This window comes from Echeneis naucrates, chromosome 5, assembly GCF_900963305.1.
Source record: "Echeneis naucrates chromosome 5, fEcheNa1.1, whole genome shotgun sequence".
Classification (NCBI taxonomy): Eukaryota; Metazoa; Chordata; class Actinopteri; order Carangiformes; family Echeneidae; genus Echeneis; species Echeneis naucrates.
In genome coordinates, this window is record NC_042515.1 from 3,775,929 (window position 1) to 4,064,286 (window position 288,358).

Consider the following 288,358-nt stretch of genomic DNA (forward strand, 5'->3'; position numbering starts at 1 on the left):
ATGAATGAAAGAATGAATAGTCCAGAGGCAACAAATGTATGGTCTAATTTTTCTGCATCCTCTAAAGAGGAGGAGGCAACAAATCACATTTAAACCAGTCAGATCAATGAAAATGGATCCTGACAGGACCTAAAGTCCTGCCTTCACAATAACGTGACAGGCAGCAGAGTTTAATGGAGATACTTTATAACATCAGGAGGCTCGATTTGGCCTCCATGACGGTGACAGAGACGATTATCTTCAATCAGGACAGTGATTACTTTGTGGTGGTTGAAAGCAGCCAAGTGTTTCTGTGCAACGACTAAATTGGAGGAGAATAAGAAATGTGACGCGACGCTTCTCATCAAATGTACCTGAAGCAGTTTGAGTGGAGTGCTGCAGAAGGAAACTGCGATTCTCGCTGAGTCAGCTCTAATCTGCAGATTTCACGCCGCTCCATCGTGTCATCGTGTGTTCACACGATTGATTGACCGGATTGACAGGCTCCGGGTGACCGCTGTTTTTCCCAGCAGGCCGAGCGCCATCAAGCGAGAAGTTCTTTCTGAAGTGAGCGGAGTTGCTGTGTCACTTGAACATCGACATCGCTGCACGTCTGTCAAAATGGGAAATAGACACACACGTACAAGTGGGGAAAAAAACACAACTCCTGACAACCGCGCAGGTGTTTTTTTTTTTTTTTTTTTGTCTCTACCCAGAAGATATCAAACATTACGAGATATTACAAGTACAGAAAACAAAACCCAGCATATCTACATTTACTCAGAAATAAACTGAGCAAGAAGTTGAAAGCTTTAGCAAATAACTGCCAAGGTCTGAAAGCAAGAAGACAGAAATACAAATAACAAAGTATATTAAAGTGGAGATGATGCACGGCAATAAATACAGAATCTATAGGAGCCGAATCAGAAGGAATTCGTGTTCGTGCAAAAAACCGTAAACGAGATGAAAAATAAGGAAGGAAAGAAGAAACGAATCTCAATAAAAATATAAATATTTTGAGAATACGACTAAAATCTCTGGTTATGTCTGACCTTGCTGCACACAGTACCTCAACTGTCATTGAAATGTTTTCAGTTCAATCAGTTTTAGATATTTGACGCCTTGGAAGAAGAATCCACTTTCTGAGGTTTTCACTCCGTGGAAATAATTCGGCTTCTTATTTAACAGAAATCTTTTGGTGGGCTTGTTGGCGGAGAAGCTCTGAGTGCAGCGACGGTGTTCTTGGTTGTGGGTTCGATAAATTCTGCTCTCTTCAGCTCACGTCACACGTGAAACATCCCATAATATGAGCTGGTTTTACTTGACCCCTCTGATACAGGATTTTCGTTTTTACACTCGCAACCAGATCCGTGATTTTCTGGAGGGCGGGAAATTAGAATCTGTCCTTGTCTGGCCTGAAAAATGTTGATCTGATTCACGGAAATATATATATTTTTTTACCTTCAAACTTTTTCCTTTCATAGAATTTGTTGGAGGATTTTTTTTTCCTGTTTGCCCTTATCAGTGTTAAACATCAAACTGAAGGCTGGCAGAAAAAATTGAATATGGAGCCTACATGTTTCTGAAGTTAGTTCTCCCAGTTTTACTTTTTATTTATTTTTTTACGGGCACCAAAGTAAAGAGAGAGAGAGAGCGGGTGTCGAGGGGGAAATCATCTTTTATCATCCTTTTCAGCTTCAAGTTTGTCGTGGGAGTTGGAGACACGTTTGATCAGAGCTGAGAGGAACCTACACTGTAAAACTTCACTCTATATTTACAGTAATTTACTGACAGCAGTATCACACGGCGCTATTTATTATTATTTATTTATGTTGGTACTGGAAATAGTTTGCAGTTCTTTTGCTTCACTGTGAATTTACTTTTGGAAAGCTCTGTGATGCACACAGCAGCAAATATGACGAATGACGTAAAAGAAATCCAAACCAAAATAAAGCTAATATTCAGAACGTCGCTGTCATTTTACATATCGAATCAACATTTGATATCTCTTACTGAGATCCACATATTTACTTTTTATTATTTATACTGACCACCGCCGGCTGCAGGTCCCTTTGAGGCTGAATTCATTTGACCTGATCTCATTTTCAGCCTTCACCTGGAGGTTGGGAACATTAATTAGGCTGCCAATCATAACCGCTCCTGCTCTCTCAAATGATGGCTTTCACCTTGAGTTTTAGACTTTTCACTTTTAAAAAAAGTTTGGACGTAATCATGAGCCGTTTCACTGAGGCCAACAGGATTTGGCACAAGTGAATGGATTTCATCTGTATGCATAAACTGCTCAAACCTCAACCCTAATTTAATAAAAGGCCTGAAAAAAAAAAAAAAAAATTGTGGAGTGAAGAAAAAATATTTAAAAGCATGACTGGCTGGTTTGAGGCATACTACGTATTTAAAGTAGAATATTTGATGATACACAAAAAAAAAAATAAAATAAAAAACAAGAAACAAACAAAAACCCAAATTTTATTATTCTCCTCAAATGACTCCAAAAATAAGCCCTTAATTTGTGTACCTGCCCTTAAATTCTAATTCTAATGCCCCTAAAATAAATGCAGCTCCAGTTCGTGCTGGAAGTGCTGATCTATCAGACGGTTCTCGAGGGTCTCCTGAGACTTCTCTCCACTGTGCTTATCGCAGGAAATGCATTCATGACCAGCATCTACTTATTTTTGTCCAATTCTCAGCCAGGGACTCTCTTTCCTCTGAGCACTTCAGCGCCTTCCATTCTCTTAGCACGCTATGAGTTCTGCCACTTAGTGCGCTTACATCAGCCGAATTCAAAGAATTTACCGATCGGTTAGTAACACTCCTCATAATACCCCCCCGAGAATGTACGAGGGGGGAAACAGAGTCTCTGAGTCTGTTGGCAGCAGACGGAGAGAGACCTGAAGCAACCTCAGCCTGCAGTCCTTACTTATGTAACCACGAACGCTTACATTCAATTAGAAAATCAAACAAATGGAAAAACATGAATCTACTGTAACTTCAGATTCAGCTTTTTAAAGAAGTAGCCCTGAAGTAGATGTTGCATCAGAGTGAAAGTGAGACCTCTCCTCACATTTCTGCGTCGGAAAAGATGAAACTGCAGCCATCCTAAAGCTACTGTGCAGATTTTTTATACCTTTTAAAAAGACCATAAAAAATGCTCGTGGGCAAACAAAGGGATGATGGATTTAAGCTCCTAAATAGTTCAAACCAATTTTCCAACAAGATTTTGTCTTCATGTGAATTAAAACGAACAAAGACACAAAACAAACACGCGGGTGGCGAAGAAGGGGTTCAAGTCGGGACGAGATTTTGGGAGAATTATGGGATGTTGCCAGACTAGACATGAGAATTAGGGTTCTGAATCTGAGATGAGACTTTGAGCAGTTGACCCCCCCCAATGTTTCCTATCATATTGGTATGGCTGGTATTTCAGTGCAGAAACTGCTCCTCATCCTCCGAGTTGAATACAGGACAAATGTATTTGGAGTCTCCTATATTTATGAAGTCCCCCCCCCCCACCCAAAGGGAACTCAGCCCGGTGTATTGATCTGGTTCTTCAGGTACTTCGGTTTGGTCAAACATGAAAAGATGAATTTACCAACAGCGTGACTGGACACAGTTAACCACAGGCCACCTGTGAAAAGTGACCCGTCAAGCGTGAAGCTTCAGTTTGACTTTGCGTTCGTTTGACATCTTTAATTCTGTGACAACCTGCATCCCGTCCGTCTCAACCGCAGCATCAGCCAGTTTTTATATCTAACACACAGATATTTATTTAACTGACACGTTGGCGTACGTCTGTGTGATAGATACTGATAGATAGCTGGTGTGATTACTACCTGGAGTAGATCCGGGATCGATGCTCTGCCAGTTTAGAGAAACAACAGGAATACTGACACAAAAGTTTGCTTTTAAATACTTCTGCTGTCTACAAATTTTCTTAATCTTCCCATTCACCCAGGAGACAGATTTTTCAGACAGGTAATCCGTCTTAATTTTCTCATCTGTTGAACCACAATCCCTGCACACAAGTGCACAATTTTTTATTTTTTTTTGGACATACTAACCCATGCATCGCTGTGATATACTTTGTCATGGTAACTCCAGCAGATAGTTGAATCTTCTCCACGTGAGATCTGAAGCCCGGCGGGTGATGGGAGTGGGACTTTTACTCTGAAATCCTTGTCTGCATGATCCCCCCCCCTCCCCCCGGCCCCCGAGGTCAAATTCATTGAAGTGTAGATGAATAATTGCTGAATCAAGTGGCCCATGAGGGAACCTTTGATGCTGGCGACGCCCGGTTGATTAGTCTCTTTGGTTTTTTTGTCGAGTGGCTCTTACAAGAACACTTTTTGGAGAAGAGACGACGGGCCTCGAGGGGCAAAGGTGGAATTCATCCAATTCTACCTTTTTGTCGCGCGTGGAGTTGCAGCAATTGTGCTGTTTTTATTCCGAGGCTAAGCCCCGACATTGCCACTCCGTCTGTCAGTCAAAGTGATGCTTTTTGTCATTCAGACAGGAGGTGACGTTCAGGTCGATGCCTCATTCAGATGTGACAGGGCGTTAATGGAAAGAGTGTGTTTGTGCGTAACGCGGCAGCTGCAGAGAGGAAGCGTGCTGCTGCTGGAAAACCGCGGCCATTGGAGAACTTTAATCACACGAAGGATATTCCATCAGGCTGCGACACAGACGCATTTGAAAACTTATTTCCCTGTTGAAGCTTTAATTACTGAACGTTTTCAGCATGAGGGACTCTCGCCGTTGTCACTCAGCTCCTGTCAAACACATTTCCTTTGGAATTTAATCATTTCTTTTTCAGAATTTTTTTTTTATGTATATATATTTATATGTAATGCAAGATTGAAAAAAAAAAAAAATTCTTTTCTCCAAACTGACAACCTTGTTTCCTAAAAAATGCATTCATACGTTCAAATTTGACTTCTTCATTATTGTTTGTAGATAAAGTTGATGGCTGCTGAGAATACGTTCATAAGAATTTTCAGTGTTCGTAAAATTCCAACTCTTGAGGTGTAAAATACTCCAAAACGTGTCCTGCATTAAAAGTGCCTGAATATTAAAGGGGATCTGATCAGTTATTGGTCAGGAAGGATTATCTGCCAATCACCAGTCTAATCAGAATTGCATGACCTAACATAATTGCGCACAATTGCTGCAAGTTCGAACAATAAATTATGCCAAGGAAGCAAACAAAGAAAAAACACAAAACCAAACAAAACAATTCCAACAGAAGGAACAAAGCAAAGGGCGTCATTGTTTTCAACTCAGCCCACAATTGTTCTCTGCATTTAATAGATAATGGACCACAGGCAATCAAGAGCACAGCCAGACACCTAAAAACAAAAACGTCATCAACAACAATCTTCCAGATCTGCGTCTGAATCTTTGTGAGACCAAACAAGAAAAACATTTTGTTCTTGTTTGTCATGTCGCTGGCCTGCAAATGAGTTTCTTGTTCACAGTAACAGAACAAAAGTCGCAGTGGCAATGATTGCTTTTGGATCGTGAGTCAATAATAATAATAATAATAATAAAATCTGTATGAGCTGTTTTGGCTCTGAAAGGCTGAGGAAAATAATGTTATTGTCATTATTATCATCGTCATTGAGGAGACTGAGGCAGAGAAAATGAAATGTCCAACCAAAGTGCCGAAGAACACAGATTTTTATTAGGCTTTGTGAATTCAAACAAGATCAGAATCGCCTTTTCTTTAAATCAAACCCCTTTTTGGACAAACCTTCACTAGTTTTTGTGAGGTCGGCCTTTCGGTCGGCCGACAGTCGAAGCTGATGTGAATGAGCTGACTGGCCTTCAGTAAGAAAAGGACACAACGCACAATTAATGTCGCTGTAATAAAATCGGGCTTTGAGCTGGACAGGAACAACCTGGAAGGGACTGCATGCTGGCACGGAGTCTTCAGGGTCCGCAGAAACAAATAAAAAACATCCAAATGACAGGATCTGTGTGTGGACTGGCTGATAAGAAACCGAGTGCAAATATCCTACGACACGTTCGACGTATATCGGTTTGACACGGCAGAAACACAGCGTCGAGTTTGTAATTTTGAGCTGGCCATCTTGGTTTTTTTGAAGCTAGAAGAAATCATATTTGGAGAAGGTGCATGCTGGGAGTGTTTGAAATGACGGCTGCTGCGTCTTCCAGAGGTCAGAAGGTCGGTGATGGGTGTGTGTGTGTAAAAGCTCTTAACCTGTAGAGGTTATTTTTACAGACAAAAACGACATAACTGTCATCTTATTTATATTCTTAACTTCTCTGTTTCCTCGTCGTGGTCCTGCTGTTGCACATCAGCAGTGACCTGAGCGGCCTCTCCAGTTTAAAGAGGACGGTCCTGACAGTCGCTTGGCGTAGCGGCGTCATCGACTCCCCCTGGAAGAAATCCCTTGCTCTCTCTTTTCTGCGTGCGGTCCCCATCCATCACCGGCAGCCGCTGGGCGCCAGGCGACGTTGTGTTTATGCAACTTAAAGAGCTTTTCTCTGCCCCACCGCGGTGATGTATCGGCCAGAAGCCCGAAACAGATGATGTGTGCAGTGGGAGGATAGGAGAATGGATGAGGGGGCCGCTGCTGCCGGCGAGTTCGGGCGCACCTCGCTGGCAGAATCTGTCAATATTCATGTTAATAACGGCGGCAAAAAGTGGAGCGTTCGGGATGAAATAGGGTCAGCTGGCGCCGTTGTTGTTGTTGGGGCATTCTTTTTTTTTTTTTTTCTTCTGGGACCGTGGTTGATATTGCACGGCGGGAAAACCTGTCAATATTAATGTTGATAAAAATAGTGGAGTGTGTGGAATGAATGCTCGACGCTTTAATGCGATGTTTAGTTTGGGCTTCTCAAGGTTTTTTTTCCGGGATGTTGTGAGACATCGAAAGTGACAGCGCTGCCTGCCGAGGCTGATGGGAGAATTACGGCTGTTTCAAGCTCCACATTTCAAGTGAAAAGATTGATTGAGTTTCGAATATTGTCTGTTTGTTTGGCTTGAAACGAGCTGAAATTGAAAAGGCTTCTTGACATTTCACTTCTTCATTATCAACCGCAGAAATGACAAAGAGTGGCCAGCTAATGGCTCACTTTCAACATTTTATGAGGGTGTTGAAAGGTTATTTGTTTATTCATCTCTTGATTTTTCACATCAAATCTTCAGGCCTGTTTTTACTCTGCTGGTAGTTATAGATTTTTTGCTCCGTGAAATCATAGTAATGTTTTCAGAAAACGTCTCAGAATACATATTCCCATTATAATGACAAGAGCGACTGCTGCTTGTGAATCATGACTCGTCTGCCGAGGGCTGAACGCAGGAGTGTAAGACTCCACGGAGGCGGGAGGTCGACCTGCAAATGAGGCTGCGTTCACACAGGCCAAATCTCGTCCCCCCCCCTGACGTGACCCCGTCTGATCCTTAAATGGCAGCGTGAACGGCGCAAATTGCACAGAAACTTTCTTATGTGGTTCTAAATCAGATATGGATCCTTCTTTTTTTAAATATCAACCTCAGTCTGAACAGCCATGAATTAGATTTCAAAGTACAACACTTTCGATTGACAAAATTGTGCGAAGGCAGGAGTCCCAAAACAAAAATGGCGGACAGTGAAATATGGAAACGCTAGCATCTCCATGTTTGCTATTCCTGACCTCTTATTGTTTACTTCCATTCTTGTTGCTTTTCTTCATACTAAGGTTACATCAGGCACAGGACCAGCTCACATTACAGTCCAAATTTGAAAGATAATGTGAACATTCATTCATTCATTCATCTTCAACCACTTTACCGTTCCCGGGTCGCAGATAACAGCTGCGTCAAAAAAAAAAAAAAACAACAAACAGCCCTGAAATTAAAAATTTGATCTACAAAGAAAGCTGAATTGAGCATTGAGGCCTTCAGCGTAAACGTCGGCTGCAGTTCAGACAAAATGAGCCAAACTTGGGATGAGAGAGTCACTTGCTGTCAGCCAGGTCGAGCATTTGTGTCCGACCTTGAGCCCGTTCTAGTCGACGTTGGAGAGGTAATGAATAGTCAGATGTCTCTGAGAGATACCAATGGTGTTGTACCGAGACAATATGGCGTGAGAGCATCAGCTGAGCAGCAGCTGCCAGCCATTAATGCTGAAAAAGGGAATATTTGGCTTAAATAGCATCTGCCATACATTTAGGGAACATATATGCTGAAACACTTTGGATTCTGCAGACACAAAAAAGTCCATCTCACAGAGACCAGAGGGAGATAGTGATGCGGGATTTAAAAACCGTATTTTTCACCCTTTTTTTAAAGGTGAAGATAGTCTGGCTCCTTATTGACACCATCGACAGCAGCAGCAAACACCTGGGGCCATGAAGGTAGGCTACTTAAAAACCTGGTGTGGCTGATAGACATCCTTAAACCTGCAGCCCGTATGTCAAAGGGGGGGGGCGGGTCAGGTCGTGGACTCAGTCGGCCAGATTACCGGAAACTTTCTGAAGCCTCACTGCGTTTCCTTTAAACCACACCACCCTTCTCTCTGCAGGTCTTCCCACCTCTGGACCTGCACAGTCTGGTTCTTCTGTCGGAAACCGCAGACCGGCCCCGTAATCCTGCTGCTAGACTTACTGTAATTTATAATAACTATTGCTGCTACCAGCTATTATTTTTCCATACCTATATATCACTTCAGGCATTGCAGATGGCCGCCCACCCAGAGTCTGGCTCAGCTCGAGGTTTTCTCCCTCTCACAAAGAAGTTTTCCTTCCTTCCACTTTCACCAAGTACTCACTCTTGGTGGGAAAGTGTCATGTCTCTGTAAATAGACCCGCTCTATTTGGAAACTGCTTGGAGATAATTGTCACAAAAACTGGCGTCACATAAAATAAAACTTTATTTGACTTGACTCAGCGCCTGTTATCCTTTTAGCGTCCATCATTCCTGTTGTGCTGCATGCTGCTGCACGTTAAATAAATATTAGGAGGTCGGGGAAACGTCTTTTTTCTGCAGATGCACGGTCAGGCAGACAAAAGGAGTCGGCGAGGGGGCAACCGTGGCAGCAGAAGGCACGAGAAGTTAGCTTGGCTGGGCATGGAGGGTGACACGAAGAGCACGAGGATTGTTGGAGCACGCAGCGGTAGATAGCCAGATAGATGGATGGGTAGATATCTACAGATCTCGACTGCTGGCTCAGAGAGCTGTGCGACAATCTGGCGCTGGCTGGCTGGGGCGTCGACAACTTTATGCTGCAAGGTGAATCATTGGCTGATGATTTCCAGCTGGGCTGTTGCTCACCAAAGATGGTGTCCACACACACACACACACACACGCACACACACTCATAGTATGGGAAAACACGAGGAAGACAAAGAAGGCCGGAAATAAAACTGTCAACGTGTAGAAGAAGGGAGATTCTTGGATTCTTTCACCAGTAAAACACTTAATAATTACAGAATTTGTAAGCTTTAGGGAACCAAAAGCAATTTTTTGGGGGGTTATATATGGTCAGGGGTCTTTTATGTCAGCCACAGAGACTTGGCAGGAAGGAATAGTGTCTCTCCCTCCCTGCTGTCCTATCAGCTCCTCTTGTAAGCATTCGGTTTTCTCGGTCTTTAACTCGAACACTTACAAAGGCAAAATGTCAAATGACTAATCTACTCCTTAAACTGCTGCTGGAGCTCCTCAGCCTTCCCCTCTCCTTTGCATTCTTCAAATGAAAACACAAGAGGAGAGAGGAAGAAAGAAATACAGGCTGGGTAGGGCAATTCTTTAGCAGGCGGGTTAATAACTTTCTTTGCTCTGGACACTTTAAATTGGTTTGCATTGACACCTGCTATCTGTCGGCAGACCTCATTAAGTGTAAAGACGCTGATGGGGGCAAGCTGGCCGACAGGAGAGGAGGAAATTCCTCTGCACATGCAAGCTCCCGAGTCCTGATCCTCGTCCGGAGAAGATGTTGCCTTTCAGGCCTTCAGCTCTGTCACTTTTCAGCCACCCTTGATCCCTTGTTAAGATAACATGTTCATTTCCATAGAGGCTTTTTAATTGCCTTGCCACGAGGTTGGGCTTATCTCAAACTAGACGCTCAAATATGGAAATATTTGTCATTACCGGCCTCCTTTTATTTTTTATTTTTTCCTTTTGTCAGAAAAGGAAGATATTCCAGAGCAGCAATAGAAATGATGGATGTGTGAAGAGAGAGAGAGAGAGAGCAAGCACATAAAAAAAAGGTTAAAAAAGTTAAATTTAAGACAGAAATACGCAGCCAAGATTTAATGTTAATGTCCGTGCTGTCTCATCTTTATCTTTGCTTCCTTTTTCAACATGTTTGACTGACAGTGCGTCAAGAAACCACCGGGAGTCGAACTTTGACCAATAACAGAGGCAATCAAAAAAATGAGATGACTTTTTCAAGTCTTCAATACTATATGATGGGAATTTTCTACAGCGACGACTGTTCCACAAAATAAAGCCAAATTTTATTATTGACAGAAATGTTGTGATACTTTGCCGCCTGACCGTCTTTTCCTAAAACCTGACTAAACCTGTCTGGGACAGAGAGGAGGGAAAAAGGACAAAGACGGGATGGAAAAACAACAAGAGATAACCAGAGACCCAGAGATAGAAGGAAAGCTCTTTCAGAATAAAACAGGAATAACCCTAAAGACAGCATGAGGACTCTTTCATGTGACATTGAGAGTTTCCTGTCCGAACAACATGTTGGTTTCTGATTCCGTTTCTGCAGGCTGCTTTAGAAATGCACATCTTTGCATTTGCATCAGTGATTGTCTGACTTGTCTCCACATACCAAAGAGTCTTAAACGGACACTTCGGATACGATTTTCACTCTTGGATGTTCATCGAATGAATTCAGTTCAAATTATTCCCATTTAGACGTGTTCCTTTAAGTGTCGTGGGGGTGGGGTGGTCTGAAAGTGATAGGATGAGCCACAGCTGCAATTTGCCACCTAAACGGAGGCTCGGGTTAACGGCGTGAGGCGTCCTGGACATTTCCACCTCTGCACTTCCTCCCCTGTCCGCTGCAGCTGTATGGTTTCTTTCTTTGTCGGAGATGAAGTCCAATCAGTCTGCGAAGGTGCGGAGTGATGGAGAGTCCCAGACCAAATGGCTTTTTCCTTGAAACCTTCAATTGTTCACTGACATAGAAATAAGACAGAGAGTGAGAAATATGGCATGTGGCTCAATAACAGCTGCGGGTCCAGCGAGTATTTCAAAGCCTGAGGCTTTATTCTGTCCACAGGTGACTGTCCGTCTCCAGGAAATGGACTATAACTGTCACAGTCTTTGTATCGAGCCACTCCTGACCCGTAATGAGTCTTCTTTGCCTCTGGAGGGGGAGAACTGCACTGATGCTGGGTGGTCCTGAGTGCTCTTTTGGAAATAAGGATCCCAGAGTCTGGAGGCTCAGAATCCAAGTAAGTGCCGTCACATCATGTTTCATCAACAAATCATTCAACAGGACATATTTCGATTATTTTTCATTCACCCTGCACATATTTCCACTCGGCCAAATCGGGATGATAGCAGAACTGCTTTATCACTCCTATGCAGACGATACCCAGGTTTACTTTCCCACTTCACATGTGACCAAATTAAGCAAATAATAAAATCACTCAATTTCAGAGCATAACAACACAATGTAAGCGAAGGCTGCCACCCACTCACGCCATTTTTCATTGCTGTGTTTCAGAGCTCTGCTTCCAAAGTGAGAGTGGCAAAGACAACAAAATTGGAAATGAATCCATGCTAAAGAAACAAATAGATCCTCAGGTGCGCTAAAAATGGACTTTGCAGCACAATAATAAATGAACCTGATGCCCTGATTTGTATTCCTACGCAGCTTTTGCTTACAACTGTTGTTTTCAAAGGATAGGAAATTCATCCAGGATACTTTTTGTCCAACCTCTAATTATAATATATAATATATAATAATGCCCGAGTTTACAGCTCCACCAAATATTTTCTACACTGTGTTTTGGTTCACAGTTCAAAAACTTTTTTTTTTTTCTCCTTTTACTATGTGAGCAAAAAGAGACTGCATTTTCCACCGCAGTGGCTATTGAAGAGCTTTGTCAGCATGTTTTCCTGCTGCAAGGATATCTGAGCCCGACTATGACTGCTGGCATCTCAACCTTTCTCTCCCAAACACTAATTGGTTTCTAATCTAATTGGTCACTGAAGGTTAGTTATGGGAATCCACACGGAGCTGGCCCTCCCGCAAACCCGCTCTTATCTGTGTCTCAGAAAGAGGCCACGAGACTGAGGACAAGGAGACGGGAGACGACAATCCTGCTGTGTCATTATTCCCAGGGAAGATGATGATGCAAGTTTTGCATCCGTTGCATCATTCCGTTTCGCTTCTTTTTGTGTTAATTGTGCGTCTCGTTGCCGTGTTGTTTGGTGCTGTAGTTGCTTTCAATCGCTTTGTGGTCGTTTTGAGATGCTTTTTGTGTGTCATTGTACTCATTTTGTGTGCCATTGGACTTGTTATGGGTCTCCTTGTAGTTGTTAGAAGTTTTTATATTGCTCTGTTTCCCTCCAGCATCTCTGAAGATGTTGTGAGCCTCTTTTTTTTTATTTCTTTGTATTTAGTGTCTCTTCGTCTTTTTAATGTCTCCCCATTGTGGTCATTTTGAAACTCTTTGTAGTCATTGTGTGTCTGTGCTGATATTTGTGGGTATCCTGCAGCTCTGACCGCTCTGACTGGTCATTTCTGTCCATTTGTGGTAATTTTTTGACTGCTTGTTGCTGTCTTAACTCTTATTAACTTCATACTTCTCGGTTTTGTAGCCGAAGCGTTGACCTTTAATTAAATAAACAAGACACTGGGTTGACACTGAACCCTCCTCCCTGTTTATTATTTTCCACATGGCAACCTTTGACAAATGCCTCAAGGTCCCTCGAGTGCGATTAATTATCCAGCCCGCCGACCGAACGTGTCGCTGAAACTTTGGCAAGCCGATCATCGCGCCAACAACCAGGTGAGACTATGAGAGTAATTACAGCTTACACAGGTTGGCTCTCTACAGCCAGAGGTGAAAGAGATGAATTACATTTACTCTGGAATGTAACCGTAACATCGCTGTGTTTACTCACTGTCAACGGACGCCGTCTGATGGAGGAAAGGTGGAGGAACGAGACGCTGCACAAACGTTGGTGCCGCCGATGTCAGCCGGAGGTCGCAGACTGAAAGGAGAGTTTACTGACTGACCGGTGCTGCATTAACTAACCTATAAATGACATCAACAAGTTTTAAAAGTTGATTTTCATCAGTTGGCGCTCTTTCATTTCACCACTTTTTAATACTTTCCAATTTCCTGTTCTTGTCCGGTGGAAATAATTATCTCCTTCTCGCGGCGGACGCCTCAGAGTCTCCCTATCTGGAGTCCTCTCCCCTCCGTGGATCTATCCCACTCATGAACCAGCAACTTATCTCAATGTAGGAGATAACCATTTCTGTAACAGGACAAGAAGCAGGTGAGTTTGGCAAACATGTTGTCATGGCGGTGCATCCAGGATCTGAAGATTTAGTTTCATGATATGATACTCACTGAAAAATTAGCTGCTCAGGAATTAAGACAGAGCGTTTTGTTTTCTTAAATCACTTCATGCACGTGATATTCTCTCTCTCTCTTTTATTCCCCACAGGTTTTTTTTTTTTTTCCTCCACTGCCTGTTTTCTCCACAAAACAAATTATGTTAAATCTCAATTAGAGGAAAGAAAATGGAAACTAGTCTTTTTTTTTTTTTCAGGCAAATTTCGATATTCTACATAACCAGACAAGCACACTGATTTCACTGTTCTGATGGAGGTGCATATTATAAAAAAATAAATAAATAAATAAAAATGGAAAATTTCTTAAGGCCATTCAAGTGAAAAAGCTTTCTATGAGTAAGACACAAATACCAAACCGCTTCTTGCTCAGGGAGAATATATATATATATATATACATATATATAAAAAAAAATAACCAAACATTTTTTTTTATTTCATGTTGATACATTCTTGGACAACACCACAGAATAGTTGCATGAGTGGCCAAATGTAAATCTCTCCCACAACATTGGCACATAAGCAGCAAGGGCAACATGAATATACCTAGTACAAACAGTAGAAAACATACATGCTTCCTGTTTTTTTTTTTTTTTTTGTTTGTTTTTTTGAAGTGTTTTGGTTTTTTTTTTTAAATATATACTCATCTTTTTTCTCCGTTTCCCATCGTCGTTTCCAGGAAAATAAGGAACCAATGAAAGCCATATTCTGCTGTGTGAGAAAGTGTGAGCGGAAGTTTAACAAAAAGAACCCCAACAAAACAAACAAACAAACAAAAAAAAAAAAAGAGGAACGCAAATAAAACCAAAACCAAAACATTACAATTCAGAGCAGACAGGTGGAGTCAGCTGTGCTGTGAGAATTTCTTTTTTTTTTTTTTTTTTTTTTGAGTCTGTTTCAACATCGAACATATCAGGCATGCATTGACAACCTCGACATCAACACCTTTCAGCAAGTCTGTGAAAACGCCAGCACGAGTCAAGCGACGCGCCGCGGACCGAAAGCAGGTTTCTCTACGACACAGTTAAGGCTCCTCATCATCATCATCATCATCATCATCATCAGCATCACACACCTATGAAACACTGCAGAAGTCATCATGTATGTGTGTGTGTGTGTGTGGAGGAGGAACACACACAGGTGGGGATGGGAATGTTTCATCGTGGGACCACAAACATTTCAACAGTTCAAACAAAAAAAAGCTCTTTCAAAACACAAACTTTTTGCTTTTCTTGTTAAAAATTTTTTTTTTTTTAAAGCTCTATGTTCACGGCCAGCTTAGGAATCTGTTTTTTTGTTTGTTTGTTTGTTTTTTTTCTTTCTAAAAAAAAAAAAAAGACATCAGATGACTGAAGTGAAGCTCTTTTGGACTCACAAACAACAACACCTATGAAACACCAACGCAAACCTCGGATGTTTTTTCTCGCCGTCTCATCCTTTCTTGGACGGCCATGAAATGAAACGCTCACGCGGCGACTTCAGATCTTATTCCCAGTCACACAGTCCATGAGATCCAGTTCTCAGAGCAAACTGGTCTTGTGATCGCATTCCGAACCTCAGAAAACTTCAGATCTCAAGTATCTCTGTTTCAAAATGCATGAGAGGCGAGTGGGCGGGGTGAAAGGGACAGGTGCATGCGGGCGCTTTGAAACGAAAAGCAAAAGTATCCCACTGCAGTGACACTGAGTCGGCCGCCAGCCAACGTGCTTTAGCAGCAGAGGAGACCAAAGAGCCCAGTCACCGCGACTCGAATCTCAACGTCTGAAATTTGTCTGAAATGCTTTCTGTTGGTGGTTTGGTCCGTTTTACAGTATCAGATCTAATCTGACACTAATTATACATACTTTTCTCAAAATGGATCTCCTGGATTGCATTGACTTTCAGGCTTTCATGCCACGAGACAATTTACGGGACAAAAATCTGATTCCAGGTGGCAGCATGAGCAAAGCCCTCGAAATCTCAAAGCGAAGAATATGGCTTTAATAAAACAACAACGACAACGGCAAAAAAAAAAACAACAAAAAAAAAAAGCGAAAACAAACAATGTGCATCCAAGAAGCAAAAGCGAAAGAGATCATTCACTGTCATAAAAAACAATTTAACAAAACAAGAACAGAGTGAAACCCAACAACTAAAGGAGGCCAACAGATAAGCCATAAAGAACTACACACAGGTCAACAGGTAGGTCAGAAAACTTGCAGTTTGGGAGGACATTTAAGAGACAGGAGGAGGCAGGCTCTGTAGAAAGGTCAGGTCAGGGTCAGGCTTCGCATGACATCAACAGAGAGAGAGAGAGAGAGAGAGAGAGAGAGAGAGAGAGAGAGAGAGAGAGAGAGAGAGAGAGAGAGACGTGAGCAAAACGTCGACTGTTCAGAGCTGATGCCTGCCATGTTCATTCTCAGTCACGATGATCACAGACGGGGGGGGGGGGAACAAAAAGATTCTGGGTTTTATTTTTTGATGTTCAGTACAATTCCACGGCTGTCTTTTTATTTATTTGTTTTTTTTTTTTTTTTTTCTTTAGACACTTCTCTCCCCTTAGTCTCTTTGCTTTCTTGCTACGTTCTCGCCGACCGAGTGAATCCCTCACATCCGTGTGCTTTTTGTTCAAGGAAAGTCCCACAAGGCTTCAGCGCCTGAAAGTCTGTGGTGGCCATTGAAACACGAGACCCACCCCCCCACCAAAAAAAAAAAAAAAAAGAAAAAGGAAAACTAATAACAAGAAAATTAAACACATCGTCCTTTTTTTTTTTTTCTCTCCTCCTGTTTCTTGTTTCAACCCAGCGGGGTAGGAGAAGAGACTTCTCATATCATCGCTCTCTTTCCTCGTTTTTCGTCCCGGTCTGTTGTTCTGATGGAGGATTGCCTTTAGATCACAAGGTCGTTGTAGCTCACGTACTTCTTCTTTTCTGCCGGACCTAAAAAAAAGGAGGAGAGAAAATGAACAGAAGAGCTCAAACTCTGGACCTTTTGGCGGTGAAATGTTGAAATGAGAGTTAATGACAGGTAAACGTAATAACTACCCCAGCGTGTTCAAACAAGGCTCGAATTATGAACCCTCAAGCTTAAATCTTTGCACTGCCTGAAGAAAATTGCCTTTTTTTATTTTGTCTTTTAAATTTGGGATGCTACATTTTGTAGGTGTTGAGAGGTCATAACTCAAAAGCAAAAGCATCTGCAACAGAAAAAAAAAGCAAAATAAGAGCATTTATATCCCACAATCTAAATTCTAATATGACAAATCATTTGATATGATAGGACATGAGGGTAGAGTATTTAAAGGGATAGTTCGGGGTATCTGACTGCAGGTGAGTACTGTAGGATGCTAACGGAGCTAAGCAGCAGCAAAGGAAAGAAAGAAAGCAATGACAACTTCCAACATGATGTCCAAATAAACTGATTAGCTGAATCTAGGATATCTGAATGTGCGAATATTTTCAGTGGACAAAGTAAAAACCCAGAACCTAAGCTTTGGTTTTTGTCTTTCTTGTTTTCTAAGAATCCCAGCAAGCAGCACGAAGCAGCAGATCTCCAGAGAGAGGTGAACACAGATTGCAGGATGTGGTGGCTGGAAAACACGCTGTCAGCAGGTAACATTCGACGTAATAAGGAAAAAAGGGTCTGCGATAAAGTGAACGCACCCGGTCGTCAGTGGAAAGACGATACAAATAACCATAATATCAGTTTTATGCCCAAAGCGATGTGTGAAACACTTTTTCTCCTTCATTTCCCACAAACTGCTGGATAATTTATAACAGTTCTAACAATCTGCTGTGATGTGTGCGGCTGTTGTGTTGCCCCCTTGGTGTTGTAATCGGGAGTTTTAATGAAGGTAAAATCATTATAATGGCACTACAGCCTGATGAGGCACTTTATTTACAGGCTTTCTACTTTAACCGCATTAAGACTTAATATTTGATATTGATTTGAGGGATAATTGAAAAGAAAAAGCAGGAAAGGTGACCGCTCCTCGCATTTTAAGCCTAACTGAACATTTGCTCTGGAAGTGGCAGCGGACTGATGTTATAACACGCAGTCTAAAAGCCAATTCACATCCAAAGTGTTTGTTTGAAGGAGTGCACGACTGTATAATGTCCGTCACTTGCCTGTGTACAAATCACACTTTTTTTTTTTTAGATTAATTTAGCGGGAAAACAAAATGGCTGCACGTAAATATAAACTCTCTACTAACTCATCATCGTGCTGCTCACCTTAATGACATCTTTGTTCTGTCCAGCTAACGTGTGGATGGAAATTTAACGAAGAGGCAGGAAAAGTGTGATCTGTGGCGCTGCCTTTAGTTACGGCCACCTCCCTATCTCCCCCCTGCAGCTCTGCCTCTCTTGGTGACCACTTGGCCTTCGGTGTTCAACCAATGACAAATGGCTTTTTCGCCAAAAGTCCGCCATCAATCACGTCGGAGAGATAAAAGAGAAAAATGGCAGAGTTTGCATACTGAGGCCTGAATGTGTCGCTGAACTTCCCTGACTTTGTCATAAAGTCTCTTATTCATGCAGACACTCAGTTACAGTTGGAGTCTTCAATCAAGTCAGACGTTGCGACGCGGTTTTTTTTTTAAGAACAGGTTGAGTTAATTAGATGAGACACATTAACACACGAAACGGTGAAGCAGCATCATATTTCAATCAAACATCTCTCTCTTTTATTTTCTTTTTTAAAAAAAATCAAACTTCCCTCTTACATGTTATTGTCTACATCACAATATTTTATTTGATCTATTATATCAAAGGTTTCCTCAAGAGAACAAATTCTTCACAGTATTGATTGAATATTATTTTGAAGATTATTCATGATAAAATTTAGCAGATATGGATTAATATCAGATATGAAGATATTTCCCACCCTGTGATATTTTCCTTTATTTTATTTATTTATTTTTTGCATTTTAATCGAGGCATAATTACAAATTCATAAAGAATAAAGAAAGTTGAACGAAGAATAAATGCTTGTTTTAAAATCTCTTCCGGATCATGAAACGTCTTCTAGAAGCTACAATAAGTCCAGATTCAACTTCCAAGGAAAATGTAATAACCAGAAACAGCCATGAGTTATATGAGTTATATCAGAATATGAGAATATTCTCACGTGATTCATCTCTGTGTGTTTGAACACGACAGACGAATGGGAGCTTTTTTTTTTTCAGATTTACGCTCTAACTCTTCAAATCTGCTTAAAACAAAAAAAAAAAAAAAAAGGTATATAGAGATTAGATAAGACAGTTTTGGCTGATTCAGCTCATTGACATCTTCATCTCACTGGTGAATTTACAGCTTCGTTCTCAAAGTGGGATTTCAGGGGTGGGTTACACATGTGGAGGTGTTAGAAAGGCTCATCCCCCCAGAAATAATCGGAGGAGAAATATTTCTCTTCTGCAGGCCTCCGTGGGAAACGCTGAGAAAAGGGAAGTACCGCTTGTATGGATTCTTTTTGAGAGCTGCCACGGCTATATGAGTTTTAAGAAATATATGGAAGCCTTTGTTGTATGAGGAATCAGCCTTTGCAGAAAGGCAGAGAGTTCTATGAAAAGTCGATTTGGCCTTTGAAGAGCGACTGAAGCCAGAAGAATGGCGAGAGATAGGAGCCTTTGTTGTCTGCGAATCAGCTGTATGAGCAGAGAGGACGAAGAAGGAGACGGTGTCATAAGTGCAGAGGAGAGATGAAGCCATCTTAAGTGACTGAGGGCTGTAACAGTGTCATGAAAGAAAGCGTGGGGGGGGGGGGGGGGGGCAACAGCAGATGAGGAGGTTGTGAGAGAGAGCGAGATTGGAAGGAGAGAAGATTTTGAAAAATTCAGCGAGGGGGAAAAGCTGTAGACCCGATGGGGGGGTGATAGATGAAGATATGAGGGGGGGGGGGGGGGGGGGGGGGGTCGTGCGAATGGATCGTCCCGGGCCAACAGATGGTTCTGCTGGTCTTCAGGGACTCCTGACTGAGCTGCTGTGTCTCCTCGACCATGAACTCACTCCGAATCTAAAAACAGGAGGGGGGGGGGGCGTGCAGAGTCCCTGCACTGTTGATAACACACCGGGACCCCCCGAACTCATATTAAGAAACGGGAATGATTTATGAGCTGTGACTATCATAGATCCTGGAGGCTGCAGACACTCGGCCCCTCAGGGGGCCTCATTAGGTCTCCGTGAAGCTCCACAGTTGAAACGTATGAACAAACAATGATTTGACATTTGAGCTTCAGCTCTGAGAGTCAAGATGTGCAGCGAAAACACAAAGAAATAAGCTGGTTACACTCCCCCCCCCCCCCCCGCCCCCCCCGGCTAACCGTGTCTCCAGGTGTGCGATAATTATAATGGTGGATTTTATTCAGGATCCATTTCTCAAACGAATGTGAACGTCAGATGTAAAGTGGCAGCAAACGGTTCCAGTTCTGCGAGCTTATCTTAGCTAAGCAGCATTTGGAGCTACCAGTTCATCAGCAGAGGAAAGATTCCTGTAGAGGGAAACAGATCTACTTCCACCAATTTTCAGTCTCTGTAACTTACTTGATCATACTTTTTTATGTTATGTGACTTTCAGCTTATTTTATGACTGTTTTATGACCGATCTGCGGGCCACGGTGTCCCGTCTCCATCTGTGCTAAATGAGCGCATTCGGATGCGACAGTAACTGAAACTGAAACCAACTCTGGCACAAACACAGAATACCTTTCACGTGTCAGCCGTCGCTGCAGGGCAATAGCCAGAATTTACCCAAATTGTGGAAGATTTATTATCTTTTACGGGCCAGATGTGGACCGTGAAATGGGTGTCTACTGGGCCAGAAGTTTGATTTTCGCTCTCTGAGTAATTGATCAGCGGCGACTGAACTTTTCAAATCACATTTAAATATGGCAGCAAATACACAAATAAATAAGTAACAGCAGTGTCCAGATAAATGGTCATCTGGCTATGCTGGCAAATATTGAAATCACGACTCTCAGTCAGGCTTTTCACAAAATCAAACCAGCAGAAAGCGGATTCACATTATGATTCTACGTTTGGCCATTTGCATTCGTGGGTCCCATGTAATGAGGACCTTTGACGATGACACGCGGCAAACTCAACATCTATTTGGGAAGAATGGGATGAATCTAATATCTGAGATCAGACTGATCTCTGGGATTCACCCCACAGAGGAATATCTCAACAGGTTCGTCCTTCATCGCTTCACAAATGTGATGAGAGATTCTCCATCCTGCCGCATGCACATTTTATGTCCTGTTGAGAGCAGGCGTGCAGTTAAATCTCTGAGGTCAAGGTGGGAAGGGAGGGGTCAACCGTGCTGTTAAAGTGCGGCATGCGCGCTGCAGCGGAGGAAGACTGTAAATCTGCCACTCAAATAGTCATATTATGCTCTGCTCTCCCTCCTCATGTAAAAGTTATGAGCCAATTGAAAGATGGCGATAAAGAGCTGTCGACGAATACTTAACATTCCCTCCATACACTCCCTCCTGTCTCCTGCACCAATGTCCCCCCCCCCCCGCCATCTCTCTCTCTCAAACCTCCACAAGAAAATGGATCAAGGTCAGGACAGCAAAGCAGGAGAAGATTAATTTGCTCTTACCTCTGATAAATTATGAAATTAGCCTGTCAGGGGGGAGAAAAACATGATTTGGTGAGTTGGTAAGGAACCCACAGCGAGGTGCGGTTGGCACTTTGATCACATCGCCATGGAAATTTTATTTCTGCGTACATTCAGGCTGAATTTCTACAGTTTTATGAATATTCTGGGCTCTTGGTTTCCTGTGGAGCATACATGCAGGAAAACGGCGCATCGGACGGCTCCGCATTCTCTTCGTCTTTGTCACGGAGAAGAATGCATCAAATGAGCTGAGACGGGCTTCATCGGAGACAAAGACGACATCATGTTTGGACAGAAATTCTTTTCAGCTCAAAGTTTTATGTGATACTGTTTGAAAAAAAAAAAAAAAAAAAAAAAAAAGGTTGTAACTTAATTCAAATCAATCAGCAGAGCACGAATTTAATTTTTTCCTTCAACCAATTTAGCCGGAGAAAATTTTCAGAAACCCTCAGTGACTGAAAGTGCCCGTACAGTAAATCCATGGGCTCTGCTGACAGCTCCCATAGTTCACTGAACTCTTCTGGTATTAGCGTCAGTGATGGCCTTCTGGAATAATCTGCCTGCAGGTGAAAGCAGATAACCCCGTCTCTGAGAAAATATACTTCATGGTGAAATAAAACATTCTCTTCTTACATTTTGTTTGTAAATGGAATTTGTAACCCCCACCCCTCTTTTTTTTTTTTTTAAGTGCTACTTTTCTGTGTACGTGGCACTAAAAGAAGGCACGCAGAAATCTGGAATCTGATTGGACGATGTGGAGTAAAGCAGCCGTAACTCCTTCCATCCTTACAACGTTTAAAATGAAAACAAGATCAAAAGTGAGTCATCCGGAAACTTAGCCGTGCTACTTTTCACTCAGAGGAGGCGTCCTGAGGATATTTCTAATTGTCCAGGCAGCTTTACATCTTTCTCAAACGTTTGCATTTGTGGATTAGTACATAAAGATTATTTTTCAGAGACGAGGTTATGAGAGTTTGAAATTTGACAAATACATCCAAAATACTTGCAGTCATGCGTGAATAAAATAAAATCTCCCTTTCAGAGTCAGATGTTTAGATTTATAACATTTAAAACTGGCAGCTGCTTCGTTTAGTTTAGTTTAGTGTGGGAAATGATGCCAGGAGAGGCGAGAGGCCTCTCAGTTCTTTCATCTATACAAAACACTGAAGTGTAAATTCTGACTGAGCCAAACATCGGACTCTCAGGGAGAAGGGGAGGATTTTATTCCAAAGGAAACGAAATCTCCTCATCTGGATTCAACGTGTCCCCTTCCGCCACCGAGACAAACAGGCGTCGTGTTTATTGTGATATACACGAGCAAGCAACCGGCTGAATCAGCTGCAGTCGCAACGTGTTTTTTGGTGAACGTTAAACATGCCAGAGGCGTTTTCATTGTCTCAGTGGAGGAAACTGGATTTAATGTCACTGGCTGAGGGATCAGTGTGAAAGCTGCGCCGGTCATTTCAGGCGGTGAAACAAAAGCATGGCTGGATGAGTAAAATAATAACATGCTTTATTACTTCTCAATTGATTTTCAATCCAGTTTTACACCTCATTTGATAAAGTCTATATGTTACAGCGGGAACGGTGAGGAGTTAGTTATCCACCGTTTTCCGCTGAGCACTTACTGCTGGGGTCCACGTTCTCGCACAGCTCCGTCTTGGCCTCGCCGTTGGGCCGGTCGCTGGCCTTGTGGGAGAGTCGGGACGACATGGTGGCGGCCGTGACGACGGCTTTGAAGGAGCGTTTCCTCTTCTGCACGTTGAGCTCCGGGTGGAAGATGATGACGTAGACTTTGGGCATGTAGAGCATCCCGAGGGCCACGGACGCACTCAGGTTCATGGAGATGGTCAGCGTGGTCGTCTGGATGTAGAGCTGTGGGACGGGAAAGAGTGACAGGAGGAGACTTTAGACGAGAAGGGCACACGGGTAACTCATTGGTTTGCATCCAGCTTCATAAGTAGAAAATCAGCAGTTGAGGCTCCATTTACTGAACCCGACGAGCTTATTGATCCTTGCTGGAGTCACAGAGAGCTCATGGAAAACAACTTTTCATCATTCATTAGCTGAGAGTGTGACAATCAGAAAAAAAAAAAAAAAGGTTTTGTAGTGTTATATTTCAGGGTAGTTTATTAGTCCTGCATTTAACGAGTGCTGGGAACGTTTTCCTTTTGTTTTTAAATCTAATCACCATGTTTGAAACACGGATGCCGACTATTTATGCAAAAACCCTTCTGGGCTATAAAAAAAAAAAATAATAATAATAATAATAAATTCGAGCAACATTCATTCATATTCAACCGCTTTATCCGTTTCCAGGTCATGGGGCTGCTGGAGCCAATCCCTGCTCACATTGGGCGAGGGGCGGGGTCGCCAGCAGGGCCGACACACCAACAACCACTCACGCTCGCATTCACACCTACAGTCAATTTACAGTCTCCAGTTAAACTAGACGTGTCTTTGGACGGTGGGAGGAAACCGGAGTACCCGGAGATCCGAGGAACAAACATCCAGATATCTGGAAAGCTTTATTTTACAATCCACACTGAGCCACATTGTGTCTCCGGCCAGTTGACGTGAAGATGTGTCCATGCACCTTTCTCACTCTTCTTTCGACAAGACGTTATCGTCTTCAGCTGACGGAGGCGACACAGTCACCAGTGTGTCTGATGACATTTTAACACGAGTTCAGAAAGAACTGAGCTGTTAAAAAATAAATAAATAAGTAAATACAAAGTCATTCGGAAATTTAAAAGCAGCAGTCACCTTGACTGCTTCCTGTAGTACTATTCACTGTTGTGTGTCTGTAAATATCGTGCTTGGCCTGTGTTTGTTACTCAGAAAAAGGATCAATACATCAATATTAACCCTGACGTCGGGATTGAGAGCAGAAGGGAAACCGACTATGAATGAATGAATGAATTGGCCAATAAAATGGTCGGACAGATGGAGTAAAGGAGTCTTGTAATAAGCCCGAGCAGAGATTTGTCAGAGAACCAAAGTCTTGACACGTTTCAGAGGCCGGTGAAGGATTGGTTTTTATTATCCGGTATGTTCTCGACCCTCACCTACAGGAGAGAGCAGCCGCAGACAGCTGGGCCACGGCATAAATGTTTTATGCACTGTGTATATTGCACTTGCGTCCGGAGCCGCGGCCCTGTGAACCCAATAGATGGCTAATATGGAGCCGGGATGAATGCATAAAGAGGCCCGGCCGTGCTGTAATGGGCTTCCCAGAGTGGCTCTCACAGAGTTCAGCCCCACTATCTTTATGTGTTATGGGCCTGCTGTCACAGTCTGATGTATACCGTTTACAGGGAGAAGTCACAGGTGGAGGCACGGACGGCAGGAAGGGAAGGAAAGAGGACGTGGGAAATAGGAAAAGCAGCAAGCGCGCCTGCTCTCCTGGTGTCTGTGCGTGTTTCACGTTTTAGATGAACAGGAAACAGCGCTCGTCCTCCAGGAAGAAGAGCTCAACACAAACGTGTATTTTATGAGTGTGCAGCGTTTTCTTCCACCAACCAGAAAGAAAAGAGGAAGCCGGGCAGGAAGGTGAAACTATTATTATTATTCAATACTTTTATTGCGTTGGGGAAACAGGAAGCTGAGAAATCTGACTCAGCTACCTGATGCCGCCCAGTAAAAGCGTCCAAGCTCCTGTGATGAAATTATATATATGAAATATATTAAACGAAAAACTAAATATATACCACAGTGCGACGGACCGTTTTGGCCACAATGTCACTTCTCTCACACAATTTGTGCCAAATCATCATTTTGGCAGCTGTTAGCCGGACAAAGGAGGCGAAGCCAATGACCTCTCCCAAACAAGAAGAGATTTCCTGTCGAGAAACCTCCAAATGACATAAAATGGGCAGCGGGAATCTTTGAACAGAATCTCCCGAACCAGCTTCCGCTAATGTCACGACCTGAAACAGGAAGCAGCACAAACCAGATATTTTTGGAAATGCAGCTTTAATCTTACTTCAATCTTATTTTGTAATTGTGTTAAACGTTTCAGTGATGAAGGACTTTTATTTTGGTGTGTATCTGTGTGTGTGTGTGGGGGGGGGGGGGGGGGGGCAGAGACAGCCAGAGCACACCTGATCCAGCGTCTCCGTGTTATATATCCCAAGTTAATGGTTATATCTCTTTCCAGGATCATTACTCAGCTGCCCGCCCGCCCACCCATCTGTCGGCTGGCCGGCTCTCCTCACCCACGGCCACCTGCTGCCTCCAGCCGTGCCCTGACTTCCCTGTGTCACAGTCAGCCCCCTAAACTCCCGTTCATTCCTTCACTCTGAAGTCAAACTGTAGAAATGGATATTTATTTATAATTACTGCATTTCTTTTTACTCACTCTCTCACACACACACACACACACAGTGTCTGATAGAGGCGGACACTTCTACAATAAGATGACGTGTCAGATAGACGCAGCGGACGTTTCCAGGAGCACTGTCCTCTCACTCAGCCGCCACCGTCGGGGGTTGTCTTGTGTGCGCACGTTGTAGGACACGCAGCTTCAGTTTGGGAGTTAGGCCATTAAAAAAAAAAAAAAAAAAAAAAAAAACACAGACTTTTACTGAGACTGATGATCGGAGAGAAACAGGCCCGACCTTCGTGGGTTGTGTTGCGTGCGTGTGCTGCTGGACAATAAAGGCGGAAGCTGGACTACACCGGAGGTTAAGTGGATAATTTATCTTCTTAAGTTGAAAAGTAGTTTCCTGGAAACTTCGCAGCTCATGCATTTATCAAGAGAAACAACACGGAGCAGGACTTACAGGTCTGCAGGTTCTTAGCTCCAGCAGTTCTAAAATATTAAACAACGTGCTCGTTCATTCAGTAGAGTAAATTAAAAACATTCCCAACGGAGGCATGTACGCTGATACTTGTACTTTTCCCGAGCATTCTTCTTTAATTGTTCTTCATTTTTGACGTTCTGTGTTATTTTATTTTACTGATGTTGAGTTTTAGTGTCTTTAATCATCATTTCTCTTATTTCATGTTTTTTTTTTTTGTATAAATTCTTTGATATCATCATTCAGAGCTCGTTTACATTTAGGAAAATAACTCATACAGACCTGAGCTCATTCTGTGTTTTTTTTTTTTTTTTTTACATATATGTTTTATGATGTTTGATTTTATGAACAAGCCTCAGTAGCTTTCGCTGATGGAGGATTTCTGCTTGGAACAAAGTTATTGGAGTCATTTATCGAGTTTGTACTCGGCTCAGAGAAACGGGGAGAAAAAGAAGAAAACAATTTTGACTGCTCAAAGACAGCTTTGTTTGTACATCACTGAGTTCATTTAACCCCACTGCAATTTAATCTAACAAGAGTAAATCATATCGTTTAGCCACAAAAAGGATTTTATGACAAAACAAGTCAGACTTTGCAAAGTCTGTCTGAAAACGAGTCTGACCAGCAGCTGCCGAGTAAAGAAGTGTTTGACATTACTGCTGTATGACTTCCTGTAAAGGATCTGAGCCCGTCGACCCCCGCTGGATGTCTCACACCTGTCTGCATTTCAGCCTAAAGCTAAAGCCAATCTGTGGCAGAAGGAAATTATGATCCATGTCGGACTTGAAATCCTCTTTTGTATGCTTCCAGCGTCTAACATTCGTCTCAGTCAATTCTCAAAAACAAATATTAAAGAGGAAAAATCCTTTTCTGCTTGTAGCCACAGGGAGTCCGGATCATAACCTTTGACCTCACTGTAAACTCACAGACTGCGTTTGTCTCGCTGCCAGGAGAAACTTGAAAACCAACAAAGTTTTACACTAATTAAAAATCGACTTGAGTCTTCACATAATTCAATGACGTGATAAGGACACTGCTGACTAAGCTGAGGCCGTACTTCTTATCTTATTATAAACGTTCACACTGAGGTGGTTAAATTGAACACAGTTCCGTCTCTCAGTTTCCTTCATCCAAACAAAAAGTGGATGGAGCTGAAAGCGGTGCGATTTCTAAAACTGAATCTTGTGGGTTTTTTCTTTTTTTTTAAATTTTCAATCACACAGACAAAAAGAAACTTAAAGATGACGTGTAGCGATGTTTGATCCAGTGTCACACCTCAGCGAAATGTCTGTGACGCCGCAGCCACCGCCTCCCACACCCTTCATCTGAATTTCAGAGATGCTAAACACAGTTTCAATTTTGAGCTGAGTTCTGCTCAGAACTGACATCGTCAAAGACTTTCAGATCTTTTTCTTATCATCTGTGTTTGTGGAGTTTACGCGTCAAACGGTCTCAGCGGGGAGCCGGAGTGTGGGCGTAAGTAAGTCCATTAATTACACTTCCCTGGGATCTCTAAACAGGAGGTGGGGGAGCTCATTATGACTCTGCTCTGAAGCAGTGACAATATGAGTCAGTGTTGGCGGAAAAAAAAAAAGTGCTGCAAAAGTTCTTCTTCACGATCAGTAACAGTTACAGACTGTGAACATTTTATCAGCAAACTTTTGTTCTATCTGCTTTCTGTTCAAGTGATGAGCTTCAAGCTAAAATGAACGTTTCTCTGTTTCCTTCATGCTCGTATTGAGTCCCGACAGCGTGCTTGTTGTCATGAAAGCAGCGAGAGAAACACAAAATTTGTGAATGATTATGATGTAAATGAACAACAACGGGGCAGCTCGGCGGCTGTCACCTCACAATAAGAAGGTTGTGGGTTCGGTTCCCGGCCTGGATCCTTTCTGTGCGGAGTTTGCATGTTCCCTAACACTCACCCTCAAGTCTTTGGACGGTGGGAGGAAACCCACACAGACAAAGCTGGTGATTCTAAATCGTCTGAAGTCTGAATGCGAGTGTGAGTGGTTGTTGGTCTCTGTTTGTCCTTGTGCGCCTCTCGCCCGGAGCGTCGGCTGGGATTGGCTCCAACAGCCCCGTGACCCGGAAACGGAAAAGCTATCGAAGATGAACGGGCGGATGAACGACCTTCGTGGGTCGTGTGCTACATGCAGCTACACACCAGAGTCATTTTCCGTCCATACTTTTTATTAAAAGATTGTTTACTTGATACTTTGTTTCTTGAGTCGTGCATTTGAGTCCGGTCCAAGTTCAGTCGTGACAGTTTCAATAAATATAAATAAAAAAAACGTTGGTGTAATTAAGTAACATGTACTTCACATCTTCACAGCTGTTATGTTTTGTGGTAACAAAAATTTACTTGATATTGGCAAGTGAGTGTTACTTGATATTGCAGCATTAAGTTTTACTTCAAACATTCATGTGCAAATACAAAATATAAAAAATATGAATGCAAACATATAAAATACGACACGAGGTGAAAATCACCAAGCTGCTGATAGCTTCTTCATGAGACATGAGACATGAAGGAATAATTCTCAATAACTCAAACAGGTCCTTCAATAGTTGCAGCCTTACTTGAAATTTACGTAATCATGAATAAATTCACACTTTGTTCCATCATGGATGGAGAGCTTTTGCTTGCTTGCATTGATAATTTTACATGAGTGAAATGTGGGAATTTAAAGGAAGATCCTTCAACATCTGCCAGGGCGGAGAAAACATTTCTGCTCGGGTGGAAATGGAGCCAGATGTGCTGCAAAGATTCAGCTGTGGAGCAGCGACCACAGAAAGGAGAGAAGGAAACGAGGACAGAAGGGGAACAACGCAGAGGGAACGGTGTCTGTTAATTATACGATGGGCTGCTTCAAAATTAGGAGTAGTGGCAGGATCAAATCGGTCCCATTTTACATTTAACACGTGGCAACCTCAATTAAAAGTTTGTCTTCTCCCGCTCGCAGAAGGTCAGATAAGAAGAATTATTTAACTGTGCAAAAACCTAAAATTTTAAAGGAACCATTTGTTAGTTTTGCCAGATCAGATTGTGATTCCCTTCAACTTCCAATCTGACGAACGCTGAGTGGCCAATTCTCTTTGGCTCTTTGGTGACAGAGGAAACTTACATATAATCTCATTAAAAAAAAAAAAAAAAAAAAAAAAGAGAACTGATTGCCCAAAATCAGAATATCTTCACCCTGAACAGTCTCACACAGAGAGAAGGAGTGATTAGTTAAATGCACATCAAATGATCTGATACAGTATGTGAACATACAACAGAGCTGCGGGATAAATACTGTACAGGTCCGGGTTTCTTTTCTGCAGTTTGTTGATACTGAAGGTCTTACTGAGCCGTTTCTCTCTGCAGTCCGGGGCTGTGAAACAACCATGTGAGAACTGGAACTGTTTTAAGGAGTAATACGCAGATTATCTCACGCATTTGTTGTCCACGTTGCTCTGCATGTTCCAGCCTCCGTCTGGGACGTGGAGTCAAGCTTTAAGACAGCATCAGAAACCTGGAGCCTGCAGTGGAGGCTTTGCATGAATCCATGCATGATTTTCTTTATACTTGAGTGAATTCTGCTGCAGGTCAGCGCCTCATCTGTCCGTCAACGTTACGAGCTCTGCATGCTCAGCGGATGGTGGATTGGATTTACATAAGGGAACCTGTGTTCACTGACCTAAATACACAAGAGTCCCGGTCCAGAACAAGATGACTAATGCAATGTTCCTGTCTGCGTATGCATGTGTGGTTCATGCGTGGGTCAAGGACTATGCGCAATATTATTATTCAGATGTGATAAACATGTTATGCAGTAAATGGAAATTATGAAGAGAGAACCGGGCTGAAAGAGATGGATTTAATTCCTGGTACCAAAAAAAAAAAAAAAAGAGAGAGAGAGAGATAATGAATGAATATAAATTCAATATAAGTTTTGACCCTACAGTGCATTTCTTTTTATTATTATTATTATTATTTGCTTATTTTGCAACTTTGGAACAGAATTAAATACATTTACTCAACAGCACAGTCGTGTCTTAGTATTTCTACTTCACCACATTTCAGAGACAGATATTGAATTTACCTTCCAGCTTCAGCTGCTTTTCAGTTTAACATTTAACATGAATGTGTACGTTTGATATGGAACGGTGTCATTTATAATAATAATGTGGTGATGATGGATGGCTGTGGATGAAAGTATCCTCGGAGATATGTGTGCTATATAAAATAATCTCCGCTCTAAATGTTAACAACTGTCATAACTGAATGCAGGGTTTCTCCTTGACTTCATCCCTTCAGTCTGTGGAGGCTTCAGATATATTTCCATGTTTTAAACATGAACACTAGGGGGCAACATGATGATTTCCCATCAGGCCCGTGCCTGCCCGCCTGAGGGCCTTATCTGAGCTCTCAGCGCCGTCTCTGATGGATAATAAGCGGGATGACGATGCTGGTCCCAAGCTGACGATAAGTGATGACTCCTGCTGCAGCACAGGGCAGGGTGTCCCTCCCTGGAGGTTCACGCTGGGTGTCCCTTTGGACTGTAGGTGACATGATGGGTGTGCCTGGCAGGTGCTTATCGCTCCCGTTCGGCCCTCTGTGTCTTCAGAAGGTCGTCTCTAGGTGGCCTGTTGTCAGTTAATGATCATTTTGAAATTTATTGCAGCCATTGGGGATCGTTCACAGTAAATATCTGTGCCTAATTGCTCCACTTTTATACTGTTACCCTCTTTTACTCCTCTGGCACTATATATATATATATATATATAAACTCTGGGGCGGCCTATAAATGAGCGTTCACATCCACAGCTGCTGACGGTATCTATATGAGAAGAAGAGGCAGAAATATAAAACGTGTTGATGATAAACTGTGAAAAGACACAGAGCTGTTTCTGCGCCAGATAGACTTCTGATGTTTCTTTCAGGAGAGTTCAGAGATAAGATGGCTGCAGCTCTGGAAACAACATCAACACAACACAAAGTTGATTATTTATTTCAGCACATAAAAGACCGACTCGCCTAATGAAAAGATTACTGGCCCAATGTTGAGCTTGTTGGATGGTTGTTTGTGGTGAATCTTGGTGGTTGTGGGTTTTGCTTTTAAAGGAGGAGGAGGAGGAGACCCCAGCCTACTCGCAACGACAACTGAATATTTTAAAGCCCTGTTTTAATAAATAGTCTGAGAAACAGGAAGAAGGCGACCTGAACTCAACTACAGCATGACTCATTTTGACAGAAAACATAATGTGGTTTTTACTCAGCTGATATCAACAGGCAACATTCACATGGAAAATAATTATATTTATGTCACAGAGTATCTCAATATCTGCAGATTGAACTGACTTACTGTCAAACCTGCAGAATGAAAAGATTTTAAATTGTGATTCCTACAAGCCCAAAGAGCTTATAGTTCATAGAAAGAGCCATTAAGAAAACAAGAATAACAAAGAAATCAACAAAAGGAAAATGTTCAGCCATTGTTTTAGTGGCAGTCAGGTGTGGACACAAACACAAAAAATCATTCAAGACTAAATGAGTCTTTCTTAATCGTTGTGTAACGTTCAGAAAATTTGACTTCACATAGAGTAAATTCTAAGATGTGAAAAGTTCAAGAAGAAAATCGAATAAAGATACTTGAGGTGAATTTTTGTTATTGACGTTAAATGTTATTTCTCTGCAGTTTACTTTGTCATTTTGGAGGAAGTTTAATGAAAGTTGAACCTGCAGAAAATGATTCTAATCGTTTTTGTTAAATCAAAGTTTATGGACTTTATTTATATTCTATTCTATTATGTTTCCCCACGCTATGAGCCACAGGTACGGGTTGATAGATTCTGGCCCCAAAGCAAAAAGAAGAGCATAAAATTTCATTTTATCATAACTTCATAATCATCCTTAACAACCAAAACAAATGTGTGTTAAAAGTGGCAGCCTGGAGTCAAACAACCCCTAAACAAGCACAATATGAATAAAAATGCGTACAGGATGCCAAAAACATATAATCCTGTTAATTTTAGCTGGGTTTATCCAGTCGGCGCCGTTAAATGAGGAAAAGTCATTAAAGGCGATTTTTTTTTTATAATTCTTATGCCAATCTTTTAAAGAGATGTCGAATATTGAATGGGGTCAAAATTGGCCTTGAGGATATTCAGCTAAGTCCATGAACAATGAGGCACAAATTAAAATTCATGCAAAATTCTACCAAAGAAAATTGATCTTTTAACACAAAAACATCCACTCAAACGAGCCGTGTGTGGATCTGATTAAGACTCTCTCAGCTTGGACGGTTGAAGTCAGGGGAAGATCAGATCGTGATCCGGTTTAAAGTTTAAAGCTGCAAAGTTGAAGGTGTCAGAGAAACCCAAAGTTTTATGGAACCAAACCCAAAAACAACAAAGCAGCAGAATCGCCTGTCACGGTCCTTTGCTTTGTGTACAGAAAAAAATTACATTCATTCATTCAAAAAAAAAACAAAAACAGACTGGCTGTGACAAGAATCGAGGCAGCGATTACATTTAGCAGCATAATGTAATTGGGAAATAAATTTTAGAGAGATATGAATGTAATTCCCGGATACTGAAGCTGATCTGTAACCAGATTTGGTCACCAAAGGTCGATAAACGTTAGCGCCGCATCAGCAGGAAGGATTCAGGACGAACTGGGTCAAAATGGGCCTGACGACAGAAGACAATTCATAAAAAACGGCCGAGCAGGGAAAGAAGTGACTGAGTGATAAATTGAAAAGAAAGACGGGATGAGGAGAAGAGTGACGGCGACAGAGAGGGAGGAATAAAAAGAAGATGGAGGGGATGAAAAGGTGGCGATTTGGAGAGAAAGCTTGGCGGAGGAGGAGAGACGAGCGGTGGGAAAAGGTTAATTGGGACGAGACAGGCGCAGAATAGGAAGTGGAAAGAGAGCCGTGGTGATAGAGCCGGAAATGATGAATGAATGAGTGAACGGGTGAGGAGTGAAAGAAAAGGAGAGAGAGAGAGAGAGAGAGAGAGAGAGAGAGAGAGAGAGAGAGAGAGAGGGGAAGAAAGAGGTCGCAAAGTTTTTTTAAAGGGCTTCAGGTGACAGCAGAAGATTGATGGTTAAGTCGCAGAGTGTCGTTATGATACAACAAAAGAAAGAAGATGTCAGAGAAAGGGAGGAGGGGGAGGTGATGTTGAGAACTGAACACTGAGAAAAAAGGTGAGAGGGCGATAATAAGTTTGGAGGCCATCAGTTTCTGCTCAAGTCAGTAACGAGACGGGAGAGTGTGACACATCCCCTTCAGAATAAAGGTCTACACGAAGAGGTCACGCTGCAGGTGACGAGGATCTCTGCCGTCATGGTTACCATGATACGTCTGACTCCTGTCTGATGATCATGGGGGGGCAAAGACACCAGAGAGTAATCACTGTGCATTGAAATCTCTGGGAAAATGGCCCTAATGTTTCTCTAGTTTTAGGTCTGCTCCAATACAAAATGACGTTAGTTTTTTTTTTTTTTTTTTTTATGGAAAAGAGACCATAAATTAGGGGCTGCATTGGGGGGGCGTGGCTACGCTGCGATTGACAGACTGTACCAACCAATCAGGTCACATCTATCCCAGGCTTTATACTGGTTTTGAAAAACCAGGATGGTCAATCAGCGAAATTTAAGACAATAAGTTCTTCAACCCTAACTACGGCTGAATCGTTGATATTCGGATTCACTGTTTCACCAAACAGCAGCACTAAAAGTTAATTTTACTGCCTCCATTGAACAAAGCGTTCACTTTCCTTTACGGACAGATTCCTGCAACTGTATCTTCATCTGATTGTCCACAATGAAGCCGAGCCCGAGCACGCTCAACCTTCGTGACCTTTGAATGGTGGCTTCAAGTCCAAAAAAGCCCGGATGAAGAAGTGTATTGGTATTTTAATTGTTGTGTGTGTGTTTCTCAAAAGAGAAAATCATTTACCAACGATCCTGATTATTGATTAAAGCTTTTCGGGGTTTTCTTTGTGATGATTCACTGCTTTTCTTAGTTTTATTTTTCTAAACTGAAAGTTTGTGCGATCAGACAAAAACAAGTTGTCTGATAATTAGATAAGCGGCAGATTCATTGTCAGAACAATCTTTATTTTCAGCACAAATTTTTATTTTTTTTTGGAAGCTGTGTGTTTGTGTGTTTGTGTGCGTGTCTTAAAGAGAGCGCATTATCTACATGAAGCGCTGGAGAGCAGAGGAAACAGAGGAAACAGAGAATCCCGGCACACAACAGACTATCCACACACACACACACACACACACACTCCGTGACATATAATCAATAGGCTGTAGTTAGAGGAAGGGGGCTTATGTTGATGGGCTGCGTTTAACCAGATTACACGCTGTTGGCTAGCAGGTCAATTTGACACCAGTGGACCCTGCTTGTGTTGATTTGTGCGTTACACCGAGAGGTCATCTGATTGGGGCACAGACGCCGCCTTTCCCTTTGTCATCATCTTTTTTATTATTTTCTTTTTTTTTTTAACAAACTGGGGATATATGATCTGTGATTGTGACTGTCTCCATATCACTAATATTTGTGTTAGTATGTAGAAACGATCACTTCACAATACAGCCAGCTCACATCGAAATCATCACAGAGTCTGTTTTTTTCTTCCATTTTACACCCATAATTGGATCTTGTGTGCTGAATTAAACATAAAGAGAAGAAAATAGACCCTTTGAGACCCTCCCGACTGTTAAACATCCAAATCCATCAACCAGCTGTTGGAGGTTCAGGTGCATTTTTGCAAACTGGAAATGAAAAAAAAAAAAAAAAAAAGAAAGTATCTCTGGTTGTGTTGCATTGATTTTTTTTGTTATTGTGTCTGTTATTAGGATACATTTTTGGAGGAGCTCCGTTGGCTGACATTACATAAGGCATGGGACAAACACAGCTAAACTTTCTCTTTCCTGTCCTCTTTCCTCACACAGATCACGAAATCCCCAAACTCATCAAACAATCGGGACACATTTTAGGAAGAAGCTCTCATTAACATACGCTCGGCTGCTGTGTTGTAATTCTGAACCGTGCTTCAATATGTCACACGTGTTGCATAACTTTGAGCCGGTGGGAAGCTGCGCAGACTGCAGAACAGGCCGTTTGTCCTCTGGATTTGGTATCGGAGTAAACCACACTGTTGTGGTGTTAACGCTGTGATTGACAGTAGTTAGAAGTTGACTTTGGAGCGACTGCTGCTGCTGCTGAATACCGACACCTCAGCGCACAAAGGCCATGACTATCACTCCCTCTCTTCACTCTCTCCGCTGTCAACTTTTCTATCCATCTCTGACGTCCCCGAGATCTCGCCATCCCTTCATATTTTATTCTTTGTTACATCAGAAATCATTTCGAAGCCACGATCGCTGCGCCTGCTCTTGAGGCTCTCGGCGCCCCGAGTCCTCCTCCTCTCCAACGCTTCTGATTACATTTTAAATATCACTCCTAAGCTATAAAAATCTAATCTGCCTCCACGCACAGCGGGCCGTCCAATGCATAATAAGTGCCCGTCTATTTTGTTTTGTTTCCATAACGGCTCATCATGCTGCGGCCCCGAGAGCTTGATGCAGTGCAGCTTAAGACAATGTGTAAAGAGGCGAAAACAGAAAGATAATTCTGAAAACGGCCCAAATCAATTCGACAACACGAGCTGTGCAGCACGCTGACAGCGGACCGTCAGACCTTTGGTGCCTGTCACAAGTAGAATAAACTGCCTGATAACAGGAATAAGAATTTCTAAAAGCTCGTGAACCCAGCTAAGACCCTCGGCCAGTTTAATAAATCCCTTTCTCGTGTCCCCCTTGAAATAATTGTGTGTCTTGGTTTATTTGGTGATGCTTTTTCAAACTCCATAATGTTGATCAGAGAGAGAGAAAGAAGAAGGGAATTAAGAGGGGGGGTGGAGGAGTCACACCACCCAGAAACGGGATGTTGGCTTAGAGCTCATGCATCCTTGTGTTCGGTAGCGGGTCACAGATTTGGCTCATATTTGGGTTTTTTGCCCGCCCAAACATCAGCAGTTATCAAACTGCCAGGATGACGTAAGAGCAGTAAAATTTGAATAAAAAGAAAATATTTCAATGTCAATATTCAGTATTTCCCCACAGCTCCCACTGAGCGACGTCACCGTTCACACCATTCCTGCATTTCGTTTCTGGCTCAGTTCTGCCGCTCGTCTTCGTTGTGTTTATTTCTTTTCCTTTCAGAAGCTTCTGAAAACGGAGATGCTGTCGGATACCTCCTGGAGACACAGCGGCACGGCAGACGCACGACAGCGGACGCTGTGCCAGATATAAATAACTCAGACGCTAACGTGAGGCCGCTGCACAGCTGGGCCCCAACAAGAGGTCGCGCTCCTTACCACCGCAATGACATTAAACACAACACCAGACCACAGCGAGCAGCTGCACCTCTGACAGTGAGTGCCACCCACGCACTCACAACACAAAGAAAAACACAACCAAATACAGAAACACAGGTGGCGTTAGCTTCAACCTGTGCCCCTGTTTGTCCCCGCATCAGCTTCCCATTGATAACATCGCAGGGAAAACGTCCTTTAGGTGTGATCAGCTGATGTTGGGTCACTTTTAACCGAATATTACGTCTTTATTTCACCGTGATGGTGAGTCACGGTGAAATAAAGACGTAATATTTGAGTCTAGAGTCACAACTTTACATCGGACGCTGCTATTGGCTCTGGTGGGTGATGTCTCAGCCAATCACAGTGCCTCATTCAGAGGCCTAGCTGTCAGCTGCGTGTATATCCAAAGTCCCTTGGATCTCAGTAAGGAGAAGCTCTGTTGTGTTGACAGAATAAAGACAGAGACACGGACAGTAAAATATTTGGAGGATTAGAAGCTTTGGAGCTGATTTTTCATCTTTTCTGCCTAAAAGAATGAGCAGAACTCCTGATCAGATAAAGATGAGCTCTAGAACAACACAAACACGTCTAATTTTCTGTGTCTTCTTTAGTTAATGTAGTTTATACAGCTTTTTTCTTTAGAACAGGAAAAATCCAACGTAATCTTTTTCATGTTTTTTCTTGTTTTACACAATACAGTGAACGGAAGCCTTTCAGTGACATATTTAATCATCTGAGGGAGTGCTGATTGCAAATTTGTGGCGACTGGGTGACATGTCGAAAGAAAATGAACCTCGTTATAAGGAAAAACAGAAAGGCATGAAAAAAAAATAACCCAAACAAAACAATAAAGCTAGGGTCGAAAAGTGTTAGTGTTGTCGTTCTTTATCAGTTTATATAATGAACTCCAGCCTCCACTTAATGAGGAGGCTGGAGGAGGAGACAGAGTTATGATGCAAGTGCATTATTTTCATTTATGGCTACGTTTATTGAATATTTATGAACTGACTATAACTGCTCAATGCTCTAAATCATGTTAGTTTTACTTCCCCTACTATCATTATTAGTATTATTATTATTGCAATTATTGCATGATGCCCCCCCCATACTTTCTCCTGCTCTTGGGGCAGATGTCTGGTCCCCCCTGAGTGTTTTTCCTGAGCTTGGTGAGAATTTATGTAAATTATATTTTAAAAGGAAAAAATGTCTGGACCTGCTCTATTTGAAAAGTGCCTTGAGATAACAAACAAAGGGTTATAAAACTTTTTACAGGCTGTGGCGGAGGAAAATTCAACTGTCACGTTATTCTACCATCATTCTGAAAAGCCAACGTCTTAATAACACGTTGCTGTGCCAGATGCCCCCCTTCACCCCCCGAGCAGAACGGAGTGACACGGCAGCACAGACCTTTTCCTGACTGCTTGCGTGGCAGACCAGAAGGTGTGGGAGGAAAAGGGGAGGGAAGGGGAGGACAGGAGGCAGCTCACATGAGAGAGGTGAAGACAAAACAATAAGACGTGATGACATGTGAGGAAGGAGGAGACGGAGAAGAGGCAGATGGAAAACACAAACATCATCGGAGGCCATAAAAAGCATGCTGCATGAAGGGGCCGTATTAAAATTGCAAATACCCTTCGACCCTTCCCTCCCTCCCACCTCAGCCCTGCCTGCCCGCTTGCGGATCTACCTGGAAGACACTCGCTCAAATCGAGTCACATGGCGGCCGTTTAAGGCCTAATGACAAGAACAACTCCCCGCTGTGTGACCTTGGCATTTTGCATAAGAAGATGTATGGCCCTCTGGGGAAATGAGCTGCTCTGTGGATTGAAGAAAAACACTTTTCCCCGCTGATTTATTCATGAAGTGCTACCATGTCACGGTTAGATGCCGTCTTTACATCTCAATGCATGAGACAAAGTGCAGGACTCAGCCCCTGAAACAGCATTTAGGACATCACGCTATACAAGATGTCTCCATTAAAAGGCCGTGTTAATAAAAGTCTTTTAAAGAGTCTTAAAGGGCAACAGCGTGATGATAAGACCCTTCCTGTTTCCGTTTTTATAAATGACATGCGTAGATGGTATTTTCACAACAGTATGACAGCGGCCATTTTTCCGTCATTTAAAATAGCAACAGGAAGTAAAAACGCAGCTGTTTCACCACAGGAAACATTTCTTTGTCTGGACACACGAAATGTACTGATTGTGTTGATATAAAAGTTTGGGCCGGCCATGGAATACACTACGCACCAACCGTCAAAAGTATGCGGACATTTGAATGAATTTGGTAAACGATTGAAAAAAATGTTAAGCTAACAGCGACAATGTCACGAACACGCTTTGACCACAATCTGTCCCCCTTTGTGATGGCGGACTGAAGAATTTTTTTTTTTTGTTTGTTTGTTTGTTTATGTGCAATAATTCAACAAGAGCTAAAATTGTCAACCCAAAAGAAAAAGTCTAAAATCTAAGGCGCACAGATATCATGTCTATTTCCGCGTGCTAATGAGTTTTCTGAACTGCAGCTTAAATGTAACGCTAATGCTAAAGCTAATGTTAGCAAAAGTTAACGTTATGAAAAAGCTTGTTTCACGTTTCTCCCTCAGAGATGAGACCCTAATAATTCTAACAATGAGAATAATAATAATAATGAGAGTAATAAAATCTGTGGATTCCAGAGGAGTCATGTTAAAGCGCGACATGTCCTCCAAAACGTTTTACTGCAGAGATATTTAACCGACACATTTAATATGATCTTTCACAGAAATGGGTTGGGAAGTCTTGTAACACTACAAATTCATAGTAACAGGAGAAAATGGGCTTTTTGTCGAATTTTAAAATTGATTCATATGAATGTCTGAACTTGGCTGTTGTATGTCGATAAGACTCGCTCTCAAACGCCATCTCACCTTTCCGTCGTGGATGCATCGGGTCACCTGGTGGCCTGAACTTAAATTCTTTAATATCTCTCTGCACCAAATCCTGAATGAGTCTGCAATTGCGTCCATATCAGAGAATGCGCACAATAACAATATACCTCTGTTACCTTCAGATACAGCAAATCCCTCGTCAGGATACAACAAACAGCTTTTATCAATATGAGAACGAGGCGCTGTTTAAACACACACAGACGCTAATCCCTTTGCATTATTTGATACTGCAAAACCTGCATGGGGGCACCGAGACGCGCTTCTGTATGTCTGTGAGTGTGCAAACGCTTCTGTGTCTCAAACAGCAGTTAAAAAAAAAACCTCTGAGGTAAACATAAGGTGCAAAACTTTGTTTGAAGCTTAGGAAGCTGGCGGAATCAAAAATGTATGGGCCACTTATCGAAGGTGAAACGGTCGTATGTGGCAGCACAAGCTCTGTATCTTATGATTAAAATTTTACCATCTTTACGTGTGTGCGATTGGAATACTCAATAACTCAGCTCGACACATCGTCTCTAACTTCAGTTAAAATAAAAACTCAGGCCTTCAAGAGGAAATCAGCGACTTGCTGTCTGCTTGTGTTTATGAGAGAAAAATATCTGGCAGCTACACTTACGTTTGATATTTCAGATGTTTAGCTACGGAAAACTGATGAGGACCGGATTCATTTCATCGTTTTGATGATTCACTCGGGAAAATGCTGTTTATCTTTTCTTGTAAAGTCCGACTAAGTCCACTTAGCTAGCATGGCTTCTATCCAGAGCGCTCTACGGTTTCACACATCAGAGGCTGCGGGTCTTTGTTAAAGCTTGGTTAAATTTATTAAGACGATTCTCCTCTTATGAAAAACAAGACCATCAGGGTCATCAGGATCTGTGTCCCCCTGTAAATCTAACCATCTCGTGCTCTAATGTTTTGTTTCAGCTCTGCCGTTCTCATTCTCATTAACGAAGCAGCTTTCAGCAGATACACAATTGCAGCACACTGTTTGTTATTGTTGTGCATATATGTGAACTCTGTGTTTGGTCCTTAAATCAGCTTTATTATGATTGGTGGCTATTTTTAAATCCAAAAGCTATTATCTCTGGGTTAATGTCTGTTTTTGTAAATACGCTCGTGTGTGCGAGTTAAAGTGTATCAATGATTTGTGCGCGCTCTCCCTGCGTGTGCTCGTTCATTAGTGTCAGTCACTTCTGAGCGTTGCACTTGTGTTGCGTGGGAGGATAGTTTTGCCTTTCTTTCCTTCCCCCTCAGTTTGTGTGTTGTTATTCATCTTCTTCAAACTGTCCTTTTGAACAGCCTCCCTCCCTCTCCTTTGTGTCTCCATGTTGTCCTTCGCTCTTGCTCCTCTTCTTCTTCTCTTCCTTCATGCTCTCTGCGTCGTCGTTGCCTGCCAGTGTTCATGTTTGCATTTGTAAGTTATTTGCCTCGCTCTGTGTGTGTGTGTTTGTGTGTGGGTGTGAATGTCTCTATATGTTGTGTGTCTGCAGTCTGAGCGGCTTCTTCCTCTCCTTCTCTTATTTGTATTCTGCTCGTCTTTGGACAGGTGGGTAATGACAAGCAGCAAAGGCCAGGATGTCACTGCTCCACTGAGCTGCTGACGTCAACGCACACAAACCCACATGTTGTATACAGACTCACACTGAGTGAGTCTTTGCTGTGCTGCCTCCTGAATGTGTGTCAAGATGGCAGACGTAAAGATACATCCTAGCTCACTGCATTTCTTCAAATTTTTGTAAAAGTTACTTGTGCGACACAGAAAGATAAAAAGAATAATGGATTTGGCCGACTTTCTAGTTTTGAAAAAGAAAAACAAAACGTCACACCATTCGGCGTTCCAGCAGGACGTGAAGAGGAGCCGTCTTATTTCTCTGCCTTCAGATTTTATGGGTGTTTATTCACAACAGTTGAGATAATGATATTGCACACGGTGTACATCACACTGAGTCTGAAAAGAAGACGAAGGGCCGTGGAACTGCAGCAATCAAATCGAAAAACAAATGGACTCCACTTAAAGCAGTTTTCTATTCTTAACAACCGCTGAAATGGCTTTGTGCTGCACGTCACAGTCACCGTTTCACACGCAGATGCTTCTGCGCCATCATCAGGTGCAGCGGTGCTCAGTAGGGGGGTCGACCCACAGACCGTCGGACTGCTAAAATCCTCCCATCCTGCTCATCTGGTCTTATCGACCACTTGGAGTGATTTAGACTGCAAGACGCATTGTTTCTGTTTCCGTGCAGACTGCGCTCCTCTATCACGCGCACACTCAGACACTGGTGATACATCAGGAGGAGATTGGCGCCTCAGCCAAGGACACTGCGACATGCAGGAGCTGGGAATTAAACCACCGACCGTCCCGACACCTCCTGAACTCGTCTTTCCAATTTGAGCATTTTTCCGGACACTTAAATGGAAGATAACCTTAAATCACTCGCTTTTGTCTCTTTATTCTTTTTAAAATGCTCTTTTAAAGATTCTGCTTTGTGCTTTTATGCTTTCCTCTAATTGATCTAAATGTCTGTGCATTTGTCTCTTTTTGCCTTCGTAAAGCACTTTTACTAGCTTTTGTATGAAAAGTGCTGCACTAATGAACTTGCCTTGACTTTAGTGAGAAATTCAATCTGATTCAATCTTTCCGGCTAACAGTCACACAGGAAGAAAGACAACCATCCCTACAAACAAACAAACAAACAAACAAACAAACAACAACATTTGTGTATGTTGAAGAAACGGCTGGAGAGGGAAGGACCGCCGTCTGCCGTTAGTGGAGGGAGCGTGATGAAGTCAGTTTTTTTGTTTTGTTTTGTTTTTGTCAGTTCCTGATGTGATAAAATCAAATAAAGATTGTTTGAACTCCGACCCCCCCCCCCCCCCCCCCCCCCCCCGAAATGATGCAGCCTCTCTGCCTCCACCTTGAATTCGACATCACTCTCCAGCTGCAGCTCGGCGGGGCTGAAGGGGAAGAAAGCCTCGGGGCCATCTCAACGCCTGGCTGGCATTTCCACATATAGCTCTCCTCTCTCAATCTCTATCTTTCCCGTCCTGTGTTGCCTTCTCTGCTTCTCTTCGTCTCCCCCCTTCACCCCCCCCCATCACGTCTCATCTCTTTTTTTATCCAACCACGTTTCACACTGAACTTTCCTTCCTCGTCTCCCCAGCCTCCCAAGCAGATCACTCTGTGCTTTCCTGCTTTATCTCTCACTTCCCCACAGATCAGCTTTCTCCACTGAGAAGTCCTTCACGACCCCCCCTTTGCATTAAGTAAATAACACCTGATGAGCTTGTGCTTTGTGTTTCTTCTCCTCTTCTGATGTCGCTGCAGCTCAGTGAGCTTTTCTGGTTTCATACTTTATCAGAACACGATCAGTTCTTGCGACTTCTTTAAAATGTTGCGGGAGAGTTGCATTGTGTTGAAGGAGATGATTGAAACTACTCAGCATTAATGTGATCTTCCATGTATGAAATTGAACTGTGTCATTTCTCAGGCTCTGAACATGTCACTTAAAACACGTTCTATCATTACAAATTCTTTTTTTTTTTTGGGGGGGGGGTGTCTTAATGATGCAAATTATATTTTATCACCTGACTGCTTTGCTCTGAGTCATTTGTGTAATTGGGATGTTTTTTTTTTTTTTTTTTTAACAGACTGAGACGAGCAGGGATTTGACAGCTTTGGTGATGTCATCCTGCATCATCGGAGCCACATGTGGGACTGACGCAGGTCATCTCGCTCACCCTGATGACTGTAGCTTACCGCTGACTGGGCCTTTGCAGATATGAATAGAATATTATAATATGGCTATATTTGGGCTGATGTGTACTTGAGGAATTAAAATGGCTCAAGCGACAAAATGTGACATGAAGAGCTACACAACTTAGTCACAACGTTGTGAGTCCACACTGCAGCTGACCTCACATATCACACATGGTGACAGAAACATTTTTTTTTAACATTATAGCAGGACGGTTTCTTTTTACCACTGAGACTTTCTGATTCTGCTCTCGTGGTGATGCTCAGTGTTGCCATGGTTACAAAATGATCTTGTACATCCGGAGGACTCGGCCTCTCTAAAACGGATCGATAGTTTGCAGCCTGCAGTTTAGCAGCAGTTTAGATTAAAAGAGTGCTGCGGTCGGGCCGGCTTGTTTTCACACCGCAAACAAAGCGCGCTCACAGTCGATATGGAAGCCCGAGGCCGTTTGTAAAGACCTGCGTTGTCTCATCAGAGACTCATCTCCTGATTCAGATTAGAACAAACAAACTGTAGGTCTGGAGAGGCCCTCAGAGTATCTCGCTTAAAAAACCCACCCGGGGAACAAAACCTTTAGAGCTTGTCTCTTTTAACATAACTAAATTGGTAATAGATGTTAAAGTCTTTCTTGATTAACTGCGGTGTTGTTTTTTGCCACAGGCAGCAAGAGTCCCCTTCGCCGTTCCCGACACCGTTAAGCAGCTCAGCGTCCAGGAGCTTATCGGCTGCCTCTGTAGCCTGAAGCATTTTCGCTGGACAAGTGTATCCCTGTGCACCGGACACAGGTCCATCACAGCGGTTTACAGCGGTCCACCTTTTTAATGCTGAGTGCCGTGCAGAGGGGCTTAGTCTTTCCGGCGACTCTGCCAAAGATCAAACCCTGGAGGCCACAGCGTTGGACCGGACACTCACCTGGGCTGCTGATAACGCACATATATCCTCATCCTCTTCCTCTGGGATGTGGGGGACCAGCAGAGCTCTCTTAATCTCTGCCTCAGGTCGGGTTTGGAGCGCCAAGCCAAAACTTCAATCACTGGCAACTTAGGCATTAGAAGGATATTTGTACTTAATCAAAATGCAATTTAAATGCACTCTGCCGGTAATGCAGAGGGAGCTCATCACATCAGCAAAAGTTGTAAGTCTGCCCTGATGCCATTTTTTTTTGGGTGAAGATTTTTTAGAGTTTGTCTCATTTCTCAACAGTGAGTCACTTTTCCCCAACTCTCCTCACAGTCAGCACAGCGGCAGTGAGAGTGGCGTCAACAGCGGGTAATTTTTCGCTGCTTTTACAATCGCAGCTCAAAATTCATGAAGTGTCTTCGCTGTCACGCTGAAACAGCCGTGGATTTATTCCAACTTTCACAGATTTGCATGCAATTCCTCTCTGGAAATGACTCTGCTACGTCTACATCCAACGAGTTTCGCTGAAGCACCAGATGGCCCTGCAGATGAGGAAAGGAAGCAAGGGAGGACAGGAGGACGCGATACTGTGCAGAGATGAGAACTAGTGGACAAATCTGGAGTTTACTGGCGTTGTGCTTGAGTTAGTTTTTTCTGATTTCACTGAATTATGTCGGTTTGAGGCATCAAAGCAAACTGTAGCTGTAAGGAGATATAATGCTTATTTTTGGTTTAAGATAAATTACAGAATCTAATTCAGGGTCATCGTAAATCTAGAAAATACAGGTAACAATCTCACACTGTTGTCAGAGGCACGAAAGTGTTGGAAAGTTTTAGAGCATCTCCGTTTTCCCAGTCATCACTAAAATGTCTATTCTAACGTCCCGTTCTTTCTATAATAATAATAAAAGAAAGATTTAAAGAGGGAATCATTGACTCTTCCTGCTGGATTAAATCAAATCCAAACTCTGGACTCCTCCAGCTGCCAAACACGCTCAACTTCCTTTCTACAAAGGAAATAAATTATATTTTTGAATGTTTACGGCTTTGCTCTGATAAATGATTTCATGACAGCTCCTAAAAAACAACAGATCTGCGGGGACACGGGCCAGTTATAACCGCACTCCCATATTGATTATTTATCCCCGCAGGGCACGACGGAGTCTGACCAGAGCTTTTTAACACCACTCAACACACCACATTTCAGCGAGGCCCGAACGTGGGGGCTCCTTTTTCGTTCAGCACAAGTCCCGATGAGATGTAAAGGTCAACCAATTATTGTGCCAACCTTTTCTAACATGTTTTTAATAACCTAAAAAAAAAAATCAGTTTTAGTCCCTTAGCAGCACAACTACCTCCATTTAATTTAACACCTAATGCATCTGTTTGCCTTATTAAAGCTCCCTTTTGTGCATTTTTTTCAGTTTTATTTGAAGCGCTGAAATCCATAAGGAGATATATTTGCGGTTTTTAGGGGCAAAATCTATCTCTGAGTACTTTCACATCTCCCCTCTGTAGCTGTAGTGACAACAGGCCGATCAGCCAATCAGAAGAGAGGATCAAAACCTCTTTCCTGATTGGCTGACTGTTTTCTAGACAGGGGGCGGAGACTGCTTTGTTGTGACATCACAAAGTTGCAGAAGTGCTGACGGCAGTTTTTGCACCTCTACGCAGACTGAAACCTTTAATACTTTCACTTAAACTCTTCACCTGATTTATAATAATAATAATAAAAAAAAAAAAAAGAGAGACCTTGTTATGATGTGGGACCTTTATAGTTCCACACTGCACCTGACGAGCACTAACAGCACCAGAGCTCGTAACACTCAAATAACAAGAAATCTGTCAATTTCTCAATGCAATACTTTCGCCAGAATTCCTCTGGTCTTAAATTTCAGATGGATTCCTGCATGAGTAAAATAAAACAAGAACATCTTGAACATCTTAACTGCGTGGTTTATATCTGTGTTATCATCCCATTTTTCATCTCTCTGCGAAACGTGGCTCATTGAATTTCATAAGAAAGCCTTTGTGCCGCTGCACGAATGGGACTGAGATTATTTTCCAGTGGCAGATCAAGCTCGTCTGAAAGCCTGCAGGCTGATAAAGTGGGACACATCGGCAACAGTCGCTCATTATGAACGATGCAGCAACGCTCCGCTTACATGGACTTTTGCTATATTACATTTTGTTGGCGATTAGTAATTGCAGAGTAACAGGAAGACGATCTGTTTTTAAACTGGTGGTGTTTTTTTTTTTTTGTTTTTTTTTTTTTCAGGCCGAGATTCAGCCGATGGAGCTCTATGAATGTGACTGACAGTTCTTTTCTCCATCGATCTGATGCATTTCTGCCAACTGCGTTCTCAACATGAACTCGTTTAACTTTAACCCGGGCTGGATGTAGCCTGTCTGGGGTCTGTACATCATTTCATCCTTTGGTCTTATTAGATGGTCAGAAGTTCAGCTCTGGGCCTGTCTGCGTCTTAATAATGTCTTTGGCCACACTTTAACTGCCACTAACAACTTAATAAAAGTATCGACAGGAGGCGGTCAGAATTTAATGCAATGAGCTGATTCCTTCGCAAGAGTTGGCTTCAGACTGAAGTCTTCGTGCGATTCAAAATTCTCAGGGAGACTTTAATTTTAAAAACGTACCTTCATCAGCCCGTACTTTCTAAACTCGGGCCTGTGGACCTGCTGTTGCCTGTCAAAACCAGTTTCTAATGGGGTCTGTGAATTTCCACTCAAGGCCAGGTTCATGGCCGATATAGATTTTTATGCCGGCAACTTTATTTGAGATTCTCCAACCTTAGTTTTGAAAACTATTTCTTCCAGATGACATCGTCACAATCATCACTATCACTTTTTTTTTTTTTTTTTTTCAAAAATCTGACTTAATCACATGCTGTTGATCAGTTCGTCTTACAGCTTCAACTTCTGATAGTTACACAAACACACACAACATCTTGTCGCTGTTGTATATCCGCTCGCAACTAACCTAGAACTCCACTGAGCTCACAAGAGAATGGATCTATTCAGAGAAGATTATTATTATTTCCTTTTTTGGCTTTTTTGGCTCCCCAAAGACATTTTAACTTGAACGGCTAAAGATATATCAAACCTGAACGTTAAGTTCACATTAAGAGCCAACTTGGCTCACGGAAAGAAAAACAGTGAGAGGAGTCTTGCAGGATGAGTAACGTTAATTCAACTTCCACTTCCTCAGTTTGTGTCACTTTCAGAGAAGCAGATGCAGCTATAATTTAGTTCTGGTTTATTGCTTTAGCTTAAGGTGACAGTTTGTCGCAGAAAAACACCCTCCAGAGCCGACATTTCCTGCAAATTGAGAAGCAGCTCTTGCATTTTGTGTCACCTGTTCTCTTGCTTTTAAGAAAGCATCAAAATAAACAGAAAAAGGGGAGGAAAAAAAACGCAGTGATATGGAGAGTTCGGGTTCCGTATCAGCACGATTTTTAGGCAAGTGCACGACACATCCAAACTTTCATCCATCATGCAGTTTGTCACTCCTTATCGCTCATCCATCGCCTCTTACCTTTTCTGCAGACTGCGCTGTGCCGAAGAAGATGGGTATAAAAGCCAGCCACACGATGCAGGTGGTGTACATGGTGAACCCGATGGGCTTGGCCTCGTTAAAATTCTCCGGGACCCCGCGGGTCTTTATGGCGTAAACAGTACACGTCACCATCAGTAAAATACTGTAACCCAACGAGCAGATAATCTGGAGATCTGTGATGTCGCACTTCAACACCCCTCTCGCCAGATCCGGGTTGATGGTCTTCTGCTCGTCGTAGTCTATGATGGTGTTGGGCGGATCCACCCCGAACCAGATCAGCACGCCCAGCAGCTGGACTGAGATGAGACTGGAGGTGATGGCGAGCTGCGAGGTGGGGCTGATCAGCCTGGGCGCCGTGACCGACTTCTTCCCCTGTTCGAAGATCCGGTAGATGCGGTTGGTCTTGGTGAGGAGCGCGGCGTAGCTGATGCACATCCCCAGGCCCAGGAAAATCCTCCTGAACGAGCACACGCCGACATCCGGCTTGGCGATCATGAGGAACGTGATGATGTAACACAGAAAAATCCCAGTCAGGAGGACGTAGCTTAGCTCCCTGCCCGACGCCCGGACAATCGGCGTGTCGTTGTACCGTATGAACGTCGCCATGACGAATATGGTGGCGATGATGCCCAGCATTGCCAGGAAAACCGGGATCACCGCCCAGGGGGAGTGCCACTCCAGCTTTATAATGGGTATGGGCTGGCAGGACGTGCGGTTGGGGTTGGGCCTCATGTTGTAGGAGCAGAGTTTGCAGGTGAACTCGTTGTACTGGTACTGGTAACCGTCGCAGGGCTCGCAGTGCCAGCAGCAGGGCATGCCTTTCACCACCTTCTTCCTCTCGCCGGTTTTGCAGGGAAGGCTGCAGACGGAACTGGGAATCTCCTGCTCCCCCCTCGGCCACTGCATGTCCTCAATCTGGAGTGAGACGGAGAAAAAGCAATGGGAAACCGCAAACACTTAGAGTCAATCATTAAACAGGTTATACAGTTGTAGGCAAAATATCGATTCCAGTCGGGAGTCAACACAAGACAAACTCCCCCAAACACACCAAACCAACACCGGAGCAGAAAGTCGTTAAATTTGACACTCTGGCTTCGTCCTGCACCGATTGTTGTTGACTTTGAGGCGATCAATCATCTTCTGGGGACTAAGTCAGCTCAGATACTAAACCGTCATTTCCATCAACTTTAACTCAAAACGAAGAGAAAAAGTATTCTGGGCGAGTGAGCGTCTCTCCCAGACACTGTGGAAATGAAAACTTTAACGTGCTGGGAAATCCATTTTAATCGACTCAGAAGTCACAGCGTCTCCATCTCGGATTCCTCTCGTCCTGATCTCATCTTCTACTTTGTATTGCCGATGCTAGACAAGGGGCTTGCTTTGGCCCCAGCTTGTTACTAAAGCAAAGGTCTCATTGAATTGACAGCTTGACTGCTGCTAATGAGTAATGAATACTCTATTAGTAGAACATCGATAGGGAAGAATCCCACCTGGCTCGTAGCTCTGCTCTGGATGAATATCTTGGTTATCTCCAATTTATAATATGAGCAAGAGAAATTGTCTACAGGGGAGGAAACAGTTTTTTTTTTTTTTTTAACCCTTAGTAACCTCTGGACTGTTTGAAAAATATGAAGAATCTTTACAATGTAGGAAGCAGAGAGTGACACTTGAATCTAAACCAGATCGTAATAATTATAATGATTAGAGGACTTAAACGTGAAGCTTTGGTGTTGTGAGTCATAATTTGTGACTTGTGAATATTGATGGTTTTGGCGTTTGGGTTAGCGTCGTTCACCTCTCCTGGTTTTTCTGAATGTACGTGAGGTGGCGGCTGATTGGAGCTGAGTTTGATAGCGACCTTTATCTTATTTCCTGGCACACAACCAGACCTCGCCTGTGCCTTCGCCTCGGTGAAGGTTTTGCTGATTTACCATGACCTTAGAAGAAGATTGTAGCGGTCTCAGCTTGTGTGATTGCTTTTCTTTTTTTTTTTTTTGGAAACAGTCCTGGTCGCTGAAGGGGTGACATGTCATTTTCTGTTTGTGAATCGCAGCATTTCGAGGCAGGTAAGAACCCTGTGTTTTATTTTTATTTCTATTTTTTTGTTTTGTTTTTGTTATTGTTTCAGGTGAGCCGGTGTGGTTAAAACCTGGATTGTTTTCTTTATTATTTTGGCATCGCTCGCCCCGATGCCTGTACAACCGCAATTGGAAGAAAACAATATTGGGCTTCAGATTTGTTGTCACCAATGGGCATTCTTTGGTGTCGGGAAAAGAGGAAGACCGTTTTATGTTGGGCTCAGAGCACCCCTAGGCCTGACGCAACACTTTTTCTTTTTCTTTTTTTTTTTTATGTACTCGAGTAGCTTTCAAGCAATGAAGGAACTTTACTGAGCTTCCCAATATTTTTAATATTCCCACTGAAAGCTGACGGATTGGATTAGTCAGAAGTATCCTGAATATTTCATTCACATTATGCAATTAAAGTTGTATTGTAAAAAGTCCTGTCGTGAAAGTGCGTCCGGACCTTGGGAGTGACTCTTGGAGACGGACAGAGGCCAAAAAAAATAAAAAAATAAAAATCCTGTTATGTGTTGATTCTTTTATTTTGGCAAATAGCTGGCTGTGTTTGAAGGATTTGGAAGGACTTGGAGGGATTTGAAATGCTAGCGTGACCCAAAGCGGATCAATTACACAGTGCTAAGGACTCCCTAAAACACATTATCTACAAAGACCAATCTGAATCAGCCGTTGGTTCTGGATGCCAGCGGCCATGCTTGAAGAAAAAAGTTTAAAAAAAAAATAAATAATAATAATTAAAAACCACACCGGATGTTATCACCACACATGATCTACCAGACTTTCCCCGGGCTCCCTGCACGCTACCAAAAAACACAAGTTGTTCACCTGCCATACTCGGGGATAAAAGGCTGCATCAAGCCAACATCCTGAGTCAGCCAAAGGCTTGTATTTGGCCACGGTGAGGATTCAGAAGCTCGACAAAAAAGGCAAAAACTCCAAACAGCGCCTCTAATCTCCCTTCCTCCAAAAGGCAGCAGGCCAGCGCTGAAGAAAAGGAATAGAGAGGCATTTCTCCCCTCCCACGCATCCCCTGCATATGTAGCTCTCTTTTTCTCGTACTTCACTTCTGTGCTATTATGGTTTTCTGATCATATTCATCAGTCCCGAGCCTCCCAACATCCATCCATCACTCCCACATTTTGTCCACTTCACGCTTGGCTTTTTATTGCACGCTGAGCACAACAAAGCGACACATGGACCGCCAAAATTACATGGCCGGCTGACACAAATTCCCTGCTTCTTCTCCTCAGCAGTAGTTCACGGGCAGGTGAATGCGTTTCCCCGTTTAGCTTGTGAAATGCATTAAGATCTGATTTGTCATGTATGAAAACAAGGCTGACTAAAGGGGATTGATGAGCGGCAGAGCGGCTCCTGGCTCTGGAATGACTCACAGCTTCGCCGGCCCAAAAAGCTTTCTTCAGACCGGAGATTCAAATGGGATTCAAAATGTCAGGAGCGACTCCGGGTCAATCATTTAACACAAACGCCATCTGTCTTCTTGCCTGAGCAGCGGTCAGGAGGGCTTCCAGCCACTGCGGCGCGTTCAATAATTCACCTGGGTCTTTGAAGGAGCGTCACAGCTGGCAGAAAGATCCGAACAAGAGGTCCTACCGGTCTTAAATCTCTGACTCGGTGCTCCTACAGAAGTCTGCGGGCTGCTTTAGCAAGTGATTATCTTGCGGGGTCCTGAACTCAGCTATACACTCTGACAGAAGACATGAAATAAAATGAGGAGAGCCGTCTGCAGCAGTTCACGAGGAGCTTCTCTGTGTGATTTATCACAACTCTGAGCAGGTCCCTTCTGTGATGACTGCATCTATTTCCAACAGGAAATGAAAAGACTTGATGGTGTTTACGGTCCTCTCTAAAACCTGAAGATAGCCATTAAACCTATTACCACATCACAACAAAGAAAACCAATTATAAGCTGTTTCTGAGATGCAGAGTTGCTGTGCCGGGACTTTTGGCCGAAGTGTTAGTTTGGTGGATTTTATACATCATCATTAACATTTTCTCAGGACTTTTGGTAATTTCAGAAATTTTCGTGACTCCTCTGATCCTTATAGATCAAAAAAATAAAAGTAAATTCACATCTATGCATAAAATTGGACTGATCTTCTTAAAGGGGTCTATTTGTGTTTTATTGACACTGAATATATATTTTTTTGGTGCAAGGTTATAAGAAGAAAAGAGAGATCCCCTCATCTAAAACTAATACTGCAGCTGAATTACCGGACTGAGCTCCTCAGTCCAATGTTCAATAAATCTGGTTTATATTTTGGTGGCTGACTTATTTTTGGAGAAAGAAGCCTTCTTGTGGTTGAGACGTGACTGCTGCTGTGATTCTCTCTCAGTCTGGCTTACTGTGCGGGCGTCTGAGGGCATTTTAACTTCACAACTGAAAACAAAAAGGGATTCGAAACGAGAGAGCGAGCAGGAGAGTTACAGTTTCAGAAATCGAGACGGTAAGACATCAGAACACTGAAAAACAGCAAAAGCACGAGACACCGGGAGCTGATGATTTTCTCTTCTTTCAGCAGTATTCTGCAGAGGATGAGAGAAAGGGAAGAAGAGGTTTCCTCTCTGTCTTTGCCTATTTCTGCCTGCCTCTCTCTACCTCGGTTCCCATGGTTTTCTTATCAGTGGCGAGCAGACCTTTGCTCCTCGGCCTGCCTTTGCTCTGCTGTCAGGCTCCGCCGTCGATAAAGCGCCTGCCCACTTTGATGCCATTGTAGGCAGCGGGTCAGGTGAACACTCTAAATGGCCTGACATTAGCTCCGGTCTGAATAAATGGCCTGTAAACCGTCCAAAACAAACACACCACCTGTGAGCGAAACAGAAAGGGGAATCGGTGTTGTTTGTGCAGATACAGCGGGAGGAGGAGGAGGAGGAACAGGAGGGAGGGTTGGGGGGGGGGGGGGGGGGGGGGGGGGGGGGGCCTCGGGCTTCTCTCTCAGTGTGTTTTTGTGATATTCAACAATTCACTGTCATGCATTTCGATGGCCGTTTTCTCTCAGTGCTTTCCTTTTTTCCCCGTCCAAGTGATACCTACAGCAGAGATCTCCTGTTGGCCCATAAAATTCAATAATTACCAACACTAACAATAACAGATATGTTCCGATGACGGTTCCCCGGACTAAACTGAATCAAATGGATTCAAATCAAATGCGTTCTCTTCCTGACTGTTAGCTGGGAGCAGTTAATCCATGCTCTCATTAGCTTCCTCCACCCTTTGACTGTGGCGGCCTTTAGGGGGCCCGGCCCCTTAAACTTTGAATTTATGGGATCTGTGTGCTGCTACTATGCTTATAATGGCCCCCCGTGCCTCCTTCCTCTCCAGCTCTGACTCTCTGGCTTCTTTTTTGTTCCCCCCTCAGCTTCGTCCATACTTGTTTCAAACGTTGTTTCTTCCTCCCTCTGCCTTTCTCCATCTCCAGCGAAACAAAAACATAAAGAAGTTTCCGTTTATTGACGAGCAAAATATTAATATGTGCAATGGTCCACCTCTCCAGGGATTGAACCGTAATGACCGCCACACTGATGCAGTTTAGCACAATGTTAGCATTTAGCTACGAAGCCTCCGATCTGCTGCCTGGCTGGAGATTCTTTGTGGATGGAAACTCATTTCAGGATCTCGGCTGCTCCAAATCACTCATGCCCTCCGAACAGAGCAGAAGAAGCAGGTTTTCCATGTAAATGTGAATATGTAAATTCACCTTCATGTTCAGTTCAGCAGTGTGGCTAATGGCTCCTATCACTTGTGACTAACCGTCTCTGTTAATTACAGAAGTCTTCAAAACTCAAGCATCTCTCGGCTGAGTTGACTGAGATATCCCCGGCGTGCAAACACACACAAACACACGTGTACGCCGAGAATCTGGTCTCCTTCCCATTAATGCATGCCACAGTCATTAACTCGGTGAATGTGGATCATGATTAAATTGATTAATTAAATGGAAAAGGAAACAAGTCCTCTGATTTCCTGGAAGGGCTGAGTGCAGCTGAATGTGTACGCAGTTAGCAGATTAGCAGCAGGCCCAAGTGACAGGAAAGAAAATTGAGAAACAGAAGCAAAAACAGACTAATCAGACACCGAACGCAGCGCTACTGGCATGAATGCCTCCGAAAATATGCTTTAATACAGCTCGATGACATTGGCATGACAAATAAACGGTATAAAAACGTGTTCTCTTCCAGGCTGGCGCCATATTTTTTGACGAGATGTGAAAGCATTCGGTCCGCTCATTCGAGACTGTGCGGAGGGAACAGTGAGAGACTTTTTGGTTGAAATGAGACTCAACGTAATGATTTAAAAAAAGAGAAAAATCCCTCAACTAAACGGCGTGATATTTAAAAGGGCAGTAACTTTTTCATCAACACCTCCAGCTGTCTCTTCTGTTTCTACTTCATAGCTGAATCACGAGAAGAGTGTTTTCCTCAGAGGAGGAAAAGTCAAGTGATTCCCATATCAAAGCTTTTTGGAGCAGCCGTGATGAAGTCGGGGAGATTTGTTTAAAAATGCTGATTTAATTTTTGGTGAGGGAGCGCCAAAACAAAACCATCAGTTAGTCCCCGAACGGTCAGAGCAGAGCCGATCAGGTCGTATAATGCGTGCATACCACTTTTTACTCTTCATTTATGACGTCAAATTATTCACAGAGCTGTGTCGCTCCTTGACTGACAAGCAACATGGTAACGTGCTTCTGATTGACAGCATGAAACAAAAATGCAGCAGCAGTTCATTTCCCCCCCCAGGACCACCAAATTCAGCGATAATCTATCTGCGGCTCACTTTAACTCGCAATTTTAACTTCCTTCAAAAAGGAACAAAGAGTTAAAAAGTTGCTACAACTGTTTGTTATGCTTAAACAAGAGATAGCAAAACACGCTCCTCTTCGCTATGAAGAAACTTTCTGAAGAGAAGGAAGGATTAAAGCTGAGAGCAACTTAATCTCACTTCACTTAAGCCTTTATCATAATCCCAGGGGCAACGTGTGCGCTATACTTAACTCTTTTTCTTTTCACAATAATTTCAAGTCTTGAATATTGCAACTTTCTTCTCTGCCACTTGCTGTGACTCGGAATTATTTAAATGGAAATAATGACAGGATTGTGTACATTAACTGGGCGGGAGAGCAGTTTTCCCACCACAGGTGAGGAATTGACTGCCTTTGTTCTCTTCTGAATAAAACACAACTCTTCTTCAAAGGAAAGGCACAGTTGGCGGGGGGGGGGTGGCAGGGAAATTTGAATAATTACGTTCATTTCTGCTGCATTCCCGTGACGCAGCAGAGAAAGAAAAACTCCCATAAGTGCACCACACTATTAAACATCTGAGACGGTATACATCATTGAAAACAGACAGCAGTGAGAGTAAACAATTCCTGCTCGATTTATCTCTGAAACGAATGCTTCCCTCGTTGTTCATACAGAACGTATGAGGACACACAGACAGAATCGGCTGTTCTGTTAACCGACTGGCCAAAAGCCAAGCACCGAAACACAAGTGTTAACAGAGTTAGATATAGATCAGATTTAGTTTCCTGACAATGGCAGTCAATGGTATGTGGAGGAGAACAGCCCAGGTGGGGGATATGGTTCCCCAAAGCAGCTTCTCTCAGCGGTCCGCTGGACTTAAATGCACACCAGGGAACTGAACAATGAAGAAAACTCCAGCGCCGACTTCGGCAGGCCCGGCGAGGCTGCGCCGACGATAAGCCGCCTGCTGTTTATTGCGAGACGATGAATTGTGTTACCAGGTCGTTTTTTTTTTTTTTTTTTTCAGAGCAACGCCTGAGAGTCGACTAAATCTCTTCTTCTTCTTCCTCCTCGCAGTTGCCAAACACAGAAATTGCCTCGCAGCCAACATCTGCAGTGAGACGCTGAGTGATCAGAGAAAGCGATCACAGACAAAGGAAGTAGAACAACGGGTCAGTGTGCTTGTCTGAAGCGAAAGGTACTACTATTGTCGACTAGAATGAACAAATGCATCCACATTCCCACACTAATAAAAGCTGATTAACCTTTTCTACGTGCAGCTCAGAGCACATACACAGACGCACACCGCGGAGAGACAAAGCCACTGAAACGGACGTGAAATGTATCATCCCCACGTCTGTGCTCCAGTGAATATGTCTGGGCCTCCGCGTGAGACACTTCGGATTTCTTATTTCAAGGCAGCGGCCGACTGCATGGATCCCAGAGTGTGGTGTTTCCTGCTGAACGGCAGTTTGTGGCTCTTCTGTGTACGTACATGCTGAAGATGGAGACACTAAATACCCGCAGTGACTCCGGTGTGGACGCAGTCGTCAGCTGATCTTGGCAGTTTTTCTTTTTTTTTTTTGACTGCTGAAAAGGGGCTTCAGTGTATCAGGGCCCAAAATGTACAAAAAACTTTTTTTTTTGGTCTATATTTATTTCTTCCGCCATGAAAACTGTATGCCTGGTGAATTTGAGTAGATCTCAACAGTTTGGCATTTTTGAATAAATGAGGTTGGAATTAGCTGGAATTTATAGGCGGAGTCGAAGGTTACGTCGGTGTTTGTATCCGGTCTGTGGGGTTAAATGCAGCTGCATTCACCGTACAGTGTGACGGCTTAATTGTGGCTCACGAACTCTGAATATTCAGCAGCAGCAGTTCGAAAGCCGCCGCTGCAGATAAAATCTTAATTTCAAATTTTCTGAAGTCACCCGGCCACATCAGCGTGGCAACAGCTGTCCTGCGTGCTGAGCTCATGATTTTATTATCGGAGCTGGATACTTTAACTGTCACACGCTGTCTGACCCTCGCTGTGCAGCTCTCATTATCACGCTCAGTTTCACCTTTGTAGACTCTGAAAACACCAAGCTGGAGTTTAAATTTGTTTCTGGGGAAAAAAAAAAAAAAAAAAAAAAAAGAAAAAGCTCAGCAAAATAATTCTGACACCTTTTCTGTCTGTAAAGATTTTCAGTGGACTGGCTGGAACCAGACTTCCGTCTTCTCACGGTGCTCGTGAGACGCCCGTCACTGTCTGAACCAAAACTCTGCATTTGACTCATATTACAGCTGGAAGGGGCTGTGTGTGTGTGTGTGTGTGTGTGGGGGGGGGGGTCACTCTCACAAAGATCAAGGTCAAATTTCATTACTCCTAATGAGGCCTAGCACCCATCACAACCTCCCCCCCTCCACCGCTCTCTCCAGCTCACAGACATGAAAGACAAGCGGCAGCAGATTTCTGAGCCATTACAGATAAGACGCTATCTTCTCCCCGACTGCCTCTGGGTCAGATTCACCTTCACCCCCCCCCCCCCCCCCCCGGAGAATGGCTTTGCATTTCTTCTTGTTCACTTAAAAAAAAGAAAAAAAGAAAAAAAAGAAACCCTGAACCACTTTTAAAGACAATTGTAATTTCAAGCAAATGAGATTTTGTGTCATTTCGGAGGTAATGTAATGTGTTCCGGCACGGGGCTGAATGTGCGCCCTCCCTTTCTGCTGTCGCGTCACGGCCTGCACAGCCATCTTTGCCACCTCGGTTCGTGTGCGTACTTGTATATACGCGTCCGTGTGCATGTACACATACGTCTATACGTCTCAGAGCTTGTCTGTTATCTTATCTCACCCTTGCCGGGCTCCGGCGCTCTTCCTTGACAGATGCTATAATCATCTTGTCAGATCACTGAGCTGCTTCATGTTCTTTTGAAGAGTTCTGTCCCGACTGCTGTAGAAAAGAAAAGATTAATGTGAACCCCCCTCCACCTCCTAAAAAAAAGAAGCTTTTAAGGTCTGGGTTGTGTAAAGAAAATGAATATTGGTTGATTCTTCATCATCTGAAACACCTCGAATCGAATGTAAAAATTGTATCAGGGTTCATTTCACAAGTCGTCTCATCTCTGTGACCGCTGTGCCAACGTGCCACTCGTCATTGGATTCCATCCAGAAGTTCATAAGTCTTACAAACAATCAACAACTTGCTCTCTTGATGTCCCATCAGTTGTCGTACAGCTCCGACCTTCGTCCCAAACCTTTGCCTCTAATATTCACAGCGTGGCGTTCAGTTGCTTTCGTTAGACACGCACTCGGTCACGAGGCTAAAATAACAATTGTCTCCGTCTTCTGATTCCTCGTCCGATCTCTTTCGTCATTTCTTTCTTCTCTGATTAGCGTCCAGAGAAATGTGCATTTCTCCATTTGTCTCGTGACATTTCAGAGACGTGTAGGATGAAACACAGACGAGGACTCGTGATGAAGTTTCCGTCTGCAGTCCGCCTTTGTTTTCCAATCTGACAAACTGTCATTTATTTTTCTATGTTCTCTGCATCTCCATCCAATTTGTTTCTGCAGATTTCCAAAAATGATATTTGTTTTTCTTTTATTGTGTTTATTAGAGACATCTTGCAAGTTGTATGAAATATGAAGGACGACACGGAGGGACGTGATTATCTCTGAGCTTAATCGCTTCAGTTTAAAGTAACGCTCACCATTTCTGCGGTCGAAATGAAGGCTGAAGTCTTGATGATGGATAATCTGACTACTTTTTGGCTGTAGTTGATGAAATGATGGTGATTGTGTGAGTGAATGAGACATACATGAGAGGTGGTGTGTTGACTTTTGTATCGTTTTGTCGTGCGAGGCTGTCTGAGAATGAACAAAATGGAAGCAGGAGGTGGGGGTGAGGGCTCAGATGCAGGAGACGCAGACGAGTTACGGTGAAAAATGAATCCTTTTTAATGGAAAAAAAAAAACAGGAACTTAACAGTGTCTGAGACTGTGACAAGGATCAGGCTGTGAACATGGATCAGGACAAAAGACAACGAGGCAAAAGACGACGAGACTAAAGACGAAGCAGAAGACAACGCAGAAGACAACGATGTGAAGACGGCAAAGAGAATCTGACAAAGACGAGACTGAAAACAAGACTTAAATACACAGGTAGACCACATTAGGGCAGGAAGTGAAGGACCTGGAACAAGACCAGAGGTGAGTATCTAAATAAAACAGGATGTAGAAGACAAGGAACAATGGGAGAGACAAAAGGATAAGTCAGCTTCCCAGCCGGGCCACGACGGTGAACTCAATCCCTAGCAGAGAACTGAAACCCTGACAACGCGACTGCCAACCTGAAACGTTCATTTCTTCTGCAGACAAAGCTTCATGAAAGTGTACAGCAGCAGATGGACCCTCATTCTGTGCAACTCTGCATTTTGTATAAGTGTCTCTTCTCTCATGTCACTCACACCTACAAAAAAAAAAAAAAAACAACAAGAAAAAACGAAAAACAAAACATGAACAGAATGAAATCATATTTTGCTTTTCAAAGAAATCTGCGCTGAAACACGTTTTGTGTTCTAAAAGTCAGACAGAGGCGAACTAAAGTGCCTTTGGATGGAAGAAAGAGTAGCTTCAAGGATTTGATAAACGGAGAGAGATGCAGCTGTGGTGTCATTACAGTTTATGTCTCCTGATACAAAAAAAAAAAAAAAGGAGAAAATTCCCCATTTCGCTCTGAAAACGCCAGTTTCTCTTTCTCTTCCATTAACTAATGCACGCAGGCGTAGAGGATAATGTATGTCTGCAAGCGGGCTTTTAGCGTCATAAAAAGGCGAGATCCCACTGTCTTTGCTCCTCTTTGCACATATTCAGCGACTGTTCCGTCGTTTTTATTTTCCACTTCACAGCTGTGATGGTTGTTGGGCGATGAGTTCATTGTCTTTCTCTTCCTTTTTCCGTCAGTTCCTCCAGCCCATTTTCACTTCCTCGCCGCGCGCTGTCGGTGACCTTCCTTTCTTGATGCGACACTAATGTGCCTTTGTGACAGAGTCAGACCGAGGGTTTATTCCCTCTCACACACAGCCTGCACTGTGTTTATGATCATCAGGCTTCCCAACAATTTTAGAGAAATCACTCGGAATCAAGATTAAACCAGCTCTTCTCCACCTCTTTCTCCAAATAGGGCTTCTTCGACAACCCACTTGACAAAACTTCCAAACGGCCCAATGAGGCTGAAGCAGAGCAGTAAAGCTGTCCCTGAGCAGATACACAATGAGCTGAATGCCACGATAAAGCTCTATCTTACTAAGGTGAATACGAGTGATATGGGACAGAAACATATTTAATGCCACCGTCACATTATTATTATCAAACTATACATTACAGCCACCTTTAATGCCACACAGGCAGGCAGGCATGACGTTCAGGACTACGGCGACTCTCCCAGAGTCATTCGAGACTCATGCACAGACGCACACGACAACAGCGATGTGGGAGACTTCCTCCCACCTCGTCTTCCTCCTCTCTGGTCCACATGACTTGCTTTTCCCCCCGAAGGCGGAAAAGTAACACGCAATACGCAGAATCAATTTGTCCCTCCGAAGAAGACCAACTGCCAAGCTAATATACGAGGCGTATACTAAAGGGAGAAAAGAAATTACAAATGATGAATTGAATTAATCTCAATCGAGGCTGGGAATGGGATGAAACGGCATCTCATGCCTGGAGAAGATTAGCAGCAGATGTCAAGTAAGGGTAGGGGGGAGACGGGGAGGAAATGAAGGAGGGGAAAATATTGTCTGTGTCCTGTGGCGTCCTTGCCTTCAGTGTTAAAAATAAATAAATAACTCTCTTTCTCGAGCGAAGATTCTGGCACCAAGTTACGATATTAAGAAAGAGTTTTGAATTGACAGAAATTCATTACGAGTGATGGGTAGGCAACTTCTGCGGCGCCCCGGGGCCACGAGTCTATGAATATTAAAAACCACTTTTACGGAGCTTCATAGCAGTTTGCAGAGTCATCACTAGAAAGTGCCATTTTCTAAATGAAGCTGGTAATCCCCTATCATGGGTATGAACAATTTAATCCACCCACAGGAATTCAGCTGTGGAAACTTCGGCCATTTAATCCGCCATTTCCCGGGCTGTTATTGTGTTTTGTTTATGTCACCCCCACAATTTCAAACTTTACCTAAGTTTTATGTCACTATTCATATTTCATTTACTTCCAATCCAAAGCTCATGTCATATCAATCAGGGGTGGTTTGGACCCGGATGCGTCCTCTCTGGGTCGAGCCTGATTAACTGCTGAACCTTCAACTGCACAAATCTCTCCAACTTCTCCGCATTGTGTCAGCAGCTTTCCCAGCAAAAGGAGCCGCAGGCTGGAGCAAACACACTGGCACAAAGGCTCCTTGGACAAAAGGAAGCGGGCGGGTTCCCACGGTGACCGCCAGCACCTCATCTACATCGTTGTCCAAAACCAGCGGGATCAGATGGAAGCGGGACGAAGACACAACAGATCCTGCTGCCCGTGTCGACCTGCAGGAGCGCGGCGGAGGCTGCGCGGCCTCCAACTGACGAACAGGCCCGTCTCCGCCCATGCAGTCTCCACTTGACCACCGGAGGCCCGTCTGTCGACACCACTTCAGCTTTTCTGTCCTCTCGCATGTCGGCGTTGATCCAAACGCGCCTGTTTAACCACATACGCCGCAACAAACCGAGTCAAATCTATTTTATTTATACAGCCAAATTTCACAGACCATGAAATTGCCTCAAGCATCTTAACAATGCAGTAGGTTTGAAAATTTCATAGTTTTAGAAAGATAATAACTGTCAGAAACAGAGTGACGGGGGGGCACAGTCGCTCTCAGGGATCCAGCCGCGGCGGCGCTGATGAATAACAGCCTTCATACAAATAATGCAGTCAGATCTCTGAGTGCATTTTCCAGAAAATGGCGCAGACGTGTGCAGTGTTAAGTTCACGAGAACCTCAGCTCATCTGACAGGCGGCTTCTGGGCTGAACCGCTGACTCTAACACAGGGAAGTGGTTCTCTTCCTGTTTGGCCCCAGTCAGGTAATTAAATCCTCAATCAGCTACAGTGTTGAGGGGACCGGTTCTAACCACCGCTCTTTGACAGTCGGGCTGTGAACATCGTTGTCTCATTTTGGCCATTCTCGGGTCACTCGATCTATTTTTTTTTTTTTTTGTGCTGGTTGGATTATTTGTAACCGGTTTTCTCCTTGTGCCTTATTTCCAGTCTCTCTGCTCATCCCGGTCCCATCACTTCCAATCGCCACCTTGTATTTCACACAGTCACCATCCATTCCTGTTCGCTGCCCAGCTGCACTCACTCTGTTACTGCTCAGTCCAGTCGAGTCTCTGATTCTCGCTCCACGTTGTGGACTGTCAATCCAAATCCAGCCGTCTACAAATGGCCAGATAGCCTCTCTACCTCCTCCACCCATCGCAACTTCTGTTTTGTTTTTCCCCTAGAGTTGCATTAAGAAAGACATCTTCTTCTTTAAGATGCCAGATTTTAACGTAGAGGTCTTCATTTCCAAACGCTCACTTTAACCACGCCTCAATTTCAAACCTGATACAAATGCAAGGTTTACATCACATATAACAGGAGGCATTGCATATGTTCAAAAAGATACACAAAAACAAACACACACCACAACAACAGGAGGAGCTGATCGGTCCAGTGATGATCCTCAGATGTTTATTTTCTTCACTGCCGCTTTCCCTCTGCCTTCTGCCAATGCAGGTTTCCCAAACTTTCACAAAGCCGACGGTTTGACTTCAGCCAGTCCACCACAACTCAGAGCAAACCTCAGTTAAGACACACACACGTGACTCCACCTGCTGTTTGTGCGACCTAATGTTACATGACACACGTTAGTAACACGCAAAAAAAATAAAGAACTTGACTTCAGCCTTTTGAGACGGTTGGACGAATAAAGAACAAGGCTTTGGATTTCTAGGTTGTTACTTTTGGACCTGGATTAAAGTAAGTAAGAAAGTAAGAAATCATTTATTTTGCCTTTAAAGTCCGAGTGAAACGTAATACACTCTGATATAGATTTCATTCACCCGTTGGCAGCACCTGTAGGCCGAGCAGCTCCTGCAGGTCTCCGGTTCAGGAATGAGCAGAGATCAGGCCTAAAAATACCGCCGAGCATTTACCACTGTCATTATTTCACACCGGGGGAGGATTTTCCTGCACGAATTTCACAGTCTATCTGGGAAAAATTAAAGATGTATGTGTTTGTGTACGCCGCTAAATGTGATTTGTCGTAAAGACAGAGCGGTCGTGCAGGGGGTTGTCCTGGTGCGGATCACAGCCACATAAACTCACGACAGAAAGCCATCAGACCAAATCACTCAGATTGGTGCGTTAAGCCAAAGCAAAGCCCGGTGCCAGCAGGGAGCGGAATAAAGAGAAGAAGAAGAAGAAGAAGAAACGGCAGCACTGCTGGCTTCATTCCTCTTAGTTTGCTGAAACATTTTCCCTGTGGTTCTCCAGGATTATGAGCGCCGAGGATCCGAACAGGTAGAGCTTCAGGACCGGGAGTTTTTCCCTCTTTGTTAACAGCAGTAAGTTCAAACACGGGTTACTAATCTTCTAAATATGCTTATTACTCTTCTGCTGGCTGATCTCAGAATTGCCTGAGTAAATCAGCGTACGTGCGCCTCATTTAAATCATATTAAGTTCGACTGTCACGCTCAAACACATACTTTCAGTAATAGCTCCCTTTAGTGGTATAGAGAGTGACACATGCTGCAAAATGCACACAAAGGAATTATGTGGATAGAGGGAAAGGAGCAATAATGGGAGGCCTAATAGCAACGGCTCTGCCACATCTGGCTTACCGGAGGCTATTGAGGTGAATAATTTAGTGTTGTGAAGAAGCAGAGACATGGCCTTGAATGCAGAAGCGAGGGGGCTGCAGATCAAACTGCAGCTCCGGTGTTCGAAAACATGTCTGATTTCCACCTGCTGCAGACAGGAGAGGAGGCAGAAGGAGGACTTTTCTGAGGGCAGCTCTGTGGGAATCTGCGAGATGGAGGAAGGAAGCCAAATCGACTTTTTCGAACCTTAAGTCTGATCTCAGAAAATCGTTCCAGTTTTGTTTTCGTTTTTTTTTTTTTTTCCTAATTTACTGTCTTCTTACAGGTTACTTTCTCTTGACGCTAGCTTGACCTCCAGCCTTTGACTTGGAAATCTCTGACCGGTGACATCATCTTGAGGTCTTTCATTAGTCACTGCAGTATTACAGCGAGATAGGAGCGTCTTCAATGTGTGTGTGGAAACTACAGATGCCCATTACACAATCACAGCAGTAGGAAACAGTAAACAGTAATTTATCCTCAGATATCAATCTAATGATGGTTGGAAGTTCGAGTATTTATTGGAGCAAACAGCCACATTTATTCATTTTCCACTTTACTAACACGAGATAAGCATCAACGCTCGAGGTTGAGTGGTGTCCCATATACACATACGTATTATAAATGGTGGAGAAAAATATACTTGGCCAGAAATGAAGAATAAACCTCGCTGAATATAAATATTCAACTTGAGCTGTGTGTTTATTTGGCCCTTTTGCTTACATTTCGGCCCATCTGTATCCAGTCTCCACACCTGTCAGATGCTTCGGCGTGATTTGGCTGCGAGCGGTTTTTCTTTCTATTCTTAACACTGAAGGCAAAGTCTGAACTTTGTGTTAAGTCCTAAACAACGTTATTTGACAGAGAATTGTTGATGTTTTACATTTGATGGATGGCAGAGATGTAAAATGTAGAGTGCATTTTGCTGAATATTCCTGTGGGAAGGAAGGGAGGGAGGCAAATGTGTAATTGGAAAATATCGAAGTTCCTTTTCTGCAGCTTATCTGCTCGTATCAAAACAATCCGTTTCTATTCGTCGACACTCTTGTTCATTTGATGGACATTTATTAATGCACACGTCGAAATGTAAAAACTCAAAGGCGTCAGTGATCACCTCTGATTCAACACAGTGTAAATTCTTGCTGCGATCAGACTCACACTCATCTCCAAACCTGTCAGAGACTCCGATGAACTCAGCTGGAGACATTTTTTTTTTTAGCTGTTAGCAGCACTGTGACTCAGCTCGACTGAAGAGCTCGGTGCCTGTTCTAACTCCAGTTAATAATTCAACATCGCTGCTCGTTTGGATGTGTTTCATTATGCCGTTCACAAGCTGCTGTCCTGAGATCCCTTTTGGGTTTTTAAAAACATTTTTAAAAACATTTGCAATCCAGATCTCACCTTCATGAGATCCGTTGTGTCTTTAGGTCGGCGTTTGTCGTCAGTTTATTTGCGTTTATTAGCAGTTTAAGAAAGTTTCGCTTCCTCGTCAAGCAAAAGTTTCATTATGTTCACTCAAAAAGTTCAGAATAATTCAAACATCCATTTATTCTGCTTCATTTTCATTTCTGTGGAATAAATAAACAGAAGCTATTAAGAGCTAATGCTAACATTACGGTTCATCATCTGGAAACCACGAATGCCATAAAAAAAAAAAAGAAAAAAAAAAGACTATGATGACAACAATCTGCTGGCAGTGTCAGATCTCATCCTCAACACAAACAGCAGCTGTTGGGTTGTTTCTAAATGGCTGCACGACTAAAGTACGGTGGCCCGAAGAGCTCAAACTGCTGCTCCGCTTAACACAAGAAAAAGTGATACAACACGAGAACGTTCAGATGAGATCATCATTAATATGATGACACTTTAAATGCAAATGCACGCAACACAAGCAGATATACAAACTTGAAAATTCACAAAATGTTGAACAACAAGTGCTCGGTCCATCACTTTAGTGTGTCCCTCGTGGACTTGTGTATATTTACGCATTTGCATTGTGTGAGGCTGTAGCAGATATCTGCATTTTGCTGTGTTGTGCGTATCGGGAATACAGTTCTGGATTTGGTTGTGCAGTGAGTATTTGTTGTGCTTGTGTTTTCTGATGGGCCACCGTACAGTCGTTTTGTGCGCTGTGATCCAACACATCTCCTCATTGTGGTCATGTTTGCCTCTGCTCTGCTGGGCCCCGGCTCAAAGGGCTTCATAAATCTGAGCAGTTCTCACTCCGTCAGATTATCTGCGCCGACCGTCAGTCCTGAACAAGCCTCCAATCAGGAGGTCGCAGGGACGGACAGATGACCTGGAGCTCCCTTTCTGTCCTGCAGTGGGATTTACTGAGACGGTTGGATGGACTCACAGTCCGGCTGCGTCCTGCTTCTGCAGCCGCTTCAGATCGAAAGCGTGACCTTAAAACATTCCCAATTCAGAGGCTAATCTGGTTCAGCAAGGCTTCTGTGGACAATGACCCTCGAGGGGGGCTGCTGCTCAGATTGGATTGAAATCTATGGGAAAATGGCCCTACTTCTCACTTGATTTATTTCCTTTTTGGTCTCAGACTTTTCTTCAACACAAAGTGATGAAAATTCTTTTAATTAGGGTTCATTTATTGATTTAGTGGACCAATCTTAAGGCCGTTCACAGACCAGTGGGCCTTTTTTCAAACATGCAAAATGTGCTGTGAACGAGCCAAGCCCAAAACGCTCACTGACTCCTCACCCTCCCCACAAGTTCTTCTTCAGAGCTAAAGCGACTATGAATCAGTAAAGTAAAGTAAGTATGTTGCCATTACGTTTTGTGCCCCGGCGGTTTGTGTACAGAAACTCAGTGCTGCCGTGCGATTCACTCACATTCAGCTGCAGGTTCTCCATCCACTGTCCGATGACCCGGTAACCCGGTCCGCTGATGTTATTCCACTGGTACTGAAACAGATCGTAGCGTCCGGGAGCGTCACCGTTGCGGTTGAATGTCACTGAAGTGCCGGCACTCCCTGCGGAGGACAAGCAGCCAATAAAATCAGTCAATCCATTCATCCATCAATCAAACTACACTGTGGTGCTCACACCACATCAAACTGCTCTTCATTCATATTAGTTCCTCTCATTAAGATGAGAGATCAGGTCAAAGGTCAAATGGCAGAAAACGTGATGGAAGCCTGACATTTCTGCTCGTTTCATGTGAAGAAGGTTTGAGCCTCATCTGGAGTTTTCTTCCCTTCCTCCTTCATTTAGGTCGTTGTTAATTCATGAAGTCTGTTTCACTTTGCTGTACTTACATAACATATACATCCACCAGCCAATCTCTGAGGGTTTGGTCTCTGCAGCCAGGGGTGAAGCTGGTGGGGGTGGGGGGGCCCTTTCAAGTCATTTCATGCATTCAATTTAGGGTGAAATGGAGGAAGACGGACAGAGACAGGATCAGAAATGGAGGGGAGGGAGTGAAAGCGGCCTCCTCAGTATGAACTCCAAAGAGCCAGTTAGGAACGGCTGTGGGTTTCTTTGTTTGTTTACTTTACAGATAATCGATTACTTTTTCCCTTCTTGAACTTTAAAACGGACTTCTTCCCTTCTTACTCATCATTTTTGCCGCGTTTCCATTTCCACCTGAAGGCCTTTATTTATTTATTTTTTTAATCTTCATCATGTTAGGTTAAGTGTAGAATGACGCGTGCTGCGAGGCGGCCATGAATTGATCTTATTTGAATGTGTGTGTGTGTGTGTCATTCATCAATGCAACAGTTTAGAATCCATGTGTGTATTCGCGTGTTTGCGGGTATGACTTTGTTATCCACAGCTGAATGAGAAGGCGTGTGTGTATGTGTGTGTGTGTTGGTGCGGTCTGATCCTGTTCAGCCATTAGCTGTTTTAACACTCCTTTATTTTTATTTTTTCCACCTCAGCCATGTGTCATTTTATTTTTTAGAAGGAGATATTTTGTTGTATAAATACTCAATTTTGTTCATTCTTTTGTGCCAAATTCCTCATGAGCCACAGAATCAGATTTTTTTTTTTTTTTTTTCTTAAACAGAAGACAACATCAGTGGACTGAAGCGGCGTGACAGCCTTACATAAAGACCAGGATTTTTGTTGTTGTTGTTGTTGTTGTTGTTGTTGTTGTTGTTGTTGATTTGCGACAGAGAAAAAGATAAAGCAAATGTCACATTGGCATTATGGTCTGTGGCTGCTCAAAGACTAAATTCAGATTCATGCCATGTCTTTTCATGGCGCTGATTCACCACTCTCTAAACATAAGTTCCAGATAAGTTCAAAATTTCTTTCTTCTTTGCTCAATTTGATCCTTGTTAAGTTACAATCAACAAAACACAAAGTGAAAGGAAGTTTGCATCAAGTCTGGAGGGGAAAAGAGAAATGAATGCCTGCCGGGTTTTATCAGGCCGGTCCTGTCTGCAGTATAAAGGTGGAGAGCACAAATGACTCGTGGTTACAGTCAATCTAAACCTTCTGCCTCTGTAAGGATATCACTGCAGGTGTAAACCAGTTATCCTGCTGTTGCTGCTGCAGCGGAGCAGTTTAATCTGCTCCCGAAGGGACTTCTTCTTCTTCTTCAATACAGCGGAGGAAACTTTTGTGCTCTTGTGCAATTGGTCTGTGAGAGGTTGACGACACGGACGGTGGCCCTGAGCGCCCACAACGAAGACAAATACGCAAACGTGCTGCGAGTAGCTCTGACAAAACAGAGCTTCTATTGCGATCCGCGCCATATGCAGCCCATTTCTGCGCTCGGTTTTGTGCAGCGTGCGTTTGCAAAACATGCTGTCAGATGGTTTGTGTTATAAATAAAGCAGATTAAAGTGTTTACTTTCCAAAATCCCATTGAATTCAGTGTGTTATTGCTTCACAGACTCAACCTAGAGAATCTGCGGTTTCTAACAAGCCGTGGCCTTTATGGTTATTGTGATTATATTTGTGTTTTACAAGCTTATATTAAAGTTAACGGAGTCTTTATTGAGTGACGTATAATTAACTCAGGTTGTGCAGTTTCAGTTAATATGCTGTGAGTTGAGCTCTCAGTTGTTTATCTGCCTCTCACCTTTTAACAAATTTTTTAACGACAAAAAAAACAACAACTATAAAGCCCACAATTCAGAATGTCTTTACTTTTTTTTTTTAAAGCGACTTCTCTGAAAAGCATCTCAAATCCGAAGCAGCGGAGCGGCCTGCTAAAGAAACTTTACTCAGCGGCGTCATCCTGTCTTCTGAGGTAGAAGCGCTGCTCATATTCTAATCCTCAAATCTGATCCAGGCCTATAAAAATTGAAAGCAATTAACTTCCAGGAAATGAAGTACTTATCTGGATTAAAAGGTATAAATCATAAAAAAAAAGAGGGGGGGAATGGAAGGAGAAGCGAACTGGCCCGTGTTGCTCTGGAGGAGGAAGATGGAGAAGATGATGGTTTAAATGTGGAGTGGAAGAGCTTTTACGAAGGATGTGGTTGTTAGCAGCGGTTAAAATGGAGCGTGAGTCGGTGACATACATGGAGGAAACAAATTGAGGTGCTATTTTACGTCAGAATTGAATCAAAAGTATTCCGAAAAAGAATAACAGGCACAAGGAAAAAGAAAAGTAAGTACACAAACGCAGTCAGGTGTGTGTGTGTGTGTGTGTGTGTCAATGCGTCAGGAAAAAGAAATATTCTGACACAAATAGAAGTTTCTCCCTCTTGATATCAAACATTTGATTGCCTATTATTCCCTCAGTAAAACAGATTGTTTTTAAATCACTGCTCTACATGAGTGAGATCGGAAAACCGATAGATTCTGGATTTGAAAAAAACGTTCTGAGCTGCAGGGATCTTAAAGTGTCTCTTCGGTCTCTGTTTGGATTCGAGCAGCTCAATTAGTCATTCCTCCCGTGACCAGACGGCTGCTTCAGATCGATTCTCGGGGTTAATAGATACCAAAGGCAAACTCTTGATATAAAAGAGATTTTGTTTCTCAGTCGATATTTGGCTCACGTTTGCTCCAAAAAGGGAACGGGGGAAAAAACAAAAAGAAAGAAATGGTCCGTCTCAGGAATCTGTGAATTTACCTGTGATTTTTTTTTTTTTTTGGCTATCCTACTTTTTATGGAAATGCATTAATGAAATCTTATATCAGAAATATTATATTATTATCTGTTTCTTGAGAGAAGCTGGCAGAAAACATACCGATGCTAACTCTGCTGAAATTGCAGAAATGCTGAGTCTTCATCTTTCACCACTCTCTCTCTCTCTGTCTCCTTTCATTGCAATTATTAAGACTCGAATAAATGTTGAGTGAACAGTTCAACTGCCAAATCCATTTTAAATTAGTTTACTGCGAGCTTTGCTAATTACCTGATAGAATGTCTCTCTGGAGGGGCAGATTTCTCATGCAGGCTCTGTCTCATGCGTTAAAACCAAGAAACTATGGAAATAATTTAATGAATACGACAGGTAAAAAAAAAAAAAAAAAAAAAAAGGCAAGTGGATCATTATGAAAATGGACTAATATAATATTTACACAAGTAGCTAATTAGTCACTATAATGAGCATTACGTTCATGACATGTTCAATATTTAAGCCACATTTTCCTTCAGGTTAGAATAATTTAATTAAATGTATTTATGTATTTATAAGTGAAGACATGAATGCATTCATATGTGTACAGTGTAAATGTATATTTTAGTTCATTCTTCAGTTCTTTCCTTTCATTCCTGCTGTTTGCCTTTTTACTGTTTGTTTTCGTTGAGACATTTGCACGCTGATTTAGAAAAATTGCCTCATGAAGGAACATTTTATACCATATTTTGAGAGGTGGCGGTCTGTACTCCATCCCAGTTTTCAGTAAATAAAACTTTCCCATAGATTTCAATACACATCAGATTTATTTTTACCAACAGTGGAGTCTATCATTAGATAGAACGCAGGTTTAACTGTTCCGTTGCTCTCGGTCCAGGATCTGGTAATCTGGTTCATGGTTTTAAGGTGGGGAATTTTAATCCAGTGCCCCAGATATTAGATTCACAAACATGACAAACGCATTCCAATTTTCTTTGTGGAGGAAAAAAATCTGAATCAGAATCTGAACAATGCCGCATTTAACTGATTCCCCCTCATCACGTTGTTTCTTAACGTTGTGTTTCTGCTTTTCTTCGATTTAAATGCGACTCCCAAATTATTTTCAATATGGCACCTTTGGAACCGACAGCGCTTCTCGGTAACTGCACTAACTGAATCTTTCCTCTGAGGGGATGCTCACTGTTCTCCTACTCTTTTAGCTCCGTGTTTGGTCCACACCACGTCCTGAGGGACATGTCTGTCTCTTAAGCTGCAAAATGTTTTGCTATATCCAGCTGTTTTTTTCCAAACAGCAAACAACATCAGCCTGCTGCTGCTGCTGCTGCAAAAAAAACAAAAAACGATGCTGAGAGTGAAGAGGAAGAGTGACCTTGCCGATCCGTTAAAGAGGAAATGAACCTCCCATCGGCCCGTAATGGCGACTACCGGGAGTATCCCTTTAAAAAAACAAACACAAAAAACACACACTATGAAGAAACACCGCTCCTCTCCGGCCCCCCTCCCCCTCCTCAGCTCAAGGCAGCCAGAGTAAAGACAATAATATCATGCTGCAGAATACCATTATAATAACACTGCATTTCATTTGCATTTTGGCAGCAGGATGAAATGTTTTCCGAGGCCAACTGCTCCACTCACGACAGTCCCTCTGTCTTCCATTATTGGATGTATGAAAAGAAGAGGAGGTTGATTTAATTCCTCGGGCAGTTTATGTTCCTAAGCAGCGAACTGGATGGAAAGTAAATTTTAAAAAGCCAGAAATCTCACCACCTGCCTCCGACTTCGAGGGGAGCCGTCATTTTGTGCTATGAGGCAATAAAAGTCTTAATTATTGGCCCTTTAAGGCCTGGATCATTTATCACCCCACCTTATAACATCTGTTCTGTCAGTGCACGGGAAAAGGATCTCCAGCGGATTACAACTTCTTCGGGATTAATTGGACAACTTTGCGGTGGAGATGACAAAGTTTGCAGCCGCTTGGACACATCGCTTGGAAATCTTCTTTCCTTATTAAGCTGCAGGAACAGTTGGCTGATAGATTACTATTATTTATTCGTGTTAACCTCCTATTATTGGTTTAATTGTCCGCTTTCAACACTAAATTAGCTGTAAAAGAGAGATTTCCAAAAAAACCTAGTTCCTATTAATTAACATGAAGTTTTTATTTTTAAGTCACGCTTTTGGTCCAGCGTTGTTAGTCAAAGAGAACTGCTAAAAATGGGATGAACATCGGAAGGAAAGAGGGCAAAGTTACACGAGGTGTAAGTTAGTGGCTTGTTTATTTTCTAAAGTATAGACTTCCACACCAGCTCCGTCTGATCAGGGGTTCGTCCCACATCACCGATTCTTTATTTCACGTCCCAACAAGAACTGCCACGTCCTCCGTGCTGCCTCTGTCCCTTTTTCCTTTTGTGAAGAAGTTTTTATTGTTCCCACAAGGACTCCGCTGAGGCAGCTCCTCCATCTTAAACCAAGAAACTCTTATTGTCAAACTTCACTTTCCACATTGTGTTTAATTTGGGCTAATTTGGTCTCACTTGATCGTTATCTTAAGTGTTCTTTTGAATTTAACCTGTTGGTTTTGTACATTCATACAATATGAATGTTTACTATGACTGAAAATGAGATCAGTGCATCACTCAACACTGCATGTTTTAAGCTCTTGTTTGTTTTTTTGTCACCTTTCCAATTGGTTTTTGTCCATTTTACAGGAATAATGAATGAAATCAGGATGTGCATATTTTACTACATTTACTCAGCCCTCTGCATGGTCCTGCACATTTTCAGGCCAGCAGTGTGCGTGCAGTTCAAAGCCTCTCTCGTAGTAGAAACTAGTTCAGTTCCATACAGGCCCGTCGCTTCAGGCAAAACTGTGACCCAATTTCAGCTTATACTTTTTTCTTTCTTTTTTTTTTTATTGTTGAAAGAATAATAAGCAACTCAACGCCGTACTGTATTTAAAACTAGTTAATCACCAGTTTTACCAGATTGGTCAGCCCTGTGATGGACTGGCAGCCTGTACAGATGACTGAACTGGTAAATATGTCTATTGTGATCTGATGTTTTAGGGGAGTTCATGCACGGGGCAATGCGGAAGAGCACCTCATAGGTTGCCTATTTAATTTATTTTTTTTTGCTTTTTATGTCGAACTCAGGACCCTGCGAACTTGGCGGGCACACTAACCAGTCAATCACCAATACGTGATTCAAATTTTAATTTGATTAATGGACTGAAAAATAAAACAAACAAAAAAAAACAACCCAAACAAAAACAAACTAAAACTTTTTTTCGTTAAATATTTTGCAGAAAGGAGGTCAGAACTAAGTAATGACATCTACCTGCAGAAGAGGAGCAGGAGTAACGGGAGCGTACATCAGAGCAGGAATGGGAAGAAAAAGGGGAAAGGGAACAGGAACAGAAAACGTCTCCATGTCTCCAAGACTCAATGAATGTCCTGTATTCTCTTCACGCCAGCAGAGACGCACTTTGAGACCCAGCTTTGTGTCCTGCTCACAGAAATGCTGGCATTTAGGAAACCGGAGATGTTATCACATGAAACAAAATATTTGCAGACCTTGAGCTTTTTTCCTTCTTTACCCATCAACAAATAAAAGTCAGTGGGATCAGATAAAAGCACAAGTTCTGCCAATCACTCAGATTTACTCTGTCCAACAGGGCCGTGACCTCAGCCCATCGGCTCCAGCACTAACTCCAACACCACGGCCTGAACAAAAACAAATATCTGTACCTTTCTCAAATGGAATAACAAAAGCCGATTTCGCCTTTCTGTTTGGAAATCCTATCCTGGAAACACTCGAGCACTTACACAGACTCAGCGGAGAAGGAGAGAGCTGGAAGGCAGCCGCCGTGTAAACCAAGGAAAGTGTCGGTGCTCCCGTGGGAGACAGTGCGACAGGTGATTGTGCGTTTGTGTTTAAAATTTCAGGGATGCAAGAAATGTCGTTTTATGCGTTTCAAATTGGGAACCTCTTTAAATTTAGCCTCGCACACCAGGACTCTTCAAGTTCTGCATCTTCTAGTATAAAGTAGATTTCCCTTAAAACCAATCCTTTAGTTTTTATTTATTTATTTATTTTTTTGTGTGCGTGTTACATAACTCAGTGGCATCACTGTGAGAGGAAACAGTAATGTGCAGCTATAAATGGCCTTGTTTTTCATTCACTCTGTGCTGAGTCCCAAAACAGAGCCCGGACCCCGACCTACACTTCAGTCTGCATTAAGGTGTTTAGATACGATTACATAAAAAAAAACAAAAAAAAACGGATGGATGAAAACCTTCATAAAATATAAAAATAACATGATGATGATGCTGAATAAAAAAAAAAAGAAAAAAAGAAAAACCTTCATACAGAAGCAATTTTTGTGAGCCAATCTAAACTTTTATGGACTTTCATAACCGGCAGTGTTTTTATGAGCACGGTTAGTTTGCTGCTGGGGTTTGGTTTTCATTTCCTCCCATCTGAAGCTGCTCAACTCGCAGAGATTTGCTCGTGCATTCCAGCCTTGGAGCGAGGGAGGTTTTTATGACCCGCAGGAAGTCGGCGCCCATCAGTCCACTCACCGTTGAAGCTGACGCTGCGGATGTACTTGAGCAGTTTCTTCCCTCCGGCCAGGTCCATCTCGGGGCAGATGCCGGAGTTCTCCGGGCACAGGTCCCTCTGCATGTTGTGGAGGGCGTGGGCCATGGCGTACACCGCGTCGATCACAAACTGGACCTTCCCCTCCTGCTCGTACTTGGAGTCGATGCCGATGCGCTCCTGACCTGAGAGAGACGGAGACGGGCAGAGAAGACAGTCACTGAGACGAACCAGACTGAGAATCACGGCTCTGACGCGCGTCTGTTTTCAGGGGTTTAGAATTTTTGAACTTTTGAAATGCACCAGTAGAAGCAGCAGAAAATTTAAATAATAAAGTGAAGTGGATGAATAAATCTACATCCACATCACCTTCCTGTGTTTTATTTGGATGCAACATGATATCTTCCTTCACATGAGTTTTAGTTTATTCTACGGCCTGTTGGCCAGCACAAAACAACTGTGGGGGGGCGTCCTGACTCTTACAGCCATTCTATCAGAGTGCTGTTCTCCCAGTTGGCGGCGAAGCCCGAGGGAGTGAAACCTGAGCCTATCCAAAGTCGTGAACTCTAAAAACAGCAGCAGTTCGCATTCAATTCGAGCACGATAACGGGATTATTGCCGACCGCTGGATCGGTCTGCCAATAACGGCAGAGCGTGGCAGCCCTTTTTCATTAAATACCGGACATGGCAGTCTGTGACCGAGGCGCCTCCACAACGGGCCTCTGACAAAGCAGAGTTTGAATTGCGCAGATCAGATGTGCAGGTCAGTGAATGCGGAGGTCAAAGTTTGGACGACATTTGACTCCCGAACTTTATGAAGGAAGGTCGGGCGATGAGAAATGAAGGCGTCGAAGAGAAGAGACGTTTGCACTAATCTGAATTTATCCTTTATCCTACTTTTATATTATTAAAGATTAGGGTTCTTTCTGTTTCCATTACTACTTCTTATTTTATTATTGCTGCTTTATTTTTTATTTTTTTTAATCACTTGCATTTATCTAGCATACCTTGATTGCACGTGGCATAACGATTATGGAAAAAAAATTCAGATTCTGATTGCATTTGCCTCATTAAGGTAAAAACATCCAGTTCGGGTAGATAAAACCGTGTGACACAGACAGACAACTTTTAAAACTAGATTGAAAAACAGCAGGGAGGAAAATACAGCAGATCTTTTATGTAAATAGATGTTGAAACGCAGTGTGTAAATCAGACAGATTATTGTTGCAGCTGGTAAATTACAGCAACCCAATATGGATTATATTTTAAATTATGACTCCCTTTGTGGTGAATGATTCATCAGATAGATTGGAGGCCTGTTGGAGGACAAAATGAAGTATCAGGAAGACTGAAGAAAATCCAGACAAACATTTACTTCACTTATTTATTTCCTTGCTTACTCACTATCGTGTTTCACATTTAGATGTGTGACTCTCACCTGTATACATTCCCAACAATGACATAAAAGCCAATTAAATACATTTTGATATATATTTTTTTAAGATCCCTGTTTAAAATAAAAGGTACATCTGAGCTGAATTCAAGTTTTTCCCAGTGATAATTATGGGATGTTTATTCAGAAACAAAAAGGATAGCAGTAAAATTCTGTCGTAATGGGCTAATATATGTGACTTGAATTAGATTATAGTGGCACACAGAAAGTAGTCATCCCAACACACACAGACACACAAAGACGCACAGATCGAAGGCCCTACCTTTGAGCCGTCGCTCTGTACAATTTTAATAATAATAATAATAACAATAAATCTTATTTATTGAGCACTTTCAGGACTTCCAAGGACTGTACAGTGAGCACTCCAAACATCAATGGATAAAATCAACATATGATTTATGACCTATCATTTCTGACCCATAAAAGATATTCAGGCACTTGATGCAGATGAAGCTGCTTCTCAATTTGTTTGCACAATCCAGACGGAGTCCAGTAGAGTTCAACTGCCCGTCAAAGCCATCCAGACTTAAAGTAATAATAATAATAATAATAATGATAAAAGCTGAGTCTGTGTGATGATGAACTTAAATACGCTTGATGACAATGAGAGGGAAAGATGCAAATTCATTCAGACAATCACGGAGACAGCAGGGCGGCTCGCGGTTTAGTGAAACAGCAGCACATTTCACTGCGACGCTTCTTCTCACTGTTCTCGTGGCGGAAACATTATGGAGCGAAATGCTAAACAACCCGAGCAGTTTAAATGGGAGCAGCTGCAGAGGCGCCGCTTACACAAAGTGTTTGGCTTCCAAAGAGTTCTCTAAAGACTTTAAAGCAGGAAAGTTTTCTTCTGCGGCCTTGCTGCTTCAATAAATTTGAATTTCTCACATTAGAGCACCGTTCAAAACTGCTTTGTCCTACTTCTAAAAAATGCTATTTAATTATGCTTTACAGCATGAACAGGCCTGAAGTCTGACTCAGGTCCATCTGAGAATTTGAAAAGCGATAACTTTCCTTCTCTGTAGCACATCTGACTTCTCCTCTAGCTACGTTCAGACAATGATGGCCAAAAGCACGCTTCATAAAAGATGGAAATCGAACCGATGAGTCGCCGATAAAACACACCTCAATCTTCATGAAATGAATTCATCAATAATCATTGAGCTGTAAAACACAATTTGGCTTGTGATCTTCATGAAAACAGTACTGTTATTTTCTCAACATTGTTTTTTGTAACATGAGATATAAAATATTTATATCCAGGCGTTTTCTCTCTGAACTTTCTCTCTGTAGTTTGAAGGTTGATTATTAGTGACTCACTCGTTTATTGACTGACAAAGTTTGTTTGAAACACAACACAGGAAACTTTATAGTCTAGATTCATTACACGTGGAGGGAAATATTTCATTTAGTCTTTTATTCACAGGTTTATCTTTGTAGGTCTAGTTTAGTACATGTGACTGCTATCGTCCGTTTTGTATAAACAAACATCAACTCCCTGGCCTGTTTTTGTAGCGTGCTGTATTGAAACTGTGCACAATTTTCAGTTTTCTTGTCCTCCAGCTGTTGTCTTTTTTTTTTTTTTTTTTTTTTTTAAATATCCAATCAAATGAGGTCTGTGTCTGAGACAAGCTCAGGATATTTTCCTATATTTTCAATATATTTTATTTAACAATACACGCTGGAAAATACCGCAATTACACTCATTTGAGTGTCTCTGTGTGTCTAAAAAAGCCTGATTGAATATATTACAATGCAACAATGTTGACAAAGTACCAAACGATTGTCGCATTTAAACGTGAGTCGCGGATTTTACCTCAGTTCACGACGACGACAGCGTCGCCAAAGTTGTGCTAAGGTCACGGCTGGATGGTGGAAACTGATATCTGGTACAAGATGAGCTCGCTGTCTCTGAACAAAAATGAGTTTGCAAACAGATGATTTCCCCTTTTCAGTGATTTTCTTACCACGCAACGGGGATCTCTTCCAAACTTTAATAAGGAGCTTTAGTTCTCAAACCCCAAAAAAACGAGGATCAGATCAGAAAGACACTCATGACTTATGAGTGTTTTTCCTGTTTCCTGTTTATGATTTGAAACAGGAAACAAAAGAAGAAGAATCCTTTAGACAAACCTCCAAGTCCCAGGTCAGAGGGGCAATTCAAAGAACATGCCCAGGCACGTTCAGACTCCATCCCGCCCCCACAAATCTTCCCTTTGATCGGAAGAATACCCAGCAGGCCTTTCGGGGTTAATTAGCAGGCGGCGTTGACGTATAGCAAAGCTTAAAAATGAAAACAAGTAACATTATCGGTCCAAGCGGAAAATGGCCGCTCGCCTGTTTCCCTTTAGACCGCCCACAAGCCCCGCCCCCCTACTCAAGCTAACCTCTGAAATCAAAATTTCGTCCCCGTTAAGCGGAGTACAAGACGTGTTTGTTACGGTCATGCGAAAGGGCAGAGGCAGAAGGCAGCAAAGGCTTCTGGGATTTTTGTCTCACCCCATTGGCTTTCTTGCACATCTCTGCCTTCTTTCAGTGTTGATTTGCTTTCATGCTACAGTATCTCTCCATCGCTCCTGCTCTTTATGCACCAGCCTCTCTCTTTCTGATGAAGCCTCTTTTCATTCTGCCCTCGTCTTCCGTCCTCTTTCTTTCTCTGCTTAATGCTGCTTTTTTTTTTTTTTGATTGTTTTTTAAATTTGTCAAGGACCATCTGAAATGTTTAACAGATTTATTTTTAAGTGGTGTGTTTGTTTTCTGTGATTTTTATGCATTTTTATAATAACAATATGAAATGCCGGTGCGTCTGAGGCGAATCTGCAGCTCCCCCTCGGCTTTGTGGGGCTTTACAGTGAGTTTCGGCTCGTTGTTTATCCGTCTGGACACGACTTTGCTCTTTTGGTTCAGTCGCAGTGCGTCACTTTTTTCATCGCAGCAGGTAGCCGTTTCCAGACAAACATCTGTAAGAAAGCCATCGTCCATTAGCTCCTCAGCGGAAAGCAGACAGATGCAGTTAGAGAGAGCAGCTACTGAACATTTAGCAGCTAAAGAACCGGATAGTTCCCTCCGGAGGTGGTGGAGACCAAACGTGGAGTGAAAATTCGCAAACATTGCTCTGCATGAATCAGCATAATATCGAAATAAGAAACAGAAGAGTTGAGTTTGATTTTCTTCCTTTTTTTTTTTTTTTTGCACACTTTTCCATGAGCAGGCCACATAAATACAGATCTTTTTAATGTTTTATAAATAGTGTGAGGTCTTCTTCGACAGCAGAACTTGAACTTTTGCTTTTGCAAATGTACCGACACCTCCGCATGGTGACAGTTTCATGGATGTGATTCTTACCACTCGCATGAACGAACACCACCGGAAAGAAAGAAAAACAAAAAAGGTTTAAGCTGTAAACGAAGAATACAAAAATGATGCGGTTTGACAACCGTTGTTTTCTTGCTTTAAATGACTGACAGTCCCCAGCCAGTCAGAACACAATGATATGAATGAGTCAGGGAGTCCGACATCAACTGCCAGCTGAGCTATACATAAGAATGAGTGGGACGTTAAAGCCTTTAAATTCTCTCTTTCTTACTTAATAGAAAGAGTTTCTCATATAAAAACGTAGCATATTGTCCCCTTTAGACAAGAACATTTTCTCTCTGTGCAGTCACACAGATGTTTCAAACGCACTCCATCAAAGTCCAAACCTCTTACTGTTCGGTTCCAGACTACTTCTCCTCCAAACTCTCATAACATCACATCACTTTAATAAATTCCAGCCACATTATTAACCCTTTTTCGCGACTCTGAATTGCCCTTGAGCGACAGCCTTCACTGCTGGTCTCCCTATTAGCTCGTTTCCCCTGAGCTCATGTTAAGTAGGACATTTTGGACGAACTGATGATCCAACGTCGAGTCCGTTTAATTCAAACGGAGCACGTAAAGTAATTACACGGCGGGTTTGCTCGACTCTTAAGTGCGCAGACAAATATGTGATGTTGCACCGAGTTCGTCCTCCCCGGGGTCTCGTTAACCGACACCACCACCTGCGCCGTTAACCATCGCTGAGTAAACTGTGGGTTTTTCTGGAGAGGTATGCCCCCCTGTCCTCCAAACAAACAGGTTCCACTAAAGCTTCTGCTCAACGAGCGACACTTTCCACCTCAGTCCTGCGGAGGTTAAATATGACTCAGGGCTGAGTCACGATTGCGTTCAGTACATTTCTCCAGTCTCACATTTTCAGCAGCAGCCAGCAGGCTTCCTTCCCAAAGTTTCCCGTCGCGGACAGCAAACAAGGACAAAGTGCAGGTCAGAGGAAAGCAGCGAGGATGTGTGATCTCACGCAGACTTAGAGTACTGAAAAAAAAAATCTCTCACCACTAAGATCGTGAGATTTTGTTTGTTTGCTTGTGGTTTTCTTTTTCGCTGTACCTTTGGAGACGTTGCTGTGTTCCTTTGAATGTCACTGCGTTCGTCTGTCCATCAGCGTAACAGCAGCAGCACAGCAGCTGAAGAACGCTGAAGATCCTCCGATGGCCAGTTTTTGGGCCACAGCAGGAGTCTCCTGTTAAAACGTCCGACTTTACAGCAGAAATAAACCCGTTTCAAGGCTCTGTTGCTAATTTCTTCCATTAATAAATAAACTAAAGATGATGCCAGTGCAGCGATGGCGGAGCTGCCCGATCTGAGCTTCAAAGCCCTTCAAACATGGCTCCCAAAAAATGCTATACAGCTAAATTGCAAGAGCCAACAGTTTATCTATCTGTTATAGCATTTGGCAAATCTGAAACCTAAACCCTAACCCTTCTCGACCATTCAGGCCAGAGAAGGTTCCAGTTAAACTGCATAAATTCCAGTTTACAGACAGTATTCATTTCTGAAGTTGGTGAGAAAGGAAGGATGTTTTCCTCAACAGAGTATTTTTAGATGACTTGTTTTCTCCACAGCATAATCTGCATACATTTCTCTATGTAAAAAAAACAAAAAAACGCATACAAAGATTTTACACAATAACCCAAGCAAACACAATACAAAACAAAAGACAGGAAAGTAGATCACCCACACAGCGTTCGCTGAAGATGTTTATTTCACTGTTTTCCCCGGTTAGATCAACAGTCCTTACATCCCAGAAATCCCATGAGAACCGTAATCACTCTGCCGAAACATCAGATGAAGGAAAAAAACAAAACAAACATTCAAAAAAAGGGTTTACAGTTTGTTGGTTTCCAATTAAAAGTTGGATTGTGGCACGTCACACTCTTTAAATTTGTTGTTTGAAGACAAATACTTGACCCGCGTCGCATGCGTGTGCTTCTGACTGCTGCAGCTCCAGGTTCTCTCCAGGATTCCTTCTCAAAGGAAGAATACGCTTAAGAAGCTTAGGAACACGCTGTGGTATCACATTGTTCCCTTAAAGCTTGTGACAACAGCAGCATTGTGCGGGAGCTTTGTGCGATAGTTGGTATAAATGGAACACAGAGACTGCAGCTGTGGCAGAAATGTTCAGGTCCAGATGTGACGACGGCCGACGGACAAACAAGCAGCAGGTTGCTCAAACAGAGCGCAGTGTGTCTTTCTCAATAATTCATGGGAAGATCTGATAACTAACTGGAGACAAAGCTGATTACGGATTTTGCTTTTTGCTGAATATTCAAAGATCAAGCGACTTGTGACGGACAGATCAAGGTGGAAACAAAGTGTGCAGAGCGGCTGACCGACGTGTGTCGTCTGCAGTCTGCCGTGGATGGGATTGGATGTGCTGTCTGCGATGAGGAGCAGTTTGTCCTGTGACCTCCTCTTCCTGCCCTTGTGAATGAAGAGTAATGTTAAAGTATGAGCGCTATTTTACTGCTGCAGTCCGCTCTGAATTTCATCATAAAAAGCTTCAAGGAACGACGTTACGCCTGCCCCTTTTTCTCTGATTCCAAAAAGTAACCACTGAACACAAAAACGACTAACCCTCAAAAAGAAACGAGGAATTATGTGGAAGACGACAGTTTCAACAACACACTGTTGTTCCAAGGTAACCATGGTAACTGCAGTCGGTGGCAGGTGTCAACGTGGCAACTGAATATGATGGGGTTGGTTGCAGCGGTAACCATGGCGATTCTTGTGTGACGGATGTAACTATGGTGACTGTTCATGGCGAAGATGACAGCAGCTGTAACTGCAGCAACGGTGGCATCTATGGCAACAGCTGTAACTGAGGAACAGCGCCCATGACACACGTAACCGTGGTAACAAGACAAAGTAGAAACGGGGACTGCTTTAATATCAACAGAGATATGAAGGCTTAAAAAGGAAAAACCGAAAAGACAGTAAAATGTTTTTTTGTTGATAAAACTACGAGTCAAAGGAAAAAAAAAGCTTAAATGCTTTTAAGTTCAATCAAAATCAGGCTCTAAAACTGCTGCAACACTGTTGTGCTTCTGAATGTCTGCACACTTTAACAGCACCATCCACTTTGTGACATTTATTGGTTTTACCAATTTCCCAAGTTAATATTCACTGATTGGAGCCAGAAGCTGGCATCAATATTTAAATGGCTGGGATTAAATAAAAACAAAAAACAAAACAGCATAACAAAATAAAATATTCAGGTGCTCAGTAAAGGTTGAAGTGGATGAAGAAGAAAGCCAGAAAAACTTTTATTTTACAACTTTTCTGAAGATCACTGACCATTTTTTAGTTCACACTGAAGGAGGCCGGGACGGTCAAAGGGGGCCGGAACAGATACTACAGAGAAACAACCTGAATTTACATTCAATTTAACTTCCCTCACAGCTTTCATTCTCCATCAGTAAAGGGTGAATGAAAACGGCCTCACTGATGAATCGGAAGAGCAACAAACAAAATGCAAAAAAAAAAAAAAAACAAAAAACAAAACCCAATAATAATAGCAAGCGGAGCGGTGAAGTGGAGTGCGGAGTTTTTTTGGTGCTTTTTATTTGCCCTTGGTGTCCAGTTTCAGAATAAATAATGAGCAAACCAAACGAGGACGAGGATGAAGGAAGCTCAGACTGATTCACGCCGCCAACACAAACACAACCCGAGTCTCATTACAGGCAGGAGAGAGAAGTACAACATCAGCGTCTCGTTGGTGCTGTGTTGTGTTTCCTACTCACTGTACTAATCCTTGCAGGTCTCAAGTCCTCTGATCAGAGGAGAGAACGGTAAACTCGCTTTGTACCAAGAGACCACTTCCTGTCGCTGCCACAGACCGCCGCCGCTGAAAGGAGTTTGGCGTGTTTGAACCGCCCTCCTATAATTCATCACGTATCTGGCAGCAGAAGACACTGATCTTCTGCCAACTTCCCTTTATTTATTTATTCATTCCGCCACGCTATTTTTCCTTTTTTTTTTGACATTTCCTGCCAGGTAATGAATCCTGTAAAAGTAATTTTGACTTCTTTGAAATTTGTGCAAACAAATCAAGTGCAAATAAGAGAAGTGAGTCTATCTCTATGATGACATCTGACCTTATAAGCATGATGACATTATAAATATAAATATTATGGTCTGAATATCTGAGGCAACTTTCAGTTGATGTGAAGACCGCCATTTAATTTAGTCATTTCCCTCAGAACGTCAAACTGTTGTCATTGTGACATTTGCGGTCGATGAAAAGAAAACAAAGCTACTTGAATAAGTCTACATGAAACGTAACACCACAGAGCTTTTTTTTAAAAATAAATGTGGATATAGTGGAAACAATCTGGATGCAAGACAGATTTCCTCAGTCCAGTCCGGCTCCCTTCACACTAAATGCCTGCGAGTACCTCGCGCCCCGACATTGTTCGATGCTGTTTTAGTTAAACTGCAGGAGGAGGAAGACTGTTCCCAGCTCAGTTATCAACGGCCTCCCTGGGCTGACAGCACCAATTAATACCCCGGGGTATCTGCTGCCACGCGGCTGCAGCTCGGAGCAGATGGTGATGGGAGCCTTCCTATCTCTATTTTAGAAAAGCCTCCGGGAGCCCCGACTATACTCTCTAAACCCTCTCTATTTTCTTGCCGGCGGCGAAGGGACCCAGAGCTTAATGCTATCTCGTAAACAGGAACCCCTCAGTCCCCCCTGGCTTCTGTATGACCCGCTCATATCTCTCACTCTCTTACCAACACACACTAAACAGGACCGCCGTCGGACCCCCATTGGCATAATTTTCTCTTGACTCCAGTTATAAAAGGCGGCGTGAGTATAATGTTTTCCAAAGGAAGCAGAGCTGCCGCTTGTCACTCCACTCCAGGAATAACCACCTGCGACTCTAACGCTCGTGTCCGGGTCTGAAATCATTCCTCTTCCTTTTTTTTTCCTGAATCCCGCCTCTGCTCAGGCGGTCCTTCCCAAATGTTTCAACATTCAGCTGCTCCCCCTGTTGAACCCTTGTGTAAAAGAAAAAGGTTGAAATAGGCATCACATACGTTACCCACGATGCACCTGGATCTTGGGCAGTAGATTTGCATGTGTTGAACGTGGAGCTACAGACGGAGGTCCGCTAAATTTGATTTATTATAGAGATTATGAATACACAAAAAGGTTTTTTTGTTTCACTGAATTTGTTGGTCTAAACTGAGGTTTGTTGGCTGAATTGCAAATAACTAACTCAATCATACTGAATTAGTTATTCTGTTATTCCCCGCTAAGCCTGTAATGGTGACAGACACAACAGGGCTGCGGCGTGTTGTGCAGTTACACCGTTTTAGCTCTAACATTACTGAACAATCTGCCCTTCACTGTCAAAAACACTTTCCATTTGCGCAGACTTTACTTTCAAAGATCAGCAGGTTTTTTTTTGTAAAAGCTGATTGAAAGCTGCCACAAAAGTAAGTTTGTTATAATGATAATAATAAATCCTCCAGAAAATAGTAATGCAATAATGTAATCATCATCTAAGCTGTGATTTGTTCCAGTTTTGAGGACACAGACACACAACGTTCTCAGAGATACTCCATTGTGTGTGTCACAACACACTGCGCTTCACTTTGGACGTGTCTTTTGTTAATTATTGATGCTGACATTTTAAAATCAGCACAAAAAACAAAACAAAACAAAAAAAATATTCCGTCTCGCTTCACCTTCCGACCAAACGCGACGAACAAAGCAACAACAAAATTTGAACGACGACATTTGCGTTCTTCTGGGCTCGTGCTGTGGAAGCTTCAGGTTACAGGAAGGCACCGTAATGGAAATCAGTTCAACGGCTTCAAAAACACCAGGAAGACCCTCGACTAGTAGCTGCACATTCTGCTGAGCCGAATCAGTCACCACTCATTTCAGAAAAATGATCATTTGTATTAGAGGCTAAATTGAAACCAGCTGTTTCAAGATCTTTATTTGTCAGAGAATTAGTGCGACAATGAGAGAATCTAACAAACGGGAGAACAAGATGGAGTGAAACGTGCATAATGCTGAAACAACTTTGACAATCACATCTGAATTTGTTGCAGTTAACTGCGTGTTTACGTGTGCTAAATAAACATATCAGAGTAACAAGGCTACAGTTTCAGTGGGTTTATTTGACGTTCAGGTGAAATCAGGCGTGTAATGATAGAAACACACCATTCACTGACGTCTTTTAGGTTATTTTAAAGAGAGCGTGAGATGATTTGAAGCAGATGTCATATTAATTTTAGATCTACGTTAGTAACACAAATAGTTGCCCTAGGTGTAGTGGTAAAATTATTTTTACAGCATTAGTTAAAAAAAGCAAAACAAAAAGTCACCCTGAGGAAACCTGCCCCCCCCCCCCCCCCATGTGTAACACGCTTCCAGTGCAGAATATTGACAGCAGATATAAACTTGAAGCTTCATAGACAGAAGCAGTCAGGGGACGAATAAGCCAAAATGAAAAACACAAAGACAGAGGTCAGCAAAGATCGCTTTCCTGAACAGTCGAATCGGTCCGACGGTGCTGAGGGAGGGAGCCCAGTTGTTGTTGTCGTTGTTGTTGCCATTCATTTCTTTTTTCATTAATAGGTTTCATGGTTTGTCAGAAAAGGGCTCGCATCAGCTTCACAATCAGTCCGAGCATCATTTCGTCAGAGAATTCAGTCTGGATTGACGTTTATGCTCATCGTGGCTCCTGTTTCTCAGGAGGAAATATCAAACAGTGATGTTTTTATCAAAGAAAAGGAGAAGCAGACTGTTTTCTTCCAGTCACAGATGGAGACTTTCAGCAAAATTGTGTTACCTTGAAAATGCTTCCATGTCCCTCTGAGGGATGCTGAGCATCAGTTTACTTTGTGGTTTCATGAGGGCAACCTGTTGTGATGATACAGCTTAAAGCTCAACGTGACGCTCGCTACGTTTGTGTTATTTCAGCAGCGTTTCACACTTTACCTCTTCATTGTTAAAGTCTTTTCATCCAGACTGCTGTTTAATTCCCTTTTTTTTTTTTTCAGAATAATGCACAAATCTTAATGACGCGCACTTTTTTATAGCCACCTGGTCTTTAAATTGGATTGAAAAAGTGGGCAAAAAATGATCTGTAAATGCCTGAAGGAGTCAGATATGGGGGAGTAAATAATGTGAATTGTTAGAGCGGAAAAAGTAAATATTCAGAAAATGTAAGTTGTATTTATAGCTTACAGACTGGAGTTTCTGCTGAATAAAAACGCCTTTACATGGAGTGAGTCATGATCGGTCATCACTAACCCACTCTGCCGCGCGGGCCGTCAGGATCATCCGAGCCTGCGGTTGGATTCATTGGATTTTTGGCCGCCGTTAGTGTTTTCTTGTGATTACAGCAGATTTCCAGCACTGAGCGGAGCAGATGGCTGCAGCCTTTGTGCTCTATCACATATTTTACGAGCCAAACAGTCCCGACTGCATCCTGAATGACAGAAATCACATGCTGTTTAATGAAATAATTCGAATTTGAGTTCTTAATCCTCGACAGTTGAGGTCATAAACACAATTATGTGTCGTAAAGAAAAAAAAAAAAATTGATTAGCTCCATCTTTTCAAACAGACATAACACCAGTGCAATCAAACAGCGTAAAACCATTCGGTGTGACAAACTGGTGATTGTAAAGTAGCCACTGAGTAAACCTCCTCTAAACAAACCAAAGGCCGGCCTAATGCCGCGGCATGTGGCAGCTTTATTACAGCAATAACAGCTGATAGACTGTTTCTTACTGAGATTACGTGCATGATGGAGATGAGCGCGGCCACACACTCAGCATCATCACCAGGACACATAAAAACAGCACAGCTGAGGATGTCAGGTTTGTGTTTACAGCGCTTGTAAAGCCATGTGTAGAATTTTCAAGGTGGTACAGATCCACCCATTCATCCCAGCTCAGGGTCACCGAAGGGCTGGAGCGTATCCCAGCATGCATGCATGCATGATAGAGATAGAGTTACGCGCTGTGCATGGCAGAAACACATTCAGATTCACAACTAGTGTTCAGCCCGGAGTCACAGCTTCGCCTGAGCTGTGCGACAAAACCAACAAACGCCACACAACAAGTCACAGCCACTGATATGAAAACCCGGAATCTCTTTCTCCAAAAACTTCACATTTCTATCTTCGGTACGTCTGTTTTATTTGCAGAACTAGCAAATGAAATGTAACAATATTAACGTGTAATCATAAAATAATTGAAACAATAATAAACTAACACCTTTGTGTGGTCCAGGAAAAGGTCGGGTAAAAGCAAGAGAAGGCACCAACCAATCCAGAATGTCTGTATCTTTGAGCACATTCACTCCCATTTACAGATGTCCCCTAAACACCTCACAGATTTATGTGCCAATATAGGAGCCCACAGGGTTTCCCTTTGAGCCTTTGAGCAAGGCTTCAAACATACGCTTGGTTTGCCTCATCACACTGTGACAATATCTATCATTCGTGAAGAGATGATGTCATTACTCATAATCATCATGAAAATATCTTTTTCCTGTTCGACTGACTCCTGCTGCCGAATATTTCATCTTTCAAATAAGTACGATCTGCTTCTTCTACTCCTCCTCAGGATCAAGCAGCCCAGAAGAGTTCAAAAAGACACAACCAGATGGATGATTGTTCCAAAGTCAAACGGGAAGGGTCACCACGCTGCACAACACACACCACAACACAATTAACAAATGGAGATAAACAACAGGCAGGCTTTTTCTGCCGAAGAAGAATGAAGAGACAAAGAACAGAAGGATGTAAATGTTTTTATAAATGTGTTAATGTCACCACGCTATATTTCTAAAACACATTAAATGGTTGATGCTGAAGTTAGTGTCATTAGATGCATTTTAAAGCCGATGCTAAATGGCCCAACTATACAAATATACCAACAACAAAATAATAACACAATATAACAAAACACCTGCAGAGATGAAAACTAACTCCAAAATGTTGCTGAAAGGCTGCAAAATGATGATTTGGAAGGAGCTTTACAGAGATTACAAAGGTCCCAGTGCTGAAAACTTTAAAGACAAACTCCACATATAGTTAGAAGGTTTATCTACTGATTGTAGCTCATTTCTTTCCAAACAGGGAGACAATAATGATCCCTTTGTGTCCCTTTTAACAAAGAAAGCCTGACCTCTGCTGTTTGCGTTTTAGCAGGCCCGCTGCTTTCAGAGCACAGATGAGGTCAAGCTTCCCGAGGTGGCACAGCAGACGTCTACATTATGTAATTAAACCGTCGATCCTCGGAGGCGCAGATGATCCCAGAGTCTCTGCGCTTCAAATTGCAATGTGCCATAAACAACAACAAGGAGTTTCAGGGAAACGGAAAGTGGAATAATAATTAGACCAGCTGATTTCAGAGGGAATGTGATTTATCTTAAATCAAATATCATCATCAGCTAAGTATCATCAATCAGAGCCACGGAGGGCGGAAGGCAACAGATACGTGAGACAAATGTAAAGGAAAGAAAGTGGGACAAGGTAATAAGTTATTTTGTGGCTTCACTCGATACTCAGAACAGAACGGGTTCATTATTGTTCCAGGTCCGTTCGCACTCTAATTGCGATTCGTTATTGATTGTAGACCCGACGGACTTATGAGTTTCTCTTTATAATTGCAAATGCAGCTGTGCTTTTCAAGCAAGCTCCATGAGAAAATATCAAGGGTGTGCAGAAATTCAATATGCCATGATGGTGTTCATTAGAAGGGCAGCGGGGGGAAGCTCCTCAGATTTGCCGTGATGAAGTTGAAATTCTCAAGTAGAATAATTTCTTTTTCAGCGCACTAAAACGGTTTAATGCTCTAACTGTTAGCTGGTTTTGGGCCGTGTGGGGCCATTGTGCTGAGAAAATCAGGCAGACCAGTCGGCCCCTTAGTTGGGCCAAACCCGGTCGCTCACCAAGACGGTTTTCTAATGTTCAAATAAATTCAAATACAAAATTCAGAACTGTTTTCCAAACGGGGATGAGACCATGACAATGTGTAATATAACAATGACAAATTACAAAGTCTCAAAAAAACAGCAACGATAAAAAACTTTTCCTTCTGGTAAATGTCCACCAGGAGGATGATGGAACATGAGCTCAGTCACAGTGACTCCACTGTCGAAGAGTCTTTTTTAAGACTTTTACTGCTTGCTTGGCATTAGCAAGTACACGATCCTCAAAAAGCTGCAACAAGTTTAGTTAAAAGGCACTAAAAGGCTGTCATGAACAATTTTTTAATCACAAAAAACAGAACCATGAACGTTTTTCTGCAGTCGCCTCAGTCTCACACCAACTCGATCGCTCACTGCAACGTGATCACCGAGCTAATTCATCTAAAAGAAGTGTTTTCGTCCCAGTTCTCAGATAAAAATGTTTAAAAAGTAACTACGAAGAAGTTGTTAATGGCTCGTGGAAATAGTGACGTTCAGAAATGGCTAAAATAAAACTGTCAGAATTTAAAAATAATAATAATATTAAAAAAAAAAAAAGTCTTAGAAATGTCCACCAGGAGCATGATGGGAAATAATTTCAAAGGATTCCTGTTATATTCCTGCAAATGGTGACTCCACTCCAAGTATTTTCAAGCGTGCACACAGGACACCTTGATGAAGACGCACACGAACGTACCTGTGCACTTCCTGCTGCTCTCGTCCTTCTTGGAGGAGCTCATCAGCTTGCAGTTGAAGTTCTCCTCCCAGTACTCGGCAAACCACACGTTCCTCCTGTTGTTCTCCAGAGTCCGTGACATGAAGTACGCATCGAACCCTGAAAGGGTCAACAAAACAAAGGAGGTTTGCTCATTAGACTGTGACTATCACAGAGCAGATCGTGCACGCACTGAAGGCGACAGGAGCGCTCATGCGTGAAGAAACATAACAAACAAGATGTGTTCCCTAATGCGTGATTGTTTACCTGCTTAGTCTGTCAGTGCTTTTATGCAAATACATGCAAGTAGCTGTTAGGGAGCTTCACTTCACTCAAACTGACACTGCTGCTAATGAGGCAAATAGCATGTAAACAGCAGATACATGACAAAGGTGAGCTTGAGAGCGCTGTACTGTAAATACACCCAAAGTCCAAAAGCAACAAATAAAACAGTCGAAAAATTTCGCAGTAAGAAAAGAAAAACTGCTTTAAGGCGCAATCTGAGACGGGGCTGCCAGGTAACGCAGCTCAAAACGCCTTATGCATCACTGTCCAAACGAATGCCAAGACCAAAAAAAAATCCTCACACACGGCAATGATATTCTTGGCAAGCAGAAGCAACTCCACAGGAATGAATAGAAACTGTGCCCTGAATCACCAGAAACGGCTCTAAACATATAACCTATGCACAAATCACAAAGGGCTCGGAGATGTGGAGGGTGGTGTGTAGGCCTCTAATCACATTAAGAGATGAAACCGTGAGGAGAAAATCAGACTTCAAAACACGAAACGGGTAAAAGGCAAAATGGGAAGGAAAAAAAAAAAAGAAGAGAAACAAAACAAAACCTGTGAGATGAATTATATAAGTTAGAAAAAGCAAGACAAACATAAAAACCATCAGAATGCATCAGTGAAACCAGCTGACTGGACACGAGTGATTTATGTCATCAATTCCCTTTTCGACAACATCAGTTTCATTCCTAATTTTTTCGGCTTCTATGAAAACCTCAAGAATGATTTTTATTCTTGATACTTTATTAAATTTTAATTCATGAGTAGCCGAAGTCACCAACGAGGCATTTTGGTATAAATGACGATAAGACATTTTTTAATATTTAGAATATTTCTAAATGCCGCATACGCTACAAAGGCTGAGTGACTGGCAGCTGGTATTTTGAAACTTAAGAGTGTTACTTTCTGAGGTTTATTTTGACAAACCTGGATGTGATCAAAAAGCCCGATCCACCAGAAACAAAGACCTTTTTACCTTAAATGTATAACGTCCATCATACATAAATGAATACATTTACTTCATTTATTCCTTTGTCTTTGTCTTCTCTGCTCCTATCCTTCTGATCCCAACACAGTCGTAACGTGTCTGCACTTAGTCTTTCTGTTCGTCTCTGACGGTGGCAAGACGTCCGTGACATCCCTGCGACTGCGTCAGCGATGAGCACATTTTAATAATTTCTGGCTGAAATTGGGATCTTGACCTCTACGTTTCTTTGCATGGAGTTAGCCTTTAACGGAGGGGATGGGCGGTTCAAGGCAGACATGAAAGAGCTGGAGAAAAGAAGAATTGACGAGGAGGAAACGAAACTTGAAAAGACTCCATGACAGTGAAATATCTAACTCATAGTTCGCCCTGCGACGCGATCTCGCTGTGAGACGGGCCGATGGCCTTTTACACCGCAGTGACTCCGGGAGGGAAGATACTGAGCCGCCGGAGCCTGAAGATGTCAGATAGCTGCCGCGGTTTTTCTGACTTTCCTTTGCATACCAAACAGGATGTGCGACAAAGAGCGGCTCCTCTCTTACTGCACATCGCTGCTTCGTGAGCTTCTTCTGCTCAGATTTACCGCCACAGATGTGTCAAAATGGAGTCAGGCAGCTCAAGAATCCATTTATCACCAGGATTATACAGTGCTTTATCTTTATCTTTCTGGCCCCTCTTTGTGTTTTGGATGCGGAGAGTCAGGCCCTCTGCTCACCCAACAAAAGTGCTTATCGGGGGGAAAAGAAATAGCCACTGACCTGGATGGTATCACAACTTGGCAGAGAACATGAATTTCTTCATAGTTTTCTTTTTGATGATCATCTATCGGCGGCTTCTAGGAACGCGTATTTGACCTTCGAGGGTTTTGTTAAGACACGACAGTGACCGGATGTTATTCTGACGAAACCTGAGGTGCAAAGATGGATAGTAACAGGAAGGTCGCACAGATCCGTCCGGTCCCAGATGAATAACGTGGACAGATTCCACGGAGAGAGAGGGCGAGACTGGGACATCAAACCGTTCATCAACAGCCTTTGAGCGCCTTTTGCTCTGCGTCAAAAGGCTGCAGTGACGAGGAGAGCTCAAGATACTTCATATTTTAACAAGCAATACTTTTGTTGCCTCTCCACTCAGTTCATCTTCCAGTTTTAATCAGAAATATTAAATCCTAAAGCTCCTAATAAAGATGGATTCTTTTTCCACCAAGAGCGAGGCAAACGTCTGACTAAGCTGGCTCCTCACCAGGATACTTTCCCTCCTCTTATATATCTTCTCCAGAAAAATGTGTCACAGCAGGAGCGAAAAGAGGGCCGTCCTGAAGTGAGCGGTTAATGCTTCAGTCAGCTCCGAGGCAACGAGCTCGCCCGCAGCCAGGTCATCGACAACCGCCGAGCAAGTCCAACCAGCGATTAAACGTATAAGATAAAAGAAGCAGTCATTGATTTTTGAGGAAATGGCCGAACACGTATCCATTAAGGGTCAGACAGCTGAGTGTGTCCAATCCTGGGAATGTTATCGACTAAAAACTGTACTTTGAAGTAAATTGTGAAGCTTGTTTGTGCCATTTCCACTCTGACCACTTTATTCTGCTGTGCTCTTACTGAATCAATTCTTTTTTTCTTTGGTGTCCGGGTTTAGAAAAACCGTCTTAAAGAGCCGAAGTTCTCAGAAACAAATTGTTAAACGGTGTAGTCTTCGGAAAGTTGAGTGACAGCTTAACCGTCCCTGTTCAGGAGACAGTTACAGCGGACGGCTGGCTCCATTTTAAGTGACGACTCCCACCTTTCAGCTTCTTCCTGTCGGTTTATTTTTCCAAAGTGCTGCAGAAAAAGGTTTTTCCAGTGGCCGTCATTCACACAAACTGGATGTAGCGAAGCCGTAAAGATATTTCCACTGTCAGTGACTCTGTGATAATTGAAGGCATGAGTAAATTTACTGCGTTTATCATTTGTGCTGTTGTTAAAATGAGCACAGTTTGTGAACGTGAACCTGCTCAACCTCAACCCGAGGCGCTCTCCTCACTTTTTACAGTTTCAGGCTCGTTGTGTAGCTCCGGTCTCTGTAAATTGCTCTCTGACAGTCCAGACGAGGGAAGAACCTAGTCTGGGAAAAAAATAAATAAAAAGACACACTCGTCTGAGTGGCTTTCAGTCATCGCCGTGCACTCGAAGCTCCGAGGTTAACAAAGAGGAGAAAGTCATTCGACAAGTGCTGTGTGGAGCCCGGTCCCTGTCAGGCTGCATTCAGGCGACTCGCATGTTGGGACCGTGACGCTGCTGCAACACTTCTCCATGACTTCTGCGTGACGCTTTAATTCGCCTGCATTGATTATCCGCTGAACTTTGTTCTCTATTAACTGCCTGAACTGTCCTACTTTGCATGACACTGCCTGACAAGCCTTTTTATCCTGCCTGTTTTTTTTTTTTTTTGTTTTTTTTTATGGTCTGCTTTCACACGTTCTACATTGTATTGTTGTTTGAATGGCAATTTGGCATCATTTTACCGCAATTATTGTCGTAGATAGACAACCATGCTTAACAATGCTTGGTGATATCTTACTCCTTTGGCATGTGAGCAAATTCTGAGATGGCTTCTTGAGACTAAATGGTGAGAAGGTGAAATATTTAGACACGTAATGCTGTTTAGCCTCGACAAGCTCGGTGTAGCACCAAGAGGAACCAAGAAACGTCAACGTCAGCAACGGCCTGCCGTCAGGACGAGAGACCTGCCTGCAGGATTGACAACGTGGCAAAACAGCAAATCTCCGCAGAGGATTTGACTTGTTTGTCGTGACACAGTTTCTACTGTGAACAAATGGCCAAACAATCCAAAACAAAAGTGAAGAGAAGGTCAAGAGTAGTCAGGATTGGCGAGCTTAAGCTGGAAGCTTGCTCGGTTAATCATGTGAGCCCATCAGTTCATCGAAATCTGCCAGGAGATCATGACTGCCCCCGGAAATCTGGTTTAATACAACGTCTTTGGTCAGGTAGAACGGTCGACTTTGTGACAAATCCAAAAAGATTTCCACCAGAGAGTCTCAGGAATCTGCCAGGGGAACTCCCGATAATTTAGTTACAGCACAGAGGATTAATCAACATTTCTACCATTACTATGGGAAACGCAACAACCACTTTGAGAGTAATTTGCTTTTCTCTTTGATTCAGTAAAATGGTTTTTATTGGATGATTTTCTTTGCATCTGTTTTTCATCAGTCGTAACGTATCATCTGTGCATCTGCTGCATCGCCGATGTGGGATTTCATCTACTGTATATTCCTTTTTATGAGTGGAGCCTCAGAGCAAGAGGAAGGCGGCGTGGATGCTAAAAACTGGGGCGAAGCCACGACTGACAAGCTGAGTTGGATGTTTCAACCCCTGCTGTGCTGCTACCATCTATTAAAGGATTTATTTATTTTTTTTTTCTCAAAGAGATGATTAATGAATAAAAACAGAGAAGCAAACATGCTACTGCCCACTATGACATGCTTTAAATGACTGGTGCTTTAAATAAGTGATGACTGTCGGCCCCTAAACGTGCCGCGGTTTAACCCGTCTGTATGCATTTACTATTATCGGTCCTGGAAGCAGCTTATTCTCTCCTCAAAGCGACACGGAAACAAAAGAACAGACATTAAACTGTGTCTGATTATTCGTGCGGAATCTTCTCCACTACTTGAAAGAAAACTAAATTTGAAATGTCCTTGTAATTACTCGGTGGAAAGGAGCATTAGTGCGGTATGCAGGGCGTATGTTTGAGTTAAAAAAAAAAAAAATGGGGGTGGGGGGAATTCAACAATAATTGTAGCTGGATGTAACCTCAAGGCCGAACACAGTGCTTGATCTTAATTTATATGAATCCCTGATGGGACTCAGCCTACTTTATGGAGCATATAACGTCAGATCTGAGTTTGTCTTCGGGTCCTGATGAGAAGCTGCAGTGCCACTGAACTGAATAACAACCACCCCCACCATTGTTTGATAAACACCAAGGACACACTGTTGTATTATTGTGCAAGCACGACCTGGGTTTTTTTTTTTTTTTTTTTTCCCCCCCGCTCTTGTTTAGTTACGCAGATTTCCTCCTCCTCTGCATCAGAATGGTTTCGTTTCTGACAGCAGACTGGAGCTGAATCATACACGTGTGTTTCCGCCAGGCGCACAATCCTGATGAAGAATAAATAAAAGGAGTATTTTTTTATTAATGGGCCGGAGACCTGAAGTGTTCCCAACATGATGCTATATTACATAACCCGCAGAAGCAAGAGAGCACATAGAGAAGGTACGCACTGTATACAAGCCTCCAAAATGTCATCTAGGATCAAGTTTTAACTGATGCTGCTGTCACACACAAAAAGATTATTTATCTTGAGTTATTTAACAATCCAAATGTTCAGTCGGTCTTCTGTCTTCACATACTTTAACGTGGCTCAAGTTCACAGACACGCCACAGGGCTTTGTCTGAAAACAAACTATATTTCTACACTATAAAATCAAATCAAAAGAGCCCTCTCAATGATCTCATCTTCTCAGAAGTGAAACAAATCCTCTGACGTGTTTCACTTTAGATGATAAGTTCAGTTAAAACTCAAATGGAAACTTGAGAGGAGATCGGTGGGAGGGTTGGAGGGCACGAACAAACCACCGTGTCCTGCACTTGTGAAAGACAAGTGTTGCATTTTATCCTTAGAATTCGGAAGACTTGTCGCCGTTCACGGCGTCCAGAGTCCTTCACTGAAGCACAACATGGCAAAGGGCAGCTGGCCAAAGGCATTACTGAACATTAATTACTTAGAAACACAAGCAGTATGTATTTTGCTTGATGAAAACTAATTTAGTTCCCACTGCCCTCACCTTTGAGTCAGCCAGCTGCAGTGTGCTGTCAAAGATGGCTGGAACTGCCCTCAGCGCCAACCATTTCTTAATCAACAGCCCTGCAACAACCCATCCATCATTATTCCAGCAATGCACTTCTGCAAAACGCTGTCTGAAGATAACATAAAAAGCTAATTACAGAAAGTGGGCGAATGTGAAGTGAGTGAGAAACAAAACAGTTTTATAGCTTATCAAATATTCGCATCGCTCTGTGACTCTGTAGGTCATTCAGATATAAAACGTACGTAGCGCATGGAGCAACAATTTCCAAATCAGGAAGAACAACAACAACAAAAAAAACAAAACGAAATGCTGACGACGGAATTAGAAACGTGAGGCTTTGAAATGCCACCAAGGGGCGACTTACTGTTTCGCCCCTTCAACGTATCAGAGGGTTGAAAAAGAGTAAGAGCAGCGTTTTTGTGTTCCTTTAATGTTTATTTATTTATAATGTGGGTTCAAATTAGTTTTTTGGGGGGTTTTGTAAGTTTTTTCATTTCAGTCGTTCTTTTCGCTGAACTTCTGTTTTTTGTGTCCTGATTGGTGGAGCCTTGTTTTGTGTTTACGTGTTGAAAGGACGTAACTAATAAAATAACCTGATCCTGATGAGGATGTCCACTGAACGGCACAGTCTGTGTTTGAAAAATAAAAGTCTGAGCAGCTTCTTGGGAAATATGGTCTCATATCCTAAAACATGAAATAGTGATATAATATATAAAATACATTGACACCTGATTCAGGTGCCTTTCATCACAACAGTTTCCAACAACGTAAGCAGACGTAAAACCGTTGAGCACAGCGTAACTCACTGAACGGGACGACAAGCATGTTGTTGTCGGTAGCTGTAGCTATGTAGGAGGGGAGTGTTTATCACAGGCGCTGGCGCAGATCAAAAGACAAACGCAGCAAAAGTCGTGCGAGCAAAGTTGCGACAGAAATACACAGTGGGGAAAGGCGGCTGCGGCGGTCTGGGGTTCGGCCTGCCGGTTCTCTGACGTTTTCTGGGTCAGGGATTTCACAGACGGCGCGATGTAAAGAGCATCAGACAACTGTAAAATGTTATCTCTGTGAATTAGCACTCCACACAGCCAACCGTTGCCGAGACAAAGGCGGAGATTTTCAGGGTCAGGTGCTGTGATGTGGATTTGTCTGTCAATGTTCTGTTCTTTTAGTCCACTTTTTCTTTCTTTCTCTTTTTTTTTTTTTTTTTTTCAAAGCTGTGCAAGCGTGAGGACAAATAGAAGTTTTCTTCCATCTGACATGTTGGAAGAAAAACTCAAACTGACTATTTTTTTTTTTTTTTTTTTTTTTACAGAGAAAATGTTGGTATATCAAACAATTAAATTAAATCATATAGTCCAAAAGTGATCATTAAAAAGCTGTTGAGTCTGAATTTAAAGATGCTTCTTGTTTATCCGACAGTGGAAGAGGTTGCCCCAGTCATTCAATAAGTGGGCAATAAGTGTTTTGGGGGTTTGACTGGGGCAACAAAGTCTGTGCTGCCAAATCTCAGAGACTCACTGTGTCAGATTCCGCGCCACGAATGTGACAACAGAGCTGCGTCTTCTTGATTCGCTCTGCAAACATCGTCAGGAAACAGTAATATCTGCCGTGTCACCACCAAGATGGAAATTCTTGACTTGGCCTCATTACAGCTTTAATTATATCACTGCTGCCATCCAATTCAAAATGAGTTCATCTGATATGTTGTTTATATTCTATTGGGGATAAAATATGGCCTTTTGAGATTTTGCGGATCAAAGTGTCCTGTTTTTTTTACTGAGACTTTACGCAGCGTTCCAACTTTTTTGGAATTGGTGTTGTATATTTATCACATTCATTACTTGATTCGACTCGAGTAAGGAGTTACTTGATTCAAGTATTTATGCAGATTGATTTATAGATTTAAAAAGTATAAAACAGAATATAAAATGGGCAAGTTTGTGTGTTGCTGGTCCTTCCGCTTGGATGGAAGCGTTCTTGTCATGGTCACAATAATCGACATGCAGCAAAGTGTATGTAATGTGTGTTGTTCAGAAGATGCTGTTGTTTATGAGTGACTCCATACAGTGCTGGACTGGAGGAAAAAAAATTAAAAATCAAAAAACAGAAATCAGAGCGATAAGAACTACATCCTTCTTTTAGCAAATCGGAATCAGAACTTCTTTATTAAACCCCCAGAGGCAATTCTGTTTGTTAGAGGTGCTGCAGGATAAAAGAAGGCAAAATGAATGAAATGTTACAAGAATACGTGCACAACAAAACTAAATAATAATAATAATAATATGAAGAATAAGAAGAGTTTTGAATTGTGCATCACATTCCTGCTTCTTCGTGACTCTTCTAAATTAAACACATTTGTGACGCAACTGTGATATATCAAACAAACACATATACACAATCTGAACTGTGACTCCACGCCAGTGGGTATGTTTGATGAATACATCTGCAGGAGGAAAGGCGGCTCTCTCTCTCTCTCTCTCTCTCTTTTTTTTTTTACAGCAGAAGACGAAGACAACGAGGCAGAGAGAGGACAGTGATAAGACACTGACAGTCCCATACATCAGCAGATAACAAGTGAGGATCATCAGCACTTATTAAGTGTGATGTGTGTCTGCAGACCGAGCTGCCTCTCTGACCTCGTGATTGCTGGAACTAATCAGAGTGTCGTTTGGCGTTCGCCGCGCTTCCTCCCAGACGTCAGGTAATTGCTGCACATGCATAATGAAGAAGGCTTTGAAGAAAACCAGGGGGAGTTCCCAGTGGTTTCTGGGATATCGATTCCCCCCCTCCCACACACACACACATATATATATACATCCTACACATCTCTGTGCCACTTTTCAATGCACTTTAGCTCCATTTTTCAATGTGCAGGTTAGATCACAGGTTCGGTTTGGACTCTCGGAGCACTTAGCCGGGTGTGTATGGGAACATCCTGTGTGATGAAAAATCATCCTGAGTGCGTGAGAAAGTAACGCAAACTGACCGACCGACTGTGTGCGACGGCCCTGACAAGTCTTCCCAAAAAAGCCGTGGTCTGTCATTTAACGACGCCATGAATCTGCCTTTTCCCGCTCCGACTCCTCCTCAGGCTCGTCTCTCACGGCTTTCCGTGTATTTCTCTCTAACTGCCACCTACCCGTCCTCTCCTCTGTCATCGCCGGCTTTTCATCCTCCTAATTGGGACACACTCACACTCACACACACACAGACACAAACAAACAAACAAACGCAGACACACAACAACAACAACTCATAACAGCTTAAAAAGCTGTGTTCATTGATGACACATTGATGTCAGCGTGCGGGGGATTTCAGCATTTTAACGGCACCTTATAACGACGATGCGTCTGAGAGGCAGGCGCGATTTAGCCTTGGAGCAAACAACATTAAAAAAAAAAAAAAAGAACAAGTCAGTTTCTCAAGCCCACCTTTCTTTTCATGCCATCAGGGGGGATGTGATATGAACAGTTGAATCTGAGAGCGAAACCTGCTCTTTAGGCCGTTTTGTTTTTTATGTTGGGGGCGACTCCACTGCTTGCAACAAGAAGTCACCGGTGCTCCTGTTTGATTTACTACTTTTACTTTTACTACTTTTACGTCTTAGCTCACGATTTCCAAATCTTATTGAGTACAACATGATGGTGAAACTTGCTCCAAAGTAATGAGCCTTCAGTGTGAGGGGATTACAAAGTCCTCACAAGGTCACTGTGCCTGGTAATGTGATGAGCGCCACGTCACTGCCTATAAATATATATCACCCACTCCAAGGTTATCGTACTTTATTAGCATTTTTTTTTTTTTTTATATAAGTAGGTCAGGTAAGAGGAAGCAAATCCAAGTTCTTGGAGATCAGAGAATAGACCAAAAAGGGTTTATTTTCAGATCTTCAAGGAATAGGATTGGAGCAGAGTGTCACAACTTTATTTTCCATTTTCAATTCCATTTTATTGTAACCTCCAAATTTTCAGTATCCGTGGATACAACTGTCACTGGTTTACTTCACAGAAGACTTTTTTTCCTATAATCTTTAAGCTTTTTATACACCAAAGTAAAATATATCCCCAGATAATATAAATGACACTGAAACGAAGGAAGTACTTCCCACCTGTGTGCTGAATGACTGTCTGACTTCTGACTCGAAGGAGCGTGGGAAGAGAACTATAGTACTGTTGCTGACCTCACCGTGACCTTTTATCATATTTTTTCTTCTTCTTCTTTTTTTTTTTTTTTTAAATAGTTGTACCTAATGAAGGATATCAACTTCCACAAGGCTTCAGACTTGAAAAGGCAAAGTGCTGATTCACACAGATGAAAAGACCTTGTGAGCCGAGGGCACTCCTGTGACGCGGCGATGGCGGAATAGGTTATGGCGTGTGTGCGTTGTTACCGCTGCTGCGTAGAAACCTACAGAGTTAGCCCTCTCACCTCAGGGCCGCGGGGCTGCGTTAAACCAGATCCGTGTCATCCTAACCGCCTTTGTGTGTCACATCAAATCCGTGCCACAACATGATCACCGCACGCCGCAGCGAGCTCCGTGAGCGGCCATCTGGTGCTCCGAGGTTGGTGTCTGAAGCCAACCTGTTTCCACTCCTCCTGTCCAACTTCACGCTCTGCAAAATAAAGCTTTTGTGACGGTTCACACACTCTGTAATATCACAGAGCGGGGCTGCTGTTGTTGTATTTTTTTTTTTTTTTCTGTGTGATGGTGGTTTCTGTTGGTTGTGAGAAGCTTTTTGTCTGTAATCTGGATCCATGTTTTTACAGATAAACCTAATAGTGTCACATGAAGGTCTCCAGGAGCGGCTCTGCTCCTTATTTTGCTGTTGTCATAGTAAACAGTAGTATTTCTCCTTTTCTAATTCAGCAGCCTTCGTCTGAGATGAATGAACCGACCCTGATCACCTGATTGTCATACAAAAGCTTTTTATGAATGAATAATTTGCGTGTTGCAGAGCAGAAAGTTTCTGCGAGGTCTCTGAGGCAGCTGAATTGCAGATGAAGCTTCCTGAATCAGGTCTATCTTTCTCAGTAAAGGTTGGAGACTCCATCCCACAACCCTGCAAGGATCAACAGCGTAGCTAATGGATGGACATTTTACATAAATAGTCAAATTAAGACAAACAAAATTCACTTAATTTTCAGTCTGACTTCATGTTTTAAATCTCTTACTTATCCAACAGCACCGACTGTCGGCCTCATCACGTGCAGTTCCTGATACGATCATCTACCAGACTCACATTGACGGGCGTCTTCGTCACAAAAGCAATCGACACTGAAGATTGTATCGCAGTTCCCAAAACTGATTTATGCGCCGGTGAGCTCAGGACTGCTTTTCAAACACGAACAGCGTGAACATCATCATGAATGTGAGGAAATCTTTGTTAAGGACTTCAGTTTGTTCGCTGTGCAGCTCCCGAAAGCTGAAGCTGCAGTCATTGGCGAGCACTCCAGGTCTAAGCAGAAGTGTAGAGGAGAGGCTGTAGTGTGTGTGTGTTTGTGTGTGTTTGTGTGTTTGGTCATTACTTTGAATGTCTTTATATTTTCAAAGCTTTTTTCATGAAAGCAAAATAATACACTGAGGGAGCAGTTAGTTTCAGGCACCTGTGCAAATGTGAGCTGCTGCAGTTGCTGAGAGTGCATTGTGTACGTGCGTGTGTGTGTGCGTGGTGAGACAATCTTGTTTAGAAGGAGGCGGTATTGTGTGTCTGTGTGTGTGCACCTGCTTGGTTGTGTGTTCGCAGATACAAGAGGATTCACTTCCACAGAGCTGTGGATACACAAACAGGGATGGGGGGTGATTGTGTGGGTCTGCAGAGACTGTGCTAACTTCACAAAGGCAACACAAAGCGAGCGGGTAACTGGGCGATGATGACTAAAGGTAACAACAAATACCAATAAAAGGTGAAAAATCACCTGCCAGTTATTTCTGTTAATTAATTATTAATTTATTTTTTCAAAAACCCCCCTACGTAGGATCCCCTTTTCCCTTTTTCCGCTTTTCTCCTCCGTTTGATTTCTAAAGCAAAAAAAACTAACAAAAACAAAACGGCACAAACTATTACTTTTTCTCATGACTCTCCAACTGATGGAGAATACTTTCTGAAACGAGAAAACAACTGAGAAAGAAGCTTTTTAGATGAAAGGAAACTTCTGGATATTTAAACTTCCATCGTTTAAAGTTTATTTGTTGGTCGTCTGCACGGTTAATGTAACACACTTTCCTGCTAGCTGTTATTGGATGTAGAAGAGAAGAGAAATGCAACAGAAAGGTAATTAATACGATTCCCAAAGCTGGTTCACAAAGCACTTAAATAGTTTCTTCATTCTAGTTCACGTCTTTTTTCCATACCTTTCGATTTTTAGCCTTTTTTTTTTATTTCAAATAATTCTTTTTTTCCCTCCATTTAAACACAAGAATCCAAATATTCCAAAACTTTTGCGGAAGTTTTCACGAAGTTTATCTGCTTTAGATGTATCAAGGTCTAGAGTGCGTGACTTTAATGTTTGCGTAGCTGTTGACAACAAACTTAGCTCAGCATTTCATCTCATTATTCAACTCCATTCGCTTCTCTCACACAGTTTCCACCTTGTTCCGGCTGATGGCGTCAGAATTTAACATCTAATCTTCGTCTCATAGGGCACAATATATGATTAGACCAAAAAATGTCTTCAGCGGGTGTCCCTTTTCAGCTTTTAATTTAATTTAAGTCTCGTGTGTGAGAGAGGACTCCTGCGCTACTTTTTTCCCATCCAAAATTGACTGTCTTGTTGATGGTGCCGCAGGCTCAGTGCAAAAGATCTCTAACTCTATTGTCAAGACCATAAAACATCAATCATAGTTTCATTTCCCAGAGAAAACTGTAAAATTTCTGCCAGACTTTGGGAATCCATGCAGGACGGTCCACAAGAAGCCCGTTACTCATCGTTGATAGAGGAAAATAAAAACTTCTCGGCTCTCAGCAGTAACGCCTTCAGAAGCTTATTTAATGATTCAGTTCTAACTATTACAGACAAAATTCGCCTCCTGGCTTCCACCAACGTTGATTTAAACCACAAACACGAGAGTCAGAGAAACAGCTGCAAAGCCCTGATTCTCTAATCAGCCTTCGTTAGGCTGCTGGAAATAGCCGCGTCCTTCATTATGGGATATGAGCAACCTGTCTTTACTACGAGGCTGAAAATCGAAGTCCCTTAAAGTAGGTGTAACTACCAATAAAATAATGGCTTATTGAGAATTTTCAATCCAAACATAGGAAAGTTAGAAATGGCTTTCTAGTTGCATTAAGGACTTTGCTCTGTGCTTGTCTTGTTCGATCGTAGCTCTGCGTTTGATACCACTGACCATCACATCCAATTACAGAGACGGGAGGCTGGAAATATTGAACTGACATTCCAGGAATTAAGGCCCCCAGCTGGCCTATTCATCAATTTAATTTAAATTTGTACACATCAGTGATGGATCCTGCACTCGGACAAATGTTAGACTCAGAGTTACACAAGAGTGCGTGCTTGGACGCGCTCTTTCCACTTTATGCGATTCATTTATGAAATACTTTCACAAAACACACAACATAAAATGCTCATTGTGCAGACGATACCAAATGTAAACATTATCAATGAAGCTAAATGAAAACCGATAAGTTTCAAGCCTGATTCAAAGACGCTAACTTCAGGAAAAAGTGAAGGTATGACAGGATATGTCCTGTAACTTCCACTTCTTACCACGTAACAAAAGCTTGATTTGTTATTACTGCCCACTGCGCCTCCTCCTTCTCATACGCCTCTTTGTGCGACTCACACTGTACAAAGTTTCACTTCCTTTTGCCCTTAGCTTCCTATAAACCACTTATCTCTCTCTCTCCCTGGCTTCAACCCAAAGTGTTGCAGACAGATGTCCACCCACCACGAGTCTGAGTCGACTCCAAGTTTCGACCTGCTAAAGGAAGTTTTTTTTTTTTTTGCCACTGCCACTACTGGGAGACTGTCTGGCAAATATTATTAGAAATGCTTCCCAGAGATAACTTTGTTGTTGTCAGTCAGAGCTCCGTAAAGAAAACTGGACTGCCTCGACATGACGTTGAGAATGCAAAGTTGCACTTGAACACTTGTTTAAATTTAGAAAGGTGAAGCGGTATGATGTGTATGTTTTTATTTTTTATTTTTATTTTTTTTTATCTTTCACCTGCCTCTCTGGCATTTCACCAGATAAACACTGATGTATTCATACCTGATACACTCTTGCTCGGCACATGTGAGGTTTGCACTTCAGTATCAAAGACAAAGTGTTGAGATGAGAGTTTTGTAAAGTTCCAAATGTTAGACGGAGAGGTTGTGAAGTGTTTGATGGGGAGGGGTTCTGCAACTGGGCGCATATTTTTGTTCACACAGTATTTGGTGCTGCAGGGTACGTGATTTATCTCTCAGGGTATGTGCTGCATGTGTTACCGGATACAAAGCCCTTGTGAAGTGGGGGAATATGCGATGTGCACAAAGTGCAGGAATCACAGCACTTACCACCACAAGACGTGTAGCTGCTCCGATCCAAAAAGTGTTCGACAAATGTTTTAGGAGGGTGTAGTGGTCTTTAAAACCAAAATATACCACGCTTAAAGGCATGTTACCATTTTCCCTTTCTTATTTTACCCTAAACATATTCTCTTCCTCGGAGAGTGGGAGCCTCGAGGGAACAAAGTGATCCATGACACCAGGGAGAATTGGTTTCTTAGCGGGGTGCTAATTAAAGAACGTATGTGAACATTTCCTCTCGCAATCAATTGAAATGAAAATCTCGGAGGGGTGGAATGGTTTCAACTGCAACTGCAGCCGGCCAAATATGAGGAAAACACGCTTTGGGTCATGGTGGGATAGCGGGTAGCACTGTTTCCTCACAACAAGAAGGTCGCGGTTTTCTGTGAGGAGCTTCCATGGGATTGCCCAAAGACATCATGTTTGGGTTAACTGGTGACTCTAAGCTGTCTGTAGGTGTGAGTGTGAGCGGTTGTTGGTCTCTGTCTGTCTGTGTGTGTCGGCCCTGTGATGGACTGCTGACCTGTCCAGTGTGACCCCGCCCCTCGGCCAATGTCAGCTGGGATTGGCTCCAGCATCCTCAAGCGATGAATAAATGAATGAATGAAACCTTTAGGTCACAGAGTTCAACTGAAAATATGTCCTCTGCAAACACGTATGGTGCGCTTGATGCCTGTGTTTGCTCCGGGGCGGTGAACGGCTGGTGGGTCAACATGACCCTGGAGCTGAATTTATTTATTAAGTTTCAAGACCGCGTTTGGAAGAGAAGCGGGAGGATTTTCTGTAAAAACACGTATCTGCATATTTAATAGCCTGAACATCCACCTCCGTATTTTTCAGGTTAACTTGTAAATGTACAAGCACGTTACTGGGATATGAATAAATACAAACTGAGTCAGTTCGAACTCAGCCACACGCAGTGTTTAGCGATAGTATTAACACAAGTGCTTCTTATAATTCCAGCTCTTGATAATAATCAGCTTCGGAGCTTTTCTTCAGAAAAGTGAATAATCCAGATGGATTACCAAATCAAACTCGCTCCTGTTGCATACCAATCATTCAACTATTTTTTAAGGACAGAAATAAGTCAGCAGCTAATGGCATCGACAAATCTGAATCAACTCTAATCAACTCCACCACTAAACAGCCACCTGGAAGCAACACGCATCCATCATCTGTCTCCGTTGAAACAATCCATCGCCTCGTGCAGTTTGTTCTCATTCCTCAGCCAAAGTAGGAGGCGGCGTGAGGGGTGGATGTGGTCTGCTCTGCGCTCGCTCCGGCAGGTCGGCCTTTCTGGTACAGAGTGTTAATCATGAGGGAGTCGTGCCCCATCTACCCTGCAAACTCTGCGTTATCACCTTTCATCCATCATCATTGTCGCCATAAACTCATTAGAAAAATGTTTACTGAGGTAATAAATGAAGCAAAGAAGCAGGGTCATTTTTCCCATAGACTTCAATACAAACTGACTTCATTTTACAACCAGTTGAGTCTCTGCCCGATGGTCTTCAGATAACATTCAGGTTTCCACTTTTATTTACAGTCGGTGATTACAACTTACCGTGTATTTATGAGAAGACATTACCTGAAGAATACAAATCAATCACCTGTTCTGTGTTTTCGCATCACATGAAATTAAATCTTCCCTGGTAGCATCCGAGATTCTTCTGCGCTGGACAGAAATAATCCGAAACCAACAGGAGCCGCTGAGGGTCAAAGCTAAAACCGGAGCCAAGCTCTGACTCTAATGGGCAAAATTAAATCCAACTGCCAAGAGCTGGAGTTACAGCCAACGCTGCTGCCGGGGCCGGAGCCAGTAAACAAGAAAAAAAAAAAAAAAAAGTCAATTAACAGCTCTTATTTAGCTGTGCCTTGAGTGGGTAAAACAATTGGAAAAAGTCAGTTAATGCCCTTATTTAAGATAAGACTAATCCTTAATTTGAAAACGAGGGCAGAGGCTTGTGAGGTGAAAGTGGTTTCACACGGGCCTAAAGAGGAGGCAATGGCACGTAGAAGAAGAAAAAAAGTTATAAAAGGATTCTGGGGCAGAAATAAGAAGCTTCACCCAAGGCTTGTCTCAACCAGTGAGAAGGTGGGGATGCACCATCACCTTCCAAAATAAGGTGTGTAATTTATATTTTCAGCCATCGGAGCAAACACTGATGGCCGTACACACAGATAGCGGCATCACGGCCCTGCCAAGAACTGGATGACCATATTGGCTCCTTTGACAGCCTTCTGCGTGAAGCCTTACTAACACTTGAGGACTGCACATTGCACATAATGAAACCTCCAGTATGCAATTTGGCCCCGCGCTGTACTCCATCCAGATCGTCGGGCAGGTCGCCTCGCTTGGCGAGGAAGAACACCAAATCGCTGAGAATACTCGAAAACAGAACCACTAACCATGTTTCTCTCTCTCTCTCTTTCTCTCTCTCTCCTCGTCCTGAAGCTGCACCATGTTCCTGCCTGCACCTGTAAATCCTCCTCCTGCTCTCGCTCTCTCCCTATTCTTCTCAACCCCCAGCCGCTCGAGGCAGATGGCCGCCCCCCCCCCGGGCCTGGTTCTGTCTCTTAAAGGAAGATTTTCCTTGCCGCTGTCATCAAGTGCTTGCCCATTGAGGGATCTGTTGGGACTATTTAAATCATTTTATTTTTTAAGAGTTTGGCCAAGACCTGTTCTATACGTAGAGTGCCTTGATGTAACTCTGTTATGATTTGGTGCGATATAAATGAATCTGATGGTGACTGATGGTCTCTCCCTGTGATGGACCGGCGGCCTGTCCGGGGTGACCCCGCCCCTCGCCCAGAGTGAGCTGGGATTGGTTCCAGCACCCCCCCGTGACCCAGAGTTTCCTCTTCCCTTCATGTGATAGCCTTATTTATTGTAAATGTATTAGCACTCTAATTTGAAGGCCTGACTCGTGGTGAAAATAATCTGCCCGTTTTTAAAAGTTGTGTTACGATACAACTAGTTCATAGCTGCTGTCGGTCTGTGGTTTTGGATCCCTTCATGTCTCTGTTGGGTCATTTTGTGTCTTTCTGAAGGCATTTGGTGAATCATTGAAGAGTATATGTATATATCTATATCATTGTGTTTCATTATGTTTTACATCCGCACATTATAACACGCTGAGGCTGTCGCTATTAGGGACCCTCTCTGTGGCATCAGCAAATGGAGGAGTGAAAAGGTCATTGCTTTCTCAAACCACCCGGAGGAGCCTGCAGGCGAAGGGCGAGATGGGCAGGACCTTTTCAGCACCGAGGGAGATAAAGCTACGGGAAGAAGTGCGGTATAATGAGGGCGCCCAACGAGTGACAAAGAAGAGAATAAGTGGAGAGGAAAGGCACGGGTTTTAACATTCATACAGTGGAGACAGACCGGATCTTCGATTTTAATTGATTTATTTATTTTTTCCCCCCTTAAAAACAAAGTTTACATGACAAAGGAATTATTCAAAACAAGTTTTGATTTTCCCTTTTGGGATTTGGACTAAAGTTTCAGACGTTTTATTTCTTTATTTCTTTATTTTCCTCTAAATCGCCCACGCCAAGTGGAGCTGTCCAAGATGGCAGACCCGCCTGCGAATGTCTGTTCTCGTAGAGCTAACAGTGGCAGGCTCTGTGGACTACGGGAGCCCGTGAAAAAAAAACGTTAAAGAGAAAACCCATTTTCAATCGAAAAGAAATCGTCCTAAACTACGAATTTGAATGATTCGAATAAATCGATTTAGTGGCCAGCCGTAGAGACGGCATTACACATATCAGAAAGGCGTTCCGTGAAAAGCCTTCGTGAAGGGATCAACACCATTCCTCCCGAAGACATTCCCTCACTGGGCGTTACTGACGCCTGCTGTAAAGTGCTGTCTAATCCAAATCTCCCACAGGTGTTAAACTGGATTTACAGCAGCTGACAGTCCATCATCATCACCATCAAACCTTCTAGTGGTTTCCTGCCTTGCCATGAATAAGAGTGTTGAATGGGATTTGAAGTGCCAATCAGTTGTTCATAAGCCATTCACTTTATGTAAAAGGGCCAATTTGGCTTTGTGTCAGACCGCTCTCAGGATTGCCACAGCGGACACACAAATTATTCCGGGATGGAGGGACGGAGGTTTCAGGGGCCACTTAGAAGGCACTAGATCCTACTTAGTCATTATAAATGTTATTGCTGCTTTGGAAATGCTACTGTCATTTTTCAGTTTTTAATTTAGGGTGATTTATCTTTCCCCTGGCTACCCCTGTAGCTCGAAGGTGTGAGATACCAAGGCGGAAGTTTCGGGGAGACTTATAAATTTAAATTTCTAAAAATAAGTTTGAACACAACTTGGCTCATAAAAAAAAAATAAAAAAAAAATAAAAGCTTGAACTAAATTTAGACGATTTGATTTTTGGGTCTTTTTTTTTTTGATACAAACTGTTGAAATAACAGGTGTGACTCTTACACCGTCGGTCCTGGATACAAACAGCTTCTCTAACGTGCTCAGTACTGCCTCATTACAGGACTGTTCCAACAACACCAGGCTGCGTTCAGCTGAAAAGGAAAGTCACGAGAGGAGATGTCGAGTTAATAATGTGTAATTATAAAATTATAAGGCATCGTTTACAGTGGGTGGCCCCGTCACACTTGGCCGACAGGGAAATATCAAACGGAGACATATCACTGTCGTATTCTGTAAAATAGTAAAATAGCTGCGGTTGAATTTGTCATTCGCTCTGCTACATCCAAAAATAAACTGCTCGGTTATCAAAAGGGAAAGCACAGTAACGTAGTTCATAAGTGCATCTGAAGTCTGCAGCCGTGAAAAGTTTCCCACCTTTCATACCCAATAGAAAGCATGCGAGACTGCCAACTACGAGCTCCCAGTCATTTCCTGCTTTCTCAGGCTAACGTGTGCAGGAGGACATCCATCTTGGCGGATACTGATCATGTTTTAAACATAGAGGCAGATTAAAATCCACATTCTGCTATCAGCAGAGCGCACACGGGTAAACTGAACCCACCAGCTCTGTTTCAGACAAAAGAGGCTGGAGAGATGAGTGGGTGGGAGGAGGAGAGGGGAGGGGTGAGGAGAGGAGGTGGGAGGCGGTGATGTGTAGGCAGGCTTCTCTCCTCAGTTCCCTCTACATCTCTGCCAAAAAACATAAAATCAGACCCACGGCCGTATTTCTCCCTCCGGACCGGAGCTGCTGGAAGTTTGCTTTGCTTTGCGGCGTTTTCGGATGAGCGAAGTTTTCCTTTCAAACTGACACGACTTTGTGAAGTGAAGCTTGAAAACAAAAGTCGCTCGGGGTCGCGGGCGTAAACGCTCGCCACCCGCAGAGGTCGGAGATGATGCAGGAGTCAGAACAAATCATTCCAGCCTCCCGAACGGAGCTAAACAGGCACCCTCGGTCTTGACCCTTAATATTCAGGCGGGTCAACGTGGGTTAGTTGAGCGGTTTAAGAAAAAGTTGGCCTTTCTGTGAGCATGAGATGGAAAGACTATGGTGATTGTGACCAACCTGGTTGTGTACAGTCCGTACGCTCGGCTGTTCCTCAGAGGTCTGACATCAAACGCCTGAGATTTGTGAATTGCAGGGTGTAATTGACTCCGGGAAGTGGAGCCGTCTCAGCGGGATGGAAACCCCATCATTCTGCCTCATTTTCAGCTCCTTCACTGCCTTTCTCTCTTTCCTTCCATCTTTTTTTTGTGTATCTTTCATTTGTGTGTGTGTTCCTGTTGTTTTGTGCTCTCCAGCTCGTACTTTCTAACTTTCCTCTCAGTTTCTGTCTCAGTGATTGACAGCTACTGTACCGGTGCTGTGTTCAGAAAGGCAGCTCAGATTTACATTTACAGGACAAACAGGAGCTTGATATCATTTCCAATTTTGTCTGGGGAGACCATTAGAGGGAATCTGACCTTCTCAGTTTGCATCAAACTCCTAATCTAGCTGGTTAGCATGAAGTCTGGACTCAACACTTTTCACAAATAAATAATAAATAAGCCATATTGTCAACGAATTCTACTTTTATATTTGTGGAATATTTAGTGGTAGCACACCAACATGCCCTGAACGGCGAGCGAGAAAAGAAATCTGTTCTGTGATGATGATAAAGAAATGTCAGCAAATATTTAATGAGGAAAGAAACAAATGAAATGTTCTTTGGACACGCAAGCAAGTGGAAAGATTTTTGTGGTTTAAATAAAAGTAGAGAGGAGCGCTCAGCCCCTTTTTAACGCATCAAACTGTGCTTACCACATCAATGATGCGGCGATAAACCAGTGGGGGGAATCACCGGGAACTCCAGCATTCGTGTATTTCTGTGTATTTCTAATATCTCTCCTTTATCTGTCTGGTACCGATAAGGTGCACAGTCACAGTTTGTATTTAATCAAACTGGCACACGACTTATGGGTCTGGGCGGTATACTTAAATACAATAGAAGCAAAAAAACTCATGAAGGAATGAGCAATTAATAAAGGCCCTGCAGTATTAATCTGACCATGACACCACCCCCCCACCTCTGCAACAGACCGTCTGATGATAATGAATCTCCTGCCTCAATACCTGAGTTATCCAGACTGCCCGTCACGCCCCGGTATTCTCCTATTGCCTATATGCCCAGAAAACCTCCATTTCCATAAATTATTTGACAAAAAAGATGGAACGCAAGAGAACATCGAAAGGGACGACGACTATTAGGGCACCAGCCAATGATCCAGACAGCCAGTCATCTTAGTCTGGGCCGGTGTTCTTCAAGTTAAAATGTTTTTTCAAGGAGAAGAAAAAGGTCAGAGATTGATGCTGCGCCCACAACGCTGGCGATGTGATTACAGAGGCTTTTGTGTGCAGGAGGATTTAGATTTTGGAAAGGAAAATCAGATTTGGCTGCTTCCCATTAAGCTTTTCACTGTAGAATTTGTGTTATCACTGAAAAAGAACAAAGGACTCATGTTTTATTTGAAGGCAAAATTTTCAAACTAGCACAACAAATACAGTTTTAAATCCGTGTCAGTGTCTTAGTCATGATCTAACTGTAACACCGAGGCATCTTAATCCAAAGGCTGCCATCAGCATGAAAGGGGGGGGGGGGTGGCTGCTTCTGCCAGCCTCCCTCACTGAAAGTTAACTTTCCCCTGATCAGCGTTTTGGGTCTTCATGTCAGAGCTGCCTCAAAAAACTGTCAGAGACTCCCTGAAACGAATTAATCTGCCTGGTTCAGCGTTGTGGGAGAAGATCGATAGGACGAGCATCTGGTTAGCTTAGCTTAGCACGAAGCGGTGGGAAAGACGACTAAATCCACCTGCCAGCTCCTCAATGGCTCACTTCGTGTAAGTGACGTTGTACAGATGTTCAGCGTTGGATTGTGTCTCAGCCGATGACCTCGGCGTGGAGAATCCCTCCTCGCAGCTTGTGGTGTTTTAGCAGTTTTTTAATGCAGGAAAGAATTTAATTTGCCTCTTTCGTCTTTGATCGATGCCGTTTTCTGGAGCGATGCTTTATGCACCACACCGGAGATCTGCAGACGATAAATTTACTTTGCAGAGGTTTTACAAAGCTGCAGACGCTTGAAAACTAGATATTCTCAACGTGGATGAGTCGAAACAGAAAGTACACTGATAAACCAAAATGTTATGATCGATAAAGTGGTGTGAGGACGTTAGTGTGTCTTTCACCGGAGCAGCGAGCAGCTAGTTTACCATGAATACTCAAAAGAACTGTCTTTGTTACACTTGCCGTCGGTTTGATCTCTTCATGGGTGAAGAAGATAAAAACTACAGCTTCTTTCAGACACACCGGTGCAGTTCGTTATCCTCTGCCGTTTGTAAATACACTCAAAGATACGTCGGTCAGTTAACAGACTTCCAATGTGGACAGATGATGCCCGATGACTGAATCAGAGATATCTTCGGGAATGACTGAGATATAGAAGCACAGCAGATACGGCCACGACAACAATCGTGTGTAGTCGTCATTGAAGGGGTCCTATGTTTTCACCGACGACTGACTTTTCCTGCTCAATCGGGAAAGCAGATAATGTGCGAGGCTCGCGGTCCAGAGATAACATCGTTCACACAGGTGACTGAGCATCCCGAAATGAAGGCATTGTAGAGGCACTTACCGCTGATGGTGGCTCTCTTCGGCAGAATGGTGACAGCTCCGACTGCGGCGTGCTCCAGCTGGTGGATGGGACTGTTTTTGGCCCCCCAGCTGTCGGAGCCGATCCAGAGGAAATGGCCGACCTGGTCAGCTCGCTTACTGGCGTTCAGGATCCCCCTGCGTGCAAACGTACGTCATCACTGAGTCACATTCTGCGCCTTACCGCGTGTCTGTCGCAGCTACACTCGATGTCACTGGGTTTACACAACATCAACAAGATAGCAGCTGGCTTCAAACACTGAAGTTCCCAAAACTGTGGTTTCACAGATGGTGGTACAAACGACCCAATTCCCATTGACTCCTGTTAAAATGCCCCAACATGGTTATTTACCCCAAGTTAAATATCCCTATTTTAACTCAGCGGTGGATTCAACAGCTCACATTTGAACTCAATTAGACCCAGATCTATAATTTGTGAAGGATTATCTTCTGTCTATAGTAAAAATAGATTTTTAATATACCTTTTGAGCGTCAAACTTGCAGCATCTCTCAAGTGGTAAGTCAACAGGTAATGCTTTCACTAACCCCTTTAACCTTCTTAAAGCAAAGAAACTAAATCCAAATAATTCCAAATCTGCATTATTAGGCCAATATTAAGTGTAATTTTCTTCCCTTGGAGTTGGACTGTATCTCCGTTAAATTGGTGAAATAACCCAACAGTCACATAAAGCCCTCCGTTTTCAGTGAGTAAAGCTCGCCCACAACCGAATCATTTCTGACTTGCTGAATTGTTGCGTGTGAGGATTTTTGTGAAAACAGGAAATGCAGGTAAAAGAGAAGAGAACCTTTAACCTTTTCATTATTCTGTATGTTTCCCTCACAGGTGAGCTAAAACTTAAAGTCAGAGGCGTTTGATGAAAGCGTGCTCCCTTACCTGATGTCTTCATCAGACGCAAACAGGATGACCGCCCTGGCGTACCGAGTGTCCAGCAGCAGGCGGATGATTTTATCGAAGTCAGAGGGTTTGTGGTCATGAGGGATCTTCAGCGACTGAGCTATACAGATTCCACCTGAGGAGACACGAAACACACGGCAACGTTAATACACCGGACTTTCCCAAACATCCTGATAAAATCAAAAGGAGGGGGACGAAAACGAAAACATTTTAGTGCTCGTTACTTTAACAGTGACGGAGTCTAAAAGAGGGAAAAAGGCAGCAGTAAGAAAAGCGAGCTGTGCTCCCCTCCCTCTCCCCGCTCGCCTGACATTTCATGACACCACCTACATTTCTGCTCTCAGCCATCTTAAAAGTATGAGCGAAGAAGACAGAGAGTTCCAGCCCGTAACGAGTGAAAAAATAAATAAACAAAAAGGCTGTGTTTTCAATTTATTGATTTATTTTGTTTCTGTACCGTCTCCCAGCGCTCACTCAGTCATTTTCTTTTCCTGACTCACGACCCGGAGTGGCAACTCCAACCTTTAATCAGCAGGAGATAAAGTCACACACACTGTGAAGGCCTTTCAGCACCTTCAAGAGGACAATGCTGAGAGTGATGGGTAGCATTTTGTCACGACGGAAAAGTAACTGCAAGCTGGTTACATTCGTACGCTGAAGAAATTAAAAGCGTCTGACGAGACGGAAAACAACGGTAGGTTTCATAAACCTTTCTCCTTTCGGAGGAGAGGAAAATGTTTATTCCGGTCACCTTTTCACCTCAGCTCCGGCATCCGCGTGCCGTACGACTCGGTTCACGCCAATGAGCCTCCAACTGAGAAGCCAATTCCAATGTTCAGAGGTTAATACAGTCTTCACGGGGAGCCCATCTTTTTATGGCTGCGTTTATTACTAAACGTAGTAATGTGAAACGCTCAGATTTCGTTTATTTCCTTCATTCCTTCCACCTTTCTTCGGTTTCGTTGTGGAGTCTGCTGCTGCCGTGTTTCCATCCTTTCCTTCGTGCTCCCTTTCACACTCCTCCGCCCTTCCTTCCCTTTATTTCCTTCTTTCCTCGATTCGCATCGCGTCTTTCTTTCTCGCTCTCTCTCTAATGTTATTTCCCTGAATTGAATTATCGCCACCTTACCGTTTTTACAAGCGCAGATCGAATCCACTGCTGTTCTCTGATTAATACAGTAATTCAAAGACGTCAATGCATTTGCACAGAGAGCAACCCGGTTCAGCTTTTATACGCTTAAGAAATATTTTTCTCTCCCAGGCAGGTAAACAGAGCTGAAGAATGTGAAGCTTGTCTTCTATTTTAGTGGACAAGATAGTCGAGCATTCCCTCCCTCAGATATTTGTTTAGAATTAAAGGCAGAATTTTTGTTCTGGTTGGATAGATGAAGGTCTTTTTGATTTTTATTTTTTAAACCACTGTCAACTGAGGCTCTTGATGACGGTGTTAATCTGACATGCTGTCGACGCAGGAGGAAGAATCATAACATCTATCTGATGCCTGAGAAATGAATCCACTGATCTGTTGTAATAACCAAACGTAGTCGTCAATAAACTGCTTCAGTCTCCTGCTGTTTCAGGACTGCCATCAGAGCCAGACTGTTCTTCTCAGCTGCTCCTGATCACCAATCAGTTTCCTCCTCGCTTACTAATTCTTTGGCAGACCTTTTTCAGCCCTCGTGTGAGACCCGGCCGTTACCGACCGTTCCCGTCTCCCCTGACTCTGCCTCGGAAAAAACTGACCAGCCTCCTGATCCTGACCTCACCTATTCTCTGCTCCCAGCCTGATTCCCCTCCACGGAGGGCCCTGCCTGTTCAGAGTCCCGAAGTCTGCACCTTCTGCAGGTCAGTGCCATCCAGCTGTGGAGCGACTTCAGTCCACATATAATCCTACATGGAAGCGGTTGTGTTGCGATAATGCTTGGATATAGTTCAGATTTAAGATCATGTACGTATACATCGCAACCAAACAGGTGATTCAAGTCAAGTAGTTTTTTTTTTTTTTTTCTTTCATTTTAATGGAGAAAAGTAAAAATACCCCTGAGAACATTATTATCAGTCGTCATTGCAGTTTTAATCCGTCTCCGTGTTTAATCTGTTGCTGTCTGGACTGCCGTCTTCCTTGAGGCTCCCACATCAACAAGGTTAATTCTACCAAAGTTAAATGGAGGTAAAATAACAACAATAATAATAATCCTGAGGTAAAAGGTTCTCACTCCCAGTCCTTTTTATTTGTTAAAGGTGCATTATTTAAACTTTACCTGTAACTTAAAATGCATATATAAAGCTCTAATCCTTCGTATTTTCATGGATTATTCTTTATAGTCATCATTTTGCAATAGATTGAAATACTTCAAATGCTGGGGGCACTTTTATTCTGAAGTGGTCACAGGAAACAAGTCGTTATTCGTCCCCGAGGTTGGTGATGACGTACACCTCTTTATAAATGCTTCTATAAAACAAGACAACAGCTGTTTCATTTAGTTTTTTGTCAGAGGATAAATTTGAAATTCTTCAGTGAGTAAAGGGACAAGAAGGAGCATCCTCAATGGTCCGTTTCCCTCATTGGCATCATTACATCCAATGTAATGTCATTTCATGTACATTCATATGTGAGGGGCGGGTTCAGTTTGGTGCTTCAGATAAATGGATGTCAGTAAGGACCATAATGAGGATGTGGTGATCAAATGTGACCTTCTTGTTAAACCGCTGATGAACAATTAACTCACAACAAACGTCACAAACAATTGAACCTTTGTCTGTGAAGAAATGCCTGTAATGTGATCCCGAGGTCTCCGCCAACCACGTTTGTTTTGTTCTGTTTTTTTTTTTTACCTCCCATCGACCTGATGGGGCTTTATTCAAAATGTTAACCATAATTAAAAAGCCAATTAGGAGCCAGCGAAAGAGCAGCAGAAAACATGAACCTGTAGATCTTTCAATTACTTGCTCAGATAGTGACAAAGTTTTAGTGTGAAGTCATCAATACGGCTTCTCGGCACAGTAGAGGCTGATCAGTTGTAACTCGTCTGCTGTCATGACTATAGGCATGAGGCAAATATTATAATACAAATTGTTTTGTTAGTCGTATTTATCAAAGAGCATATATTGAGCACCGTTTTTGCTAATTAGTCGCAATGTCTCTATTTGATCACTTAAAATGAGCAGAACGGGAAAACGCATTATGAGGAACACAAAAGCTAACAAAAGAGTTCCCCTTAATTATGTGTGCGAATTCTTTCATGCATTAAAATGAGCAGTTATTGTTGCATCTGTTGCTCCAAGCCACATAATTAGCTGCAGAAGTTTCCTGTTTGGCGTAAATCTGTTGAAACGCTGCTGGGTGGTCCGTTTTGATCTGGCTGTGTAATTTGGGGACAGTTATAAGAACTGCTCCACCTCAGTGAAACCTATTTGTATAATGAATTCATAAAAAAAAATTATTTATTTATTCTTTAATCGCCGTGGCAGGAGGTGAATACGTGTTTCTGTCTTCTTGCTGAGGTTTTTGGGGTTCTCTGATTGGAGGAATACGACTTGTCACCTTTTGTCAAAAACTACGTGTGTCTGTTGATGACTGCTCTTCATGAGGAGCTCCTCTTACATCAGGCTGCGTTTGATTACATCCACGACACACACACACACGGCTCATCTGTCAATGCAAGAAAGGCACGGGGAAATTTAAAGCCCCTCGAAATAGATCGTACTGAAGTGAGACGCACATTAAGTTGATAGACAACCTTCCCTAATTAGCTTCCTCAGCGACTGGTGATGTATGGCCTTATCAGGGAAACTTCTCATTGTCACGATCGAAAAGCTGAGGTGCATTAGATTGAGAGCAAAGCGACACTGACGCTGCTTTTTCAGCAAAACAAAATACGAAATTTAACCCTCCTGCGTGGGGGTCAAGCTTGGATTTGTTTTTTACTTTCCCATACGCGGGAGAAATAAATAAAGCCCAACTTATCCTAATGAATACTTTTAAAAAGTGACCATTTGCGTGTCACCGCTGACGTTGTGCTTTTTCTCCATCATCTGACAGATGAATGAATTCTGAGGATTCACCCTGAACATTATTAATGCAGTCTGAAGAATCTGAGCTCATTACATGCCATATCAGTTTCCATTGTTAACGCTATCGATAATACACACACGTGCCTCCAAGTCATTCATCTGGCCCCACGAAGGCCAAGGACAAAAATGATGGCACATCCATCTCATCTGTTAAAACACTCCATAATGTGCCAGCGTGACTCCTCATCTGAAATTCACCTGGCGAAGCGAGATCAAATATATGAATGATGAAAGGGGACGCGGTGTAAGGCACCACATTTTATCCAACAGATGAATAAAACATTTGGCATCGGGTGTGAAGTGGTCAACACTGCAGTAATCCCCTCTGGAGCTCATACAGCGTCTTTACATTTGCATCTCGCTGCTTCAGGACTAAATTACCTTCACACCTCCCGACAATATCACCACGTTTCACAGCAGATTGAATCTTCAAAAAATATATATATCATAGAGGTAAAAAGTAATGAGGGATCTGTGTTTTTTAACTCGGCCTCTGTGTACTAACATATGTGTTTCATAAAGGTGGGCTCATCAATACAACAGAGCAAAGCTCTTAGTATAAGAAATACTAACACATGATGGAAAGAAAGCAGACAGCTAATCTGACTACATTACCCACAATGCACCTAAACTTTTACCAATGTAATTGTTATAATAGGCTGTGAAATTTTATGTGACAAAGACGTATTTGACTTTCTTCTGTTGAAGTAGAAATAAAAAAAAAAAAAAGCTAATCCTCTCCAGCAGTATCGTGTAAAATCGTCTGCACCGCATTCGATAAATTTCGTGTCACCGCACGATGGACGATTCATGACACGGCCGCTGTGACGTCTGAAGGGGCGGGCAATGTAAGAACAGACTGTTTTTGTTTTTATTTTTTTTTCTGCATCCTTTTGCAAGACATGAATGAATTAAAAAAAAAAAAAAAAAAGGCTTCTGGGCAACATCTAAGTAGCTCAGCTGGAAGAGATCCACGTTCACGCTGAGAGAGGCTGAAGTGAGGGAAGCAAACAGGGAGGTTTTCATCCTGAGCCCTGAAATTACATCAGAGAGCTGAGCAGTCCACTTTGGTATCTGTGGTTGATTGGTCTTGTGAGACTGACGGAGACCGACTGCAGTTGCTGTCGGAGGAGGCTATTTACTTGCATTTTTTTTTTTTTTTCTTTTCGAAATACATTTTTGAAGCTTCTACTTTAACATCAGAAACAATTTGCATAGAGGCCTTGGTGAGTTAGAGGGATGGCTCCTCCGTCTGAGCGGCTTAAGTGTGAATAAAAGCGTAGATGTCTTTTACAGCTTCTTCTTATAAGGATCTGAAACTGCCTCATAACTCAGGGACCCTGTGGGGACGATGTCTGTTGTCACAGATGCAAAAACTCTCCGGCGGAGTTGCAAAGAACAATGCCTGAGTCAGTAATGAAGAAAAGTTGCCCGAGCAGTGCTCCCATCATGCCTCAGTGCTGAATAAGCGCAGCCTTTTCCCCAAAATGCACCTTATTCCTCATTCCGATACACGCAATGGCCCACAAGTTACAGCAAATACATGTTTTCATTCATATACTCAGAATAAGTCATACAAACCAAACGCAAATGCTGTTTATTCATTTATTTAGTTTTTTCTGGCTTGCTTTGCATTTATCATACTCGTAGTGATAGAGAGAGAGAGAGAGAGAGAGGAGGGCATGGAGCAAAGGGCCACAGATACCGTGTGTTTGCGTGGGTTTCCTCCCTCCGTCCAAAGACGTCACGTTTGGGTTAACTGCTGACTCTAAATTGTCTGTAGAGTGTGAGTGGTTGTTGGTCTCTGTCTGTCTCTGTGTGTTGGCCCCGTGATGGACTGGCGACCTGTCCAGGGTGACCCCGCCCCTCGCCCAGTGAGAGCTGGGATTGGCTCCAGCACCCCCTGAGACGGGGAAATGGATAAGCGGTAGAAGAAGGATGAATGAATGTTACTAAGGGCATCCAGTCACATCTGTCTTCTGGGCAGCAAAATCTCGGTGTTATGTTTTAGTGTGTGTGTTTATTTTGTAAAGGTTTGTGTGGAACGCTGAGCGTAACGCTAAGCTTTGCTGTGAACTTTCCAATTTTACAGCAGAACCGTAAAAAGTCGATGTGGATATTTGAACGTCGTCGTCTCTGGGGCTGTGTGCTGAGCTGACCTTCTGAAGTCGGCAGGTAAACACGGCTGATGAGTTTGAGTTTGCTTCGAGGGGTTAAACACAACCGGAGCCTCGTCCTGGGCCGCACCGTACGGAGGGAGACTTACGAGGTTGTGATAAGCTCCTCTGGATCGCGACGCCGTGTTGGCTTCCAGCAGTCGTTCCTGACCACTCAGCCTTGACGACTTCCTGGCAGCGGCTCAAGCTTCGACCTTGCAAGTTTTGACACTGGCAGCCATAACTCCAGACACTCTGCAGCCGGAGCGGAATGAGGCCATAATTCAACGCGCCGCACGGCCCTGCTACACACAATACACGGCAGGCCGCGCTCGCACAAAGACGCCGACATACTTTAAGCAAAGAATGATTACCTGGATCAATATTTAGTCATGAGTGATTCAGATAAATCCAAAGGTTGGCTCGGAGTGGAGGAGCACTTTGTGCCAACGCTGTCGAGCTCAGATTCTGCAGCAGTCAGATGATACTTAACAACAGAGAGGAAAGACGGAGAAGGTCAATTAAGCATCCCTCTGTGCAGATTAATAACACTCGCTCAGAGCCCTTCAGGACTTTCTGGGACTTTTATGCACTGAAGCTGTTCTCGTGTCACATGGGGAGGGAAGAAAGGACGAGGAGGGGGTTACGTCTTCGACCGGAAAGATTTGACATCATTTGACAACTCACGGTGGCAGCCGGACGTCTTCTTTTGCCTCAACACTGGAAAGTGCAGCTGTTTTTATCAAGATGAGTCATGTACATTTATCTGACTGAGCAAGAAAACAGTTGGAAAAAAAAAAAAAACAACCCACCATAAATGTCATTTTCAGTGTGATATTTTCATAAATTACTATCTTTACCGAGCATTGAATCTATCCCATCATTACCTCTAACGCTGACTTTGCCACTTTACTTTCTGGTGCCAAAATATATTCTTTTCCTGTTCTTATCACAGCATGATTTATGACAAACATATAATTACGTTAACTTCAATATAACGTGAATGCCGCCTTAAATGCGTTGCCTACTTTCTCTCTGAAGTTTAAAAGAAAAAAAACATTTTTGTGGTCAGAGATTAGAGAGATTTGATTTCCCAGGAGAATTTCTGCTGGAAAACAATTTCTTGAACATGGATCCACGCAATCAGGTTTCTAATCATATTTATCAATAATTAATACTCTGCCCTGATGAAAGCTGATATGAGGCACTAAAACCCGACATGAAATAAGAGCAGTGCGATTGAAAAAAATGGCATGAATGAAGTAAAAAGACTTTAATCATGAAAATAAGAATAATTAAACATTTCATTAGTGTTTAATTATGTAATATTGACCCCACTGGGACTCTATACATCCATAGATTATTATTGATTTTTTTTTAATAGGGGACTTAATATATTTTGCTCGAGTTAAGTTTAAATAACTTTTCACTGGAAATCAATCATCAATGCTCACAAAAAAAAGAAGTTTTAATGCATCTTGGTGTCAGATTTTGTAAGTTAAATGCTTTTTCTGAAATTCCTGAACTGATCACATCACTCACATCGATGAACTCTGACAGTGGAATATATTCTGATTTTTAGAGCTATTTCCTCTGGTATTAAAGGGACCAGTGCTTTTCTAGCGTGGATTTCTTTTTTGTTTCTCATTCAAAACTTGAGTTTTATGAGTTGAAAATGATTCAAGTAATCCTGGTTGTAATCCTTCAGCACCGCAGATAGGAAAGTATTTAAGTGGAGGAAGGAGCACTAAATGCCAGCGTGGACTGTGGAGCGTGGCGGACTGAAATATCTACCTGTCAGAGATAACTGGATCTTACAGTTATGGCTGCTCTGGTCCCAAAGGAGCATGTTTCAAAAGGAACGATCCTCTGACCTCCAGTCATACATCTCTCTTTTTTTTTTTTTTTTCATTTTCCTATCTGCCAAAAGGAAGTAAAACTTTTTTTTTGTGCAGTTAAAAAAAAAAAAAAAAAAATGTACAAGACTTCAACCAAATCCTCCAGTAAAAGTGAAACTGTCACTCTGCATTTCCGTCAGTCCCTCTCTGACCGTGTCTGCTGTACCTCTGTGCAGCGGTGCCTCAACCCAAACACACACAAACACACTGCAGGCAGATACTTATCCGTGATGAAGCTTTTCAGCCCTTAAAACTTTCCCTCTGATGTACTTTCCATGTTTCAAGGGAAAGTAACGGGGGGTCTGACAGAAGACGAGCTCTTACTTCGGTGGGATACAGTGTAAGAAGAGTTCATGCAAGAGAAAACAAACCGTGCAGATGCACAGGAACGCAGACGAGGTTGGGAGAGTGGAGACTTTGATGTAACTCAGAAAGACGGAAATGAAGAGGAGTGGACTGTTATTTTTCTGAATTTGATAAATGATTCTGGAGCTGGCTTTGGAACAGTTTTCCGAGGTTTTCCGTCCTGACAGCATCCCTCCACATTGGGAACAGTGAAATTCAGTTGAGAAAATGATTTCAGAGATTAATGTTACAGCACTGTAACCCAACAACACATTCAGATTGCTCCGGGTCGTGTTTGAAAATTGTATTTGATCGAGACGATTGGATTAAAACCGCGACAGAATTCGGTCCAGCGCGCGGACATTATCCCTGAAACTGTAATTTAACAAATCTGCAGCGTTTTTCTTCGTCTTCTTTTTTTCAATGTAGAAATATGTAGATACATTATGCATATTTTACAAGGTTTGATCAAATAAGTTGTAAATGGCTTGCTTTGAGAGGGGGATGAATCAGAAAGAGAGGGAGAGCTTTCATCATCAGAGCCATTTTGCACTCGGTCCATCAGCGGAATATCAAAGTTCTGCATTTGTATTCGCAGCGTGAGAGAACACATAACAGGCTGACTGCGTTTGTTAGTTACACGCCTGGCGTTGGCAGTGGTCACCGCCGGGTCACGCTCATTTGCATACTGCACTTCATAGCATTTGATGACAATTTCCAAAAATGTCAAAACACTGATCTCAAGCGGCTTGAAAAAAGAAAAGCGTGACTGTGAAGGCTGCTGTCCTAAAAAGCGCCACAGCCGACTGATCTCGAGCTGCAGAACACAAATGTTGTGTTCCGGCTGTTTGTGCAAAGACCCCTGTGCGACATGAAGGGGTCGCACAAATATTAGACACAGCGCTTACACATGGGGGGGGGGGGGCAATTTTGCCATGGTTCGTTCTTTCTTCTTTTTTTTTTTTTTCTGCTGTAACCTGACCTATACACCAGAAAAAAAAAATAAACAGAGTGATGCCTTCAATATTTAACGCATGCTGGTGTTTCCAGGGCAAAACATATGTGCTGGGCCAAAACACAACTCTAACCCATAAGTTTTCTCTTGTATTCATATCTGTTGTGCATTTTTTTCCAGAAGAAAAATGACTGAATTTTATATGAAGCTGTGTCTCTGATATACTATCAAAATCTAAAGACAAAAGACAAAATGTAAAGCTGCCAAACTGAAACAGAAACAGAATGAACATCTACAGCAGAGGCGTCCACCGTCCTGCTCCAACACACCTGATTCAGAAGATCAGCTCGTCATCAAGCTCTGCTGAAGTCTGATCAGGAGTCACTCATTTGAATTTGGCACCTCCAGGCCCGGATTTGGACACCTCTGATCTACAGGGTGAGTAGCCAGATTATTAAGTGCCAAACGGCCAACAGCACTTTTTGTTTGCTGCCTTAGCTCCGCCTGCTTGTGATGCATTCAGAAGCGGCTTGGAAAAACCGTTTCCGCGTGTTGTTAGCCTAATAGCATAATTGGCCAAATTGTGATATCTGCCTAACTTTACTCTCCTACCACTGCTGCATCACCCTGCCTTATTGCCTATGTCCTCAGCCTATAAGGAGTCTAAAATCACGGTCTGCCTTAGTCGTCTCTTTGACTTAGGCATTTTGATGCATGTATCGGCGCCAAGGTGGGAAATATAGATCAGGACACCCTTGCTACTCACACGAAATTAAAGGCTCAAGCTCAAGCTGTAAAAGCTAAGGATAAACAGGAATCCAGTGAAAAACTCTCAGTGTGGACAGCAGACCTTCAATGCATTCTTCTGTGCCCCAAAGACAAAAGCAAGCACGATGGACTGTAAAACTAAACTACAGATGCACAACGTTACTTGCTTCAACCTGGGTAACAAAGATGGCCATTGTTACGCCTGGGAGGAGCACGAGGGCTCCCTCAGCAGTGAGGTTTTTGCCCATCTGCAGTGCAAACACTTTGAGTTGGTCCGAAGGGCCAACCCAAACATTAAAAAAGTTAGTCTGGAGTGATGGCTGCGGCTATCAAAATCGTTATACCATCACAAATGTGTGCATAGAATAGTGTCACAATAGAACAAATGCCATCAAAAGTCCAAATTTCCCATTTATATATGTCGAGGCTGACAATAAAATATTACTGATGTCCCACTCGGCAGCCAGCTAGTTTTAATTTATTCAGCAGAAGCCAAATCAGTGCGTGCGAGTGTGTCCTCAACATGCAATAATACCCATTTAGTTGTCAGTTTAAGTCTCGAGTTTTGGCTCCAACTGAACTTTTTTCTTTTCCAAAACTAATAAATTCGCCACTACCATCTTTAAAATCTGTAAAAAAAAAACAACAAAAACAAACTAATGTCGAGAATGAACTTCCTGAAAAAGAAAGTTTCGCTGAATGTGATTTACCTCGACACACTGGGCCTGGCCGGCGTGTTGAAGATGAAACAACAGGCAGTAAAGCTGAAGGCAGAATCCGGGTGATTGGGAAATAAATTACAAGCTGGGAGCCAGTAAATCAAAGATATTGGCTCAAGTCTTAATACAACTGAGAGTGTAACAAAAGCTCATAAGACAGAAAGAGGGCCGTGGTTGAGTTCAGTGACATGGACGAAATGGATGGATGGACTGGAAAGGAAAATGGATGTTATGAAGAAGTCAGAAATGGAAGTGAGACAATCTAAAATGCGGGGGAGTGGAAACCAAAACATCGCTTCAAGCTTTTTGTTTAAAGGTGTGTTTCTATCACCAGCTGGTTTTCGGAGCTGCATTCAACTCTGCGGGTGTTTTCTGCTTCACAGCAAACCTGAGCGTCTGTTTTCGGCACTTTGAGCAGCTCCACCACCGCAAAAGCTGGAGATGTCGCCAAACAAATTGTTTATGCACAATTAAACATTTCTAGTTAATGTCTTGTCATCTTGTCCACTGCAACCAAGTTCAGTAACTTGCGAGTTTGAGATTAACTCTGGAAAGACTAACCCATCCGTGTTAGCACGAAGAACTTTTCATATAACACAATCATTCATTCTAATTCAATAACAATTCAACAATTAAGTGTTATTTCGTAAATAAAACATTTTCAAAACCATTTTTTGATTCCTTTGTAGCTCATCTCCTGATCAGTCGCTCCACAGGAGACCTTTAAAGTCTTTATAAAAACAAAACAAAACAAAGCCCATCTGTGATCATGAAATTTTTGTGAAGAAATACAATTAAAAAATGGTTTAAATTAGCTTCTTTCTTTTTTTTTTTTTTAAATCACAAAAAAGAATGAAAACACCAGAAAAATGAACCAACTGTGCTTGTTAGTCCTCTGAGATGAGTGAAGCTGACTCCTGCCCGCTGAGAACGGAGAGCCCGACGTGGGCAACTGAAGAAGAAACGACCGCAAACTGAAATTATCTGGAAACATCTTGGAGACAACGGAAAGCTCTTTGTTTGGGAAGTTACATTAAAAGTAACTAGTTACTGCGGAAAGTAGCTATTGTGTTAGCCAATCGGCGTCATTTATGGGATTGTCTCGTGCCCACTAACCAAAGAAGAAGATTAAAAAAGCAGCTTAATTTTTTTTGGCAGCAACGGTAACGGCGTTATAAAGATGGGAAAGGAAATAGATTACTCGTTACTGAAAAAAGCAACGGGGTTATTCCATCACTGGTCGGGTTTATCAGTGATGCCCAGTTTTACAGTTATTTCTCTGCCGAGCCGTCAGACTCAAAGACTCTGTGTGAGCGGGCGGTACTACTGCTGAGCAACGACAAGCATCAGTGAGATTGAACTGTGAAAGATTAACGGTATTCTAAGTTGTTGAAAAGATGAAAACACACGCTGAACGTCTTCACACCGTCCTCAGTATTTCTCTGCTGCTTCCGTTCTCTTCTCATCTTTTTGTTCTGTGTTTTTATTTTACGTTTATGCTGCAGTGGCGTGCGAGTCAATGCTTCAAAAGAAAAAAGAAAACGAGTTGGTTCACATGATCACGCTATAAGGGAATGATAGCTTAAAAAAAAAAAAAGAACAAAGAAAAAACAGACAATATTTTCTTCTTTTACCGCAAACCATAATAAAGAAAAAAAAAAAAACTTTAACAATGAAAGTTCCTCTCACGAGCTGATTTGAAGTCTCTGTCATTATCTGATCCGGAGTTCTGCTCATTCTTTGAAGCAGGAATGAAGAAAATCTGCTCCAAAGCCTCCAATGCTCTAAATATCTGATTGTCCGACTCTCCGTCTTTACTCAGCTCAATAAACTCATCACCCACTGGAGCCAATGGGAGCGTCTGATGTGGAGACGTGACTCCAGACGTCACTAGCAAAGATGGAAGATGAGAATGGACAGATAAATTAAATTCAAATTCCCTAACTTGTCCCCCAGTTGGGAAAATCGCAGTATTGCAGCATAACAGTGAATGAAAAAGATATTAAATTGAAAATAAAAGGTTAAATGGTCAATAATAATAAATAACAAATAAGTGTATTTACATTTAGAAATGAGGAGAACGTAGAAAAGTAAAGCATCTGAATTCATCCATGAGTCTACAGACCAAATTAACTGGAACGAGCAGGTGTTGAAATCCAACGTCACACAAATAGTAAACAGTTTTTTGTTCATAAGGGGCAGGACACATTCTGGTCCTCGATTTAAAACGGGTATTATATTTACAATAAAACCTGTCACGTGTTTCCTTTAAATATGTTTTAAACTAAAACCAAAGTGAATGTTACACACAAATAAATCGGCTTGAAGTGAGAAATCAGCCTTCGCGGAGGAATGCAGCTGTAAAGGCGTGATTTATGTGTAAACCCTTAAGAGGGTTCAAACATCTGTCTCAGACTTTTGCCTTTTCAGCAGAAAAAAAAATAAAAATAAATATATATATATATATAAAAATCCACTTGAGTCCTGTTCCCTTATACGTCCTTCTCTTTAATATATCCCCTTTTGGCTGTACTGCTCTGTCGCTGTCCTTTCTTCTCTTGCAGCTTGCAGCCGTCTAATGACCTGCTCCCGGAGCTGTCAGTCACGTTGACTTCTCTCTAATTTGAAACGGTAGCTCATGGCGGTCGTGATGCATGGCAGCGTTCGCACACACACCTCCACGGGCATTAATGAAAAGTGACAGGGTGTGGGCGGGTGAAGCCTGGGGGGGGTCACTCCGGCACGACCGCCCCCTCACTGCCGTCTTTCAGTGGAAAGAGGAACCAAACTCCAAAGCTGCTAAATTCTTTTTGAACCAGCAGGGGCCAAAAGAACTCGAAGTTAAGTACTGGACTGCTACCTGACGAATCTAAGAGCTTGTAAAATGACAGCTATGCCCCTAAATTGCAGTTTGTTGGTTGGCCGTTCTGCCTTTTGGAGAGAGTTAGTTTTTGGTTTTTTTTGAGCATTTTAATTTTACTTTTCATCCCTCATATCCCAAATTTTAATAATATGCGAAGACTTGTGTTAAATGAATAAATAATAAACTGCTTGAAAGTGCAGAGGAATTTTAGTTTATTTTTTTTAATTGCACTCATATTTTTCTGGACTATGTTGATTTGTTTTGTTCACAGCGTCTACCTCCTTTGGTTTTATATGCAAAAAGATGCAAAAATTATTGCTCTCTTTTATGTGGTTGCAATTTTGCCGGCATTGAAAAATAATTGAGTGCGATACGTGGGCGCTCCTGCCTGTTTTAAAGGGTTAAACCTTGGCGCTGTTTCATAAAATCTGTAACGGCTGCAGTTTGTTTTTACAATGTTGTCGTACAGCTTTCCAGCACAAGTTTGCATTCTGTCATAATGCTCCTTGGACGGTATTATATCTACTTGACCCCGCTGCACAGCGCTTTGGTGCGACTTTACGGTGTATTCAGTCGTACTAGATTTTGGTCCATCACACAATAACGAGGCACTGCTGACCGTCGTTGCTGTGACGCAGTAACAAATGGATTTAAATGAATATTTAAGCTCTGATACTCCTCAGAGCCAGGTTGAAATAACGAAGGTAAGGTTGTCCAGTCGTTGTGATGACGCCTTTCAAATGGGAATCAAACGCTTCACGTTCTGCTGTTTTATCTCCATCCACCTCCAGATAATTCACTTTTCCTTTTAGTCCTGCAAGAATTTCAACAACCAGGAGACGCTACCTTACAAAATCGAACTAAAGTTGTTTTTTAATTCGTGTTTTCACAGGAAGGTGAAACTTTTTTTTTATTTCCTTTTATTCATTACTATTTCACCTATTGATTAATAATTCTGCCTTTTAAATTGCATCTTTTTTAACTTGCATACCTGCTCTTGTTACGGTTTCCGACCTTACTGTAAAACTAGGTCACTCGCATTTTTATGGCTTTATGACGATGAAAATCTTTCTGTCTGAGCTGTGTGTATGTGTGGTGGTGGTGTGTGTGTGCGTCCAATCACTCCTGCTTTGCTGGAAAACTATCAGACAGCTGACGGTCAAGATCAAGACCTCTCCTTGTTCCCCGCCTGGAGAGAGAGAGAGCTGGGACTTTCACTATCTCCCCTCTCCCCATTAGTCTCCTTGTCCGTCCTCTTCCCCCCTCCAGCTGTCCGGAGTCCGCTGTCTTCCCCCCCCCCAGAGTCACCTTTGCAGGTTGGAGTTTTTGGTTTTTACTGGCTTCTCCCCAAAAGAGCCACACTTGGAGGTAAAACATCAGCAAGAGAGGAGTAGATGAGAGGGAGGGCGACTAAAAACCAAGATAATGCTTCACTGTGTGGCTACAGACAAAAAAAATTCATCTTTACCGTGTTCCCGCTGTGCTGACAGGATGCTTTCTTCCTGCTGAAGCAGCGAGTGACACAACGGAGCTTCAGTCCCATTCCCGTTTCGATAGCAGATGCAAAATGACTCATAGGTGGAGCGCCTTTATGGCTCGATTGGACACTAAATCAACCTCCAGGTGAATGATGATCTCCCCTTAAATGAATGATGATGAGCGCTAAATGAAACAGGTTGTTCTTTTCAGTGTAGATCAAACTCGGGGTTGAACAGCAGGCAAGAGTTATTTCAAGTTTTAAGTAGCTTAAGTTCGGAAAAATTTTAAAGAACTGAGCTTCAGTTTCTTCTAATGACACACAGTTGGGTCCTTTTTTGCGTTCTGTTTGTTTGGTTTTCTTCAGTAGCTCAGATTTGGGGTTGACAACAACGTAAGCAAGGAAGGTACAAACTAGTGTGACACAGCAAACCGCTTGGACACACACACACACACAGTTTGTTCACAGGAAAACTGCAGCTTTTCTCGATGACTGTGTTACTTCTCTTTGCAATCCCACGAACACGTCACTCCGTTGGATCTCTCACTGCATCACCACCTTTTTCTTCCTCTGCTGATTTCCTCGCATCGGCTTCACCTCCACAAACCGTCCTCTCCTGCGTCATCTATCTGCTCACCTCACCTCACTGTCCTCTCCTTCTTCGGATCTCTGTTCTTTCCATTGTCTTTTAAATCCTCCATCTCACCCATCTGGTCAATATTCATCTGCGGTCTGGTGTTGCAGATGAATGTATTTATAGTAAAGCCGTGCGGCATGTTGTTCACAAATATCGTGAATTTCTTTGAGATGAATGGAGTGTATTTGTTTGACATGCTTCCACAGATCACAGCTGCTGGTAGACGCTGCGGGTTATAACCAGCGACCACCGGAGATCGTGCACGCTGCTATTTTAAGGTTAGCGGTGCGATGAAAGCGATTCAAAGCCGCGGCCTCTCACATGGGACCAACGCCGGAAATCCCACGCCTGCGCAAACACCACTCTGCCAACGCTCCCCCGTGACGAATATTTCCACACGAAAATTCACTTTGATTTTTCTCAGCAGGAAACATCTATTTTCTGCTATAGTCTCTTGCACTGAAGCCGTGTTTCACTAACCACGATCTAAGCAGACGATACTTAACCTCGCCTCACTCTGCGATGAACTCTGCTACATCTGTGAGGGTCTATATTTGCTCTCAAACTAGAGTTAGGTACTTTAAAAACAAGCTTGTAAAATATGGAGCGTTCTTGATTAAATGCAACGGTGCATTAAGTTTCTAAAAATCCATTCCACCTCGTGAAGCCCCAGCAGTAAAATGTTGAAACATTAAAGCGTGAGTAATAAAAACAGTGCAGTATGGTGAATAATATTATAACACTCACAGGGGCCATTTCACCGCATAATGAACATTTTTAGATTTCGTACGTTAAAAAAGGATAGTTTAAATTTTCCCTCTATTTAGGATTACCTCCCCGTCAACACGAAGCTGATCACAGCGCGTGCTGTCAGTGCATTCAGGAGTTAAGTGGTCGGATTAAATCATTTCTAACTTTGATTAGTTGACAGCTATTGAATAATCAAATAGCAGCTTCAAGATGTCCAATAAAGTGAAAGTCACGTGGAGCGTTTTTTATTTATTCGTCTTGATCTAAAGGAATCTCTTCATCTTCATAGAAATCATGTGGCCATTTTGATGAATGAATAATCGTTGAAGTAATTTATCAAGCAAAGAAATTTATTTTACATATTATTCCCTTTCCAAAACTAAACTCTTGGTAAGTAATTCAGGAAATTCTGATTAATTGTGGGCTCTTTTCACACTCTTTTTTTTTTTTTAAGAGATGTGTGCGATTTTGTTGGATTTTGTGCGTCTTCATCACTGTGTGTTTACCTGATTAAACTAAAAGGTCAAGAGAATAGACACTAAGGACATTTTACTAAGTTTCATAAGTGCTGACAGAGTCCATGTCCGACGAACGGAACACAATTTTTGCACAAATACACCATCGTCAGCACAGATTTCCCACAAGGCCGTGCTTCAGAGAGATCCGTGAAGGGTGGAGGACTGAGTGAGGGCACAGCCTGTCTGAGGGGAGGGAGGCGTTTCTCGCCTGCCAGGTCTCTGAAAGGGCTTCGCCCCATTAGAGATGACGAATGGGGAGAAGCATCAAGCGCCGGGATGCAAATGACCGGTCGCACCAGCACAGCTCCTCAGAGCTCCCTCCCTCCGTCGCTCAGGCAGGAAAAGCCCACATTAATGCAGATCATATAATAACACAATGATCTTTATATTGAAGAGAAATGTCCTTTTTAAATCACCATCAAAAGCAAAGAAAAATGGCCGCCTCCATCCAACCACCTTCATCCTCCCCTGAGTTTGCCCCACCTGTCAGCCTCCCTGACAGCATGAATTGATATTAATGTCCGATTCAATGAGACCTGCATCTCATTTAAACAGAGAAATTACAGCTGTCACCATCAGCTGGGTCAAATCTTAAAGATGGACTGTCTCCGACGCTTTTAGTCCGCCAGGTGAAACACTGACGATCATCAATCTGGGAATTTCAGAGTAGTGTTTTCAGGAAATTCTATATTCTTCCTCAAAAAATGGATGTCGAGCCCGGGGCTGAAATGCCTTAACCCTATATTATATCTAATGACCACCAGGACATGAGAAGAAGTCAGGTTACATTGAAATCGATAGGAAAATGTCCCAGCTTCTCAGTTGATTTATCACCTCAATTAACATAATTTTAATAAAACCCAAGTCGTCAACGGCTGAATTACAAATTGGCAGGGTGAAGAAAATAGTCCACAAACGGACGGGTGACGTCACAGTGGGCTGCCGCTTCTAAAGCTCCGTCCTCATGGAAAAGAGATTAAAGAGAAAAACTGATTTGTGTTAAATGAGATTCAAAGATGGCTCTCAGCCGAACAAATTAAAAATCCTCACTCTTCTCCTCCTCCTCATCGTCCCTGTTATTTCCTTTCCTTTGTTCTCCCTCCTCCTTCTTTCTCTTTATTACTGCTTTCTGTGCTTCTGGTGATGAGTGGGGAGAAATAAACAGCTCTGGGGTCCACGTTCCAACTACACTCCCCCCCCCCCCCGGAGATCCATTCACCTCGGGGAGCTCATCAATTGACACTGAATTTGCAACAATAACTGCCGCAGGGACAAACGAGCTCGCAGTCACGCACACAAACACCAGCTGTGACTTTAAATACATGTAAACATAACTGTGGCGCCACGTCCATCAACACACACACACACACACACAGACACATTACCACCGCACGGATCCGTCTTTACAGGAACTGCACGACAGACTAATCGCTCTTGGAGTTACTTGTCTTTTCCAGCCGCTGTCCGAGAGAGGGAGGTAATGACCCAGAGAGGTTTGATGAAGTGAAAGTTTGCAGACACTGGCAGCGTGGGGGGGTGGTTGTGTGTTTGTGCGTGCGATTAAGGTTCTGCAATGTTTTTTGACTGAAGCTTGTGCGTCATCGCTGTTGTGTGCTGATGCATTTCCACCACTTGAGTCAGTGGATGCGCATCAAGTCCGAGGCTTATGGCTTAGGGACCCCAGTTCTGTCAGGGCGGGGTGGGGGGGTGGGGGGGTTCCTGGGGGCATGAAGTGTGTCACTTCTTTCATGTTACCCCCCTGAGGTGAGCTTGCTCGGTATTCTTTCTCGCAGAGCTCTGTAAATACACAACGTGGTTGATGTTTCAGGAGCAAATGTGGAGAAGCTAACGTGGCTGTTCGGCCTCTAACTACAGAAATAATCTGCTCTGGACATTTGCACATCAAATATAGATGATAGTTTCTTAGTAATGCTAATGTCTTACGTTTGATGCTTCTGTCTCTTTCCAGGCCTGTTAAGATTCTGATTTCATGTACAAATCTCCCGTAAAGTTGTATTCATTTCCAGCACATTTCTTATGCTAATTTTCCAACTTGCATGATGCCGCTTATGTTCCCGCTACACTCTGTAAAAAAATGACCGACTTCAGTTACTCTCTCTCTAATCTTGAGTTACTCTGATTCAGTAGTATTAAACAAACAAACAAACAAACAAACAAAAACTATCAACTGGGGAAAGAAGAGGAAAGCCAAACGAACTGAGTTCATATCTGTCAACGATGAACTGATGACTTTGGTAAATCTGATCGCAGGCTTGTGAACGTGGAGTATGGACCCATGATGAATTATCGACAACACACTCAGAGCCCTCTTTCCTCTTCTGCTGTGACGGACACACTTTAGCAGAAATCATTAGCTGAATGTTTGAGTTGAGTAAATAAAAAAAAAAAAAAAAAAAAAGAACTGCCTCTGTGGATGTGACCATTTTTGACAAAATCAAAATGAATTCCGTTTAATAAAAGAAAAAGGGACAATCAATTAACCAGCAGTTGCGCTGATTAAAAGAGTGGCTAATATGAAATCATGCCGCTTTTGAGAATAAATTCAAGCTCTCAGTTCACTGGTACTCTTTTTTAAACAATCATCACTTCAGTGTGACGGCTTAACAAGTTCAACAACCTGCTGACAAAGTGAGCGGCTAATCGTGAACACAACACAAACACATCACACATAAGAACGCAACCAGCTCAGAGTGCAAAAACCATTAGCCTCATTAATACACGTATATACTTATCAGTATATAGTGCACTTAATCACTCACACTTTGTACTTAATATTACATTTATTTTAATTTTTTCAAATTCATCTATATTATAACTGAGGTGTTTCTTGTAATTGTATACATATTCTTACAATATTTCGTTTTTTTTTTTTTTTTTTTTTAACTATCCCGGAGTACCTGCAACGGACAGAAGTAGAGAAGTATTTTCTTTCTGCTATCACAGAGCTAATGAGCTAAGCTAACGTGGCAGGTTTTCGTTGGTACGCCTGCGTTATATTGAACGGAGCCAACAATCTACCAACACGTGGCGACAACTTTGAATGCCAACAGTTAACACTTAAAAAAAAATGTTTTACCTGAAAATGCTTGGCAGTTGGACGACATTTTAATTTTTTTTTAATAGCCTTGTCATTACTGTATACAGGTTTTCTTCACAAGCTGCTCACCTCACGGCCGCTGGGAATATCTGCCTCGAGGCAGGGGGCCGCTTAAAAGTCGACTGGCAGGAGAAATGTGGGCCAGTGAGGTTGTCCCTCGCTGCAGCTTGTAAAGTGCAAATGCTGAGAGACCAGGTTAATGACCGAGGGACACTCAGAGGACAGTTGGACAGTCAGAGGACGCATCTTTTAGCGAATGAAAGTAAAGCTATAAAGCGGAGGCAGAGCACAAGGAAGTATTTTGTGAAGAGGAAAAAGTGAGTGTCCATCTTCGCTGCAGCTCTTAATCTTCTCAGGTTTTCTTTGTTGTGCATTAACTTATAGATCTGGGCCATGTGAGTATCTGTGATGGGTGCTGAAAGTGGATTTGCGGAGCTGTCTGATCCTCAGCGATCTGCCGCTGCCCTCTGAGACGTCAGCCTCAGCGTACGTCTTCAGTCTCAGGTCGGTGCTGGGTCTCCCAGCTCAGGATGTGAAAAATCACTCCGGAAGAGCAGAGTCGCAAATCTGCATCGGTTGTGTTCTTTTCTCGTGTTGTGCGAACACACCGGGGGGAGCCGGATGAGGAAAATGGGTCATTGGTAAAAGCGATTGCTGTCATCAGAGAAAAAACCAGCTCTGGAGGTGTTTTTAAATTTGTTGGTGCTATATTTGATTTCCTGCCTCAGTCACAGATGGGATTTGGATTTCACTTCCTTTAAATTGTGTGACAAACAGAAGAGGTTTCCTCGGCTAAACTCAATAAAACCCAAACAGAACAAAGGATAACACTCAATTTTAAGGACAATAAAGGGGATGAATACAACTTTTTCCTCTGACGCCTTCATCACGTCGACATCCTGACTTAATACCTGCTGATGTTCTCATCAGCCTGAACTAAGATGGTGTGTTGAACAGCTGACGTTAGCATTTAGCTCACAAGCTAAGTGCTTGTGAAAGCAGACATTTAGGATCGGAAAACGCTTCCGTCTCTCGTGGGATCTGTCCTGAGAAGTGCATTTCCCTGATTGTTAACGTGAGGGCAAAACCAAATTAAGTACACAAAAGACGCGGTGTCAAACCGTCAGATGAGAGATGAACACGTGTTACTTTTTGTAATGGACTTCTCAAACAAAAATATTAATCAGGCCTTAAAATAAACAAGAACTCGCACGGTGCATAACGAGAAGCTGTGATTTCATTCATTTGTTTCTTTTCATGCATATTTGAGTAATCCAAACAGCGCAGCCTCCAGATGATCCTCATTTGTGATGCTAATTTTAGTCCCCGTTGTGCAGGTCGGGCTCGCGGCTCGGAGCTGTGTGCATGTCTGCAGTATGAATGAGCGCGGAGGCAGCCCGTGTTAAATGGACCGCTGCGGAATGGCGCCGGGTTGCGATTGGTGAGCTGAATCAGCTCGTGTCACCTTCAGCCCCTCCTGCCCGTCGCATTTCTGGCAGCCGACTGGCTTCCCCCGGCTGCATCAGATCAATAATACTACTGCTTTTGATGTTGTGGGGTCTTCGTAGAAGTTATCTTGTGAATCAGAAATGAGTTGGAGGCCTTAGGGAAGGCTGCTGGCTACACGACTGCGGGCCAGGTACGGTGGGTACCTCAGTCAACAACATCGCCCAACCACCTTCCAGCACCTGTCCGCTGCGTAGCCGGCAGCTATCCCCTATAGCTATTTATACACACAACAAACAAGCTCACAGGTGCAGCATGCACAAACCAGATGTCAGGTTTGAACAACGGGGAGCTTTGTGAGCCACAATAACGAGGCTACAACCTGTCAATGTAGTGTCGCCCCCTCTCCCGCCTCCTTTTTTTTTTTTAATTTGTGATGCTTCTACATTCAGATGACTCGTCCTGCAGCAAGAGGACGAAACGGAGGCGCACAGAGAGCCATTGTTGGAGAACGCACACTTTGTCACTGATGCGGCTTTATTGATGACGACGCCGCTTCAGGTAATTATGACTACAGTGAGGACGTGTAATGGCGGTGATGTTGTTCCAGCGGCTTTGATAATAATGAATAAAAGAGGATTTGCCAACACATTTCCGTGACGTTGTGCCGTTGTACGAGCGTGAACCAGAAAAGACTGTACACAACACGGTTCTGTTTGGGGGATTACCTTGGAGATTATTCCCACTGACGCAGTTAAAGGGAAGACTGAAGGAATATGCACATGCTTTACGTTGAGAATCGGCTCAAACACACAAAATCTGTGACTGTTTTTACATTTTGACCTGGAAAACATTCACAGACACACAAACACACTTATTGGTTTTGTGCACTTACATGTAGAATACTTTATTGCTGCTTCTTTGCTGTTTATTTTTATTATTCCTTTAAGCCTGTACCTAAATCACACCAGCATGGTGCTGTTGTTTGTCCCATTGAGGAGGAGTCAGAGATGCAACCGCAGCCTTATGACAGAGGATCTGTAAATACTCTCAGGCCAGGTCCAACATCTCTTCATGCTTCCTTCAGTCTTAATTTCACTCAACAAACCTGAATGGTGACACACGGTTCACAGGCCACAGCAGCTGAATTCATTTTGTCCCTTTTTTCCACATAAAATTCTAATTCCTTTGCATGGCCTGTTCGGCCGCGTAACACGGAGGCCTTGAACAGATTTTGGCATACTGCTGCTACGTGTGAAGAGGTGAAGAGGCCCCGAGGAACGATGAGCCTCCTCCTCTTTTTTTGATGAAGGTGGTGGCCGTTCTGGATGATACTGCGGGTCGCCCTGTGACATCACTGACTGGGCCATCCAATCAATAACTAACTCACTGATGATGGTTGTCGTGTTCCCTCCTTTGTCTCCCCCCCAACCTTCACCAAACTTTGCATTCAGTTTTTATCGTTGTCACTGCAGCACTGAAGACAGTTTCTCTCTTCCACTCACTGAGCGATAACAACAACAAAGAAAACTTTGAACCTTCAACCTTTTTTCTGAGTTTCTGCAGTTGAGGAGTGGCACAGTAAGGATACAATGACAAACAAGCCAAAAAAAGTTTTGGGATGTCGTCGCCCAACCCGCTTTTTCGTCGAGTAACTGACGGCTAATGATGCTGTTTCAAAATAGTCTTGTCAGAAAAAAACGGGAGAGTTTGCAAGAAGGAATCAATTCAATACTGTGTATTCGCTGTGGGTGTGTGTGTGTGTGTGTGTGTGTGTGTGTGGGGGGGGGGGGGGGGGGGGGGGGTCACATCCGTCTTTCATTCTTGCTAAAATTGGCCCCTGGCTGCAGTTGTATAGCTGAAGGCTTCATATTGTGCTGGGTAGCTGGGATGGTGCCCGTGGCAGACACAGTTTAGGGAAATTATGGCGGTGAAATTATGGCCGCATGTCATACATAAGACTGGATAGGTTTGCAGAAATTGCTCCGGTGTCATTTGGGCTCCGCCGTCTCACAGTAACGACCTGCTGTATTGATACGCAGGGACCACGGGTGACAGAGAGATGAACTGGAGGGCTGAATATGCAGCCCAGATAAAGCACTGAGTGTGCATTATAGCATACACTGGCGGCAATAATGCTGAAATGCGGTGAAAATCCCCGGAGGGGCAGCTGTTGAAATCAGCATTAGAAGATAAAAGAGGAAATCTCTGGACTCTGGATTAGATTACTGCAGCTAAATTATTTAAAAATTGCGCTTTAAAACTGCTTGCAGCTTCGGCTTTATGCTCGTTTTTATTTTCTCACTTTATTTACAGGCTTTTAGCCGACAAGTCTTCTCGCATTAATGTACATTCGGCACGATTTTGGAGGTTGGTGCTCAAATGCTCGCAGTTTCCATTTGAATTACAGTTGGAAACCCGCCAGCTTGTATAGACAGGAGTGTGCTTCTCTAAACCGTGTTCAAATATTTGAAATACCACAGGTGGAGTCCACTCAAGGCAGAGAGAAACGAGACAGAGCCGACTCAAGAAGTCTTCATTGAAAAGGAGCTGCTCAATGACCCGACTGAAGGTAAATAATCCGGGTCAAACATTACTCCAATACAAGTTAGTTATTCAACCTTTCACTGAAGTCGAAGTACTGGAGTACTTTCATTTTAATTCCAACTCATTGTTGTATTGTTGCCCCGATAATTTACAGAATCTGATGACTGATACAACCTACTGAACACACTGGCTTGCTTATAGTGCCTGTTGAATAAAGAGCTCATAAAATATGCTATGAAGCTGATAGAAATACGATTTAATCGACAAAAGGACAAGCGTCGCTTTTTCTTTCTTCTCTAATTTAAATCACACACAGATCGCATTTTAGAAAAGGAAAGGAATGACAGCCGCTGGCTTCAAAGCTATAATTAAATGTAACAAATAACGAGAGCCTTCACAGAAACATGCTGGAGTTAAAATTACAATATTTGTCTTTCAAATGTGGTGGAGTAAAAGTTCTAGAGTTCCAACAAAGATAACACGAAAGATACTAGAAAAATTTGGATTTAAATTGAAATCTAATTTGTTACTGTCCGTCTCCAAAAGAGTCCAGAAGTGCTTTCAAACTGTGGCTGGGAATTGTTGCACCAAACTTTAACTTGAATAGAGTCAAACCATCATGACTCACAACATAATGATGCAACATAATGATATAAAGCAGGTGTGGATGAAACTGAGCGACAGAAGTAAAGCGCCTCGGCCCGCTCGGTGTGACGGGCTCATTCTCAGTCGCCTTAATCATAATTGAACGGAGGAAAATGAGTCAGCGAGTCTCCACATCGCAAGCACTGCGTCTTTTGTGCGTCTTTTGTGCACTCACACACAAACGTTCAAGGGATTGATGATTAGATGGCAAATTCTTTCCTCGCGGCTGCGGACATTCCTGATGGGCAACAGCCTCCCTCCCCGCTTCCCCCCTCCTCCAGCACAGATACACTGATAAGCACGGACAGACACACAAAGACGCACATACACCTCCCCGGATTTGTAATCAATCCAATGCTGTTCCTCATCTCTCCTAATGAAAGAGGAGATGCTCAACAGCAGGTCCCCTCTCTAATCTTTCTGCTAACAGAAGGCTAATAAAGGGGCCAGAGTCAATTATTGGCCAGAGAAATGAACATTTGATGAGCTGCTGATAGTCAGGGGAGACAGCAACTAGCATTTCTATTTTCTCCAGGGCACAGCGGGAAAGTGAGTGAGAAGGGTTGGAGGGAGGGGGGGGGGGGGGGGGGGGGGGTTGCCATTTGGTGTGCACAAACACACAACAGCAGCCACCCTGAGTCCCTCAGCAGCTCCGTGCTGGAGGTGTAGTCTATTTGCGGGAATGGAGACAGACCTGAAACAGTCAGTATTCCTCATCCTCTAGGTTTCCTCCGAGCCTTTGCAGATTCAAATGGTTGAACACGGACGTCTGTTGTGTGTCCCCCTGCGCCTACAAGCAACCGGGCTGCTGCACGTCAACATTGCTGTAGCAGTGAAATCCCCCCTGGCTCTCATTCCTCATCTGAGCCTCATTTTCTTTACTGAAGAACGTCTTGCTAAAAGACGGAGAAGAAAACGTCCACCGTAGACTGTATGTAAGAAACTAATCCTTAAGTGTCTTAAACCTGTTTTCTACCAAATGGCCATCAGAGGGCACAAAAAACAGGCCAGACTGTATTGAATTCTATGGGAAAATAACCCTATTAAGCTTAGTAAATGTTTTTTCGACCAAGTTTGTGGTTTCAGTCTCGCGTCTTCACGGCAAAGATTACCGTCACCGAGCTCCTCAATGACAGTTAAAAAAAAAAAAAAAAAAAACTTGTTGGAGAAAGCCAGCTTATTGAGGTGGATTTAAAACAGATGAAGTATGTGTCAATTATTAAAAAAAAAAAAAAAAAAAAGAGACAGAACAACACAAGAAGACAGAAACTGTTAGTTACAGTCAAACAAACATATATAGGAGAGAAAAGACGACGTGAGGAGGAAGGAAGGAGCTCTTGTATCGCTCACAAAGACAGAGGGAGAGAAAAGAGAGGTGGAGAAGAGTACTTCTCATTTGATTGAGTGCAAAGCATATGGCAAAGCAGAGGCCATTACAAGGTGGGGGGGGGGTAATGGGAATCTCACACTCATCACAGAGAGGCTAAAACCGTCCAACCAAAGGCAGCAGAGCCAACCGCAGCAATCCTCGCTGTCGGACAATCGCACACCTTCAGAAGGAAACACAATGGGCTGCAAGTAATGTTTGTCACACGGTTTAATTAGCTGTCTGGACTATAAAACATGCGGGAACAGTAGGCAGCAGTCCACAACTCGGAGATATTAAATTTGACGTCAGTTTGTTTGGGTTTTTTTTTTTTCGGTGTTTTGATATTTAATGAAGAATTAATCTCGTCTTCCGTGTTAAGGTGGTTAATTATAAACCAACCAGTCAAAACATTATGACCACATGCGTCATGTTGTGTTGGCAGCAACGGCCCTGATCAAGACCTTTGAAAGTGAGCTGTGGGATCTGGGCCAAGCAGCAGCTGATCCATTTAAGTCCTGGATGTTGTGAGGCAGAGCCTCCGTGAATCAGATTTGGTGGTCGTCCCGCAGATGCTGGATTAGACGGAGATTTGGGGAAGTATGAGCCGAGTCAACAACCTGAACTGGTTGTTTTTCCTTCAGATGGCACCCGAGTCGTTTTCGCAGTGAGGCTGTTCTGTGTGTTTTGACACTTTTCTATCAGAACCAGCAGGAACTTCTTCGGCACATAATTACCAATTTTCCTGCTTCAGCACGTCAACTTCAGGACTATATGTTCATTTGCTGCCTGATTCATGGCGCCCACTGACTGCTGCCATGGTGACCAGGTAATCGGTGTAATCTCCTTCATCTGTCACTGTTATGTTTACTTTATTCATCCCAGACTGGAAAACTGAGACGTTACAGCAGCCACGGAAACACAAAAATGTGCTGAACGGACAATCTGTCCAATAAATACGACACTCCACCCGCCTGATGACCCCAAGGACATGTTAGCTAGTTAGATATTATCTTTAGGGCACATAGCGCAGGGCGAAAGTTTGTTGTTAGGAAGTTAGTCAATGAGTCTGGTCCATCTTTTGTCGCACAAGTTTCTTGTGTTTAAAAAATTAACCGCACAAGGCAAAGTATGCGATAATGAAATAACCAAAAAACGCAGAACTAAACAGAATTTCTCAGAATCTTTTCGTGACAAAGCGCAAAGTGTTTGTGAAAAATAAAGCAGCGAAGTGGCCTCATGCTTTCAGACCCCACCGTTCAGTCTACACATGCAATGTATAATTGACGATGCGTGATGTGCAGAGCAGGCAATCCATTTTTGCTCTCAGGCTAAGGGGAAAAAAACAACAACGAAGCATTGTTGATTTATTTATCTTCTCAGACTTACATTATTACATGCTTGCGGCACACATTATGGGTTAGCACGCTGTACGGTAATCACCTGTTTACATATCCGATAATGAGCAGAGGTGCACGCTGCGCCGAGTGCAGCAGGAGAATCGTTGTTTCAGGGAATTTGATTATTTAAAAGCGGAACGATGTGCCATGAACGTGCTGAAAGAAAATAAATCCCAGGCCGATGTTTGCTGTTTGGGATTAGATTTTGCCGTGATATTGACAGATGGAGTGAGTCGAGGTTTAAACCGGAGAAAGTCAGGTCACAGCTCGATGTCGTTATCCATCAACGTGTTGGAGAACCTCCCCGTCAAAAAACAAAACATCTCTGCAGCTGATGAAAATGATTCAACTGAAGCTCCTTTTCGACTTTTCATTGGGTTTTTCCATTGATTTAAAGCATTGCATCATTTAACGTGATTATTTTCTGTAATACTTTCTTCAGATTTGATGTCTGGTTTCATTTGCTTCAAAACATCTTTCACTTTCAGCATATTTCATCATTACTACTTTGCCTTCAATTGAGTTTTTAATATTCTTTATTTAATTACTTCTCAGTTTTTTCCCCCCTTTCCATCAGTTTAGACGACCACTTTAACTTTTTTTAAAAGATTTATTTTATTTTGTGCCAGTTTTGGTTTCTTCATGTTGTTTCTGTATTTGATGTCAACACAAAGTCCCTAGCTGCTGCAGTCATTTATCATTTGGATCGAATTATTTGCCTGAAGTTCCCTTTTAAATAAACTGCTAAATGTTTGTTGACATGCCCAATTATTATTATTATTTTTTTTTTGTTGTTGTTCATGATTTCAAATTTCAAATTCAAATGATTTTCATGATTCAAACAGGCACTTCATATTTTATGAGGATCAATGCTTCAAGCTAATGTTCGGTTAAAAAGCCACGATTGTTGATACATTCACTACTCACTATTAGCTAAAATAGTTTTTAAGCTGCTACTATCTGATTGGTATGAATCTACAATATACTGGTGGTGTGGCAGTCCCTTTGTGTTGCTTTTGTGTCTTCTCCAGTCCTGATGTTCCTGGTTGTTTCGTGTATATTATTAAACTCCATAGATTTGATTGTTGCGCGGATTGTGTCGACGTGGAACGTCTACATATCTTTGGCTCTCTCACAAAATGTAAATGCACACTGATGAATTAGTAAAATATCGGTCACATGTTTCGTATCATTTAATGGATTTTCCCAAACCAGAAGGCTTAAAAAGCTGCATTAAACTCTGCAGGGAATAAAACTGCCACAAGGAGAAAGTGAATCTTTCATTTTTTCTTATTCGGAAATGTCAAGGACACAAACTTGGTCTTCAGTTGTAGCAGCTGCCTGGAAACAAACGGCCGCTAAGATCTGCAACCTTTCAACTGAATTTTTATTTGCTTCACAGGTTCTGTTTTATAGGAAGATATTCTGCAAAGTGAGATGGTCTTTATTACATTTCTTTTTTTCCCCCCAGGTCTGTCTTTTTGACTTCGTGGCTTAACTGAAGGACACACATCCTGCTCTCATTGCTCTCCCGACAACGCGAATGCAGAGGGATTTGCAAGAAAGCTTCACCCTCAATTTGGCTTCCACATTATTTAGAAAAAGGAATCCGGCACTAAAACATTCAAAATGGACGCTGAGGACTGTGCAGCACTCAGCACTCAAACAACCACGAGACTTGGATGCATGTTTGGAATCAAAATGGGAGCGTAATGAGAGGTATCTGCTGAAACCAGAACAGTCACGAAAGTCGACGGCCGTGTCAATGAGTCACGCAGCGAGCCATTACTGACGGAGGCCGCGCCTTCCTCTTAATGACCAGTAACCGGGCTGACAGGCGTTTGACGTCCACAATGAGAGTTAAGTCTCTGTCAAGTCTGTGTGTCCTCCCGACGGCCACCATGACGGCGTGTGCTCCAAAACGAAACACGTCTCTCACATCGTGAGAAACGTCAGAAGCTCAGACATCCTACAACAAATATAACAGACCGCCAAAGAAATCCACTTCGACAACATCCTTAAAACTAACAAGGCAACAAAAAAAAACTCACTTCACATCTACTTAAAGAGTGATGATTTGGAAATTTAGAGGATGATCCAGTTCTGGTTGTTTCTGTCGTAGAAGCCAGATAAAATTATTAACATGTACGAAACGCAGACCGTATGAAAGGTCTAAAGTCAATTTCCAACATTAAACACTTGGCTGCACTAAATACTGAACATGATTAGAAACTTCTATTTGGAAAAAAAAAAAAGACTCTTTAATTCATCTACTTGACGTGCTGCTTGATTTAAACAAATGTTGTACATTTTCAAAATGTATTTATTTGAAATTAAATCTGCAGACTGTAAATGGGGTTAGAACATTCTTGACATTTGTTGTTCCCTATTTCCTGTCACATAGATGACTAGCATCTCGCTTATTGTCAAATAATTCCTGAGATTCAGATCAAAGCTATCAGATTCACTACACGCAGTACATGATGGAATATTATTATTTATGCAATTCTGTACGCTCTGTGCTAATGTTGATGCACTCAGTGGTTATGTGAGATAACGGGAAGTTAAAACACACAGAAAGAGATGCAAATAAATCACTGCAGACTTGTGATTCTTTAGATGTTACAGAATAGCGGGGGAAGAATTTTTAGACGATCTTTAAAGGGTTTGTTGTGCTGCGCTAACCTCCAAACATCCAGGGTAAACAAAACACTCACACTGAAGGGATATTTTTTCTGTTTTGCCTCTCGTTCCTCTTTTTAAAGTCTTTAATGTCGACGTGTTATTGTGCTGAAGCGTATCAGAAGGCAGACAACGCCTCTTCGACGACTGAAGACTCCACTTTGAAATATTCATATCGCTTCAACGTGATTTTGGGGGATGCCATTAAGCGCCTCCTTAAAAATGTTGTTTGGAAATTGTGGCACGTCAGATGTGTAATTTGCTTATGAAAAAGACATCGGTCGATGTCAATCTGATGGACGGATTTGGCTGTTTGCTGAGCTGCTGAGTCTAAGGGGAGGGGGAAAAAAAAAAATACTGATTTATTGTTCGTTTTACAAAACGGAACATTTAGGCGAGAGTAATACGAGTTACTTTGCATGAACGGCCGCCGAGAAAACATTAGTCCTGCTGTCGTCGTGATGAACTATATCGCTGAGCACAAATGTCACGTGTTTCCTTGAGCTGACTGATCTCTCCCAGAATGAGATCGGACTGGACTATCATTCCCTGAGCAACGCAGCGCGGTCTGATGAAGTAAGGTGAAACCACCTCTCTTTTCATCCATCGTCCGCTCCTTCCCGCCCACCGCCACGGCGATAAGTACGTGTCACTCCTCTGCTTATGGAAGCAAAAGAGACTAACAAACGGTTGATGGATGCCGTCCGGGACGCCGAGGTAATCAAATAGGCAAATTAGATGCCGCATTAGCTGGTGTGCTGCCTCTAATAGCTCTCCAGCCTGATGAATTTGTAAATAAACACACTGAGGGGATGTCTGTTTAAGAAGAAGATGGAGGAGGATGAGATGTGGGGCCCCCGTGGAACCGAGACACGAAGGCAGCGATGTGGGAACATCCCAACAACTCGATCAGAGAGAGGCCCCTGCATTCAATTTCAGCCAAGATATTCCAACTTTTGAACCTCCCGTTTGCACAGGTGTCGGTTTTTGTCGTCCATCGGTATGCTCACAATCACACAGACACTAACGGAAACAAATTTTTGGATGTACGTGCAGCGTCACACCTTCATCACAAAATTTTATTTGTTGATATCTATTCATCCAGATCCATGTCAAGTTAATGATTTTCAACAGCCGGCAAAACACTTTCTCTTCTAGTCTCGTTGGCCAATTTCTTTCTGAACGCCTCCTTAAAAATGTGGCTGATTTTAGACAAATACTGTGACATCACAACGTCACAGAAATCCTGACGGCTGGTTTTCCTTTATTTGCGCTCTTGAATTTTATTCCCTTTCAGTTCTTTAAAATCGGTACAATATAAATATATTTTTTTCTGCCATGTTTTTTTTTACATTCGTGTAATTGTTAATAATAGCATGGAAATTACATTGAGGATTTGTTTTTTATATGTTTTTTTTTTTCTTCTAACCTTGTGTTCCCATTTGTCTTGGGAAACAACCAATTGATAACCTTCTCTTTTTTTCCCCCGCATAAATCTGAATTACCACTAGCGTTCAAGCCGAGCCTGTGGAGAGTGCTAATTGCCTTATTTAATTCAGGGTGGGGTATCACTATTACTTTACAGGCCCCAGAGAGACTTTTAATGCAGCCCCGCTCCCCCCCCCCCCGCTCGCTGGAAACATCCAAATAATGCCTGAGCTGCTTCTTGTTCTGCTTCAAAGACGCTAATAAAGAGGGTGGTAACATTGGAGGCAGAGCTGTAATCAAACCAGAGAGGTATGATTAGTGCGACAAAAACGCTCATTCTTTCCTTTAGGTTAGATAGGATAAAATAATAATCCGTCATTATTCCCTCAGATGGAAAATATGAAACACAAAAAACAAACAGTGTGAAGTCAAAAAGACGACATAAATAAACACATTTCAACAGAATTGTACCAGCAAATCTATGAAAAAATAATAGTGACATTGTGGGTACGACTTATGTGCGACAATTAAACACATTAAAATCTGCGACCTCTGCAGAGTCCCAAATCGGAGGATGCCAACCTCATTCACAATTTCACTGTGAGGAAAAACAAATGTGGGCTCATTCATATACACATTAGTAACTACAACTCAATTAATGAGGACATGATGAGGATTAAATCTACTTCAAGCAACGAAGAGACGTTCTGTAGCACCTCAGTTATGGCGGACGTTGACATTTCCAGCAGCACATGTGATGATTCAGCCTTCAGTTAGAAGTGCGACTTCATGAATAATGCTGACGTTTATCGACACCGGCTCTGCAAATGCTTAAATTTTAAAGCAAACAGTTGCAGCAGGTATACATTTTTTATGACTGTTGTGATTTTTAGTAACACTTCACTCAGAAGCTCGCACATGGCAAATAGCTCAGAGACATTAATACCTCCTGCTACACGCTGCCAATACCGAGTTCAGATGGTATTAAAGGGGCTCAGTTACCCAGTCAGCATTCTCCAACTCTAAAGAAATGGGAAGCAAATATCTCACAGTATTTTCCTGCTGATTCAGAGATAATAAGGGCGGATTCCCGACGGCTTTTTATTCTGTGCGCCTGGATTTAGGAAGCAGCAAAACAGTAACCCCTGATTAGAACGTTCCTTTGAGACTCCAGATTCTCCTCCTCAGATGTGCAGATTAGGTTCAATTTCACACCCGAACCTGAACTGAACGAGATCTGAGAGTTTGTTTTTGTAATTATTTTGCAGAGACGGAGAAAGATTTGGTGTAGAGAAATGAAATGAGTCCATAATTTATCATTTGTTTCCCTCATTTTGGCCCCACTAAGGTGGATTTGTTTAGATTGAAGCTCCAGTGTAAATAATGTACGTTCCTCTGCTGAAGACGACTTATTTATATTCTCATTTATTTTTAAACAAAGCTGAAGACAAGAATATGGAAGACTCACTCAGCTGCACGCACAACGTCGAGCGTGGCTACATCACCGTCACGTGTTCAGTCATTTATCGGCGGACTCAGCCCTGCTGAGCTTAAAATAAAACAGACTGACAGCAGGAAAATGATGCTGTGTCATCCCGTCAATGTTTTCAACACTTGGACAGTCTATGAAGACAAGAAGAACACAGAAATCTTCTCGAGTTACAACCAAAAACTCAAGCAACGGCAGCTCATAACACACGAGCGGTCGTGTTAATCTATATAAAAAATATCTGAAAATGTGAAGCTGCCACCCCCCCCCAAAAAAAAAAAACACAGCGAACACCAAAAAAACTTCACCTGACATTCAGTTTAAAAAAAAAAGCAGCTGGACTCTCACCAGCATTACTGGGAAAATATTTAATGGACAGTTTGGGACAGAACACGCTGCTCTGTCTGCTGGTACACTGCACATCTGTGTGAAAACTGGAAAAGTTGGAAATGCGAAGCTGGGTGATTTGGGGTTTTGCTTCCTCTGGTCCTGGACAGATCCACATCCTGGAGGAGAAAATAAATTCCTAAATGTATCGAGGTCTCTTCCAGGTTCACATGAGGGTGGCTGTCTACCTGCTGAAGCTCGGGGTAATCTCTAAACCTTAAAGGTCAAAGTAAATCCACCGTCTGGAGCGGTCCAGTGAGAGCCCAGAACTTAATCTGATGTGGCGTGACCTGAAAAGAGCCGGTCCGACTGGACCTCCTGAGAATATGTCTGAGTTGAAGTTTTTGTCTGGGCGAGGAAGGTCCAAAACTTCCTCCTGAACACTGAGCAGCAGCTTGTTGAGGACCTGGTTTCGGGTTTGTGGTGCCAAATGAGGATTGGAAGACACCAAATATGGGGATTCGCTTATTTCTTCCAGCAGCACTTTGATTAATAGCATAAAACGGACACAAAAGATTGTGATTGTGTTTGTGATTTTAAGTCAGGAGCACTGTGTTTGTTTGAATTTTTGACAGATATGAAATTCAGATCACATTTAATGACCAGCTGAGGCAGAAAAACCAACAGCTTCACTGATTTTTCTGCATAAACACTCTGAAATTTGCGACTGCAAGCAGAGCGAGCCCGTTATCTATTTCAGCACACTGGATTTGGAACATGCTGCCTCATAAATAATAAAAAAAAATTTAAAAAGTCATTTTTTAGAATATGGATGCCCTTTTTCCTGCACCACCTTCATCAGGTCTCCATCCATAACGCAGGTACGTTTAGTCGATGGTCATAATGTGGTGAAGCGTGCTCGGTGGGATGTCTGCTCCTGTGCATCTTATTAGTCAGAATCCAATTAATGAAAATGAATATTTTTTTTTTCGCCTGATGGAGATAAAATAGGTTCAGTTTCTCCAGAGCTTTTTAAATTATTCTGTTAGGTTTGAGCTCCATTCAGAAGCAGAAGTCTTCCTCGTCTTTCCAAAGATGGACTTTCTACGTGGAGTGGACAAGGACTGTAAAAAGTCTGAAACGATCTGAACTAGAAAGCGTCCTCGTTTGTCTCTTTTAAGCTGAAAATCTGTTGGTCAATCGATCTGTAAAACTTCCTGTTTTTACAAAAAAGCCTGTGGACATCAATACTGAAGCAGAGGGGCAGTCAACTACGACTCCCAGGGTGCATTGCAGCGATGAAAAGCCAATCAAAGAGCTTCAAACGTGGCCACGTTTGCTGCCAATAACTGGTGAGAGCTCACATAATTTTCAGTCTCCAGATCGGTTTTGGATTTTCATGGATTCTTACAGAACATACGCAAATACTTGGAGCCAAGAAGTTAATCCACTGAGTTTTACGATGCAAACTGATCAACCTGGACGTTGGTCACGTGATTCAGGAAAGACCTCCCACCGGACAGCAGGGCATCAACTCACCATCAGGGGAAGCTCGAGCTCGCTACCCGGTCATTGTTGTAGTGCTTCTTATGAGATACATGAATATTTTTTAGAGAATAAGCGTGTTTGCTCCATCTGCATGTGGCAGCAGCCAACGTGGGCGTCAAGCTTTCAGAATCATCCCGCGAATGGGGAGCCATCATCCCTCAGATGTGAGCTTTGTGCTTCTCGCCGCCGTGGCTGCACCCTGAGAAAAACACGTGTTGTTGCAACTGCGTTTGTGTCGTGTTGTGCTGCAGCCAGGAGTCAGTCGGCTGATCAGGCCAGTGAGGGAGAAGTTTGGAAAAAAACTTCCTGCTAATCAGTCGCCAACCACCTGACTAATCGCTCTCAAGGCTTCCTCCCTGCTTTACCGCCTGTGTGCGTGCGTGTGCGTCAGCTCCTATCTTCAACGCCCTGCTGGAGACCAACTCTGTCTAATTACATTACTGGTTCTGTGTTTGTGAGTGTGTGTGCGCCAGAGTTTGCGGATACGTGTCTGAACTGATAGGAGCAACCGTCCCACAATCAATACATGGTGGCTTATACCCAAATCTGCAGATAACCTCCAAAGACCCGCACATGAATGCAGCTTATCAAATATTTATCAGTCGCCCAGACGGCTAAGGAGGTGTAGTCCCATTCTTGGATTGATAGCGTCAGAAATTAGAGGATTTAGGAGCAATTACCAGACCGGACTCCGTTAAAGACGTTAAAGAATGCTCCCTCGCCGCCTCGCCAAACGATGGTTGACACAGGAAGGAGACCACTGTAGATGTTTGGTCGACAGTCCTGCAGAGGCGTGGCTCATCTACCATGGTTAAGATGCACGTTTTTACTGAGAAATGTTCTGTTATTTCGTTTTGTTTTTTTTTTTTCACAAAACTCCCGGAGGCTGAAAAGAAAGCTTGATAAGATCGTACCAATCCTGACTTTCTGAATCTGAGTCTCCGGAAGCAGATTCTCAGTCAGACAGCAGCTGCGGGCAGCGAGCCTCTTTATAATAGCGCTGTTTAAAAAAAGTAAAAAAAAATTTACAATGACATCAAACTTTAAATGCGTATTTTAATGGCGGGAAGGTTAATTAGGATCCAATCAGCTGACTGACAAATTGAAATGATCCAGTACCAGCAGAGATAATGAACGCGTCTGAAACTGGCCCCTGCACAACCACGACGGTGGAGGGAGGGGGGCAGACAACCATCTGCCAAAATTGTTCATTAAAATCAAAAATGAACTCTTCAGAGTTGTTTCACAGTTCATTAAGTGCATATTAAATATTCACCAACTGCAGTAAATACCCAAACGAAGCTGGTTATGTAGCTTCTTGAATCCAACACTTGTTTGTTCCTGTTATGATCGTGTTGGATATCATTCACAGTGATTCCGGTTTGATACGTCAACATTTTGAATCGGAACAAGCCCAAATGAAAATGAAAAAAGAAGCACATATTCTTTTTTTTTTTTTTCACGGAATTACAACACGTGAGTGAAATATGTTTCTTTTTTCTCCTGATCTTGAATATGAGTGACTCCGGTCTGGGATGATCCTGCAAACTTTTCTACAGTGTCATTGTGATGCCGTCCATGTGTGGCTTGACAACAAATTCTTAAATTAGAGTGGCTGCTGGTTTCATCAGCTCATTACAATTAACCCCTTTGCGTTGTGTTCGGTCAAATCTGGGAAATTTAAAAGTTTAATCTCTGAAAACTGTCTGCCATTTTAATCAGACTGACCTAAGATTCCATGACTTTGTCCGCAAAGAGGATTTCAACACACAAAATAAATTATATTCATTTGCATGCAGTTTCATGCGTTTTATTGAACTTTTGTTCATTCTTTCAATCATTAGAAACAAACGGAGGAGAATACGATTAGTGTAAAAAACTGAGCTCAAGTACATCCTCTGTTCGTGGGTGTGTGTGTGTCCATCTGACTAATAAGGAGGCAAACACACACGTGGGTTCCCTTGCAGGAGCTACGGGAACCTTTGCCCAGTATGGAAACACCTGTTGGCAGTTCTCTCAGTTCCAAAACTGATGGAAGAACTTGGACATTTTTTCTTGTAGCTTTGGTGCGTAACGCGGCTTTGAGGCTTTTCTTGAAGTTCATTGTGTCGTAGCTGTTGGTGGGCCTGCAGGAAGGCGGACTCACGTGGCTCTTTTGGCCCGGGCCCAGACCCGGCCAACAGGCACTCACATACAAGCCCCGACCCCAGGCCTGGCTCGGGGGAGGGGCCTCGGCATTGCCAGTCAGGGATGTAGCTGTCCTGTGCGTGCTCTTTCCGTCCACAAGGGGGTTTTAAAACTGCTCCACGCTGACCTAGAATTACCGAGGACCTGTTTGCTGTGGCCATTAAGCCACTGACAACATCGCTGTAAGGATCATCCGTGTGCTCAGACCTCTCCGCGGCTCAAGGAGGCAACATGAAGGATGGACGGTGAGATAGACAGTGACGCCGCCGATGTACTGGTCTGTCTGTGAAGAAGGAGCTGAGCCAAAAGGCGAAGCTCTCGATTTACCGGCTGATCTACGAGTCATGACTGGAATGAAAACATGCTGGACTTTATTGTTTCTTAACAAATGTCCTTGGTTACTCTGGCTCAAAGTAGTCTGTGCTAAACTGTACATTATGGTCAGTCTGATTATTTCTTATCGTCAAAATTAGGACCCAAATTCAGGTCGTATGAACTCAGATCAGGCAATCATCAGGCAATAAAAAACAAACAGTTCAAAACTTCAAAATCAGTCTCTAAAAAAATTCTACCTAAACAGGTTGTGAAGATATATAAATGTATTATTACAGTTTTTTTTAACTGTTGTTTCTGAAATTGTTCAACGTGACATGAACACAGTGTGAGTTAAATATGAGAATGCAGTCGGGGATTAAGGCCTGAGATTTCTCCCTGAATGTGCTTTCAAAAAAGGAGTCTGGATGCCGCTCGGGCTAACTCTGACAGGGGGCAATTCATTTTTTCTCAAACCGCTATTCAAAAAGCACAGCAGATCAATGAGCGAGTGAGTTACGCTTTTGTGGAAATATCGGGCGGTTATTTGTTGTTAGCACAGTTAAGAGATTTCTGAGCCGTCCTCTGTGCTCCCCGGCAGCGACGTGTCCTTTAATAATCCTCAAAAAACTCCCCGGCACATAAATGTCAGGACGCATCCCAACTGGTGAGTTGTGAAGAGTCATCAGATTGTTCTAAATGTCACTGAGATTATTCAGAGCGATCAACATGACTATGTACTCTAATTAATTCCTTTCAAGCTCATGTGAGCTCACACGGTTACAGAAGTAGAGGGACGTGTCAAGACATGATTTGGGCCTCTGAAACCGCGAACACGAATCTCATATGTGCCGGATTATCAATCAGCATGTCCTGTTTGCAGCGCGGCGGCGGATGTGCGGGAAGCACCGAAGAAAACTTTAACCACAGTCACGTTCTGCGCCTCTGAAAAGTTACAAGGACGGAGCTGATTTACAGACGCTTGTTCGTGATTGACATCGGAGGTGACGGCGTCCTCTGGAAGTGTAATCCACCCCGTTATGACTCGGAGAGGCAGTCTGACTTTTGGTGGCGACTGAAGCGATGTGATATTAAAGGTTTTAAAGTGTCTGAGCGGGAACAGCTAGTGAAACATGTTCGGATACAGAACCACCATAGTTTCCTCTCTTACCACAGCGATCAGCAGCTTATATGTGCAGTTGGCCATTAAATCATCCGTTCGCAGCAATCAAGTAGTGTTCAGTTTTCAGCTGCTGTTGTTTATCTTTACAGTTTTAATTATATTCTTTCATCACCTTTTTACTTCCTGCCAGCTCGTTTTGCATAATGACATGATATATTGTGATGTTTTTGTTGATGCGTGTCTACTATACAATTACACTCAGGTACCTTTTTTTTTTTTTTTGTAAAGCACATTGTTAGGAGAAGTGCTAATATAGAGATAATATTCTAAAAATACTTCAAGTGGTCAAAGTTGGGGCTCTTGAAGTTTTTTCAAAGACTGTGTCTCGTCTCTACAGTTTTATGTTTTTCTCAATCACAATGACAAAGAGAATCAATATAAATCAATTTTTTTATAGGCGACAGGTCCAGGTCTGGATCGATTGGATCTGGAGCTGTAATTTTATAAACGTTATCAAGGACTGCTCGACTTGCCAACTCTGGTCTGGCATTTTCATGAAGGATCTGAAGTGCAGGGTGAGAATCATCAAAACATCTCCTGCGTATTCACCATCTTTTTCTGGATTCATCACCGACGGTCTCGTGTCACTTTTTACAATTTTAAGGCAAATATCCCAAAACGATCGTCGTCCGCCCCGCTCCGAGCACACAGCTGCCGGTCTTACCTGCTTCTCTGGAGAGCTGCATGAAGGCGTCCACCCCCTTCTCGCCGTAGCTGCCCTCCGAGGCCACGGTGGAGACGTAGTTCCAGCCCATGGCCTTGACGATGTCCACCATCGCCTGCGCCTGGAAACTGTCCGGGGGCACGACCCGGGAGAAGAAGTCATACCGCCGGTCGTCGCTAAGCTCCGGGGCCGTGGATGCATAGCTGATCTGAGGGATCTGGAGGGAGAAGAAGAGGAGAGGAAACATGGCGTCAGGATGTTCGTTACTGCTGCGTAATTTTATCATTACGACACCAGTAAAAATCGATTGTATATACATGACTGAAACCTGAGGTGGAAATCTGAAAAAAACGCAATGAGGGCAATAAGTTTTTGGTGATTACACAAAACCTGCGAGAGGTCAGAGATAATTTAAACTGTCAAATCCCCACACAAAATATGATCTGCCCTCACACGCTCACATTATGTAAATGTACATGAGCTAAAAGCCCAGAGAACCCTAACCCTAACACTCACCCACAGTTTGTTACACAGGGATCAATATATTTGGTTTTAGTAATTGATTAATGACAAAGATCTGGGAGCAGACTGGATTTCATAAATACAATTTAAATACTTTTTTCCCCTAATGATTTTTCTTTTTCTGTATTTTCTGGGACTTTATTAGCTTTAAACTTTGGTGGCTTTAAACCCATTAGGCTGTTTGAACATTTCAGGTACCGTCCAAAAAAATCAAAAATAAAAACCTAACCGCAGGAGAAAAGGTTTTACCATCCAGAGTTATTGCTGATTGAAACTTTAACGTTCAATAAAGGCAGTGACATCTTCCAAGCTGCACGTCTGCACCCGGGCGTGTCTCCATACGGAGCTGGCACACCAAGTCTTATGATCAAATATACGACTCGACTGCAAATTCAATAGAAAATTTGATTACTTTTTTTTTTTTTTTAAATACACTTGTGAAATCATTTGAAGAAAACAGGAATGGAGACAGTTGGAACCCGAAACCTAACCCTAACCCTAGGTCAATGCAGGAGGCGACGCTGCGTTTGAACTATCAACATGATGGCCAGTGAAAGATCCAAACGCCAAAAGTACATTTTTAAAAAATATCTCATCAGTCAGAAAAGCAGCCAGAAGTAAAATTTGGACACTGATGATCAGGATGCTCCTCCAACTTCCAAATTGACTGGCCCAGCCATCGAAATCGATGCACGAGCACCTTTAACCTAAAAATAAACTTATTTTCTCACAGTTACAGGAACTATTAGTTCAGTGAGCGAGTGGGGAAGCTCAGTAAGCAGAAACGTTGAATTCTGTTTCAATGAGCTCATAAAATACAAGCAAGTAACCGCAATGGATGTTTTACAGATCATCTTTTTGCTGCGGTTCTTGCACATCTTATATCCCACAGGCCCACCTAAATTAATATTTCTGGTTATGCTCCTGCAGACAGGGAAAAAAAAAAAAAAAAAAAAGGGCTTCACAACTGCTGCTTGTGAAGCCCTTTGCTTCGAGCGCTCTGTAATAATTGAAAGCAGTTCTGATGAATCTGTCAACATTTCTAACTTAAGGCCAGATAATCAGAGAATAATGTTCAGACAGAAAATCAACCTTGAATCATTAAAAATAATTCACACGATCAGTGCGGGAACGCAGAGAAAGAAAGAGAGCTCGGAATATTCGAGCATTTCTGAGACTGTCATAAAATATTTCCATTTTTATGATCCAGTATTCATGCTGTTCGTTTGCAAGCACTTTATCAGCTTATTTAGTAAAACAGCACAATGAATGTAACCCTCCACTCCCTCAGAAAGCCAGGAAAACAAGAAAACAATAAAACTACATGTTCCATTAAATCCCAAGGCCAGAAAAATTTAAATGAAAGTTTCTATTAGTAAGAAACTTGCACAATCAGACTGGAGAGAGAAAAAAAAAAAGAAAAAAAGAAATTAAGAACTAAAAACACCCTTTTTGTTTTTTTTTAGCTGCTCTGCATGTTGTGGTGCCGGTCTGGGCCCAAAGAAAGCAAAGTAAAGTGAGTTTCCGGTTGTGTTTGTCAGTGTCGGTCTGAGTGCAGCGGTGCAGCCGTGAAACAAAGCCTGGAGTCTTCACCAAACCGGGCAGCTTTAGTGGCTTTGTCCTTGAAATGCAGCTAAAACTGTTTAAAGTTTTATAGTTTCTGACTCAAGATGCCACAAAGGCCACTTCACTGGCCTGTGGGGATAGATGCTGCATCATCCACACACACACGCACGCACGCACACACACACACACACACACACACACACACACACACACAGTGTGGGGTGCGTTTTGGCTGAATAATGGTCGCAGGTCTCAGCATTAAAAACCTCAGGGAACCGAAGACACCTTCAACCTGTTCCTGCGTCATCACAGCGACTGTGGACGTCATCCTGACGTCCCCCAGCGAGAGACAGAGGACAGGAAGACAGACAAAATGGCGATGAGGAAGAATCTGCACCGTGCTAGGTGGCTCTGCCTGTTTTTATTCTTTGTCTTGATACATTCTGTCTAATTGTTGTGAATTTTTCCAGCAGTTTGTTTCTTTTCAGGGGCAATGGATACTTTCCATTTTAATAAGAGTTTCCCAGTTTAGGATCAGTAAAGTACGTCAATCAATCAATCAATCAATCTAGAAAGGAACCCAAAACTTAACCAGCATGAATTAAAAACTTATCCACACAGACGTCTGATTCAGATAATTACATACAAACAGGCAGAACGGCAGTTCACCAGCTGTGTTGAGATATCACATTCAAGAAGCCAAAACCACCGCGACCTTTCACCTTCGATTACTAAAATCAAAGGCAGAGTTGTCCATGTATCCATAGCTACGCTACAACCAGGAGCAGCACAGCTGGCTCGGCTACTTTTAATGGAGACGGGCTGAGTGGATGGAAACAACTTCAGGCTAAATAAACAGGAGTCGGTTTGTAGCCTGAAGGTTTATTTAGTAGACTACAGGAACATTAAACCTCCTGCTCACATCCCTAAAGCAACGCCGGACATTGGAAACAGCAACTCTGAGGACCTGATGTTATAACAGAAATGTGGATGTGGCCTCTTATTGGCTGGATCTGACGTTATACTCCTCAGCCTGGCGAGGCTGCTGAGGACCAGCGGCTCCTCAAACAGCCCTGCGTGTGTTTTTCCCCCAGCAGGTAACCGGTTGGCTTTCAGACAAAGAGAATGGCGGCGGGCCAGCCGAGTCCACCTCCTCGCTGCCACCCCCCCTCCGGCGGGGCACACAGCTGCCCGTCACGACTGAGGTTGCCAGATCTGCTCAGTGTCTGAGCGGCGTTTCCTCTCAACACTGACGAGCGTGCACACACATACTGCTCCAGTCACATTAGATGAGCCATGTCGCCGTATTTGTGTTATTGTGATGACACATTCGCAGACACACACTGATGAAAAGCGATGGACACTGAGTACAGGTCGAGTGCAGCCGCTGCTGGAGGTTTTGCTTTTGTTCTGTCTCTCAGCCTGAGGAGGGAAAGAAGGAAGGAAAAGGAGATGACGGAGAGACAGAAGGTGAAAGGAATCATTAGAGGATCCCAATTATCTCCCCCATCCATTAGTCTGTCCCACTGTGTGACAAAAAGGATATGTGCAACCTGCACACACTGAAGTCCCCTAAATAACCTCAAGTTAGAGGTGGGAGGTGAAACTAATGACAAGCCTGACAGGAGAGGGAGTGAGGGCGGGTTCGAGCCAACAAAGCTGCTGTAAAGTAGGAGGGAGTGATGCTTTGTCACACAGGCAATCCACAGCGGGCCAAAGGTAAAGTGTTCTTTCATCAATATTACTTTAGTTTAGTCGACATCCTACCTCACTAGACTCTCACGTCTGGGAAAGTTTGAAGACAAGTGTCCTGAGACGTTAAACTTCTTAAATAAGCATTGATTCTTGCTGATATTTCATGTGTGGAAGATAAAAAAAAAAAACAAAAAAAAAAACAAGGCAACTAGTTTCTTGACAAAACCAAAGTTTTAATGAGTTCCTTAAATAGTGGCTGATTAATTTTTTCTTTGTTCATCAATTCATCATTGTAGCCTTCAGCTGCCTTTCACATCTAAAACTCATTTTGCGAGAAAGGAAACGTCAATGTGGCAACACTCGGCCTTAGCCTGTGGATTTATGATTTATAGGACGTACAGTAACATTCAAGTGATTTATGATTCAATATAATGTAGCTGTAAGCAGATATTAGAACATTTTAAACATTTTTTAATACATCCCGATGGTGTTTTACTATATTATGCTTCTTTATCATGTTATACAGCAGATGTGTGTCTTCAGGGGGGAGTTGTTAACAAACACACCGACCCCCAGAATCACATTGTAGTCTGCTATATAATGTATATTAACACCATAGATCTTATTCCAACACAGTTAAACAGACAAATCCAAGTTCATCCCTCAAATATTTTGCGCTGAAGCATTTCTGCTAATCTGTGTTCCCTACACATCAACCCCTCAGCTCATCGCAGAACTTTGAAGGATGTCCAAACTGGAAAGGGAAACATGGAAGCCGCTCACAACTCATCAGCGGCTAGGAAACAGATGAGGACCATCAGGTGACCAACACGGCGTGGGGGAGATCTTAAAGAAATAAACCAAACCAAACCCCGCCCTCCATGATTGATGGCTTGACCATCCCTCTCTCTCTCTCCTTCATACCTTGCTGGCATCCCTCTTTTATTCCCCTGGACATGGAAAGGTCAGCGCCTTGACGGCTTCAATAAAACACAACCTGCACTACAATGTGACAATGCCTAAAGCCCACATTGATCCTGGACAGAGAGAGGATGGTGGGGGGGGGCAGTCGGAGAGAGGAAAACACGACCTGAGCTGGAAGGTGACAGTGGCTAAAGCCGCATTGATTGAAGAAAGGAGGCAACAGGAGGAGGTGTGGGACAGAAGAAGAAACATCGAGGGAATGGGAAGAGTCGGAGCTGGAGTGAGAATAACAACGCAGGTGGGAGAGATCGAAAATTCATTCAGAGGCCCAGAAGCTTGTCTGAACTTGAACTGAACGACAAAAGAAATCCCCCCCCAAAAAAAAAAATTAAAAAAATAAAAAAGACAGCAAGTGAGAGTTAGAAAAAAAAATAAATAAAAATCTGGCTGACCACCACGTTACACCAAACACAGTTATCGACATTTCCCTCTGACATTTGTGCGGGGCTCCGATGGCCGAGGACTCCAAATTATTGACCTTCCGCTCAAAGCTGATGTCTATTAAATGGCTGTGCTTGTCCGGGGAGTGGCGCCGGGTGATTTGTGATGACAGGAAACGCTCGTGTCGTGTGGCCTTTCCGCTTCCACAGCGTGGGCCGGACTTCTCGTCGAAAGCGGTGGCCCGGAATCAGAGGTGGGGACCGCCATCGGCTTGGATACGACACAGGCGGAGCAACGAAGGGGTTTGTTTGGTAAACCGTGGAAATGTTGGACTTTTAAATGACAGGCAGGTGTGTTATAATTGTATGAAAACCGAAAGAGCTGAAAAAAAAAAAAAAAAAAAAAGACGCCATAGGGCAAACTAAAGGATTATCAAAATACTGGAGGAGCTTTTTCTAATTACCACAGCCGCTCTCCAACAGGGCAGCGCCGAGCATTAATTAGACTGATTAAACACTGTGTATGAATTCATGGGTGTGTGAACGTGTGTGTGTGTGTGTGGATGTTGTGTTACGTCACGAGTCCCCGTTCTCTCGCTCCTCGCTCTACGTCTGTATCTCTGACAGATCTCTCTATTCTCCGTTAATTAGCCAGCAGGCCACATCTGGTACATGAGGAGCCCGACTGAACCGAGCGGAGTCGACGGGGCCAACGCAGCACATCTGGCACACAACGGCCGCGCTGACCGGACACCCCTCAGTAACAAAAGCCTTGTGTGTCTGCGTGGGTCTTGCGTAATTTGCTTGTTTGTTTTTGTGGGTGTTTGTGCGTTTTAACAGACTGTTAGGTGGGGTCGCCCCTCCTATGCTGACACGTCTATTTCTTGCGTTATTCCATTTTTCATTCCACGCTGTGTGAAGAAGAAGTGCCGTTTTTGTGTTAAACTCGACATTCGTTTGTCAGAAATCAGACACTTTTAGTTGCGGTTTGATCCTTCCTTTTGCTAACACACTGTTCCGCCTCCTCATCCTCCTTTCAACACGGGAAACTTTTCACTTTTGGTGACTTCCTTTTGTTTTTCACTGGGGAGGGTAAAACTGTCACACAGATTATTATCAAAAGGGAAGATTTCTCTGAAAGGGGGAAAAAAAAAAACATCCTCTCGCTTCATAAGCGTCATAAATATATATATTTTAATAGATCACACAAAGCTGAATTTAATTTTTCACTTTCTTTACTTGCCATAAAAGACAAATGAGCTACTAAGACATTTTTAATTAACATTTATCCAAGTTCATGTTAACTGATTTTGGCTATGGCTGTCAATCACGCTTAAGGTTTTTCAACTACAAATCCCATAATGCTCCAGCGGTGACTGGGGAGTTCAGTGATGCCGCAGATTTAGTAAGTAATGCTGCGAGCTATTGCGTGAGCCCTGCTTGTTTGTTTCCAGCTCTTGTTTGCAGGGAGTCGACTCTCACCGGCTCATGTTTATTACTGAGGAAAACTGAAAAATAGGAAAACTGCGAAAAGTTTTGCCCTCATCGGGGTCTCGCCGCTGTATTCACAGCTCTCTCCAGCTGTTCTCCACAGCTGTTGTTTTAACTCGTTTGGATTTTATTTTATTTATTCCCCCTTTTTTTTTTTATGCAGTCATCTAATGTTTTTACATGTGTACACTTGCATTGCGTCTAATCAGCGCTAACTGACTGAGACGGATCTTGAATATTAAGTCGTTACTTGCTGCCAACAATCTTGTCAACTGCCACCTACAATCAAGTCAAGTTTATTTGTGTTCCCATCATTACATACAGTTTCCCAATGAGCCTGACAGTTAGCAGCTGAATAGTAAACAGGAGGATTGATGACAAAAAAAACCAAAAAAACCAAAAACAATAATAAAAAGGAATAAAAATGGTCTCGGCTCTAAGTTGCTCTCCAATCTGGCCCCATTTACACCAAAAAAGGGTGATTTAATAAAATAACCGCTCACGCTGAAGATGCATTCATTCAACAAATCGGAAAGCGTCAGCATTTGATCAACGGATAATCCATTGATGAATAAATTGCAGGCAGCATTTGTAATGGGAAAAGCCAGCATATGTTATTATTCCGGACAGTTAAGGGTCAGTGTTGAAAATGTAGTTTTTATGTAGCAGGATCTGTGAAAGGAAACCTGAAGATTAACTTGCTGATTACATCTATTCACGCTTCACAAGCTTTTATAGTTTGTTTCTAGAGCGCCATAGTAAAGAACCCTTGTATTTTTCTTTTTTTTCTGTTAAACAACAACCACCACCAGAAAGTGTAGAGTCGCTCTTACACACTCCATCAGTACTTCAGTGTTGTCATGAATGTGGATTAGATCATGCAAAACCTGTTTCCAGATAGCTATCCGCAAACTAACGCAAACATGCAAACGCACGTTTTTTTAGGCAAAAAAAAATGAGACAGAGGTTTTGTGGAGCTTCAGCAGCAAACAACGGCTGATAGAAATGTAACCTTAGTTGCTATGATAAACCCAGTGTTTATTTTCACTGAGATCTTCCACTCAGCGATGAGGAAAGATTACAAATGCACCCTGCAGGTACATTTACATATTTTCAGCATCTAAAATGCCTCTCAAACCAACTGGAGAGATGATTCGAACACTCAGATTTCAGTTTGCCTTGAACATTTCCTTGAGCTTCCTTGCTCTCGCAGATCTCTTGGTGTTTTTTTTTTGACGGTAAGGAAGGACCATTTTTAAAATATGCTGAGAGTCAGGTGAGCCTGACCCAAAACGTTTGGTCTGAAAAGGCTAAAAGAAAAAAAAAAAAACATATTAACAGGTATGTCTCCCGCAGGAGCACGTTGTTGACGTCATCAGTCACTGACGATGATCAACGGCAGGAAATTACAGTCTTCACAAGTCACACAGTTTGTGATTGCGTTCATTTTATCTGCGTTATTAACGTTATTAACCAACTTCCTGTTCAGATGATCAAAACCAGCCTTTACAACTGTGTGAGATGAACCAATTATTGTTTTGTGGTGCATTTTGTTTTACATTTGGATCTTCGCCAACACAAACAGACCACGCTGGGACCCGAAATCCTCACGCAGACTGAAGCCTGCTCACTTCTGAGGCCTCGGTTGGGATAAACACTCGAGGTGAAAGGCTGTCCGCAGTCAATAAAAGTCCGTTCAACGTCACACACACACACACACACACACACACACACACACACACAGCGAGCCTGTGCATGAGAGAAGCAGAAACATTGTGTCCTAATCACCCTTAATTACAGTGACCCCAGCTAGCTCAGAATACAGCAATCACTGATTTCATTACACCATCTCATTTTCCCCGACATCCTCCTTCTCCCCCTATCTCTCACAGTCAGCCATCACACACACACACACACACACACACACAACGGTCAAATTTTGGCACCGAAACACACTAATAGAAAAACACACATGTGGGCTCATGCATTCATCAACATGCTGTTATTTTCCCAGCCTGCCGACGGATGGGTAAATGAAGCAGAAAGCAACAAGCTACTGCGTAGTTATACACTCCCTGACTCATTGGATGTATGTGTGTGTGTGTGTGTGTGTGTGCCACTGACTGACATTTTGAGTTCGTATACATTGTTTTTTATCGCTGTATTTGTGAAACGGTGAATCAGCCTTCAGATAGACTGATTCAAGCAAGAAAAGGAATCTGACAACCCCGCCATCTGACAAGGCCGCTCGCTGACTGACTGACTCACTTTCTTTATCCTTTTATCGTCCTCACATCTTCCTCCTCGTTCGTGTCTCCCATCCTTCACTCCTCTGTCGCTTGTAACCTCCTTCGTCCATCTCAGCTTTCGGTGTTTTTGCTCTTCTACTTGTGATAAGAAGTGTCCTTGGATGCTAAACATGAAGACTTAAGTATTGTTTTTATCGTCCATGATCATGGCCTGGATAAGTTCAGGTGCAAGAACTACTTGGTTAGGGGAAGGACACTTCGTAACGCGGTTAAAAATAATGACAGCAAAAGCGTAGTTTGGTTCTACAAATGTAAATGTTTTTATTGCACATCGATCGGCCCCAGCCTCCTCCAACTCCAACTCAGGCATCACGCTCAAAAGCCGACGGAATCACAGCAAAGAGGATATCCCCATTTCAGCAAATAGATCCAACTAATGTCTCCTCCTTTCCTTCGATGAGCAAGGATCCAACGTGTGGATACTTTGCTTCCAATAACATTCCATTCATAACGCAAAAAAGAAAAAGGCTTTAAAACCTTACATTTCTTTCTGAGAAAACATTAGCTATTGTCGAAGATGGTTAGCAAACAGGAACAACACAAAAATCCTCCATAGACCAGACGTCCCATTTGGGCTCAGCCCCTGAAGTCGTCGACAGTTAAAAAGGACATCGCCAGTTTCCTCGCTTTGCTCTCGCCATAATAATGGTGACAATGATTCAGTGATTTATGTGGGCTGCTCTTTTTCCAGGGTCGAATGATTGTACGACGTACATCTTCAATGATTTCTAAGAACAACAATGGGGTGCAGAAGTTTGAATTCATTTTGGATTCTCTCTAATCCACGCACACATACACACAGAAAATACCAATAATATTATGAGAAATGTCCCTGAGCAGCGGACACTTTCTGCCCATTGATGTAACTTCTGACCACTAACTGTACTCCCATTCTTGTTTAAAAACTGATGCAGCCACTTGCAGTAAAAGGTATCAGATAAGTCTGTTGACTGAATCATACAGACAAGCTACAACACCTCCGTTTCATTCCTGCACAGCATCACATTAACTGCTGATTTTACGTCTCTCATGCACAACCCAATGTCCCAGAAACTCAGTAGCATGCCATTAAATGTGGTCGGGACGCTTTGTGCTTACATAATTCATTAGGAGCACCGGGCCCTTCTCAGTCGTCAGTGAGTGGACTAATCCTGTTTAATCTGATGCTGTTAGTTCATTTGTCCTACATGGCCCTCGATTCTCACCTCAGCCGTCACTCTGAGACGGAGAGGAGGGGGAGGAAAATGTAAGAGAGCTGACGGGGAGGGAGAAGAAAGGAGGCAAACATAAAGGAGGTGAGGAGAAGACAGAGTACAAAGGAGAGGGGGGTCATTAGAAGAGGAGGGATGAGTTGAAAGGTCCCAAAACACTTCAGTGTTTAAGTAATGACCCCACTGCCAATTAAATTCTGAATGACCCCACTTATTTGAATGGCAGAGTTCCAGTTACAATGAACATTTTAATTTAGGCCCATCTGAGGAAGCTGGCTGCCGTTATTCTGCTCGGAAATCATTTCGAAATAGACCTTTCCGCGCACTTCAGTAATGCCCAGAGCCTCGGCTGCTAAAATAACCCTGAACGGGACTCAAAACGACCAAAGATGGAAGCCAAATGACGGCTTAAAGACACAGGATGGCCGAAAGAGAACAACAAAGCGTCCAGTAGCATGAGTGGCAGCTTTTTTACGCCTGCGCCCGGGGGCCTGCTGTGTCACAACACGTCGGCACTTCTTGATATCCTCTTTGATAAATGGAGTCGGACAACATACGCTGTCGGGACTGGGCCAGATGAAGCCGTTTGGTGCTGCTTCACACCTCCACTCATAATTCTTCATCTGTAGTGAAAGACTGAACCTGATGATTTACTGGACAATCTGTGGAGGATGCGATGGGGGGGGCGTGCGGAGGGGGCATGATGATACGCTCTGAGGATTGGTCGAACCAGACGGGTGTGACCGAGGGGGGAAAGAGATGATGGATGAGCGGAGACCTGAACGCTTTCGGGGCGAGATGAAACTCAGTGCTCCTCTCCGGAGTGGCCACGAGGGGAGAATAAAACCACACTGGAGCTACGATCCGTCAGTAAATCTGCTGCTGTCGAAGAGTTTTGATGTTTCTGTTTAGAAAGTTATCGTGTCCGGGTCTGGACTAAACTCAGGAACAGGCAACGACGGCATTTTCTCAGCAGCACAAAAAGTAAGTGGTAAAAACTAAACTACTCATTTTGGCTGGTTGGCCGCAAACACACGCACACTTTGTTGCCCGACCCCAAAAAGGCATCATGTTATTGTGAGCTTCGGGTCTACCAACAGGTGAGTTATGACAGCTATTAATATTTGATTTCAGTCTATCTATCACGAAGCAGATTGTTGTGGCCATGTCTGTTGTTTCTAGCACTTTCACTCAAAAGTGTTTGTCTTTGTCGGTCTCGTTCTCTCGTCCCCTGACTTATTCAGTCTCTCTCTCTCCCTCCCTCTGACAAAGCCGTGCACTCGACTCTCTGTGGTCTGCCCAGAACCCATTAAGCCATCATCAACAAAATGGAAGCTCCTTCATTCATTCATCAATATGCGCGCACACAGTCGCACATATTGATCTTGTGGTGACATGGTGTGAATTCACTGCATTCAATCGCAAAGTGCTGTTAAGAGCACCATCATTCTGCTAAAAGCAGCAATGAAACACTTGACTGTTGAGTGCATACGCTGAAGGCTCAGTGTCGCTGCCTGGCGTAAACACACACAACGGCAAGCACGACCAGTCACACACACACACGCACAGTCCTCTCCACAGCATCCACTTCTCTGTGGGCTCTTTAAATGTCGTTCAGCTCGACGCCAGGCGTGTTTCAGAGAGATACTTGCTCCACACAACAGCGCAGACAGCGAATCTCCCCTCGGTGATTTGCTCTGGTGATGCCGGTTCATCCCAGACGCCAGTTAGTTCGCCCGCTATCACGGGCCAGAATGAAGCTGGGCCTCCCCCAGCCTGCCGAGCGTGTTACAGCGCAGACAGATTACACTCCCTGACTGTTGATGGTTAACGGGGAAACGCAGAGAGGGCCCAGATGGCTGAGGAGCTCCGTTTTGGGGACAGCTCAGTGATCGACGCAGCGCTGGGAGGCGGAGAGCGTCGAGCTGCTAATTTCTGCTGGAGGCAGCAGATAAAAAAAAAAAAAAAAATCTGAAACCAGCGGACGATCTGTGGTCGCCCTTGGTTCTGATTCCCAGCGCCGGGTGCATTCAACCAGAAGGCAGCACACCAAAAGCTCAACAGTTCGTTACAGAAGTGCAGACTTGGAACTGTTGGAGTTCAGGAACTGACTAACATCTGGATATATAAGGCACCGCCGTTCTGCCTCACGTTTGAGGAAAAGTCCGGAAGGTTAACATTAATCCCACCCATGAAGCACACCGAGAGAAACATTTTTCTAATTAAAGCATTACTTTGCCAAAATAATTAGCTCATTAGAGTAAGTCGACACTTTTAATACATTATGAAGGAGGCGGGGGCAACAGGCTGCCATAATGGTTCTTTTATGGCGCCGGTATTATATCACAAAAGGGAAACTACACAAACTTTTTCAAGTGTTGACTGAGTTGCTGAGCAACCGGATCTGAGTAATAAAGAATATTTAAGGGAAGAAAAGACTCGTTTTTTTGTGTTTACTGTTGTTTTATTTATTTCAATTTCCCCCCCCCCACACTTCGTAAATAATTGAGCCACATCGTTTCTAATCTGACACAGCACAAAAACAGCAGCAACGCCGGGAGTCACATTAAGCTGGTAGGACCTTTTACATCTTAATCCACATAAAGAAAGCCACCGACGGTAACTCTTGAACACACCAGGCAGCCAGCTCCGGCTCGCAGTGAGAAACTTGAAATACTGTTTTTATTGTCCGACACCTACAATTTATATCGAAGGTTGTTTCTCCTGAAGTCGACTGCTTTACAGCAGATATGAAAGTGGCCGCGTGTAAAAACAAATGAGCTGACAGAGCAACAGGAGAGAGTAACTGACTGAATATAAAACTGCACACAAAGTCCGATTTTATTGAAGTCAATGTGAAAATGGCCCTATTTCCTTTACTCCCTTGCACTGCAAACTTTACTTTGCTACACTGATACTTTTTTGCTCAATTTGTGCTCCATTTTAGAGGGAATCAGAAAATAATAGCAGGTTTTGCTTTCAGCCAATCGGGATGAAGTGCAGAGGTGAGCAACTTCAGCGCCTGTTGAAGCTGCAGCCGTGAGAATTTTTCCCTGAGGGCGGATGTGGCTGCATGAATGTAACCCCTGAGCGTGATCCAGGTTGATCGGCCTCGTATCTGAGATTATGGAAAGCGTACGCAACGTTGCCACATTGTAAAATCCATTTTGTTGCACGACTTGTGATCCTGCACACACCACCACTAACATAATTATACACATGTGTGAAGGCGTGCGCACAAACACACACACAGTTTCATGACAGCAGGTAAGTAAATTTGATTATGAGCATTATCCCGACCATATGCTCTATATTTGTTTATCGGGCCGAGCCATCAGTGCTGTTTACAGCAGAGCTGCTATAAAGGCTGATTTATAGACGTCTAGTACACGCACACAGAAACATGTATTCTCCTGCGGCTCTCTGAGAGGTTTATCAAGTTTATGGGGGCCTAATGAAAACATCATTACTGCAGGAGTCTCACAAACATGGAAGCTCTTGCAAGGTTTTAAAGGTCCAATGAAACATGTTGCAAATGCGCCGCCTCTTGCGGAAATGGGTCAAGTAAAGTCTGTGATGTCTGTTTGTCTTTGGGAAAAGAGAACAAATTAACTTTTTGCTGAAGGAAGGAGCTGCGTGTGAAACCATCCCCTGTAATCAAAGTCCAAAATTAACATTACTGATGGTGAAGAACTTCTTTTTGCTTCATTCATTCACATTACTTCCCCCTCGCCTCTTGTATTCACACTCTAATGCAGCAGCCATCAGAGGGATTTCGGGGTTCAGTATCTGGTCCGAGGTCACTTTAACACTCAGGATGGAGGATTGACCCGCCGACCTTCTCATTGGTGGATGACTCACTCTGCCCCAACAAGGGTTAGGGTGCTCAGCAGGTGTTCATTTCAGATCCATCACGAACCTTTTGAGCTCTGGCAAACTTCTGTGTCACGGCCATTTTTAGGAGGTGTAAAAGTAATGCCAAAAAGGTTGCACGGTGTGCAAAGTGCGAGCCACAGCTCTGGCCGAGCGAACCCCTGAAACGCTCCCATAATTGCACGCTGACCATTTTTGCCATACACCCTGCCGGCGTCCCCTCCCCCCTGATCGAAGGCAATTCTTTGCTGCTTTCAAGAGCTTTCACACCTGCTCCGCACTGCCAAGTCTCAGGGCGTTCGAGGTGTAGGCAGACGGAAACAGGTGGGCGTAATGAGCAAATAAAACAGGGGGAAGAAGGCAACAGTGACGACAAATGTGCATGGAATCTGGCACCCTGAATTAGAAAAAACAAAAACAATACAAAGAATTGATTTCATTTAATTCCTTCATTATGAAGGTTGATGATGCAGTGACACTTTCCGGATTTTGTTGGAATAAAGGCCTTTAACCGGTTTTTAAAATGGCCCGCTGGTCTTTTCTCTCTTTGTGTGCAGCTAATTCCTTCCAGAGGCTGCTCTTTGCTCAAATTGCCAAACAGTCTTCTCCGGAAACACAATCCCACCTGCCCGAGCCACCAATCGAATCACCTGAGCAGGCAGCACATACGCACCTCTAACACGACCTCAGCGCGCACTGGAACTACGCACTGTGTCGGCCATGTTTTCACTTCCTGCTTTATGTTCTGCCTTCTTATACAGCTGTAGAGGACTCATTCATATGTTTTATACCGGACCCTTTCCAAGGCGCCGCTGGAACCTCAGCTGAGTGCAGCACAGCGTTGTTCAAACTAAGCTTAAATCAAATACATATGTTTCATATTTGTTCCAAAATTAAACCCTTACTGCCACCGGGAAAAGTAATTTTCAGGAATTAAAACTAATATGCGAAAGCAAATCAGTTTTTGAATTCTTCAACTTGTAAATCAGCAGACGGGCTTTCTGTTTAGCTTTAGTCAAGGTTGAATTTTTAGAGAAAATTACCCAGTTAAATACTAGGATGATTAGAAAGTCCTTGATTTATCCACATTCTGAAAATTGAACAGTTACGACCGAAAAGGAAGATGAAAACATCACGAAATCTCAGCTTTATTGGCAACTGTAAAACTCCTCAGAGAGGATAAAAAAAGGTCTCGAGTTCGACCTTTAATAATGAAAAAAATCCCACTGGCTGTGACTTTAGTTAGTTTTTGTGCTGCATAAGACGCCGCTTTCACCACAAGTGAGAAATAAAGGTCGTTTTGTTGGTACCCCATCGTTCTAAATGAAGAGCGAAGAATCATTTTATTATGGCACATTCCACAGAGCTGTGGAGTGAATAATAACACTAAGCCCTCTCTTGATTTCATTGTCCTTTTTTATGCTCTTGTTTCCAATGCAGGCCGTGGCAGATGGCCCACACTGCAGATAGAAACAACAGTGGCAGCTCTGCCAAAGTTTGAGTCAGACAGATTAGATATTAAATGGCCAATCATCCACTGAGCGTCTGTGGGGAGACAGCCCCAGAGGCCCAGGGCGGGAGAAAAATGTGGCCAAGAGACGGACGGGCAAGCGGGAGACAGCAATCAAAAGATATGAACGGAGACGGACGCAAACAGAGACAGACAAACTAGTTTTGATGCCAGGCTAGTGAAGACGCTGTTAGGAGGACGGGTTTGGCTTTTCTTTTTCATCCTAACAAGCTCACTTTATATTGGCGGCTTGTCGGGACACGAGGCCGCGGACTGCAGCTTGTGTCCGATTGAACTTGCAGATACGACGTGGCCCTTTATTTATCCCCCAGACTGAAGCACTGAAACCTTTGGTGCCTGCGAGGAAGCGACATTAACACATGCATCTGTTCTTTTGATGCAGAACACTGAAACTGATTTAAAAGACCCAGAGGTCCCCGACCAGATGTCCGGCAAAGTCCAAATGGACACATTTGTCAGGTGGTGTTTAACAAGATTACAAAATACACAGAAGATGCAGCAATTAGGGAAGCAGCTGGTTATTTGGAGAAGTTTACCTCCCTTCATGGTTTGCCTCAAGCAGACAATAGGCCTTATACATGCTGTAAAACTGAAATTAACAACAAACCTAAATCTAAAATCTGGACCTAACTTGTCTTATGACCTCCACCTCCTCGCTTTTTTCAAAATTTAAATTAAAAGCTATAAGGCTGTAGATGAAGAGCGACATAGATTCTGTGACATCATCCATAAATCCAGTTAATCCCAAATTCAGCAAAAGAGGTAGGAGCTGACGGTTCAATGAAATTGTTTTATTTATTTATTTTTTTTTTTTGCTGTCAGTTTTGTCAGCACGTATCCCATCTTAAACCAAAGCGCTCAACAAATAACCTCCAGTTGCTTCCATCAGGCCAACGTTTTTACGTCAGGGGACCATAGGAGTCGTTCCAGTTTGTCTCGCGGGGGACATGAGTGTCTGAGCTACATTTCATCGACAGAGAGATGGATGACACTGACGTCCGCAGGGCCTTGTCGCCAACATGGATGAAAAACTCCCTCAAGCAGAGAGGTCATTAACGCGCTCATAGAAAATACTACACACCAGGTGATCTTTTTTTTTTCCCCATTTTCTAACATATAAAATGAGACTTTTTGTGCCTCAAATAGACCGTTAGCAACAATCACTCGTACAAATCTGCGTTTTCATGAGTCCCAGCATTATCAGCTGGGACTCATAACAGTTATTGCTGTCACCCTTGTTAATGTCCTACGTGCCCGTCAAAACAACTGGATGATGACTTATTTCCGTGGACAATAAAAAATGGGAGGCGTTCTGTTTTCAAAGCCTTTTACGGCAATATCACGGAGCCTTTCATTTGCACAGTAATGACAGAGATGATCACGCTGGCACTTTTCCAGGTGGAAAAACAGTCTAATGGTTGATTGCTGGCAAGCAATTTAACACTAAACATTGATTATAGTGGGGGAAAATAACATTTTTACAGCCTCAAGGAAACAAAAATAAAAGTCTAGAAAATCCAACCTGACAGAGAAGTGTGTTCTGTAATAACACAATCTTTAATTGTCCTTTATTGCCACTTGTAAAACAAACAAACAAACAAAAAAAACAAAAAACTGTGCGAGAATCATTAACTGATGATTAATAAGCCAATAACCAGCTTATTATCGTAGTCTGCCCTTTGGGAGCTTTGTCATTAATATTTCTTTGTGTCTTCAAATTATTATTCCAGTGTTACCTCACCCACGGCACATGTCTAATTTTATTTGTAAGCTGTGATTGTTATTATATTTGTTTCAAATATTCATAGATTTTTGAAAACTAAATTTAATAATGTAATAACAAAAAAAATCTCTTTTACTCGATAGTTGGGACTCAGCGTTTCCATCTGATAAGAGGCTGCACTGGAATTCTTCAAGAATTGACTCAAGGATTTTGCGAGTCTGTGCGAATTTACAAACCCGAGGCGGAACACAACGAGGGAAATAAGTTGTCAAACTCAAGGTGAGTCCGTTTCTCAGCTTTCATCCTGGTCCTAAAGTGTTTCCAGCTGGCCTCGGGGACCGGCTTGTACGCTTTCAGCAACATTTTAAACGGTCTTAGTTACTTACAGTTGAACATGTCTCCTGCTCTACCTGTCAGGAAACACGTCAGTCAGTCCTGCCAACTGTGCCGTGCTTTATCTGACATTTATCTATCGCTTCTGTGTCGTTATGTTCTGCTCTGCACAGATATGGACTCTCCTCAAGGGGAGAAACAAAAAAAGTCCAGCGCCGACCTGCCTCACTCCACCCTCGTCTTCATGCAGGTCAAGGTGGAGGTTAATTCTGCATCAAAGTCCAGTGTAGCGTGAAAGAAACCCCAAAGTGTCGACTCCCCCTGGACCGCGTGACGAACACACTAACCACGGTCTCTGCAGCACTAAAAGAATCGAAGAGCACGGCGCAACTTGAAGAGAAATGTTACTGAAGTCTTAAAAGTTCAGAAAATTAGAAATTCCTGGTTTGCGTTTCTAAAATATAATTAATATTATTGTATTTGTCTCACGGGGGCATAACTTTTGAATTGCTAGTCAGACAAAACAAGACGTGACATCACAGCAACATAATTAAAATGGCCTTTCTATCATTCTTTCCTGACATTTTGTCAACCAGATAACAATTTGAAAATTAATTGCTGGTGGAAAAAGGAAAGGTGGCTGACCTGTACCAGTTTGTTTGTTTGTTGATCAGACATTAACCAGGCAGAATAATATGTGCAGCGAAAGTAAAACTTAGTTTGAGGCCCGACGCGGCTTTTGTTTGCTCCGGGCCGAAACTCATTCCAACTTCATCGTGTTCTTCTCGATCCTTATGAATTATGAATTGCTTTGCTGCAACTGTAGACGACGATGGAATTACACGTTATTGCATTACCGCTCATCCAACTCTGAAGCTAGATCAGCAATCCTGCTCCAACTTACTGTGGCTGTATTTTAATTTTATTTTTCTTCTCCACAGAGGGAATTCCAGCCATTTCTTTGCTAAGCTCATTACTGTAATGGGGAACGCATCACACTGACAGGGGAGCAAAGATGGAAATGCTAAAAAGAGGAGCGTTGCGGGGGTGTTCGAGAGTTGGGTGACGATACAAAAGAGTGAAACTCTGATCTCTGTTTGTTTGTTGTTTTTTTTTTTTCCTGTTTCATCCTCTCCATTCTCTCTATATTTCATCTCTTCCATTCTCACTGTGTCTTCCTTGGCTCGCTACATTGGCGCGCCTTCTGTGGAAAAACGAAGCCTTGGCAGGATTTTTTTTTTTTTTTCCTTTTGGGGGGGGGTTGGCTGTAAAATGGCACTAATATGCTAATTCCTCTCTGTTAAATGAGGAATGTCCCTGATGGTAGCTCGGGCGTCAGGGAGCGTTACTCCACTCCAAAGTGATCTATTTATAAAAGCACAGAGACGGAGAGAGGAGGAGGCATCAATCAAAAAGTCCAGGAGTGGAGGATATATGTGGTTAGTATCAATTACAGTGGAGAGTCTCGGATGGGTGTGCACGACGGCTGTGAACGCAGCTGTAGGCCTCATTTATCCAAATACTGAGACGTGCATATACAACGCAGATCCATATGACCAGAGATCTGACCAAATAAACCATCGGCGGTAAAAAAAAAAAAAAAAAAGACGAGCTACGACAACTTGATCTTCCCTGTCAGATCATTTTATGGGCCATTTTATCCCCTCATTGGACTGAGAGGGACAGGAAATGGGGAGAGAGAGCGGGCCACGGACGCACAGCAAATAAATCAGCACGACAAAGAGAGAGATTATTACGTTACTAACTTATTCACTCACTTATTGATCCCTTTTCCTTCGTCGGTTTGTCAGTATGAATCAAAAGTGCACTCATTTCGACACATTTTATCAGGACAATCGAACACTTTTATAATATGGTGAATCAAGACTCCCCGGCCCTCCTGTCTCTCTCTCTGACACTCAGAAATACCCCAAAATAAGTTATTAAAAAGCGAGTCCGTATGAACCGGATGAGTCTCCGCTGTGACTGTGTTTCGGTTGAAGAAACATCATCTTGCAAATATAGTTATAAACACACAATGAGCCGCATTCATTCTGAACAGACTAATGAGCCGATCCAAGAATAGTGCAGGAGAACTGTGCTGCCCTGATATCAGAAGGTTCATTATCAGTCCGTCAGTGCTTATTTGAAATCACAAACCTGGCCATACATTTGTTAAATGAAGGGTAATTTGATTCTAAGCAGCAGATGACAACAAGCTGCCACAAGACCGGAACGTCAAAATCCAAAAGCCAAATCCTCGTTGCTGAAATGCATTTGGTCAAAAACCTTTTTTCACGCATGGACGAAGACGAGTCGGAGGTTCAATAGTGTCATCCTTAATAAGACGAGGCTTTTTCTCAGTCCATTTCCAACAGTCCGATGAGTTTAAGGAACAAAGCCTGAGGCCGGTGTCATGAATTAACGAATCTCAGATTTTGGATGCTTGGATGTTGAGTTACGGCTCCTCTCACCCTCACACACCGGCCCCGTACAGTTGACCTCACACTGAACGGAGCCTCCGGTGTGGTTTTCGCTGTCAGCGGCCGTTCTGCTGTGTTCAATATTAGCTTTGCTGCTGAGTCCCTCCGGCCGGCCAATGGGAACAGAGGGTGACCCGCGAGGTGAGACCGCCATCTGTACCTGACTTGGTCAGCTCATAAACCATTCTAGCACACACACGGCCTGGGCTGTGCTAACAAGGACACTTGTACCACAGCTGCTGATGAGGGTTTGCTCAGGTGAGAAAATATTAAGACCGCATGCTTTTGTTTTGCATTAATGCAGCCACGACTCTCAGAAGGAGATTCCAGCAGGATCTTTTTTTTTTTTTTTTTTTTACTGAGCAGAACTGAATTTAAGCAAGTCGACTCTGTGTGGCTGCTGAAGGACGCCGTGTAATCCCTGATAATGAGAAGACCAGCTTCACGCAAACTCGTGGCTCCTGGCTTCTGAGAACATGCAGAGGTGAACCATCAGGACGGTCAAACCAGGCAAAAACTCACATTAAAATATTCTCCAATGCTGCACGTTGTGACTGACCCATGTTTGGTTACCTTTTAGAGCAGGACGTGGCCTTTGCTGGTATATTTTGCTGCCTCTTAACATTTAACTTTCCTCTTTAATGAAACTTTTCAGTTTTAATCTACATTTAATCTTTTCTAATTTACATTTGGGAATTTTGAGCTTCACTTTTAAATTTTCAATTTCACAATCATTTCAATTCCCATTGTCCATTTTCTGTTGTTTTGTTTTTGTTTTGTTATTTTTATTCCAGCCTGCTCATTCTCAGCAGTTAGATTTTATTATAGTTAATTATTATTGTCGCTTATGATATTAAATTTGGCTAAAATAATCCTAATTACATTTCATTTCAGTGTTCACACACACAACACAAGGGTTTCTGTACATTTCATTCCACTGTGTGTGTTCAGGTATGCACTGTTTACTTTGTATTACAAAAAACAAACAACAACAAAAAAAAAAAAAAAAAAGCCTGCTTTCTTCAGTGCTGTCTTCAGCCTCTTGAACTCCATCTTGTGCTCGTGATGTAACTCCAACTAATTGGGTTCAGAACAGTGCCACTCTCGCTCTTTCATATTTTTCTGCATTCATTTATGTAATATAGTTCGTATAGTTCATTTGACTAATGAAGTCTGCAAGGAGGCGCCTGTGAGGAAATGCACTGAGGTTCTTAGGAGAAAAAAAAAAAAAACAAAGACAAACTTATTATCAACCTGGTGGCAGGCGTGTTGGTGCGCAGCTTTGTAAAACTGCTCGTCATTTCTGTCGACTAACTTCTTATTTCAAAGCAGAATTATTTTAAAGATATCACGGCTGTCTGTGATGAGCCGCTCCACCGTTTGTTCAGTTTAGCTGTGAAAGTCTCCACGGGTCTCCGATGATAGCACACTTTACAGGGGTAAAAAAGAAAATAAATAAAAAATTAAAATAAAAAAAAAATAAAATAAAATAAAGACAGAGAGGTGACATTGAAATATTGTATTATATTAACTTAGACTTGTATTTATCAAATGTTGCTGCGGAAAAATTTGCCTCGAAACTAAACAGCGAGCAGTAATAACAAATGTGCACAGTCCGACATGGCACGATATTATATTCTGTTGAAAGCTTAATATGCATGTAATATACATAGAATCCTAGATATATAGATTCTGTAATATATAATATTGACTTAAGTTACTTGTCTTAATGTGTAAGTAGCATTTTACATATTCGTCGTGGTTTCGTGGTTTCTCAAAGTTGATTTAGTTTTTATTATTAGAGGAGATCTACTTAGTAACCTTCTATTTCCGGTATATATGAAATAATAAAATTAATGTAAAGAGGGCCTTGATATAGCATGATATGATAATAAAAATAAAACACAGCCCTAGCAATGGAAATGCGTTCTTATACATTTGGCAGTTTGGATATAATGCAAAATAAAAAGTGACACTTCTAGATATAATGATATTTCTTCCACTCCTGCTCCTGCAGTAATGTTTTCCCTGGTTATTATTCAGGCATAAGGTAAGGCGCAGGTTTGTTGTGTGTTGTTATTGTTGTGTTTTGTTAACTACTGAGAAACTTCCTCCACCCTGAAATCAACAGAGCTCAATTGGCTGTAGCTAACAGTTTGAAAAATATCTTTTGTCGAAGAAGATGCCGTGAAAGAATCTTCTGCATTTTCAGAATTATTGGATTTCCTGAACGCGGCTTCATCGGCACCAACGTCTTAGCATTTCGATCCAATTACAACCCATAACACTGGAGATTTGTTTTTTCTGCCAGAATACATTTCAACTCCTTCAAATTTATTCAGAAAAATCCACAATTGCATAAAAAGGGCAATGGAAGTCCCCCGTCCTTGTTACAGCCTTACTTTAAGAGAGGGGGGGGGGGGTTGAATCAAACTTTTTGAATTTTAATCGCTCTTCATAACCGACTATGGATTTGTAAAGCAAAGCTGTAGGCCAGTGTAGCATACTGAGGTGACTGTACTAACAAGTGACTGTTGGATGGAGCAAAAATAACGTAATCCTTTAGTTTCAGGCAGAATTTACTCAGCATTGGGTCGAGCTCCAAAATGGGCCACAGGCTTATTTGTGATGAGCCCTGACTTGACAAGGCTACCTGTATGTTTTAATGAGTCTGGGTCTCTGGGTGGGAATAAATTATCATAATCAGATCCCAAGCTGAAAAAGTTTAAGACTGCTCAGCGCTAGAGTATATTAATGTTTGTTGTGTGAACGCTGGGAGGGAGGGAGGGGGGGGGGGGGGATTCTTAAATAAGCCTCAACTCTGATACACAAAGAATATTTACTCTGTCTGAAGGGTCTCTTTGACTAACTGAGGTAATTTGCCCAGTGCTTGAGTTTATGACCAAAAGGTGGCAATCCTGGACCCTGGGAGAGGGGGGAGGGGGGTGATTATTGGAAGACAATACAATTTAAAATGCCCCTTAAGAACTCACGTGCAGACTATTAAGAGACTTGGTTGATGATGTACATAGCGATGTCATCGTAGGAGCTCACATGCAGGCTATTAGTAGATGCCAAAAGTCCCAGATGTTCCCTAAATGCCTCGGTCGATGCTGCAATTTGCACATCGTCTTCAACTTGAGTTTTGGTTTGGGCAGAGTTATATTGTCCATAAATTCAGGGGCTTCAGGATGCTTAGGGAGTGTCGAAGCTCAGCCGCACAAACTGCTGCGTGTCCGTTTTCAAGCTTTCAGTCTGGGTCGTCTTTTTGCTGCTCCGAGTATCAAAATCAAAACACGTCCCAGCGTGACACCATCAGGATGTCGTGCTGGCTGTCGAGACACTGATTGTTCGTTCCTCCTCTGACATTATCTAATGACGCCCGTTGTTGGAAGAAAGAGACGCAACATCCAACTGACCCAGCAGAAAAACACTGCAGCAGCACAGGTACAGAAAACACACACACACACACACACACACAAAAAACAAAACACACATTTACAGGCACGAGGAAAAACATGCAGAAGGAAAGACGTGAAATAGCTTTAATCCTGCCTCTATTTATATCACCACCACATCATGTATGTTTTCATGATGCATGTATAATGTGCACGTGTGTATCCATTCTTGTATTCCTCCCTTTGTGAGGACCGTTGTTGTAGACCCTACACAGGAAGGATGACAACATCATTGATCGAAATCATCCAGCACCTGCTTGATGCCCGCAGCATCGCTTGTGGACCGAAATTTCAAACAATCAAAGCACAGTGGAAACATGCATTTATCAGAGACGGCTTCTGTCATTTTAGGTTGGTGGTGGGACGTTGTTACAGCAGCTACACCGGCCAATCACAGCTGTATCTTTACACACAATCTGGGGGTTTTACAGTTTAGGTTCAGGTTTACGTTAGCTTGATGCGGGTAAGCAGATAGGGAAGGCATTATGTCAAGGAATGCTCCCACAAAGATAGAAGTACAAGTTTGTGTGTGTGTGTGTGAGAGCACTAAGCTACATTACACACTGTGTGCTCCGTGTGTGTACATAGATGAGTGTGTCTGAATTACTCTGTGCCCAACAAAGAACAGGCCAAGCATGCAACATGCATTTGATCTCAGTAGCCAACAAGCAATAAATTTTATATCAGGCTGGAAATGGAAATCCTGCTGGGCTGCTTCTGACGGAGCTGATCAGAATACAAACGCCTTCAGAGCGGAGAGAGAGAGAGAGAGAGAGAGAGATAGTGAGTGACAGAGAGAGACAGAGAGAGAGAGAGAGAGAGACAGAGAGATGGTGAGTGACAGAGAGAGACGGAGAGAGAGAGAGAGAGAGAGAGATAGTGAGTGACAGAGAGAGAGAGAGCGAGATAGTGAGTGACAGAGAGAGACAGAGAGAGAGAGAGATAGTGAGTGACAGAGAGAGAGAGAGAGAGAGAGAGAGAGAGAGAGAGAGATGGTGAGTGACAGAGAGACAGAGAGAGAGAGAGAGAGAGAGAGAGAGATGGTGAGTGACAGAGAGAGACAGAGAGAGAGAGAGAGAGAGAGAGAGAGAGAGAGAGAGAGAGAGATGGTGAGTGACAGAGAGAGACGGAGAGAGAGAGAGAGAGACAGAGAGAGAGAGAGATAGTGAGTGACAGAGAGAGACAGAGAGAGAGAGAGAGAGAGAGAGAGATGGTGAGTGACAGAGAGAGACGGAGAGAGAGAGAGAGAGACAGAGAGAGAGAGAGATGGTGAGTGACAGAGAGAGACGGAGAGAGAGAGAGAGAGACGGAGAGAGAGAGAGAGAGATGGTGAGTGACAGAGAGAGAGACAGAGAGAGATGGTGAGTGACAGAGAGAGACAGAGAGAGAGAGAGAGAGAGAGAGAGAGAGAGATGGTGAGTGACAGAGAGAGAGAGAGAGAGAGAGAGAGAGAGACAAAAAAGTGAAAGGAGGATTGACGAATGGATGACAGATGACAAAACAGCAGAGATTAAAGTGGCTGAAATGGAAGGAGGCAGACAGACATACAGACAGACAGGCAGATAGACAGGGCAGACAGATGGGCTGATAGACAGACAGACAGTTAGATTTCATACATGGATTGAAGTCAACTATTGCTTTTATAAAATCATAAAAAAGTTAAAGATGATTTTTTTCATTTCGTCACTACACATTCTTTCAGTTTGCCAGTTTGTCTGCCTGCTCTTTAGCTCCGCTTGTCGTGCTTTTGCTTTGTTTTGTTTTTTTTGTTGTTGTTTTTTTAGTGTTGGTGTCTAATGCCGTTTGTTTTTCTTTCTATCTTAGCATGTTGCTTGTCAAGTGAAAGAGTGGCAAGTGAAAAATAATTCAATGTCATTGCCGTTGTTTCCGCTCGTTACACAACAATCAGATCACGTGATTTGATCATCTTGTCTCCGATGGATAGACAAAGGGCGGAGGGGAAAAGAAACCTGAATGTTTATAAAAGGGATGTTTAGCTGCTCCTGTGCAGTTTGGAAACCTAGAAGGATTTAATGACTCCCAGCATGAGACCGATAGAAAGTAAAAATGACAAAGAGAGAGGAAGGAGGTATGTGTGAAAGGGGATGATGGACAGCTGCAGTAAATAAGGCGATGTGAGGAATTAATGCCCCTCGGATCAGTTAGCATCCTCCTCTGTACCCCCCTCAGGTTTCCCTTTGGGAGACCCTCAATGAAAGAGGCTCTGCACATTAAGAGCTGCTCTCTGCTGCAGTGTGTTGCCTTGGGCTGGATGCTGCTCTTCTGCCTCACCTTTTTATCTCACCCCAAGAATTTCCCCACAAAATTAGCTTTTGCAGGATCATCCCGCACCGGCTGTTGCCTCTGTTCAGGTCTACCCTTTTTTTTTTATTGGACACCATTTCCTACTTTTATAGCTGATGCTCCCTTACCACATGACGCTTGCAGACCTTGAGGTTGTGGAGCAGTTTTTTTGTTTTTTTTGGCTTTCAGTGTTTTCTATCTATCTCCAAGACAGAACGTTTATTTGCTGTTCACTGATTTGTTTTCCTTATTATGTCATCAAACAGAATAGCTGGCTGAATTGTGATGAATACGTTCAAGCAACATGAAGGCACCATTACATTAGTCCACTGCACGCTATTAATCAAGTTCTTTCTGTCTCTAACTGTAATTAACTAATGAGTTTTCGTCATTCCTGCGTAGCCAGCGTTGAAATTAATAGCTGTTTACTTTCCAGCCTGGAAGAAAAACAGCACCAAGCTTAAATTCCTGGTAAGCAGCGCTCTTCCAATGGATGTTCAATGGATCTGTTAGAAATCTAACAATGGATGAAACATCTTGACATTACATTAGGTTAATTTATGATTAGATCTGTAAAGTCAAACAATCTATCATTTTTGATATGTGAATTCTCTACAAACATTTTATTATTCGATAACGTTTATTTTCATTCATTCAGATGACATAATGGTGACTTTTTTGTGTACTTGCAGGTGTCTGCTTGCACATTCAGTTCAGACTAGTTTTAAAGCAAAAAGAACTGCACAGGTGTGTACACAGTGTGTGGGTGTAAGCGCACACACACAGACATAAAGGATGTGGCTGTTTATCATGTGTTTAGCAGAACCGGGATGTGGTTGGATATTCAACTTGTGATGCTTCAGTGTCTTCGGAGCCACGAAAACCAAGGCTGTCCAATCAGCCGTGTGCAAGCCGAGGCAAAGAATATAAACACAAAACTCCTTTCATTCAAGTGCTCTTTCTGTCACGCACACACACACGCACATATGTTTCAAGCTGGCAAAATCAGCCTTTCAATCATCCATCTCTTTCTCTCTGCGGCAACTGGCTGTCTCATCCCCGCTCTTCCTCCCACCTCTATCTGTCTCTCCTCCTCTCCCTCGCTGAACCAGTGAGTGTAATCGACAGTTTGGTCTGGAGGATTGGGGCTCAGACCGAGTCATTAACAGTAGCTGGCAGGCTCATTTCAGTTGGGGGTGTGTGAGAAGGAGAGAAAATGGCCAGCTACATCCTTATAATCCCCCCCCCAAACCCCCTCCACTGTCTTGAAAAAAGGTGTTGTGTAAGACTGTTGAATGTAGAAACCCTGATTCTGTTGTGTTGTCCTGGGAGCCGACAGTCCGAGCAGAATTCCCGCTCAGCGATTTGGGTTTGCTGTTTGGAATATATCACCTGGGAATGTGAGAGGTTTACAGATTCAATCTTAACAGACTCATCCGCTCCGGCTCGATGCTCTCTTAGACGTTTAATATTTATGGCCTGGTGTCTGACAGGCAGACCATGAAAACGCAGTCGATGCTGAAATGAGCCAGACTGAGCCGAGTCTGGATGTCCACCGTAACCGCCAAATCATGAGTCAGTAGCTGCCTCGGCTGTGCGATATTGTGCCTGTGGTTAATTATGCTGCCGTCCACACAGAGAAACCTGAGAAAGCAGTTATGCATCCGTCTTCTAGTCTGCTCCTCATTATGGGCTCATCCACACTGTACTGGTACCAGATGTGGAGACGTTGTATATGGAATCATACAGTTCACTAATTCTGCTTATAAACTCCCCAGAAGTTGGTAAAACAGGTGTCAAATGCATGAAACGTCACTAATGATAACAAATCCAGACAAATATTCATGCAGCGAACAACCACCAATTACCTTTCCAACATTTAGTCATGACAGAAGCATCATGTGAGGAATTGATAATAAAGGATTCATGAATAAGTGTACCACAATCAATGAAGCTGCTATTCTTCTCCTGCATTCTTTGAGAAGTCAAAGGTGGAGGACGCGCCAACGGTTGATCGAAGTCGACAGCCTTGTTCCCCGGTGCTCGAGATTTACAAAGCAGGGACACAAAGAGTCCTTGTGGCTTTGTGAACGTGGTGAAGAGTGTCTGCATATTTCTATACACACGTTTTAACTGGTGGGCTCCCGTACAAAGTGGAACACATCCACTTCCTTTTGAAATGCTGACCAAGGCCCACTCAGCAGCTCCGACGTCAGTGCTCGCCCCTAACATTTACCGTCTCTGAAAGTGCAGTGTTGATACGTTTCTGGAGCGCACAAACACAGACCCACAAAAGCACACACACACTAAATGCCAGGGCTCAACAGGGCATCGCTGACTGCCCGCGCTCAGTCCAGGAAAATCAATTCTCGCTTCTTGCCTCGGCTTTAAGTGGATCATAACTGCACAGCTGCATGGACTCGCCATGTGAACCGCAAATAAGGTCCCCTTTGTGTTTTCCACGACCTGAAACACAACACAAACGTCCATTTCCTTTCAGATTCGTATCCAACACCTGGATGAGTACGAGTGGTGCAGTCACGAGACTGCGACATCATTGTTTGAGTTTGTCGAAGAGACACTAGTTTATGTGGGGTCGTCATTTTTCCTGCTTCCAGGCTTCCTCTTCTTTTCTTTTCTCGTTGCTTCAGGCTGTATGCTTGGCCACTTTAAGATTAAAACCCTCTTCACTTTTCTCGCCCACGATGCACAGTCAAGAATTCCCGATAGAGGCTCCCGAGGATCGACCGGAGGGGCCCACAGGGCACGGCAAAAAACGAGAACTTCAAACCTTTCCACTGTGTGTCTGACAGCAGAACTGAAGAAACCAAAACAACTGACACGAGAAGGTTAAGCACTTTCTAACTTTTTAAATGCTTTAGGCAGGCAACGGACGGGGAGGGGGGAGGGGGATTAATTCTCCACTCCACCAATATAGCCAAGTACTTTTACTCCACTGCTTCAGGCTGGATAACGGTGAGTTAGAAGTTATTTTGTCCAGATTGCAGACTATGATTCATCCAAATCATTCCAGGGAATTGTACAACATGAACAGCAGGAGTCCATTTCCATCTTATGTCATTTTGGTAGGAAAGTAGGGTCTTAAAGTAGAATTTAGCTTTTTTAAAAGTGGGGAAAAGTGCCAGTGTAGTGGCAATGTTGATGGAAACCAACTTTTGCCGATCATTGTCCACTTTTACGATATTCCATTACGGCAGTAGTGCCTCATTTTCTCTTGTTCCAAATGTGCATTGCAGCTACTTCAAGAAAAAGCCTGCGGATGTTGTGCCGGGCCAGGAAAATTTCACTTTCCAAGTGTGTGTGTGTTTTTTTTTTTTTAAAGACAATTTTCAATTCATTTTTAAGGAAAGTCAACAAAATTCACGCTCTTCAGCTCTGCCTCCACCAACTGCTATTTCTATGAATTCAGGGGTACTGCGCTGATGTTACCGATATATTTTGAATTGATATTGTGAATACAGAGTGTTTTTGTGATTGTTGCTGGCATAAAAAGCTGGGGGGGGGGGGGGTTGTCCCATCCACACCTCTGCAGGGATTAAGGAGAGATGGGACTGATATAACAGCTCATTTTTCAGAATAAATAAGCACAGAAATCAGAAACACTGGAACAAACAGAGCGTGTTCAGAAAAAGGAAGGAAGAAGAATACGATAGAACGCTGAAGACACGATTTAACTCTTTCATTTTCAAATGTTTCCAAAGAGTATCAAAGCAATCGATGTGGCATGTCAGTGTCACGCGCCTTTGTTTCCCATCACTTTCTGTTTCTTGTGTTCCCCACATGCGTTTCCGACTCTTCCATACAACAAGGACGGGAGATCTAACCGTTCATTGGATGCTGGGGTTAGGCTAGCTGGCCTTCCTCAGCACCTCAGTCACTTCAGACAGAGGTATTTGGGTTCGCTGGGTCTGTCCTGGCCACACAGCCCACCACAGCTAAATTATTCATTCACCTCTTGCCAGCCGACCGCCTTTCACTGCTGCAGTCATCGTGGAGATTATTGGCGGTGAAAGACTCAAAGTAAAGGGAAACAAAGGAGGAGGAGGGGGAGGACTCAAACTTAAGAAAATGTCAACAATGGAATTAACCAGCAGCAAGCACAGAGGGACAGGTAACTCCAGCACTCGGCCCTCGCTTGTTCATTTATATTCCTGCAGCTTCCTGCTGATAAAACCGCACATGCTCTTTGCTTTATGGACTCAAACGCTGGAACTCGTGTTTCTTCACAAGCCTGCAATTTGCCCTGCCTTGTAACTCCTGATGAGGTAAAGAGGTAAAAACGCGTTTGTACTGCATCGTGATGGCGGCTGGGCTTCTTCCACAGACCGGGGACAAATGGAATAAGACCAGACGGCGAATATTTAAATTTTGTCGCAAATATGGAACTTGAAATTTCTGAGTAGGTCTCTTAGTGGCAGCAGCTAAATTTTCTGAAATGTAGTTTGAGCAGAGGGTTTAGACTGAAATTAAAATGTTGCTCTCACTCCCTCTACACATATATATATATACACATATACATACACATATATACACATATACATATATATATACATATATATATATATATACAGTATATCTATGGTTCAGGCAAGAGAGAACTGGCTTCAATTTGAGTTTAGAATAAAGGCTGCAGTTCGGTTAGAATTAAGCCTTCAGGACTACATTTTGTTGAGTGTCCTTACAGCTAATGTGTGTGACTTTTACCCTTCTCAGGTGGAAATCCAGTACAGAGGCACACCATTAGGACACGCGGAGGTCCGAGGGGAAAAAGGGACCCGCATCTTGTTTGACACATTCTTTTATGACTTGTCTTTTTTTCTTGGGGCCACAGAGATTCCTAAAATATCCCGCGGGCACATAAACTGTGATGAAATGTTCTCACTGCTGACATTCAGGTAAGTTATTTAGATCCGGCCACCCTGAGAGCGCCAGAATTCTGGCCATAAATCTGCTGCCCCAGTGCATGTTGGGACATTCCCCAAAACACCTGCTTCGTATAACCGCAATCACACAATCAGCTCTGAACTGGTAAAATCAATTCTCGTCATGGAGCCAACTTTTTCCTAGCCCCTTCAAAATAAGAGCTTGTTTTTTGTTTCTGTTTCATGGATTACTTAATTCAACGTTAATGAAACATCCAGATGAGCTGGATTTGGGAAACTGCATTAGAAGAAAATCTAAGAACGATGAGTAAAACAATTTCCATCAGCATCAGGGAGCATCCAGACCTTTCTTCACTAAATCTATAACAACAGAGTTAGCTATCACAATTTATCAACACAAAGAAATGCACAGAGAAACTTACAGCATCACAATGCAGCTAATCCTCCCCGAACAAAACGCCAATTTATTTATTTTTTCTTTCATCGTTCGAAGGAAGATGATTTGTATGATTCAACTGTAACTAACCAAAAGATTTGCTCCATAAATCTGACTCACATTTTGTGACAGGTGGGGGCCGCTCGTGAAGAATAAATTTAATATATATCCGTTCTGTGTCAGTCACACACATGAGGATATACTCACTTCTGTCATTTCACACTTCAGAACATAAAAGTAAAAGGATCATCACAGACTCGGTTGGATGTTCACTAACATTCACTGTCAGATGAATTTATATATTCATTTCATGATAGCAACGTTTTTTTTTTTTTGTTTTTTTTTTTTTTAAATCAGTTACCATCTCCTGCTGAGACTGATGGATGACTTATCAGTGCACCAGATGGTCGTATGGAATATTTCATCAATAAATTAATTTTAGCAGCACAGAGATACATTAATGAGGACTGCTACTCGTCACATCTGCAGCAGGTGCCGTCAAGAGAGAATGCTGAATTAAGGTTTTAGTTATCTTTGTCCTTTTCCTTTTTCAGTTGGATCAGAGGTTGTAGAACAAGGTCAGAGGTCAGAGAATGGACGACCACCGTTTATTTTTTTTTTACCATTTTACTTTTATCAGATGGCTCCTTTTCAAAAATCTTTGTTTTCTTTTTTTCTCAAGCTGACAGTAAATTCTGGATTTTCAGTACTTTGGAAACTGTGGCGTAAACTGCTAATGGGTATTTACAGTAAGAATGAACGTTTTCAATCTCAGGTTTATGGTAACTGGGAACTCTTTAAATGTGTAATAAGTCTAAGGATTTGTTTATCATCAAATAATCTTAATTAAAAAAAAAAAACAAAACTAATAGGACTCCTTAAAAAGTCATTCAAAGTTTTTTTTTTTTTTTCTCCCCCACTTGTTGGGACTTTGAGCTGCGTGTTTATTTGATTGAAGACTATGAATAAAGTCAAAAAATTTGGGTTACCAAAGGTTGTGTGTTGTGTAAATATTACAACATTTTGGGTCCAAATATTCTACGTTTTGCTGTGTTCTCCCCCCCCCTCCCAAAAAAAGACATTTTATCATGGTACTCAGGTACTTTGGCAGGCTTTGCTTCATCCAGAGCTCCCAGACTCTTCGCTGCCGCCACTCCACACCATCTTGACAGGATCGCTTTTAATTAAATGTAGCTGGAGAGACATTTTTAATAGCGTAGGTAAGTATGCTAAGATGAAATGATTGTCCTGATAAAAGGCACAACCCAAACGAAAAGCCATGCTTTTAATTTGTAGTTTTACAGTCAGAATTCCGGTCCAACCAAAACCTGGAAAAACCAGAAAACAAGTCCGTCCGTGTTTGCATCAAGTTGTCATCTTGACAATCTGCCTGACTGGATGACTCGTTCAAAGTTGCAAATTATACAGTACTACAATCGCAGGACGTAATGTCTCGTTTTCAGTTGAACGGCCATCGCAGTGGGTCAACTGAGGTCCAGCCGACTCGCTTATAGACAAACAGCAACCGAAGGCGCCTGGTGGGAAAGGCGAGCGCTAGTCTCATTCTCTTGGTAAATTACCCACACAGCACTGCACTGAGCTAGATATCATTACCCCTTTCTCTCCGCTCCTCGAGGATAAATTCCACCGCCATGCATTTCCTAATCATCAAAACAAGAAGCTTTTCACTATGAGCCGCTGGTAAACAGAGAGCGGGAGCAGAAGTGAGAAAGAGAGAGAGAGAGAGAGACATTAAAAACAAATGAGCCGAATGCAAAAACGTTATGTTCCCCAGCTTTTTTTGGTTGGGGTTTCACAGAAGAAGAGCAGAGAAAAGATGGAGGACGCAATCGAAAACACACACACACCCATTCTTCATCGATGAGAGAGCTTCTGTGAGAGCGTGTGCTTCTGCGGGAGATAGAAGTGAAAATTATTCACGTTCACACGAAAGAAACGCAGGATGAGAAATGATGCAGAGAGACTGGGGGGGGGGGGGGGGGGGGGGGGGGGGGGGCTGTGTAGTTCAACATCTCAACACAGATACCAAACATCTTGTTCCTGCAGCTGAGGAAGTGGCGAAGCTGTGGGAAACGCCGCCTTCGGACAAAATCCTCAGTCAGGTGACGATTATGTTTAAATATGAAGCGGTACAAAGACGCCGACATCACAGGCGGTAGCAGAACGTCAGCATGGTGGCAAGAAATAAATTAATAATAATAATTGCCTCTCCCACCTCAGTTTAAACCAATCGTCAACAAAAGCTTCAGAATCTGTTTAAAAACAATGTCCCCTTTACCAACCATTACCAATATCCAATTAAGTCTTAGTTGCTTCTGTTTTCCTGTCCCCGTGCTGGAGCCTCTGGAGCATTTGACACACGAGTGACACGTGACACGTGAATTGCAAAGCTCATTTTTACACCCGAAACGGAGGGGGGGGGGGGGGTTGTTAATTAGCTCTGATTTCCCAGCGTGGTTATCACCTAGAATTCGAGGGGACAAGTTAAAAGCCCATCAGCGCAGATAAATGTAAAGTGAAACTGACTAATCACCTGATTGGAGGAGAACAAACATCCATCACATCCGGACTAACCAACGGGGATTTTCCAGCATTTGTAGCTATCCAAAGGCGTCATTTCCTTCTCCGCTTGTGGTCGTTCTGTGGAAGCGGGCATGAAATATGCAGGCCGCCATCAAGAAGGTGGCTAAATGATGGCCCACAAGCCTGAAGGTTGGGGGGCTCAGGGATTTGGGGGGGGGGGTCGGATGTGTGACAAGCCAATTAAAAGGTGAAGAAATATGATGTGTCATAGGACGTCTAATCCCGAGTGGCTCTGACACAAACACCCCGAGCGCTAACAACCAGCCAAAATGTCTTCCCTTTCCTTCCTTCCTTCCTTCTCTCTTTCCCGCTCTGTTTATTTCTCTTATTCTTTTGTTCTTTCACGCCTGGAAGAGTTGCATTTCCATGTTGTCCGTCTGTTCCAGCAACTCAGTAATGCTGCTCATCACGTCGCATACTTCGATAAGGGATGAACTGATCAGAGCTTGTCAGAGGTCAAAGGTCAAAAAGACATCACGACCTGTGTATTAAAATTCAATTTAAACTGAAATTTTTAGTCAAAAAAAAAAATAAAAAAAATCAATGCAGCGATGGCATTTTCTATTGACGGGTCAAAGGTCAACTTCAGTGTGACATCATAATGTCCGGACATTATTTGATGCTTCAACTCAGGAAGTAGACAGCGCAGGTTAGGTTATTGATTTTAGAGGTGTTTGTTGAAAATAATCTGTGAGATAATCAATCTGTGCTCTCGTGCTGCAGATCGGTTTCCTGTTGGGGATCGGGCGAGTTAGGTCGAAAGGCAGATTTGTTGATTTTCACGCATCATTTTGGATGTACGAAAATGTTTATCAAAGCATATCGTTGGCACTAGCCATCTATATACATATTAACATATATTAACATGTTTACTAGCAAAAGTGGTTGAAACTACTTTGTTAAAAAAAAGATCATGGAGCTGATCCATTAGTTTACTTTTATGTTATTCATTCCTTCCCAACTTCACTAATATGCAATCCAGCATTGTCCCTGTCAGCCTGTTATCATGGTGTTGTTCTAATAGATACTTTATTTATGGCTGAAGAAATGGAGGTACACACATTAAACTTTTTCCCTCCCTGCCCACACTGTCATCGTTCTTCTTCTCCCACTCTCTCTCCTGCTGCACACGACCCCGACATTTTCTCCTCCTCTGCCCCCTTCAGAGTCCCTGTCTGCCGTCGGATACCTACAGTATGACAAGAAAACCACACTAATGGCAGGTTCGACTGTTGACACCCCATTACTTAATTGTCATCTGCCTTAAAAAAAAAAAAGTTATCAGGCATGTTGGGAAACAATCTCTGCTGCAGCTTCCATGCTGTCAACAGAAATGTGTCTTTTTAAAATAGCAAATGAGTGTGGATACAGATGCAGTTTAGGGAAAATCCACACAGGTGCTACAGAGCGACTGAAAGTGAAAGACAAAAGCAGAATGTCCAGAGTTTCGGATAAAGTAGGTTTAATACATTAAATGTAATAAATCTGCTATTTATTCCTGAAGTTTTTGTTGAAAGACACGCAAAACAACAGAGACGGCTTCATGCTACGATCAATTCCCCGTGCAAATTACTTTTGTGTTAGGTCTGTAAGCACTTCTGAAGGGGTCCGTGCAGATGTAGGCGGTCGTGTCAAACCCGGGCTGACAGAATGACGGAATCTTTTTCAGCTTCAGTCACAACCATGAATAAGTGAGCTCCTAATTCTCCGTGCCGACATTAATTTTACGTCCATCTCGTCCACAGCGCAATTATGCATCCCAACGCGGCGAGGGGGTTCAGGTGGAGGGCGCGACAAAATAAAAATTGTTTATTCATGTGTTTTCGCTCATGTAGTTCTGAGGGAGAACGATGAGGATGCTGTGAATAGAAAATATAAAGAAAAAAGAACGAGAGGGAGACTTCAATTATGTGTCCAGAGTGCTTTTGAAACTCATTTGACAGACGCCTACAGACACCAAGTCTTAATGTTTTTATACTTTTTATACCATCTATTTTATTCAGGAGTTGCTAGTTATCAACGGATACCACTGACATCTCAACGCATGCTTGACAGTATGCATTCTTTTCCAGCGGAAGGTTAGTCGCTCATATACAGTGAAAATACACCCAGTTACATCTTTTGGCTGAAGATGAAAATGACGGTAACTTTTTAAAGGTCAGCATCAAATGTGTTTCAGTACAAGAAATCATCATTTCACCGCCAAGTTGTGTCTGCCACCTATTTCATTCAAACAATAAGGTCACGCATGTATTTATATAATGAGTGCATCAGAGAAGTGTATGATTAAAAACACAGCGTGAAAAATGACATTTAAATGGGACTCGAAACAAAATAGACGATAAGTGTAAATTGTATCACAACAGAAAAAGAGTCCTTCACTGATCTCTATGAAGAGACTAAATACTGAAAGATTTTTTTCTCCCTATTAGTTTTGTTATTCTGTGGGCAATATGAAAAGATGTACTTGACCTCCTGAGCGGTCTGAACTTTACAGCGACAGCATCCGAACTCATCCAGATTCTGAGAATGACGGTTCATAAAGTAATCAGAGCTACGATTTTAGTCCTGTGAAATCTCTGTTCCTAATCTGGACACAGACTCACCTAAAAGCAGCGTTACAGAGGAATAAGACAGCAGAGTTAACAGCAACAAGGTTATTCTACTGGATTCAGCCTGAGAAGTGAAACGGAGGATCTAACATATGGCAGCACAGTTAATATTTAATCCCTGCCTTGGATTTTCTGTGTGTGTGCGTCATACACCAGTAATTAGCCTAATTAGCAGAGTTTTCCATGAAAATAATTCTCATGGATGTGAGTACTAATCTCCACCCATCGTCATGCTGCAGGACGGAGTCGCTGATCAAACCTGGGATGTTTTATCACTTTACTGTCAAACTGATCTGTACAGTTACAGAGAAAGAGCGCAGTCGACTGACTGACGTGCAAAATTGCCTCTGAACATTTATCCCCGCTATCGCCATCACCGAGGGTGTTGTTCACTTCCACAAATGAAGGCATTTTATGCAAACCACGGGGCCGATTCTTCTCCCTGCATGTGCGAGCGCAATCACATTTACATTTCAGTCATTTAGCGCGCACTCACACAGACTTACAAAGAGCACATTCATCAAGCACAGGTGAGCCAAAACGCATATCATTACAATTTGGGCGAAATCCTCCCTACGACAACTAACAGCTGAAATAACAATAAAACAGCAGATACAATGCTGAAAGTATCATTTCAAGTCATTGTGTGTTTGAGCGAAGAGGGCCCGGGCTCTGCAGTGGCGGTTCAGTGTGTCTAAGCCATTACAGAGGCACAAATTCAGAGGCAATGAGATGTCAGTGTAATTACCTTCTTTATGCTAGGCTGGGTAAGCACCACTCTACTCGCCACTTCCTGCCACACGAGAGAGAAGAGGTATTTGTCTGCAGAGACGCAGAGCCCGAATGTGTCAGCCCGGCTCTGACCTGTGTTTGTCAACATCTTTAGTCTCCATAATATACAGAGCCATGAACGGCGCTCAGGTTTAAATGAAAGACTGCGCTGAGAACTTTTTAGCTTGATACCTGAATTATTATAAAGAAAACGACGGAAAACTCAACATCTTGAGATTTATCATGAAGTTAGGCTCAGTTTTTTGTGCCAAACGTCCAAATGAACTCTGCACGGCAGCTTTTTTTGTTAATGTTAGCTTCAGAGCTCTTCACACCGTGTGAGACTTTTGCCTGCCCTGTTTTAATTTCAGTTCAGCTCTTATGGGTCGTAGTCCGGGCAGAAATTAATCGAGTTAATGATGTAGGCCTCAGTGGTTGCTCCCTGATTGGGTCTTATCGGCCTTGACAACTGCCGGTGAAAACAACACGGATAATTACTTCAATTAGCGTTTCTCGCCCTGCTGTCGTTGCTAGCAGTAAAAATTCAGCATTTTACGCTCGTGGAGTTGAAACTGCAGAGCGGACCATCTTGTTCGTCTTCACAAGCGAGTGGCTGAATGACCGTTTGAGTTGGGTTTGTGTGGACGGACATTATTTCAGAGGCGGAGCTGAGACGCTCATCATTTTGTTTTTAAAGCCACAGCATGACAGTGTGGACGTGGAAACCATCAGCTTCACTGTTCACTCTCAGAGTTGGATTCAATGCCTGCTAAAGCTAACAACATTTCCTCCCTTTGGTGATGCGCAAGAGTAAAACAATTCGACTTTTATTGTGAAGACCCGACAGGAAACACTGAATTTGGTGCCACCAAATCAACCTTTTCAGGAATATTGATTTGTAACACGTTTGAATCGACAAAAGGAACGTTCACATAACTTGAGCCAAACATGAGAGCAGCTTCTGAGCTGCTGACCAGAAGATTTATTTACAACACGATTGCTGCAGTGCTGCACTCTTCCTGGTCTCCCGGAAAATGACCAGATCTGAGATGATCTTTCTGTGCGCTCATGCAATTTTTAGCTGTATTTGACTCTGTCTGTGTCGGGGTCTGCTGCTTCTCTGACATGATATACTTGTTCTTGGTGCACCTGATTTTCTGGATGATTCCACTGCAGAGAACTAAGTGACAATGATGGAAAACACACAAACACACACACACCGAGCCGTCTCCATGGTGCACAGCCATGTGATGACGGCTGTGATCTATAATTAATTTGCAACTGTAGAAATGTAACACAGAAGATAAATCACTTTAATACCAAGGGGGAAATATATAAATAAAAGAAAAGAGAGAATAAGATAATATTGCGTATATGAGGAGGGTGCAGATGGGGTTGAGGGGGAGATGAGGGAGGAGAGAAGAGTGTGCGGGAATGAACCAGACAGGAAGTGGGGTGTGGAAGCATTGACACACAAAATTGATGGCATAATAAAATCAGTGAGGCTGCATGCCATGAGTGGGTAATTTTCTCAGCTGACGGCGAGTTTAAATACATTCAGATTACTCCCCCCCCCCCCCGCTCGCTTGCTCGCTGTACTCAGGGTTGTTTTCACCCTTTCCTTCTCCTTTTTCTGACTGAGCTGAGAGTTTTATCTCTAAAAGGCAGAGCTGAAATAATCCGACTGGATGCTCGGCCCACTGAGGTTTAAGGCTGCAAACTGTCTTTCAGAGCATAAGTTAACTGCTTGTGGATGGAGGAGGCTCCGTGGAGAGGATATAAGAGACGGGCCCTTTTAGCTGAAGCAGCCTGCAGTTCCCTGAATGGCCACTCGAAGGTGACTCCAGAAGTGAGTCAGTCCGACAACTCATGTTATCACACGTCCAACTTCGCAGCAGCCCGCTGCAGAAAACGGTATCGTCTAACATACTCCATTAAAACTGAACGGGGATGAACTTTTATATGATTCGGCTTAAAGCTGGGTATATTGGAGGGTATGTATTTTGGATTTTGACCCTGCCAAGATGGCGTCTTGAGTGCGGCATCGCCGTGGCTGATTGGACTGATCACTAACAGCAGAACAAATATCGTTTTATTTGTTTTAAGCCGCCATCGGAAACCAACGTTCATCACAGACTCTCTGTTATGACACCGTGTCATGATGAAAGGGGGGCTGAAAAGTGATCCCACCTGTGTGAGGGTGGGGGACACGCTGGACGGGTCGCCAATCTGTCACTGGGCTAACACAGAGACACAGCGTAAAAAATTTCAACCCTCCAACAATATCATCTCTACGATTCCCAACCTGCCATCTTTATTACCCATGGTGCATCAGGACTTTTGACAGCTGGCTGTGTTATGCCAGAAGCAGCTAATGAGGAACGGACTAATGAGCGAAGTGGCCCATTTCTAACCCCACAGCACCCAAAGCCTTTGCTCAGACCTGTAGCGGCTCTCTCCGACACTTCAAACAAACAATCTGATCGATAATCAATATCATTCCATGAGGAATATTTCCATCCCACGGCCAAGCTGCCCCCTCCTCTCCCCGTTTGGTTCCCTCCCCCCTCTGCTGAACGAGGCTAAACACACACACTCAGCACCACCTAAATAATGCAGAGGATAATAATCATTACCCTAAAGGTAAGACATCAGCCCAAACTGTGTGCACGGGGTGTGTTTACACTTTCTGCCTGATGGAGGTTCGCTGTCCCGCTTGACAAAAGCGTCTAATGGCTTCCTTTTGTTTCTCCGCTCTTCTCCTCACCTGCTCCCGCTAATTGAAAAGCGAGGTCACTCTTGGATAACTCCATCCTGCGCTTTTACCGTTCATAGCTGCAAAGATTGCCGCATTAACGTGAGACACAATGCAGAAGCAGAATCCGTGCCCGTCTTTGTTTTCATCATCATTAGTTACCTCGGCAGCGTCGAACATCTTCTTTCTTTCCCGACTTCCTAATTTCTTTCTTCACCCCCCCTTCCTGTTTCGCTGTCTTTCCTTATCCACTCTGCTCTTCTTTGCCTGCCCTGCTCTCCTCTCTTATCTCTGTTTGCTTGCTTGTCGTCATTATTAGCGGTATTATTAGTATGCAGGCCCGTGTCCTAAGGCGAGCAGTCTAAAAAACAACAGATGCTGAATTCACAGACACACAAACACACACACAGTCGCAACATTAACGCACCGGGAAATAGACACCAGTTAAATCAATGCATTTCCAGCTTCGCAAGCTGCTCAGTTCAACTCGGCAGAAAGAGGATGCTGAAAATGGAACTGTATCTGATCCAGGCACGTAGCAAAGCGCCGCGTGCCAATCATCGCGGCGGCTTCCCCACCGACTCTGCCTCGCTCTCCTCTGCCCCTTTATTCGCTCGCAGCCTCTCTGACCCAGTTGCATAAACTCATCACAGTAGACAGCATTGTAACTTTTAATCAGACAACACTTCATTTGTACTAACAACGTGGCAGAGACAGGACATGAATAACTTTGGAGCTCTTATAATTGGCTTACTATACGGTATATGAGCCGTGGGAAATGATTCTTTTTTTGGACAGTAATATGATGCAAATTCACACCAACATAATTTGTCTGTTTTACTTTAATGTGCTTACATGTTGTCATGCAGTTTAATTGGTTTCTCTGCAGGATGCAGATGACTGGATGTGTTTTTGTTGTGTTGCCGGGTTTTTTCGGTGCTACGACACATTCACCCGTATCAGACTTCCTATCCTTTATTTGTTTGTCACGACTTTTAATAAAAAAATCTAAAAGAAAAGGAAAAAGACTGCAGTATTGAATTTCAACAGTTCTAGGTCTTGTGGATTTTGAAAACAGAGGCCACCTGAGCAGCTTCAGTGTTTCAGGATTTAAACAGAATGACAATTCTTACAAGGGTTCTGGGTTTGGACAAAAAAAAAAAAAAAAAAAAAGCTCGATGCCACTGACATGGATTAGATGCTGGGGCTGTGAATGGGCTGTGCCACCCGGGGAGGGGAACAGACAATAGGAGAGGTCAGGATCGGAATGATGGGCAGTTTTTCGAGGCAGAGACGAAGGAGATGGGTGAGAGGCGCGGACGCTTCAGGAACAGAGGTATCAGTCCTGTGAAAACTGCTGGAAAGTCTCGGATGACAGCTAAAAACAATCTGGCAGTGTGAGTGAGCATGCAGGAGAGGTTTATATACTGACTGAGTGCAGCAGGTGAGGAGAATGAGGTGAGGTGAGTAGCAGGGGTGGGAATTTTTTACTATCTCACGAGTCGATTCCGATTTTTGGGGCTGTGATTTCATTCATGATTATTTCTGCTTCAATCTATTGGTCTGCAAAAGATCCGCATGATCTACTGCAGTCTGCTTTGCAAGACAGAATGACCAATGGAGACATTAAAGTGTCTTTCACATTCATTAAGTTTTAATGTCACCCCCCCAACAAGAAGAGCGCGTTCGATAGAGTTCGATTCCCGGTGTGGACACCTGAACATGTCTAGGTTAATAGGTGACGAGTAATGGACTGCCACCCCCAGCTCCTAGACCTGATCAGACCAGAAACAGGACCCCTGCAGAGAGTAGAGACTAGACCAGCCCGGAGGAGACACCGGACCCCCCCCCTCAAAGACTGACTGGACGAGACGTGAGATGAGAGAAAAAAAACTAATGAACATGGGAAAATTTTAACGGAATTTGGGAAACAATAAAACAGATTTTATAGGGCTCTGGATAAAAACTAAAATGAGTCCAAATCTTTGCCTTCAACGAGGACGGGGCTGGTTAAATCTCTCTTTCCTCCATGATTGCAGTTTCCTCCTTGTTTTGGTGCTTATCACGCATGCTTACGTTCCAGAACCGGCTCCGTGGTGACGTCAGGACTTCCTGCGTACAAAATGGAGGCAGACAGCCTGCGAATTTGTTTTATTTATTTGAATCGATTTTAGCACATTTTAAATCAATTCTGAACTGTAGTAAATGAGAATCGTGATTTTTATATGAATCGATTTTTTGGCCGTAGTGAGTTCATTCCAACAGGGACTGTTGGCCGTCAGTCTGGGTTAAAAATTACAGAAATGGAAAATATCCATTTAAGACAGAACCACAGAGCTGTGTAGAGATTTCAGGGATGAGTAAAAGTTGTTAAAAAAAAAAAATGTACTTGGGAATCACAACTACTTACTAAATGGTTCATCTTGCAACATTAAACATCCATTTTCATGGCGATCATTACCAGGATATTTCACGGGATGAATCATGTTTTTTCTTAAACAGCAGCCGGTCCTAACTGGGAGTCTTTAGAGTGGAAGTACCTGAAGCATAACCTCCTCAGACCGATGATTCAATCGCACACATCACCTCATTTCATATGTTGTGAGCTTATCAATGGCGTCCCCTCCCGAACGACTGAACAGGGATCCAAATGTCACCGTGAGCGTCGTCCGCTCGCCGTGACGGATGGGGATTTTAAATAAATGGAGGATCTTGTTGTTCTGTTTTATATTAATATCTGTTCAGCACCTGAGCTACTGATGATCGGATGGACGGACAGACGGATGAACAGACAGGCAGCTGAACACCGATGATCTCTGGCTCAGGTAATAGAAATACATTAAAATAACATTAAATGTATATATATTAAAATAAATAAATTCAATTTGACAGTTGATCGACATGCACATTCTATTTTTATACTACATGAATTTTGACTTGAGCCTATTTTTTTATGACTTTTTGTTAAATATAGAGCACATGTCACCATATATAGATATGCATGGTGACGAATAATCCATTTCTGGGGCTTGCTTTTGATGTTGTCGGTCCTCAACACACATCACCGGCTGTAGACACACCTCAAGATGGACCAGCTATGCCCACCAGTCCTCCATTAAAACGAGTCGACAGCACTCAAGATGGATTAGATGAAGTCTTTAAATCTTTGTGAGGAGACCGTCTCCCGAGCAGAACCCTGCAGTCTTAATAGTTTTCACTGCTGAGAAGAGCTCTTTAACTTTCGGGCTTCACACCTTGCTCAGGGGCACTTTGACGGTGGCTGGGTTGGAGTGCTGAGTTCAGAGAAAGCCCCGATTCAATTAGCTAATCCTTCCTTAAATCCTCCTGCCACTTCCGTATCGCATGCCTCAGCTTAAACCAGCACCCCTCCGCAGTTTTTATCCGCTCATTATCACACACACACTGGGTGAAAAAAAAAAAAAAAAAAAAGTACAGAGTCACCGGTTAAAGTTGCTCTTTGGGGAGAAACTCCAAAATCTCTCATCCAAATAAAAAGGGCAGTTTTGATTTGGCCTCTCTCGGTAACAGAGGGGATGCTTCAGCTGGTCGGCTCAGGAGCAGGACACGCTGCAGAAGGCAAAATCGAAGGCGAAATAAAGCTGTTTCCTCGATACTGACCCTTCCAGTCTTCTGCAGGTGGAGCTGTGCTGGTTTGCAACGCCTTTCAAGGGGGATGGGATTTTTGCAGCAGACAGAAAGCGTTGTCAGAGGAAGCTGTAAAGGAGCAGGAACCCCCCCACCCCACACTTCCTAGCTTTTCTCCATCCTGCAGGAAACCATATGCTTCATCAAATATTAAGAATCATTATGCAAACATCTGTGGAGCCCACAGTGAGAGAAAGCTGACTGGCAGCTGTCATGTTTCAGCTGCTGTAGGAGAATTTCAAATCAAAAGGTTCGGTGTGAGAGATAACTCCGAGACCCTCTGACCCCCCCGATGAACCTCAGCAGCAGAGAGGAGGGCGCTCTTCGAAGCAGATCTGCTGGGACCTGTCAGACAGCGACCTGAAGCTGAAGACCACTTCATCTGCAGGCCAGATCTAAACCTGCAGATGTCCCTTAGCTCAAACTGGATCAATCCCCCTTTTTTTTTTTTTTTTTAAACATGGCTGGTTAAATATTGAAGTAAACCGCTGAAGAATGACAGATCTTCTTCTGGTGTTGGTTTCAGATGCGTAGCAACAAGAAGCCATTCGATCAATTTGTCAATTCACAGGACATTGAAAATGGTTGTTGGGATCGGATGATAATTTGAGATAAGACCACTCCTCCTTTGCAGCACTTTTTCAGCTCGTCGGCAGAGAAGCTAGCCCAATTAATGACCTCCCCGTCACCCTGGATCTGGGCTGTTTGACCTGCTGCATCAGGTCCATCATATCAGGGACTAACAGACCTCCAGAGCAAAAAATTAGCCATCTCCAAACTATTCAGTGACCAGATTTATACTTCATACGACTATACTACACTAAAATACTCAGTTATGTAGAAAGCTGCATCTACAGTTACAATTATTTCCATGTATCATAAATGGATCAATAAAAAAACATCTGAAAATACAACGTGGCACCAGACACAAACGCTGAGTAGTGAATATTTAAAAGAGAGAGCGAAATGTAGAGAAAGCAGACTGACTAATGAGAACATCTTGCTTTTGTTCTCAGTGTTTTGAGAGAAAGTTGCCAAAACTTTCACCATACCAACCCAATTCAGCGCCAATACTGGCTAAACTGTGGGCTCCATTTTGGGCCTGTGATAGTTTCCATTTTGGCAGCTGCTTTCTGCTGAGTTAGCTGTAATCAGTCACGGCTGTGCAGACAACTCGCACTGGTTCAGTCTGATAGTGCAGAAAAACGTAATACCGTGAAAGTTATGAATGAAAATGTGCTCGGAGAAGTTCCGTATTTTTTTTCCTCTATTCTTTTGCAACGAAAATGAGAGATGATGAGCGTAGACCCAACACAAGTGGTGTTAAAGTACTGTATGAATATAAATGCAGACGATAAATAAATAATTGCAATAATAACGCCAGTAGCCAAAAGCCGAACTGAGTTATTTATGATGAGGGGATCCAGTCAACAACAATCACAGGTAGAGAAAGTTACCAAGGTAAATTTCCAGTTTTACATGAAATTAGACCAAAATGATAAGGAGCTGACTGAAGATCCAACACACAACACTTTTATTTTTTTAAATTCACGTCAAGTCAAATAAACTGAGCAGCGCTGGTGTGAATATCACTGAGCCGAGACAGTGTGAGTGTGTGTTTTGTTTTTTTTTTTGATCACAGGATAAGTCATTGTCAGCTGTGCTAAGTGTATGACTAAGCAGGAACCACACACACACACACACACACACACACACACACACACACACACACACACACACACGGAGAGAGAGCGAGAGAGAGAGGTTCACCTGTAAACAGAGTGATTACTGACAATTTTCGGGGGTTCGAATGATAACACTGCTGGTTCAACAACCAAGATAAGGACCATTCAAAATAAATGCATCTGTGGGCTCTGAGGATATCTGTTCAACAGTGACATTGTGATTGTGTGTGTGTGTGTGTGTGTGTGTGTGTGTGTGTGTGTGTGTGTGTGTGTGTGTGTGTGTGTATACGGGCAGATTTATGTTTGTATTTCTGTCAACCAGAGTTTGAATCCACAGTGACTCTTTGTCAGTCCAGAGGTGAAAGTGAGTGTGTGTGTGTGTGTGTGTGTGTGTGTGTGTGTGTAGGAGTGTGTGCGTGCTGCTCACCCATGTGTGGCCCCTCCCCGGGGAGGCGGTGGGGGTTTGTGGGGGGGTCTTCAGGGCTAATGTGCAGTGGCAGAGCAGTCAACTGATGAGATTCACTCTGAGGAAGCCACAGAGGAGCTCACCGGCTGACTGACGGGCAGATTATCTGACTGATTGACTCAACTAAACCCGACGGAGTCCATTTGTTACGTTTAAGTAAAACGGTGACAAACTTTTACTTTCTATCCTCTTTTACTAGGTTACCTTGTACGATGGAAGTTACACCTCGACATCCACCATGGGGCAACACACTAAAAACATTTTTCCTGTTTGTTACCTACGTCGTCTCCAGGACGCAGGGATGCAGGGAGCGTTAAAACAACAACAACAACAACACCAATGACAACAAAAAAAAAAAAAAAAAAAGGAAAAACAGGAAGCGTATAGTAGATAAATGTTTGCGGGAGCCTTTAGGGATCCACCTTTTGTTTACACCTTCATTCTTGGAGGCGAATAAACAGCGAAGTCCTGTTTAACTGTTGCTGCTGGCTCTGTTGCTGTTGCCATCGTCGGCCCACAACCGCAAGCGAGAAGCAACGGGTGAATCTAATCTTAAATAAATGTTATTCAGTGTCTGTTCGTTTGTGGCCTTTCACAAATACAGTTTCCCATAATCCTTAGACTTAGGCGTTAAATGTCATATCAACAAAGTTTGTGTGCAAATTTGGTGTCCTTACTGACAGCGCGGTTAGAAAGGACTGAGCTGAGAAAGTGAATTATGGAGACATGGATGAAACCAAGTTATTGTTGTTGTTTTTTTTAATGATGCTATTTACAGGAAGTTGTTAAACAACTTGTGACAGGATGAGTCACGGTCTAATCCAAAACGAACTCTCCTCTGAACAAGGAGCGGCGACTCGGGACAGAATCGTTGATCCGCATAAAATAAAACCTCTAATGAGCAACACCCGGAAATTATTCTGAGCTCGTCCACAAACCATCCTTCATACATTCAGATCCGCTCTGCGTCCATCTGATCGACTCTGTGGTGACGCGGACCTTCTGTTAAATCTCACACATCGCAACGTTACAACGCGCTCTTTAACAAGGTCACCTGGTGCTGAGCCAACACGCTTAATGAAAACACCAGATAACAAGATAAGTTCAAGTTCAGACCTAATTGTCCCAAAAGGGAAATTCACACAGCAGCAGGACAGTAAAGAGCGCGGCATACACAAAGAGCAGACTGCAACACACATGGAAGCTATGGGAAAATGTTAGTGATTAATATTGAAAACACTGTGGATGCCGTGCACGAGCTTTATTAAATCCACTATCCATATTTCATCAGGGTCACCAAGGAAACCTATTCTGGGATGCCAAACTAAACTTTTTATGACAATATTGGACCTGAAATGGCCCACTGTCCGCATTTGACTTAAAATAACACACAAGTTTGAGTCACACTAGCTGAAGATGTCGTTATCTCTGCAATTTAACAGACGAGAATTTCTTTTATCATTCAGAATAGTTCGCCTTCAGTATCACAGTGAGAAAGCCACTGTGAGCAGAATCCACCTTTAACAGCGACAGCATGTGAACAAATACAGGCTGAAATCTATTCCTCAAACATAGAGAATGACAGCAGGAATATAATTGTAGTTGTCTCCACTCCCCTACTATAAAAATAACACCACACAATTCTCTTGGCTAATAATATTGGGCCAGAGCAGACGTTACATGTGCAGATTGGCTGAACGTTAACTAAAACTCTGTGATGGTGCTAATCCTTTTGTTGAAATGTTCTGCCTCTGTTGTGTACTGTGCTGGACCATCTGAGCCCTCCCCCGCCCCCACCAACCCCCAGGCTTTGTGGAATGAAACCATCTGATAATTTCCTCTCCATGACTCCATACTGCGGTATCACCGAGGCTAAACTTTCAAATGCCAACTGGAAGAGCAGGACACTCTGAAGGTTTGGGAGTGGCGTGAAAATGGCTCTGGGACATGAAACAATTGTCTTTTTCTTGTGTGAAATTAGGGAAATGTCAGATAATCCCTCGTGGCTTCAGTTCACGCACCCCGCTGGCCTCATTTTAGCACCACGAGACAGACGGAGGGGACAAACTGCATACACACACACACACACACACGATACGTTTGATGATCAGTTAATCAAAGAAATCATCTAAATGGCACAAATGTCAAAAACGCACTGCCTGCAGCCGCGTGAATGTGAATATTTGCTAGTGACGGCGTAGATAAACATCACGTTTATGTGGCAGCCGATGCCGAAAAACAAGCCTATTTTCAATATGAATAGCTGAATTTTATGTAAAAAGCGTGCAGCAGGACAGCAAACTGCAGCCACCGCTAACAGGAAAGTCATTCTTTGGTGCTGATCCATCGGAAGAGTTTCTTATTTATTCCCCCAGCACACACACACACACGTTAACATACCACAAGGAACTATTCAGTTAATTTGACAACATTTGAATGAGTTACTTCCAGAGATGTTTTAATGGTAGTATAGCTGGCAAGAAAGAAGGAAGCCAAGGAAAGCGCAGCTTTAAAATGTCCGACACTGTCTAGTATTGGTGGCAGACGGACACGAGAGCTGCCAAGTGGACTGAACAAGCGACTTGATTTTCCTCCGTGACCGCTCAATTCTGACTAAGCTGAACTTCGAGCCGTGCTGATGAGCCCCCCGTCGGTCCCTGTGGGCTTGTCTCGTTCCACCCAAATAACCTTTTGTTTCAAAATGAGACATCCACTCCTTCAAAATGTCAGACCTGCTCAGAGTGACAATACAAAAGAATTGATCTCTGCAGGTCATTCATTGAGAAGTCCCTCTCTAGACCGGCTTCATATTACAGATTTTAAATTTTGACCTTCAGCAAAGGAAATAAAGAAGGCTTTTGTTCTTTTATCAAACTTCATGAAATAGCATATTTTATTTCTATACAACAGCCGAATAAAAGATTTTACAAAGTCCATATAGACTTGTTATAAAGAATACATTCCATTAATGTTAATAGACCAGATTCACAGCATCTTTATATTTTTAATCACCGTTTCCAAAAGAACATGAACTTGCTTGCAATGTAGTTCATCATTTCAGTGGCTTGTGTAGTTAAAAAAAAAAAAAAAAAAAAAGCATCATAGTGAATATTTAACAGTGTTGTTAGTCGCTAATGGATGAAGGAGATGGTAGATGAAGTTCTGGCTTTAATTATTTAAGCAACAAGAGAAGAGCCAGCAAACGTGCGGCAGGTAGAAAATTCGACTTTCTGATATTCCCGGCGTTGCTCTTTGACTCGACTGTCAGCTGGAAAACCGAATCCCTGAGGAGCAGAACGGAGCCGGCGGCTGGCTTCCGCTCTTCGGTAAGAAACCTGCCCCGACAGGTGTGAGCCACACCTGCCATTTAACACCAAACAGCTGACACACAGCTCCACCATGCTCTCTGAAGAACATTAGAAAGTTTACGAGACGTTCTTCAGATGTTATGAATTACGATTTTATACTTATAACTTCACTCTCGTACATGCGTAGATGGTATTCTAAAAATCTTTGCATCTGGCTACCACGTTAACTTAATCAAATTTACAGCAGTTACAAATATATTTACAGCCTGATACAAACACGTGTTGATATCTAGTTACTTTTCTTCTCTTATGACGACTTTCAAGGTCTTTAAATTATATTAAAACTCACATTTCCTCATAAACAGTGGCTGCTTTGATTGGCAAGTGCTCCACCTTGTATTTTTTTTTTTTTTTTTTTAATGAGGTGGGATGCAGCCAATGCCAAGACAGCATCAGCGAATCAGCCCACTCCAGAGAGGTTATATCCAGTCTAAGCTGCGAATGCAGTCCTCATTCAAATGACATATCAGGTTTTCTGCTTTAAAGGACCAAACCAGTCAAATTGTTGAGGTTGAACAGAACCTACAGTACCGCCTCTGGCTCCAGGTCCGTCCTGTTTGATGCACTAAACCGGCTTTTCCTACGTGCAGTGTTGGACAGATGAGCATTTATCTCACACAAATGTTTCAGCCATATCCAGACACCCTTGAGCTGTGTATCAACACCAGCCCGGCCGTTAGTCATTGATGGGATTTATTCAGGTGTGCTCGGGTGAAGCCTGCATCGACCGTAAAGCCGAACTGCGGAGCCCGGAGCTCAGCTGTTACCGCGGGAGGAGCGCATTTTCTCTATTCACGGCCACGACTTACATCCTAATGCAGGTCTAAACATTTCACACAGAACGCCTCAGCTGGCCTTCATATTGGAACAAACACAGCAACGTTTCAGACACGAGCACATATTTAGAGAAAAAGGAAAGCGATAGTTTTATTCCCTTTGTTTCCTGCTGAAGGGCCTTTTTTGTCCCCCCCCCCCCCCAATCATCAACCTCAGATCTGTTTATTTTGGTTTGTCTGGGCTGGTGTGAGAGCTGTCAATCAAAATCTGGTACATACCATTGATCCATCGTGAAAGGAGGCTCTCAGCCCACTTCAGACTGATTCCTCTGCGGTCTTAAAACAAACGGATTGACTCTGGAATTGGATGACAGCAGACGTGATCTTTAGAGAGTAATGGAAAAGTTAACCATGTCTTTGTTGTGTTGGTTCTTTTGGACCACATGGGCAGTTTTGTTTTTTTTTTGTTTTTTTTTTAAGAGTTTGTTCTAACTATTTCTTTCTGTCCCTCGTCTTTCTCTCACATGGCTAACATTCATACAGTCACTCCTCTCCTCATTTCCTGAAGAGCCATTGCGCTTTTTGTCTGTGTGCACAATTGGAAACATACAGTACACAACACAGACACACGCACACAGCCGCCGTGTCACATGGCTGGTGTGAAACGGCAGCAAATGAACCGTGCATTAGCATTAACGTGCCCGGGAAATTTAGGGCACGGTCTTACTCTTGGATGCCTAATCAGGAACGCATTGTTCTCCCCCATTCATTTAGCAGGCATTAATGTACAATGCCGTTTTTTGGCCCGTTGATTAGAGAGAGTCACACTTATTGTTAGTCAATTAACATGTTAGGTGGTTTGGAGCTCAGGTGGGCCTCGGCGAGACGGCGCTCAAATGGAAGGAAAAGCGATGTCAAACAAATTGATTGCACTTACTTCATTAAATTTCTGATTTAATGAGTTTATAATCAAACCATTTTCCTCCAAGTTAATTTGATTTGAGCCAAGCCTGCTAGCGCCCTGCTAGACTGCCTGCGTTCGTGGGGAAAAAAATAAAATAAAATAAAAAAAAAACCTTGAGCCAGATTTTTATGAAGCCAGTAATTTGTAGTGACTTGGGATATTGTTTTTGTGTTGTTCGGTCTAAACGTTGCCTGAAGACAATCATAGCCATTTGGAAGGTGATGGCAAAACGCTGCACACGTCTGTTTTGGAAAGATTGTATATTCAGACTGCAGGCAAATCGGAGTTTCTGAAACCTGGTCAACGTTATTATCGGAGAGTGTTTCGGGCGGGTCTGTAGGCATAATAATTCAATTGTGTCGTTTGATGGCTATGCAGACAGACACACAACGACCTACTGTGTTCTAAACTCAACAGCGAACAAGACGACTGCATTGAAGTCCGCAACCGCAAAGAAATCTGGCTCAGACTCTACTTTTTATTTTTTACCTTACTGGCCCATTTCAGACGCTAAGCTGTTGTATTAACCTTTTTTTATTTTTATTTTTTTTTTTAAATGCAAATAATGCTCTTTGACATGCTCTTTATTGCTAGTTCCCTCTTTTTGTCCAATCGTGCCAATGTTGAGCAGATATGTTTGAAAAATTGGCAAATGGCTGCGACATGATAACTTTATTTACACTGCAACATTTTGAGAGCTTAAAAAACAATAAAATATTAACCTAATAAAAGGATACAGAATAAAAATTAGATTTTTAAATTATTTGCGATTTAAAATTTACAATTAAAATTAGCAAAAGACTAAAATTTGGTTGCTTTTAATTAAATACTTGGCTTCCTTAACACAGTCCTCATTGAGGAAATAACAATGCAGAAAGCATATGACGGGTGTTGATGCACCAATACTGATTATTTTGTCACACGATGAGATCATAACTATCCTGAGAGAGACTGTCGTTGATTTAAATCTAAATTGTTTTTGGTCGGTACCAGAAAAGCAGAGTCAGTTTGAAGTCTGACATCCTTGTCAGGCTCATCCGTATGAAGATAAATTAAATAAAGCTATCGGAGGGATTGATGATTCAGGTGCCCCAGATCGTTTTCATTTTAAGAATAAATGTTAATAACAGTGGCGCTGTCTGTCTGCGCTGTCGTAGATGTCTCCACAGGTAGTTTATCTAATCTACAGTCTTACAGTCACGTCATGTATATTACAGCGAAACATCTGACCGCTCCTTTTACTGTCACTTCAGATCGGAGCAGTAAATAAATTTGTCATATATCTTGCAGTTTGCGCCCTCATTTTTCCTGAGATGCCTCGAAGTAATTACATAACAATAACAAAAAACCTCTGATGGAGGAGTGAGGGATCGGGGACACAGGTTTACCAGATTGCAAAAGGATCTAAAAATTTACTGGGCCTTAAAAAAAAAAAAAAAAAAAAGAAGTATATATAAATACATATATAAATAAATTAATGTTGGAAGCTGATAAGGAGCATCAAGCTTTGTATCTTTCTTTTTTTTTTTTTATAGTTTTTAAAAACTATACATGATGTCAAACCTTCAGAAAGAGGTCAATAAAGATACTCAAAGAAACTATGAATGATGGTAATGTCCATCATGTTTGGGCATTTATTCATGCCACTACAAGAGTAGCACAATAACCATGGAAGTGATGATGGATGTGTTGTGTTATATTTTATTAATGGGCTATTTCAAATTTATTCATTGGCAGTTACACAACGTTTTAATGGAGTCGAGGTCGATCAATTTAAAGGCGTCGTTTTTATGGTGACCACCTGTAAATGTTCGTCGAGTCGAGGCGGCAGGAATGTGTGAAATGAAGAAACTTGGAAAGCTCAGCCGACCAAAAACACTGGTATTATCCTCTAATGTCATTCTCCTCCAATTTAGCTGCACTGCACAGCTCCTCGCTGATTGCTGACAGCCCCAATCCAAAGCACATTATGGTCCCATACATTCATTCCATTTCAGCATAAATCCCCGTCCATGAAATGGCCTTTTTGCAAAATGCTTCATAAATAATGTAACCAGCAATCATGTCATATGGAGAAACCCAAAGTCACTTCCTGCCTAGTTTCTGTTGCAGAAACTTCTGTAACTCTGTGCCATCCGTCATTCACAGTTCTTCCTTTGCTGCAGTTCACTCTGCACATTCTGAGACAAGTCATCTGCACCACGGGACTCGCTCTTTAAAACTGGAGCTGGAGCTTTTAAAGTAAAGTCAAATAGGTTTTACAGACCGTGAACTAACCACAGGTGTCCAACTTTCCTGCTGCCGTTACAGACAGTAAACTCACCATCAGTGGTCAGTCGTCCCAATGTTATCACAGATATTGAACTGAAACGTACCACTGCTAAGTCAGACATTGAACTAACCACCAATATATGACCGTCCCACAGATCATCCACTATCCCACAGTATATTCAGACAGGGAACTAACCACATACTCTCGACTCGTCTCCTCGGTCAATATTTGCAGGCACTTCATCTGCAGTAGTCTTTAGGATTATGGGAAATGGTGTTTAAGTCTTTTTCAGTCATCTTCACCGTCTTCATCTGAACTAATGGAATGAAACGCACAACAGAGTGATGAGTGAGACTCCGGCTGGAACAGAGGATTTTAAATTAATGCTTCTTCCTTCTGTATCAAAACCTGAAGGCGCTACATCAGAAAAAAATCTGTTAAAAAGTCAGCGTGTGACATTTCCACCCACCTGAATGTAAATTATGAAATGAAGCCCTGGAAGAAATGACTTTTTGGTTTAAAGAAGTAAAAATAAATATTAAATACAGATGTAAGCAATAATTTTCCCTGTCAACCTCTTTTGAAATGAGCATGCTTTTGGCTCAAGATTGATGAATGTCAAAGTGAGATCGGCGTCGGTCAGCGGGGACACTGTATTGCTATCGATCGCAGTTTGAGCGGGAAAGTGGCAGGCGCGTTTACGTACGTACACGCATGTTGAAGGAAGAAAGTGTGAAGAACGAAAGAGAGCGGTGCCTCATTCATGACTGTCATAATGCGTCATCAGCTAGTACTTGGAGAATTGAGATGATTGAGAGGAAGGCTGTAACCATTTCTGGCAGATTCCCTCTGCAGTGGGATTCTCGCCACGGCACCAAGGAGGAAGATGAAGGCCTGACAGGCTGACAAGCGGTCCCAGCACGCCGGTTTATGACTTTAATGAGCGGGAAGAGAAGGGAGACCAGACGGTGCGGGGTTATGTGAAGTTTGTGTGAAGTTTGTTTGAGGGAAAAGAGAAAAGATGGCGGGAGCAGACAGAGGTGGAGGATGTGTTTTTGTGTGGGTGAAGAAATAAGAAGCGGAAGGAGGACAGAGACCAGAGAAATTCAGATGTTGTGGTATTTTCTTTTTTCTAAGTGTGTGTGTGTGTGTGTGTGTGTGTGAGTGACAGAGAGACAGGAAATAAATCACAAAAGTCTGAAATGAAATAAAACTGAACTTTACACAGGAAAACCCTTAAAGCGAGAAAATTGGATTTGAGCTGTTCTGGACTTGATCCTGATTGGGTGATGCAGTCTGTCACTCACATGGTAGCCACACCCTCTCAATCCATCCCCGACTTTATAGTGTACTTTCCTCACAATGGGACCATCATTATAAAATGCAAACAAGCTGCTTTCCTAAAAGGGAAGTGCAAAACATGTATGAATGTTTTTCTTTTCCCCGGTTCGCTCAGGGAACAGAGAATAGATGTTATAAATAATAACATATATTTTAAGAGCTTATGTTATTAAAAAGGTGGAAGGAAACGGTCGTCATCCCAAGATGGGACATTGAACTTGTCGATAAAAAGGTCGAGAGGTGTGGAGACTGATGGAGGTGTGTACTGCCTCTCAAACAGACAAGCGTCAGCGGGAAAGACTGCTGGACTGATTCACTGAAGCCATTTTTGCCTTCTTCATGGTGTTCCCACAGCTGCAGAACTGACCCGCCGTCGTTCTGATGGCTCCCGGTCAATGCAGGAACACGAATCGGTGAAGTAAACACCCAGTTGGCCTGACAAAGGCAGACCGGGTCCCGCTGAGTCACCGCTTGGAGATGATCTGTGGGTTCATTGCACCTTTTAACAGCTGAGGGGTGAATAATGTCCCCAAAAACCGCAAACAGCTCCCCTCCAGCAGTGCAGCTGTGATTCAGCGGGCACCCAGAGAGAATACTGGGACCACTTTGGTGGCCGAATCTGCATGTAAGACAAAGAACAAAGCATAAAAGGGCACCACAGAAGCCATTGTCGGAGTCCCCGACAGATCTGCGGCGTAACAATCTGGGACGAGGCCCCGGCTTCGTGGTCTAATTAATGATTTCATTAGTCAGTACATTGGTGTTTGAAGCGCGGATTTCTTTTTGGTCTCATTCTCTCATTAAACAACAATGTCATTGTGCTTTCGCCCTTTTACTCTCCACATCCGGCCTTCACTGCGGTGTGTTTACGCGGTGGCTGTCCGCCATTACGGTCCAGTGAGAAACGTCTCCTGTGCCATCGGATTAGTGGGAAGGATTGGATAACGTTTTATAGAGGACGTATTAATGGGCTGCTCTTTCATGTTTACCCAAAATGACTGATTCCCACTTGGCATTTGATAACATTATCTAATATTGCACTCTTTCCCACCCAGATTACTGGAGCCGTGAATCTGACGACTAACAATCTATACCTGCAACATGAAAGAAATATAGAAGGCCGTTGCTGTATATGAATACAACATCCTCATTCTCCAAATGTTCAATGTTCAGTCTTTATTTTATTTTTTTAAAGCTCTTAAACTTATGTTGAGGCTGACAGCTGCAGGATCATCGTCACCGTGTCCCATCTGTGCTTCTCCTGAGCGCCTGAACTGACAGCTGCACTTGCAAAGCGTAATCTTTGGCTTCTGACCGCGGCGATGCTGGGTCTTAGTGCGGTGGTTGCCTCCAGGCGCCAGGACCGATGACTGATGTGGGACATTTCTGCACCAGCTGGAACAAACCTGACAGGCGGTGTTTTTGCCGACATGGGGCGACCTCGGGTCACGGCTTTCTTATGAATATGAGGTATTCGCACAGCCTGCAGTTATCTTCACAGACCAACCGTCGTCTCCTAATCTACAAACTAATTGTCCTACATTTTGCGAATACTGGAAATAGAATAAATATGCTTTTGAAATATGCATGCATTGACCTTTTCTGTTTCAGTGGTGTTATCTCCAACAAGTACTCAGATTAGACTATTATCTTTTGATTTATTGGTGATATAATTTAAAGCATTGCACTCATAATGCCTGGTGTTTTGCGGCTCTATCGCGGCCGTCGACCTCAGCGACAGGAGGGAAGCTGCTGAGCAGACATATCATTTTGCTGTAAGAGAACGGCAAAATAAACCTGGATCTAAAAGACCATAATAACACCGTGTCTACGGAGGTTAATTTCATGCTGAAAACTATTCATTGTCTCCTCAAACGCAATCATGCCACGAAGGACGACATCAACATGCTCTCGCTGTAATTACGTGGCGGGCTTTGTCTGCCTCCCGTCATAATTTTTCCACATCATATCACCTTTGTGAGAGTCTCACAACCACCTGTTGTCACCGCACAAAGACACACAAACACACAGCTGCTCTTGAGTTTGTGAACGCTCTCACTGTTTTGAATGATTATCATTTTTTTATTTTTTTTATTTATTTATTTTTTTAAATGGGAGAAGGAGGCATGTAACATCTGTATGCGGGTGTAGTGGATGTAGAGACGGCAGCGACAGCTGAGGAGAAGCGACGAGCAGATTGAGAGTGGGAGGAGGTGGAAGCACTCCCGTGAGTTAAAACAGGAGCAAAGAGCTGAGTTATTGCTTATGCATGTTGGGGAATTCACCGCCGGTTGTGCGGTTTGGAAAAATAATCAAAGGTCAGACTGGAATTGTTTCACCGACTAAATGATTTGGAGTGATGGTCGGTTAACAGATATCAGTCTGTGCAGAGAAAGGACACGTAGTTTTGTCACTGACTGAATGAGACATGCTCATTTAATCCATGTTTCACGATGCACCTGGTTCAAATATGTGAAAGCTGAGGTCACAGTTTGTCCTCTTTCCACATCTGTTTCAGAGACTCAGATCGCCTGTGGGCGACCACGTGTTCCCCAAGTCGGGCTGTTTCGCTGCTCCGGAGCTTGAGAAAGGTGAGTTTCCCAGCCAGCTCCCACCAACGGAACAGGCAGCGATAAGCTGCTCTTCCTCTGGCGCCGGCGGCGTCAGGGTCTCTTTTAAGCGGCAGACAACGGAGGGAAGCTCCTGCGTCCAGGAAACGAAAGAGGGAACTTGAAGGAATCAGAAACCTCACAAACTATTGCCTAGATTCCGTCTCATGCTATAGACGCTACTTCATCGTGAAGTCTATTAGAACTGCATTGGCTCAGCATCGCTTGATTGATTGATTGGAAAACTCCAGCGTTTACACGAGTACGCCGCATGATGGCACGTTCCCGTTTGTCACCGTGTCATTCCCTTCATTCAGCTTTGGTGACAGCTACAGGTGGAGCCCACGGCATCACGCGTCATCTGCTTAGGTGGAAGTCTGCGAAGAACGGGAGCGGCGCGGCCTGTGGCCCTGCCCCCACCGTTTTCTGTCTGTGGCCGAGAATCATTTTAAAAACATAAAGCACCACAATAAATACTGCAGCGACTTTTTAACTGCTGTAAATTGGCAGGAGAATTGGCGCCGTATTTTCTTCGCCGTGCCAAAAAGAAGGAGCTTGTGAGGAAAAAAAAAAAAAAGGCTTCCAGAAATCCTCCAGAGTCGCCCAGCATGGTTATCGCTCAGATTAATGTGTGGACTTGTTTGTACTTCACGTTCGGCTACACAGAGATGCCAGCTGGCTTCGGCTGGGGTGTCAATCAAGTTCACACAGTAAATAACATTCTGCTGTTCACATTAGCTGATAAAGGTTGATGGTTTTCACAGCATGCCTTCAACGGAGAGCGGGAAAATCTTCACAAACGCTCTACAGCGGATGTTTGACCATCTTTGCGTTACTTTAATTTGAAAACACAGAAAACGACTGCAGCTTTGAGCCCTTTTCCATGCAGCGGATGAACACATGTCTCCAGTGATGGGCTTGACTACGCCACAAATTACATCCGACTTCCCCGAACTTGTCCAAACTCACTGGAGGCTTCATTACGCCCACGAGACGGCGGTTGTAGTTTTTTGGTGAAGAACCGCTGACGACAGAAAAACAGGCCAACGTAGCAAGAAGTGTGACCACATAATGTCCCTGTCACAGACTCCTATGGTGTGAGAAAGTCAGTAACCAGCTTCTTCTCTAAATGTTTTATTAGCAGAATCTAATGTCATGCAAGGTGGGGGAGTGGTGCCGAGAGTAGCCCGGCTCAGGAATTATTTTTAGTTGCTGTGCCTTATTTATTTAACACCTGAGAATCAGGAGTGTTGAGTGTGCAAGCACGTCAGAACAGAAAACAGATCCAGATCCAAGACGCAGCAACAAATCAGCTGAGGAAGGAGAATGGGAAATAAAGATCAGCAAATACCATCTCTGTCTGCAGATTTGAGACTGACGTGGAGAAGACAATATGTTGCACATAAAATAAAAACCTATGAAGTATGAGCGACAGCGTGATCAGGACTGCAGCAGCTGAGTGACTAAAACTGAACCTTCCTGACAAAAACTGCCAACTGCTGGCTCTTTTTAACCAGGAAATCTGAGGATGGAGAAAGAGCCACATAATTGGAAAAAGGCCAGGGGCCCTCACAGTGCCCTGACGCTGTTTGTATTTGGCCCCCAGTGGTAGATTTCAAATACACAAGGCAACTTTGATTAAAAAAAAATAAAGAAGTTTTCGCTGTTGAATGTCGGTTTAGCTGAAGTATGAGCTCTCTCTCAGATAAACTTATTTACTCACTCTGTGATAGCTACAACCAAACCAAAGGCGACATCTGCTTGTTTAGAAACTGATCCTCGCCTCCATCTGAGGTTTTCATGCAAACACGGAGGTGAGGTCTCAGATGAATAACGCCAACAGATGAACCGGTGTGACTCTCCGTCCCTCAAGTGGCCACCGGACTCTGGCACAGCAGCTTTTCACCGAGTTTCTGCACCTGGGGGTGGTCAGCCAAAATTACATGCAGCACTGCTAGGCTTCCTGGAAGAAGAGCTTAAGCGGAAGCTCTGAATAAGCGATAAAATAAACAGCACCTGAAAAATAGATTTTATTTTTTCCTCATCAAGAGTACAACAAAGAATAAAATGTTCTTACTGCTCAGCAACAAAGATCAGTCGGATCACTTAAACAGGATTGAAGCACTTTTTCAACAAACCCAAAGCAATTCCTCCTGCAGCAGTGTCAGCTAACGAGATAAAAATATAATGGCTTGTCAAACCGCAATATAAAAAGGGCCATGTCGTCATTTTAATGGCTTTCTAGTAACTTTTTAATACTACGGGAAGGTTCTGCTCACCACATCAGCATAGTAGACTCCATGACGTTATCCATACATTTGTGATAAGGTATTGTGGAGCCCCCACCCTCAGTTATGTCAGAACTACAAGTGTTGTAATAAAAAAAAAATAAATAAAAAAAAAAGGAAAAGGTTTGTATCCATCTATATGTTAAAGCCAAACTTTAGTGCTCCTTAGATGAACTGCAGTTTTTGGCTTCACTGTTCAGCCTCTGCGGTTCCAGCTTTGTCGTCTCATACGCCTTATTGTCCCCACTTTACCACAGCACGTATCAGAAAAAACAATAAAAACAAAGGCGTTATAAAATGGTCCGGACCTAGAGTCTGCGTGTGCATGATGGTTGTTTGGCATTACTGTCCGTGCCTCTTCACAATCTGTTCATACGGGCGGTTTGTGTACGAAACTCTTTGAGTTTGTTGTGCTGTGAAATCTGACTAGGATCAGATCATTTAAGGAAAAAAGTTTACTCTAAAAACTCTGCATATGTTCACTATAACTACAGTTACAGCAGCCAACCCCGGCCTTGTAATCTAAACTAATTCAACAATCTCTGCTTTGGCAGAAAACGGGCTATTTAGATTTTACACCTTTTATTTTTGTGTGTGTTGCATTTGGTGGTAATTTAGTGAATTGAGGGAATTTGACTCGTGGATAAATCTGACATTTTAGCTTATGCAGCAAAAGTGGGAGCTACACGAGTACAAATAGGATTGATGAGGCTTGGTGTGAAACGATTTTAGGAAAAGGTGCCTGCTGAGGTTTGTTCCAAACATGCTGTCTGTGGATTTATGAAGCAGGTCTGAACTAGGAGTCAAAGACCTCTGTGTTGAGTTCAGGTGCACGTTCACCACCTGAAGAAACAGGCAGGTTGGAGTCGGTTCTGTGACAAATAAAGATGTCTTCGACGAGCTACAGGCTTCATATTTTGCTTAACTATCTTGCTCCAAGGAAAATGGAAAAAGCCTTTACAGCTGTAGATGCTCAGTTTTTGTGTCCTTTGCGTTTGCGGCAGTAATGTGGAGGAAATAAATCTGATTTCTAACTGGCCAAGTAATCGCTGAACCTTTAACCGCCACATTTTCCATCACTGCCTTGAAAAAAAAAATGTTTTTCAGATGTAGTAGAGGGTTAGGGTTAGGGTTAGTTGATCGTGGAGGAAATCATCCCCAATGTCGAGTCATTGTGTTGGAAGAGTAAAAGACGGGACCCAGCGGCCTGTCCTGCGGTGACAGTTAATTTGCTCAATTTCAGCCAGGGAACAAAAAAAACACTCAGAAGCAGTGACTTAAAATAAATCCGAGTTGGAACCTGCACCGGTGTAAAATCAGTATTAACAGGCTGGATGGAGGCTTTTTCATCTAAACTAACAAAGGAAACAGTAGTCTGAGGAGAGTCCGCACCCACGGGAGCTTTACTGCCGGTAATAGATGGGCAGTTGTGCGGCTGCAGGCCTGACAAAGTCCAACATGTCTATTCTTTTCGACTTATCGAGGACAGCGGGGGGAAAAAAAAAAAAAAAAAAAAAGAGAGGCTTTTCAAGAAGCTGCGGCAGGCTGAGAAGCGACTCAACGACGACCCAAAACAAGGGGAGAGGCGGCTGAGAGTGCAGGCTTCCTCTCCTGGGTGCTGGATTAATACAATGTGAGGGCTGCTGCTTTGTTCAGTGAGGACTGAGGGCCATAATGACGAGAGGGAGGGAATAAAAACTGAAAAACCCGAGAGGGATTTGTCTCTCTGCTACTTCTGCTTCCTAAAAAAAAAAAAAAAAAAGTTTCTGTGGGGTTATCTGAGGGAAATTTCGAAGTTTGAACAACATTTCCAACACCACGGAGAATGTAATTTAACGCCTGCTTCACATTCATACAGACCAAAGCATCGATATAATTAAACACGTTAATAAAATGGAAACAATCCTTAATGCGGGCCGATTTCTGTCAAGAATGTGTCGGTGAGCAGACGCAGAACCAGGTTGAAGGTGAAAAAAATAAATATTTTTAATGAAAAACTAGAAAAAAAAAAACATGAAAATGTCTCAGAGGCTGCGGACATGGATTAGGGAACAAATGACAAGGAGGAAATGACAAAGGCAGACGACGAGGATCTGACAAAGACTGGAACGAAAACATGACTTAAATACACAGTGACTAAACGAGACACAGGTGAACCACATTAGGGAGACACGACTTTCAAAATAAAACAGGACGTGAACAACACAAACAGAGAACTCAATCCCTGACAATTCTAACCTGTGATAACTGATAACTCATCACTTTTGCACTTGAATTTATGAGCAAACTGCTTCTTATTTCCACACCCATAATCCTGACAGCTATAATCTGCTATAATCTCATCACATATTGTGTCTGTGATAAAACGGGCGATTTATCAGCATTTCACTGCAGATTGATTTAAGTTATTTTGTATCTTGGTGAAGTACGCAGAAGGTGCTTACGAATGAGTTTTCAGGGGTCTGTATCCAAATTGTAATTGTAAAAAAAAAGTGTGTATGATAGTAAAATCCCTTAGTTCTGGCTCAGTTTTCTCCAGCAGCTCCTGAGGGAAACATCCAGCTCTTTATCTGCTAAATGCTCATTTCATTCACCTCTAAACTAAAGCCTGGCCTCCTGCGGCTCAGTGCATTCGTAAAAATCCTCACAATCCCACTGCAGGACGTCTCCTAATATTCACGGCCGCGTAAAGAAGTGTTTCCTCACCAGCATTACAACCCCAGGCAGCCACTTCCTTCAGTAAGTTTGGTGCTTTTAAGACGCTCTAACATCTACTTCCCCTTTTCCTACCATTTTTTTTTTTTTTTTTTTTTTTTTTTTTTTTACACCGTGATTGCAAAAAAAAAAAAAAAAACCCACTTTGCCACTTATCATGAAAGGAGCAGTTGGGTTGTGATGTTGGATGACGCATGATTCATTCCAGCTCTGCAGCGTCTTCATTAACAAAACACTGATGTGTGGAATTATTATATTTGTGTGCTGCTTTTAATACAGAATGCTGCCTCGTTCATAAGCGGTGGTTGACTTTCCGTGGGCAAGTCATTCATATTCATTAACTGCAGTTCTTTCTTTTTTTTTTTTTTTGAGTAAGGTAAAGGGACAATTCTGCCTTCAGGCTACAGGCAACAAAGTTCACAGATGAAACGGCCTCTCTCGTGGTGTTTTTTGGGGCAAAATTGTTCTGACTTGCATCGCAACCTCAAATATGTAACTGATTGCTACCCTTCTGATGCTGGTTTTATCTCCTGCCAGCACAGCAGCTCCACTCCCACCTCAAGGTGTTTGGAAAGGGGGCACGTGCAACCAGCGCGGCCGTCGCTTTAACGAGTTAGCACTCTTGTTGTGGCAGAAAAGCGAGAGTTATGCCCAAAAGTGCCCCAAAAATAAAGAATCCAGTCTTGTCTCACAGGCTGTGTTGTGCTTTTGATGCTGTGTGACAAAGAGCGTCAAGTTTGAACGTCGAACGACGTCACAGCTTTTCGATCGAGATGACCTTGATATTCACGCCATTTCTTTTTTTTTTTTTTTTAAATGATGTCAATGTCATAATGTCAAAAACTCTTGTTTTCCTCTTTTACGGTTATTTATTGCGTTCAGAGCGACACGAGCCGATGCCGCTGCTTTTTGCTCTCTTGCGGCCTTTTTGTGTTTCATTCATTTATCTCACATTTTCACAGTGCCACACTGACTTCCCCCGTTCACTTTGTCACAGTTTAATGGCTTCCTCAGTGTCTGATGCGCCTGACCCGGTGCACAGAGACCAGGAGCGCCGAGAGGACACCCACACGGACTCTGAAAACCACCTCCAGGGATTCACCCCGGGGACCTTTCTGTTGTGAGGTGATTTAGGGTGAGTCATTATGCGCTAACTGTCTGCTAAGTTTCAGCCACCTGAGACTTTTTATTATGATTTTCTCAATATGTATGTAAATATACCCACCAGCCACATAATCTGCGTTACGTAAACAATGTTTGACCCGGGTCTGATTTTCAGCACTTTTTTAAGCAGAGGAAAAAAAGCGTTTTCGGCTCGACACCGAACAGATGAGGTGGCTGTCCTGCCTGCAGGAGCAGCCGCGCCGACTAAAAGGATTTGTTTCGGTTTCAATGGAGGATCTTCTTGTCATGCAGTTTAAATACTCATCTTCTGATGCCTGCTAAACCTACCGGGAGGAAAAACTCTCGCTAGAAAAGCTGCCCCCTCCCTCCTCCGTCAGTTTTATTAAAGGAGAGACTTCCAGTGGGACACAGTGGACATTATATTCCAATTTACACGAATTAGCATAAAAAGTTCATTTTGGGTTCCCCCTTTCCTTCTTTTTGTTTACTTCCCTTCACATCCGAAGAGTCAGTCTCAGCCATTTTATAATCAGCTATTAAAACACATCATAGCAAATAAACAGCTTCATTCTTCTTTTTCTCAATTATTCATCTGACGACGTTTGTTTCCAACTCTAGCCGCAGTGTTGGGCATCGTGCGAATGGCACAGATAAGCACAGATAATGAATCCGAAGACTTTTCAGGCAAGACATTGTGTTTGATACAAAAAAAAAAAAAGTTTTTGTACAGGTGTTCCAAAAGAACAGACAAACATCCGGCCACAGGAGGAAAAAGGCTGGACCGCTCGCCACAAACTAGCAGAGGATTCTGGGAATGAAATATCAGGGAAGGAGGGACGGGAATGGAAACGCCTACATTTCCAACAGCCTCTCACACGTCGCTGAAAAGTTTTTACTCTCTCATTAGCTTATTTTTCCGGACGGGTCGATGTAGACGGATATCGTTGAAGCGTAGTGGAAGCACTTTCCCACGATCGTCGTTCTTCCTCAGTGGAGTCTCGTGGAATGAGATTTTACACCAATTACTAGACTTTATGAGAGTAATGGTTCATTCGCTGCACCCCCTTTGTCGGAAACACCTGCACGTCCCAACTGTTCTAGTTTTAGAAATACTGCTTTTATTTTGTAATGGGAACTATTTATAGGTTCTGGATCTCAGTTGGACCAGAAAGACCCAAACCCTCAACCTTTTTTTTTTTTTTTTTTTAAATTAATTAATTAATTTATTTATTTATTTTTTGCTTTTAGCACTGCACACGTCAGGGGATCTATCCATAGGGAACATTTTTAGATTTCAGATATTTGATTCACTAAATCAGGAGATTAGTCAAGTGAGGGCTGGGGACTCCCAGGAGGAGGTTCATTATAATCCCAGCCATCAGTCACAACAACAGGATGACCGTTTTGGTGCTGGATCTGGTGCGGAAAACGGTGAGCGTGGTCTCATGTATTTATGTATTTTAAGGTTTCCTTGCCCCGAGGCGCAATATACGGCAGATGCTGGTGGACAATCATACAAATGGTGTGTTTTAATCATCAAATAGTGACGACTGCAAGACAGAGAAGTGTTTTATTAGATCCACGCAGTGTGAAAAAGGGACGCACGCACAGAAACTCAAGACGAAAGAGCAGAAATACTGCCTGTTATTGTTCATGGTTTCACTGAGCTCATCCTGCGTGACCTGACCAAGAAAGGATGGAGACGTTTCATGACTCATTCACTCCACAGCCAACATTTATACGAATAAATAATGATGTTTACGGAGACAACTTCATAAGCGTCAAGGATCAAAGCAGCAAATCCTCACATGAGCAACAGGAAGATGCAAATATCCGTCGTTATCTTAAATAACAAGCCAAACATCAATATAGACTCCAACAAACAGCACTAAGTTTTGCACTCAATTACTCTCAAAACTTGTGCACTTCACGCAAATTAGATGAACTCCAACATCTGTAGTTTTAGAAAATGGCCACTTAGTACTACGGAGCAATTAATGTTTCTACCACTGTGTCTGCTTCTAATCTTCTACCAAATGTATCAGTCAGTAAAAGAAAACGCTGCTGGATTTTTCTGCACTCTTTTAATGCAACCACCATATAATAAAAAAAACAAAACAAAACATAATTGTCTTCTAATGTTCGAGCAGCAAACGCAGTCACATTCTTCTTTCCTGGTGAAAAAAAAAAAAGAAATCTACACGTGTTTTTCCTCTTATTACGAGCACCAGTGCCCCATTATCAACATTAATGCTGTCACATACGGTGGAGTCGGAATACACTGTATGTACCTAATGAGCTGTAGCTTACATCCCGCCCATTAACTCCCATTACCACCTCCAGAAAACATATCCAATCGTGATTTATCTTTAAAAATAAAAGCAAAAGCACACGCACGCACCCACCCACCAGTCTAATGAGCTGGCTCATACGTGGAGGGTGTTTGGAAGCCATACCTATCCTCTAGATTAAAAAGACCTGTAGTCATTAAATGCTGCCGTGACCGTGTTGACACAGTTTTCTTTTTTATTATTATTTTTTTATTTTATTTATTTTTTTTTTTTTAACAGGAGAGGGATGGTGAGCAGTTCCATTTTGCTCTCACGCTCACTACAATTTATGGCTAACTCAGGAGGTCCGCTCCATTATGTGCAGTGACGGGGGGGGAGTTTAATGACCCTGTAGCTCCCCCCCCGGTGTGCACCTGCGCCGGGTCGCCTCCGTGTTATGGCCTAATGAAACACGCCCAGTGAGAGAGGGAGAGGAAGGAAAAAAAAAAACATGGTGAACACGAAGAGAAGCAGGAAGTTAGCTCACGTCTGGTTTAAATTTCTTAATTAATGTGCAGATTATTTTCTCTCTTTTTTATAATTTCGCAGAGTGCTTTAAATGCTTGTATAAAGTTTTGGTTTATAATCAGCACCGCCTCAAAACACCTGATCGGTTTCTCTTTTCCCGCATAGAGCCTCACCCCGCCCTACCATAACATTATGACCACTGACTGGTGACATGTATATCGGTGGTTATTAAGTTCAAGGTGTTGGCTCGGCTTGAAACTTCCCAGAGCTCCCTTCCATCTATGAGCCGAGCTGGACAAACCAGCCCAGATCCACGGAGGCCACGTAATGTTTTGGCCGCTCGGTGCTGCGACTCGGAGACTCAGGTCATTGTGATAGCGGCCATCGATTTTTATAAAAAAAAATTAAAAATTATCGATTTCTAAACGTCCAACAAAACGTGACAACTGTTTACTGCACAATGGTTTAAAATTAACTTCTACTTTTGTCAGCTCTGATAAGTCTTCCATTTATAACTCCATGAGACATTTTTGGCCACGTGAATTGTAGCATGAAAAGTTTTCTGACAACGAGAGGACTGGAAGAAGGATTTCCTCACTCGAGTCTGATTTTCATACAGGTACGCACTTTTACAGTTGCATGTACTGTGAAAAACCTTTTTCTAGCTCTGACTTGGCCTAGGAGCCGTCGAGGGGGGAAGTGAGGGGAATCCAGAGAGCGGAGCCTTAATGTGTTTGTTGTTTGCCTGCGACGCCAACTAGGCCATTTATGAACATCAGGGGTGTAATGAAGTGAGAACAGCTGTGGAACAGATGACTTTTCTATCACAGGGGAAAATAATTACCCCTCCCATTTTATTCCACTCTGTGTTGCATTTCTGGAAAAGAGAAAGCAGCTTTGGCTTCCTGGGTTTCCGGCGGCTTCCTTTCACCTTTCACCCCTCTGTGCAACTTCTGTTGCCATTTTCAAAAGTTTGGGAAACACACCGCTGCTCCGATGTCCCCTTCTGGTGATTTTTGAGGTCTAGAAAAGTCGAACAGTTGCTTTACACCCAAACTCCAGGTTGGCACACGTCACATCAAAATATTTAGAAGTATATCTTTTAAATGCCATCTTCTTTCCTCAACCTAGTAGCATTGTTGCCGTGCCAGACACATCAACTCAAAGTTGGAGGACGTGGTGAAAACTCAGCGAGCTTTGTGGATAAATTATCCTGTAAATCAATTAATTCTTCATACTTGTGAAGAACTCTTTAGTTATAAATACCAAGTGGCCAGTGTGCTCTGAAAATGAAATTCAATTCTGTTCATCTCTGTTTGACTCAAGGTCATGGTTTACCCAGAAAAAGTCAGAGCCTTGGCACTGTGCTGTAAGAACCTTAGGACAGTAGAAAGCCTTCCAGCCTCCAGTGTGAAAGAGCCTTTCAGTGGCTGTTATTAAAAACATCCACAGCTTAGCCGCCATTAAATCCTGGAGCTTCCTGGACATTAACTTCTTTTCAAAAATCAGCTTTCCACTGGTGAGAGTTAGGCGGGCCTGAAAGCCAAAGCTCTGCAAAGCTTACAAAAGTTTCTAAGCTGTGGATGAGAAATCAAAAAAAAAAAAGTATTTTAAACAGTCTACAAAATGAAGGGAGGCGGTCTGAATTTCATTTGATTGTTGGGGGGGGGTCGTGATTTCAGAGTTAGAGCAATCATGTCAGGGCATCTCAAGCACCAGATGATACAGAAGATTTGGAAGAATTACGTAAATATGAGACATCAGGAGTAAATCAACCCCTCATCTCGAGGCTATGAAGAGGAGCTTGTGTCGTGAATCCAATAATTTGGGGGCTCAACATTGCTGTGTTTCTCTGCAACGAACAATATAAAATGGAACTAGCATTGTTAAATCGTGGCACTGTATGTTAATTGCTAACAAATAAAGTGATTCTTTAATGTTGCTGGAGCCGTTTAACGTAACAGAAAGATGAGAAAGAGTCAGAGCTTTACAGAGAGGGACTGACGTGACTGTTTCAGGTCGAAGTAATTCTCATTACGGGTCCGATTCAGAGCTTTGGGGGCTTTAAGCTGAATAAAAGGAACCAAAAAAAAAAAGATTCAACAAGAGTCTCTCTCTCTCTCTTCTCTTTATGTCTCACACTCACTTTACCAACTGTGTGACTTTCTGTCCTCCACACAATTTGGCCACGGATGGCTCTTCTCCTCACTCTGTCCTCACTGTCACCCCGATTTAATCCAATCTTCATCCTCAAGAAAGTCCAGCTCAGCCAAAATAATGAAAATTATGCACAGCAACACCGTTTGTATTTACTTAGATAAGTCTTTTGCAGATTAAAAAAAAAAAAAAAAAAAAGTTGTTAAATACAAGCAACAAAACCAGACCGAGACCACACTAGCTTGAAATGAATGCAAAAACACTGGCCAAAATGCAACAAGACAATATTCACAAGTCCATACAAAAAAAAAAAACAAACAAACAAACAAAAAAAAAAGATTAAAGCACAACCAATGGCAAGTTTCAACACATTAAGTGGGATGGAGCTCTACTGCTAATACGAACCAGGACTGAAGAAAGATGTGAAACCAACAACACCCAAAGAGCAAGTCTGACTGGCCATCAGTGAGAGGATGACAACTGTCAAGGTGCATCTCACACACACACACACACACACACACACACACACAATAACAGCACTGACCCTTTCAGCAGAAACGTGTGATTTGCAGTTGTTGGAATTGTGGTGCACTCCTGCCGGATTCATGACAGCCAGCATGCCTGCTGCGCCAACTTGACCCAACCTCACAATCACACAACTGTGAGAGGGTCCTCCACAAAAACCACCTGCCAGGCAACACGATGGTGTGTGTGTGTGTGTGTGTGTGTGTGTGTGTGTGTGGTGCCACTGTATGCAGACTGTATCTGATGCTGACTCCACTGAACCCCCTGCATGTGAAATGTGGAGTTGCATAAGACGGCGTGGAGGCGCACGTCTCTGTGTCTGCTGCCCCCCCCCTCCCCCCTCCCCCCTCCCCCACGGAGACAGAGACACCGTCCGGGTCCCTGCCTACCTGGAAGAGGCGCAGTATGTTGGCCACCATGATGGACACCGAGCTGGCCGACGCGCCGATGACCCCGACAACTTTCTCGGGCTTGACGAACACCGGCGGCTCCCCGTTGGTGCACCTCACGTCCGACGTGTCCTTCTGGATGAGCGCCTGCACGAAAGTCAGCGACTGCTCCAGCGCGTATGTGTCCCGGGAGCAGGTGTCCAGGATCCGGGCGCCCAGAGTCACGTTGGGCAGCAGCTCCTCGTCGCCGTTGATCTGATCCAGGGCGTACATCATCGCCTCCAGCCGGTGGATGCCGTTTTCCTTCTTGATGTCCCCGCACGGCATCCCCGGGACCCCCCTGGCGTGCACCGGGAAGAGCCCCCCCAGCGTCACGTCGCCTTCCACCCGGATCGAGTGCGGCGCGTAAATCTCCTGAGAGCCGGCCAGGTCCAGGAAGGCTTGAACCATCCACAACACCCGGAAAGGAAAGCACGTTTTGAGTGGGGGGAGGCTGTTGGACTGCCTGCCCATGATTCCGCTCCGTCTCCCTCCCCAGGAACAGTTGAATCAAAGCAGCTCCGCCACGGAGGAGGAGGAGGAGGAGGAGGAGGCGGAAAATGTAGAACCGCTGCAAGCTGCGAGGCACTTTAGGATAGTTTTCCAGATCCAGCAGCCGAGTTCATCCCCGTCCTCAGCCGAAAGCAGAGGCAGGTGTCGGGCTCTCACGCCCCTGTAGATCCCGTGTGGATTTCTTATTTTTATTTTTTTCCTGCGCGCACGCACAAACATACAAACCAACCTCGGCGCCTGATTCACCAACGCGTTTTCCCTCGTAAGTGTGCGCAGAGCTGCTGCTGCTGCTGCCGCCGCCGCCGCCGCACGCAGCCACGATCGCTTGTTGCTTTAGCTCCCATTCCAGGATTATTATTTTTTTTATTATTTCTTTATTTTTATTACCCTCCAAATAAATAAAAAAAAATAGATTAACGAAAAAAAAAAAAAAGAAAAAAAAAAAAAAGACGACGGCGTCAGTCGCTGTTCATAAAAATACAAATAAAAATAAAAAAGAAGAAGAAGCAGCTCTCCGGTGAACTCCTGCAGGTTTCTCCCGGTATTCCGTCTGTTGGAGAAGTGAATAACCCAGCCCACGTTCGGCACTGATGTCACACTTCGGAAATAAATAATGAATCAATGTGAACAACACCTGCGGATAAATAACCCAAACTGGGGTTTAATAGTTTCCTCGAACCTGGGGAATGAATGAATGAATAAATAAATAAATAAATAAATAAAACAAAAATGAAAATAACTGGGGGGGGGGGGGGGGGGGATAAGACGGAAGGAAAAATGCGCTGCGGCGGCGCACCGGCTGAATAACTGCGCTCCGCTCAAAAGCAGCCGAGATGTCTGTGACAGGCTCCTCACCAGCAGCAGCACCAGCAGCAGCAGCAGCACCAAACCCCCCCTCAGCTTCACCCTCCCTCCCTCTCTCTCTCTCCCTCCAGCAGAACCGGTCCACAGTCACCTGTCTGGGGTAGAGACGTTGCGTGAAGGGAAAACGCGTAAAATCCAACTCCCCCCCTCCCCGCGCTGGAAACAGTCGTGTAGTTCTCCGGTGCTCGACGCTCCTCAAAAGTGTCCGACTAGACCAGGAGCCAGAGCGAGATCCCCCGGTCTCCTCAGAGAGCTGGAGGAGCACACCTCCCTCCCTCCTCTCTCTCTCTCTCTCTCACCCACCAGCTCTCTATCTCATTGACTCCACAGGCGCGCAATCCACCCACACCCGTTAATAATCAGTCCAACAGTGTGGACAGAACAAACACTACACCCTTTTTATTGATACCTTCTATTGTTATTATGGATGACTGAATATGTGCATTATGAATAAAAAAAAAGGGAGGAAGAGTTCAGTTTGTGTCTCTGGGAATTCATAACTCAGCATCGTTTTATCAATCTCATATCTTTTTTTTTTTTTTTTTTTATGTTTATGAACGTGATTTTGACCCACGACTGCTGGCGCCACCAGCTGGAGGGGCACTAAAGAGGAGGGAGAAATAACTGCTGCAGGTCCAGAACACCTTAATCTTCTAGAAACATCACCCCTCCCTGTTCATCATGCGTTTTTCTTCCTCTTCCACAGAAACACAGACAGGATATGGGGGTGTTTGAACTGTCTGGATGTGGATGTTTTCACCTGAGCCCCCCCCCCCCAAAAAAAAAAAAACAAAAAAAAAACCTGAGCTCAAGTTTGACGCTCTCAGTTTCGTCAGACTGGCAGGCTGGCTTTGGGCTGCAGGTGAACACACCTGAGCACCGGCCCTGTTGGCCTGGTCGGACCGGTTCATGCTGAGGTCACTAAAGGTCGGTCTAAAAAAGCCTTCTCGGACTGAAAGTCTAGTCACACCGCTGCTCAGGACAGAGACGACGAAGACCGAAAGACTGAAACGGCGATGCAGCGAGGCCCCAGCTGAACCTGATGAGACCTGAATAATCAGCCTCTGTTCTTCGTCATCGTATCTTGAATGTGGCTAACGAGCGTAGATGATGGGGGCAGACGAGTTCAGATCCTCCGCCGTATGATTTGTAGACTTGATTAAACCAGCAGCAGCTGTAGTAGAAGTCTTCTGAGTTCAATGTGATCGAGGCTTTATTGCAAATAAAAAAAAAAAAAAACAACAAAACAAAGCAACAAAAGTCGGTCCTGTCCTGGGAGCAGATAAACTGCCTGAGTTGTACGTTTGTTTGTTTTTTTTTTAATACCATCTCTCTCACCATTATGCCGTTTAACTGGCCCATGTTTTGGTTACTTGATGCTCCTCAGTTTTTAATTAGAAAGTTGGATATCTGCTGCTTCCCATAAACCCCCTCTGTGCTCCGCAGGGTTGGAAGCCAAAGCAAACCGCAGACAAGGAACTGTACCAGCAACATACACCGCTCTGTCCCAGCCTTCCTCTGACACGAGAGACAAACGTTTCAAAGTTGAACATCCATCCTTCCACCGCTTTTCCATTTCCGGGTTGCAGGGTTATTTAAAAAAATAAAAAAAATAAAATAATTAGCTCTTCCTATCCAGTCACATAAGCTATATCCTCCACCTCCTCACACTCTCAGCCAGAACTCTGTTGTAACATACTTCAGCCCGTTTCATCCTTTATTGTGCTTCTCCCAAGTCAAGGTTGTGACACGAGGAGTTTAATCAAGCCTTTTCAAAGCTTGATAATTATATATTGAGGACTACAAGGGAACAGATATCATTGATAACCATTAATTCAGCAGTCTTAATGGAGTTGGGCGGAATGTGAGGATGATTAAAAGACCCATGTTATAATTAAAGCAACGTCCATGTCAATGTCTTTTTGAAGGTGCAGTGTCAGATCTGTAGACAGGCAGCACACAGCCTGCATTCAGAAACCGACTTCAAATGAGTCATCAGGACTTCTGCAACTTTGTGATGTCACACAAAAACAGTCACAACCAGCAACCTACACACACCATCGAAGCAGGAAGGCTCGGAGCCTCTTCTGATTGGCTGACCGGCCTGTTATCAGAAGAGTTACAGGATAAAAACTGAGCAGGGGGATGTAAAAAAAGTGTAAAGATATAGGGCCTTTAAAAAAAGAAATAATTCTATAAATAAAAATTATTATTTATCGATAATTGTATTTATCTAACCTCATGTTTAAATTCTATTGCTTTTCTTTTTATGAACTGCACTTTTAGATTTATTTAAACTCTAAAGAGCTGTAATGGGTCTGAGGTACCGCAATCTCCGCTTCACGTCTAAAATATTCTGGTTCTGCTTCACACGAGGTACAAATGACCTTTGACCTAATTTGGAACTTTGTTTTAAAGTAAAACAAATCATTCTGAAAGGTATCGCTGAAAGCAGGAAGCGGCTGACAGCTAGATAACAAGTTAAGGGTGAGGTGAAAGGACAAAATAGCAACACGTGATTAATGCAATTTAAAAAAAAAAAAAAAAAAAGCACCAGTTACTAATCAGAGGATACCTGGACCCGTTCCCTTGGTGTGTTCATCACCTCCTGCAGGAAGCAGCAGATTTAAAAATCCTACTTCATCCCCTCAGCCTTTGCCAAATTATTCAGTTTTATGCAAGATCCCCGTTTTTGCCCTGTGGTATTTCCCTTCGAGCCATCTATGCTCTGTTAATCCTGTGTTTGCCTGAGCCTCAGGGTCATCACACCGCTGTTTTCTGCCTGCTGCAGCCTCCTCTTCGTCATCCCGTCTTCATCCTCTCCTTTGACTCAGGCTCAGTCTTGTAACTTAACAGAAACCTTGTTTAACTTTTTTTCTCCCCTCTTTTTAAGTCTGTAATTCTGAAATTCAGATTCAGACTGTGTGGATGACTGAAAATGACATCCAAACAGCTCCAGGAAGGTCAAGTTCTCTTCCTTCAGAGATTCAGGGAAACACGTTTTGGGCATTGCTTAATGCTCTGGGTCATTAGAATAAGACAGCAAGCCAGTTGGCAACAGGAGGCATTCATTGCTGATGCAGGGGACAAGGGAATGACAAAGTGATGGAGGAAAAGCTGGAGCTGGGTAGCAGGAATGGCAAACGGTGAATCAGGGACATATGACACATGACAGAGACAATTGTCCAGAAAGTCGGCCAATCCTACTGTGATGGAAAGATGTCTGATATTTGAAAGACAGATGAAGACATCGTTTCTCTCGTGACTGACGGTGTTCGCCCTTCTGTGTTAGAAAATATCAGTTTCTTTCGTAAAATGTTCCAATTACAGGAGCCTGTTAACACAATTACGACTCACAGAAGGTGAATTTACCCGCAGCCGGCCAATCACAGAGCTCAAAATTCTGTAAAGTGCAATCAACAGCTTACAGTGTTAGAAAACACTTTAGCAAACTGCATCTTAAATCTAGTCTGTCCCTGAATGCTCTCCAGCAGAGCGTCAACTTCTGGAGGGTTTGTGAACATGAGGTTTGTTGGACAATGAAAATGAAATATGTACACATGCACGCGCGCGCGCGCGCACACACACACACACACACACACACACAGCTGAAATGTGGCCTCTCACGTTTTACTGCAAGCTCACACAGCGAGAAAGACAATTTGGAAATCGACCAAGGAAATGAAAAATCTGCCTTTTGTAATGTTACAAATACAGGACGGGCCGGGCGACCTTTCATTGATGTTTTTTAAGACTTTGGCTGATGGTCGCATTCAGAGCAACTTGTGGAGTGCAAGCAATTCCTGCGTTCAAGGACGTTTGCCGAGCCAAAACGCATTTGATGAATGATACATCTCTGCCGACCGTTCCATATCAAAAATGTCTGCGGTTTGATTCCATAGGAAAATGCTTGAAGTGCAAATTTTGTTAACACCTTACCTGGTAATTGAATTGTGGTATTGAATTCCACTCAGAGTGTACTGAGCTATCAGAGGGAATATAGAGAGCCCCACAGTTCAACAGTCAGTGCTGCCAAATGTTCACAGCAACACACAAAAAAGGAGCTGCTGCTGCAGTTCCAGACACAACAGGTCACAAGTTTTGATTCCAACAACTGCAACGTGTCAACCGCATCAAACCACACACAATCTGCCAGTGATTGTTCATGCGTGTCTACTAGAGACTCGCCCACCTGCAGATTCACCTCCCCCCCCCGCTCCATATTGCTGTCTAGATTGAGGAGTTTGCATGTAGCTGCACCAGCTTCTGCTTCCATCATGACGTACTGAGATACGTAGTGTGGTTCAATCAGTCACAAGATACAAGATGATGTTAGAGAGAGTGCAAAAGATTCAGCAGTTACGGGACTTTTCTATTTCTGGTTTCCTGCAAGTTCAAGGAGCAACTTTGAGCCCTGCTGGCTGTTCAGAAGGTCGAGCCTGCTTTAAACACTTCTGAACTTTTAGAGAGAGTTGCACAAGCAGCCTTTTGATTTTAGGATTGAATTTAAAATAATCACAGAATTTACAGAAACCTGTAAATCTCCTTCCATGTTACTAAAACTGATGGCATCCCTCTCTGGAAACACAAAAACAAACAAACAAACAAACTTCCGCCCAAACATAAACCTGATTCCTCGGTCTGTCATGTTGTGTTTGCACTTTACCTTTGTCAGGAGCAGGAACACAGCAGACTTGAGGACGCAGAGTCAGGGGTGTAGATAGGTTCGAGTCGATGATTCAGTCCAAGGTCAAAACCAGAATAATCCAATCAATCAGGTGGCGGTCCCAAAAAAAAAAAAAAACTCATCAGGCTAAAACTCAGAAAAACTGGATCAGAATCCGAACTGAGGGTCATATACACACACAACAACAACAACACCAACAACAACGGCAAGATGATCCAAAACAGAGCAGCGGGAGAACTCAGCTTATATAAACTAGGAAGGGGAAGACAATGAGACACAGGTGCAACACATTAGGGCGGGGCCAGACACAAGAAGTGAAGCTTGACTGGAAATGAGGAGTGAAATGCCCATTTCAAAATAAAACAGGAAGTAGAATAAAATCTAGATTGAACCCAACAAACAGACGCTAAAAAACTAACAGGCTTGCTTGAAGTTTTTCTTTGTGTATGCCGGATAACGGTCCTGATGTGGAAGTAGTAAAAATGGGTTTAGACTTTCGGCGTTCCCAGATTATGATTAACTTTACTGCTATTGCCTCCATGAGGTTCATAGCAGAACTCCTGAATGAAATAGCTCCAAAAATGTTGGCTGGTTTGCGATGAAATGTGCTTAAGATGTTCATAGTCACTTTAGGATGAGCTGTAATTATTTACCATCCGACTTTTCCATCATCCAGTCAACAGTGTAAGAAAAAAAAAAATAATAATAATATAGTGAAAATGATCAAAATAAGCCAATGACATAATCAAAGATGGCAGCTTGGGATAATTGAATTGTTTTATTCCTCGCTAACATCGTGTAACACTGTGAGTGTCGAGACAATCCGATGGCCCCGCGGTATATTCAAGGTTGTGTATCACCTTTAAGCGCTGAGTCTAAACATAATAAATGACAGCATAATGTTTCTTCTACTTCCTGAGTACTTAGACTTTAACTCCCTGGTGGAGTCGTCCTTCACGATTCTCCCACCCACACAAAATAAAGATAATTACATTTAACTTTGGATGACTGTGGGGCATCATTCAACGTGCCTGTATTCCCGCATTACATCACATCTGGCTGGCTATTTTTTATCAATGAAAGGTCACAGAGGCTCAGGGAGACGGCGTCTTCTCACCGGGTACACTAATTTAATGCATAACTGAAGTCCGAATAAAGAGCCCTCAAAATGTAATTAGGTGGCTGTTACTCGATCAGTTGGCTGACATTTCTGAGCGTCAAATGAAAAATAACCGTAATTAATCACCAACAAACATCTCAAGGTAGACACAGCGGCTCTTTTGGCAGAACTCAGGCGGAATCAGATGGCAAGAGGACCGGCTGAAGTGCTGTGTTGGAGTCAAGCCACCAGCTCCCAATCTGCTGGAGGTCCTATCTTACCAAACATACTTTACCGTAAATCAGCGCTTAGTTTCAGGCTTGTTTTTATTCATAAACAGCTCACAGCAGGTGGAGATTCTTTACATGAAATCCCCAAACGAGGGCCCGAGGAAAGCGAAGTAAATCTTATCGTAATTATAGCAACTGAAGTGTGGCTGTTTGTGCTATCAGCCATATGTTTAAACAGATGGGAGTGATATGAAGTGGTGGAAAAAGTGGTCAGATCTTTTACAAGTAACTGTCCTGCATTTATAATCATACTTAATAAAGCATATTCTCAGATTCGTGCAGTCAAAGTTCCAGAAAATCTTTTTCTGAGGCAGGCGGAGAAATTTGTGCATCCGCACGCACACTGCAGCTTGGGTTTGTGTTGTTTTTCCTCTTTGGTGACAGACATCCGGTTCATCCAATCACCTGCAGTGAAGTTTTGGAAGCAGTGCTGAATGGATTATGTATTAAGACGACATTTAGAATGAATACGTGCGCAATCAATTTTCTCTTTAGTGCAGAATACGGTTCCGATCCGCTCAACGATAAAAAGGAAAAGGTTACGGTTGGTTGCCGTTTGGTAATGGCCTGATGATGATGAAGATCAGAGAAGCTCCAGCTTTGCAGGTTCAATCCTCTGGGGAGCAGAGAGGTTTAGAACAAAGCGGCCCTCAGTCCTGCTCCACAGTCTTTCCCTGTCTAGTTACCACACTTGCTTCCTGTGCTTTTTTTTTTTTTTTATCTGTTTTCGGACCAACACAGCATATATTACTTATGGTTTTTAATTCAGTCATGATTTAATCAGACTGTCTGATTCTCAGATTCAGATCTCTTTTTCAGCAGGGATCAGAGGACATGGATTCTTCTGTTCACCGCGTCCCGCCCATGGACTTGGACACATCGTGCTATCTGGAGTCTTCATGTTCCAGGCTTTTAACTGACAAAGTCAGGCCCCTGACACGCCGCGCCAACCTCAAAGCCGACTGATCAAACTCTTCTCCTCACCTCGTGTCTTCAGTTAAAAGTTGCACTTGAACACATCACAAAGACAATATCTGACAGCTGACTCTGCAGTGTGTCTGTGTCAGCGGGCATTTAGTCAGTACTTTGTGTTTGTGGTACAAAGGACAAGGAAAGAACTGGCCGCAGTAAGTACGTTTTCATTGGATGTCGGGTTACAAAATCCAAATAAAAAATGGAAGTAAATCTGCCATTACCAGATCATCAGAGCATCCAGAGTGATTGATGCTTCAGCAGCTTTTTACTGCCGTAGCTTCTCCGGTACATTTGGATAGTACGGTCCAGTCCGGTGGTTCCTAATCTCGAAGAGCAGTACTGAGTCACACAGACCCAGATTTATGGAGATGGGTGGTAAGGTGTGGAAGAGAGAGTAATAATGATGGTTTTTTTAGTGGGGGCAATTAGAAACTCAACAGACAGACAGACTCCCCATTAATGGAGTAATAAGGGGGTGAAATCAACAACAAGAACAGCAGTCTAGGCTGCCTCAGCCTGTCCCTCAGTGTCTCCTCGTTGAGTTTTGATATTTATAATAGTCATGTGCAATGGAAGCGTTTTTCTTTCTGCTGTGTAATATGTCCTTTCTGGAGTTTAGACAAATAATGAAATCGGTTTGAATTTTATATTTGTATAGTTTTGTTTTTAATTTCATACTTTAAACTGCACTGAATCTGAGAGCTGCTATTTCAGTTTACTTTTGCAATGACAGTAAAAATTCAGATTGAGTTTTTTTTTCGGTTGAAAAGAGAAAAAAATAAATAAATGTCTGATTGGCTGATCTGTCAGCTGCACACTGGCCTTATGTTCATGTCAGGAAGCTTTGGTTTCAACTTTTACTTCTCTCTCTTGTATTTCATATTATGCTGTTAGTTTTTATGTGAAACCGTAACCTGAAGAGTTGCCAGTAACTCCAGCTCTGGCTCTCAGAATAAAAGGCAGCGTGGGATTTTGAGTGGGACTGACCCATCAAAACCCATCTGGAGACTCATCGCGTCACAGAATTTGGCGGTAAGCAGCGAGAGTTTGGTTTATTTGCGGTGGAGTTGCTTCACCTGCAGACCTTTTCCTTTGGAGCTCCATTTTCTCAACCGTTGAACCACCGCCGCTCTCTTACGCACAAACACACTGAGCTCTTTCTGACTCATTGACGGTGCAGACGATGGAGCGGCTGCTCGTGATGCTACAGCCAAGAACATTTTCCTGCAGGGAACAATAAAGCCCTCGACTGTACATCCCGTCCTCTCTCAGTGGACTCAGTGTAGCGAGCGACATTCGACCACTGTCCTCTGTGAGCCGAAGAAAAACAGAAAACAGAGGAGGTGGAGGCGGAAAATAAAGAAAACTCACTGACTCGTGAGGCTGAACGTCCAGGTAGACAGCTCTCTGATTGGACACACTGGGTGGACTGACACTTTCCTATCACCCAATGGCCTGTCCTTCCTGCCGTAACACCCGCCAATGTGACCGGACGATTGGTAAAACATTATCCAAGCGGACCTGACAAACCGACAAGTGGCCCATCGCACACCTGGCCAGTTAGCTTGACTGCACAAAATCTTAGCTAGAACGAGTGTGTGACTTCCCAAGTCGGGTTTGTGAACATAAACACGATAGTTAATCTTCATCTGATGGGCCTGAAGATGTACATTTGGGGGGGGGTAAAAAAAAAAAAAGGGAAACGATGAATTAGATTTATTCCAATAATTGACTCAGGCCTGTCGCCAACATCGGTGGGGGGGGGTGACAATGCCAATGCCAACCCACCTGCTGCCACTGACATGTCATCAGTGAGGAAAGTTTTCACCCCACACTACTCTGAAGGTGTTTTATCGTGACTGCTGCATTACACTCCCCCTCCCTTCCCGATCTTTTCACCCGCACCATCCCTTTGGTTTGATTATTGCGGGTGGCGTCTGCTTTCCTGTGATTTTTTTTTTTTTTTTTGTTTTGTTTCAGCCGACCTCTTCGGCATGAACCAAATAAAAAGTTCAAATCAGGGCTTTGTCCAATATCCACACTGAACAAAAAAAAGAAAAGAAAGAAAGAAAATTCTCGTTTGATGTTTCTGTGCTGTCAGCAAAGCTATCTCGATCCCTGCTGCTGTTTTTATCCGGTCATTTCAAGATGTGATGCTTGATAGTGAAAGAGAATTCTGAATACATTCTGCGCAAAAATGAGTGCAACATATATATACATAGCATAAGTGAGTCTTGCATGAGAGCCCTAATGTCACAGCTGCCTGTCCATTTTATACACACCACAACTGTGCATGTGTGTTGCAAGTGGTTATAGCGAATATAAAAATCGATTAAAGATTATGTCGTGGTCTGTTGGGAAACTTCTCTCCCCTTATGTGTTCGCACATTTTCCTGGACTGATTGTTATTTTATGGCGTCGATGAATTTTTGAAGTCCGGTCAGTGTTTGAAGCAAAGAAGCATCTGAGCAACGTCCTGAATAATGCAGACCTGCCGTTTGAAAAGCCATGAAAGTTGCATGGCCAAAGCCAAAGTCTGTATATATACACGTCCTGCCTTGTGTGTGTGTGTTTGTGTGTTTGCTGGAGAGGCCAGGGTGTAGAGGTGGAACAATAACAACCAGCCGCTGTTAAAAACATCACTTATTCATGAGATGACTGCCGAAGGCAGACACAGATCACACTCTGCAGGACGGCCTGGCATCGGAAGATGGAGTCGATCAATCACTGCGGCACACGGTCGTCCTCACCGGGGAGCAAAGATCAACGTAAACATTGTTTGCCTCCCCGCTAAACCGCATACCATCAGCAACTACCCTGCTGGGATGCAACAAAGCCTCTTGCGTCTCTTCAGTGCCCGAGACGTATCAGGGACATCGACGTCGCCGCTGGAGAGTAATTCTGATGGCTTTTATGGAGGAGACGGGGAATATCATTACGTTTGAGGGTGGCGATCAATGGCTTTTCAAACCAGAACGACCCCTCTGCGGGAATTATGGGTGAGACAAACAAATAAGGACCTTTTTTTTCCTGTGTTGTGTTGTTGAAGGAAAACACAGACAAAGTCGGTCAGTTGCCAGTTTACGTTCAACAGCGCCAGCGTCAGACTCTTCGGCAGAACGGTTGGATTTCATGAGACGGTGCAGCGTCGCCTCTAAATGCATCGTTTTTTTAAGAGCGTGTTCATGCACCCAGGGGGAAATCGGCTAATTTGGAAATAAGCATGATATATTTAGCTCCTTAAGGGAGATCATAAAAATCCTCATGCACCAACGGGAATCTTTATTAATCATATCTGTATTCTTCTGATCCATCCCCCAAAAATGTATACTTTATACTCCTGGGTTTCTGAATCATTCGCTCCCAAAGGCCAGAGTGAATTTTCTCGTGTTCAGGCCCTATATTTTGGCACCAACTTTCTGAAAGAAATCTTTGACTGCTTATCTGGTCAGTGGCTTCAGAAGGAAATATTGAATTGAAAATGATGACTTGGTGGCTGATATGATAAAGTTATAGGTTCAATTCTCTGATTAAGATAAAATGAGCAACCACATCACCAATGTTGGCTATTTCCCAGTCTATAGCATTTCAAAACGTAACACTGAAAACTCTAACATTCACAATCAAAAACTACTTTTCTTAAAATAAGCTAAATAATATGAGTATGCGCTTTGTTTGATGTTTTCAGTTCCATCAAAAGTGACAGTTTCAAAAGAAAAGTCAGATAAACTTTGATCTCAGAAATGGTTGAGTTGGTTAGGATGGTTAGGATTTAGACAAAAGACGATCGTTGATGAAAGGAAAGGAAGGAAACAGGGAACTTTACTTTGGAGGGGCCCAACCATTAGGAGAACCAGCAGGATGTGTTTAAAAGCAGCCACAACAGTTCCTTCCACACTTTACTGCACAATAAAGTGCTTTCACTTCAACGTCGGTATTATGAATTAAATATTTATTCACCTTGTGGTGTTCTTACATTTCCTTATGTAAAACATCCTGATGTTTATGGAGAGCCGGTTTACGATTGGAAGTAAACATTTATCCTGTATGGTGCTTTTCATAAAAGTGCCTCACAAACATAAAATTATCTAAAATTACAATATAAAATGAGCAGTATTTCAGGGAGCTGCGAGCCTCTCAGTGACTGTACAAACGCAGAAAATTGGTTCACATTTCCTCCAACATTTTCTCTCTTTTCAGTAAATGTCACTGCTCAGTTTTCAGCAGCTATTATATGAAGTACACGAAGAAACGTAGCAAAGTGGTACATAGGAAACTGACCACGAGAAAAGCAAAGTGCCGGTTCATACTGCGGTAGAAATGAGAGGGAAATCCAGTAAAAGGGCACCAACCAGAATAAATGTCTTTTAAAGAGTAGTTTGTTGTGCTGTGTGAAGATCACCAACCTCCAAACATAGAAATGTCTGCGGCACAATCTGACTTTTACCCTTAATCTGATGCTGTTTCATGAATTTATTCACCGTCTTTACAGGTAAACTGAATCAGATTCAACATTTCACCCTCTGAATTGTTCCCTGACTTGTAGCTTTGTCGCTCTTCGGGCTGCTTACATTTCAATATCGGTGCTGTTTCATACGCTGCTGGTCTCTTCTCAAGTTCTCAAACATCTCAGAGAGCAGAGGCTGTCATTTTGAGCATTTCAGCATTTTAATTTAGCTCAAAGAGACACTTGAACATTTTACATTTCCATTCCTTAAGGATGCAACCAACTGGAAATCATTCATAATTCCCTTCTCTCATGTGCAGGTATTCAAAATACTAATTTGTGCGAGTCAGTTTTTATTTAAAATTGACAGATTTAACACCGTTTTCTTATACTCATATTCTACGTTTCATATATTTTCACCTATAGAGGTGAAAAAGGAAAAGCAATAAACCTAAAAGCCACAAAGGAGTATGTGTCCATCAGTCGCTGAATGTTTCTTTGACAATGAATATATGTCATTTTCTCCCCTATCTCCAGACCTCCAGCTCTTTTTCCTCGAGAAGCACTTATCTCAGAGTGTGTGTGCCCTGCTGCCGAGATTATTCAAATTCTCTCTGTTAGAGGAGGAGAAGAGGGGACTATCAGGTGCCAATTACCGCTGTTCCCTGTCTTTTTGCACATAATTATACACAGATTATTCGACCTCCTGAGTCTGAATGAAAACCCGTATCTAAGTCATCTTTCCCGTGGGTGAGGAGAAACGTTGTTTGTGTGGCTGGTCGGCACCGTGGCATTATTAAATTAATGTCAGTGAAAAAACGGGTGAGAGAGGAAAAAAGAAAAACCGATCAGGGAGGAATTATGGTGATGTGGGCAGTGGAGATAATAGAAAACCATTTTGTTTTGGAGTCTTCGTGATCGACTGACTGACAAACTTTTATCTTAGTTTTAGTTTGAGGTAAAAATCTGGATGAGCTCAGTGCACGATAAACTGACGCCAAACAACGTCCACCATTTTGGATTTCTACACCGGAAGTGCGAAACGGTGGAGCTTCTTATGACGCCTTACCATCTCGCTTCATGGATGTAAAGAAGGAAAACAGGAAATGAAAAGAAAGAAAGCTGAGTTTCTGATTTGTCTCAAGCTGTCACCCATTCAATTTCTGCATATGTTAATCGACCCACAGCCCACAGCGTTTTCTAAGTTTTTGCCTCTTGAGTGCCTCTTGTTACTGACACCAACCACACCGCATTTAAAGTCTGACGTGTTGATGAGTTCTCGGGTGAAAAGAAAAGCTTTAGCGGTGAGCTGCTTGTCTGCCTAAAAATCCGAATCACTCTTATTTCACTCCAAATACAGTTTCTTCTGCAAAAAAAAAAAAGAAAAAGAAAAAAAAATGGCAACAGGAAAAAGCACAAGCTGTTCTTCGACATTAATTTCCAACCCACCTTTCAGACGTCCAATCTCTCTCATACATCAGTTGAAATCATTCCATATTTTAAAATTTTCAAAGTAGTCATTAAATATGATAGAAAAAATATAGGCAAACAAAAAATAACCAATAATTTTCCCACCTAGTTTCAATTTCTTGTAAAATTCATTCTGTTCCTGTCCGTCCATATGTTTGTCTCGAGTCCCAGCTGCATCCACAATCAAACAACTGGGCGGTCACATAATGGGAAAGTTATCGTTATTCCATTTGTTTCATTGAACAAAAAGACGCACAACATCCTGTGTCCTCTGTTACTCTCCACTGGGTTTGACCCATTACTGAGAAAAAAGCCTTAAAAACAATGGATTAGGCACTTAAATTTTCTGGCCTTTTCTCCCCCCACAGCACCGTTAAATCAGAGTAATTTTGTTGTCAGTTTGAGTGTTTCTCCACCCATTGTGTACTTTTGAAAAATATCAACAGGATCTGTGCGAACAGCAGGGGAGAAAGATGAACGGAGAAACTTTGTGGCCGACCAAACGCATTTTCCAAAGTGTGATTGTTATGTTGAGCGAAACGCTTTCAGCTCCCTTTTCTTCTGTTTTTTCTTTTTTTTCTTTCCTCTTTCTTTTAAATATTCGCATCCTGTTCATTAAGAACAGCTGCTCGCACAATCAGCTGTCAAAGTTCTGGGGAAAGGTTTTGTGATGAATTTGGATTTTAAAAAGTTGGGAAATAGTCATTCATTAATTCATCTTATACCGCTTGTCTGTTTCCCGGTCTCAGGGGGTGCTGGAGCCAATCCCAGCTCACTCTGGGTGAGAGGGCGGGGTCACCCTGGACAGGTCGCCAGTCCATCACAGGGCCAACACGCAGAGAGCAACAACCACTCACACCAGTGAACCCAACAGTGGGAGGAAACCCACACAGGCACAGAAAGGCCCTGGGCCGGGAACTGAACCCACGACCTTCTTGTTGTGAGGCAGCAGCACTAACCACTAAGCCGCCATGCTTGCAAATACTCAGAGAAATATTCACACAATGAACGCATCAAATTTTTTTTCATTACAAAGGCACATTTCCTGTTTGATGTGCCGACAGCTGTTGTCGGATATGAATGGCTGTTCCTCCATCACTCACACACTTTGACACATACATGTAGTTTATGTCTGTATCTCCTTCGTTGGTTGTCTTTCCCCGTGCCGTTTTCGAAGGAATGAAGCCGTCTTGTACGGTAGCCAACGCCTGAGGGCAAAACACGAGGGCGTTCCTCTACAGCACGTTCGGACCCGGCTGCTATTTCGGCTCAAAACTCAACTCCGGCAATTTATCGATCCCCTCGTGAAAGCGAAGAGCTTCAAAACCAGCAAGCTTCAGTTGGACCGGATGGCCAACCATGACAGTAACATCACGGAAAACATGCAACTACATTTTCCTGCAGCAAAAAGGCCCCCCAGGTCTACAATGACCCCACCCATTAAACTATTATTCTGAACAGACATTATAAAGCAGCTGAGGCTGATGGGAAGGTCATTAGCTCTGCAGGTACTTTGTTATAAATGATGTCAACAGATTTATTACAGTTAAATCTGAATTTCTGAAGCATTTCACAATCTGTCCAGCAGCTCTGAACTCAGTCTGAGCCAAAGCGGGTGAGAATGTATTTCTGCCTGTGCTCCCTCTCATTAAACCACCAGAGTCCTCTTTCCGTAATCAGACGTTTCTGTCGCTCACAGTGCGACCAGGACGATGTCACCTGTGTGCAGGTTGCGAGGGAGACGGCGTGAAGGTTAATAACCATCTGAGAGGAATGGCACAGCACTTTGTGACATTGATTATGTTACCCGAAGCCGAGGCTTTTAGGTGGCCGCTGATGCGAAGCTCATATTTCATATGCTGTTTCAATTTAATTAGAGCATTCTCCTCTCAGCTCTTGTTTACCAGAAAAAGTATTGACATTGTCATGTGCTGTAACGTTACCACCGTGGACACATATGCAGGTACATGTAGTGAATGCTACTGAGTTATATGTAAACATATTCCCACCGGCAGCTTCGATGTTTTATGTATGTAACTGTTCATTTATTTATTTGAGGGAGGCCTCTGCCGTGTTGTAACACTCCTGCTCTTTGGCTCGTTGCCTATCCCTCCAGGCAGAGTCGGCAGGACGGTGGACTCGCAGAATGACAGGAGCCTCATGGTGAAGGCGCTGGGAGCAGACCTGATGTCAGCTTTTGTTAGCACTCCTGCAGCGCAGTGCTGTTCCTACGGGAGAGCTTCACTCTCCCCTCCAGGCCAGAGGCAAGCACACAGCTATATGTGATCTTTACCCCTCTGAATAAGCTGTAATATTCATTTTTAGGTATCCGAGCCCAGAAGCAGACAGGGAAACTCGAGGCAAACGGAGTCGGTGTAAAAGATGTCTAAGTAATGAAAAGCTGGTGGGGAGTTGAATGCGGAGGTCGGGGCTGAGGCAGGAGAAGCAGACCTGAAAGGTCAAATATCCGGGGGAAAGGTGGTGAGTGCTGAGCGGTGGAAACTGCAGATGACGGTTTGAAGTGAACAGCAGGAGATGCTTAGCAGGTAGCAGGTTTGAGGTAATGGGGGTTAGACCTGGCACCGAGTCCTGAGAAGGAGGTGAAGCCACGTCAGATGGAAATAATACTGAGCAGTCGAAAGTGTTCCTATCATGATTACGATGAACGAGAGGAAAGCTGGAGTGTTTAATTGCAAACAGGTGGAGAGCTGCCAGAACCCGAGAACTAACCCCGACTAACACATCCACAGGCAGGCAGAGGAACGGCAATCTGTGCGCCAGCGGGGCCAAAACTTGGCTGTCCGGTTTTGAAGGCTGCTTTAAATACGACTCAGAAATGCAGCTGTTGTTTGTCAGGCGGACTCCTCGTGGCTCAGCCCGTCCGCTTTGGTCAAGGAAGTAATAAAATCTCAAATCAAGCCATCTGATTGGTTCCTTAGTGTTGTGTAGTGAGCGTATACACCGACATGTATCATCCTGGGCAGCACAGCGGCACAGTGGTTAGCGCTGTTGCCCCAAAATATAAAAGGTTGCGGGTTTGGTTTCCAGGCCTGGGCCATGCTAGGCGAAGTTTTCAGGAATCAATTTATTCAACTTCTACTGCTTAGAATATAAATTTCCGGGTCGCAGAGAGTGCTGGAGCTAATCCAAGCTCACACCGGGGTACACCCTGGACAGGTCGTCAGTCCATCACAGGGACCTCGGACACTTTAGAGTCACAAGTTAACCCAAACATGATGTCTTTGGACGGTGGGAGGAAACCCACGCAGACACGGGGAGAACATCTCCGCACAGAAAGACCTCAGGCCGGGAACAGAACCCGCGACCTTCTTGTTGTAATCACTATGCGGCTGAGCAAGTTAATGGAGCTGAAAAATAACAAAACGCATTCACCGTGTTGCCATCATTAAAGTGTCCCAGGCAATTATTATATATGTTTGTAGAAGAATAAATGAAAGACACAAATAGTTTGTTTGAGAAGTTCTTACAGTGTGCTGTTTGTAATTTACTGGTGCTTTGAAGAAGGCTGTCAATATCTGTCAATACTGATTTGCTGGTGTGCTCAAATGATTCAGCAACAACACAAACAGGAGAATTCATGTGCAAATCTCCTCAGCATCCTAAGCCAGCCGCGCCGGCCATGCAATGATGAACAGCCTTGAAAAGCAAAAGATGATTTTATTGTGTTTCCTTTGTCACCGAGCCTGCTGTCTGTGACTGAACTGCTAACGGCGCTGCAGCTGGATGCAATATCATGTTGTTGTTGGCGCTCGTCCTCATCTCTTGTTGGGATTTCAGTCTGCCGTGCAGTGAAATAATATTTATTTTTCACCCTTAAAATCGGCTTCATGCGGGCCTGTATAGCTTTAGCACCATGAAGGTAAAATGTCTCTCACATCGGCGGGTCAAGAACATTTTGTGACAGAGTCAGAGCTCAGTCTGAATGCAGACAAACTACACTACACAATGACAACACGTCCTCACACGCTCATTTATTTAAAATGATGGCCCCATTTAGAGGACGATACACAATAAAGCAAAACGTGCATCCGAGCGTGACAACTGTCTCTGACAGATTGAAATACGCATCTCATGCTAAAGTAAACCTGGTACAAATTTGATTCTGTTCTCCTCCTTCAAGGTAGCTGTGCAGGGATACATTCTTACACAGCTCACAGGTTTGAAGTTTATTTAGGCACCTCGTTCTGCAGAAGTGACATTCACTGAAGCCCCACCAAAGTCGACATTTTGATCAGCCAGGAATTTGGTGACACTGGGCACAGCTGAGATGGCAAAAGCCACGCCGAGCCTCAGAAAAGCTCTTCAAAACGGAAGCTAATTCCGTCTTTATGCACAGTTTTCTGCTCCGCAAACAGGGATGCTTTCAGTTTGTCCTTTTATTTTAGTCCCTTGTAGGAAACTCGGATTAAATGTCAGATTCTGACAACTGCACTCAAGCTTCCATCATTTTTTAAGGGAAAAAAAAATCAATATGACTTAATATGAGTTTGTTGAACCCATCCAAACACTGGAAACATACTAAAACACACAATAAGAAGAGGAAACACATCGTTCCAATGGACTGGCTGAAGGGAGTTAAGTCACCATGAAACCACGAGGAATCATTCTCTCACTCCTCTTTGAAGCTTAATGGGCAATTTGAAAAGTACTCACATAATAACAAGGCCTCACTTTAACCTCCTTGGTGGGCTCCTTTTCCAGAGCGGTTGATTACAGCAATTTCCAAAAAGTCAACAAGGAAGGAGTCGGAAACCGGTTGGCCATTCAGAAGCAGAAACAGGTTCTCCGAAAGGGGGGAGGGGGGGGGGGGGTTATGTTGCACCTGCTGTTTTTTTAAAAAAAGTTTTGAAATTATTTTTTTGTCCAGTCCCCTTCGGAAACAGCAGCTAGACGGATGAGAAAGTGTCCTCTCTGCCTCAATCATTAAAGCATTGCTCGTGTCCCGGCTTTGTGCTCCACTCTGTCTGCTGCTGAGACTGCAAAACTTGTAAAATAACAGCTTAAATGGCAACAGATCAGATCGTGTGGCCGCTATCAGACAGTAACTGCGAATGCCACTTCCTGTTTGACGCCAGCTCATCAGAAGAACGAATTCCAGCTTGATTTCCGCAGAAAGCTGTTTGAATCACTCATCGATTATAAATGTATTGACTGATCAGGCTTCTCTAACATTTGCTAATTTCTTCCTGCTGTGCTGTTTTTCGTCCAACAGATTTTTGACTTGTCCTCTGAGAGACTCCTGGTCCCTCCGATGGCCATCACGTCATGATTTGTTTGTTGCCATGTTCATATTTCTCATTATGTTTCTGCTGTCAGACAACAGAACCCGGCAAATTAATTATACACATAAAACAGTGGCAAGATCAACATCAATACAAGTTTGTGACATTTAAAGTGAGTGATTGCAGAGAAAATCCAACAACTCACAAGTCAACAAACACACATCTTACCGCACATTCAGGACACTGAACCTGGTGAATTAACTAGCAAGTTCCATTCTGTGTAACAAATACACTTTGGCCCATCAGCACGCTCGTGTACGTGTTGGTCTTCAAATGAGGTGAGGTCTGGTTAATTCCAAGCGTATTGCTACCTCGACACTGTCCTCATCAAGACAACAATTCATGAAGTGGAGTGAATTTTGTCCAAAGATTTGTAATAGATTGAACACGTCTCATAATAAAACACAGAGTTTTTACTAATACCATCGTTTCTGCATGTTTGTGCCACAGGGTTTGCTTACTTAATCCAAACAGCAGACACCTTGGTCTCGTGGAAATGTGCAAAAGGCTCATGTAAACTGGTTTCTGGTTCAAAGGACTTACAGCATTATACACATAAATTCGTTCAGACTCAGCTGAAAGCGGCAGCACAGTAATGCAATGAAACCATTTCCACAGCAGGAAAACACCATCACTATTGACTCCCTTTATCTGTGAAATGAGTCATAATGAGTAAATTGTTACGCGCTGCCGTATTATTTATGTGCAAATCGGCTGCTCCCCCGCCGTCCGACAGAGCTGACCTTTAATGATGACCTGGCGGGATGCGTGAGGGCTCTTTGATTAAAAGGAACAAGAGGAACAGGATTAATTTTCCAGCGACTGAGGTGAGAGAGGGGAAGGGAGCGAGAGATAGAGGTGATGAAGGTTGAGATAGAGCAGGAAGGAGTATCGATAGGGACGAGTAAACACAGAGATCAAAGTCAAGGCAGGGACATTGATTATTTTATTTGTATTTTTTTTTTGCCTGGTCGGAATGCAGAAAATGCATAAAAACATCGATATCCCTCCCCACCGCTCGTGACATGGCGGGAGACATGAGCGTTTAAAAATGGCACTGTGTCACACTCAGTTTTGTCTTTTTAATCACTGACAAATACAAACATCCCTGTAACTAAATATCTCCTCGTACTGTACCAATAACAATGCAATAGATATTAATATTCTTATCTTACAATGGCGGAAATATTCAATTCCATCAATTAGGTTCGACTGACAGTGATGAGCCGTAAAATCCAAATATCAATTCACTCACTTCAAGCCAAGAACGCAGACTATTCACACACACAAAATGAATCAAATCTCTCATGTGGCTCAAACAAACTCATCATTAATGCAAAGAAGCTGGCTGAGAAAGTAAAATTCATTCGGAGAGGACCCCAAATATTAACTCTGAAGTGTCATCAGATGTTGGACCGACATTGGAGTCACACGGCTCACGTGACAAGATGATAAAATAAAGTTTCAGCCTCAGACAAGTCTGGATGGTTCATGATTTAGAAATAACAGTTGATGTTCTGGCAGCAAAAGTAAAACAGACTGGATACAATGTGGTTGCCATCATTAGAACAAATGCAATGCAGCTTTTGCTATTTTTGGGCGACCTATAACAAGTAAAAAGTCAAATATTAAAATAGGTTAATTGGCAATGAATGAATTCTTCTGGGATTTAAATCAGTTCTGACTGGGCTGTGAGTTTCTTACGCAGCAGCTCAGTCACACATTAAAGGTCCCGGTCTTTATAGTGTTTAGACTTGTGTGGCGCCAACGGCGGCATCCCGAGGCCCCGACAAGGTGCGACTCTGCACACGTGAAATGACTAGACTGCACATAATCCTGCATAATCCGCTGACGGCGGGCCGATTTGAAATGTTGAGTCAACGGTGCAGTGCTAAGGAGTTTATGCTACATGTCCGTGTGAAACCCCTAAGCCTCTGCAGCAATTAGCAATACATGCTCATCGGGAGGAGGGGGGGAGTTCTAGAGATATCCACCACAGTCAGCTTCCTGCAAATGGTATTTATTTTTCAAGCGACGAATGGAGTGCCCCTCATTTAATAATCTGCCCTTTTGAGCGCGCTGCCGCCTTCTGAGGCAGGACGGAAAATGTGTAAAGTTAAAAAGGAATTGATCATTTGTTTTCATGTTTATTTGTTTTGAAAGGTTTTTCTTTATTTCCTCTCAATTTCAGGCATAAAAATGAAGCTGTAATGTATCCACCTCAAATTTGAAAATGCTTAGTCACAAATTTGTGTCGTCAACAAAATAAAACATTTGTCGCTGCCTGACGTGGCGTTTCAGCACTCTGCTGCCAACGGAATGATTTTCAGTGCAGTTGGATCATAAACGCCATTAAACTACGTGGAGCTGCTTTTGTTCAGAATAACATTTGGAGAACTACGCCAACAGTTATCTAAAGGTATGAAAGAGAACATCGGTTGATGAAAACACGTCTAAGCGCATTGACTGTTACATGGGTGGATATTAAGCAGCCATGGTTTTTGCCACAGAGTCGAGCGGTAGAAGATTTTTAAACGATACTTCTGCATCTGCGAACACATTTTTGTTTTTTTGCATACGTCATATTAGTTAGCACTCGACTTCCTGCTGGAGAACAGCTCACAGTGTGAAACAGCTGCAACACGTTGCTCAGCTAAACGGATATACATTGCGCTGCAGGTTAAAAGAGGACGTAAATCAACACTAAACGCTCCTGCATTATCTCCGTGCTCTCCTGTAATTTCAACATGCAGTTACTCGGGCCAATCTCTTGCGCCCGACATCGACTCCCTGCAGCGAAACAAATGTCAGCTATTGATTTCCTCTCCAGAAGTGCTTACTTTTACAAGCATTAAAATGTGAGTTTTACTGTAATAGCCTGAACCTGAAAAGAAGGTTAAGGGAGTAATGCCTTTTAAAATATTGAATGCTGTAGGAAATGCTTTCCTATTGCTCTCGTGCCCAGATTCTGTGGGGCAACATAAGCCGGTGAAAATCCTCTATGGCTCATGTGATCAGGCTGTCATAGAGTCCTGCTCGCAGTCGATGGACTCCGTGTACTGCCACAAACCTCGAGATCGGCACAAAAGGTCAGTGGCGGCTTATTCGATCGTAACCTGCTAGTTTCATTCGTATAGTCCCTCTGCATTATACCCAGAGGGGGGGCGGGAGTGTATGGCGATTGATCCCCTTAGCCAAACACACCGCAGACCTGTGTGTTTTTTAATCAATGTGCACATTGATTCAAACGAAGAGGAAAGTACACATCTGATTATCTCAGCAGGATAATAATACTGCTGTCAGGACACATCGACAATGACGACGTAAAGAGGTCGCATTTTCACAGTCGACTGAGGCGGGAAAAGAGCAGAGCTGCAGCCGTCCAGATGCGTGACGCTGTAGTCCGGAAAAGGAGTCATTTCCATTATTTGTTATTATTTAAAGTTATTTTTTTTTAACATTACTGTTCAATTGTATTTTTTTCCAGCCTCATTTGTCTTTTATCATGGTCTGCTGTGAAGCTGTACCAAGGCAAAGCATTTGTCAGGCTTGACCTTTATGTAGCGCACGGTTGAGCACCAGTGTCTGAGAATCACCCCAAAGCCACAGCTGAGATTCTGGTAGCTTCCCTTTAAATGATGGATTTTATTTGTTTGCTTTAATTTTATGACGTGAAAAAACTCAAGTAACAGGAAATAAGGATTCTAGAGTCTGTCACGATCTCAGGAGTTTGGACCCAAAAGCACATTCCAAGTTTACGCACAATTCTTTATGGACAACTCAGAAGATACTAAGGCAGTTCAGATGGACAACAGTACAGGCAAGGGTCGGCGTGAGACAGGTAGCCAGGCAGGCAAAGCCAGAGTCCAGAAGAGTCATACACAGGAGGAGCAGGACAGACTGGCCACAGTACCGACGGGGAACAGACAGTGTCTCCCTGGTGTGGATAACAGACACAGGAGGGCATAGATACTGCAAGACGCAGGTGAAACACAGAAGGAGAGGAAGTAAAGGCACCAGAACGCCAAAATGAAACAGGAAGTGAGAAGACAGGAGCCAGTCGGGACAGAATCTGGTGGAAGAGTTGGGAGGCTAACGATCAAAGTTGCTTGAAGAAAAGGGAGGTTGTGACGCGTCGGTCACATTTGAAGTTATGAAGTCAACGTAATGTCTACCAGGAGAGGACCGTTTACAGAGACGCCCATTTCCTGTTCCAGCACCTGCTCCGCTGAACCTTAAAGAGAATCTACGTGGTGTTTTTGACAGGAGAATGAGAAACAATCCAGATGAGCTGAAGGCCGATTTCAAAGAAACCCGAGCTTCAATAAGACATCAGCAGAGCTACAGACTGATTGTCTCCATGCCAAAGCTCACTGATGCAATGATCTGTGCAGAAGGAGCCCTGATCGAGTAAGACTCTTAGTTCTGTTTGAAAAATACTTCAGTTGCGTGGCGTTACCTCATTCAGTACTACAAGGAGGATTACTTACACCTGTCCATGTGCTTGCCCTCGTCTTTGCACTGATGCACAATCTGCCAAATGGGGGGAAAAAATATTGCTGCAATTGACAATAATTCGATATACTCACAGTTACCCAACATATTTAGTCTTTGCTGTCCTTTCTCCATCTACTCAGAGAGGGAAAAAAACATGGCATGGCCCCTGTAGCACATTAAAAGGATTGAGAGAATATGGAATCCACATGGGTATGAGTGTACTGCATAAACACTTCAAATGCATAATTAAAAATATGAAAGGTTTTGTGACTGACTTCCATTTTCTCATAATGACACAGAATGCATTAGCAGAGCTGTGCGGCTAAACTGTATTCAAGCTTTAACTGCTCATCTGGGAAGGTTTCAACGCAAGCTGGATCAGCATGCAGACCACACAAACTAGTGGAGAGCGTTGAAAAGCAGCGATGCGCCTCTGTTTCGGCGCTGCAGGTCCACTGCTTTGCCCAGACAAACAACAGAGAGGCATGTTTTTGGGCTTTACGCAAATGATGCAGGTTAAAGAAAAAAATATTATTTTAGATTCTTGTCGTGTGGTGCAGTTTGATTATTCTAAAGTGTTGAATGTGCCCTTTTGTGGTGCACCAAACAGTTTAATCAGACAAAGTCTTCACCGCACTTGCTCAAGGGCTCCCTGCAGTTATGGCGGAAATTACTGATATGCTATCACGCAGCTATTTCCTCTTTCCAATAACTGTGTGCGTGCAGAGAGAGAGAGGGACAGAAAGAGAAAGAGAGGCAGCAGAAAAATTTAAAGGTGAGAAAATGTAATTCCCCCCGGCTCAGCTCGAGCGTCTCATTTGTACCACAGCGACAACACAGCGTGTGCTTGTGCAAACTCCACGACTGTAACCGTCCATGAAGATACTGTGCTGTGTTTGCTGTGAGGCCTCAGGAAACGGGCGGGCGAGCTCTTCCATTGTGCGGCGCCGACACCGAGCCAGATGGTGCTGGCCTCGGAAGCTGTGGGCTGAGACGCTGCTGCCCGCTGAGCAATGGGACATCATCGAACACCGGAAAACGCATCACTTCCTGTCCGTCTCGCTCGCTCGCTCTCTGCATCCGTGTAACTCAGAAGGGACGCAAATTCAAAAAATCATTCCAGAGTTTCCAGTTAATCTGCCCACTGACTTTTATAAAGGATGTGGATTGGATTGGATTGGGCTCCGCTTGAAGTTAACAGAGAAAATAACTAAACTTAAACTAACAGTAACACACATGTCACTTCACAGACACACACACAACTGATAAAACCTGTATTATCTCAGATCCAATACAATCATTCTACAGTCTCACTCCTCAAATATGGTTTGTTCTGCTCTAAAACAAAACAAAACAACGAACCAAGACAGCGGTGGCCAAATTACAAAACTGAGGCTTCAAACCATTGGGCACCATCACAGTTTACTCTGATATATAAAGTTTTACCACAATCTTTTTTTTTTTTTTGCTGTTTTGTTTTGTTTTTTTTAATAAAAACGGTAGGTGATTTCCTCTCTGCAGAAATGAACGTGGATAGATTTTCAGATTCTGTTCCGTCTGTCCTCTAAGAGCTTTTTGAGTCTATGGGAGTTTGTGCCTGCTTCCCTCCACGGTTCTCAGAGGCACAGACTGAGATCTCAACACATGCAGGAAAAGTAAAATGAAACAGAAAGGAGAACGGGGGGGGGTTCCCATAATTATCCCTGCTGCTTTTAAGAAGAATAATTGAGCTTTAAACTTGACTGTTATGTTTCTGAACCAGATGATTAAGCCATTAGGTAAAACTGATTATATTGTGCAACGTTTTTTTTTTTCGATCAATCTGACATTAGGTGCGGACCTTTAAACATTTCTAAGAAAGTCACTGGAGTCATAGATTATTCAGCGAGAGTTTCCCCACGAATTGAGCGGTTTGGGAACACGACAATAAAGAACAGTGAACAAACACACCCCTGGTTTTACTTGTTGTGTATTTGATAAAAAAAAAAAAAAAAAAAAAAAAAAAATCACTTAATCAAAACAGGATTAGCCTTCAGCTGGGCTTGTTTTTTAAAGCAGAGTGTGTGGATGAAGAGAATTAAAAGCAGATCTAAAATCAATAAGCAGCAGTGTGGCATGTGTAACAGGAGTTTCCAAGCGCTTCCAGACAAGGTGCAGTAATGTGGCTACGCCTGTATTTGTGCTGCCGTTTCTTCTATTAAGCAAATTGGAATTGATCGAAGGAAGCTCCACCTCTTGCTAGCTCCTTTTCTTTACGATCCTCTCCAGCGGTTTCTCCGTGTTTGGAAGTTCAAGCCTGTTATTTTCCTGAGGACAAGACTGTCCTGGAAAAGGAATTATGACGGATATTTCTCTTCCCCCCTGAAGCTCTGGCAATGTGTTTGTTCCTGCAGAGAGCTGAAGGAGTGGGCGGTGATAAAGAAAAGCAGACATACTAACACGACCATTGTATTGTCGACGTGGTGAGGTTTAAAAAAAAAAAAAAAACCTCGGCAAAAAGGACACAAATCTATCACCATCATGTCATCATAACCATTACGGATAATCTTCTGGGGATTTCGTTTCTCAAACGGTACACAAAATGCATTCCATTCATCTGATCTCACAGCTTCGGTGATGTGCCATAATGGGGTAGCTTTAGTTCTGCACTTGAATTGAGTCCCATCGTTTCTTTGTGATTGCTTTGAACAAACCCTGTTCCATTTCTCACTCTACATCCACCGTGACCTCCCCCTTGGTGCAATCCTCAGACCTGCAGAGTCTTCTGATCCATTTCCTCCCATTAATACATTCCTTCATTCCCTCCGGTTCATTATTTTCAAATGCCTTGACATTTGTCTCACACATGATTAAATCCACACAGAAGGTAACTGATCGATTTTGTGAACATGTCAGTATCAGAATCCAGGCATGTAAATGTCCCAGCGAGCTTCCCTCCCCGATCATCTGTGCTGTCACACAACTTGACCTTTAAACCTGACCGCAGCCTCTCTTCAAACTAAGCGTCCAAAGAACCAAAGAACCTGTGCGAGATGTTCGGTGAGCAAAGTCTCGATGTGAAACATCACATTGAGGCGGGTTTCTGCAACGACAGTGTGTCATCGCCAGTTCATACTGAATATTTGGAACGCGGACAGAGACGCAACTTGTTTTTCTGCAAATGCACGTCAGCGTCAGGACAGACATAACGCAACAGTTACGTAATCGTGAAAGAGTGCAGCCCGTGGAAAAAGTGACAGGCACGAAACTTGGCAGACAGCTGCTCACTGCTGAAATGCTTCACAGTCACCAATCATTGTGATGGTGCCAGAATGAGGACAACTCAAACTGATATCATCCACAGACTGCTCAAATCCTGTAACAGTCGCTCCAATTCAGCCACATCAGCCTGCTTTCACTGAGTGTGATGCACACTGTGCCTGAACGCACAAAATCATAACTAATATACACATTTGCACTTTGCATCAGCTGAGCAATATTCAAATCATTTGAAGGTTTAAGTCGCAGTCAAACAGTCTGACTTGGTCTCTCTTATATAAGCACAATGAGAGGTAACAATGAATTGAACCTTTTAAATTAATACTCCCTAAGTAGATGCAAAAAAAATAAAAAATAAAGCACACGAGGAACAGCAGAAGAATAAAATGAAAAATGGAAAACCCAGACTTTTTTTGGTCTCCGCTCTCGTCTGTATGTGCCGAGCACCATTGAGAATATAAGGGAAGCGCTCATTAATGATAAAATTCAGATGTACATACTGTTCATTGATTGCTCATCTTTCTAATTGTGTTGCTTCTATTGACAGGGAACGTGATTTCAACACCAACTGGAAGAATTGCAGCGTGCTTACTCGCATCATCTCAATGACAGAGGCTCAAACATTTCAGGATTTTAAACTTCAGCGAGATAAAATTTCTATCACAGGGGAAGAAAAATGAGCTTTCTTCCATTTATTTGGTAATTCTGTGCTTCTCTCCTGCTTCGACTCGCTGATAAATATGAAAGCCAAGGTCATAAGAAACAAACTCAGTCTTTGGATAGAAAAAAAAACCAAAAACAACAACAAACAAACGGGAGGTGTTGTCATGTCACGGCTGGTCTCGCTGTTTATTTGACGTACTCAGATTTATCCTACCTGGGCTGGCTTTAATTGCAGGACATTTCTTCCAACATCAAAATACAACATTAGGATGACTGAGCGACTTAGAATACCGCCAGCTGCCGCCGCTGATTAATAAACATTTCATTCATACTTATCACGACTACCAACAAATAATCATGATTCGACTTTGAAAACGTCAAATGAGCGGTTCTTGAATCCAGATTTATGCCCCAAAATCTGCAAAAACCTGCCCGACAGCTGGTCACTGCTGAAATCCTTCAAATATGCAAAATCACTGTGATCGTGCCAGCATGAGGACGACTTCAGATGAATGGACATAATATTCAAATCCTTCAAAAACGGATAATTCAGCTCCTTCAGCTTTTGCATGTACTTTTATTTTGTTAATATCGCTGCTGATGTCAAACAATGTAAGCTCAACAGTCTTAATTGAGTTAGTATGATAATAAAACGATGAAGCATTAAATGAGCCTTGATCTTGATCCAAATAAACAAACCCTTAAACTTAATTAATGAATGCAGCACAAGCTATAATCAGAACTCAAAGCACATATGGAGCAACAAGCACGCCGGTATCACTGCTCAACAGGCAAATGAAGCCACATGGTCCGCGCTGTGTTTCTGCAACTTCTGTTTTTTTTTTTTTACTGCATAAGTCTTAAGAATCACCTGCAGGTTAAAGTGGACGATCCAAATACTTTTAATGCAGACTAATTCTGAGAGACCCACAAATAAACAAACAATGTCAAGGGTCAAAAAAAAAAAAAACAGCCCCTAATGCAACTATCTCTGCCTGCAGGTGCGCTGATGTTGGGAATATGTAAATACTGCCATCAATTATAATATCCCCCCCACCGCACCCCCCATACACTGCTACAAATGCAATTTCAACAAGAAGAAACACAATTTTGCATGTTATATCTTGTCAGGTAATTTAATATATCAAACTATATAAAGTAGATAAAAAAATAGACCAATGCCAGCTACGACTTTCTAAATGATGATGAGCCAAAAATATCTGAATATACACTCCACTCAGTTGATTTGATCAAGATTAATATGATTTTGATAAACTCAGCCGCACCGCTCCGAAAACTAGCAGTCCTTCAGTAAATCCTCCATCATGAAGGTCGTAAAAAGTTTCATTTAAAACGTTTGGATTGCAAAAATGAAAGTGCTGAGTGAGCCGGTCTTGTTTTCAGGGATGCAGCTTGCCGTGTTGTCTGTTATTCAACCTTCCATCCCTGATAAAACTACCAACATTCGAAGCTGTTTTGAATGCAGCACCTTTAGTGCAAATGGATCTTATTGTAATTTTGGCATTGGGCCTTTTGTTGGGGTAAATTTACAGATTCACAGTAAAATGACATTAAAAAAAAAAAATTAATCCACTTAACTGATTTTTGGATCGTCGCAGAAAAGCCTCCTGTGTTTGCATCTGTGGCGATGCAAATCCAGTTTATGAACGAGGACGTAAAAATAAATTAGATCAGCTCAGTCAGGCGTCACGTCAGGGCTTACAGTCTGCACAGTGAGAAAAAGATGTCACGTTAAAAAGGGTGACTAACGCTGGTTGGGCCTGATTTCGCAGACTCCGGAAGAGGAGATTGAACAAGTGCTTGCTGCCGATCTGCCGAGGAAGTCATTTAACCCGATGTCACTCAAACAGGGTTCGGGCAGAGGCCAAATACAAATTAAAGACGGCAGATAACAGCGGTTTTCCACGGGAGAAGCCTTTCACTGAAAACTGCGCGGGGTCGAGACCTAACAGGTGACGTGTCACTGCCTTTTTTGACAAAGAGTACTGAAACTGCTGCCGGGCTAACGCCATCAAGATTTTATACACCCGTTTCTTCGACTGCTGGCAAGACACTGACGCAGGGCCTCGAGCCAGCATCCTTTCAGGTAATACCCAGACACGCAGCCTGATCGCCCCACAGAGACAGATACAGGAAGTGTGTTGTTGTCCAGCAGAGAACAGAGTGAGTGAGTCGAGCTTAGCGTTTTGAACTGCCGTCCTTTTTGGTACCGGCCATTTGGTTAGAGTCAGTGCGGTCGCCATACTTACCCCGACAAAGTGAGATGGTTCAAAACAACAAGACAACAACAAGACCGCCGATGGAGTTTCTCAGAAAAGCGTGAAGTTTCAGCACTCCTCCATTTCTTGATATAAAAAGGTTCTTCCACTCGCCAACAAAGTCGGTGTGGAAGTTACATTTCCACAGCTTTCATTTGTCTTGCTCATTTCAATCTGTCCGCTTTAAATCTCCCGTCTGCAGATTAACTCCTCTGTCTTTGAGTTCAGCAAGAAGAAGAAAAGTGAGAATATAAAAAAGCACAGGGGTGACACATTTATTAAGATGATGAATTGACTCTGGACGGGACATCTTGTTTCTGCACGGTACCAGAAAAGTATGATTTATGATTGCCTCCGAGTTCACTGTCAAAAAACAATACTGGGTGGAATTATCAGCGATTGAGAATCGCTGAAATACAAATGAATGATCACATCACACAGTGAGCGCAGTCAGACTTTGAATTAAATACCTTAAAATGGCGATCTTTAAAAGACACAACAGTGTATGGTGAGAGGAAAAAAGAAACGCAGCGCATTTTCCTGTTATCATCATTCAGGAAGTTCTAAACTACTGAGGACACGCTTTTATTTTTCAGCCTCATAACAACCGAGATCAGTCACTTCAGCTGAGGAGGCTTTTTCTCATTTCTTGAAATCTGAATGGCGCAGTCACAGAGGTTAAATGCATCTAAACGTTTCCCCAGCCAACATATTTTGAAATAGCATTTACACAGTGCCCCGCTGGTGTTTACCGACACTTCACAGCTGTCGGCAAGTTCAGGCTGAGCTCAGATTCACCTGCACAACAAACGGCGACGGAGGTCAAGTGTGAGTGAGTGTCGTGATCACAAAGATCCAGAAGTGGGCTTTCCAAGAGAAACCAGACCCGCTTTCTGAAATGAATGAATGAAACTGAACCGGCTTCATACTGTACCTAAATGTGGGATGTGTAATAGCAGAAGAAGGTGAAAGAGTAACATCTTGGTGGGGGGGTAAAAGCATATTCACAAGCAGCTCATGAGTCAAGGGGACAGAAATATTCAAATTAGGAACAGAGACCGACTGTAGCTAGATGAAATTTGGCTTTGGTTAATTACTACCAATTGTTAATTCATGTGTAAAACCGGGGGGGGGGGGGGGCTGCACTAACATTAAAAATAAAACTGAAACCTGCTATGAAATATCTGACTGATCTTAACATTTATTTAATTTTTTATTTTTTATTTTTGCTTTATTGTTTTATTCAGGCGTTCGAGTCTCTGTAGCCCAGCTTTTCACCGCGAGAGTCCTGATTATGAGAGATGCTCTCTGACCATATGAGTCTATTATTAGATATATTTTTCAGCTGGAGAATTACATTCAGGCTATCAAATCTGTAGTATGTGCAGCGTTGAAAATCATAATAATAAAAAAAAAACCAAAACCCCAACAAACATATTATTTGTGTTTTTGATTTCCTCGTGTGGACATAAACTCCCTCCCGGTGTGCACGTTTCGGGGCGGGGGGAGGATGCTGAGGAAGACGCCTGACATTACTGTACACCCGCAACTGTTACAGCAGCTCCCATCGCACCTTGTGGGCTCCGAGTCCGTCGCCATGGCAACCCCCGACGATGTACGTGTTGTTATTTGCAAGGCTCCGACTTCACAGTCCCACCACTGCCATTATGTATCAATTCTCACCAAGGCACCGGAGCCGGGGGAGGACGAGGTGAGAGAGGAGGAGGAGATACTGGCTTTGGCTTGTTTTTTGGTGAAGGGGGGGTTATTCTTTTTTTTTTTTAATATATATATATGTTTGTTTGTGTGCGCCTGTGTCGCAGCGATCGTCAGGTCCTTGTGTTGTGACCCCAGCACCTCTTACATTAACATCAGTGAGGTGGAGACGAGGCCGAAAAGGCTTGAACAGGAGTGGAAGTGGAAACCTGTTGCCAATTTTGTTTTTCAGCATTTTCTTATTTTTACGGCCTTATGCTGAAATCATTTTAATACATTTCCCCCCTCATCAGTCTACGCTTAATAACCCATAATGGCGAATGGAAAATGGGATTTTTGATATTTCTTGCTAATTAGTGAGAGAAAACAACTGAAATATCACGTTGGCATTATCACATCGACTGGATGATCATAGAAACACTATTCTAGGAAACACTCCTCATACACATCTGTTGCTTACATTTTTGTTTAATATATTTATTCATATTTTCTTTCTCTCACCTTCTTTTTTCAACCTTATCTAGTTATTCTTGTGTACTTCTTTCCCTCCCCTCATACGTCTGTGCAATTTTCCTCTCTGAGGGACTAATAAAGGATTATTATCTTACCTTACCTACTTATGGGTCATATGTGGGTTAAACGAACCTAGAGGGTCTTTCAGGTTGGACAACGTGGTGTCTTCCTTCGGGGTAAAAATCTTCTTCACTTGATGTGTTCGCCTTCTGTATCTGTAAGGATGCCTGAGGCTTTTCACATTCATGTACATCATTAACACATAAATTATAGATATCATGCACACGCAGAGTTGTAGTCACCTTTCCTCATAAAAACAGCCCGCTGCCTTTCTGCGCAGAGTTTGCATGTTCTCCCTGCGTCTGCGTGGGCTCCCTCCCTCCGTCCAAAGACATCATGTTTAGGTTCATTGGTGACTCTAAACTGTCCGTAGGTTGTTGGTCTCTGTCTGTCTCTGTGTGTTGGCCCTGTGATGGGCTGTGAGCTGGGATTGGTTTCCGTGACCCGGAAACGGAGAAGCGGTAGATGAATGAATGTTAATCTCGCTGACATTAAATTTCAGTCGAGGTTCAAAACAAATTTTTTTCATCCTAATTGTTTCTCTTCCATCCTCAACACTCATAAATTGTGGGATGCGTCGGGAATTTCAATAATCCTTTTGGTGTGTGTGTGTGTGTGTGTGTGGGGGGAGGGGGTGGTAGAACTTCTTCTCAAAGTCATTTTTTCATTTCACTTTTGGCTGTATCTCTCCCAACCTTCTTCAGCCGGAGAAAATCAGGCGTCAGCGACAGGAGGTCATGTACAGTATGAAGGGAGGATCAAAGCCACTTTCTCTGTTCAGGGATGACGACCTGTCAGGTCCTGTACTCGGGTCATGTAACCCGCAGAGCCTCACCAAAGAGGCTCTGCGGGTTACAGGCAGATGGCCCGGGAATTATAATCACTTATATGTATTATATGCATCTAAGAAATTATAATCATTGATGTCATTCATCCTCACAGGCTTTCACACACAAATCAACTGCAGCCACACGTTTTGAATAATATCCAGGTAGAGGAAAGGTACTTATGAATCATATTACAATCTATCAGAAATGCCAAGGTCAGAAGTGTAATTACGTAGTCGGAGTCCCGTCATCTGTTGTTGCACAGCAATCTAAAGCAAGCTTCATTCTCAATCAGTCTTATTCTTACCAGTTACTGCTTGCCCCAAAAGAAACCGCTTTTTTCATTTTGATAGAAATGTCACCGCACCTCTGCATGTACCGCTTTAAAGAAACAGAGATCTGTCTTTGGGATAGTTTCAGACAGGGAACGCTGTGTGGATACCGAAATGTTAATTAAAGAATATCATTTCAGCGGCTTGGAAACACACATTCAGGAAAGTCGTGACCGCATGCGCCAATGCTGTTCATCTGTTGTGGTAAACAACTCCGGCACAAACGTCTCGTCAGAAGTCCTGATGAGCGCCGGTCGGATTGAATGGAAAACCTATAGATTTTAATTCATGTCTCCAAATGAGTCTTTATAATGAGCTTTCACGATTGCAACCATCACACTGAATGCGCGGTGACTTGAGAAGCTCTCGTAGCGGTGATGCAATTAACCCGGTGATTTGTGATTTCATTTCTCAGACTGACAGTTCAATCTAACGCTGCGCTCTTCGAAGTAAAAGTGCCAACATTACCCACTACAGGTTACAGGTTTAAAGAACGGCGCTTGGCGTGTGGCAGAGTCCAAGGTAAGAGCCGCCTGGATCCGGCTGTCAGCGGGGAGCTGTCGATGAGGTGTTGTCACCGGAGATTTCAGGATCTTCAGTTCAGGGCAGACTTATTGCAATGAAGCAGATCTGTCAGGATTAAGTCCAACTTAATGAGAAGACCTGAACCTGTTTAGTACAAGCATGGTTTACTGTGTTAGTGTGCCAAAGCTGGCTGATTTGCTGTAAAATGTTGTTGAGGATTACTTAAGTAATTCTTTAAGTGATCTATTTTATTGTTTTAATTTGTCACCAACTGTTGAGATGTTTCACTGAAATAGCTCCAGCTGAAGAGCTTACATGGTGGAGACCTGTGCAGTTAAATTCTGTAGCATTCGTCCTCTGGTCCTCTAATGTTCGACCCCATTCTGTTATTTGCTACAGCAAAACACATTTTGAAGGGAATCAGAAGCTTGGCTGAAGTCAATCCATCCGAATTTGAGCAGAAAAAGTCAGCGGGGGTCACAAACGTTCGTACCAAGATATTTCTGTCTGGGACAAAATGTCAGACAGAACAACGTTATTAAACAGACAGACCTACAACTGTACAGATAAGCTTCAGAAAAAAGTCCAGCATGGACTGAAACAAACGGCCGGCTCCTGAGTTGAATTAGCAGAGTTTATTGACCCATGAATCCATCCTTCCCCCCTTCCAATGTTTTATGGCACTAATAACAATGTCACAATACCTTCGTCGGGTTTGTTCCTGGCATACTGGCCCTAAATCAGACAGCGGTGAGGGATCTTTTCCCCAGAAAACATAAAAACAGGTCATTTCAGGATTCGAAAAACGTGGCAAATGCTCTCAATGTAACGACAATCCGAACCCACGTGACCTCCTTACGTCTTTACCACCTGAGATCTTGATTAAAACCGAGCAGTTATTCACATTTGTCACACGCAGACGGCGCTGAGCTGAGATGTTTGTTGGTTCCTCGAGCCAGAAACTGCAGACCGCAGGTTGCGTTTTGTCCGTTTTGAGACGGAGCACGTCGCTCCGCTTGCATTCTTGGACTTCTAGTGACGCTCCTGCTGTTCAGAAGGAGTGCAGCAGGAGGGGAGGTTTCTTCCCGGGGTGTTGTGGGTAGATGGATAGACTCCAGTGACTGGTGGCGCTCTCATCCCCGGCCGCCGTTACCTTACATCCGGCCTACCGCTGCGTGCCTCTGGCTGCGCTGGGAGAAAACCTTCCTGACGGAGACTCGGGTCTCACTGCTCAGGTTTCCCGTCTCCCAGGAGGAGCCTCCAGGATGCAAACACACGACTTGTCAATGCCTCGACTCTGTGAATCTCATTAAAGCGTGCTGCTTGTTTTGATGTAGGCCCGGAGGCAGTAAACACAAAAACACATCAAAATACACACAAAAGACTCGCAGTAGTAAACACACTTTCGCTCCGGCGTTCGTGGATGCGTACGGGATCGCTCTGGTGTGAATGTGTAGGCGTTAGATACAGTCACCTGTGGACAGAAGGATTCACTGTGTATCTACCTAAAAATATCCACCGATTCACAATGGATCATTGCACATTTTTCAGAGGAGCTCAACGGTCAGTCATGCTTTGTGAATTTTAATCACGCAAGTCACGGCTTTTCCCTTCAGTCTTAAAGGCAGCGACTTTTGGTCAGTGAAACGGCCTGGAGAGGCATAAAAGAGCGATTACAATAAACTTAAAATGATGAGATTGATTACAACAAGTTTAAAAAATCACAGGAAAGCTGCGGTTTTATGTTTTTGATTTAAAATTAGCTGACAGTTTCCGGACACCTCAGGTGGGGAGGGAGTTTGTTCCACTGTCGAGGAACATAGACGCTCAATCCTGCTTCACCTTGCTCGGTCCTGAGCCGGAAACAAAGAGGAAGCCTGTTCCTGATAACCTGAGAAATTAAAATAGTAACAATACAACCTACTAACGCATGAACATGGTTTTCATACGCAATAAACTTTCATGAAAAGCAGGAACAGAAAATCACTCACTAGGAGATAAATGTACAGAAAACAGAAAACGCTCTCACACTAACTACTATGACTGGGGGGGGAAACGACAAGACAAAGTATCAAAGAAACACAAAACCTGACTGGACATTAAACGTGGCCTAGATGCAAGTTCTCTGACACGAAGACAAAACGAACTGGCACAGGACAACGGGAGACTCGCACTATATATACACACACAAGGTGACGGGAAACAGGTGAGACAATCAGACCAGAGGGAAACACACAAGGGGAAGGGGCAAGTTACCTGAAACGAGAGGAGAGTAGGGTTTCAAAATAAATCAGGAAGTCACGAGACAACAGAGACAACAAAAAACTACAGAATAACCTTAAACGTGATTTCTTGGACATGGCATTTGTCAAAAAGAGGAAACAATCTGACTGTAACAGAAACTTCTCCAGAAAGAAAGGATAAGACAGACATCACATTAGTTAGCCGCACTGGGAGCCGGAGCGGAGGGCGAGCGATGAAGCAAGGATTTATTTTGGTGTTTCTGACCGCTAGCAGCCCTCTGGAGCAGATTTTTCTTTTTTTTTTTTTTTCAGGATATAGTTGACAATTTCACATAATCCATACAGCTGCTGACATCCTGACGACACAACAACATAACACAACAACAAAAACAATGTAGAAGAACACAGCCAGATGGGTGGAAATTGCAATTTAGGAAATGCTTGTTCGACAAAGAGTGTAATGGCAGATGTAAACGGTAACTACACATCCATCCATTCATTATCTTTTCCACTTATCAGTGCAGGTTCTTGGCTGGGCGGGGGGGCTGACACTGGCTCAGGACGGGGTTCACCCTGCACAAGTTTTCAAAGTCCTGTATGCTGTACTCTCAGATATACACAGACAATTAGTGCAATGTTTTTGCTGTCCCAGCAGCTCGAGCTGAAACTAATTTAAAATAGAGTGTTTAATCATAATTGCGCTTCATAATTTATACATTTAGCTGTCAGACGAAAAAATAAAAAGTGTGCAGCAGGAGGTACAATGTTTCCCCGTGAAATCCAGTGGAGAAAAGCAAATGTAAATATTAAAAACCACCGAGTGGATGTGTACTAGAGAACACTTTGTGCCTGATCCAACTTGCCCCTTCTAGGGAAAGAAATAAGTCTTTATAAACTTATTTTCTGTTGTCAACGCTCAATTTATTGCAAAATCCAAACAATCCAATTAAATCCCCGGATTCATTTTCTCAGTCTTTTACTCTCATCTCTTAAAGAAATTGGAATAACTGGAAACGTTCCCTGTGTTTTGTCACAGAAAAAAGATGACAAGAACAGCATTGTGTGACAAACACAATTTGAATCTCCTTAAACAACAATTACGTAAGTGAATCAATATGAAACTTGGGTAAATAAACCCCCCCCACACACATACACACAGTAGTTGAACAATCAGATTTGGATTTTAATCGTTTACAACCGGCCACGAGCTGCAAGGAAGTGATAAAGAGCTAATAAAGCCTGCAGCTGGATGTGTGATAGATGGACCGTTTCCTACCTCCGTGATCGACGCTCCATCTTACAGACAGATCCCTGTGGAAAATAGTCCGAGGCAACAGAAGACCCCAGATTAAAAAAAACACCCCCAAAAAATCAATTGCTGGTTTGAAGCCATCGAGCAGTAATCAACAATTACTGCTTGAGCCTTGTGCTCATGGTGGAACTTCAGGATGAGGAACATTCGCTGGAAAACACAAACGCCGACAAAAAAGCTTTCATTTTTTTCCATTTTCATGAAATTATCTCTTTGAAGAAGAGAGGAGTAATGGAGCGTCCCTAATTTTTCCAAACAACCAGGATTGCCTTTGCACCGCCTCCATGGACGCTGCGTATTGCACATCCGGGTGATTCTCCTCCAGTAAAACTTTTTTTATTTATTATTATTATTGTTATTATTAAATTACATTTCTATCTCATTACGTCAGGCTTTAATTCTGCAACTGCAATTGTTTGCTTTCAAAGTTTAAATAGTTCTAAGCAGGCTTTAATATCGCAGCTGTTGATCGGCCTTCTAGTTTTCTTTCCACCACATACCAAGATACAAACAGACAGAGAAGCACCTTTATTCGGCAACTTGAGCGCTCTGGATTCAGAGCGGATTAGGCCGTTCCTGGTTGGCGTGTTTCCGACACAGTGCGAGGGTCTGAATGCGATGTTCTGCTTCCTGTTTTATTTTGAAGGTCTGCTGTTTGTCTCCCCATGTCCTGTCAAGCTCCTGCAGTCCTGATTGTCTGATTGCTTTCACCTGTGCTTCCTTACCTCCCCTGCCTGAGTCGGTGCCTTCCCTTCCCTCAGTGTGCTCCTTGCTGGACTGCCTTTCCTCTGTTTTTCCTCTCTCTGCCGTTCTTCTGGTGGTTACGACGCTCTTCTGTGTTTTGACTGCTGAGTTTTTTGCTGACCGTTTTGGATACCTTTGCCTGAGCTCACTGCGTTTTGTGGACTGGCCTGCCTGGATTAAAGACCCTGAGCCTGGGAAGAGTCTGTCTGGTTGGTGAGTCCACTGTCGTGCCTGATACCCAGAAGTGATGGAAATGTGCAATTCCTTAAATGACCTCTTGACGTCATCTCTATAGATAGTTTCCTCCCTCGGGATAACTGTATGAATGGGGGTGTTACCGCTCTGCTGTTTAATTACATGACGATTTAAGAAAAACTGGAAAGTGTGAGGTCAACTGCATCAAAGCAGCTGCAGAATAGAACTGCAGCTATTGATTGTTTTTGTAATCGATTAATTCATCGATTAAAAATGTTTATTTGAATAGGTGGAAAAAAAAAACAAAAACTGTAAAATGAAACTGTAAAATAAACTGAAAACGACCTGTCTGAAAATGACAAACAACTCGTCCAGAACCAGCTGAAACAACAACCACACAAAAAGTATAAAAGTAAAAGGATATATAAAAACGTCTTTACAGGAGTAACGCAGATCATCTGCATCGTTGAAGTGGTGCTCTTGTGATAAACGAGCTCTGGATGAAATGTGCTGCACTTTTTAGGTGTTCCCATTTTTTTAGACATTTTCAGCCTTCTTGTTCTTCGCTCCGTGCTGTTTGTGGCGATCGTGGCGTCACCTACATCACACATTGAGTTGATTTTATCTTTTCGGGTGTACTCCAGAACTACAGCTTATGTGCAACATTTCTGGTCTAAAGTGGTCTAAGGCAGTAAAACCGGTGAACCCGAGACCGGATCATCGACAACTAAGGCTGAGAAAGTTAATTCCCAGCTTCCAGGCTCTGTTGCTAACATTTAGCAGCCTCGGCGGTTCAGAGTTGTTTTGGCGGGTGGTCATAATGTTGTGGCCAATCGGTGTGTGTTCATCCTTCAAATTATCAGATTTTTCTAAGCAGCAGTGAAGACATCTGTTCATCATGATATTCATTCATCCATTTGGCAAATTTACTCCTGACTTCACTCAGAATGATGTGTCCTCACATCTTTGTCCTGTGTAATGGAGTGTTGAGGCAAAACTGTCGTCCACCCTCAAAGTAGTAAAATAATTTTCAGCACATTCAATAAGTGATTACAAAAAAAACCCCAAAAAAACGTGATAGTTCATTTTGCCACCACCTCAGCATTTTAATTCAGGTCTTTGGGTTTCATCATGACTCATTAGTTATGTAGAGTTATTTTCTGAGTCTCCGTCGGTTGATTTTTGATTGCTTGTTGAAATGAACTGAAACTGATGGGCTGCTGGAAGGCAGGTAAATCGAATTTCAAAAAAAAAAAAAAAAAAAGTGAACATCTTTCATGAGTTGTGAAATCGTCAGTCATGGAAGTTTTAAGCACGTATGATTTACTATCTTCTAACCTGATGTATCATATTTATATACTGAGAGAGGGGAAAATAAATACATCGTGGTGAGTTGTAAATTATTTATTAGGCTGGTGAGACTGTGTGAGACAGAACAGCTCTGTTTCTCTTATTGATTTGTTCTGTGTGGATCCAAACAGGGCAGTGACAATAAAATGCCATGAAATCCAATAGCGGAGAAGAAGGGACAATAAACTGGTATCCTATTTAAGGGATCCACTGTCGGACCGAGCACTATGGGTAATAAATCAATGTTACTGACAACCGTCCGCTCTCCATCTCTGTAAACAAGACGAACACGGTGAAAAACCGCAGAGTTCAGCCGACGCTTTGACCCGAAGCCAAGTACATGTGATGGCGGCCTGCTTACACTGTCATGCTCAGTGAAAACACACAACTGCAACGACACCAGCAGAACGCACAAACACCCTGAGGACAGGCGGCCCAGTGAGGGTTGCACACACACACACACACACACACAGGCCAGCCACGCTGATTAGGAAGCTCCTTGGGGTGTTGTACATCTTATTTCAACTGCTCATGTTAGCTGGCTAACAGAGCTGGGACAGCTCAGAGGCATCTGTGGGTTCACTGAAACCAGATAAGCAGTAAATCAGAGCGGGCTAAAGGGAGCAGTACGCACGAGTCCACCTTCAAATTCGCATCAACGCAACAATATAGGATTCATCGCCTTGTCAACTCATCTGTCCAACGTTTCAATTCTCTATCTGCGTTCGCTCAGTTTTGTTGCTGAATAAAGACGAAGAAAAAAAAAAAATCACAAAGGAATGAAATCGGCTGTAACAGCTCATGTGGTAAACACTCCTTAGTCCTGAAGCCTAAAGACAAAGTCAAGAAGTCCCAACTAGGGGATTCACTGCCATAAACTGAAACATGAGCTGTCTTAAATAGACTTTATTCTTCCGCTCCTCACACCTTCGTCGAACTGGAAGTGTTTTAAATGTTTTTCTTTGTTGCCATCATTTTTGGACATGACCCGCGGATGAAGATGACATCTTATATATTATATTCAGGGTGGATGAAGTCGGTATGAACAGGAGAAGCAGTACGGGCATCAAGGCCTGGATTTATCTGGTCTTATCTGGGCTCTAAGATGAAAGCCGGGTTTGTTGTTGTGAATTTACGGCATAGTTTTGCCTCAAACGTGGTGAACAACATGATGTGTATTTTATGCACTGCGTCTGCAGCTTTTTGTTTGTGCTCTGTCGTCTTGTGCTTCACTTGTTTCATTAATGCATAATAATTCACTTCAATGTTGTCTGTCTTAGTTTTCTATCCATAATAATCTTCTGCCTTTATTTATTTATTTTTTCCAATATAGCGGTGCGTTTGCTGTTTCTCTTCATGTTGACAATTTATTCCAGTGTTCTTTTAGTTTTATTGTGGTCCTTTATGGATATAATATAAACAAACAAGCGTTAACAGCTAAATTTATCATATCCATGTGCACGTATACGAGTGTGCATCAGTATTTCATTGGGATTACACCATTCCTAAACTTCTTATGTATGTTTGAATATGTACGTTTACTGGTGATAGCCTCACCAAAGTCATAATTGGGAACAATAAAGGAAGGGATTTGTGCTTTTAAAGCGGAAGCCCGGAGCTTCAGAGGACCTTTTTAATTGTTTTCTATTGTGGATTAAAAAAAAAAAAACAAACAACATATAAGTGAAATTTCAGCTGAGTGTTTGGTTAATGTTCTTTGTACGACTGTGGGGTTTTATTGCATGGAAGCTATTCAGTAATGCACGTGCTAAGTACCACTCCAGAACAGACACCGTCAGCGTCTCAGGCTTTTTTTCTGGGATGATGGAGGGGGATGCAGAGGTGTGGAGTTTGAGAGCTGTTGTGTTGAAGAGGATGAGGACAGTGACGATAAGGCAGAGAGGAAACTGAGGAAATATGGAGCCAGGAAGGGGAAAACATAAGAGCTGCCTCATTTGTTGTCACAAGAAATGAGGCAGCAAGAAATATGTAGCCATAAAAATAAGTAAAGCTCTCAATTATTTCTAAATCACCACTAAACCCAGGACGGACACTTAACAGCTGACCTTTGCCCCTGACATCATGATGCTGCGGCACACATTACCTGTTATTTAAATGGAATTGTGCAACAAACTATTGATTAAAAAAAGTTATGTCATTTTATTTCATTTTTTTTCTCCAATCATGTTTTTTTCCATCCAAAGCCAGAGCTGTGCTGCACTGTGAATGAAATGCGACTCATGCATGACTGACTGGCCGCGACGCCCATCCCCATGTTAATGCTAAAACCCCTGCACACGCAGGGGTTCCACTTCAGTGCGTTTATCACAGCCACACACGTTTATCACACAAACACAGCTATCCATCATTCAAATGACGCATTACCATGCTCCTTTAACGTGACGATAACATTACAGCCTAACGCTAAACCAAACTGAAATTTCTAACCCTAACGCAATAAAACAAAACAAGATTTTCGTCCTTAAATGGCCTTTTAAATTTACCACTTTTCACTTCTTCAGACACTAAAGCAGGAGAAAGAAACACACACAGACCCAAAAGGTGAAAACAATACTGTGGCCAAGGGCTGCTAAAGTGTTTGAGGTGATGACCTTTACACCGTTGATGGCACGCTGTCAGATATCCAGATACTTTTGGGATCGTGCATGCAGCGAGGGAGGAGGGGGGCGTTGGGCTAGGTGTGACATTTAGCTGACACTCTTCAGCAGGGTGACTGTCGTGCATTAAGTGAATTGGTTGGATTTAGTCTCTGAGTTGTGGACAAGGGCAATTTGTTTTACAGCTGTGGCGGTGGTGGTTGAAACTTTAACCTTTCACAAAATAGGTCCAATCTTTCAAAGCAGCAGGCGGCCAATTCCCTGTGGAAAGGTGAGTGAACGAAGCCTTGTTTAAGGTAGATCTTTCAGGTTTTTCTGAAAACAGCCCAGTTTCGGTTCCTATTTTTGGGCTCTTAAGGATCTCTGATCAGCGATTGTCATTCAATGTATTTAAATCCTCTAATTAGCTCCCATGAAGCCGGTTTAATTGTTAGCTGCGGGGCCCGCCATCCCACACAGGATTCACGTTGCCTTCACACCCACCAGGGAATGACAGGAAGTGATGAAGCCAGTAATTCAGTGTGATATCAGCCTCATTGTTTTCTGTTCACTCTCCTACATCCGTATCGAGACGGAGTCATTTACTGCTGAATATTTAGGTTGAATTCTTTAAACTATTATGAAGATACAGGCTAGATGTACAAATCTTTGAGAATACTTTTCCAACATGTGTACTTCTAAAATCATTCCTCTGGCTTAAGGTGTTTTTACAGCAGCACAAAAAGTAGAAAAGAATGACATGAGAAAAAATATAGCAGGAACTGAGGTGATGGCCTCAAAACACTGAAAACCCATAATTTAATGCTTACACTATTATTAAAGAACATTAGCTCTGATTGTCCATTTTAAGTGTACGTATACATAAATACAGCATTTAGCAAAAAAAACAAGCAGAGTTTCAAAGATGTTGATATCATGAATCGTGTAAATATAAAATACTCATATTATTGTACTTTAGACAACCAACTGCACATTGTGCGTTTATCAGTGTGATCATGGCGGCATCAGGAGCAGGACAGGTTTGCCGTTAATATCCTAGATGACTCCATCATACCTCGCCGTCTGGCAGCTGTAAACATTACGACGCTGCAGCCGCTCATCTAACATACACAACATGTAATTGTAACGTCCCCTGCTCCAGTGGGCCCGATTGCTGCCTGTTTCTTGCACACACACCCCCCCCCCACCCCTCCATCCTCCACACCCTGAAATGACCTCCTGTCATCCTCTGTCAACTATCTAATAAGGGCAGAAGAATTGGCTCAGAAAGAAAACTGTCAGCTTTGACATGCAAGCCTTTTAATATCAAAATCAATAAAACCTCATCTGAGCGCTGGTGTTTATGCTGTCAGCACAGGACGCCGTGATGGCCATTCTCTGCACGTGTCAGTCAAACCCAGCACGCTCGGCACAGTCAGCAGAATGAAACTCATGTTCAGGCTGCAGATACTGACTTTGAAAACACACACAAAAAAATCCATTCAGATCCTGTTTCATTAACATTTGTGTTTTATATGCACCTTCGGCTGCAGCTAACAACTATTTCCGTCTTTAATTTCCCTCTCCATGAGTCCATTTACCTGCTTTATCTATAGCTCATACTTCTACTGTAGGAGGCCAATAATTACTATGATTGCAGGAAATTGGCATCAGAACTAAAGGAAAGAGAAAATGAGGCTTCTGAAGGAACTGTAAACACTTTGTAGAAATTGGATTAGCTGTATCCCTAAGTGACCAGGTTTAGTTCCTCCAGGGACGGAAAAATAACTTTGTCGCAGATGCAGAATTTACTAAATACAGAGCACAAGTCTCACATCAGCAAAAATAATGTCAGCAGCCGATCCAGTCGTGGTCTCGGAGGATGGGTGGTAATTTTTAGACTGACTTACTCAGGAGGGGAAACAAGGACAGGCTGCGGGGGTTGAATCAGAAATACCAACATTTCACGCTGGAAAAAAAAAAAATTGTATTTAGAGACAAATTTAAGCTTGAGATTCATGGAGGTAACGGAAGTGTTTATGTGAAAACACGAACACACGAACAGGAGAGCGAACCCCCCCACAGAGAAAACCTGGCGTTCAACATGACAGGAAATTCTTTGGTGGTCATCCCAGGTCGTCGGGTTTTGTCCATCAATCACAGGCACATTTAAGGGATACAAAAAAACAGTCGTCAACAATTCACCTTTTCAGTCACTCAAGCTGATATTTTTTTTTACCTGTAATGAAAAATCTGTTCAAAACAAATGCAAAATAAATGATTCAGCCCTCTTTTATTTGCTCTGAAAATAAAAATAACTTGAACTGCGAAAGCCTCTGCTGCATGGCAAACACACAGCTACATCTCTGCAGGCAGCATGAACTGCAGGAATGAAAATTTCATGACTTCATTAGACAAATTGGTGTGTGTGTGTGTGGGATGGCAACATGTTGCGATAACAGCACATGCCACTGCTGAAGAGAGTCTCTCTGAAAGATGGGGGTTAAATCTAAAGAGGAAGAAAAACACACGAAGAAAGGAATGAGGCATGAAGGGAATTAGAGGGGAAGAAGACAGAAAAGGCCCCCGTGACTCTCGCACAGTGTTTTTCCCATGATGCCCCTCTCATTCCCCACAAGACGACTCCGTTCCTGCAGCTCGTTACTTGGCTCTTGGCGGCGTGACAGTCCCTTCCTACCCTCAGTGGCGTGTTAGCCATGATGAGAGGAGGCCGGAGGTGGGAGCTGAGATAGTGAGCGAGGATGGAGAGAGAGCGGTATAATGGAAGGAGGTTTTACTGGCAGAGAGAGAAAAGAAGAAAAAGCAGGTTAGAGAAGTGCGGAAACGGGGGAATAAGAACGAGGGGCGATTGGCGGAGGGATGAACAGATTGATAAAAGGTATGAGCTGTGAAGAGAGGGTGGCACAAATTTGGAAAAAGATGAATGGAAGGACAGACAGCTGGAAGAGCCAGCGGGATAGTGAGCGTGAGAAATAACAGCAGCGTAGGAGTAAAAATGGAAGGACAGAAGTGGTGATATGTGAGAAAAGGATGCTGAAGGGGAGCGGATGATTTTATGTGAACCAACAAAGTCTGAGATGTCTATGTGTGAATGAGAGGAGAGGAGAGTCACGGCTTACTGGCGGTGATGCATCAGAGAATCCTGAGGAGCCTCCTGGCGGACTTCCACCAATGGTGGGCGAATTCCTCCAAACCTACAGCCCGATGCCATGGCAACGCCACGCAGAGACCGGCTGGAAGTCAAATGGAAAGGGCTGCATGTTTGCTCCAGGAGCCGGCATGACGTGGAATAAAGGCTAATTCGCATTTGCCTGCATATTACCCACCAGGGGACTGACACACAAGACAGCACATGCTGCACAACGGGGGACGCAGGAGGACACATCGCCCCGACTGGACGTTATTGACGTTATAACTTTGTCATTTCTTTTCTGGTAAAGTGACCCTTTCAGAGGAATTCGCTGCAGTGTGATATCAGCTCAGTTCTTTGGAAGAAACAGGTTGTTGGATTCAAAGTCTGCTTTTTAATCAGCAGGCACAAAGGTCATGACCTGGTGCCAGTCAGCATCTGCTCTGCTAAAAAGACCTTGGACACGACACCAAAGTCCTGCCAACCACGGTGTGTGGGAGCTGACCTGGTGCTCTGAACTGGTCACAGCTGCTCAAACAATTCGCCCCGCAGGGATCAATTAAATACATTTGTACTCCAAAGCCCTCTGCTGCAAGAAGGTCGGAGAATCAAGAGAAAAATATGTGATTATTGGGTCGATGCAGTGTGAGCTTAAGTAACACACAAGGTTCAAATCACCAGTGATGCATCGACCTTTCTTACCCATTATAGGAAATATTTTAATTTGACTTCAGACACCCGTAGAGACGACCTCACCATTTGCTCCATCTTCGCCTCGCTCCCATCAACGCCTCACATCCTGAAGTCTTCAATCTTAATTCACTTTTATTTTACTATCTTCTCAATTAGGTTTTGTCAGCTATCCCCAGAAGAAGGTGAAGGTGAATAACAGTAAAATAAATAATGATAAATAATAATGCGCGTTGCACATGTCCTTTCTAATCAGCCTCAGATTTATGTGTCGTTATAGCTAAGATGCTTTCTGTTGTCCGACCTCGATGTTTCAGCTCGGCCTCCAATCGCCAACACTGCAGCTGGAAAACTCTTTGACTTACCTCAGTGATGCCGAGACATTCACATTTATTTCAGCGGCTAACTTTCACGCTGTAAACTTGTCAGGATTTCTATCATGAGCAGGATCGTTGTGAAGACAAATTAGCGCTAACAGTGGCAGAAAGGATTTCTTGTCGATTAAAGTGTTTTCCTTTAAAATACGTCCTCCTTTCATTCACTCTCACTAAACCTGCCTAACTTCCCCAAACTGACGGTTCAGGTTCTCCTGGCTTTCCTTTCAGGATTCTCTCCCCTCCCTTCCTCCTTAATACCTCACCAATAATGAGCTTCACTGCTCTAGCAAGACAATCAACCCCCACCCACCCGTATTCTCCGAGGTAAACAATTCTTTCAGGATTATGGACCAGACTACATGTCACATCCCAGTGGTTCACTTGTGAAGGCCTATTTGAATTTCACAAAAAATAAAAATAAAATCCCTGACACAGTTGGCAAACACATAAAGGTAATTAGACGCCGCTAAGCAGTTTACTGAAGATGCCGACACAAAGACATTGAATTACAACTCTACTGTGTCAGACAACAGCAGTTGGGGGGAATGGGGGGAAAATGGGACCACAGCTGTTGGCAAGAAAATACCCAGAGGGTGTACTAAACCCATACAGCACATCCTACATGCTAATACACTAATTCTCATAGTGCGTCGATTGCAGTCACACCATCAGCATGACGGGTCGCCTCGTTCAGGTCTTCAAAAAGAGATTGGATCATTGTTGAAGCTCATTGGAGGTTACATGTCGTCACTTCCTTCGGACATTATGTCTCCAATGACCCCCCCCCCCCCCCCCTGACTAACCAAACAACGATGATTATTATGAGACCTGACATGATATTTGTTCATACTGCTGAAGTTTGCGTAGGAATGACCGTACGCCCTTTTTCTGTCGTACGTTTGTTTGATGAACGACGGACACTGTGTGAAGTACTTTGGATTAATTTATAGATAGTTTTAATCCGTGCTGCATTTATATTTAGCTAATCAGCACAAGTGATAGAAGCTGCCATACATTATATACATTACATTATATATTCTTTCAGCTGTGTTTTCCTTCCTTCAGGCTCCAAATCAGTCATCACTGTAACTCCAGTTTCCAAGCATCATATTTACTAAGGCTCTCCAGCTCTCTCCATTAGCAGCGTTGCTTAATGATTTCTGGCTCGCTCTGAGCTCAGGGGTGGCAACTGAAGGGCTTGCAAAGAGTGATCAATTAAAGTAGGAGCTATTTTCTCAAATTTAAAGTGAGACTGATAATACGAAGCCGCTGGCTGTGGCCGTGGGAGCACTTAACACTTGGGCTTTGTTCTAACTTCAACCTATTCAAATCCACATATGTGATGAATGACTGTTCTGAAGTTTGATCAAACTCATTCAAACATAAAAACTCTTCAGGAGAAAGGAGAATAAATATAGATCAGAGAGATCAACAACTTTTAAAATGATGCATCTGGTAGAATAAATCATACTAGGGGGTACAAATAAAGAAAGTGCTTTAGAAATGATATTAATATAATCCTGCCATGGTCAGTGTCGGGCCATAAATTGTATTCTTCTGCAGATAATAGCATTTTTTTTCCTGGTGTTTTTAAACACCAAGTATTTAAAAGCTTTTCTGAATTATATAAAGTTAGTTCAACTTATAATATGGCTTAGAATCTGAACCAAGCCATCTTTAAAACCTTATTTAAGTTATAAACTAAAAGTACGTGCAATTACTTAAACGTGTTATTGTGTGATGAATACGCGTGACATTGAAATCCACAATTTACCCTTCAGCAAAGAGCAATAAAAACATGATGTGTAAACAATCTCAAACACTGATTGAAAAAATAATTTTAGGTTCATTAGCAGATGGAGACGCTGCAGGTTTCCCGTCGTATTCCTTGTGCTTCCTCTGCCTCCCCCGCCTTGTTCTGTGTTTTGTCTCCCCCGTCTGGTTGTGCGTTCAGTGTTTATCTTCGGCTCGGTGTGGGTGACCTACTTTCTGTTTTCTTGCCTGCTCACCTGCTGCTCATCATCACTGATCGCCACGAGCCAACCCCGCAGCTAAAAGCCCGGTCTCAGTATCCGGCCCGCTCTTGGTCCTCCAGCCTGGATCTCAGATTGTTCGGCCCCTTTTTGTCCTTCAGCTTTTATTTATTTTTTTCCCCTCCTCACCTTTCCTACTCCCCTGCAGTCAGCTCCAAACAGTCTAGCTCTCTTCATCTGCAGCGGCATTTACAGACTACATTGGGTGTTTTGTGGCTCCGTTGTGGCTTCAGCCCTTTAATCAAAAACCTCGACACCTTCACAATAGCCACATCTCTGGGATCCAGTGCTGCCAGAGCTTTGTTGTACTGGTTGCTTCAAGGCAACATCCACTTCAAGCCTGCAGAGAAAAGCCTTCTTTAAGGTAAAATGTCTCCTCCATAACCCGCAAGATTCATCCAGGTGGTTATAAAATGTATGAATATAATTTTATCACTCTTGGCTGCACATGAGAAGTACCAGGAAGAACTTTTTTAACTGAGAATGTGGTTGGAGGTCGAAGTTAGTGACATTGGCTTAGGTTGCATTACCTTGAGCGGTGTATGTTGTAAATCTACAGTGCTGGATTGGGTTTTACTGATTTAGCTAATGTCTCATGTCAGCCATGAAAAAGATGCCCTTGAGCACAGAGCAGGTTTTTTTTTGTTTTTTTTTTTTTGTTTTGCACAGCTTTAATCCCATCATTATAGGAGGGATTTAAAAAGATGACCCCAGATCAACGTTCAAATGTCACCTGAGCTTTAAAACTAATACCCATAATATCCCAAACTATGGTCTCATGTGTTCAATCCGACCTGAACATGTCTGAGCTGTGACGCTTCGGGGCGGGTTAATTAGCTTTTAAAATAAAGACGTTCTCGTCCTCGGCTCTTTAACATGTCATGTATAACAAACCTGAGATTCTCTGGTGATTGGTGTGCAGAGCCACCTCAACCACACCATCAAACCATAGTGCGGTAAATGTCACAGCTATGGCGCCGTCAGATTTAGATATTTTCTGTGTACAAATTGAAATTAAAGCCTGGTGGTTACATTAGATCAGTTTCCTGAAAACACTGGGAGTGAATATCTGCAGCAGAAATGTACGTACGGGCCGTCATTTTAGACACAGATGTCTTTTTTTTTTTTTTTTTTTTTTTAATATATATATTTGTGTATGAGTCTGATTTGAAGCCAAGATGTTCATCACGATAAAAAAGAATTGCAGCCGGAGAATCGGCATTGTATTAACACAGAACAACTGTAAACATGTTTTTATTTTTTTAATGAGCTCCCTGATCCTGATTCAAAACCCTGGAGATGATCACTTTACATTATTGATCAGGTACTTGCGAGACTCTTGGTAGTGAGGAGATCAGCCGAAGGTTTTGCTGGAGAGGAAGTCAGCACCACTGTGCACAAGATTGATCAGAGATTTGCTCTTCCCTGCAAGGAAATTTGCACATTGAAGAAAGCTAACTGACTTTTTTTACGGTGGAGAGATTTAGGACTTGCAGATCTGACAGATGTGTGAGGGTGGGACGGCAGTGACGCCTTGAAGCAACCTGAATGTTTTCCTCCACTGCCTGAAGAGAGGAGAGACAACAGATTGGGCAGATGAGCTTCTTGAACTCTGAGTCAGACACCACTGTGCCCAAATCGTGTTTCACATTCACACACTCTAATTTTCACTCCCACAGGTGGCGACATGCAGCACCGTCGAGCCAGCTGTAGGGAAGCAAGGAGCGGGGCGAAGGTGGACGAACAAGGCAGAGTAAAGACAAATCCGCATTTGATCCGGTTTATTTTTAACTGACTAATCAATGAGAGCAGATGCAGATCAGCACGGGTACCGATTCTTCTCCCACACATCATCAGCTCAGTCTTCTCCTGCAAATATGGTTTCTTCCTGTTTAAGAAAAAAAAAAAAACACAAAAGGCTGGCAGCTAAATTAAAAACCGGCAGCATCACTTGCCTCTTGGTTCCTGCACGTCTGGACTAGTTTCAAATTAAAACGGGGACATTTTAAAAACATCAAGCGTAAATGTAGACGATGGGGTGAATTTTAAAACGAAAACATTGCAGGATGGAGCTGCAAGATGAGGAAGTATTTTTTTTTTAAAAAAGGGGACAGTATCAACTGGATCATTGGCGATAAGCACGATTAAGTCTGGTCTTGAACTGAGGAGAAGAATAATTCATAGTCCTTCTGTTGATACGCAGGCCTACGCATGTTTTTCATAACCACACACGTGAAGTTCATTTCTTCCCAGATCGTTCCAAGTGTTACTGAGAAGTATGGGTTCATCTTTTTTCTGTCCTCCACCCGATTCAGAGGCAGGAAGGAGAGCAGAGCGGCGACGAAGCACAGCAGTGAGCAGAACGCGCTGTAAAAAGTAGGACAGCGACAATGGTTGCACATAATGTGATTCCCGACTGCAGGTCGAGAGCCAGGGCAGAGCTAAGCTGCAGTGTCAGGAGATCTGAAAGTCGAGGGGTTTATGTTGCTGTCACAAAGCTGCCTCGGCTGAATGTTTGGTTATGTTGTTTTTGTGCGGAGGCCGGAGGTTGGCTGCACCTGGTCACACCGACGGGCTGTTTCAGCAGATGGACGGCAGTTGCTTTAACAAATGACAGTCTCTCGATGAAGGCCCCTCTGACTGGCAGAGAAGTAGAGCGGCGCCATGATGTGCATCTCAAGGTCATTTTAAATAACGTCCCTCAGGTTGAGCTCCAGCGAACAAAGTTTTCTTGTCATTTTTTTTCATGCAGTAGGTTAATGCACAGTTGCTGCTGCTGCTGTTGCTGTTGCTTAACTTCACACAGGAAAAAAAAAAAAAAATACACACAGACCTCCATCAGTGTGCAGCAGAGCACGAACACACGCAGTCATTCTGCTGGAAATATAACGTGCATGTACAAGCAGATACGTGCAGCTCGGCTCATAATGTAGATTTACAGTAACTGGGGAGCTTGCACGGGCGCACACGTGCGCACACACAGAGCGTGCACTTGTTCTGGGGCACAATACTTTAGCATGTTTGCATTTTGATGCAATCACGTTAATGATGATTAATCCTTTGTATCAGTCAATAACACAAATGGCCATATGACCCCAGGCAGAGTTTTAACAAAGCCTGTATAGCTTCTCCATGAGAGCACAAAGCCTCCGTATTATCATCATTATTGTTATTATACACAGAGAGAGCCCGCTGTCAGATTAAATTAGAATTAAAATGCATGCACCTACATCTAATACAGACTTGTAAACGCGGTATAAAAACGGGGACAAACTGTTCTCAAAATGGAAGATCTGTAAAGCAAATACACGGTCAGCTGCAATAGTTTTCCTTGAAATTAGTTTTAATTAGTCAGATGTTTGTTTGGTTTTTTTTTTTGGTTTTTTTGTTTTTTTATACCGTATGTGGTGAATGTTTTTTTTTTTTTTTTCTTTTAGAAACAGCTGTAGATGTATTTATTTGGGCTTTGAAATTCTCCAGATTGTACATCGTAGCTGTAGATTAATAATGATTAATCCCAAATCAGACAGAAAAATCTTCTTTTACATTGCTGGAACAGAAAGACAAATGACAGGCAGCAGATGCATGAATGTAGGATGGATGGACTGATGAAGCTTCCCAGCAGTTTTGGGGCCATATTGACAATGTAGAATAGTTCTCATCGATCACTCGATGAAGTTGTCTTTTAGATTTATTTCAAATCAAAAGACATGCAATAGGCCTGAGGGAACACAATGTCGACTTCAGAAATCTACTGTAGGTTTCCTTTTTATTGACACAGTAACGCTGGCAGCCGGCTCGGCGTTTATATGTATTTGTATATATTATTATTAACTTCAAGTATTGGAGTTCAACATTGATGTCCCAGATTGAAACTCACACAAATCAGAAAATGATGAATCCTTTAATGATTCCTGTTCATGTCAGTTCCAGATTAAGTTGATGCTGATGCGAACGAAACCTGATTCCTGCTGCTCAACATTACAGTCACGGGGGAGACTTTTATTTTGAAACAGTCACAGGAAATGTACTGTTTGTTAAAGCTGACCCAGCAACTGTTTTTTTCCTGGAGAATCAGTTTAAGCTTTTTCAGCAACACAACCAACTGTTTTCTCTCAAACGCTGTATTTGTGCATAAACTGCTACTAAACTAAAGAATCGTAAGGATTCCAATACTCCTGTTGCTGTTTTAAAAGTTTTATTTGCTGCCAGTAATTTTCTCACCTGCCGGTGATTACTGCCACACGGGAGCTTCAGCTGTAATGTGCCATCTGAGAGTCATTGCGTCTTCGGGGGCCCATTAAAGCCCAAATGACTAGCAAGCTGGTTGGCATGTTAACTTCAGTTAATCTATCCGTTAGTCTGCTTTGTGATGGACTGCTTTTAGAACTAATAATTTATAAATAATTAAGTATTAATGGCGCTAGTTTCACTTTTGCTAATTTTCAGACACCATATTATTAGCCATCACTACCCAGAATAATGTTGATAATATCTTTGGGCATTAATGAAATCCTGCCCATCTCTTTATTTGCCCTTTATGTCTTTTACTCTCATTCTTCCATTTCTGTCAGTTCCCTCTTTCGTTTCTTTCAGTGATCCGTGTCGGTGTCTGTGTTTTTGTCTTGCTTTTAATCTTCTTTATCATGTTTTTTTTTTTTTTTTTTTTTTGCAAGTTCCTGTCCTCCGAGCTGAAGGCCTCCTGGTCCCTCTGAATTCTCTCACTTTCTTTTTTTTTTTTTGTTTCTGTTCTGTTCAGCGACTGCCAAGAACAAATGTTTCAAAAGAAAAATTTGGTCTCACAAGTTTTGATGGAAACAAAGGACACACAAAAAAAACAACAAAAAAACCTCAGTTGACTTCAGCAGTTTAAAAGTTTTTGTACAGTAACAGGAAAAGGTGAAGACATGGGAGGTGTTTAAAGTCTTTATACTTTAAAGTCTTTAAAGTTTTCAGTTAATCATTCACAAAGAAAGTGGAACCTGCAGAGCATGCAATCTATCTTGCCACAAGGATAATTGAGAATCGACAGAAACTAATCGAGCCAGAACATACACTTGATATAACTCGATTGTTTCATTTTTTTCAAGGAAAAACGTGCTCTGATATTACTGTACAAAACGCTTCATAATGAAAACAGTAAAACTGCGACAAAAATGCAAAAAAAAAAAAAAAACCCAAAACAAAATTCAATTGCATTGTTATTCTGCACGACTGAATTTCCACACAAATTAAAAGTCTGAAGTTCTCTCATCACTCTTCCGGCTTTCCTCATTATTCCCTATTTACCACGTCTCCATGCGGTACATCCCAACTCTCTAGATTGGTTTATAATTTACTGTCTTGTTACTTAATTATGTGACTGATTAACACTCAAAGGGAAACACTGTTAGACGCTTGCCACTAGTAGATGTGATAGTCTGAAGTGAAGGGATGTATCAGCCACAGTCCTGGAGAGAGATTGTGCTTCCAATTCCAAAAGTGTCAGCAGTGGTTTTTTTTGCCAGAAGGCAAACAGCACACACAGCATACATTGGCAGAACACGAACATCAGCTATACACTCAATAACTGGCTGCCATTGCAGTTTTGTGTCAGTGAATCTCCCCCTGTCCAAGAATGTTGGAGTAAAGTTTTGTGGTGATTTTCTTTTTTTGGTAATCTACCCAACAACACCTAATAAGACTGATATTATTATTGTGTGACAAGAGACTCACTCTATTGGCCTCTTGTTCAGCTGTTTGTCCCAATACGATGCACACGTGCCTGGAAATCGGGTAGCTGGTCTGTTACAGTAGTTTCATGGTTCAGACCAAGACAGTACCTAAAAATGGACGCAGGTTTCATGCTAGAAAGTGAAATTAAACCTGCAATCTGTCTGATGACCATCAGTGGTAACGTTTAGAGTAAAATAAGTAAAGTGGGGTTTACCGTGTGATGCTGATCAAAGTATGGTCTCTTCTGGTTTAAAGAAAACTAACAAAATGAGGCCTCAAATTTTTTCTTTCATGATTCTCAAATGAAATTAAAAATTTGAGGCCTCATTTTGTTCACAGACGAGAATTTCCAAAAACCATTTTCAGTATTTGAGGATGAAATTTTGTGCAGACTTTGTCTGAGAACCCTGAGACAGCACAACAGTGGCTGCCTGCTCGCATAATGTGGAGATTCGGTGCATATTTGTCCACACGTGGTGCGCAAAAAATAGTGAAAGGCCTGTTGATTACTATTACAAATCGACGGAGACACGCACAGTCAGTTGAAATGACATGTTTTATTCCAAACAGAAGAGCCCTAAATCTCTGACGGGAACTTAAACTAACAGTGACATGTTTGGTGTCTAAAATTGGCAGATTAAGTTGACTGACTGATAAAATGTGAAATGTTGGAGAATGCTGCAACAGGAACAACACGAACCAAACGCCAGCCAAAACCAAACAGATGCCTCAGGGAGGGGGAAGGAGAGAAGAGCTAAACTCCAGCACCGTTTTCAGAAAACTGGCACACAGCGCGTACGGTCATAGCTTTGGACAAAACTTTAGCACATGCGCAGCTCCAGTCTGGGTGTGTTAGTCCGACAATTACAAGTTCAACTTCAGTCATGTTACATGTACTTGAAAAGTCCAGTTTTGGTTGGACTAACGCAATAATTTTGTTTTTTTTTTTAGGTGCCATGTAAACATAGTGAGTGTGTCTGGTTTAGTGGTGAGCCAAAGAACGACCAAACCTTTAACCACAACCTCTTATAGTACCTGGAGCATAATAGCCACACACAGGAAGTAACAGGTTGAAAAGGGTCATCACAATGTCATACTGATTCATAGTAGCGCTGTGAAGATGGTGGGTTTTTTTTTTTTTTTTTTTTTTTTTTTTTTTTGAAGAGTTCATGCTTCTGTGCTGCTTCACAGGGCTCATTTTTTTAATCACTCTAGCTGTCAGCATCAGTGTAAAGTTGACGAAATGAGATGAAACACGTCATCCACCAACGGCACGATCGACGCCTCAAACACTTCACTTTACGTTCAACTCGACTTACATGCTGTCTAAATGCCATCGTGTTTCCTCTGCCGGATTCTGGCCTGTTTTCTGTCATTCTGAGATGATATTGTCTCAACGCAGCAGAGTCCTGTATCATCATCATCATCATGATTATGAATATTCACACTTACCCATGCATGTATGTCAGTGAATTCCTTGCCTCTAGTTTCTCTCAGCTCCTCTCTCCCACTACTTCTCTTCCTCTTTGTCTCCACATCTCGCCGGATCCTCTTGTAAAGACATATGAAATTGATTTCAGGCCTCAATGAATTGCAATGACTTCTCCAACTGGGATTCTGCGTCTGCCTATTTGAGATTCTCGGAGTGGAGTCGGGGATATGTATCTAACGAGGTGCCTGCCAGATCGCTGCCCTCGCTCCTCCGGCACGGCAGAACTGAGAGGAAGAAGCTTGGGAGTCACTCAAACAGACGGCAGAAATGTGGATGAGGTAGCCTGATTTCACATTCACCGCTGTCAAAACCTCAGTGATCACGTCTGTCACAGCCAACAACAGTACAAATGTTTAAAAAAAAAAAAAAAAAAAAAAGTGCCGGATAACAGAGGACAAAACAAGGAAAGGGAAACACAGGCGCTCGTTGGGTAACCTACAGCTCCGTGTGCTGTCGGCAAACAGGTGGAAAAAGGGATTAACTCTTCGAATGTGCGAGAAAACAACCTTCAGGTGTTCACACGGAGGAGCAGAAGTGTATCTAATTTGATCTGAGGCTTAATACAGTACGTGGAGAAGGTGCACTTATGCATGGAAATACAGAAGTTCAACAGTTCAGAGTAGAAACGGCTGTTTGATAAAGTGGTAAAAAATACTCCAAGTAAAAGCATTTAAATCATCTTCTAGTATTTTTTGTTTAAAGCATATTTCTGGTCCACAACTTATTTTCTCCTCAATTCTCCTCCAAAACGTACTCCAGGTAACACGCTGGCTCCGTTTAAGTACCAAATATAAACCCCAGAACTGTTCGTTTTAAGACTTTAAAGAAGCGACACAAATGAATCTAAATTGTTAGCGGCGCAGCGTTTTACTAAGTCACAATAGCCGTGGTGGTTAGTTAAAAATTGTGAGCTAAAGGATCATGTGATCATCATGTGAATCCTGATGAAGACCCGTCAAAGTCCAAACAAGCTGTTTCTTTTTTCTTAAAAAGAAAAGACCCACAAAGTCAGTAGAATAAACCAAGAAAAAGCACTAATCTGGAAGGAAAAAAAAAAAAAAAAAAAAGACAAACAAAAATGGAGGTGGTGTCTTCCATCAGAGGCTTCTTTATAGTACTAGGTGGGGGTTGTTTAGGGGAGAGACAGTCATCTGATGGAGAGATGAAGGTTGCGATGACGGAAGAAAAAGTGATGATCTTGGCCGTGTCAGGTCCCGCTTCTCGTAATGGAAGACTCCTTGGCTTCCCGAAGGAGCCGGGTTCTACTTGAGAGCCGGCGAGGTCAGGAGTGGTGGGAGGCAGACAGATGGAGAAAGAGAAAAATGAGAAGGAGGCCGTGCAACAGAGGAAGTGATAGAGGATGGGGGGGACTTGGGAGGGAGGGCCGGGGGGGGGGGGGAGGTCATGTGGAAAGCAACAGTTCACTCGTACTTGTCAGTCGCTGACGAATATCCAGTCCTGTGTCTGATAAAACATTTGATCTCTGGACAGCGACGAGATGAGGAGAGTGAGATGGAGTCGAGTGAAAGTGTTATCATAAAGCAGAGCAAAAGCTGAGAGATCGGAATCTCATAAATCCCTGAAACAGAAAGATCGAGAGAACGAGTGAACAACAGATCCAGAAAAAGAGAGAAGGCCGAAGCCGAGATATGGATCTCATAAATCTTAACAGCTACGAAGGAAGAAAAGATAATTTTGAAAACTGCAGCTAACAACGATGCTAACACTGATGCTAAAGCTGTGTTAGCGTTTGTTTTGTTTGCAGAGGAACAATATCTGAACATACGTGTACTTCCAATAAATTAGCGAATTGTTGGATTATTAAACCTCCTTCATCATAAAGTGAGCCCACGGAAAACGGCACCTCTGTAATTAGAAACTGGCCCTTGAAAAATCATGTTTTGTAACTTTGTTGCTCTCAGCCATCCAGTCACAAGGAATTTGGTTTTGGTTTTTGGTTGGTCTTCTTCTCTGAGCACTAGAGGACACCTTGTATCACAGGGAGCCAGAGCTGTTTTAAAGGGGGGGGGGGGGCACAGCTGTTGGTCATTGGGGAAGCAAAGGGAACAAACTGTTTTTGATTGATAATGGAAAACTTTGTGCATAATTTAGCTTACTTTGTGGAAATTTAAGTATCGTTGAATCCTTCATACTCAAAGAATAAAGTCCTGATTAAACAAATAATTGTAACTGACTTTATGAAGTGAGAAGTCTGGACGGAAAAGCGTCTCATCAACGATTAAAAAATCTGCCAAATATGAGACCTTTAAGATACAGAATTCATGACCCGTTGGCGTCCTGTTGCTTCAAGATGCAGTTTGTGTGTCTTTCTCAAACACTGATTGGCTGACAATCGCACGCTGAACGAAGAGTTTTGGTTCTGATAATTCATCAACAATCGTGATGTTTCAACAACAGATCTGTCAGGGAGGACACGAAACATTTAGACAGGACGAATGCATCTCTCGATCACGCAAATGAAAACTTCACGTTGTCAGAAACGTCCCTTCAGAGAAATACAAACTGCTATGTGACCCATTCATCACTTTAATCTGCCCATCGGGAAAACAATTTAATCCATGTTCCAGTCGCCCACTTGGTTACGGGCATTTTTCAAAGCAGGAAGACTTGACACAAGAGAAGCATCGCAACAATATTAAAGATGGCTCCTTTCACTTTAAACTGTGCTACAACAACTCTGTGGGTTAAAGGTCCTGACTCCACTTATTCTTGCAGCTTCAGAAAACTGATTACTGCCATGAATATACTCTACTTGTCTTATTTTAATTGAATAAATGTAATCAAACGGCTCGGACCATGAATCGAAAAGGTTATAATGTGAATTCTTTGACGGTGAGGTCGAGGTGCTGAGACTGAAGGTGTGCTGGACTTCGATATATTCATAATGGCGTCACTTCCTTTCACATACATAAGGGAGACTTAATTAAACTTTTACGTCGTCTCGAATAAAAACCATTCAATCAATGCGAGCTCAGCGTTAACGCGGCGCACAATCAACACCTGTGCTACATTACAGGCACCGTGAATGGAGGCTTTGTATTGGAAAAGACAGATTGGATTTTTCTCAATTGTTCATAATAAAGCGGTCTGCCAATGTATGGGAAATAAAGTGACAGCCTCTTTCTGGTATCATCCCATCAACTTGTCTATTACGACATTGTTTTCCTGTTAAAAGGGAGTGAAGGACATTTCCTCCATCCACAGAGCTGTTTAATGCCAAAACCAATTAGGGTGTTTATGGGAGAATCTCTGATTTGACCAGGAGACAGGCTGCAGACTCGGGGTAGTCTCCCTCTAATTACGCAGAATGTAATTACATTTTCCCTTGTCTTGTTCAGTGATTAGCGAAAACGAGATTATTAATTCATTGCGGTAATTCTGTTGTGCATAAATGTCCTACTGGATACTATATATTGTTCTGCTTTTATCACCAAAGGTTTCATCATTAAAGCAATAGAAGTTGTGAACAATAAAAGGCTTAAGTGACTGACTGAGGACGATAGCTCGCTCTGCTTTTCATCAGGGAATTACAAAGTACACATGGAAACACCAACGGGGGCTGTTCTCCCTACAAAAAGCACACACCTGCAAGCATGTGGAGAAGAAGAGTGACGGAAAATAAAGCAAAAATACGATTTAAAAAGAGGCCCTGAGCGAAACAAAAAGAGAGGGAGACTTAAACGCCACACCAAGAAGAAATTAGCCACCCCTGCTGTTTTCATGAGATGGATGATCCGGTTCTTTGAAACTAAAACAAGGCCCTAACTTAGAATTGAATATTGCAGTTGAAATGGAAAATGGGAACCAACCGTCCTGATTGTAAATTTGCAAATAAATGCATAAAGTTCAAACTCAGGATGGATCGTTCATCAGTTTAAAAAGGTTCTAATTGCTGCTGAAATAAGAGCCGTTAGTTGTATGAATTGCTAATGGATCCGTTTTACTGGCTGAAATATCCCTTTGGGTTTCAAATGTTCTATATAAAATGGCGGTACTTTGAAAGCATGAAGTACAATGGAGCTATCTCGGCCCTGCAGGGCTGTGAAAAGAAAAACTATATTTAAAAATATCAAAGCAGCCGTATCAGATTCATTCCACTTTAGTTTAATGGAGTATAACCCACATAATAGTATGTGTTGGGGACTGGACTTTCACACATTAGCCTTTTTTTTTGTGCTCTCAGGGACATTGAGAACAGGCAGGTAGCTCAAGACTTTGTACCGTTCACAGATTTTTACAGACGGCCTAAACACTGAACTGCTCCCACTGAGGTGTGAAGTGGAAAAAAGAAATTGCACTTCAGTTTTAAAGATCATGACGTATTATCATAGTTCCACAACAAAGACATAAAAAAAAAAAAAAAACAGGCTCCTGATGGAGATAGTGAACTTAGAAATTCAACTTCAATGGACCAAGAACGAAAATGACGGGGTCACATCGGCCACAGAGCTTAAGCGCTCTCAAGTGACTTCTATAAAACTGTATCCTGAGGGAGAAAATCAGCTAAAAGAGTTTTTGTATCGGACTCCAAACATATAAATTTTGACATTTAACACGGGAGTCGGTCAGGACTGACTCGCTTCCTGTGCCAGACTCAGTTGGCTTTTTGTGTCTCTGGATTCATGTTTCAGCCGAGTTGTAACCCACACTGAACTCACAGTACAGGAGGAAGCCCGCTCTGGATTTTTATCCTGATTCTTTTATATAGTCAGGGTACCCATGCTGTAGTTGGAACCCAGATTTATGTTCTAGCTTCCTCTAAACGGGCGCATCATTTAAAAAAATTTACATCAAGTTGCATTGAAGAAAGCCTGACCATGAAAACATTGACTGAGGTAATGAATTTTTCCCAATTTTCCCATACACTTCAACACAATATACAGTCCAGAGTTTCTGGGTTCAGTCCGGGATTGCTGCAGATTTATATCAGCACATATTATCTGCCTTCATTTTGATTTCGACATCACGCTGGATGCATGTTGTCATGTAAAAAACTTGATTTTTGGGCAGCTGTGACAGGAAGGTTTTTTTTTTTTGTTTTTTTTTTCTACGTAGACTGAACAGAATATTATTTCAGTAACTGTCTCTAAATTCCAAAGGCGGCAGCTGTTTACTGTTTAGCTGTCAGTGATAAAATCCCTGACATTCTGATTCATCAAAAATCAAACAATTTCGTCCCAGAAACATGAGTCGATGGCGGACGGTCTGTCCCTTTAGGTTTCGCCCAACTCCATCAAATAATGAATTATTTAGGAATTAAAGTTTAGGAGTTGAAGTTGTTAAATGGATGAATGATGTGTTTGTTTCCCTCGAGCAACTTTAGAGATTTGTTAGGTTTTTTTCGTCGCGCATTGAGCTGCATGTTTTCTCTTCATCCAGATGGCCAGACATGTTTGAGGATTCTGGGAATACCTTCAGATCGACAGTCAGGTTTTTGTTTTGTCAGAGAATCGGATACTCAGCTGAGTATATAGACTGTAAATGGCTGACCTTATGAACCTCTCTCTTTCCTTCTCGTTAAGGTTTAACCAAAAGCACTAAAAGGCATCTCTTGTTAGAGTGAACAGATGTGCAGCTGCAGGATATTGTGATGAGACTTCAGCGTCCCTTGGGTGTGTTAGTTAGTTCGTTATCTTTTTGAAATGACAATGTGGACGTAACTTTGGGAATTTTTCATCCGCAAGGTCCTTTTTCCTCAACTGTCACTGTTACTGAACAGTTAAGTTCCGATTTGCAAGTTAGAAAGTTTAACGCGGCACCTCGGTCTCAATCCACAATCAGCATATTAGTGTTGGGCCAAAGCTGTTTAATAGTTTAATTCTTCTGTGGCGCAGCAGTCGAAAACTTTGTGGGGAGAAAAATTACACCATCGAATTTCCTGGTGATGAATTTCCATAATTTTGATACCACACAGGATTAGAAACAACAGCTCCGGTAGATGTCAAAGTAAATGGGATTGTTTTCGCTGCAGCAGTAATTCCTCCTTGATTTCATCAGTCAGAGGCAACAACAACAACTTCAAGTTTGTTGCTTCTAAAGTTTGTATTTTATTAAACTTAACTGAGACGGAGAGTGAAGCTCTTTGTGGACACCTGAGCTGAAATCTTTCTGACATCCAGGTCTGTCTGGTTTCTTCCACATGAGAAGAAACTGCTCTTCTGCTCCTCTGAGCCCACCCTGCTTTTATTTTATGTACTCCTTGCAAATCATCTTACCAGCTGCTCTCACGGGGGAGCCGAATGTGACTTCCCAAGGTCCACGCGAGTCAATATATTGACGTAAAGAGAACCTCCCCAGGGGAGGCACAATTCATGGAAAAGCAGACCGCAGGCACGATGTGAAGGTCAGCTGGTCGAGATGACTCTCAGATTGGAGTCATCGCTCAGCTAAGTCCAGTAATTAGGCCCTCCAGTAGATAAGCGCCCTCACAGATCACTTAACGTTTTCTGTCTCTGTGACAAAAACATCAACAACACCAAAAAAAAAAGCAACTTTATCTGATGACACATTCATGTTTTTATATGTAAAGTCCTCTCCTTCTGTGTGTGTGTGTGAGGCAAAATGCTGTGAAATTGTGTTTGCTTTGTTTGTTTGTTTTTTTGATAGACATTAAAATTCACGATGAGATGAATTTCTGATTGTACATCAATGTCAATCTCAACTGAGTTGGAGACGGTAACAGCAGCAACGCAGACAGCAAAATGATGTTTTCCTCCAGATGTATATGAACCGTATGTGGCTGGAATGTTTAGTTTTTTTTTTTTTTAGTAATGACAGTAATTGAAATGAAAACAACAAGTTAGTGTACAGACACACACCCAGGTCATTCGATACGAGCGTCTGACGCTGGGCTGGCAAATTTCTTTAACGAACAATATCATTTAAACCTCACATTAATTGGATTTGAATGCATTTGCCTCATTTTTTATATTTTTCTCTTGACATGTCAAACAGCACCAGTCTGTTAACAAACAATATTGAAATGATTTAAAAAGCATAACAATTTGATGTCTTAAGTATTCAACCTTCACATTTACATTTCAAGGTGTTTTATTTTCTTATTTTTAATGCAAAGGAGACGACCGGCCCCTCAGTGCATTACGACTTTACATGAGCACTCAGTACTCCCCATCGAAAAAAGTTTTGCGACGATGTCTTGCAGGCAGACAGAAAGACATCTGCCAAAGTACAGAAAAGTCCCACAGCTGATGTCTCTAGAAAGATACACACATACAGACTCACAACAGGAGTATCTAAAAAAACGACCCCAAAGTCTCAATAAAAACAATAATAAAACAAAAACAGACTGAACAAAAGAGCATCAAAAATGATCGACATAAGGGGAAGCTAAACTAAACTAAGTGTGAATATTTAATAAACTCTTTTCTTGGCTGGGAGGTGAGTCCTCGGGCAAAAAGCTCGCTGCTGCTCAAAGCCAACTATAATTACTGACAGCAATCAGATGAAGACATAGATTTATAAAATAAGAATAATAATAAATACCAGCCTAGACTACACGTGCGACATGATAATCTTCTTCCTTGACACTGCCAGATCATTAATTAAGAGACGTGATCCAGTAACAGTATTGACTTCATCTCAGGCCTCAGCGGCACAAAGCTTCATCGATAGTCCGTCCAGAGAACATGAAAGCCATCAGGTAATGAAAACACAACGCAATGGAAGCAATGAATGATGCCTGCAGCAAAAAAAAAAAAAAGGAGACGGTTTAGACGACACCAAAAGGAGACCACCCACGCTCCATTAAACATCAGTGACGAGACGCCGGTTGAACCGGAAGGTTCGCTGACATCCAACCTGTTTGATCTGCTTCAGCTCGGTTTGTCCGAGCGGTGCAGTTCATTCAGAGCCATCAATCAACCTCGTGTGACGTTACGAGGAGTGTGAAAGCTTTTAAAGAGTTTAAAGATTAGTCATCTCCACGTCTGCGGCGTGATTTGGTCATTCTGCAAACACAAAGTAGTTGATTTTGTTTTTTTTTCCTGCCGTTGTGACTTCAGAGAGGATCAATAAACTCATCAGGTTCGGTAAAGTGCAGCCTGACCTGCTGTCAGTCACCGCAATTTAATTTCCTCTCTCAGGTCCATGTGGTGCAGATGATGCTGGATGACATCACAAATCGATAAGTTGCCTGTCAGTCCGTAGGAGCTGGTGGTTACTGCTCTTGGTTTGTTTAAAGGTCAGAGTGAAGACGAAATATGTTCAGATGGACAAAACATGTCCTTCCTCAGACTGTAACTCCCCGACTGTGAAATACAGCTACAGTTACAAAGTAAGACAAGAGCATAGTTCTGTCATCACAGGTGGAGGCCAATAAACCCCCTCCGCTCCCTCCACCTCCCGCTGCTCCTGCAGTTGCTGACTTTGCAGCTTAAAGAAAGGTAAAGACATTTTTTGTGCACTGTTGTTCGCACACAGTGAAGTGTCAGGCGTTTAGAGTCTGATAGAGGACTACAAGTGCGGTCGCGGCGCTCCACCAGGGTTCTGTGACCTTAGAGTCTTTCATGTAAATGTCACCGAGCAGCTTGAGTCCGGCGCGTCGTCCGCTGAATTCAGATGCTGCTGTATTTCTGCACGCACGCGGCAAACAGACGTGTACATCGTTGTTCACATCGGCAGGTTCACGCAGATGTGAGGTCACGGAGACAAAAAGAGGGTCATGCTGAGGAGGACTGAACAGATCTTTCATACTTTTTGACCGGATCTGCTCCTCAGTGCAGAATAAATCAGCTGTTAAATACAGAAATATAGACAGGACCTGACGGAGCAAAGGAGAGTCTCTTATTTTTATTTATTTATAAAACAGTTTTATTCTCATCTGGACTCGATCCTGCTGCTTGCACAATTTGCTTTTTAAAGACAGATTTAAAATATGGTTCAGCAAGCTGCTGTTTGTCTTATCCTTTTCTCTTCTTGTTTTTTTTTTTTTCTAATCAATTATTTTCTCCTGTGTAATCTGCCCAATGTAATTTTAACTTTCCACGATTGCTTTCTGCCCAGACTATCTGAGCACCACTTTGGAAAAAAGCAAAAACAAAACAAAACTCAAAAGCAGGATGCAAAAACAGTGTGATCGTTTGCTCCGTTCAGGTAACTGTTTAAACTGTTGCTGTTGTTTCCTCCATCTTTTGCAGCTAAACTTCTAAATAAACGTATAAAGGGGCAATAGTGTCTTTGATTTTGAGGGAATCCAACAGACCTCAATTTTTAAAAGACCAGTCTGCCTGATTCTAGAGAGAATTTTTGTGTGTCTTTCTCAAAATTGATAAAAGTGTACATGTAAGTAAGTAAGTAAATAAGTAAATAAGTAAATAAATTAATTAATTAATTAATTAAAAAAAAAGTTCCTCAGGTGGGTGTAGAGTCACTGCACACCCCTGGAGGGGCTCACAGGAAGTTGAAGATGCTCCTGGCTGACATCAGATGAGTGCTAACCACTGCAGCGCCGTGCCGCCCGCAGGAAATCCAATTTGTTTTTGATTAGCAAAAAAAGTCTGGGGGACCAGCTGGATCCACAACGAGCACAACTGTGATAGATCGGATTCATTCAGAGTCCAGTCTGCGGTTTAGATTAAGGTTTGTCAGAGATGGCGGTTTTGTTCAAATCTGACAAAACAGGGAGTATCTAATTATCTTTGAAGTTACAAACACGGATGGAAGAATTGAAGGTCCACAGTCACACAGAGACAGACAGATGTAGCTGTGCAAACAGACAAACGTCGTGTCGGGCTGTCACATTTTTAACCTGCGCCGCTGCAAACACAAACTGGGAACACACACGCCACCTCATAGTGTATTCAGACTTTGGCCCGGGTTCTGAATTGGTGTTGTTAGAGAACATGACGATGGTTTTCATTACAGAGCCATAAAAGTGCTTTGGAGATGATTCACGGACGCAACATCTCGACTCTGCCAGGACTGACGAATACATTCAGTCCGCTTCCACAGAGGCAGCTTTGAATAAACCAGACTCTTCTGTACACTGGCAGCTGTCGCTTGTTTGTTGGATACGTGCCCACATAACACAACACAACACAACACACCCACACACACACATATCAAAACAGATTCACACATAAACGCACCCTCTCATTGAGCATTTTAAGACTAAGAACACAGAAAAAAAACTCACATTTTGACTCTGTGTGACTTGACTCTTCTGACACACACACACACACACTTTTTCAGATATCACATGTATTACACACTGATTATGGAAGTGATCCAGTTTAAGCTGCACTTTGTTATCTCCCCCTCTCAGAAGCCCCCCTCGGGGGCAGGGAGGGGGGGCAGCTGGGAGACGTGGTGATTGATTAACACTTCACTCTCCCCCCATTTCTGGCTGCGCTGAAACGCTCCGTGGAGGAGGGAACAGGTGTCTCATTTTTGGTTTCATAC

The 288,358-nt window shown here is 42.9% G+C and overlaps 1 protein-coding gene across 1 annotated transcript; it reads right to left on the minus strand.

Annotated features, from left to right (window-relative positions):
* Window positions 1-16,401: 16,401 nt before the first annotated feature.
* On the minus strand, window positions 16,402-222,062 carry grm7 (glutamate metabotropic receptor 7). The gene is made up of 11 exons (XM_029501966.1): window positions 221,663-222,062; window positions 152,574-152,790; window positions 113,051-113,186; window positions 112,139-112,293; window positions 89,332-89,469; window positions 73,848-74,048; window positions 66,059-66,198; window positions 47,469-48,404; window positions 22,778-23,024; window positions 21,132-21,154; window positions 16,402-16,471 (listed from the first exon to the last, which is right to left on the minus strand). Exons 1-10 carry the CDS (start codon window positions 221,987-221,989, stop codon window positions 21,150-21,152), a joined length of 2,502 nt encoding a protein of 833 aa, XP_029357826.1. The 5' UTR covers window positions 221,990-222,062; the 3' UTR covers window positions 16,402-16,471; window positions 21,132-21,149.
* Between the last annotated feature and the right edge of the window lie 66,296 nt (window positions 222,063-288,358).

Excerpts from the sequence above, each read along its gene's own strand:
- grm7 (XM_029501966.1), bottom strand. The coding sequence starts at position 221,989 with ATGCCGTGCGGGGACATCAAGAAGGAAAACGGCATCCACCGGCTGGAG. Across the intron at positions 152,791-221,662 it reads ACATACTGCGCCTCTTCCAG|ATCCCTCAGATCAGCTATGC; the intron begins GTAGGCAGGGAC and ends TTCTCCCTCCAG. Across the intron at positions 113,187-152,573 it reads GCAGCTCTCCAGAGAAGCAG|GTGGAATCTGTATAGCTCAG; the intron begins GTAAGACCGGCA and ends GTGTCTCCTCAG.